Genomic DNA, 277,309 nt, shown 5'->3' with positions numbered 1-277,309 from the left:
GGAGGCAGAACCGAGAGACACGGTCCACGGCAGCAACGTGGCTACCAAAACACCCTTTGCTCGTGGACATGGTTAAGAGAAGTTTTTAGCATCAAATAAATTAGTAAGAGGGCTGGAGGAGTGGATGACAGCAAAGACTCCCAATAACTCAGGGCAGTGACCTCAACAGCAGGACCAGCAGCGTCATTTAATTGCTGTTTGATTTCTGTACAGCACATTTCCTGGCCAGGAGGGCTGGGAACACAGGCACCCCATCCGCGTGGCCAGCACAGGCACTTGCATGCCCAGGGGAGTAGGGATCCCAGGGGATCCTTTTTGCATCAGCTGCTTTCAAAGGAACAGGGAGTGTCATTGCTCATCTTTTGGACTAGATTTGAGACCAAGCTGAACTCTGTTGGCTTAATTAGCTAACCATAAATAAACATCATTTACAAGACCTAAACATTTAAAACACCCTGTTAAGCATCTGAAACATAAATGCTTTAATTATAGACTAGCTCAAGATTTAAGTAACACTGGGATAAATGCTATAGAGCAGCTGTCTATGAATATTTTACAAAGAGATTGCTCTCTGTTCGCCAGGTCCACAGAGACTACCAGGTTGGGAAGAACACATTCATTTTTTAAATGCCTGTTCTCCTTCCCCTGTAGGTTGCAACTGCCCAGGCAGCACCAGCTCAGCGAGTTTGCCAAAAGCTTTGTCCCCAGTGAAGTGCCCACAGCAAGCCCAGATATTTGGGGGTTCTTTGCCACTGTGCTAAATTCTGTTCTGCGGCTCGACTCACTGTGCAGCTAAATATGTAGGATTCCCTTGAGAGCAGCGTGCTCAGGACCAGACCCCAAAATCCACACCAACATCTTTAAAACCTACAGAGAAAGTCTGGTTTTCATTTTCTCTTTAAAACCCACTAACATTAAGAGAGTGGTGCAAAGGGACTAACACCCTTGAAAATAAGGCCACGAACGCCCAAGCAAGAAAGACAGCTGCACGTTACAAAGATCACCAAAAGTTAAAGCATTTACTCCTCTGCCTCACCTCCAGCACGTCATTGCACTGGTGCCTGCCCTTGGGCTGGCTCCAGCCGGGACTCTCTCTGCTTTGCCAACACAGCCCTTGAAGGTTTGACTGAGTAGGGAAAGATCAGTATTTTCCTGGTTTTGTCCAGCTGATTCCAAGATTTGCACCTCGGAACATTCTGGTTTCTTATGAGTTACGTGCTGGTGTAAGAACAGCTTGTGAAAGCGCAGCCAAGATCACTATTGCAGCTGATGCTGCACCAACACAGGATAAAAATATTTATTTCCTCCAAACTGATGCAACAGAAAAGCCATCGGTGCTTTACCCACGATCCAGTCTATCTCCTGAGTCCCAACGTAGCGCTGGATCTCAGACTTCGGTATCCAGAAAATGGCAAAAAGGACTTATGCTGCTGACATTCCTATTTCATCAGGAAAATTCAAGTTTTCTCTAGTTTGAGTCTGTATAATTTATTTTAAAGATAAAAGTACTCAAGGGCTTTTGTCCTAAATATTAATGATGGTCACAGGTCTCCCATTTAATGTAAAATATGAGCAAACAGTCAAACTGAATCAGTCTTCAGGGAGCAGGAGCAAGGCAGGCAATTCCACCTTCAGAGGAGGAACGCTCCATCCACTGAATCTGTTGAACACCTGCAATACATTGATTGCACTTGAACAACGAGCTTTGGAATGCTAATTTCATCTCTGCCTCCAAAACGCAGCATTTCTTTACACACAAAGCACGAGCGGTTCAGTTTTTTTTTCTTTGGCTATATATAGTAAATGGAGCAAGTGATTTTTTTTCTTTAACTACAGACTGGAAACTTCATTCCTCTTACAGTGACAGTAATCTATTGGTTAAGGAAATCAAGTTTTTACTCACTACAGGAGGGGAAACAGATACTTAAGCTTTTATGTCAGTTCATTCTCTATTAATGATAAACATTGGAAGCCTGGCAGGAACAGATCATCTTGCATTTATTGCTGTGAGTATACTAAGAATTAAAGCAGGCAGAGCAGTAATTAAACCCCAAATGTCTTTCCCAGAGCACTTTGCTGTACAGGCGGGCCGACCAGCAGTAGGTACCAAAGGGAATCTCAGTGCGGCTCCAGGAGGGCTCCTGCTAATGGCAGGTTCCTCCAGAAGGTGCGGGAGACACAGAACAGGCAAACTGGGAACCTGCAGAAAACTGCAACGCCCCGTGGGATGGTCACCAGCATCCCAGGGACCAGCCTCACAGACAAAAAAGATTGCTTACTATTGTATTACTGTTACTAGTGCTGGAATTTTATTTTTTCCAATCCTCCATTACCACAAGTTTTTTACTACTTGTTTCTTTTACTGGTTATTACATCAACTTAAAGCTCCCACATTCCAAAGAGTTTATTTATGCTGTCACAGTAAATTTCAAGTGTGTTGTTTGCATTATGTTTTTCCTTTTCTCCCTTATTCAACGCTTCCAGATTTATTAAACACAAGCACCCTAGCGCACACCAGCCTTACTATCCTTTTGGAAGACCTCAAGGCGTATTTGTTTTATTAACCATCTTCGATCAAAGTAGTTAGTTTACATTAATGTAAATAAAATACACAGATTACCTTAATGAGACACTAAAGATACATTTGATTCTTTGTATAGTGTATCATCTGGAAACACATACACAAGTTTCACAGCCCGTATTTTCTACTCGGGTTCAACCATGTACATGCATTCCCTTATCATCAAAATACTTAGAAGTCCACAGAGAAGCTTTGAAAAATAAAGTGCATATTTTTATTCTCTCTTCTAAGATTACTCTTTCCCCCCAACCCCTGGAAGCAGCTTCTCTAAGCAACTTTTCACAGCTGAAAGTTCTGTTCAGTTTAAATAAGTGTCCACACATTCTGACGATTATCTGAAGTTCCTCCAAACTGCTTGGGGGGGAAGCCAGACCGAGTTGCACTGTGCATCCTGCCTCTCAAAAGATCCAGCTCCCAGGTGCAGGGAGAAGAGCTTAGAAGCCTACAGCTTTGCAAAATTCAAATTCTTTTGCCAAAATCCAAACAACAAATTGTGCTTTGATCCACATTAGTACACACTCCCCACCTCTGGAGTTTCAGCGTGACTGTTCACAGCAATCCAAGATCTCTGTACCAAGCCCCAGCCAAAAATCCTACTTAGTTTGATGCCAAAGTCAGTTTCGAATTTTATTTTGTCACACATTTAGTAGGGAGAACTTAGATGCTTTTTTCCCCCGTTACAAAAATCTGTTGTTTCCAGAACATTCATTTCTTTAGAAAGGCTCTGGAGCGGTTGGGACCTGCAGTCTATTCCAGACAGCTGATGCGAAGCCCTGGGGTCAGGTCCCATGTGCTCCGGAGCATGTTATACACACAGCCCGATTTGGACAACTTCATAAAACGTGTAAAAATTGAAGACCTCTGTAACAAAAGATAAGGCTGCCTGCAGCAGCCAGATCCTCCAGCCCGAGCGTGCTGGCAGCTCCCAACGTGGTGAAACAAATATGCGACATCACACAACCACCAGGTTTGCTGTTGGAAAAAAGCTGCTTGGACGCCTGTGTGCACAGCGCAATCATTTACTGCGCCTGCCTGCCCCGGTGGATGCTGCCAGCTGAATGGCCCGCAGAGCTTTTTTTCCCCACCGTTCCTTATACTGACAATTAAGCAGATTTATGCACAGAACAAAGCACTGAGGGAAGATGCAGGTGGATTTTCTGTAAGTGCAAAGGGCTCTGCCTTCGCCGCACGCTCAAACTCCAGCTGGCCTCCGTGCCCTCCACAGGAGCAGCCCAAACAACAAACAGAAGAAGCAGCATCTGCAAAATTATGGTAGTTTAAAAAAAAAAAAAATTGTCCTAAGAAAACACCATCGTTTCACTGATGCTCCTGCTCTCCCAGCACTCCAGCTGGCAGGATCCTTACTTGTCTCGAGAGATCCGCACTCTGATCAGAACATGTCTGAGGGTGAAAAGGAGCAGAGGAATTTTCACCTGGTTCCCACTCTCAAATAGGTATTCTTGAAAATTCCAGCCTAATCTTAACATTATTTGCTTTATGAAACAATCTGAAAGAAACCAGAACTTTGGAAGGACTTCTATCAAATGTACACATTAGCAATTTTTGCTATGACCTATTTCTCAGGCATTCTCATGTAAAAGTATTTATAGCAGTTCTGCAGAATGAACTGAAATTAGAAAAACTCCATGAATAGAGCAGAATGCACATTGTGGTTCATTTTATTATTTAAATGTGTTCCTTTCACTCTAAACAGCAAAATTAAATAAAGAAGGAAAAGAAATATTCTAGCATTCAGAGTATTTCAAGAGTGACTTGTATTCGTATCTGTGTCTACATCTCTATATTCCTGCATATAGGAGATGGGAATGCATCAATTCTATCTGGCAAATGGAGTTAACTCTCATACATAAAATGTGCCATTTAAATTCCAGAAGGGATAATGAACAGCACGGGAGAAAAGACCACAAGAAAAAACACGATAAGCAATTGAAAATAGCTTTCAATTACTACAATGTATTTTTCTTTGGAAACCCGCTATGCGGTACTTCGTTTGCTGAAAATATGGACACTTGCCCAGTTTGCTGGAGTAGGTAAGTCAGTGTAACCTATCAGCCATCTGCTCTAATTGGACATACAGCCCAAAGAAATGTTATAAATATGCAAAGAACTACAAAAACACCCTGATGGAATAGCTGGATAACAATAGCTTTAATTTTTCATTTGTTTATTTGATTTGCTGTAATGAATGAGTTACTGGAGCGACATCTGGAATAACTGAAATGAGACAAATGAAACTTTGGGGCAAAATAAGTCTGTTAGAAGCAACTCTGCACTATTATTTTTGATACTGGTTTGGTTTTTTGAGTTAACACTCTTTGCTCAGTCATCTGCACCACTGTCATGAATAGATGGATGGGGATCCTGGTTTTGTTTATGTATTAACTGCTGGCTTTGAGGGCCTCTAGTTAATCTGGTAAACTAGACAATTTCATGGCTCTGTCACTCACAATCAAAACGTCTGATTTAACGCTTGGAGCAAGCCAGAGGAGTCGCTGCCCCAAATGAACTGAATGATGTATCACAGTTTGCTATCAAAGATGTTGAAAGCATTTTCCCCAGATCTTTGCAATTCAGTGGCATCAAAAAGTATAATTGCAACTGGAGGGCAAGTATGGATGGACTGATGCAAAATCACTTGAACAAAAAGTGTCATAATTATAAATGACAGGAAGCTTGGGGTAGCTAAACCTACACTGCGGCTCTGCCACGGAGGAAAAAACAACAGCAGAACAAAGCCTTCAGAACAACTGTAAAAACTTAAGGGCTTTCACAGAAACAAGGGACAGGAAAGAGCCACCAGAACCCCACACCAGCTCCTAACAATTGCAAACAACCAGCAGACATTTAGTACAGGCATTTCTTCCCTACAACTCCACTCCAGCAGGCACGGTGGTGTCCTGGCAAGGGCAAACCCAGCAAACTACAAGGGGTGGAGAAAACAAAGGAGACCCAAGACAAACCTTCTTGAGCCCCGCAGTGTCTGGCCACGGTGTCCAGGTGATCCTCGTAGAACACTGATGCGGGACACTGCAGTTGGATGTGACTTATATTTTAATTTTGGTTTTATTTTGGTTTGGGGAAGCTGCCTTTGAGGAACGGAGCAGTGACAGGATCCGCGTGCTGGTAGGAACACAGAAACTGCCTCTGAACAACACCTACTCCCAACGCCAACAATTCAGACAGAGCTTTAATTCATCTTACTTCAAGCAGCAATTGTGAAGAGGAAACAGCAATCTTCATTAAGGATTAGGTAAACAATTAACTTATTATGTTCAATCTTCTTAATGTGTGTCTGGGTACACAGAAATAGAAACACAAACACACCGCTTAAGCACCTTACAAGGGGAAAAACGTTTCCTCGGTTTCCTCATTTCAAATGGACTCTTAGTAAGTTTTGTCTTTGATGTCTCAAACTCAGGGCTCCAAAGTCAACTCATCTGAAACAGGCTGGTTAATTGCAAAATTACAGAAGCCACAGGTCTTGCCTCCTTCCCCAGGAAGCGTGAGGAGGCTGGGATTCAGTCCTGTATCACAATCCCCCGCTCCCACAAGCTGCCCCCGCCTTGGAGCCACATCTGGGCCCGACACAGCCCAGAACAGTCACTTCAATAGTGCTCAGGTTATTAAGATTTTTATATTCCACCACAAAAGCACGGGGAACCTGGTTTCCAGGGAGCAGCTATCATGCTGCAGTGCTAGTTACGAGGCATTAACTTGGGTGTAAAACACAGGAGCCACCCCCAAGCAACCCATTCCCCCTCATTCATTCCTTCCGCACTGCGAGAAAGGCAATAGATCAGCAGCAAGATGCCTGATGTTTTCAAGAAAGTCTTTGTCACATTCTTCTCTAAGCTTTTTTTATTTCTTTGTCTGTTTTATTTTATGGGACTTTTAATGAGAGGTTTCAACAACCCCATCGTTAAAAAAAAAAAAAAGAGAGAAATAGGAAAAAGAAAAAGAATAATTAAATTTTTAAAGGTTCTTTCTGAAGGAAAATGCTCTTATATCATTTTAAATGTTTAAAATCTAGCTGACTCCAGCATTCCTGCTGATGACTTCAGCAACTTGCAAAGCAATTTAAAGAAATGAAGAGAGCTGGGAAATAGTGTCTATAGCAAAACTACATAGATTACCCCATTGGAGGGAAGAAACAGCAGAACAGATGCTCTTGACTTCTGAGGAGACTTCCATAAATCACATGTTTGTACAGGGCCTGGCAGCCCTGACCCGCTGCCCGTGGGAACCGGCCACCGGAGGGGAGAGGGATGAGTCCTTCACGGCAACAAACGCGCCGGACACCGGTGCCGCATGTACTGAAAAGCTGCTGCTTCTGGAAATACCAGAACCCAGAAGCATTTAGTTCTTCACTTACTGTCTGACCCACACCCCCAGGCACATCGCTGATCCCTCAGCCTGTGCACCCAAGGAGCCAGGACAGAGAAAGGGATGTCCTCAGCCTGTTTGTCACAGTGCTAAATAACTTGAAGCACACACTGAAAAGGACCGGTGGTTCTCAGTGTCAGTCTCCTGATAGCACGGGAAGTACCGAACCCACATGGGCTCAAGCCATAAATCCACACCTTTTCCCATGAACTCAGTCACTCACTGGCCGTCTTCCTCACAAATTCCCAGGCTGAACGGCTGTTGCTCCCCCCAACCGTGCCCCATTCTCTTCTCAGCAGAGCTCAGCCCACCATGGAAATTGGTATCTTCAGAGAGGACCAGCAGAGACCACCCAGACCTGATGCCACGTGCTGCACGTACCTACCAGCAGGTACAGCGAGGTTTTTGTCACAGGCTGATAAGATTGCAGAAGCCATTAGAATTACGCAGTTCTCCCTTGGCACCCGAGACAGGCCGTCACCTCGTACTGCCCAGCAGGAAGAAAGCTCGTTCTCAGGCTGACCTGGCCAACCTAAAAATCACCAGCAGTTCCTCGTATGCAAATACGCTGAGTACAGAAACAGCAACACACCACTCAGACTCCATGTATAAAACATGAAATATGTTAAAAAGCCAAGCAGCGGCTACCAACAAGTATTCCATCAACCAGCAGTTCGCTCAGCTGCTACTGCCGGGGACACCCCGCCAGTGCCCCACTGTTCTCCAGTCCCACCAGCACAAACCAAACCCCGCAGCCCCTCGCTCGGGCACAGCATTCAGGAGGACACGCAGCCGTGAATTCCAAGTCTCCAGCCAACAAGGACAACACATCCCCAGGGAAGCCGCTCTGAGGCTCCCCCTGTTCGAGACCAGCACCCTTCTACAAGCGCAAACACCACTACCTTCAGCTCCGAGCCACCAGACCATCGCCCGTCATCTGTTAAATCTGCGCCTCGTCCCCGAGCCACACGGTCACCGAGCTGCGCAACGTCCTACCTTTCGGCGGCAGGTGACACGTCCCGGCGTGCTCCTCCATCAGCGGGGGACAGCCCGCGGCGGCCGTGGTCAGTCTGGCGATGGCTGCCACAGGGAGCTTGGCTTCAGGCCCCAGACCTTCAGGGAAGAGCCGGCTCATCCCACCGTCGTATGTGCCAGTCAGGGTGCAGGCGGGATGGTGGATCCCTCACAGAAGGGGCATTGAGGGGACCCCACTGCCAGCAGGGCCAGAGCCTGTCCCGCCATCACCAGTGAGGCGCTGCAGCAGCAGGATGGCAGCCACGGTGAGCTCAGAGCACTGGAGCGGCGGGACTGCAGCCACAGTCAGCCTGGAGTGCAGGGCACCGCAGAGGCAAGAGAGAGGCCATGGTGAGCCCAAGGCACAAGTCAAGTCTGTGGCAACGGGGGCTGGACCACTTCAAGCCCGGAGCACAAGCCAGCAAGTCCAGTCAGGATCCGTCCCAGAGAAGATAAACAGCACCAGGCAGAGCCCCAGGGTGGCTGTTGAGGCCATGGCGGAGGCAGAGCAGGAGACCAGCGTCCGTCCCACAGCGTGGCAGGGCAGGACTGAGGCTGTGGCCGGGGGCAGAGGGGCTCCAGCTGGAGGCAGAGGACCCCAGGTGATGGCTATTTGGGATCATTAGTACCCTCAGGGCAGCTCACCTGCTGCGCCCTGCTCTGTCCATCCTGTGAAGGTGGGAAAGGTGCCTCAGGGTGCTCTTTTGGGTGCAGATGACAGCCTTCCCCCAGGCCTGGGGGGGTCCAAGGATGGGGGTCACCGTGTGAGGGGCTGCTGCAGCAAGTGATTCAGAACGAGCAACGAGCAAAAGAGAAGGTACTGTAAGAATTTGTACTAGTGCTATGGTGAGTGGAGGCCTGTTAGTGCTGTGTTTACTCCTTATCTGTGTGTATTTAAAATTCCTGGTCTCACTTCTGCTTAACTGAAGCCACACAGGCTCGGAGAAGCGCTACAGGAGAAAGAAAATGGTGTTGCTTTAGAAAGGAGCAACAAAGCCTTTTCTGCTCTAACTCTTTCAATTAGACCTGAGATTTGTTATTTGTAGATAATGATAATCCAGTTTTTGAACTCACCATAGGAGGCATAAGGAAGCTCATAAAACCCAAATTACATGGAAGCTACAAGTGGGATCAGGTGGGGAGAGATGAGATCGCATCTGTTTGAGGTTTTCCCACCTGATTTTGTTTAAGGTTGCCCTGCTTGCTTTGATGCTGCCTTCAATAGGAGTCCTTTTCTCCTGATGTTCCCAACCTGCTACTGGGTCTCTGCTGATGATATTTATTTTCATGAACCCTGCAGAACTGTTGTAGAAAGTTCTGGCAAACAAAAAAGACAGTGGAAGACACTGGAAAAGAGAGCAGCAATTAAGTTGCAGTTGGTTGAAGCTGTGAGTGAGAGCTGAAGCAATGTGTTCAGCCTTGACACTTTTTGGGCTCTGATGTTTTTAAATTAAGAAAGAAGGCTGGGCTGGGGGAGAGAGGAGGGAGGAGCAGAAAGAAGGGAAAATAAAAGAAATGTGGAAGCTAATCCCAAGCACTGTGAAAAGGTCATGTGCTTCGATATGAGTAATTAATTTTCTTAGAGCGATGTTGAAAAGGTTAACCTGATTTATGGAATGCAATTTAATTTAAAATGTGTTGTGTACCTTGTTAAAAGGGTCCAATTATAGCTGCTAATTCTGTGGACTGACACATGCGCTCTGGTCTGATAATAACCCAGTGTGAAGGGGAATATGTGCCAGTCAATAATTAGACATGGCCTATTGAAATTTGAGGGGGAAGGAAAAGGGGTTGAAATGCTGGAAGAACAACAGTGCTCTTTGTATCTGGATCCCATAGTGTCCTCTTTCAATTACCTGCCCTCTGAAGTACTCGGTGATTCATTTCCAGTCAGGTTTGCGCTGAGAGTGGTTTATCACAGCAATTTGAGACAGGAGTGAAAATGCCAGGTATTTACAGATCAGGCTGCTTTGCTCCTTGACCTTCGTTCTGTTAATTCTTCTGAGACCCTGGCCCAGGTTGCTCAGAGAAGCTGCGGGTGCCCCATCCCTGGAGGGGTTCAAGGCCAGGTTGGAGGGGGCTTTGAGCAACCTGGGCTGGTGGGAGGTGTCCCTGCCCAGGGCAGGAGGTGGCAACGGGGGGGCCTTTAAGATTCCTTCCAATCTAAACCATTCTATGATTCTAGTAAAAGCTAAAATAAAATCCATTATCCTCCCTCCATGAGTTGATAAACAGTGAGCAATGAGACGACAAAATCACGCTAGTGGTGCTTGGATGCAGATCTTGGTAATAATCTAAATACCACTGTGTGGAGGGGGGGATCGTCAGCTAGACGGGCTTGCGGCCTGAACTTCTGGATAGGAAATTTGTGTCCTCATTCACTCCTCACTCAACTGCTCGTCCTTCCTGGGCTCTGCCGTGTCCCCATTACTCCCAGCCCCTGGGGAGTGTGTGCCTGGTGCCCCCCAGGGCCCCGCTGCTGTGCCCACTGGAGCAACCGCGCTTCTCTGCTCCCCGACGGCGGGGAGCGTGGAAACATCCCGTGATGGTGCAGCCCTGAAGCCACTCGCTGCCCAAGCTGCAGTGAAATATGTTTGGTTTCCTCTAGTACCTTCTTACTTTCTGTCAGTCTCCAACATCAGCAGCCAACCTTCCTCCCTTTGTATTTTGTAGTGAGCAATTAATGCAATGCACATTAATGCAAAGTGACTAATCGCTGTGGGGGCATTGCTGCATGTGGCACGCAATGTTCCCTGCAATGTTCTCCATTATTCCCTCCAACAATGAGCCTGTGCTCAGTTTGATACGCTTAAGATTAATGGAGGAACAATTGTAACCCAGAGAACTGGTTGACAGGATACATATTCCTACAAGGAGCAGAATAAATTAATTGATTAATGCAGCTCCGAGCTACCACTTGTTTCTAAAGTGTGTTGATAAATTGTGTGGCTACAAACGGTAGCTTTGGAAGCGGTAGCCCCAGCTGTGAGGAACAAGCAACCGTGTTGTCTTGTCTGGAGGCTGCGCCTGGCCCAGGGGCAGCCGTGTCCTGCTGGGAGGATGAGGATGAGGAGATCTGCAGCTGAAACGTGCTTGGGGTTGCAGTTTATCGCGGAAACAGAACATATGCCCTGTATTCAAAATGGAGTTTGCCATCAAAAACTGCAGGTGTTTCCAATGTCAAATATAGTTAGTGAGATGTGTGCAGATGGATTTCCAAATTATTGTAGACTGTAAGCACTGAGCAATTGCTACATGACAGGCACTGTATCTGCTTCCTTCCTGGTACCCTCTCATGCATCATTTGTCAACAGTGTTTGAGGAAAATAAGCTGAGATGTACTCAAGAAGGGTTATTTGCTGATGATGAGCACAGCGTTCTTATTCCTCTGGTATTACATCTGCTGAGAAAAAGAACATGTGTCTGAGGCTTCCCTAAGAAACTTCACTGAAGTGCTGTGCTACTGGAGGATGAAGCAAGCTTTTCTGTTCAACAGCACTGAGTGGTCAGAGGCAAGAGCAGCCTATATTTATATTAACCTTTCCAGATTCCTATTGCTGTGACATTGAGAATTGAAACTTTTTTGACATTTTTAGCAATCAAAAGATAAAAAAAAATCTTGTCTGAAAGGGCAAGGATGGTGGAAGAAACTACTACCTGTCTTGAATAACTCCAACTATCCTGGTGTTCGCTCCTCAAACAAAGCTGTCTTCCCAACCTTTACCCAGAGCTGCTTTATATTACCATCACCAAATTAGCTCAGTGAGCTTCATCTTGTGATGACTTAATTATGTTATATTGACTTCTCGGGGAGCTGAAAGGAATATAATGGCAATTTACCATAATGAATAACTGGATGGGGAAGCCAGGCCAGTGAAACAGCCATTCCCTCCTCTACCCTTACCCAGTCAAATCACTGTCGCACTTTTCATTTTCTGATGTGCATGTTCATCCCTTATCAAGCTTTTTTCACCCAAAGAGGATTCCTCCTCCTCGGAGCACACAATGATTAGCATCAAATGAAAAAAAAGTGCTGTTTGTATTATCAGAATATTAAAGGGGCAACTGTAATTTCTCATCTGAAAGGAACACTTAAAGCAAATTACCTCAATTAAGAGAATAAGAATCGGGGAACTGCTTTAAATTTGATGTGTTGAAAAAACATTCAGATAGGATGCTTGGTATCTGTCATTGGGGGCTTAATATTTACTTCTGTTGATGAGACTTCGTCATGCTCTATTACAATTCATAGACTTGTGTTCCCAAATTTTATGCACCAAAATACTTTGATTTATAGGGTATAAGTTCTTTTTCTCTGTGAATTCCTTTTATCTTGTCTTAAATGTGGTCAGTGATGCTTAGCTTATGATATTAGTGTGCCTCATTTAATTATATTGTCTTGTTCAAGAAGTGCACTTAGTTTGAAGGAAACTACAAATTGTTAACTTTTGGTAAATGCACATTTCTCAGTAGAGAACTGTGATGGTTCCTCCTGCCGAGAGCAGCAGGACAGACACTGGGGAAGGATCGTGTGTTACTGTTGGGTCAGCAGTGGCTCAGGTCCTTTCCTTCTTCACGTGGGAGTCCCAACTGCAGATCTCGCCATCAGTCTCTGTGTTTGCTTTCCCAGTCCCTGCTCTGCAGTGTCCCCTTCCCACCAAAAGCACCCACTGAAAACTCAGAGCAGCCGGCTCGGAGCGACCGCAGGGCAGGAGCCTCCCACGGTGCCCGCAACCACGGCTGTGCTCCTGGGGGTCTGCTTCCCTGTTTATAGGGTCAGGGTGGTATGATTCCCTATTGATTACTTGATCTGTGTAATTACAATCAAAACTACAGGGATTTCAAGCCTGATTGACTGCAAATTAGAAATCTATTGGCTTGGCTGGACTCCTAATGACCAGGATTAGGAGAGAACATGGTTTGGGTCTGCTTTTTCTCTGCAGGCTTCATTTTAGGTAACTGAAGAGGTGAGAGGAGAGATCGGTCGGGGGTTTAGCTTCTTCATCCCTGACCGCAGCTGTACCGGTATCGATGTGCACAACTGACACCCTGGTTTTATGTCTTTGCCATCCATCCTCCTCACTGGATGTCCCCTTAGCTGGTGCATGAGCTCCCCTGGTACGAGAGAAGGCAGGGGGTTTCCCTTCCCATCACTGTTCTGGGCACAGCAGGACTGTCAAGGCAGAGCCCCCGCCTTCCCTGGGGAAGTCAGAACTGCTGGGATGAGCGGAGAGGGGAATGGAGTGGGGAATGGAGCAGGGAGGCTAACCAGCAGTGGTTTCTTGCTCCCAAAAAAAGTCTAGGGCCTGGAGTTTGTCTCCCCCCTTGGAAGCTGAGCAAAGGGACATCAGCAGGCAGGGAAAGGACCTTTTTCTTTTTTTTTTTTTAAATAGGTTTTCATTTAAAAGATGCCAGAGCCAGCAGATTAGTGTCTTGACTATATAGGTTTCCTAAAGATAAGGCAGAGAAATTGATTTCAATTACCAAAGTGGATAGACAGGCTGCTCTGCGCTCTCCAGAGGATTGTTAACCCTCGAGAGGCAAGAAGTAAAAACCAGGAGGGGGTTTTCAAACCTCCAGCCATTTCCTTAGGAGCAGTTGTGCCTCTCGCAGCATAAATCCTCACAAAGGGAGACAGGTAAAGAAGGGAGGTTTATTTAAGGATGTACAATGATCCTTGTGATACTTTGGGATTTCAGCAAGCTTTCAGATCCTTCAGCGAGGCTCAGGAGGCCAAGGGTTAAAGTGGCTGCAGGGATTAAAGGATTTGGTGCCTTTCAAGCCCTAGGTTCACCTTTTCCAGGAGCAGCTCGGCTGCTGAGAGCTTCCTCGGGGGGCTGCAGGGTTGGGGTAGCACAAGGCTGAGCAGAGCTGGACCACAGCTGGACTGGGAGCAGGTTCCCGGGGTGATGGTGGGCTCCTGCTGGGGTAGCCCAGTAGCCCTCAGCGTGTCCTGCTGCTGGGACTCTCCATTGCTCGGGCACAGCCCCAGATCTCAGAGATTGTGGATTGCTGCCTTTGCAGAACTGGGGTACGGAGGGGGCCGAGCTGTGGGCCGTGGCAAGGGCAGGGGGGGCCGCGGACGTGCCGAGGGACTGGGCAGTGTGTGTGTGTGCCGGAGCTGGTGGCAGCAGAGGCAGCAGCTGGGTGTTTCCTTGGGACGCGTGGGGAGACGTGAGGAGACCACTTCTACCCTTTCATCCTCAGACCTCTCCCATCTGCTGCTCCTGCAGCGACACACCCAGCAATTCCTGAAATGTCTCCGTAATTGTGTCCACAGGGTGCCTGCTTCCCCTCCCTCCTCAAATTCAATTCTCTGGTTTTTGCAGCTTCACTGCTGCTTGATAATGGGCACCTTGCAATAGATTTTTCCGCTATTCACTTGCTGGGTCTCTTTTGTCCTACCACAGGGAAATTTGCCCCTGTAGGTCTCACAGTAGGCTTCTCAGCTGGATTTCGCATAGGCTTTTATTGCCAGCAGCATCTGCTCTCCTCCCCGATTACTCCAGCGCATTTCTTTGATAATATGCCTTTCTGGGTTCACCAGCAGCTTCTGCCTCTTCTAAACTCCCCCGGAGACTCTCCCCCGCCGCCTCGGGGTATCCTGGTGAGGGCTTTCACTGCGGTCAGGAATCTTAGGTTGCAGACTGTCATTTCTGAACAGAAGGAATTCAGTGGTGCTGTACTGCGAGAAGACCAATGTGATAAGCATATTTAAGCAATCGTAGAAAAACACAGCATATAAATAAGACTTTGTTTCAGGCCATGGAATACATTTTGTTCCTGGAAGCAGCTCAGCAACTGCAGCTTTTGTGTCCTTTCAAATGCAATTACATATTTCAGAGGAACATCCCATGATCTGTGCTTTGCATGAGTGGTAACGTGGGCAGGGCCTGTCCCCTGTGTGCCCACCATCCTTTTGTCCTCCCGGTTGAAATTCTCAAAGCTGGGATGCTCCCGGGACGGGATGCTCCTGCCCTGCCGGTGTGACACAGCCCTTTCCAGTGTGGCCTCGGGCACTGCTCCCGGGGCAGGCTCCCAAGGAGGCTGCAAAAGAGCAAACAGTATTTCTGGAGATGCTTGATTATTTTTTTTCCCCCCTAGCAAAAAAATGTTTTCTGACATACTGGAAACGTTAGCAAAAATACAGCTAGATACAGAAATGTTTAGTTTTTATTGTGTCTCAAACTCAAAACAAGAATGTTTTCCATTCCCGGCAGCGTTTTCTGCAAGAAAAACCTAATCATTTCCTCCCCAGCAGCTCAGTTATTTTCCATCTTACTCTGTGGACAATTCTTGTCTTTTCTGATAGAGATCTCCTGCCTGAATGCTGAGGGAGGGGGTGTCAAAGAATGCATTAGTTGCATATACCCATATAATTGCCCAGCTTTGTCCACTGCTCTTTGGTGAGGAACACTCTAGGACCTTGGTGATGTTGTCATGGACTTTGTGGAAGTACCAGAGGTAGATATTACCAAGATAGAGATCCTTTGAGAGGGCTAATTGGGTAAAACTGGATTTCATTCATAACCCAGGATTTCCAATGGACTTGCAGATTTTTTTCCGCTTTCCTCTCAGCGGCTGGCATCATTAATGCCTGGATTTAAGATGACAGAGCTTTAATTGTACAGGACAAAGGCGCCTAGTTCCCTGCTTCACTGATCAATTCCAGTTCATAAATTATAGCAGAAACAAAACTCTTTAGCAATGCTGACAATTAAGTAACATCCTGATAAACATCCCCTTTTGTTTTATTTAAATGAAAATGCCTTTATTTCCACAGACTCGTATCTTGTAACAATAAGATTCACTGTCCCTGAAGCTTGGTTAATTAAACACAGTATTTGCAATCTACCAAAACAAGCTGTTTTATGCAAGCTGATAACAGGGTTTCCATTTCATAATGTGAACAATTGGGTTATGCAAATGCCAGGATTTTAAGCCCCTGTGATCTGTTTTTGTTGCCTTATTATCTGTTTCTGTCTACAAACTCCAAATATAGACATCCCAATTAAAGCAGCTAAATGCCATTAAATCCAACTAAAGATGTTTTTATCAGTTAAAAACTTCCCCAATTTAATTAAAAATATGGTTTGAAATTGGCCTTTCTTGGCCCAAACTCTACTCCCACTCTTCCATCTGTTTGATTTCACTCTTCCACTAGCTCCATCGTGGGTTTCATTCCTTGATGGAGCTTTTGAGCCCATTAGAGATACGGTGAGAGACCATTACTGAGCCAGGATCATGCCCACCCATTGGCACGTGCTTTTACACAGAACTTCTTCCTCCAAGGGATTCAGTGAGCCTCCCTGTGGGATTTGGTAAAGGAACAGGACTGGAATGTGATGGATTAAACAGCCTGCCCCCGCTCCTAGAGGTGATGATCCTGCCGAGGTGGGCTGATGTCCACCACAGCGGGTCGTGTGTTTGCTGTGTCACACCCTGTGTGGAGCCCTCTCATGCCTGCAGAGTGGAAGCAAGAATAAAATGTTACCATGGAATGGAATGGAATAAACACAGGTCTTTTCTCCAGAGGTGTCCTGATACAGACCTGGGCCTCTGGCGTGCCCTCAGATGTCTTGAGTATGCACTCATGAAGATCCCGCAGCTCCCAGGAGGGAGGCGATGTGCTCCCCTGCCTGCCCACCTCTGGAGCTCACTGCAGAGCTCTCTTCTGGACACCAGGGCAAGATGTGGGAGACGTTTTCTTCCTTCGTGGACCAACTGTTGCTAAGAAAGATACCTTCCCCTCCTCTTTGGGCGTTGTGTGCCATGCAGCCCCCACAGGAGGGGTGGAAGAGGCTCTTTCTTCTTTGCCTTGTGCCTTTGAGTTTCTTAGCACAGAAGATGAGATAAAAAGCCAGTCCCTTTGAATCACCTCACCTGGAGAAGATGTGTACGTAAGGCTTTCTGAGCGCTCTTGTGGTGAAACTGGTGGATGCCTCTCGACTCCCAGCTTTCCCCAGGATGCAGCAGATCACCCCAGCTACACTCAAAGCTTTGCGCTGCTTCCAAAGTGCAGCGATTTGTATCAGCCGTATTTCCAGCAGCTGTCAGTCACCACGACAACAATATTAACACTCCTGATATTTTTGTTGTGAGCAACAGAGAATGTAATATTCTTGAGGGAAGGAGCAGCAATTGCTTGAGCAGTTGCTTACAACCCAAGTGACTCTATTGAACTGGGAGAGGCTCAAACTGTATTTTAAACATACAAGAGAAGACTTGCTTTTAGAGTATAAAATGACTTGAATTAACTTCAGGCTGACAAGAGGAAGCAAAGGGAATCACTGGAATAAATATGTGTGAGACAGGAAGATTAGGAGGACACATTCTGAAATCTCATACAAATGCAAACTCGCTCTTTTTCAAGGCACTGACTCTGTAATGGCAGATTTACATTTCTTTAAATTTGGGAGGAGGAAAATAAGGGTGATTAAAAGGGGTTTGGCAACCTTGTGGTTCTTGTCTTAGTTAAATATAAACCGGTTACTGGGAGAATACTAAGGGTAGTTCCTAGTCTATATTTTCTCTAAGGAGTAAAACAAGTGGGATTCAACCATTGGAGTTTGTCTTTTGATCTGTTTCCTTTTTTGGGGAAAAACAAGCAAGCATTCTCTCTCTCTCTCTCTCAATATTTAGTTTCTTTAATTTTTTCCAACCTCCCTCCTTCCCCTCCAGAGATACCCCTACATTAAGATAAGGCATTGATTGTCTACATTGAGAGAATGCATCCCAGTTAATTAGTTCATTATTCCTTCTTTTGCACAAGATTGATGACTTATTAAGCTACGGTTAATTACAGAGTTTATTACTTTGAAAATAAAATTAAAGAAAAAACTCCACATCTTCAGCTGATTCTGCTCTCGGCGAATCTGAAATGTCTGGCATTGCTACGTACCAGAGATCTGTCTGCTTGTCTTCTTTACTGAAACCCATTTTTGGGGTGTGCAGCTTTATCCCCCTGTGCCCTGATTGAGAAGACGTGCTAGTGACCTTGCAGCTGCTGGTTTTTCATGCAGGTCCAGAGCTGGAGATCCTCCAAACTTGAGCAGTCTGCCTTAGGAGCCGCTGTAGCCACGGGGCCTCAGTGAGCACCGAAGCTGGAGCATCACCTCTGCCCAGAGACGCAGGGCAGGCTCCACGAGGAGGATCTACTGGACAAAGAAGCGTTTGCCAGAGGGGAGAGCACCGGGCACCAGCTGAGTGAGCGAAGGTATCTCCTGTGTACTCGATGTACACCCTACGTACGGCTCCCTGCTCCCGAGAACGCAACCTGCCAGCAGATTGAGCACCTTGTGCTCTTTGGCAGCGTACAGTAGAGATGAGTAATGGAGACACAGGAATAGCTTGCAGGCTCATCCATCACATAGGAGCTGATGTTATCAGTGGCAAAAATCCCCCAGCCTTTGTCTAATAAGGCAGTCGGTCAGATCAGCACTGAGTGCAGGGCCGTGGTGGTGACCAGAGCTCCTGCAGCACCAGCCGCACGTCTGGGGAGGAGCTGTGAGACAGAAACCTGGCGTGCTGCTGAACGCAATATGCTGGTGAGGGTGCTACTGCCTCCCTGCCAAGGGAGCCCACAGCAACAGTCCTTAACCATGTTATCAGCTGCGTTTTCAGCTCTAAAATAGAAGGTTTAGATGCTAAAATTAACACCAAGCAGGCTGAAAGGAAAGAACGCGCGATGTGGATCTTACAACTCCAAAGCGTGAGAGAATAGAAAGCAAGAGGCTTTATTGCTGCTTTACTTTTTGCTTGCACAGCTCCTGCGATTGCCTGTTACATGACATTTGCACTAGAACAGTTTACTGGGAAATTAAAAAATAATCACACACTTGTAACCCAAACTGTTTGCATGGGAGAGTCTGCAAACCAGCGGGGCTGGATGTCGGCAGACCCGAGAGGAGAGAGCAGAGGGAAAAGTCAGGATGTGATGTGGAATTTCTCTCCCAGCGTGGCGTTTCTGAAGCAGTGATGTTCTCCCCAGGCTGTGTGTAGGGGTGAGACAAGGGACAGGCTGTAAAGCCGTTAGTTTTTAAGCGGTGTGTGAAACAAGCCAAGGGCCAAAGTTGTAGCGGGCCTGTAGTTTTTCTCATGGAGAGTGTCCCAGGTGGAGGAGAAGCCGTGAAGGAGATGCTGCAGCCCACAAAGCTTTCCTTTGGACCCCCTGCTTTGTTTCACCATCAGGACCACAATTAGCCATGAATCCCACTTCTCCTGCCTTGTGAAAATGTCAGCTTCCCAGATATTCCTAAGAGAAAACATTTTCAAGAAAAACACAGATGTTAAATCAATTCTCCCATCTTTCCTCCCTTCCATTTTTTCAAGCTACTAACACTGTCCTTTTGGGAATGTACTTATGAACCAGAGACATCTGTCAGATTGCTGCAGACAATTCCCAACCTTTAGCTGAATGGCCTCCTCTCGATTTCTTTATTTTTTCCCAGCAGCTCTTCTGGTTGCACTGGGGGTAGTTTAAGACGATTGGTACCAGCGCAGGTGCCCACAGGCAGGAGCTGACTGACATTTCGCCTTGATACATGAAACAAATGCTTATGACTTGTTTCCCACCTCCAGAGGCAGCAATTTAGAGAAAAAAAGAAATTAAAAGGCATAGGGACAGGAGCAGAAATAGCTCCAACAGCAACTGGTGAGAATGGATTACAGAACACAGAAGTTACAGAAATGTCAGTAAGTGAGCATCACAGTGGAAGCTGTGGAGTCTGTCCCCAGCTCAGAGGTTACCCGTGGGTGGGCTGCAGCCCCTCTGCTGCACTGTTCCAGAGGGAGCTGCAGCGCCCGTGGGGAGAGAAAATCCCACCGAGAGCCCTGCCAGCCCCAGCAGGGACACAGATGCGCTAGCACCAGGTGGAAAGGGCTTTGCTTTTCTTGTGTCGGCACAGGGTGAGCGCTTCCCCCCCCGCGGGAGCACCTACAGCACCCAGCTGACCTCCTGGGCGTATTGGAACATCCCAGGGAGCTTCTCCCTTCATCTTTAGATAAACAGAATTTCAAATTTCCACCCCCAGGTTCCAAAATCAAGTTAAATTTTTATCTTATAGGGACCAGGAGCCACCTTTCCTGCCTGTGCTGCTCCGTATAGTTCAGTGTGACCCCGCAGGGCTCTGTGTCCTTCAGGGGGGCAGCGGGAGGCAGCAGGGACTGAGCTGCCACCATCCCCTCTGGCTTGGAAATCCAAAGGAGCGCCGTGTTTCAGCCAAGGGTATCAGGTCCTGGTTCCCAGCTGTGAAGCCAGAAGCCCCTGGGGTTTTTGGATGCTTTCCAGCTGCCACCTGCTTTCCCTCCGTTGTGTGTCATTTGTCCCTACTGAAAAATAGCTCAGCTGCGTGGCTCTTAGTTTTACGAAGAGTATTGTTGCTGTTTTATTTTATTTTCCAGAAACATTCACATTCAGGGATAAAGTGCCATTCACACAGGAAGATTTAGTCCCTTTTCATAAAGTTATATATTACAAGTGAAAAGGGAACAAGCATGGGCTGGCGGCAGAAAATTGAATTAGCTCAGCAGCACACAGCACAAAATAAGATAAATATTGTACAGAAATATAATTGAAGCTGTATTATTTATCCTCCTTTCTTCGGTTATTTGTCAAAGCAAGCTGCAAGTTGCAAATTAAAATAGCTATTGATTCTAAAGTTGTTTTAAAGTATTTTCTACATTCAGATCCTTTGAAACAATTATCTCAAAGTGGCACCAAACAGCCAAATCCTTATTTCTATCAGGTTCGAGGAGATAATGCATTTCCAGTCTCTCTTCATGGTTTGTGGACATTCAAGTGACACTTTTTAATAGAGATTTTTTCCTCTGGGAAGCAACAGGAGTAGAGATGGGATCAGAAGGGCACAGGTTTGTGCTGTTGTGTTGTTGACTTGAGCATCCCAGTGGGTGCTGGGAGTGCTGGGAGCAGTGGCCAGTGGTGCTGGTGGCATCGGGCCTGGCCATGCATCACAGCCACTATGTGGGGACAAGGACACAGATGGACCTCATCTCTCCCTGCAGCAGCACCTCCCAGCAAGGACCTGCCCTGGGAAGGAGCTGGGTTTCCCACTGAATTATCCGTGCTGAATCAGAAGGGAAAACGCTCCTTCTGGTTCACGCTCAGAGGAGCATCTTTGATCAAAATTCTCCCCATCACCCTTTGATTAGCATACACCTGCTGAATTATTGCTCTAATTTAAACCAGGGGTCAAGGCAGGAGAGCACTAAGTCGCCATTAAACTTTAACACACATGACGCTACCTGCAATTTACTTGCTTCTGCTCCCCAGTGATTAGATTGAGCTGTGAATAGAAAATGTGTCACAGGGTTTGAAATTAATTTTTAGAGTGCAGTACGGCAGTGGTGGGACAAGCCTTGCAGCCACGTGCTATCAGGCTGAAAGGAACGGAGTTCAAACAGTAGTGTCGTCATGGAACGGGAAGGGATCTGGGGCAGGAGGCAGAAAGAGCCCAGACCCTCTTGGGCGAGGGCGTCACAGCCCATGCGGTGCTGCAGCCATGGCTCGGGTTTGACCTGCGCTATTGCTCAGAGGTTGCGCCGATGTTTCAGTGCAGGTCCCACATATTTTGTAGTGAAAAATTTCCACTGATTCTCTGGAATTTACGTGCTTTAACAAAAAAAAAAAATAATAATTTAATTGCATTGTAATTTTATGTCATTTTATAGTCATCCCATTTTCATACTTGTTTTTAAACACTGATTTAAAACCAGAAACCCCTGCTTCCCAGACCAAACTTACCAGCAGCCTTGGGAATACATTGCTTCATCACAGAGTAACTCCTCAGTAAAAGACCCTTTCAGCTCTTCAGATTTACACTATTAAGTTTCCTTCTGCGTAGGAGAAGGTTGAACTGAGGTCCGGTTCATCAAACGTGCGTTTTCATTCTATGGAGAAAATGACAATCTTCAGCCAACCCCAGCGTATGTCCCTGGCCCAGGACCCCGCCACCTCCAGCCCTCAGTTCCAGGCACATCCTCTAAGCCTTTCAAAATATCTACTCCTGTGATTAACCAGGATTCAATGGAGCATTCATCCAAGTCTTGATGAGCTAAGGACTAATGAACTAATTAAAGAGACTTCATTATCTCAACAAGGTGGATCAATACCTTATTATTGTTTTCACGAGAAAAACCATGGGAAGAAAGGTGAAGCCAGAAACTCTGTTTCTGTAGAAGAACTGTTCTTTGGTCTGGGGGACACGGAGGCAGATCTGAAGTGCACCGACCTCTGAACGAAGAGACGGAGCGGGGAGAGGTGTATCGTGAGCCCTGTCCCTCCTGTGCTCGTGGGCAGAGCCAGGGAGGGGGGTGAGGGGACATGGACCATGACAGCAGCACAGACGTAAGAATTTTCTAATTGTTGTCACGGCTTCCTCCAGACAGGAACGGGCAGAGCGGGAGATGTGGGCGGAAGGAACTTAGCCCAAGTTTTCTGATTATTTTTTTTCTTGCAATGGTGACTGGATCCAAAGCAAGCATAAAACTCCTCCTGTGCCGAACAGCCAGGTGACACACTTCTCATTAGCGTGGAGGAGTAAAGCGATAATTTTGTTTTGACTCCCACTGCTCAGCTCGATAACCTGTAATGCAAGTTGCCATCTGCCTGGCAGCCAACGGCAAACAGCATCCGCATGAAAAGCAGGAGCTGGCTGGAAACGTGGCCCGGAGAGCGGCTGGTCCCTGCCACAGCACGGCGGCCCCCGGCAAGTCTCGTCCCCTCTGTCACTCGTAGCCCTGTGCACCGCAGCGCCCGTTCCCTCTTCCCTCCGGTGGGACCGGCACCTGCAGAGGCCGAGGAAGCCGTCCCCGCTGCTTCTACAGTCACACAGGGTCTAATTCTGATCTCAGCCACACCAGGACGCAGCAAGTCCATCGCCAGTCCTCACACATCGCCAGGCCAGCCGACCTGCAGTGGCAGCAGAGCAGCCCTGCGCTTCCAAAGGAAAGCTTTCATCCCAGCATCAAGCGTTTTTTCCACAGTGGGATTACATTTTCACATTCCTGCTAAACTTTCCCGCTGTGGCAAGAGGGCAAATATTCCATCAAATAATATTGACCATTCTTTTTACAAATCCCCACTGAAGACAATACCTGGAAAGGTCTCCCAGCTGTTTTCCCAGGTGTGCAGCCCCTCCGGGTCTGGATGGACGACAACGTTCCTGGCACAACGTTCCTGCCATGCCTGTGTTTGTGGCAGAGGAGACCTGGGGACAGTTTTTTGGGGGGGTGGCTGCTTTTGTTTTGCAAAATAAACAGAAAACAGCCCTTGTGACTACAAAAGAAAAAACAAAAGGCATAAAAAAATCCATCCGCTGCAGCATTTGAGCCGTTCTCCATGGGTCCTCGGAGCCTCTTACTGTTTGAGTTAAGGCTCCTTATATAAAGTTTATGGGTCCCGTCGGGGTGTTTTTAGTAGATTACATTCAAACCAACTCATGCAATGCGGGTGAGAAACAGTCAGTAAATCAGCTCGCTTAGCTCGTAAGCTTGTACATGGCTTCCACAATAGGTCTCAGCGCTGGTATAATACCTCTTATTATTAGCTGACATCTGGTAAACAAAGATCCCGCTTTTGATACACATTGTTGGTACTTTTATAGCATCAGCACACGCACAGTGCTTGGGAAAATTGCCACTTTAATAAGGAGCTGAAGATTTGTCTGCAAAATGGTAAAAGCAGGCCTAATGGTAGTGAGAACACGCTCCTTTCCCCGGCCACTGGGATAACCTGACCCTGGTTCCCTCGGATGTTCAGAGAGGTTGAACTTGGAGGGAGGCAGCATTGGGATAGCTCAGACCTACTACATCTTTTGTAACCATACGGCGAGTATCCTGGACAGTGGCATTTCTACTTCCAGATTATATGTTTTAAGATCTCCCCAGCTTTTCTAGGTCTATAAATTGCGCCAATCTAGATTCCTTGGTTCACAGAGGGGATAGGCTTCTGTAGGTTCCATTAACTCTGGACTGGGAGAGCTGATGTGTGTCACAGGTCTCTGAAGGGTCTCTGCTCCTCCTGGCCAGAAATGACAGGATTTCAGTTTCTGGGGGTTTATTACAGAGACATCTATCTCTGCCCATCACTTGACAACAACGTGTCTTCTTGTTTGAAAGCAGATGCCTCTAATCTGAATTTCACTCACATACGTGCGTTTATTATTCTCAGCAACTCGCTTTGATTTGAGCACCAGGACTCCAAGCAACTTATGTCTTACACATCACTCTTAACAATGCTCCTGTTACTGCCCAAGAGCAAGCAGGAATGGGAACCTGCCATCTGCATGAAACACGTTTAGTTTGAAGAAACAGAAATAATTTCACTGATATGTGGCAACAGTAGATATGTGATTTGCAAGGAAAGTCATCAGCAAATAGTTCTTCTAGTGGCAGTTTATTTAAACAAACTGCATACTGATTTATTTGCTGTGCTCTAATTACTGAGGGAAAAATGACTGAAAGTCTGGTATTAGCGAAATCCCTTGACTTATAATTACCACCATTCGTGTGGTTTGTGTTTCACAGCACACCACAACACAGTCTCCGCCACTACACATAAGAACTCCAGCATTTAATTAAGGGTAGATAAACTGGTATCTTTGCTGTTTTCCATTCCGGTTCTCACACAAAGCCGGCTTAGGAGAGGCAGGAGAGGCTGCACGCTGAGTATCTCCTCCGAAAGGCTGAGGAGGCCTAACACAAAGCTATTCTCTTCTTTCTTTTTTCCCCCCACTTTATAAGGGAAGAACTGTATTTCCTTGGTAAATCCAGCACGTCAGATGGAGACGCCAGCACATCAGGGCTGGCAACAGCTCTCACACAAAGCCACATCGCGGTGTGCTGGGGGCAGCAGGAGGAGCTGGGGGTGGCACCCACCCACCATCCCTGGGGTGTTGGGTCCCCCCTGGGGGCGAGGGGCCAGTGCCTTGTCCCCCACCATCCCGGGACCCCCAGGGCTTCCTTCCCCCCAGTGCTCTGAGCGAAACGAAATATTCTTTGTTGTTCTAGAGCCTGAAACATCTTCCCTTTCTTTAGAAGTTAGTCATTTGAAAGCTGCAGCGTAGGCCTTCAGAACAGAAAAAGCTGAATATTTCTACATTTAAAAATGTTTTTGAAGTTCTGAATTTTTAGAAGTAAAGCCCTCGAACGCAGAGCAAAAAGCCTTTTCTGGGGGGAAAATCTGTCTGAATAGACAGTTCTGAGCAACCCTGTAATTGCCATGAAGTAAATAAACAGGTCTTGCTTATCAGTATCTGCAATAAATTTTGAGAAAAATAACATTTTAAGATACAGAAGCATACCTCTTCTTTGATAAACACCTCTACAAGTGGCACATTCCCCCTCCCTCGGGGTCTGTCCTTCCCTGCTCATTATGTTCTGGATTCATCATCAGAGAGTCGCATCACCTCATAATTTAGATAGTGCAGCTGATAGTGTTATGTATGGCTTAGTTGCAAATGGAAGTTCTGCTTTGATTTCCATTATGCATTACCTTGTCTGACTCCCTTTTATTGTGCAGTGGAGTAAATGACCTCCCAGATACTCAGGTTCAGATGTGGATGTGATGGTAAATTTAAGTCCTGAAATTTCCATCCAGTGATAAAATAGTATAATAAAAAATCACTTTCTTCTGCTAATATCTGAGCTCCTTTTGGCTGTCACATCAGCATTATGACTAGATTGTATTTTGTAATATATAAGCATGGAATTCTAACGGTGTATGCTGGTTTCCCTTGTTGCGAAATAATACAGCATAGGCAAGAAAAAAATCAGTATATGAGTTGTTCCGTTTTTATTACTATCAGCTTTACATGAACTTGACAGATGATTGTTGGTATCAAATTTGTCGAGTATAGCATTTAATTAAATATCCTTCCTCTTAGCAGTATTGAACATCACCTTGAATAAAATTACTTGCCTCAGATTCAGGCTTGGAAAGGTATTATCCGAAAGGAATGGGTCCTTAATTGTGTAGAGTCACACCGGTGTGAAGGCTGCTCCGGCTCCCTTATCTGCACGCTGCTGAGTTGCAGCCAGAGATGGCTGCTCCCAGCCCAGGATCGGTGTTATCGCTCTGTCCTCCAGAACATCACCCGTCATCTTCGTTAGAACACAAGCAAATGGAGCCTAAAGAGGCTCCAGGAAAGCTGGGGAGGGACTCTTGATCAGGGAGGGGGGCCGTAGGAGGAGGGGGAAGGGTTTGACACTGAAAGAGGGGAGATGGAGCTGAGATGTGGGGAAGAAGTTCTCTGCTGTGAGGGTGGTGAGACCCTGGCCCAGGTTGCCCAGAGAAGCTGTGGCTGCCCCATCCCTGGAGGGGTTCAAGGCCAGGTTGGAGGGGGCTTGGAGCAACCTGGTCTGGTGGGAGGTGTCCCTGCCCAGGGCAGGGGGTGGCACTGGGGGAGCTTTAAGGTCCCTTCCCACCCAAACCATTCTATAATTCTATACAAGCCTCTCTGTGAATGCTGCCTGAGAACCCTTGATGCTGCATTAGAGAGCCCAGCATTTTGGTATTACATCTGATAAATGTTATCGTGTTCATCTGTTGTAGAAATTTATCCGGTTTACACTGCAACCGAGAAACATTAGTTCTTTAAACTCAAGTAATCTTTCTTTAGAAAACAACTACCCAATTACTAACATTACTTATTGGATTGGTTGCTTTCTCTATTAAATGGGACACAGTGCCAATCAAATCAGATAATTCAGCCACAAAATCAATGGCAGCACATTTACTCAATCAAAAACATTGCTTAGTAAATTATATCCATATGAAATTAAATAGATGAATGTACTAGCTGCACAGTGGAATTGGGCTTCATAACTTTGGCACACGCAGGTTAAAAATAAGGAAATCGATGAGCAAGAGAGAATGTATTTGACATCAGTCACTACTTTTAATACATTAATTTCTTCGCTAGATTAATCAACTATTGATCATCCTTCAGCTTTCCGAGAAGCCAAGCATGTGATCGCTTTGTGCTGAGCTCTCCCCGTCAAAAACCTCTGGGCGCAGGGATTAAACACCCTGCTCAGCCTCTGCCAGAAGGCACCCGGGGCTGCAGTGCCATATGGACTGAAGATGTGACTGTGACGTAGTGTAGCCTAATCCCAACCGCCCCGTGGCCTGGAGCTGTGCCCGGGGTAAGCCAGGTTTATTTGACCAAATACTTGCCCGGCCCCTCAGGTGGACCTGGCAGCCTGCGCAGAGCTCTCTGCAGCACGTGGGTGTGTGTTTAGTGGCAAAGAGACCAGTTTCCTTGTCCTGCTGGGTTTCCCATCCCTAGGCTTAGCTCAGCACCCGCCTGGAGACTTTCGGTAGCCAGCAGAGAGACAGCGAGCCAGATCCACTGCTTAAATCTGCTCTTTGCTTTTGTGATAGCATCACAGCGGGGTTTTTCCATATGGTGTGTGTGTACTGAGAGCAGAATCAGGTTCAGTCCTTCCACAGTATGAATGGAGACTTGATCCTTGCCTTTTCCACTCCAAAGGGAAGTGTTCAGAAACCATTTGAATGGAAAATTAAAGTGCCTTGCACATAAGGGGAGGGCGAGAAGTCATCATTTATTTGTAGACAAGGGACAATTTCTAATCTCAGCCTTCTGAAGGATCTGATTTACACCAGAACTGCTTATCTTTATGCCGTTGCTAACCTCTAGCTTCCCTTTCTCAGCACTGTGCCAATAACACAGCTGTTGTTTGTCTCCGATAAAAGGAAAAAAAAGAGGGGTGTGGGAGGGAAAAAAACCATTATAAAAATACATTGTAAGATACCAAAATAGAAATCATCCAATTGCTGTGTCCTACTTTAGAAGACGCTGATGCAAGGAAGCAGAGAGCAAGTGCTTCAGATTTGTAACTGGAGTTGGCTTGTAAGAAGCATATATCCCCTCTTTGCCCTGAAATCAATTCTACAAGGCTTAGGATTGCCTAGGTTTGAGTAGAAGATGACAAGGGTGATAAAATTAATTAGCAAAGCAAGAGACAATCCTCAAGCTGGTTTGACTGGCCCAGTATATTACACATCACCAATGGCTTTATCTGCCTGACAAAGAGGGACACGCTTCCTGCTGGAGGTTATCACAGGCGATGTGACAGGCACAATTGTTTCCATTTCGAGATTCTGCATGACAGAGCCAGACAGGTTATTGAAACAGCGATTTTCCCACTAACACATGCCTGCCAGTCAAGTGAATTAGTAAATACAGGGCTCTGGTCACATCCTGAACTTTTATTAGAACCATAGATGATCTGGAGCAGTTTGCTGCAGCCGCCTTGTACTCTCCCCTGGCTCCTCATCCATCTCTGCTCCACGCTGAGCCAAATTCCTGGGGCAAAAACTTGCGTCCAAGAAGATGTTGCCCACCTGCAGCTCAGCCACACACTCAGGGAAGTTACCTGGCAAAGGGGACTGTCCCCGTGTGTTTTTACAGACAGCACCACGAGTCATGCCATGACCATTACCTGTCAGTAAGGCTCACGCTGGCTTGTAGGATACAGCAAGCACTTGCAGAGAAAGACTTTCACTCTCTGGCATTTTCCAAAGGTCCAGGCTCGTGGGCAGCTGGCATGGCTCCCTAGGTCTCCGTTAGTGAAACGATTCGATGGAGAATCTGCAGAAATGAAGCAGGTGCAGGGGCCCTGCCTGTGATTCCTGTTCATTAATCTCAGCGCTCTGACACAGCAGCCTCACATCGATTTGCTATCCGACCGTTCATCAATAGTCTGGTCACAGCAGAGCCCGTGTAAGAAGACCATTAAAATTAACACAGACAGATCTCTAATAATCACAGCTACTCTTGGAAGAAACAAAGCATCTTTCTTTCCAAATGCAGAGACAATAAACTAGAAGAATCAGTTTCTTGATTTCAATTTTCCTATAGATGTGTTTTGAGTGTGAGAAAAGCTTCCCACGCCGAGATACAGGACAGGTAGATTCCGAGTGAACTCAGCCCTTTTCTGTGACCCAGAGGTGGGCTGTCAGGAGCTGAGATGACTCTATAAACGTATTTCTCATAATGAAAAGATGAGGTTGAAATTCCACACTGGAGACAATCTGAGATATACACGCAATGGGAACTTCTCAGCAAAATATAATTCTTTCTTGAGGAGGTAAATCACTTTTTGCTTTCTCTCTGTGTGTAAGAATCACCAAAAACATGTGTCGGGGATGTCAGAGCAGAGCGCTCAGCGGGGCCGAGGCTGACCCAGCAGTGTCCTGGTTTCTCCAGGTGCCGCAGCTCGCCCTGGCAGTGCCAGCCGAGCCGCGTGCCCCCCACGGGGACCCGTCCCAGAGCACATCACTACAGCCAGGAAAAGTGGTTTAAAAAACTGAAGCAGGCTCATTCCCTCCTTCCCCTCTGGCAGCTTTCTGTGGTCTGTCTCCCTCCTCATTGACTAACTGTCCCCTTGTGTTAGGTGTAAGCAGCCTCCCATACTTCACAGATCGCATTTTATCTTCCAAGATTGTTTGCTCATTTGTGCTTTATTGACATATAAATCATAAAACTTAATGGGCAAAGGTACTACATCTAAAACCAAAGACTGCAGAGCAGAGCTGCAGGTATCCATCCAGGGAGGGCTGTGGAGAAGCCCTGGTTTGTGCTGCAGCCCGAGCCACGGGGCAGGAGTACCCGTGAGCCAGCCACGGTGGTGGCCAGAAAATCGCCTGATGCCAAATGCTTCTGCTGAAAAAGCAGCTTGGGAAGGCTGGGGGAAGGCTGGAGCCTGAGACACAGACCTTTGCAGTTGAAAGGATTTATCCTCCATTTTCCAAAGAGAAAGGCTGGAATGCACAGCAGGAGAGTGTAAGGGAGGGAGAGGAGAGAGCAGGAGAGGAGGGCAGGTACCTGCTCCCAAAGCACCTGTGTCTCAGGAAGTGCCATCAGGAGCATATGAGTAATTAAACAGTGATTAAACTTGAGGTGAAAGCTTCCAGCATGGTTTTGAATCCCAATTTCAGGCACAAAGCTTTGCATGACATGTATGTGTGCAGCCAGCCAGCGTGCTGGGGGTGGCACCCTGTGGGGTAGCAGTGACAGTTCCTGCACCAGCTCTGGTGGGGGTGATGAAGGTCACACAAGGATTTCTCTCCACAAGAAGGTCCCCTTGGTCAAGCCGGGGGTCTCCTCCACTTTAAAGGATCAAAGCCCCAAATCACAAGAAGCCAGTAGCCAGTAGCCCGAGGACAAGGGGTGCTGTCCAAGGACTTCCGTGGGCTTTGCGTTAGGTCTCTGGAGTCCAGGGAGCAGATGTAAATAATGCTCAGGGCCATGCCCTTCTCCTCTGAGCTCCGAACCTGCCACCAGTTCCCTGTCACTCCGTTCTTCACACCGTTCTCTCACCATTCCACAGAGGAATGCGGGAAGGCTTGCCCGGAGCACAGAGACATTTGTGCACAGCAGGGCTGAGACTGAACCGGGCCGTGGTGCGGGGGTGTGTGTGTACGCAGGGATTAGTGTGTACATCCTCACTTAAGCAATCTCATTTGTAAATCTGAATAGAGCTTAAGGAACACAATTCTGCAGAGAGAACTTCTTAGCTAATTGCCACAGTTTTGTTCAATTGACTCTTTGGCAAAATGCCCTGCGCTTATCAAAACAATTAAAAGCCCAGATACCCTCTGTGGGTATGTAGATTCAGTAGATGAAGGCCAGGTTGGACGGGGCTTGGAGCAACCTGGTCTAGTGGGAGGTGTCTCTGCCCAGGGCAGAAGGTGGCACTGGATGGTCCCTTCCTTAAGGTCCCTTCCAACCCAAACCATCCTGTGATTCTATGATTCTATGAATTGGGGTAAAAATGTCACCAGACAGCTCTGGTGGCTTTTGCTGAGTGTTCCCCCACTTCCCTGGTGTGAAGCCTGAGCTAGCAGCATGAGACAACCTGCAGACCAATTTTTAGCGTCACTGTTGGAAATTAAAAAAACCCAAACATGTTAATATACAGTGGCCCTCGAGGGACAGAGACACAGGAGTTCTGTTTGTTTCAACCATTCCTGTCGCCACGAGCGACGTGCAAGTTGTGCTTTCGTTAATACTATTCAAATTATTCTAGTTCAGTTATTTAAAATAAAACTTCTTTCTGCAAACTTAAGTGACTAAATAAAAGTGCCTTGGTTTCCAGAGATGGGGATCACATCAGCTCCAGTGAGAACTGCAGTTGCTCACGTTGCATCAGGCAGTTCCCGAGGAGCCTGTCTCTGGGTTTAAACACTGTCCTCGGGCAGAGGGTGCACAACGCGAGCCACGATCCTTCAGTCAAACTCAACTACTCACTATAAATTGCAAGCGCTAGGGAACGGCAGAGGAGGAGCTCCAGAACTGATTGCTCGGAGGGATAAGAGCTTCTTACATGCAGAACACTCAAAGATTGTTCTCTTAAAATACAGCTATGGTCTCATGCTGATATTAGGCTTGTATTACAAAGGATTTGGCAAAAAGCAACTTTTTTACTTCTGCGGCTTTCATTTGTGCTGTGTAAAGTGCATTGCTTCATTCTGCTGCCTCTAATTATCAAACTGTGACACTTTTAAATAAAAAATAGCCAAGGAGCAATAATCATTCTGCCCTTTGGGCTGGATGCTTCAGGGCTGCAGAGGGTTTTGCAGACACTGCTGCCCCACTGGCCACAGGAGGTGCCCCACTGGCCACAGGAGGTGCCCCCCTGGCCCCTGGCTGGGTTCGGTGGCTCTCGGTGGCCGGGGCAGGCGTGGCGGTGCCAGCCGAGGGGCTGCGTGGCCCCGGCACACGTCCTGGTGGGAAAGGACATCCTTGGGGAAGCCTCCCGCGTCGGCAGTGCAGTAATCCAGCAGCACCAAGCAATAACCCGTGATGGATAACCTCCAAGGTGCTTCACCGGCAGCTTTTACAATGCTTAATGAGGTAAACTAATTGTAAATTGCGGCAAAATGGGAAACTTAATGACACTTCAGCTCTTGAAAGGAATTTAAATAGTGAGGAATTTGCTAATATTTCTAGGTGTTGGGAAGTAGCGGGGAAGCCCCGGCGTTCAGGCAGATGGGCTTCCTGGTCTCCCGTGAGCCTCTCTGTGCTCCTACCACATGTGCCTGATGTACCACATGGACTCGGTCCCTGCTGGAAACCAGACACAAAAGGCATTTGCTCTTTATTTTGGCAACTCCCAAAGCTCCGGGGCTGTAGAACAGGGCCAAGCAAGCAGTGGCCTGAGCCGGGGTCAGGAGCCCCCTGCCCGGCCCCGCTCCTGGCTGTTCCTGACCCCTCTTGTGCTGGCACACGGGTCCTGACACAGGACCAGAAGTGCAACAGCGTGAGAAGAATCTTGGCATCTGGCCGATTCCAAGAACTAGGAGCCTTTTCTCACTTTATCTCTTATGTTGAAATTTAACTGGCTGCCTGTCAAATTTCTGAATGAGAATAAAATTACAGCTAAGAATCCTGAAATCCTGGAACAAATTCCTGTCAAATGTTCCCACTGAAACACTATTACCCCTCAGTTACACATCACCACGTTACTGAGTCTGTGAGACACGTGCAAACTTTTCATATTGTATAATATGAAATATTCATACTAGCTTTGCAGCAGATGTCAATGGTGCACCAGCTCCTCCGCTCCAGGTTCCTTCCTCTGCTCCAGTGAAATTTCTTTCTCTTTTCACAAAATCCATGAAAGCTGCAGATGCTGTGATCCTGCAAACAAGCAATAACATTCCCTGGCATTTAGATTCAGAGCCAAGTTTGCTTTCTAGCTTTACTTTACGTGTCTGCAGTTTGGTAGAGGCAGTTCTGAGATGTTGCCTGGTCGGCACTAGGAAAGGGCTTCCCAGCATGGCTAGACTGGGAGCGCTTCTCCCGTTCCATGGGGAATGTCCTGGCTCTCCAGCAGCTCACATCAGCCCCCCAGAGGAACTTGCCCTGTTAATCCACAGTCCCTTACAAAGGAGGGCTTGCAGGGATCTTGGGTGCACTGAGGCAGGACTCTGAGGAGACCTCGGGGTGCCAGCCGAGGACGGTGTTTATGGAGCTGTGTGTGCTCAGCTGACCAGAGCCAACACCAATGGAGACACGGGGAGTTTTTGCAGCTGCTGTCCTACTTGAGTGGAAATTTCGGCTGACTTTTCAGTGAGCTGATGCAGAATCTCTCCCCATCCTCTGATAGACTTAGTAAGTTTTGCACATTCAAATATTGACCTTTCATAAATCCTTCTCAGCCTCCCACTGAGGCTGCCGCTGCTGGGAGTGAAAGCAAGAGTTGGCAGGACATGAGCAAGCTGAATATCATTCTCCTTAAACAGCTCTGAGATGTTCAGGGGCATAAAACCTTTAAGAGCTCCAAATGGCATTTTTCAACACGCTGCCTCCCTCTCGAAAGGTCAGATGGGAGTTAAACTGGAGGCTCCTCTTCTCTCCATCTTAATCAGCCGTTGCACGTGCTTATCAGATCTCAGTCCCGTCTCCCGACTCTGATGAAAATGATAACCTGATCTGAATTCTCCCAGTGCTTCACTGATGGAAGATCAACATGAGGCAGCGCAGGGCGATGCCAGGCAGGGGAGAGCGGGTCCGAACAGCGCCAGGACCCCAGCTGCCTCGGAGCCTGCCTGGCGGAGCAGCCAGGGCTGAGCTCCAGTTCAGGTCTATGCTGAGAACAGCTCTGCTTTTGTGTTCCTCTGAGCATCTCTGTGCCTCCCTCCCTTCCCACCCGAGAACAGCCCAGCCTTGAGGCTTCTTCCCTTGTCACAGAGCCCTGGGGGTCCAGGATGGTCGGGCTTTGAGGGGAGAGCAGGGGCGGGTTATGCTGTGGGACAGAGAAAGCCGCAGGGCTTAGAGGAATGGGAAAAGCAAGAGCGGTAGATGAAATGGGATCAGGAAGACATTGATGGAAATGGGGGAGGAGGCTGTGAACACAGGAGTTTGGCACCAAAGAGAGAGAAGGAAGATTTTGGAGCCAGAGCTTGAAGCCCATTGAAGCAGGGGGAGGTGTCCTGACAGAAAGCAGCTGTGGGTCCCGAGCATTGCCATGGCTCAGCTTCCAGAGGATGAGAGCTGGATTCACAGCCCACCCCTCTGCAAGAAATGCTGCTAATGCCTCCTTGCCCAGGGAAGTCCTTCGCTCCAGAGGCTGACAGTCACAGCCCTGACATTCAACTCACAGCTCGCTTTCCACCCCGAATACAGCATCTCTCCCAGCATGTAAAATGAAAGCACCTAAAAAAAAAAAAAAAAAGTATGAATTAATGAAACCTTTAAATTAAACATAAAGCACATCACAAAGCCAGCGTGTGACTGAGCTGTGACAAAGCGGGAGAGGTACAAAAGTTGATGCTTCACTCCTACCAGTTTTGCGGAAGGAGAGATCATGAAGGAAGGCAGCGGGGCTCGTCTGAACTGTGCGTCACCCTGTTTCGCCCAAGCCATAAGCTGCATCAAGAGGCAAGGGCAATAGGTCCAGCTGCCAAACAGCCACACAGAAAGTCAAGTCATTGCAAGAGCCACATGAAATTTGAATGCTTCGGTTCTCAGAAGTTTCTGCCTTTGTTTTATTTGCCTCCTGTACCTGCTCTGATCCAATCCCATCCCATCTGAGGCGTGCTTGCCCCGGGTTTGGAGCTGAGCTGCCAGCAGAGCTGTGGAGGGTCTCCCCCTCGTTCCTCTCCTTAGGCTCACTCATGTTTGTAAGTCAGGCAGGGGGGCTGGGGGATGCCTGGGGACCGGTACCACGGCAAAACGGCTGCGAGGAGGGAGGGAGGCAGGAGCGAGGCTCTTCCAGTGAAACCGTGACTTGGGCCTTCCTTCTGTGCCGGCTGGAAAAGCTGATTTGAGAGGAAGGCTTAGATTGTTCCCAAGAGAAGAATCATTGCCTGCCTCCTCTCCTGAATTTTCCCTACCTCCTTTTTATTCATCCTCCCCAGGTATTTTGCAGGCATGAGGTTGAATTTACATGTTCCATTGTAGAACTTATCACCAGCTCTGCAATTCTCCCCGTGCAGAGCCCACGAACCTGCCCTTTCTCCCATGCCTGCCACCCAGGACAGTCCTGAGACCGTCAGTGCTGCCGACCGAGCCTGAAAACATCCTGAACCCTGATCTCAACCCACCAGCTGCACTTGTACCTGCCCTTACACCTATGGATGCTGAGATCTGAGATCCAGCAAGCTTCGGGCAAAGCTGGGGCAGGATTCTGAGAAATGTTGCCCTGTTTTTAAAAGGAATTTTAAAAACTATCACATTTGAGCTCAAAATTTGGCAGACATTTCCTGTAACTGGTTCACCAGCCATAAACATCCAGAACTCTGGAACTGGCTTTATAGCAGCAAGTATTTGCTGAAAAACTCTCTATTAAACAAAAACCTGATCTTCCAGCAAAGAGATCACAGAAACGTTTTACCCAGCCCAAACCCTGTGCCTCAGAGAGAGAACAGCAGGATGGACGTCAGCAGGGGACGGGCTGGGGTGACTGTTCCCAGCCATATGTGCGTAGTCATGAAGGATCTGCAGAAAAGGAGAGATTTGTCTCGTTAGCCGCATGTTCCTGCCCTTGCCAGGTGGGGAAAGCATTTGTTCTGCCTCCTAAAGCTCCCACCTTTGCAGAAAAGTCTTTCCGATCCACGAGCGTGTTGGGCAGAGGGTGAAAGTCCTGTCTCTATTTCTGGGGCAGGATCTGTCACGCTGCTACCCCCGGTCGGTGCCAATCTGCTCAGCTCCTTGGGTGCAGCTCCACTTGCTGAAAGCAGATGCCATGCCCAGATTTCTTCTGCTGTTGAATCTCAGCTGTAGCTTGGCAGCTCCACATTGATTTAGTGTTTTTCTCTCTCTCTCTGTCATGCCATCCCTCCTCTAAGGTGAGCTGGCTGCATTTTCCGTCAGCTGTTAATTCACCCTGATGTTTGCGTTCCCGTCTCCTTCCAAAGCACCACGAATTGTGCTGCTTCTCCCTCACGCAAATATCGGCCTCCCGAGGGGAGAGGAAAGGCTGCAGAAAAACATCCTGGGAAAGGGGTTTCGGTTCTCTGCCTGCTGCGAAGGGAAAGGATTTAAATGGGAAAAACCTCTCCTGATGTTAATCAGTTATTTAAATATTTGCTGTACTTGAAGCACTATCTTGCTTTTCACATTCTAGAGGGCAGGAAATATCACAGGGATTTTGACTGAGGGAAGTACATACACACACACACACCCCCCACACACACACAGACACACACCCCCCCACACACAGACACACACACAGACAACCCCCCCCACACACACACACAGACACACACAGAGACACAGACACACACACAGACACACACCCCCCACACACACAGACACAGACACACACACACACACAGAGACACACACACACAGACACACACCCCCACACACACAGACACACACAGAGACACAGACACACACAGACACACCCCCCCCACACACACAGACACACACACACCCCCCCCACAGGCACACACACAGAGACACAGACACACAGACACACACAGACACACACACACAGAGACAGACACACAGAGACAGACACGCACACACACAGACACACACACACACACACGCACCCCCCCAGCAGGAAATATCACAGGGATTTTGGCTGAGGGAGGTACATACACACACACACACACACACACAGACACAGACGCGCACACACACACACACAGACGCGCGCGCACACACACACAGACACAGTCACACACACACACACAGACACAGACACAGACACAGACGCACACGCACACACACACGCACCCCCCAGCTACCAACATGTCCCTGCCCTGATGCTGGCGGTGCTTGGAGCATCCTGCACACCAGGACTTGCAGCCTTCTGGAGGAATCCTTACCCTGGCAAATGACTGCAATATTTTAAAAGTCAGGGAGTTGCATTATGTGTCAGAAGTGGTCAAATTAAGTTAATTTGACCTTTAAACTCCATTTTTTAATCCCTAGCTTTGGCATCCAGTATGATTTGCATTCCGCTATACTGACACTCAGCCTAACAAATGACTTTCTTTCCAAACTGCCTTTGAAGTATCTGAACTTAATGGACTATAACATTTATGAACATCTGAGTTCTTCTCTCAGCAGCTGCACTCGGTTATTGATGATCTAATTGAAATGCTGGCAAATATATCCCAGCAGTATATGGGGAGCAACAGACTCCTCGGCAAGACCCAAGAGTCTCGGAAGCGTATGTTTTTCATGCTATTCATTAGAAGCAGGCAGTATATTTTCAGCTATGTAAAAACAACAACAAAGAGCAGAGCAAAGACACCAGAAGAAAAAAAAAAATCCACGTGCAGGAAAAAGGCTAAGATTTGTCGATCCTCTGTGGATCCCTTGGCAGCTCATCGGCACAGGGGGATGGAGGCCAGCCTTTACAAATTGGATGCCTCTTGGAACCTGTAATTTATTTACAGCAAGTAGCCAAGGGCAGTTCAGGTTATTCAGGGTACATTCACCTTCCTGCCTGCACGGCCTAAAAATATGTGGACAAGCTGAAAACAAGACAACTGGAAGGGGGTTTTCTTGGTATTATGTCCAAAATTCATCACCCTCTCTTCTAAGCCCCGTGGGGGATATCCAAGCTGGAAATGTCCTAATTGGACATAGGAGGCCGTAAGCTGCCTCCATCACTCCCCAGAAACGCAGCTGGCACCCATTCCCCCCGGAGTTAAATAACAGAGGTTTGGAAATGCCCATTTACTTAGTAATGTCTGCAATTTCATTGCACTCGATATTTATCCAGCAACCAGCTGATAGCACTGCTTTGCTCTACACTGATTGGCATGTAATTAAGCAAAGGAAAGAAAGTCATAATGTTTAGCAGCAGCATCACTTGAGTATTCAACAATAACAGGGAAGATATGAACGGTATGCTGCTAAAAATAAATAGGGAATGTCTTATTAGGAGGTGTATTTAGTTCCCATGCAGTGAATAGCTCCAGGCAGTCCATTCCCTTCCATTTCATTTCATTTGATAGTATCCGATTTACACCAGGGATAAAAGAGGAAGAAAAAAGGATATTGAAAAAGAGGAGAAAATTTTTGACATGAAAATAAAGATGAGGGGAAATCAAATTTGTATCTTAGAGCAGATGGAGGCTGAGCCATTCCTGGCATCATCCACACAGCTGGATTCACTTTCCTGGTCCAGGCTGGCTAAAAGACGCCGATAAAAATGAAAAATGCAAATGAATTCTCTACACCTTACTGGACATACAGAAATGGAGAGTGCCACTCAAAAGGCAATCTCTCCAAAACATTTAAAAACATTGTGCAATTTATATCGTGTGCTTGACAGAGCATCCAAAAGTAATTTCAACACTGTGTACCAGTGCCACAGCTCTCTGCCGAGGGTGCCAGTCACGGCGCTGCGGCTGCAGCACTGCTGTATAATTTCCCTTTCCTCTCCAAGCTGCAGTGCTTTAAAATGTAATACGAGTTGGCTGCCGGCCTCTCATTTCTGCTGGAAAATCTGGCTGTGCCAGCATGTGTAAGGTCAACAGCACAAAGCCTGCTTATTAACTGGAAATTTGGGGGATCTGGTGCCAGAAAATAGCTTTCAGCCTTTGTGAAAATGAATAAAGAGGTTTCAGGGCAATGGTTTGCTACAGAGGAAAATCGGGTTTGAGCATATTTCACTGACCGCCCGTTGCATATATTTGCCTGTCTTCCAGAGTATCAGGAGCTATGTCCTATCCTACCAGGGCGCTCAATGAGGCCTTTTTAATCTGCGCATAAAGCTCTTCCAAATTCCATTTCACTGCCCACGACGTGACTGTCACACACACCACCCGGGGACGGTGTCCAGCGACCCCCTGGACACACTGGGAGCTGCAGTGCTCCCCCCCTGGGGTCTGACTCCTGACCGTCTCAACTCCCGATGGTTTGCTATTTAGGGATCAATACCATTTGGGGCTGGGTCGCACATAAGAAATTCCTAGCTTCTTCCAGGGAAAATCCTGGGTCTGGCTTGGAAAGATGGACACCCAGTCTTTCCCACCACCTCTGCGTGGTCCTGGTTTGCTTGGCAGAGATTTACTGATGAGAAGAAACATCTGAGCAGTGAGAAGCAGGGGGTTTATTTCCCATTTTTTCCATTAAATGGAAATTTGCAGGGAGATTTTTGAGTATGAGAGATCTGAGCAAGTGGGCTGCAATCCAGTAAGGTATTTAAGTGCATCCTAAACACAGGAGCATATTCAGCGCCGCTGAATTTCCTAATGACACTCACGTGCTCAAGTTTATGTGTGACTCCTGGGCAGTTCCCTCTTGGACCAGTGGAGTTAGAAACAACAAGGTTTTCAACGTGAAAGCTGGGAGGAAACATTTCCACTCATTTACCATTTTAGTTTGAAACTGGGCTGCAGAGGAAGGTGATCTGTGGCTGCTAACACGCTGCTGTACCCCAGTGCAGAAAAAAAGCCTTAGTTTGGTCGTTCCTGGGTCTGGCCTTGTTGTCGGGTTGAAGAGTCAGAGAGAAAGAGTCAGAGCTCAGATTTCTCGGCACTCACCGACCAGATCCAGATGGAGGAGGCAGCAGGATAAAACAACCGGTTAGTTATCTTACACCTACTCTATGAACAGTTCATTAAGGCTAAAAATGCCTCATTTTTTTTTCAACTTTTAGCCTTTTTGACCTTGAAGTCTCTCCCTGCTCTTGGTGCAGTGATGTTTTGGGAAACGGACAATAGTTCACAAAATTAATTTCTCCAGTTCCAACCAGAGGTGAAAGGATTTACGCTTTTGGTGCAAAGAAAAGGGCATTAAAGCAACAGTATTCCACTAATTTTGCAAATAGATTTTGGATAGAAAGATTAACATTGCTACTCCTGGCTAATGTATCATGTAAATTCTAATGATAACGCAGCTCCCCTCTCTCTTGAGCTGTTAAATGATTTCCTGAGGCTCCTCGCAGAATACATGCTTCATTTAAATCCCCTCTCTCCTCTCTTGCAAATAATGAATACCAGATTCATTCCGCGGATTTGTCACTTAAAATTTCTATTAAGAAAGGAAGTTTTATGTTAAAAACATAAGAGTTTTGGGCCAGTTAGCACAAGCTTTGACAGTGCTTCATCGGTTCTGTTGCCACACTAAACAGTTCCTGAGACTTTCAACGTAATTAGCTTCCCTTTGTAAGAACAGACAGAGACTGGAAACAATGGCACCCTCTGATCTGGGATTTGGCTGCATTTGGGGTAGGAAATGAGCGCACTGAAGAGATAAGGCAGATTAATAATGGAGAGGGATTTCTGCAGACCGTTCTGTCAGTCTCACTTTGCATGTTTTTGTGGACCAAAATTTTATTCTCATTTGAAGTTATGCAAAAAATGCCTGGTATAAATCATGGTATAAATCAAGCGAGGGAGCTCTGTCTAGGTCAAAGCCAGGGGGAGCCTGGGAGCCTGGTTCCTTTCCAAACATATAAATCATCCTAAAGTGATTCCAAACTCACTGGAATGCTTCATGAAACTTGGGAATGTTTCCAGCAGACCTGGCATTAGTCCCAGTATAGAACAAAAAGTTCCTTAAAATTAGATAAATTTCACCTGAAATTTCACCTGTTTTCAAGGTTTCAGCTACAACCTTGTTGGCTGCTTCTGCATGTGACCCAGCGTTCACGCGGAAAAGGCAGAAATACCCAACGCTGATTTCAGTTTTCTGTTTAGGAAGGTGTAGGCATTTCATCTCAGGATGCTGATAGCATCTATTCCAACAGGGACTCAGGGGAATGTTAAACAGCAATTATTAATGCTAAAAATAATGTTAAATTCTACAGATTTGGGTAGCTTACCATCCAAGAGCTGCAGCAGAGCTGGCCAAAGTGGTCCTAGATCATTAATATTGATTTTTTTTCATAAATCTTAAAACGCTGGATGAAAGTTCAGAGGCTTGGAATCAGGTGAATGCTGCGTTTGTGTTGAGAAAGGAGAGAGTGGTGACACAGCAGTGGTGTCACTGTGTCAGATGGTGCTTCTGGGGTGACCCGTGGGGAGACGTGCCCAGGGCGGCCACGCAGGCAGTGGCAGAGGCAGGACTGACCCAGGAACACGGGGCATCCCTGCCGTCCTTCCCCCGCCGAGGGGCAAGGAGAACCTCTGTAAAAACATCCGAACCTCTGGCAGCATCTCCCAACCAAATGTCAGCGAGTTCTGAGGTTCCCCATGGCTGCTGCAGGGGGTTACATTATAGTTTCATGTACTGGAATATCAGACAATTATTTTTTTTTATAACATTTTTTCGTTCCTAAGTGAACACAGCATGTTTTCTGATCTGCATTTCCCTGCTTTGATCATCTGTTCTGCAGATCAGTTTTCATGTTTAGAGGTACAGCAGGATATGTAATGAATGCAAATGTAATGCGTTCAGAGATAAATGTCTAGACTTCAGAGACTAATCCTCACAAATCTTACACCCCGATACAATGTTTTCATATTTAATACATTCTGAGGGATTTTACTTTTATAAATAATGAACTAATCTCATCTTCAAGGCATCACTTTGCAGTTTAGGCGTAAAAAAAAAAGCAATACTCTGTGCTCAGAAAAATCTATTTTAACCAATATTAACTGACACCTCCCCTAAGATAAAGGTCTGGCAGGTGATTCCTTTTAGAATACAAGTGTACTGGAAAATTACTTTGCAGAGGGCAGGGCAAGAACTGGGATAAGGAGACCCTGAGGAAGGTGGGGAATGCTTGACCTCTGCAGGCAGAGACCCTCTCTCTCAGCCCTGGACGTGGGGCAAAGCCCGTGGCCGGGGGGCTTTGCTCTGCCCTTCCCTTGCAGGCAGCTGCGGTGCCAGGAAACGGAGATGCGGAAAAGGAGCACAGGGAGGCAGGAACGTGGTCATTTGTCCGAAGCATCAGGTGCCTCGACAAGATTATGGTCTTGCCTTCATTAGAGTGAAGACGCCTAGTCGTGCTCTGGCAGCAACAGTTACACTGACACAAGCACTCGGCCATGTCCTGGAGGGGTTCAAGACCAGGTTGGACGGGGTTTTGAGCAACCTGCTCTAGTGGAGGTGTCCCTACCCAGGGCAGGGGGTTGGAACTCGATGATCTTTAAGGTCCCTTCCAACTCTAACCCTTCTATGATTCTATGATCCATCCGCTCACAGAATCACAGAATCTTCTTGGTTCAAGGGACCTTTGAGATCATTGAGTCCAACCACAAAAAAAAACAAACAAACAAAACCAACAAAAAAAAACCACAAACAAAAAACCCCAACAAAACAACAAAAAAGCAAACACCAAAAAAAAACCAAACAAAAAAAAAGCCCACAGAAAACGAACACCCACAACCCCACAGCCACCCACAAACAGACACAACCCAACAATCTTGGGCACTAGAGCATGCCCTGAAGTGCCACGTCTACACGTTTCTTAAATACCTCCAGGGATGGCGACTCCACCACCTCCCTGGGCAGGCTGTTCCAGGGCCTGACCACTCTCTCAGTAAAGTCATTCTTCCTGATATCTAATCTAAACCTCCCCTGCCCCAACTTCAGACCATTCCCTCTGGCCCTGTCATTATTCCCTTGGGAGAAGAGGCCAACACCCGCCTCTCTACACCCTCCTTTCAGGGAGTTGTAGAGGGCAATGAGGTCCCCCCTCAGCCTCCTCTTCTCCAAACTAAACATGCCCGTGGGGGAAGCGCCATGGAAGAGAGCACGTTGGTGTCCTGGCAGCGAGGGAGGCAGAGAAACGCCCAGAGTCCCGAGCACATCCATATTCCACAGTGACTACAGCTGCACCCACCGCACGACCTGCCGTCTGAGCCAGCGGGGAGGAACTGGCCTGAATTATTTCAAAATAATACGCTGTCTGCCATATTGCAAGGGGTAATAATTAGCAGCTCTAAACTTAATGCTGGAATCGCTAGACAGGTTGCAAAAGAAATGAGGCAGAAAGTCGCCTTCATTGCTCAAGACCATATGGCTCCGCACGCAGCGGCGTCACACGGCGATCCGAGGAGAAGGTGCAGGAAGCGGGGTGGGAGGTGTGGGAAACCACCTGCCGCTGCCGTCGCTCCCGTGCGGCGAGACAGGCGGGGAACAGCACACCGTAACTGAAATAATGGCCGAGAGGGGACACTGAGCTCTGCCCTGGGCCTGCCTCCTGTCCCCAGTGGAGCCCGTTTATTTCCACTGGATAACGGGAAACGGCTTTTCCTGCTCTCTGTTGAAAGCTGCAAGAGGGAGAGTATGTTCTGGAAGGTGCACAGAGGTGCTTCCCTGAGACCCACCCTCCTTCTGCCTTTATAAAAGCAAACCAAAATGACGATGCAGAAGTGGAGTTCTGGTGTTTTCTCACGGTGGAAGGAAACAGAGAGCTAAACCACAGAGCTTTACACAGCTCCCAGCATTTATCCTTCTCTCCTTTGCCACAGCCGAGCCAGTGTCCTCTGTGTCCGTGTGAGCGCTCTCTGTCCCTCAGTCTCCCCGCTGTGGCCGTGGGGTGTCCGGCACCGGGGAGTTCCTCTTGTTAGACTTGCCTCCCCCCAGTTTCCACTTACCCATCCGTGAATCCTCCCGGGCTGCCAGCCTGCGGCTCTCCATCAGCCAAACATTCAAATTCCAGAAAAGTTAAAAAAGAATTCATTTAAATACTTTTTGTTCAACAAGGAAAGAACAGCATTAATATTGTTTAGAAGACATCTTTGCATAACTAATATTTTAAATTAATGAATATCTTATAATTAGTTTTGCCAGGGAGCTTGAATTCCAAGGCTTGAGGTTTTGTTCCTTGTAAAACCAGGTAGAAGAGATAATTTGCTCTGAATACCATATTAGCGTAATTCTGTTTCTCTGAATGCCAGCAGAGGTTTTTACGTTTCCTCCCAGCCTAATGGAATTCAGTGATTCGCAATAAATGGGAGGCATGGAGCCTGCATGGCAATTAGCAGGGAAACTCCCCGCAGCCAGGACATCGGTGCCCAGCGCTGGGGACGGCAGAGCCCGGATGGATGCGCTGCAGGGAGCGGAGAGGAGCTGGTTGGGAGGGCACAGGGTGCTGTGCTGCTGACAGCCTGCAGCAAACAGAAGTTAAAAGGGAAAAAAAAAAAAATGCATCTTTTGGAACACGAATGTCTCGTTTAGTATTTGTCATCTAAGTGGCAGGAACACAAGCCTCTCTTTAATACAGCGAGCCCCAAATCTCTCTACAAGGGTGGAGAGCAGCATGAGTGTTTGTGGAGAAAGTGCTGACAGCAGAATTACTGCATTTCCTTCCCTGCACATAGATCCCACCTAATGGCATCCCCAGAGAGGGGCAGGAGCCTGTCACTCCCTGTTTCCCCGTGCAGACACAGACACGCGGCTCCTGCTCTTGCCAGCTCCTTGAGCGCAGCACAGTCCATGGAGAGGATTTAAAATAATTGACCGTGGCAAGAGAATGCTTTTAAATTGGGAGCAGAAGCAAATCTGGATTGTTTCCAGGTCAGAGAGAAAAACAGGTTTCTCCCAAGGGTGGATCTGACTCTCTTGCAAGATTTTCTCCTGCTGCCTCGCGATGGGACCAGCTCCAGCACCCCGTCCTCAGCCACGCGGGGCGACGGCACGGGGTATTGCGACGGCACTACAGAATACGGTACTACCTCTTTTACCGTCTCACCAGAAAAAGGCATCTCGTCCTGATCTTGCTCCCAAGTTCGTCGGTGGCAACAAGAGAAACCAAGCCCCTGAAAACCTGTGCCTCTTGCAGGGGTTCATGGATCTCTTGGCAGCCGACCACGATGCCCTCGAGTGCAAACTCCCTCGAGTGCATCCATCCTTCCCCAGAAATCCCGGCATTCTCTTTTCTGGGCTTCAATATGCTCTTTAACATCATTCAACAAATTGAGTTCAGAGGGACCGAGCTGCTGTTTAAGCGCTTTCCTGGGTGGAAGTGTGCTCGCTCCCACGTTACTGCTGTGAGGACCCCCCCGCACCCTGCCAGCCTGCTCCCAGGAGCCGCTGTTTGCACAGTTAAGCCATAATTACTTTCTCCTCTTTCTACAGTCAGCCTCCAAGCACTTCTTTGCGAGGGGAATTGCTATTCCCTTGTCAGGAGATGGGATGCCGGTGTAATTGAGAGAGAAGCCGCAGCCTGTGTTTCTGACCGAGGCCCCTCCTCCCCTCCCTCCCTGCCACTCGCTATTGTATGGAAGGAGAAGCCCTCAAGATATGCTGGACAGACTCTTGGAAATAGCCTTTTTCATCTCAAAGATCCTGCTGAATTTTAGATTAAAAAGGAAGCTTTTCTTTCAATAATGTATTTCCCCCTTGGCTCCCTGGCTATCAAGTAACTTTCCCCGAACAGAAAGCTCAAAAGATGAAGCTTCCCCAAATTCAGATTCATGAACTGAATCTCTTACCTCCCAGAAGCCTGGCTGGAGAGCGCAAAGGCAATCAGGGCATGAATTTCATATTAAGAAGAATAAATAAAGCAGAACCTCTTTTATTTTATTTCTTCTGCCCGTGCAGGTGAGATGGGGTTATTAACCATAATTTTAAATTAGCACATCTGGAAGGAGAGGGTCACCCAGCCCCGGCTGCTCACGCCCCCGAGCTGTTGCAGCCTCCAGCAAACAGGACAGCTTAAGCCCCCGGAATCGAGTGTGTTTGGCCTTGGAGGGGAGCTTAAAATACGGCATTGCATTGTGGGTCCAAAGAAGAGAAAATAATTTGTATAATCCTTCCCTTTGGCAGCGCCCTCTCCAGATCTTTAAATCTTTGAAGAGCGTTGGCTGGAGCGGTCGGGGCGGCCGAGCGAGCCCACGGCAGCCGGCACCGAGCGCTCCCACCCGGACATCCCTCCTGCAGCGCAACGGCCGTCCCATGGACACGGAGGAGACCCATCGCCCCCCCCAGCAGGCAGAGGATTGAGCACAAGCTTATCCTCGGAACCCGTGGCAGATCTTCAGGAAATATGAAACGGTGTGGAGGTTTTCCAAAAGCTGCTCTTCACTTTAGAGAGGAAATTGCAGGTTTTTCTGAGGACTCCCAGGCAGTGACCCCCCCCCCCTTGCACGAGCTGAGCTGAGATCCTAGGAAAGGGCCTTCGGGTCACCTCGGCAACTGGAGAAATAGTGCCCAAAGCCCCCGCCAGAGCTTTTCTGAGACACCACAGTTTTGTGATATTTCTCAGGTTGAGTGCAATTGCTGTTTTACTGAAGCCACCTCTGAAAGTCTGTAGCCAAATAGTATGGGCACATTTGTGTGTGTGTGTGTGTGCACACGTGGGCATCTGGGTACACACCTCCCGTGGTGCAACTGCACCATGTGAAATGTATAATAAAATAGAAAATAAACCTCCATAGAATAAATGAATTGCTCAAAGCCGCCTCTCAGTGAATGATTTAACATACTAAACATAGCCCTGTTGTGTTTCTTGGCCCCTCGTGACTAAGTACATTCGGTGTGGGCTGAACTAAATTAGAATTGAAGCCTTTAATGAGCAAAGTACTGCGCTCGTTGTGACAGGGACCTTTCCTGCATAAACAGATTTATCCCAGCTCAAGTGTGCAGCTTCTTAGCAGGTGGTAAAGGTGTTCTTTTTATTAGGGCACATTACCTCTATGGGATTACATTTGTGTTTATAATTCTCTGTGAGTACTAAACTAACTCCCTGCCCCTGCTCAGAGGGAGAACCCCCAGCAGTGCTCGCACCCCCAGACTGCCCACCCCGGGGGGAGCCACTCTGCCGACTCTGTGCTCCCACCCGCATCCCCGCAGCCTCCTGCCTGAGCCGTGTTGCCCTCTCCCCGTGTCCTCTCCAGTCACCTTCCCCGCAGCATCCCTCTGACAGCAGATATATGACTTGTTTCTGCCCCGGCCATACCACCCTTGCCATATACCCAATCTGCCGTGGCATAAAGCCGTCTGAGAGCCAGCAGCAGGGTCCCCCACATCAGGGCAGTCCCCGGCTGTGCATCAGGAAACCTTCCTGGGCTCTTGGTTCCGAGGGAGCTGAGGGTCGGGGCCGAGGGCAGGATCCGACCCTGTGGCCGCATCCAGCACAGCCCCTGTCTGGGCAGCATCTCGTGCCCACTGCAGAGAGCGATGCACAGCCTGGTGCTGAAGAAACCCAGCTCCAACCCGGGACGTCTCCAGACGCCTTCCCCCTCCCAGCCAGCAGAAATCATCTCCTCAGGATTAGAGCTTTGGGCTTTATTAATTGCTAATTGAAAGCACAGTAACACCCTCCAGACACCCGTCAAAGCCTCCGAGCAGTGAGCTCCGACAGCCTCCCCGTTTTCCCTGATGGTTTAATGAGACCTTGCTCCGCTCACGGGCATCACTCCAGACATCTCCTCTCGCTCTGCGGGCAGGGACCCGCACCCTTGGCCAAAACTGCCCCTCACACCGCGGCAGCACCTTTGGCCCCGAGAGGAGGTTCCCCCTGTGCTTTCTCCCGGTTTTGTGGTCAGAAGCCCAGGAGGGGTTTGCTGTCGGGAGGGGAATGTGGCACCGCAGGCACATTGCACGGCGCTGGGGCTTGCCTGGGATCTGCTGCTGATTCCCGTGCACCTGGAAATCCCATCCAGGCTAAAGCCTCGGCTCAGGCTGCGAGACAGCAAGCCTTATCGGGGCTAATGGTGTCAATACTTAGCTGAACTGATTCCTGCTGTAATTCCCCCAAGACCTATTGTTTTTCTATCATTATAGCTGTATAATGATTACCTGTGGACCGCAAGTAACACTACAGCCTTTTATTTCCCCGTTAGCAGCATATATGTAGCAGCGGCAGAATCAAGCAGAAATGGCAGTTCTCTCTCTTTTTTCGGAGTCAGAAATAATGGAAAGCTCCTGGGGTGGTGATCCAACCTGCAATAAGGAGCTCCGGCAGCATGTACACCCAGGGAGAATATTGATGGCTGGATCTCATTTCAAGGGCTGTATTCCCGCACTTGGACACGGGGAACAAAAAGGCTGTGATCGATAGATGCTCCGGGGGCTGGTTTTCAGGGCACTAATAGAGTATTCCCTCCGTGTCTCAGGCTATGTTAACATGCAAGCATGCTGATTGCTTTGTTTTTACAAGCAGGAAAAAAATAAAAATAGAGAGAGGGCTTGAATTTCTTTTGCTTTTCATACTGCCTAACCCTAAGCTGTCTGGACTTCATCTGCTGAGGGCAGACAATACAGACGATAATCATGTTTCATTCTTGGCACAGCGTATTTTTGACATAATGGCAGCAGCCGACAATTTGCAACTCCATAAACTGAATGCATGATTCTAATTTATGTATAGAGCTAATGGATCGTTGCTCCTGTAATAAACTGCTCGGAGTGGGTAGGATTTATCAGCAAGCGGGTTGCCCTTTACACATTTTTATTTAGTTTTGCTTTTTTTCCGTGAGGTGCCAAGTCAACAAATGATTAAATATGAGCAAATATTTCTCCACTGGAGTTTTATCAAGTTACCTAATCCAGTTAAGAGACGGAATGTAATTGCTTCTGGAAGCAAAGCTTGTTTTCCACCAGGGTTCTCCATTTAAATAAATAAATAAATAAATAAATAAATGTATGTTTTTCCCTTCTGAGTAAAACAGGAGGCTACAAAGTGTATTGTGTCTGGAAAATAAATAGGGAACTTGTTGAGATACTGGAGGCTGTGGACGGGATCTTGCACACCTCTGTTCTTACCGGCAGCATGCACAGCAGCGTCGCCTTCCCTCGCCCGACACGGGAAGCTGCCCCTGCCTGTTGCTGCCCAGCAGCCTTCCCCTGTGGGGCCGGGATCAGGGAGCCTGGTCCCACACACCATCTCCTCTGCCCCCTTTTCCCCCGAGGAAGAGCGGGGAGCCTCCCCTGCCCTCGCCTGCAGCGCAGCCCCGCACACCCAGCGCTGGGGCACGTCCCGGCTCTGCATCGCGCTGCCGTACCTGCACAGAAGTACCGCTTAGGAAGCCCATTGCCTGCCCAGCTGCTCTTCCCTGTAGTTTTCCCCAGCAGAAGGGCAGCAATTACCAGAAAACATTGCAGGAAGCGTGGGGAAAGGGGCAAGGGACTTTCACGGGAGGGACACAAAACATTAGAAAGTCTGTTGGCAGCATCAGGCAGTTCATTAAACGGCTCCCAGGAGCCTGGAGACATACTCTGTTTACGGCGGCGAGGGCAGAAGGCTAAAGTACTTCGCTTGGCAGACTCATGTGATTTAGGGCTTCAGGTTCATCAGGTTGAATCACAAACCGTGTTTGAGTTACCATCAGTCACTATAAATATTGGAGATGTGAGGGCTTGGAAAAACCTATCCGTGAGAGCTCTCCAGCCCTGTTTCATCTCCCCTTGGAGCAGCGCTCCCAAACTGCCTGTGGGAGCAGCACCTCATCCAGATTGGGTGATAAAACCTCCATGAGGAGCAGAGCCCACATGGGAAGGTGTTGGTGACCCAGACCTCCGCCTGGAGGAGATGGATGGTGGCAGGAGCCCTGCCTGGCGCGATGGCTCTCGGCTGCCCCTGATGGAGAGCCCAGCCTGGGAGGGCAGCTCTGCTCCCGGAGCTCTGATACAGCTACAGCAAGGGAAGGGTTTGTGCCCAGGATTACCTATATCATATTTTCTGTTGTATTTTGTATATTAATTATCGCAGTGAGCCCATCTGAGGAGCTGGAGCCTCTGGCTCGTCAATGCTGCCATCTATAGCGGCTCAGCAGCAGTACAAACCGCCTCCTGCTCTCCCTGCAGCGCTGCCCATGTGCAAGGGCAAAGCAGAGATTTCAAAGGGCAGAGGCATCCGCAGAGCCCCTGTAGAGGCTCTCCCGGGGAGCACAGAGAAGGGGTGACCCTGAGGCTTTGCTCCTTCTCCTCCCCGGCTGCCCCTTCAGCTCTGAACGCAGAGCTCGCCCTTCCCCACCTCCCTGGCCCAGCCGCCCCGACCAGCTCCGGAGATGCACAGGAGAGCTCTTGCAGGAAGCCTTAGAAATAAGAGCTCAGCCCCCTGCAGAGAGGCTAAAGGATGGAACAGGGAAACATCCCGAGAAAGCAGCAGGCAGCCCTGGGGTCAGGAGATTTAAAGGGAAGCAAGAGAAATAGGAGCGGGGGGTGAGGAGAGGGGCTGCGCTGGGGCAGGAAAGGGCCAGGAAAGGGCCAGCATCAGCTGCGTCCCCTGGGCTTGAGATTAACTCAGTGATAGAGGGAAAGCTCGGGGAGGGCTGTCAGTGCTGCTGCCGCCTCCCTGAGCCATCTCTGGCTGCACCTGTGCTGGGGGGGGCACGGCAGGGCAGGGACCAGCACCAACCTAGGTCTCCAGGGAACAAGGGCACTCGTGAGCTGCCCTTGGGCACTCATGCGGGCAATGGTCGGGCTGGGGCTGTGCTGGCAGCACGGTGGGACGGGCTGGATGCAGGAGCACGGTCAGCCCTCTCTGGTGGGATCTGTTCTGCCAAGGAGAAAGACAGAAACACATTTTTGAAAAGCCTGAGTATCAGAGAGAGAGACCCCATGAACCTCTTTGTCCTTCACAAATGTGTCTGAGAAGCCCCAGGCTCTGCCTCCCCAGCAGCGCCAGCTGAGGACTGATGTACACACAGTCAGAGCTGCTTATCAACATCCAGATCTAAATGAAATGATTGTGAATATTCAAGAGATGCTAATTCAACCATCCTTGCACCAGCCTCGACCTCTGGCTGCTCCCCCTTTGAAGTCAAGCTCTGTGTGTTCGCAGGTATGTTTCTGATGGTAACTTCAGCTACCAGGCATGGTGTGTTCCTCTCGGATTTTCCAGCACATGCAGAGCAGCCCATAAATATTGTAGCTTTTTTTATTTTAATTTGAAGCTGTCTTGCAAACTGAGCTATCTAAGCCGGGGAACATCTGCTCAGAGCAGGCAGCAATCGCTTAAATGCCACTGTGCGCTTAAGAAGTTCTCCTCTTCTCTGTGGGAGCCCCTAGAAGAATTTAACTGATATAAGGCACCTCCCACAGCTCAGGCTAATGATCACAATACAAATGACATTTGCATGCTATGATATTCCTTTTGTGCCTAGGATGAGCTGCACACTAACATCTATTCATCCCCGACAGCTTGTTTTCCCTCCATCTGAAAATGATTTCCCAGCCCAGGTAATAACCAGCAGATGGTCACTCACAAACCCCGCGGGTGCCTCCTCTCCCGCAGCCCCGCGGGTTTCTTCCTCCGGTAAAGGGGACGAGCCCCGCGGCCCCTTCCGTGCTCGGGGGAGCTTGGGGGGTTTAGGGACACCTCTATAGGGAATGTCCCCGTGCCACGGCCGCTGTGGCAGGGAACAGGGGGCTCTCCCGTGCTGCATCCCGTGGGGTGATGTGGGGCATGGAGACGGGGTCTGTCCTGACCCAAACTCTGGGGCTGAACCCTCCGCACCAGACTCTGGAGAAAGAAGTGCCAGCACTGCTCCTGAGTTTCCCGCTGTGATCCCGGGTGGTGCTGGCAAATCTCATCAGTTGGTGTCTTTCTTCCTAATATTTTTCAACTCTTAATTTACTTTATTTTAATTGATTGGACTCTCCTGTGGTGTAACAGCTTATTGGAAAGGAAGGCAGTTCCAGATACAAAAAGAAAAAAAACAGCTCATATTTACTCATTTGCCTTGCGGCTCTTCACAGCTCCTCTGCCCCAGTCCTTAATGACAGAAAACAATAATGTTTAAGCTATTGAAGTCCAAGTGACTCAAAATCAATGGCATGATATTGGAATTCTGGAAGACTTTGTTAAATATTTTGTTTCTTATTGTTTGCTGACTGAAAATCCAGACAGTCCCACCAGAGCAAAAGCAAGTTAATGAATTAAAAGCTCCCAGCCGACAGCAGTTTGATAATAGCATTAACACTGTAAAATGCATCATTAGGTCAGTGTCTGTCAGCATTATAAGGCATCGGGGAGGCGAGCGGGAAGGCAGAAAGTCAGGCTGCTTATTGGAACCAGATTTAGGAAAAAAGTTTCCTTCTTTTAAATGGCTGCATTTTATCCCACACCCTGCGGCTGCTGCTCTGCCTGGGCCGCTCCGTCCCCCCTCCTGCGCCGAGATAAAAGGGAGAAAAATGAGGCGATTCCCAGGGCAGTCCGGGTTCGTACCCCTCTGAGCCGTGGCTGGAAGAGCTGTGACATCCCCTGCACACTTCTACCTGTTTCCTTCATATTTATGGGCTGTGCTTCGTCTGGGTTTTAGAACACCCAGAGTTTGGGGATGTTAATGCATGTAATGAGTAACTGTTTGTGACAGGAGTTATGAGATGTCGTGTCAGACGAGGCTGAGCTGGGCGTGGGGGGAACCTGCGCATTCGTGTGAAGAGCGAGCGCAGCCACCCAGGTGGAGACCTGTCACCGTCGGTCCCTCTGTCCCCGAGCCCGGCCGTGCCAGGGGGAGCATCGTCTCCCTCCCCAGCAGTGGCAGGGGGGACTCCCAGAAACCTGGGCACAGCGCGGCAGGAGCGGGATGGAGCCCCGAGTCACAGGTGCATCCCCAGCCCCTCTGTTATCTCTTCATGCAAATCCACCTCTTGTTTTACGGAAGGGACGTTACGACTGAATAAAGTAACAGTCCTTCAGTCTTGCAAGTCTCTCTGACCTCAGAACTGTAGCAAGAGCAGGAATCTTTATTTGCCTTTTGTTTACTCAGAAAATACAACAGAAGTCGCTTAGAAATTGCAAGGGGTTAACTTGCTTTGAGTCAGGACAGACCTTCAGAAGAGAAATACCTGAAATCCCTCTCCCTGCCTGCCGTTGCTGCCTTCTCACAAAGCAGCCAACAAGACAGATTTTAATGGGCCTTACAACCAGGAAGACAAAAAGAGGGGAAAAATGGAGAAACTGAATTAAAAATGCTTCCAGAGCTGAGACGCCAGACAAGATAAATAGGGATCATAATTTCTTCTCTAAGGGAGGGTGCTGCCGCAGCGCTGTTCACCTGATGAAGGCAGAGGTAAAATTAATGCTGGTTGCGGGCACATTAATGCCACTCATTCCCTGTCCCATTTGTCTCCTGCTGCCCGGGATCCAGGCTCAGCCCTGACACCTTCCCCGTGCCGCAGTGTGAGTTCCCGCTCCTCCTCACTCTGTCCTGCTGAGTCGGGGGGGGGATGCTGAGAGAGGTGCAGGGAGTTCTGATCCCTGCACCGCCAGGTGTGGGGCCGGAGCCGGGGGAAAGCCTTGGTCCCGGGTGTCAAAGGCAGCAGGGAGGGGAGGGAACAGCAGAGCAGCACCAGCGTCCATGCAGGCAGTGACATCTCCAGACTGTGGAGGCATCAGCCGGCCTCCATGGGACCAAGGGCTGGGGGTGGAGCAGGAGCCGAGCACCTCCTGCGAGCCCCAGGCTGGGCTTTGGCTACAAGACCACGGTTCTTCCCTCCGGTGCTAGAGCTCGGGGCTATACCTGCTCTCAGGGGGTTTCTGTCCCCGTGTCCTTCTGCAGACAGTCCTCCAAGTGACATTTCAGGAGAACTGGAAGCTGTGAAATTTAAGCATTGGGAGCTCAAGCCATTAGCATCCTGACAAGCTTTTCAGAGATTTACAATGGGTTTTACCACCTGCTGAAGGTGCAGCAACAAATTTCCATCTCTAACTCATTCTTGGACCAAGATTTACAGCTGCCATCAGCCCCGTGCTGTCAGTCAGTCCCTTCCAACCAGGTGCGGAAAGGTCACTTTTTAGAAATATAAATGATAAGGCTGCGGCCAAACCACCTCCTGTGAATCCTCCTGCGATTCAGGGTCCAGAATCGCTGCCAACTTCCCATGGCCTGCAATTTATCAATTTTTCCCAAATATTACGACCCCGGCGTAACAGCCCTTGTCTTTAGAAACTCCTCTGCCCGAAACTCCTCTGCGCCTAAAGGCTCTCCCTCTTAGCACATTTCCCGGCTGTTTAGCGTAAATCCCATCTCTTAATTTCACTCCCTTCCTCCTTCAGATAAATCTCTTCCCCTCCTTCATGCCCACTCCTCTCCAGGATCTGCCAGGAGGTATTGTGTCCTCCCTTCACACACTGCTCGTTTTTTTGGATGCTAAAATGGAACATGCTTACCAAAAAATAAACCTCTTCTTAACTTACAAGAACAGCAATTGAACATGAGTAGGAGTTGATAAAAGGAAAGAAATAAAAGATGAATTTCCTCCTTCTATTTTACGCTGCGGCATTTAATATATGGCAGTGGTTATTCCTATTGCCTCCAGAGCATATAAGCAGCAGTAAACAACCCTTCCATGTACACGGTGTACCCAACTTCCCATGCAAGGGAGCCGGAGCAGCTTGTAAACTCAGGGGCCAGTGAAATTATCTCTAAACAAACAAAATCACAGCCCTTGGGAATAGCAGGAGAGAGGCGAGACAAGCACAAACACCAAAGTTTTTTCCCTCTGCTTGCACCAACTGGAGTTACTCCAGATGAAAGGCAGCAGGAGTAATTTGGACATAAAAGCGCAGCCCTGTGCTGAGACTGCTGGAGCTCGGCTGCCCCCGGCACCTTCCACCCCCAAAAAACACAGCCCGGGATACCCACGCTGGCTGTGCACACACATGGACACCCCCATCTCTGCCCGCAGAAGGAAATTGCCCATCGCAGCGAGCTGCCTTCCTCTTGTTCCTACATATATTTGAGGCAGATTTTCAGAAGAAAGCCCAGAAGCTGCACAGTGAGATATTAAATGGGTATATTCATCCCTGCGAGAGGGCAGCTGGTAGCGAGTCGCCTTTGTATTCCGGTAATTCCCAGGTGCACGGAGCCGGGGGAACAGAGCAGAGGGAGCAGCCAGGACTGAGCTCTCTGCAGGGCAGGGTCGGAGCGGGGAGCTCAGGACCCCTTCGGGAGATGGGGACACAGGGCTGGGGGATGTTAGAGGAGCCCGAGGGAGTCGGGGAACCAAGGGGACTGTGGGTTGGGCCCCCGGCTCTCCGACCTGCCCTGAACACCTCCATCCAGCTCGGCCCACACCGGGTTTTGGCAGGGAAAGCCGTGACCCAGAGACAGTGCACGGGGGGCTGGGTGTCGTACTCGCCGTCTGGCTCCCGGCACATGTGAGCAATAAAAGCTGCTCCTGTCCCGCAGCACTCCCCAGCCACGCGTCTCGGTGCTGGTACGGAGGGAGGCTGTTATTTCTAAATGAGGTAATTCGGAAAGAATCAGGTTTCCTGATTTCCAGTTCAGCCCTGCTGACGGGACTGTGCCTTCCCGCTGGGTCGTGGGGATGCTCAGGGGGGTGGAGGGTCCAGCCCCTGTGGCTGGGGGGGGGCAGGACAGGGGGAGAGAGCAAGGGTTGTGCTGACTGGGGCAGGGTCCCCAACACCAGACCTGCAGAGCAAAAAGCCCCAATCAGGAGCACTGTCTGCACAGAGAAACTCATTCACATCCTTCTGGAAAGGTCCTGCAGACACAATAACAGTGATGAGATCAGTGGGCCTGAACAGAAATGTAAAAGCCTGTAGTAATCTCTCTTAAAACTGCAGAATTCAGGAGAGGACGACATCCCTTCTTCTGTAAGGGGGGTTATTTTTATCACTCAATTGAATTCTCAGAATTGTCATTCTCTCACCATCTCCAGAAGAGAGCAGGGAAAGGAGGCTTCTTCCCGCTCAGCCTCCAGCTCCAAGCCCAGTTTTGAGCGTACAGCCCGGCTGGAAGCCTCTGCTCACCGGTACCGGGTGCCATCGAGGGGTGCAGGAGCTGTGCCACCCTGTGCCCAAGGCAATCTGGGGGCACAGGAAGGATTTAAAACCTCTATAACTCCTCCCAGGCTGAGGCTCTGGGTGCAGCTTACACCAGCTCCAGCTGCAATTCAATAACCCTCCCCCTGGCCAGCCCCGCCGTGGCCGCCGGCATCACCTTTATTTCCAAATCGATTCCTTCACAGCAGAGCAGCCCTTTGCCTGGATCTTCCCCGCTGCCCTCTTCTCCCCTTATTTCTCATACTGCTTTTCCCTGCTGCTCTTTTGCCGGATGCTTCACACAAGCCTTTGCCCTGCTTCGCTAACGGAGCTGCTCCTTCCCCGTCCCCGCAGGCGGCCGCGCCGGCTCCCCGGGCACTGGGAGGCGCAGCCCCGAGTGGGGGAAACGCAGGGGGTAGGAAAGGCACCACAGGGAGCACGGGGATGCTGGCGGGGGTCATGGCTCCTTGGTTTTCCCGTCAGTCCCATGAGATTTTGGGCTCCTTTCTCTGTAAACAACCGCTTCAGCGTTACCTGCAGCAGCCATAGGTGAACCATGCTGGGGGAAGCGTGATTTGTTCCTTGACGTTGTCCTTATAATGCACATGGGGAAATTAACTTACAGCCTGGGTTATGAAGAGAGCTAATTAGTTAATCCATGTAAAGTGCTTTAAGACTCCTGGATGAGGGGAAAGAATAGCTAATAGGGAGCTCAGACAGGGCTCACTTGATGCAAAGTGAATTTCAGACAAGAAATCCTTACTGTACAGAATGGAATTAAATTCAAGGGCTTGTCTAAAAGCAAAACCTCAGAATTGATCACATCCCAGTGAATAAAGACAGTCCATCAGTTCAAGGGCATCTTACACGTATATCCATGCCCACTAATTATTCTGCTTGAAACCAGCCTTCCTGGCAGATTCCCAGAGTCGATGCATTGAGGACCTCAGTGTCAACATTAGCTTTATAGCAGACGGATAATTGGTGGTAAGTACCCAGAGCTGGACTGTGCTGGACAACATAATGGCAAAAATTAAATTCTTCCAACAAAATAGCTCTTTGCAAGCACGTTCAGGCAAAAACAGGCTCAAGAGAGAACGCCACTGCAAGGCAGAACAATTACAGAGCAATTAGAGGGGTGAACTTCACCAACTCACCTGCCCAACACCCATTTTCTCCTCCACACTCGTCTCTGTCAAAGCCTCAAACATTTCCTTTGTTCCCTACACCAGTCCCTGGCTAAATTGCCATGTCGGTGGCCACACAGCCGGCAGGGGTCTGGGAATGGTGTCTCAAAGCATTTGCCAAAGGCTCCTGCACACTCATTTCTGGCTCAGTCCCCCTCTCTGCTCTCTGGGGCAACTGTCCCCGCAGAGGGGATGGGCACCGCTGGGCACTGCCCGTGTTGATGCCCAGGACATGTCCGTGTCTCAGTCTGGCTCTGCCACACGCTCACCACGTCCCGGGAGGGTCTGTCTCGTGAGCAGTGGGGAGAGATGTCACCTGCCGGCAGCAGACCCCAGCCCCATCCTCACAGCTGCAGCTTCGGGGGCATCCATGTGTGTGTCAATGGGAATGGGAAATATTCTTTCCCCTCCATCGCCCTGAGCCCATCAGGGCCCTGTAGACCTGAGATAAACCTTCTCCCCAGTTATTTTCACACCTTCCTTCGCTCCCGTTGGCTCTCGCATGAGCGGACTTTGGATGGTGGTCACCAAGACGCCACCGCTGCGGCTCCCCCCACACCATCCCCGTCACCCCTCCTGCCCTGCCCCTGGCTGGGCTGTCCCCGGGGGTGCTGGGACATGGGGACAGCCAGCCCCTCCGCCCCGCGCCCCGCTGGTCACCTGGCAGCCCCCGGCGTAGGGAAGGGCTGTGCCGTGCCGAGCGAGCCCCGCCAGCCCACGCTGGCCCTGAGTGGCACGCGCGGGAAGCAGAGGTGACAGTGATGCAGACGGCTTGAATTACTCCGGCTGCTCTGCCTAGCGAACGGCATAAATTGGATTATGTTGTGAAGTTTTCAATGAGGGCAGCTTTGCCATTTGAGTGGCATTTCCATATGGGAAAATGGCACATATGGGATTTCCATATGGGAAAATGGCACATATGGGATGGGCACTTCCATCCCTGGAAGTGTTCAAGGCCAGGCTGGATGGGGCTTTAAGCAACCTGCTCTAGTGAGAGGTGTCCCTGCCCATGGCAGGGGGGTTGGAACTAGATGATCTTTAAGGTCCTTTCCAACTCTAGCCATTCTATGATTCTATGATTCTATGATTCCATATTCTGTCGAGCAACCCACATGCCCATAAAATCTGATAAGTTTTCTCGGTCATCACTTTGTGTATTTTTATGAGTCTATTAAAATGTGATTTACATTTTTTCAATTTCCCCCCCCCCCTTTTCCCTTCAATATGCCCAAGGGACGGGTGAATTAGATTGGAGGGAGCCCAGGACCATATGGCCAATTGGATCAGGCTCTCCTAAGTGTTCAGCAGAAACTAATAGGGGTTTTAAACCTGTATCCCAAATTCCGGATGCTTGTCTTGGCTGAATTGCCAAACAGCTCCATTTTTTAAGACTTTTGCGGAGCTCTGAAGACGGTGGGGTGGTGACGAGGATGCCCAAGGTCTGTCCTGCCGAGGACCTGGCGCTGCTCCGAGCATCAGGGACCGGCAGCGGGAACGCGTGGGCCCAGCTCCAGGGGACTCAGCTACCTCCACCCCCCCTTCCTCCAACTCTGAAATCAATTATCAGTCAAATGTTATTCAAACTGAATATTTTTAGTCAGAAATAATGCTTTCTTTTTGAGATGAGAGAGGCGTAAGTTATGCTTCCCGTATTTCTGCTTGCTCAGGGCAAACGCTGCAGCGTTCCCGGGATGGGAGCACAAAGGAGCTGCGAGTGCTGCCGGATGAAAATTTGCTTTCAAATTTGAGAGAATATTTGTAGAAATTCCTTTCTCTGCTATTTGCTCAATTCTGCTAACAAAGGGTTGCCAGCCAGGTTCAAGGACAGATGAACAAGTGGGCCTCTGAGCAGCCTCTGTAATTCTCTTTTCTCTGAAGAGACAGAGGGAGACTAATAGAAAAAGCGGCAGCAGGAGGATTTGTCAAGAAAAATAATCATTTTCAGATCAAGGAGGCACGCTATCTTGATAGCGAGCAAATGGTAGGAGCAAAAGGACTCCCAAGCCTGCCCCTCGTTACTGAAAGAAGCAAATTAAGGCAACTGCAGTTGAACACAAAACTAACATTTGGCTTTCTTCCTCCCTCAGTCGCCCTTTTTCTCCCCGAGACCCTCTCAGCCCCCCCTGCCCAGCGCCAGGAGCCATTTTCCAGCCCATGTTTTGCATCCCCAGGGCGATGGCAGCGTTTGCTGGGAGCTTCGCTGAGCAGCCTTCGGGCACCGCGCACCGCGGGCTGCTGCTGCCATCTACGGAGAGCGTGTCCGGCGGCCGGCAGGGACGGTGGGGACCGGGCAGGGACCGTGGGCACCAGCACGTCTGGAGAGCACATCCATCTGCATGGGAATTAATGTGCTGTGGGAACGAGCAACAGAATTAATTGTGAGCAGCATCACTGGGAGCAGTGGGCGGATGCGAGCAGGAGGGGGTGATGCAGCTCCGAGCCCCGAATCTCAGCTGGAGCATCCCGGAGCCTCTGGGCATCACCCGCCTGGGGCTGGAGGTGCGAGGTGGCACACGAGGCATGGGAAGATGCTCCACTGTCCCCACAGGACACACCAGCGCTGCAGAACCGGGCAGCTCTCGGCTCCCTAACAGCCTGTCCCCCCCGAGGAGCTGGTGGCAGATTTCGCAGGTGCCTGCAAGTGCCACAACGTGGCCCGCAACGGCTGGCGGGAGGAGACGATGGCCGTGGGGTGAGAGCTCACCGTGCCCCCCGCCCGCAGGGAGAGCGTGCGGCTCAACAGCCACCGGAGCTCTGCTGCTGACCGCTGCCGTGACGCACCCCACGCTTGGGAAACACGGCGGTGAACAAGTAGTCACTGGGCAAGCGGTGGCCGGGGCCTGCGGCACCGGGGTGCGGGGCATCGGGGTGCAGGGCACGGCAGGATGGGGCCGAGCCCGACCCCCGGCAAAGGGGCAGCAGAGGGGGCAAACGCAGAGTGAAGGTTTTCCTGCTCTCGGGGGCTGGAGCTTTGTGAGCCACGTTCCCCTTCTCTCCATGGACAAGCGACCAATTTACGCTGATTAACAAGCAAAAATAAACTGGGTTCACTTTCCGCCTCCGTTTGCCTAACACGCGGCTGCCGTTTGTTTTCATTCTCGAATAGCCTTTGTATCCCCTGACAGTTTTCTGCTTGTAAATAGTCGAGTATCATGCTCCCTCTGTGGAAAACAGGGTCGACAAAAACCTGAAATCCACTTTTTTTTTTTTTCTCCTTTTTTTGCAGCTGTGCTGAGATTTCAATTAACATATGCCTTGTTTTGCCCCCGGGGAACGGTGGTGAGAAGATGAGGAATAGGGGAAGTGTGGCAGGTAATGAAAGACGCCTACTCATTTCTGCTCCAGCAGATAGTGCAAGTGCCCATTAAATGCTAAAATTAATTGTTTAAATTGTTCTGAACAGCATTTACGAAAATCGCCTTGTCAGTGCAGCTGGGCATTTGGTTTCAAAAGCTTTCCCTGCGTTATCTGCATCTTAACGTTTTAGCAGCAAGCTTCTTCACCACAGACTAATTTGTTCTACACACATTTATTTTCTCCCTGCACAACACTTACAAAAATACGTGGCAAAAATGCAGATAATTTTTTCCCTCTTGTTTTCATGCTGTTCCAGAGACAAATTGCTTCAGAGTGCGGTGACACCCCCCCGCCACGCAGGAGCGTCCCGAGGCGCCTTCCTCGCACGCTCCCACCGACAGCCAGACCATGGATCGGAAAATGCCATCGGAAATCCCCCCGGTGCCGCTTTTTGCCTGTCTTATGAAATTTTGCCTGTGATGGAAGATTAAACAGTCCCTGGCCAGTGACTGCCGCTGCCAGAGGCAGCTCCCGCAGGGACCCCGTCTCCTGGGTGCCGGGGGACAGACGCTGGAGTCTCCGCAGGCAGGACAGAGCCCTGGTCCGGGAGAGGGACAGCTCGAGGTCGAGCACTGTAAATACCGAGGGAGGCAACAGCCGTCAAGTGACATAAAGCTCTAGCAGGCTAATAATTCTTCCTGCTCTGCCAAAGACATAATGCCCGGGTGCCAGCAGCGGTGACAGGGGCTGTGACGGAGACAGACCGGAGCAGACGTGCGGCCGCATGGATCCAGGGGCAGGACCCATGGCTGCAGGAGGCATCCAGTCGCCCGCGTGGATTCTCCCCTGTACTTTTTAATTAGCTGCTGGAATCAGCGAGCTCTCCCCAGACCACCCCATCAACTTTATTAACATCATTACCGTTGTCAGTTCTGCATTTACTGGTCTGCGTGCTGGGAGGGTCCCAGCTCCCCACACCTGCATGTGTTTGGAGGGGGGCTCTGGTCCCCGGTCCCCACAGAGCCCTGTCCCTCGTGGGGCTCACCCAGCCCATCCTGGGGGTCCCTGGCCTGGCCAGCACTGCCCGACTCCCCCAGCCCATGCTGGAACGCGGGGTTGGACCCCCCCAGCTCGGGGGCTCAGGGACGGGAAGGGATCCCCCAGCAAACCCGGGCGGCTTCTCTGTCTTAACCTTGTCTTGGATGGGCTGGCTTTGGGGATAAACCCCTGAACCAGAAAGAGCTTTGAAGGAATGATTTATCCTTTCAGAAAAAAGCATCCATTCAAGAGGAGGTGGCGAAGCTCCTCTCTGTTCCAGGTGCCTTACGCTGGAGCTATTTACCTACGGAGCCAACACAGCCATCTCGGGGGTGAGACATGAAATCACTTATGTGACTATGAATATTGTATGGCTGCTTAGAAATTAAAATGAATTTTGAGTCGTATAGCGTTTATATGCACTCCTAATTCATATTTGAACGAGAGAGGAACTATTTTCTCTCTCGAAATCCAAGCTTAATTTTTATCTTTATTATCTTTAGAGCTTAGTGAATAATTAATTCTTTTTCTTGCAAGTTTTTGTTGGGTTTGAAGCCAAATTAATTCAACCGAGGCCCTGGCTTTGTCATCATTGACTTTGCAGGAGGCTGTGGAGGTCCTCGAGCAACTGAGGGTCCTGCTGGGGCCACAAAATGATGCTGGTTTGGGGATAAAGAGCCTCATCCTCCGAGCAGAGGAGCCAGGGGAGCAGGGCAGCGTCTCAGCACAGGGCTGGGGGGCTCGGGGAGATGGGGGTCCCACTGTCTCTGTGCCCACAGAGGGTCTGTCTCCTCCCACAGCTGGGTTATTTCAACGTGAAGGATTTTCCTGCCCACCTCGAGCCGCTGGGCAGCGGTTTCCAGTCTAATTATGTACCAGGGCTTAAGCAGATGCTAATTCAGTCCTATTTTTCACGCTGATACATGCATAAAAAATTTTCTACCACTGCTCAGGCAGAAAGACTTTGAGGCCATTAATTGAAAATTAATCAGGAAAATATGTGTGTGATACCCAGGCAGGCATGCAGGCCAAATGGAGCTGGACTCGATTAGAAAGAGAAATTGCGCTCGTCCTTTTTTATAGCATTAAGCGCATTCAGCAGCAGAGTGTGATCCCCAACGAGGCGCATTCCCACCCCCAGCCCCCACGGGCGCCCTGTCCGGGGGATGCCCTGGGTCCCGCTGCATCACCCCGCGGCGGCTCCTGGAGCCCCCCGGCTCCACGAGATGGGGACAGGGACAGGGACCGTGATGGAGACACCGACAACTTCTCCGGTAGCTGCAGGGTGGGAGAAACGGGGCTGGCTGACCTGAAGGCAAATGGGTTTCGGGGAGTGGGTTGGGCATGGGGGGGCTCTGCCCCCCTCCAAGGGCTGGTACTTGTTTCTGAGGAGATTTTTATTTTGTTGTGTCATTGCAAGTTTTATTTATCTTTGATTAGAGATGACAAACGTATAAATTAACCTGTAGCAAATGAGGATGAAGAAAGCAGCAATTCAATCAGTGGACAGGTGAGTGACAAACCTGAGATTGTGACTCTGCAAACGAGGAAGGGAGAGGAAAAACCTTCTCCCCGGGGAAGAGGAGTGGTTCCCTCCCCCGGGGGAGCCTGGGGGGGAAGCTGCAGGTCCTGCTGCATATGCACAGGTGTAGTATCCAGAGATAAAGGGAGTATGTGCGTGGGGAGAGACAGTCTGATCAGATAATGAGCTCGTTCCTGAGGTGAGTGCTGCGGTCGGCACTGCCTGGTGCGGCTGGTGGGATGAGCGTGGAGCTGATCCCTCGCGGAGCCGCCGTCAGCTCCCGGCACGGAGACAACCTGGGGAAAAGGAAAAAGATCCGTGTGGAGGATTGTTGGGGGGCAAATAGCTCATTCCGGGAGCCCCAGCCCGGCGACGCAGCAGCAGCAACCTTCTGCCGTGGGAGCAGCCGGGGCAGCGCTGGGGGCCCTCGGGCTCGGGCCCCGATTGCTGCAATAAACGATTTTCTCGGGAAAATAGTTGTTGGGAGCGAGTGCCCCACACGGCGGCCTCAGGGGCTTGGGAGAAACGGCCACGGGGGGCTTTGTCCCACATTTCCTGACACAAACTGCCCCCGGGAGCACCGGCAGCCCATTTGCTCACGGCACAGCCAAGTTTTACAATTCCAAGCTGCTTTTGTGAAAAATTTGCTGGCAGCTTGAGGTGTGAATTCCCAGAAATTAATTCCAAAATTTGCGAATATGCATTTTATTATTTTAGTGGGAAGAAGAACCTGTTATCTTGGCAGCATCCCTTTATACAAAAACAAAAATAGACTCAAAATAAATATGCTGTTTCAGTAAGCTATTGCTGTCGGTGTTGCCAGCCGGAGATTGGTTGCTGTGGCTGGTTTGTGTGAATGAACCAAACAGCTCCGCTTTCTGCATTTAGTCAGTGCAGCCTCCTGTGCTACCTTGGTATCAATTTTCTTCTAATAACTTGCTTGTTTCCAGGTGTTTTCCAGTGTTTCTTGTTCTCTCCAAGCTAGATATGTTTTCCTGCCGTTATCAGCATCAAGGGCCTGACTCTGCCCCGGTCTCTGCTCTCTGGCCGGGGTGGCCCCAGGACCCGATGGGTACCGGCGATGCCCGGGTCCCCGAGTCTCCCGTTCCCGATCCCGCCTGGCTGCAGGTGTTTAGAGGAGCATTCTCAGCTGATGAAGGGGAAGGGAGGGAGCACTCGCAGAGATTCAGCCTCCACAGACATGGCTGTGGAAGGGTGTTCATTAGCGCTGGCAGGAGCTGGGACCTGTTGCTGTCTGCGCTCCGCGAGATGACGGCAGCCCCGCTGTGATTGGCATCTTAATCAATCGAAATATTCTGCTGACTGCTCTCCCTCCTCCTGCAGTGGCGTATTTCACTCCAGCCTGGACGTATTTATGAAGCAAAGCCTCTGTTTTGATAAGATTATTGTTTCTACCCGGCTGATGTATTTGCTCCTGTGAAGCACGGGCCAAAATCCCGCTGCCAGCACTGCCATCTCTCGTGTGTTTACTGCAAGTGTTGCAGGTTTTTATGGTTTATTTCACGTCTCAGGGCTTGGGCAGGAGAACCCTGAGTTCTCCTGTGTTTGGGATGAGCTAGCCCCCAGATGCAGACAAAGGCTGGGGAGGAGGCTCCTTTACTGGGGCACAACAGCTCAAACAGAGAGAAATTTTTAACGGTATTGCACTGGGTACTTGACCTCCCTGCCCTTAAATAATTTCACCTTAAAACAGTATTAAAAGAGCTATTTAACGAGGGGAGTAAAGCTGGCAATATTTCAGCATTGATTTTCTGCCAGCACAATGTACTTTCTGTAACGAGAACTTCAGTGATCCCTCAGTGACCTCCCCCTCCCCGGGACGGGGCTCCCTCACTGTGGGGGGGACGGGGTGGGATGGGGTGGGACGGGATGAGATGGGGTGGGACGGGATGGGGTGGGACAGGCAGAGCGTGTCTGCATCTCACTGGCCCCACGGGGCTCTGGAGTTGAGACCACCTGGTCCAGCCAGACCCTCTACCTCTGCCCCCAGCTGAGAGCCATCGGAGAGGGCTGGTGATCATGCGAGGGCCACAGCCAGGATGTCGGGGGTGTCTGGGGTGAGCTCAGCTCTGACTCTTGGGGTGTTTCTCCACTCGAGGCACTCATAACACAGCGGCTGTAGAGCTCTAGCACTGACACCAGGAAAGGAATTGTATTTAAACAGAAAGATTTTCAAAGTTTTTCTGAGAGCTTTGGAGTCTTTTTAAACAACTTTATCTCTTAATTCGAAAGTCTGTTTGAATAAGCCAAAATGAGATCAGTGGGGAAGGACTGGAAGATCATCTCCTAACCCACAACAAAGAGCAGCAATTCCTTCCCATTCAACTCAATTATCCCCGACTCAGTCTTGGGGAAACAGCCACGATTGCTTTTCTGCCAGCTCTTGGCTGGCGAGTTAATAACATCGCATCCTGCCTTTGATGCACCGGAGGATTTTGCAATTACTCCTGAAGGATTTCCCTGGAAGGGGCTGGGGGGGGGGGGGAGGGGTGCAGGGGATGGGGCACATCAGGGCAGGGGGTGAGATGCCTCCTGCGGTTTAATGTCACCCAGGCCCTTGCTCCCTCCTTTGGGGACACAGCGGGAGGACCAGCACATGTGGACCCTGGGGGTCCCCAGGGAGAGGGGGCTGCTCGGGGTGGGGAGGGGACAGGGGAACACCAGCCACCCCTGGGGCTGCCGGCCGGACAGAGCAGCTCTGCCCATACCGGGCTGGGGTTCCCCCTGCTCCTGGAGATCAGTGGGGAGTAACCAGGGCAAAGAAAGCAAAGAAAGCTGAATAAATAAACAGATAAAATCAAATAAATAGAAAAATGTAAATAAATAAAATTAGACAACGTAAACAAATGATTGCATGAATGAATACGCTGTAAATTTCAGCTTAAAGAGTGTTTCTAGCCCTGCTGGCTGCTGGGGAAGGGACAGCCCAAGCTGAGTGCCCCTCACAAGCTCCCAGTCCCCAAGGCAAGGGACAACGAATTAGGGGAGCGTCATGGATTTTGCCAGTTCAGCTGCTAACCTGAAAAATCTGGTGTTTTGGGGCTGTTTGAAATCCATTTTTCAAGCAATATTCATTTCAGATCAACCTGTGCTTATTCCTTTGCCTTCAGGAGCGCTGCAAGCAGGAGCCGGCTCAGAGGTGATGGAAATGTTTGTGCTCCCCGAGCTTTGCTGCCGGCTCCCCCCGGGACTCCCCAAGCCTGAGCCTAAGTGGAGGGGATGGGTGTCAAGCTTTAACTTCTCGCTATAGTTAATAAATGTCGTGTGCATTTTACCTTCACCTGCTCCTTCCTGATTCCTCCCCTTCTACCTCCACATACGTTCCCCAGCTCCTCTGACAAAGGCATTTTACAAGATGGATAAATGCTGTCTCCTGCTGTAAAAGCCACACGGCAGTGAAAATGATGGTGGGTGGCACAAGGTGCCGCAGCCGGACCCCGCGCCAGCGGCACAGGGAACCCCCTTCCCCGGAGAGCGTGGCTCCCCGGCCACTGCCGCACGGTGTCAGGAACCCATTGACAAACCCAACCCTGTAATCCCTCCTTAAGCACCTCGGTAATGAGAGGATTAGCCAGGGCTCCTCCGCTCGCCAGGCACGGTGGCTAAACCTGGAAAATCCCATACTGCCGGCACGAATTCTGGTGCCCTGAAATGTGGGGCTGCTAATTAATAAAGGCTCAGGCTTGGCATGTCCTGGGGTTGGAGCACAGCAGGGAGGGGAGCAGCAAAGCCCCTGGGTGGGGAGATCGCAGAATCACAGAATCTTCAAAGGGACCTTTGAGATCATCGAGTCCAAACACAAAAAAAAAAACCCCAAAACCAAAAACCCACAAACAAACAGACACAACCTAACAATCTCGGGCACTAGAGCATGCCCTGAAGTGCCACGTCTACACGTTTCTTAAATCCCTCCAGGGATGGCGACTCCACCACCTCCCTGGGCAGGCTGTTCCAGTGCCTGACCACTCTCTCAGTAAAGTCATTCTTCCTGATATCTAATCTAAACCTCCCCTGCCCCAACTTCGGACCATTCCCTCTGGTCCTGTCATTATTCCCTTGGGAGAAGAGGCCAACACCCACCTCTCTACATCCTCCTTTCAGGGAGTTGTAGAGGGCAACGAGGTCCCCCCTCAGCCTCCTCTTCTCCAAACTGAACATGCCCAGTTCCCTCAGCCTCTCCTCGTGTGACTTGTTCTCCAGACCCCTCACCAGCTTGGTGGCTCTCCTCTGGACACGCTCCAGCAGCTCAAAGTGATCCTGTGATCTCCCCACCCAGGGGATTTGCTGCTCCCGTCCCTACTGTGCTCCAGCCCCAGGACGTGCCAAGCCTGAGCCTTTATTAATTAGCAGCCCCACATTTCCCTGGTCTCTCGCTGAGCCCTGTGGGTGGTGACAGACAGGGGGCAGGGTGGGAGCACCCATGGGCTCAGCGCTTCTGCAGGACCTCTGCAAACACGTGGAGGCTCTCAAAAACCCAATGCCACAGGCTGTCCCCAAACTAACCCTTCCTGCTCTGAACTATCAGCCCCCAGGGGAAGCCCCCAGGGCCCTGGTCACCCACGGGATGTCCCTGGGACACTGGGACACATCTCCAGCACCGTCCCCAGGGGTTCCCTCAGGGAACCCAGAAATGGTCCTGCTGCTGCCGTCAGCATCTTTCTTCCTTGCGGTCCCCTTCACCCCGGCCTCCGCAGCAGGGCAGCACCTTGCCACAGCCCCCAGCTCTGCCGCCAGCTTCACATGCCCAGCACAGCTATTATTTTTAATGGTGTGCAAATTGGCTTAGGACACAGCCAGGGATCTGGTGGCTGTTTTACCCAGGGGCAGGAGCTGTGGGGCCGGGCTGTGCACTTCAGGGCATGCTCCAGTGCCTGAGATTGTTGGGTTGTGTCTGTTTGTGGGTGGGTGTGGTGTGTGGTGTTTTGTGGGGTTTTGTGTATTGTTTTGGGTTTTTTTCGTTTGTTTTGGTTTTTTTTGTTCGATGATCTCAAAGGTCCCTTCCAACCATGAAGACTCTGTGATTCTGTGTAAGCAGAGGAGGGGAGCAAAGGCTGCAGCCTGGCCAGGCGGCTGCCAGACACGCAGGGAATTGATTTCGGATTGTGTTTCTGTGCAGAAGGCAATATAACAATCAGATATATTTCACTTGTGGGTCCGAGTGCAGAGCTCTATTATTCATACTCTGGCTTTAAGTTATAGCCAGTTGTGTCAAATGTACCAATTCCAGCACCTTTAATGGAGTTGGCCTCTGCACCCCTCTCCAAGTCGCAGCTGATATTTTCTGCCCACATCAGTTGTGCCTACGAGGGAAAAATATCGAGTGCTCCCTATGGCTGTTTTTCCAGAGCGTGTTAAGGGGAGGGGAGGTTTCCTGACCGCGCTGCCGGTGGGTGACGTAGCATGTGCCCGCATGCACGGGGCCGGGCACGTGTGATTACTAGTTTGGCCAAAACACAGCATTCCCGCTGCAGACGCACAGTCACCGTCACCATCACCACGGGGTACCTGTGCCGTTGTGATCAAACGGGCTTTGCTCCGTCGGCCACAGCCTGGGCAGCCCCTGCGCTCCCACAGGGAACAGCAAAACTGACCTCCATGTGGTTTGTGCAGCTTTCCTTGCCCTTTGCCCACCAGTTTGCCAGCTGATGCCCAGTGCAACCTGCTACGTACGTGTCAGTGGGACAAGAAACAGGACTTTACTGGGGAGGGAGCCTGGGCAGGGAGGACCCCGCAGCAGGATGCTCACTTCTAGTGAGCACTCGCTCACCAACGTTTTTCACAGGTGCACGGTGCTGCAGCTGCCACCAGTGAAACGCCTGAATGGGTGGGAGGAAAAACCTTTAAATTCTGCTGGTACCGAGCACAAGGTTTCCCCTGGGCTGCCTCTTGCTGCGCCTTGTTCCTCCTGCCCCAGCTGTGGGGAGGCTGCAGTGCTGGGTGAGTGTCGTGTGCTGGGCACGGAGACGAGGGAGGAAGGGGTTCCTGTGGGTGAGAACACCCCTCCTGAGGGCCAGCAGGGCTCCCCGGAGGCTGGTGGCCCTCACCCAGGACAAGGGCAGGGAGGGAGGGCTGTGCCTGAGGTGCTCTGGGAGACCCTTGTTTTGCCCAGAGCCTCATCCCTCCCGCGCACCCCGGTCCCAGCGCCTGGGACCCCACCTCGGTGTTGTGTAGGGATGGGAGCGGGTTTGGAAGGAGTTGTCCCTGGCAGCTGATGTCCCAGAGCTCCCCGACTTGAAGGAGGAGCCGTGGGCAGCCCAGCCAGGAATGTCCATCTGGAAACTCAGCTGGAGGAGTTGTTGCAGGGAGTGGGAACGCTGTGTGTGGGTGACCCTTGCTGGTGTGACCGGGGATGCCCTGGCCGGGCTGGCCAGCATGGGCCAGTGGCGCACCTAGCCACAGCACCAGCACTGAGTGGGGCCAGGGCACGTTCCCTGGAGGGGACAGGTCCCATCCATGCCCCAATGCTCCTGCTGCAGCTGGGACAGGCACCCCGGGGACACCCGGTCTGTCTGCTGCTGACACTCAGAGCTCAGCCTTTGGTCTATAATTGAATCAGATGTTTTAAAACAAGCTTTGATCCCTCAGAAAAGGAACGTCTCCTGGCTGCCCCCTTCGCCACAGCACCTGTAAACAACTGGCAATCTGCCCACCTTCTAATTTTTGTAACTAATTACCTCTCGTTATCTCGCATCAGGCCAGTAGCCAGCATGTCACTAAATGATTAATACAACGCACACAGCAACACAAAACTGCATCCTTCATTCACCACCAGAATTATCCTATTTGCCCTCTTGTTATTTACCTTAATGACATGGTAAGAAAAGCAGGAAATGCAAGGAATCAGTAGCTGCTGTTGGGGGAGCAGCTGGGAAGGCAAGAGAGCAACAGGGCTGGGGCAGGAGGCTTTGGGGGCAGGAAAATTGTCTTTGAGGAATATATGATAAAGATTTAATACACAGGAGTTTCTAATTGGCTTGTAAATTCCTCTGACCCTCTTTCTGCATCACCAGCACAGTCTGATCATCCTGCAGGAGGGTTTTTTTAAACCTAAAGGTCTGGACCCAAGACAAGACAATTTCTAGAAGACAGAGGAATTTTTCTCTATTTTCTTTGTATGTTTTTTCCCCGTAGCTTCTCTGATGCAGCTGGGAAGGCCCCGGCTGCGGGCACTGATGGAGGAGCTGTGCCATCCCTGGGAGCAGCCAGCTCTCTCCAGGGGTGCCCTGCAGCGCTTGGACCAGAGGGAGAAGGCTTCGTCCTGGGGTGGGTCCCCACCGTCCCCAAAAAGCAGAGCGGGGGGGCTCCAGGGCACTGGAGCGACATGTCACCTGCGTGGCTCGGCAAAGTGCTGCCATCCCGGTCAGTGGCACCGCGGGACACGGGCAGGTCTCACTCCGTGGCTGCAGCCATTCGGTGAGCACACATGTGCCCTGACCCCGTGAGTGCCCTGGTAACGCTGTGCTAATTGTGTGGGGTGGATGATAAGGCAGGATTAGTGCTCGGCCACACGGCAGCGCTGGAGCCGCAGCTCCGCTCCCCGGCGAGGGGACGCCACGTCCCATCGCTCCGCTATCTGCTCTGCGCACACGGCTTGTCACCGGGTGCGCGCACTGAGCCAGCAAATTAAATTGTAGTGGCTTCATCAATATTAAGTCAGATGATACCCAAAAGAGCCCGAGCAGAGGCACCAAGCTCGCTCTTAAAAAAATAAAAATAACAATAAAAAAAAAGAACCAGTTTGTTACCCCTGTATTTGTCCCATTCCATCTGCCTCAGCCCTTGGCAGGAGGGTCACTGTCACCCTGCAGCAGCCACCGTGGTGTGTCGGTGCTGGGGAGGAGCTGGGCTCGCTTGGTGGGAGGAAACACCGTGCCAGTGGCCCAGAGTGGGGTTCGGGGGCTCAGAGCTTGGGGTGTTCAGGGCTCGGACCATCCAAGAGCTGGCCCTGAGCTCGGCTCCCAGCACGGCCCAGCTCCTCCTGCCAGGGAGGGCAGGCGAGCACTTACAATAATGAGGTATTCAGCACTGACACCTTTTAATTCCCCAAATGATTAACTTTCAGTGGATTAGAGCTAGGATGGCTATTTAATTAACAGACACGTCAAGCTTGCTTATAAGTCATTAAAAAAAACCCACCCTAGTGATTGACTTGTTAATATGGAAGAAATCAATTAATTTTTTTTTTTTTTTTCTCCTCTGAAGGTTTTTGGCTCCAGCCAAAAGGATGGAGGAAGAAAGGATGCTGGGATTCAGCTGAGCTTTATTCTTGCCAGAGGAGATTGCAGGAACAGCTTAATGCAGGGATTTGCAGTGTTTCCTGGGAGGCAGACACCGAACCCTGTCCCGGGATGCAGCGGAGGATGGGAGCAGCCCCTCGACACCCAGCTGGTCATGGGGTGCAAAGCTGCCCCATCACCCCTTGGTCCCCCCATTCTCTCCTCCAGGGCCAGATTCCAGGTGTCCTGCTGCTCCCACTGCCCCTTCCCAAAACCAGTTCCCCTCAACTGCCTGGCTCCAGCTGCGGCTGTCCCAGCTGGATGGGGATGGGGACAGGGATGGCCAGAGGGGACAAGGATGGCTGCGGGGGGGCAGCGAGAGCAGGGGCTGCCCCGGGGCTGGAGCAGCTCCTCTACAGCCCAAAAGCTGGGGGAGACCCTGGTGCCTCTGGGGGAGGCAGGGTGAATCCCACAGTGGCAACAGAGGGATGGCACCCTCGTTAGACATGAATCCTGCAATTTGCTGAGTTAACAATTACATCGGGGGAAAAAACATGCACCATGTCTCTTGGGCAGCAACGGCCAGAGCTGAGCAGGAGTCTTCTGCTCAGGGAGCAGCTGATGAAGTTTGGGGGCAAAGAGGAATTAGCAGGAATTTGGGGGCTGAGGGAGGTGCAGGGGGTGGGACCTGCAGTTGGTGCTGCCGCGGGAGCCCCAAATTCAGCCGGTGCTTGGGGAGGTTGGAGCGTTTTCCGCATTGGAGTCAGGGTGAGGGAGGGCTCGGCCCTTCTGCTCCCTGGGGAAAACCCACAAGGGGTTAAACACCTTTCTTATACAAAATTATAAATTGCTGTCTGCAGAGTCTGACTTTATGCACAGAAACTCTGATTGCTCAAATTGTAGATTGCCTCTTGACATTAATTACTATGTAAATCTGGCAGATTAACATTGTCAGATGATGAGTGGCAAGTTTCACTTGCAGCCAGTCTCCCAGGAGCTTGGCTGTTGTAGAAGTTGCCATAGCAATTTTTTCCTCTTGGAAAAAATGATAATAAAATAAAACCAAACAAACCAGTGCATCCCTGTGCTCCCACCCAAGCGCTGGTGCCTTCCCTGCTGTCCACCGGTTCCTCCTTCAGACCCCATTAGAGCACAAGATGAAGTTGCTTTTGACCAGTCAGTGGATTTAATGCTCTTCAAGTGTTTGTCTGGCTCCTCTTAGTGCTTGAAGCCCAAATGACCGTGATGGGGAAGATCATCACAGCTTCCGCTCCCTCGTCCTTCATCGCTCTGTGCCCCCGCTGGGCACGGTGCAGTCAGTGGTGCCGCGGGGCACAGTGGGTGATACGGCTGCCTTTGGGGGAGAAGAGCTGTGGCTGCCCCTCTGTGTCTGCTTGAGGAGGAGATTTGATTTTGTTATCTTGGTCTCAGAAACCAAACAGTGAAAAGAAAAGAAAAAAAAAAAAAAACCCTTCATTTTTCACTTGAGATTAAAGATGCATGAGCAGAATTGAGCAGGGCTGCTCACCGCGGAGTCAAGAGGCTTTGAAGGTGAGCTGCAAAGCTCACTAAATAAATTGATAAACTGCCTCAGATCTCCGATCAGGAGCAGAACAGACAGACAGCTTCAAAACTCACTACATCTGGGCATGCTTTGAACTGCCCCCCTGCCCCAGCCCAGTGCACTGCCACGTGTCAGCCCCTGGGACCAGCAGGAGCGTCCCTGTACCCCGAGGTGCTGCCAGGAGCTGGGTCTTTGTCCCACCCCAGGAGAAGGTGCTGGGAGCACAAGGGCGACAAGATGAAACATCGAGTCCCTCACCCTCAGGACGGCCATATACATCCTCACCTGGATGGGACAAGGGGGAGAGGGTCGGTGCCCACTGTCGGGACAGGGACAAGCAGCTTGGGCAGAGCATGTGCTCCGGGCTCCCAAAGGACCACACGTTATAATACGGGATGAGATGTCACGTTTTAGCCCCAGCTCCCACCAGGCTGTCAAGACAGCCTTCATCTTACGAACACGATCCAATCCATTAACTCTAATGACTGCTCTTGTTGAGGAGGGGCATTGCAATTAAAGATGTCTGTTGGCCAGGCCTGGGCTCCCCCCGCATCCCTGAGCTCGGTGATGTGGGGGCACGCAGGGCTCTGACCCACTGAGCAACATCTCTGGGGCCATGGGCATCCCTGGGGCAGTGATGCTCCTGCCTCAGTCCTGGCTCCAGGACCCCCCAGAGCTCCCCAAATCCCGCTCCGCTCCCGGCACTGAGCTGTTCGGCCAGGATCAGCCCCCACTCGCCTGGAGAAGAGCCGGGGACGGAGCCCAGCGCAGCCTGTGGGGCTGGGCAGGCTCCACAGCACCCATCACCCCGTGTCCCCCGAGGGGCGTTGCACGACAGAGGTTGTTCGTTGCCTTTGAAAGGCAAGAATATGTTTCTCATCCATGTCATACTTCTAAAAATACCAGCCGTGTCGCCCCGGCTTTCCTCTTGTGCGCTAATGACAGCTGAGGAGCGACATCTGTATCATAATAGATGAGAAACAAATTCCTCTTTACCCCCAGAGAAGGCTGATTATTTTACTGGCAAGCTACATTAAAAAATGCCTTGTGACACAAAGTAACATTAATGTCAGGAAACGGCAGCGCGGTGCCTCCGGGGAGCCCCGCTCCTGTCACCCTGATTAAATTAGCGTGTCTTCCCCCCCGCATCCAGCTGCTCCATCAATATTCATGCCGGAGCCGCTCCTGGGGTGTGCTGCTGCCAGGCCAAGGCTGCTACTGCCTGATCGCGGTGATAAAACGCCGGTCGGAGATGAAGCGGCCCCAGCTACAGGATCCAGGAGCAGACCCAGGAGCGGCTGCGTTGGGGACGGTGCGGGAGCATCCCTCGCTCCAGCCCCGGGCAGGGATGCTGCCAGACCTGCACCCCAGGGCGACGCTCCAGGGGACTCCTGCTCTGTCCACAAGGTCTTCCCGCAGCAAAAGGCAGTTTGCAGAGTGGAATGAGAACGTGCCAAACCCCATAGGTTTGACTCTACGTTTCTCACTTCCAAAAGCCCCAGCCCAGGGTGATTCATGGGGGCTCCCCAGCTGGAAACCCCCCTCCTGGAGCTGAAGCCACCACGCGCCTCCCCTCAGACAGGAGCTGCGATTCAGGTCCCCTGCTTTATGTAAGGAGATAATTATGCTCTACTGGGATTTGCAACATTCATAGCGATAAATTTCTCCCGGGGAAGAAGGTGCTGTAACTTATGAAGGATCAAATGCCAAAGTGCCACTAAGGAAAGGCCGGCAAGAGATTTAATCACCCCAATGAATCAGTGTCATCCCGGGTTTCCAAAGACATCACCCACTTCTCCACCCCCTGAACGCCAGCCCTGTTGGCAGCCCGGCCTCAGGCACCCCCAGGGAGGGACACTCATGGGGGGCTCACGGGCAGCTCGGGCTGGGCTCTGGGATTCATAAATCCAAAAGGGGTTCATAAATCCACAGTCGGGGGTCCCTCTCTCCCAGCCCCGAGGTCCCTCCCCTGGCACAGCCGTTTGCCCCATGGTTCAGCTGTGACAGTTCACGGCCATAACTTCTCCCACACTTAACAGCGGCATCTCCGTATATCTCCATGAAAAGGAAAGCACAGACTAAATAGGCCCCTGGGAGCCGGCAGATATACTGCCGGCATTACCAGCTGCTGGGAGTGCTGCTAATGCCAGATAATTATTCCATAACTCTGCTGGCGGCTGCAGCAGGGTTGGTTAACGAGTGAGACTGGGCCCAGGGTGATTTAAGGAGCTGAGAAGGGGCTGCCCTTGCCTGGGCTGCCTGGGGGGTGCTGCCCTGTTGCGGGGAGGAAGCCTGGACCTGGCTTTGTGCTCACGGGAGGTGCAACCCACCTGCAGCATCGGCATGTCCCAGGTGATGCCAGCTCCATCCTTGGGTTAGATCTGACCTGGAAGAGGTTGAGGGCAGACAGTAATGTTTTATTTCAGGGTTCCCCTCCCTCCAGGTCAGTGCCCTGTTCTGATGATTTATTTTGGCTGGTAGCATGTGTGTGGTGCAGCACATTGATTTCCAGGCACGTGTATCTGCTAATGGGGAGTCTCAATGAGCTCCCCATGGGCTCAGGTGTGGGTATGGATCCACTCTGTATCCCCACCACCCGCTCTCCTCGTGTAGCACGGGTGATGGCAGCGGGATTCACCCTCGGCAATGCCAAGAGATGGTGGTTTCGTTTGAGATAAACTCATTTGGTGATTTCCCGGTCCCAGCTCACAGCCCTGTGCGTGTTGCGGAGCGGCTGGTGGGCATCGTGCATGTGAGGATTTTCTGAGGGACCCGAACATGGCATCAAGCACCAGCCCAGCCTGGCACGTGCTCCTCGACAAGTGCTGGCCGTGCTCCTAATTGCTCTGAGCCGCCCGCTGCAGCGTGCGGTCCTGCCGGCTCCCGCCAGCCCGGCGGTCAGTGTAGTTAACAACCTTTTTAAAAATTAACTCCCTGGGAACATGTTATTCCAGGATTCCAGCCATTAAGGGCTTGTTAATATTTATGAAATAATTAATAGATGCACCTACGTTCTTTAATAACTCATTTAAAATTGTGCTATGAAGTGCAATCTGCTGGGAGGAGGTAACGGGCATTCTGCAACGGAGTAGCTTAGAGCGTGGAGGGGCTGTTAATTATGGATTAAACACACACATATATATTACACAAAATTATGAAAAAACAAAGGCATTTAATTCAAGAAATAATGAGGCAAGTTCTGCTACCGAGAGACCTGCTTTAAAGAGCTGCCTGGCCTCGGAGCCCTCCCAAGGGAGAAGGTTTACAGTGCAGCCGTCCCTGCGCGTGGGGTGAGGGTCCCGGGAGGCGCGGTGGTCCTGGGCTGGAGGCACTGGCAGTGAGCACACACACATACTGCTGCCCAAACAATGATCTGTATTTTCAATTTTCCAAAAGATTATGTTTTCATCTTAAAAGGTGTTGTCTCCAGCTTTTAGACCTGAATAAAGTGAAAGATGATAGAATCCAGATGAAATATATATCTGTATTAATCTTACAGAGTTACAGCCTTCTCTGAGCTTCCAGGTGCTGCAGCAGGAGTGAATCCAGCGCATAATCAGATGGACACCTTTTGCTGAGCAATTTCCACTCTGCTTCAACAGGATGAAGTGCTGCTGTGGGATGTGGCCACTGCCAGCGTAGGTCCTATGGGAGCAGGCCAGGAATGGTGGTGTAAAACCTCGAGGGTGCATTTTCCTCGACACACGGCCATGGGAGGGGTGTGGGTGTCTGTCACCTGCCACCTCCGGCTGTCCAAAGGTGACACTGGGGTTTGATGGCAGCTCTGCCTCCAGGCTGGGGCGAGGATGGTGCTGGGCTGAGCGGGATGATGCTGTCTCAGCACTCGGATGGGGACTTTCAAAGTGGTTTTTGGCAGCAGAGAAAGCCGTCGGGAGCTCAGGGGGGGCTGCCCTCTACCCCGCCCCAGCCGGGTTAGGTGTTAGCGTCCTCCTCGGAGCAGCAGAGAGGATCCACGATGCTTTGTATCTTGGCAGGTTCCTCCTGCAATTTGCGTTTCAAAGCATCTCCCACCTGTCCTACCTGTGCAGAGCGTGTCCTCCCGCACAGCCCATCCTGCAGCCACAAGCTCTCCTGTCCCCGCTGTGGCATGTGGCTGGGGCGAGGGGCACTGGGTGCCCACCGTGGGTAGGGGTCCCTGTGGGGACAGCGCTGGCCCAGAGCAGAGCCAGGCACGGCAGGGGGTCCGGCCGGCAGAGAGCTGCAGCCGCCTCCTTCACTGTCTGTGAGAGGGAGAAATTGGATTCAGAGGCAGCAAATGCAGTTCCCCAGAATGGATGTACATTTTCATTATACTTATACACTGAGTAATTGGTGGTAATACAAGAGATATGGGCAGTATCATTATAGACCAGGCTGTGCTGGAGATGTATTATCATCATCTGTCATTATCTGGGCTTCCTTGTGGCTGCTAAAATTGTAGAACATGATTTTAATAACCCTGGAAGGCAAGAATCATTTTTCTTTTGTCACTTAACAACTTGGCCTCATTCACTGATACCTTTAAATAAGAAGGGGGGGATTAATTTCTAGTGGAATAAATGCAGACCTTGTTGTTTTCTTCTCTCTTCATTTGCAAAGGTGCCCCAGCGCAGCCCGACAGCTTTCAAGGAAATTGCAGATAACAGGGGGATGACGGCAGCGCTGTGCAGGGTGCTCAGGAGCACCTGGCAGTGGATGATGCTGACGGTGATGCTGGCCCTGGGGCCCTTGCCCCGAGCTCCCTGCTGGTTGCGGCAGCACTGTCCTGGCTGCGGCAGCGTGGCCCTGGGCAGGGCGCTGGTGGCCACTGGAAAGCATGGCGTTGGCCTCAGAGATGTTTCCCAGGTTTGGCCAAGGGCTGAGCAGGCTCCGGTTTGCAGCAGGACCATTGCAGGTGCCCGGAGCATCCCCAGAGCTGCCCCGGCTGCTCAGGGCAGCACAACGACCCATGGGACCCCCTGGTACCGCAGGGGTGTCCCCGAGAACTGCCCTTCCCGAGCCTGGAGACACAGCTCCGTCCAGGAGCCTGGAGTGGGGGTCGGTGGTGGAGCCCCTGGTTTGCTGACTCCTTGGGGGCCAACACCCCCAGCCGAGTCCCCCTGGGAAAACAGGTAGAAGGAACAAACCCAGGGGAGAGGAAAGAGAGGTTTGTGAGGAGACCAGCCCAGCATCGCCTGGGACTCCCCCCGCTGCAGACTCGCAGCAGAGTGGAGTGAAGGGGAAGGACCTTAATCCGTCTTGTCAGAAAACCCTAGTGAAGTTAATTGGACTTTGCAGAAAACAAGCCAGCCCAGGCGTGTGACAACACAGCGGAGGTGACGTCCCTGGCACCCTGGTCCTGAGGTAAGACCTGCCCCGAGCAGGGATGGGTTGTCCCTGCCTGGCCTGTGCCTTCGGGCTCTGTCCCCGTGGTGACTCCCGGCAGGCTGCATGGGATGCCACAGTGCCAGGGGCTCATTGATGGGCACGGTCTGGGCACCCCGACCCCTCGGTCCCATCTCACAGGGCACAAACGTGGCTATTTTTTGGAAGCGGGAGGGGCTGCGTCACTCCTGACCCGCGTGGAAGCTGCCGGGGCTCACGAGTTTGAGGGTGTTTCATTTATTGCTCCTCTTGGCCGTGGAAAAAGCCAGCAGCAGGAGAGGGACAAATCAAATTACAAGCCAGCTAATGAAAATAATGGGGAATAAAGTACTTTTGGAGGCTGCTTGGTTGGATTCCTATTTCCGTGTGTCACTGGATTTAAATCAGTGATGTTTATAGCCCTCGAGAAGCAGCCATTTAATTGCCCTTTGTCATTAGCTGCAACTCAATTGACCGTGAATTTCTTGCTCTTGCAGACCTGAGGGTTTGGCTGATGAGAAGCGGCCGGCTCCGAGCGTGGCTCCAGCCCCCCCCCCGCAGCTGCTCCCACCCCCAGTGCTCCAGCACCCAAAGCGAATCAGGGGTCTGGCCCCCCCCCGGGCAGCACCTTCCAGCTCATCCCAGGGTAAAATGCATGGGTCCTCCCGCAGAGTGCACCTGAGATGGGGGATTTATACAGTTGGGAGGGTTTTGTCCTGTTTCCATGCAATGGTCCAGCTGCTCCGACAGCACGTGGCTGCCAGCGCCTGCCTGGGCTAACAGCCTCCGCCTGCAACTATTGACTCCGAGTAAATAATCTCCAGATATATCTTTCTCCCGATAAAAGCTGATTTTTTTTTTCTATTATTGTCAGGGGTGTTTATTAGAGCAGAAAAATAATAGTGCTGTGCTTGCAGCCTGATTGCCGGGAAGTGTCAGGAGTTGGCCGTGCAGCCCTGGCAGCTGGGATCAAACGTGCTGCCTGGCACTGTGGGCTTGGGGGGGCCGTGAAAATCCCCCTGCCCGGCTGGTTTGTGAGGGGCGGCATTGAAGGGAAATTTCTTTTCAGCAATGGCAGAGGGAGAAGATGCTCCACGAGCCTGAGCTCTGGAGTGTCTCGGCTCTTGGAATTTCTAGGAGGGTCAGGGCTGGCTCGGGGCTCAGCCCTGGGACACGGGGAGGTCCCTCTGCTGCAGACACCTGGGAACTGAGCCAGGAATTTAGGGACATGTAAGTTTTATGTGGTCCCGTGGGAGATCTCGCTCCTCCACCTGAAGGACCGTTCTCCCATGCTGGATCTGCAGCCCTTTGGCATCCTTTTGGCATCTTGCAGATTAGCGATGAATGATGGCAGGCAGCCCCTCTCGCCCTGTCCTCCCCCTCTTTGTGCCCACCAGGGACTCCCCACATCCCTGACACACAGAAAATTAATCCTCCTGCCTCATTAATTACAGTAATGTGCCAGGAGCCTTGTTCAAGGTCAGCCTCTCAGACCCCTGTAATCAATTCTCTCCAATTTGCAGCCACCGATGGGGAGGAGCTGGGCAGCAGCAACGGCACACAGCGGGGACCAGCACTGGGTGACCGGAGCCTGTGGACACAGAGGGTCCCAGGCAGGCTCCCCTCCCCGGGGCAGCTCCCTCCTGGCAGCCTGGGCTCCCCCTGTCCCCTCGTGTCCCCTCCTGAGCCGAGGGTCTCCTCCCTCCCACCCCTGCCCGCCCGCAGCACTCTGCTCCCTCCCCATTGCCCAGGGCTGACCAAGGTGGTTTGTTTGAACTGATCGTGTTGGGCAGCAATTAAACAGCTCTCCTCATCCATGGGAGACTCCAGCAGGTTTTGCACTTAGATCTTGCATCTTACGTGACTGACAATACCTTATTTTTTTTTTAGGGAATGAAAAGAAGAAAAGGCAAATCTCTTTAGGGAGGCTGGTTCTTGCTGACAGCTGAGCTGATACAAGCCGGTAACGTGTTTTATTCTGCTTAATGGCAATGATCCGCCCAGCAGGGATTAAATGAGAGGCTGATAACACGCCTGAGAAATGGAGGCAGCTGACAGCCCCCCGGCACTGGACGTGGGGAGCGGTGGGAGAGCGGTGCTGGTTGGGGGGCTCCCCCCAGCCCTGGTCCCCGGGACGCCGTGGCAACAGTGGATGGCTCGGCAGCAGCAGGGTGCAAGGGGGTCCTGCTGCACCCCAACCCTACATCAGTGCCATCAGTCCCCGTCCCTCCCACGGCAACCCAGGAAAAACCCTGCGGCCACTTCCCCTTTCCACCTTCCCGCTCGCCGGGTGGCCCCGGGCTGGGGTGGCTCTTGCACCATGGGCTGGGAGCCCGCTGCCCCGTCGCTCACCCCAAAACATGCCTCATCTGGGCCTCGAGCACCCACCCTCCCTCCAAACTGCTCCCCAGTCTGTCCCGCACCATGGCCCCCTGTCACCACCTCCCTCTGCACTGCCACAGCCTCATCCCACGGGACCCTCCGCCACCCAGCCAGCTCCCTCCTGCCCCGACAGCCTCCACCCCGCGCATCCTCCTGCCCCAGCCCCTCCGCGGCCCCTCTGCTGGGCTGGCAGGACCCAGCACTCCGGCTGCGGGTGCCCTGCAGGGATGGCACCCTGCCTCTTGTCCACCGTCCCATCCCAGGGATGGGATCTCTGGGCTTGTGAGAGTGACTCAGAGCCGAAGGGGAACCGAGAGCACTGTCATGGAGGCATGTCTGCTCCATCCCTGATCTCAGGGGAGACTCGGAGCCTCTTTGGGGACAAGCCCTCTCCCTGTGGAGCTTGGGTGAGGGCACAGTTCTCTCCCCACACCGGGGTGCAGGGTCCCATCGGTGGCAGTGCTGGGGATGGTGTGGGAAGGGCACTACTTGTTTGTGTCCAGCTGGGTGTTTGCAGCTCTGCCTGCCCTCCGGTTCCCACGGAGATGCCCACGTCGCCATGGCTACCTGCGGATATTCCTGCTCTGGCTGGTAAACAGCCTGCAAGCCGCGTGTTTCCGTCCCAAAATTCTGGGGGTTGCTACACCCCAGGGAAATGGTGCAAGGGCAGCTCCCCCACCCCAGCCCAACGGCTGTGGGAACCGGCCCCGTGCCCCAGCCTGGGGAGCTGTGTCCCCCCACAGCCCCGTTGGGCAGCCCGGCCCGCTCCAGGCCTGGGCAGGGAAGATTTGGAGGAAAACCCCTTTGCTCGGGCTGTCGGGGCTGTGAGGTGGCTAGCTGCAGCCCCAGGCCATCTCCCTCTGGCCAGCAGCCCTGCTCCGTGGAAAGCAACGCCGGGAGTGTGTGTCCCCTGGGATGCTCCCCCATGGCCCTGGGTCACCCTGCCTCCTGGGGGATGTTGGGGTGGGGGAGCTCTGCTGGCCCCATGGTTGTTTGCAGCGTTGGGTTGCGTGAGCACTGATTAACGTGCCGCTGGAGGTGGGACGCGTGCTACAAATCCCGCAGTAAACAGCTGTTTGCACAACAGCCGCCTCCGTTGCGAAGGCTGCGAATGTGTCGCCAGTTGGGCAATCCCCTGTTTACCCCCATGCTCCAGCCCCATCCCACGGGACACGGGGCTCCCTGGCCGGGGCAATGATGCCAGCCTGACATGGGTGGGCAGAGCTGCCCATGTCCCAGCAGTGAGCCCACCCTGGGCAAGGGGCTGCTGGAAAAACCCGAGTTAATGGTGGGCTCGGAGAGGTACCAGTGGGAAGGTTGAGTCTTGGGTTGCCCTTGGGGCATCTCACAGGTCCCCTCACTCTGGGCCAGGCTGGACTGTGTGGTGTGAACAGGGACAACTTGGGTCAAACGGGGCTTCGCAGGGCAGCTCTCCCTGGGGCCGGGCTATAGGAGACAGCCCAGTGAGGGGCAGCCGTGCTGTCCCCAGGGACTGGGGCGGTGAGTCTGGAGGCATGTCCTGGGAGAGGGCTGAAGGAGGGGTGAGGATGTGGGGATGAGCCCAGTCCCCGTCAGTGAGTGCCCCGAGCGGGCTGGAGGATGCCAGCTGTGCCCAGCTGGCACCACGCTGCGCTGGCAGCCATGGCTGGGTTTGCCTCCTGCCCTCTGGGTCCCACATCCCCCAGCCATGTCCCCCTGCCCCGTCCCCCAGCACAGCCCCGTGGTCCCAGGCAGGTCACAGCAAAGAGCTGGCTGTGCCGTGTCCCAGCCGTGCTGTGTCCCGGCTGGGGGAGCGGGCAGGGTGAGAGCCGGGTGCTGCTCCCGGCCGCTGGATGTGTGCGTGCCGCTGGGTTTTCCTTCCTGCGGTGAGCGAGGCGGTCACAGCCTTCAGGGAAGTGTTTTGCAATCACCTTCTTCAGAGAGTCACAGCAATTAACGGCACTGGTTTTGAGGAACTAACGGTGAAAGCAGCATGTTAGCAAATGGGCTGAGCACGGCGAGCCACCGGGAGCCGGAGGCTGGTACTCAGAGCGGACGGTGAGCAGCGGCCGGACACACCGGGCACGGAGGAGAGGTAGAGATGGAGGCAAGGTAGGGATGGTGGTGGGGCGGGATGGGTTGTGCGGTGCTTGGGTCCAGCTGAGCACCTCGTCTGTGGCTGTGCCCTGTCCCCTGCCTGGGACAGCTGCATGTGCCCGATGCTCAGGGGTGGCTGCTCCCCCATTTCCTACACTCAAGTCCCTCGTCTGCCTCTGGACATTGGTGCTGGGGGGGAGAGGAGCTGTGGGCACCCAGAGCCGGGCGCAGCATTGGCAGCCCCTCCTGGGGCCAGTGCCCAGCACTGCCAGGACACGGCTGGGACCAGCCCGGGGCAGAGGATGAGCTGGTGGCCGGGCAGGGCAGAGGCAGCCGCTGCTCCAGGGGCTGTTCGCAGCAGCGGGGTGCAGCGGGACAGGCGGGACCCCACAGCTCTGGCCAGCCCCGCTGCACTGCTGTCATTCATTCGTTGCCCTCTTTCAGCTTATCAGCTCTGCTGCCCCGAGCCCCAGCGCGAACCCTCCCTGAAACCGCAAATCTCTGCCCGGCAGAGCCTGAAGGCACCTGAGATAAAATCAGCCCGTGCCTGTGGCCAGCCGTGGGGCGATGCGCCCCAGGACCGGGGTGTGAGGGGCCAAGCGCCGGTGGCAGGCTCTGCCGGGGGGCCCCCGCCACAGCCCCTCACCGCTGCGCTTCTCCAGGCCGGCGCCTGCGGCAGCGTGGGCTGCCGAGCCCGGGGATGGAGGTGTCAGCGCCGCAGAAGGGCTGCGGGGGAGAGGCTGCCTCTGACGGCAAAAGGACATTTTGCTCCAGGAAGCGTCGGTGACGGTGGCAGCACGGCTCTTGTCCCCAGCCCCTTCCCAACCCACCAGCACCAGCTGGTCTCTCCATTCCAGGTGATGCCACAGCCACGGAGGAGACCATGGCCAGGCACGGTGCCCAGACACCCTTCCTGCTGCGGCTCTCCCTGCTCCTGCTCCTCGGCCCGGGCGGTGAGTGGGGTCCATCCCATCCCGCAGCCGTGTGTCCCGCACTGTCCCTGTGCACCCAGCGCCCGTCCCGCCTGCCTGGACTGGCTGCGGCTGCAGGATGCAGGGGCTGCTGCGGGCGGCAGGAGCAGCGGTGGCACAGCGGGTACTGGCAGGATGGGGCCTGGCATGTGCCAGTGGCTTGCCCAACGCCCCGCTCTTCCTCTCCAGCAGCTGGGGGGCCCGTCTAAGGGAAGAGGCACACGTCCCTCTGTCCTGCCTGGGCACCGAGACGTCTTTGTCACAGCCGTGCCCTGGATGTGACACATTTTTCTTGCCTGCAGGGACCCTGGGCTGTGCCACGGTGGCCGTGGGCTCACCCGTTGTGCCCCTGGGCTCGCCCATCACAGCATCCTGCACCATCCGGAGCGAGCTCTGCCGTGGCCTGGAGCGAGGGAAGGTCCGGATCACCTGGATGCTGGACAATGAGCCCATGGCCGGGAGCCAGCAGCGGGGCCCGGGTGGCACGGAGATGTCCAACCTCACCCTGCCCCGGTTCAACCGCACGCAGGCCAAGCTGTGGTGCTGGCTGGAGTGGAACGGGACCAAGCAGCGCGTTGGCATGGCCGAGATCAGGGCGGGCTGTAAGTCTGCTGCTCCCACGGGTCACCCACATGTGCACGTCACCGAGGTGCAGCCTGGCACCAGGGTTTGCACGTCTCCTCCCCGAGACACGTGTCTGCCCCAGGCAAGATGGGCAGAGCTGCCGGAGCAGGAGCTGGGGCTGATGGCGGCTGTTTTGGGGCTGTGCCCAGCCACATCCCCGCACACCAGTGCCTGGTGGGCGGGCTGTGGGGCAGGGCAGGTCTGGGGAGCAGTGGCGTGGGAGCGGGGCTCCTCTGTAGCTGGGATGGGTGCTCTGCTCAGGCTCTTCCCCGGTCACTCTCTCCCAGACCCGCCTGCAAAGCCCTTCAACCTCAGCTGCGTCCTGAACCTCAGCGACTATGGGCTGACGTGCCAGTGGGAGCGGGGACCCGACAGCCACCTCCCCACCAGCATCGCGCTCAAGTGTGCAGGGTAAGCCTCGGCGGGTGACATGCTCCCCAGTGCGTGGCCCCCGGACCACCTCTCCTGGCCCTGACCCCCCGCCAAACTACCAGGCACGCCTCGTCCTCTGCCGGAGGGACTCCCAAGCCCACCCCTCTTGCTGCTGCAGGAGCAGAGCACCGGCGGTGACAGGCTGCACCCCGCAAGGCGACCGCAGCCGCTGCACGGTGCCGCGGCGGCTGCTCCAGCTCTACCGGCAGATGGAGATCTGGGTGTCCGCCGCCAACGCGCTGGGCACGGCCGAGTCGGAGCACCTCTACATGGATCCCATGGACGTCGGTGAGTGACGGCCAGAGCCGCCTGCCCTGTGCAGAGGTCAGGGGATGGGGAAGCTCATCAGCAGCAAGAGAGGGGTATTAGAGCAGTATTAGAGCACCATTAAAGCACATCAGGCTTTCAGGTCATATTTTACGGGCAGGTTCCCGTGACAAATGGCTTGCTGGGATGAATAGGTGCCAAAGCTGCATTACAGACCGAGCAGCGCGTGCCGGCGGGTTATGAGCCATCAGTTGACCTGCTGCACTCTACAACTCTCTCCAACAATTGATTACCCATTTATTCAGGAGGTCTATTAATAATATATCCAGCTCCTATAAACTATTTATAAAAGGAACCTTCCCAGACAGTGCGACCCATCCTCCCTGCTCTGGACCCAGGGAAGAGCTGCCCATGAGCCAGCTGAGCCTTCCCACAGCCGTGCAGGGCTCTTGCCCTCAGGCAGACCCAGATGTGCGTCTCTCCTGGCCGTGTACCAGACCCCAGGTCCACGTCCCATGGGATCTGTTTTTCCTGCATAGGCATTAACCCTGTCTGGAGCCCAGGCTGCAGAGCAGTGCCAGCGCTGTGCCCCCAGCATTGCCCCGTGTTCCAGGCAGGGGCGCACACCAGCTCCCATCCCCTGCCATGAGCACCCAGTCTCCTAAATGTTTCAGGGGGGTTTCTCCCGGTCCCTCACCTCAAGCAGCCCACTGGCTGCAGCTCGTGGCATAAACAACGGCCACATGCGAGGCCGTGCCCCAGCACACCACCCACCGTGGCACCTCTCCAGCTCTCTCCCCTGCTCTTCCTCCAGCCAAGCTGGACCCCCCGGCCCTGCAGAGCATCCAGTCCATCCCATTCCAGACTGACTGCATTGCCCTGGCCTGGGAGGTGGCGCGGAGCAATGCGCACATGGAGCTGCAGTGCGAGCTGCGCTACCGGGCGGTCGAGGACCCTGCCTGGGCTCTGGTGAGTGCTGCTGGGGCAGCGGGACCAGGGAGGGCGAGTGAGCAGGAGCTGGGACCCTCCCCTGGTTCCGAGCTCTGCCAGGTTTCCTGCCCGCCTTCTGCACCCCGGGCACCTCCAGGTACAGGTCGGAGCCCCCAGCTCCTCCCAGGCACCAGGGGAAGGATGCAGCACCAGCGTCTTTCCCATCACAGTTGTGGTGATGCCCTTGCCCAGAGCTGCCCTGTGCAGGGAGGAGGAGCTCACCCCAATCCTTGCTGCTCCGCTCATGCTGGCCCCAGTCCCGCGCCAAGGTGGGACAGGGCTGTCCTCATCCAGGGCTGGGCTGCGGGGCCATACCCTGTAACATGTCCTGAGCCATCCAGAGCAGGACCCGCTGTGTCCCTTCTCGGAGGCGAAAGATGGCAATGGGAATGGTGGGGTGCCTGCAAGGGAGGGGGACAGAAAAGTGTCCCCTCGCAAGCCCTGCGCAGCACCCACATCGGGGCCAGCCCCTGCTCGAGGCAGGAGCCAGCACAGTCCCCCCTCCGGCTGCCACCAGGTCACCAACATCGATGGCCAGGCCGGCACCGTGCAGCACTGCGGCTTCCTCTTCGGCACGCGGTACCACTTCCAGATGCGGTGCCGGCGGAGCTCGGCACGGGGCTACTGGAGCGAGTGGAGCCTGGGCAGGAACTACACCACCCATGAGAAAGGTGGGTGGGGAGGCACCTGGGGGGTCCCCTCTGCCCAGCCAGGGTGGCACCGCAGCGCTGCCATGGCCACACTCAATTTTCTCCTGTTGCAGCCCCCTCGGGGAAACTGGACGCGTGGTGGAGCGCTCGGCCGGCCGGGGCAGGCAGGCAGCTGGAGGTGCAACTGCGCTGGAAGGTGAGCATGGGCAGGCGGTGGGGGCTCGGGAGCTGCCGGGGCATCCCCTCAGGGACCGAGCATCCCCCTGGGGACAGACCGAGCATCCCCTCGGGGACTGAGCATCCCCGCATACCCTCCCTGTGCCCAGGCCCCTCGGCGGCGGGAGGCGAATGGGAGAGTGCTGGGGTACCGCGTCACTCTGAGCCCCAGGAGGAGGGGCAGGGACCCTCCCACCGTCTGCAACACCACTCACACCCAGTGCAACTTCTCAGCGCCGGCGGGGACCAGGAGGGTCTATCTCTCAGCCTACAATGCCGCCGGCGAGTCAGCAGCGACCGAGGTCATCCTCCTGGAGAGGAAAGGTGAGGGCACTGCAAATGTCCCACACCCCAAAACCTCTGCACACCCCCGTGGGGCTCTGCTACCCCGTCAGCAACTCCACGAGCTCTCAAACTGGGTGCTGCTCACCCCACCACAGGGGAGGCACCTCCCTGGTGTGTGGCCAGGGGGCTCCTGAGCAGGTGGCCCGTGGGGCACAGAGACAGGGCCAGCAGCAGGGCAGGCTCCAGGCAGGGGCTGGGGGAGAGAGGGGGGGGCGATGTGGCAGGGATGCTCCCTTCTCCCCTCATCCCAGCTGGTTGTCCCCATGCAGGTCACCCCCTGGCCAGGCTCTGGGCTGTGCCCGGGGGCGAGCGCAGCCTCTGGGTACACTGGGAGGCCCCACCGGCCCCGGTGGCCGCCTACGTCCTGGAGTGGCAGCGGGTGTCCCTGGAGCCTGGGCACTGCAGTGCCTGCTGGCAGATGGAGCGTGACAGGGCCGCTACCACAGCCCTGATCCAGGGTAAGCCGGGGGCTGCCGGGGGTCCCTGCCCTCCTGGCCAGCTGTGGGGTGGGTGTACCAGGGGACAAGCACCCCTCCTGCGCCCACATCCAGGGCTCACAGCCTGGCTCCCCCAGGACCAAGCTGTATCCTGAGCCCACTCCACAGCCTCCCTGCTCGCTGTGGGTATGGCTCGGGGCAAGCAGGCTGATGCCATGGGGCAGGCACAGGGCAGCCAGGGGCTCTTGGCAGCCAGAGCCCTGAACCCCTGGCCCCGCCTCTGCTCTCCATTGCAGATGGCATCGAGCCTTTCCAGCGGTACAACATCTCCGTGTACCCCCTCTACAAGGATACCATAGGGGTGCCCGTCCACATCACAGCCTACTCCAAGCAGAAGGGTAGGTGTGTGCCCAGCAGCAGCCCTCAGGGTCCCAGGGGGCTCACCCCACACCACCAAGCCTTTGCCTTTCACAAAGGAGAGCCAGCCTTCCTGCCACGTACCCCTTCTTCAGGGGCTGTGCAGAGGAGCTCACCCACTGGCCTGAATCATGGCTGGTCTCCAGCTGGTCTCAGTTGGCCCAAGCCCAACAGGGGGCACAATGTGGGGCAGGACATCACTCTCCACTCAGTGCATCCCCCCAGCTGGTCCCCCACCCCAAGGCAGCGGTTCTGCACAGCGCCCGGTCCCTTGTCCTGCTCCTTTTCAGCACCATCCTATGCCCCGAAGCTCCACCTGAAGAGCATCAGCAAGTCCAGCGCTGAGCTGTGCTGGGACCTGGTGCCAGTGGAGATGCAGAATGGCTTCATCACCAGCTACACCATCTTCTGGGCCAACAGCACCGCAGAAGTGTCCAGTGAGTCCTGCCTGGGTCACCGAGGGCCCTGCCCTCCATCCCACCGCTGTGCATTGGGTGGTTCCTCAGAGAGGGTCGGGGGGAGTGTGCGAGTCCCATATGGGGGACTGCAGAGACCCAAGGGGCTGTACAGGTGAGGGGCACCCATAGAGCAGCCCCCACTGTGCCAACAGCCCCCCGTGTTTCCCAGGCGCCACCGTGAATCCCTCCCTCAGCTCCTTTGTCATCCGGGAGCTAAAGCCATCGACCCTGTACAAAGTGCACATCATGGCATCCACGGCCGCCGGCGGCACCAACGGCACCAGCCTGACCCTGGTGACCATGGTGCTAGGTGAGGGGGTAGGGACAGGAGGGGACCCGCCAGACCCTGGGTCCTGCCCCAGCCTCGTGGCACAGTGCCACCGGAGGTGCCCCGCTGTGGTTCCCCTGTGACCCTCTCCCCTGCTCCCCTTCCAGATGACATTGAAATCCAGTTCCTCTTCCTGACCCTGGGGCTGATCTTTGTCCTGCTCATACTTTTGCTCATCTGCTTCCAGAAGAACGGGCGGTGAGTACCGAGAGCCACCACAGGCTGGGCTGCTCTGGGAGTCCCTGGCCACAGTCCGGCTGCCAGAGGGACGGGGTGGCTGTGGGGAATGGCAGCATCCCGCTGTGAGCGCCGTGGGAGCAAGGCCAGCCCCGAGGCTGCCAGTTTCAGGTCCCCTCACTGAGTCCCCTTGTCCTGTGGCCACCAGGGTGAAGAAGCAGTTCTGGCCCAGCGTCCCCGACCCCGCCAACAGCAGCCTGGGCAAGTGGGTGCCGGTAGAGCTGCAGCAGGTGAGACCCCCAGAGGCTGCTCCCCCTGCTCCCCACCCGGGCACGAGGCCAGGCGGGGATGGGGAACAGGGGTGCGGGGAGCGTCCCTCGTGGGGCGCCCGACGCGGGGCTGAGGGGGGGCCGCCCCCTGCGGACAGGCCGTGACCCGCAGCCCTTCCTCCAGGAGCATCTGCAGGTCCCCGGCATGAAGGAGCCCGGCCCGGCCACCATTTCTACCGTCACAGTGCTGGAAAGGGCCGCCTGGGGCAAGGAGCCCGCCGCCCCTGAGCCCGCCGGCTCCTTCCCCGCCGTGCCCCAGCCCTACGTGCGGCAGGAGGGAGCGGGCAGGCCGGGCCGCGGCGGGACGGCAGCGGAGCCGCAGCGGGGCCCCAGCGGGAGCGGGGAGACCGTGCAGTACGCGCGGGTGGTGGGCGGCGGGTACAAGGGGCAGCAGCACCTCCCGCCGCGCCTCCACCTGCGCTCCAGCTCCAGCCAGCCCCTGCTGCCCGAGCCCAGCCCCAGCCCCAAGCCCTACCAGAACCTCTGGTTCCACTGGGCCGCCCCTCACGGCTGCCCGGGGGACGGGGGCTGCCCCGAGGATCCGCCCGCCACCTTCCCCCTGCTGCAGGGCCTCCGCATCAGCGGGGCCGAGGAGCTGCAGGACTGCCGGACCTTCTAGCGCCCGGGGCCGGGCAGCGACAGCGGACCCTGCCCCGGGGCCCCCCCGCGGCCCGCGAGAGGTCCAGGCCCAGCCCTGGGGGGCCCGGCTCCCTCCGCCTGTGCTGTGTGCGTCCCCTCCCGCCCCTCCTCTCCCCTCTGCAATAAACGGGGACGCGCTGAGAACGGCCCGGGACGCCTCTGCGTCGGGACGAGCCCGGAGCGGCCGGCGGGGCACGGACCCTCCGCCGCGGCCGGGGGCGCCTATCGATGCGCTCGGCGCTCGGTTCCTCCGCCCTGACTCGGCGCTCGGCCGCGTCGCCTGGACAAGATGGCGGCGCCCATGGCGGCTGGGCCGTGAGCGGCGGGCGATGCTGGCGCTGCGGACGGCGCTGGGCCGCTGCCTGGCGGGGCCGGCCCTCGGCGGGGCCGCTGTCCTGGGGAGCGGCGGTGGCAGGGCTGGTGAGGCTTGCGGGTAGCTCGGGCCGCACTAGAGGGGCCGCTGGGAGAGAGGGTGGAAGAGGAAGCGGGGCCCGACGGAGGAAGAGGAGGCCGGGGTGGGAGCCGAGGCTGGGGGGTAGGAGCGGTCGGGAGGTCGGGGTGGCCTGGGGCGGGGGAGAAGGAGCCTGAAGCGGCCCTGAGAGGGGACAGGGGGCTGGGAGACCCTTGGAGGACGTGGGGTGCTCCTGGAGAGGCAGGGCGCGGGTAGGGCCCTGGCGTGTCCCTCAGGGCACCGGGGATGGTGGGGCTGAATTCCCAGGCCCGCGGAGGGGCAGCCACGGTGCCTGGGGCATGGGCCAGGGCGAGGGCTGCCGCCTGCCCCGCGGGGACCTGCTGGAACAGCTCAGGCGGATCCGAGGCCAGAGGCCTCAGGCAGAGGTGCTGTGAGCTGGGCTGAGGCGCGGGCTGGAGCCGCACGTGCTGTTACCGCACCGTGTGCGTGGCAGGGTGTGCACAGCCCCGCAGTCACCGCCGGTGCCGGCAGCCCACGGTGCCCTACAGATCCAGAGCTGAGCGCACGTGCTCCTCAGGCAGGTACGTGGGCTGGCAAAGTCTGTACTTGAAAACACGTTTGAAGCACAGGTGAATAATCTGAAGCAGGTATTGGTTCCAGTAGCAGGGGCCTTGAAAGAGCAGTTGGACGAGTTTGTTCTTGAAAGGTCAAAGAACAGCTCAATTCAGGCTGCTGCTGAATGTTCTCATCTGCACCAAGCTGTGATGGTCAAAGGTTGTCTCTAGGTCTTGCTCTCTCTGCGCTGTGTCGGTGAGGTCGTCCAGAGCAGCCCATATAACTCACACATGAAGTTACTTTAACTAGTTCATCAGTTTAAACCCTTCAGATGAGCACAGTTCAGCTGGGGAGCCCTTGTGCTCTCTGCTTGGTGTCTGTAATCTCTTCCTGCTGTTCTGTTCTTCTCCCCATTTGGGTCCAGGTCACCCTGAAGCAGCACAGCTTTGCCCGCTTGTTTCAGCACCCGTGTGAGAATGGCACCAAACTGTTCCACACTCCTTTGGGACAAAAGACCTGGCTGGCTGCTGATCACCTTGGAGTCTAAGCGCTCTGACCAGTTTTCTAGTACAGACTGGGCGATATTCAATGTGTACGTAGGTAAAATGGTGCACACAAGTCTGATAAGTCTTTGTTTTCTTCCACCAAGTTTGCAGTCCCTTTATTCAGACAGCCAGATGTTACGCCAGACCTGTGAGAAGGAAGAGGAAAGGTATGTCAGGATTAATGGGATCACGTGGCAAATGTTTTACTGTTGCTGTTATCAGAGTTGTACCCTAATGCCTTGGGAAGAGGGGGTATTTGGAGAAATTAGTGGTTTTCACTTTAAAGGTGCAGAGCTCAGCATGAGAAGAGAGAGGAAATATAATCCCTGTTGCAGGATTCTGTAATCCTGCAGCTTCCCGATGGGTAATTGCAAAGGGTGAGGGAGCCAGACTCTCGGTTGTGCTAAACAGTATGATGAGGGGCAGTGTCCCAAATAGCAGCTCGGAGATGTTCTGGCTGGACACAAAAGAAACCAGGATTCTCTGGGAAGGCAGCGCAGCTTCACAGAGGGGCTATGGAATAGCAATCCTGAGGGGTTTTCAAGGCTTTGCTAGACAAAGAAATGGTGCCAGTCCCACTTTAAAGGGGAGATTGGACTAGAAGCTTCATAAGCTGCCTCTATAAACCTTTTTGTGGTTCTGTGCTTCTAGAAATAATTCCTTGCAAGCTCAAAAGTTACTCAGAAAATTCAGCAGCTTGTGAATGTGTGGGAAATTAGCAATTGTCTTTAGCAAGAGATCACTGATCTTGGTGGACTATGCGCTGTGCTTTAAATCCAGAGTGCTGAAGGCAAGAGACTGGACCCACTGTTACTCGCTCAATTCCTGCCACTTCAGCTTGATCTCTTACATTCTTCCTTCTTGTGTGGAGCGTACAGTCTATTTTCTTTGCAGCTTGTTGCCTCTGGTCTAGTTTGCAAGCATGTTCAGAGCTCTGACTTTGTACTGCTCTTCCTCAAGTGTTAATCTTCTCTTCGTAGACATCCCCAGCCATTTGGATGATCTTCCTCCCACAATGCTGAAGAAAGATTATGCCAATGTCCCAATAATAAATAGGTATGATAGAGGGAAAGGGAATGACTGGTCTCTTCAGAGATTTGTATCTTAGATGCACACAACCACAATGAGTGGAAGCTGTCACCTGCTCAGTTATTAATTAATGTTCTGTGGTCACAGGTGTGCAATTTAGCACAAAAATTGCAAAGTCCTTTTGAAAGTCAAATTTTCAAAAGCAGCCACTGATCAGAGATATGTACGGTTTTTGTTTAATGAATATAAGATTAAGATTTAAATGCTGGACTTTGTAGTCCACAGAAAAAAGAAATAACCTTGAAATACCAGAAAAAACCTTCTTGGAAACAATCTATTCCTGTCTTGAACTCAGGTGCCAGAGAGTGTGTAGTTTAACAGCTCAAAATGAACGTCTGCCTCGGAAATTTGGACCTGGAGTTAAGCATTTTCATGCCCTGATTCCAGAGCTGCTCATGTGTGGTGCGTGGAGAGCCCCCAGTGGTGTAACTGAGACTTTCACAGATCTTTGAAGGAGCTGGTCTTAAACCTAATTCTTTTGTCCTTGCACACTTGTTTGGGGGTTAATCTTCAACACCCAGTTCACACATAATGGTTTTGGAATCTATAAAACTTCATCATCATTTAAAACAACTCTGCTCCCCACAGCAGCAAAATTACTCGATGCTTCTGTAATCTCGGCCGTGATTTTTCTTAGGAATGCAAGAAACGGTTCGTGGCTGACGGGTTGGGGAGGGGAGTTGCTGTGAATTTGTAGAATAAAAGTTGAGAAAAGTTAATATGTTCTGAAAACTGAACCTCATTTCTGTTAAATACACTTAATTTCTAGCTAATAAACTAATCTGCAATCTCCTTGCAGTGTTGACGATGTAGTGAGAAGACTGTTGTCACTGGAAATGGCAAGTCAGGTTAGTTTCATTCTATCTGCATAAGAAACTAGAAGATTTAGTGAGCGTGTTTGTGTAAGACGTCTGTGTTGCTAAACACCCTTCACATACTTTATTTTTCAGTGTTGCTCGGTAACTGCAAATCTGGGGCTATTAAACACGAGAGTGAAAAGTCTTTTATGCTCTTAAAATTTATCATGCAGTCTTCTTTATGATAATAACTGCATACTAAAATGAGAGAAGAGAATATTAGGCAGTGGCAGGGGAGATGAGCTGTGTTGTGTGACTGCTGCTGCTCGGCCTGTGTTCCAGAAAATAGCGCCCTGGACAGCAGATGTTCTTCAAATTACTTTTACTTTCTGTATGCCCAGAAAACAAAGTAAGCAAATGGTCAGGTAGCACAAAGATCTTACCATTTCTTGCTGCTTAACATTTAAGCTTAAAAAGATGTGAAAAGTAAAGGCTGGTGCCACGTGAGATCAGCTTCAGTTCTCTCTTCCGTTCAGGGGGGCAGTGGGGCCTCTTCACCGCCCATCCCTGTTGGCTCGGGGAGGAGGGTGTGCTCGCTCTTGGTTTGAACAATGGTGGTGCCGTGCTCTGCTGAGATCTTTCTGTGCTGCTTCGCTGCTGTCCCCTGAGCACTGTCCTGCAGGCACCACCTCCTTTTTTGCAGCGCTCTTTACACATTTTGTGATGGGCCCTGAGTAAAGCTATTAATTACAAAGCCTTTTTCTGGGCATCTGGGAAGAGAGCTGGGGTGTCTCAGACCTTTAGCGCTCCTGAGGAAGTGACAAGCTCTTTTCTGTTATCCACAGAAGGAGAAGATGAAAATAAAGACACAGCAGCTGGTGGAGAAGGTCAGGAGGTCTCCCAATGACAATGGCTCCTTTGAGGTGCAAGGTAAGTTAGAAAGTAGAAGGACATTGTTGGCGGGTGATACATCTCTGTTTTTATTCAGCTGTTCCCACCCCAGCACTTCAGGTTTCCTGTATCAGTTTGGAGAACCTGAGAGGCAGGGAGCCAGCAGTTTGCCCTGGAGGACCCGACCGGGTTTCGGGAAGGTCGCAGAGGCAGCACATGCACTTACCAGCAGCTGTCTGCTGGGGTGCATCCAAATTCCGGCTCCAACGGCAGCACGTGCATTACATTATTCTGCTTGAGGTGCCTGTATGACACGGAGCGCTGCATTTGTTACCCAAATGAACTACTACGTTTAGCCACGGAACCCAAATTTCCCTCTGCACCAGAGCTCTGGCTGAAGCACAGTAGGGACGGTGCAGGGACGAGGGCCACACTGCCATTGCCCGGGATGCACTCCTTCATCGTTAATAAAGGCTTTTGGTTTCTCAATGCCTTTCTCCAAAGCCTGAAATCACAAAGAGGTGCTGCTTTTAGAGAGAACCTCTTAATTTTGTCTGTTCCTCCAAAGCTTAAACCAAGTGCAGTGAAATGAATGTAAAGTCACCAGTAATTGAGTGCAAGAGGCATTTTACAGATACAGTCATATGATCTGTTGTTACAATTTTAACCTCTAATTAAGCAGTTTCATAACAGCGATAGTTGTGACTCGGGTGATGTATTTTGCGGTTTGTTTTGCACTCACTCGGGGGGCTGTGCAGCAATATCGCTGCGGTGCAGCGGGTCCCCAGAACGGTCCTCAACCGGCAGTTTGAAGGGAAGGCAAACAATACCCTGGGAAGCTGCTGCTCTCACCCGGCTCCCCGTGTCTGTTCTTTACAGTTGCCATCCTGACTGCCAAGATCCGCACTTACGAGGAGCATCTTCAGAGGCATCCCAAGGTAACCATCAGCAGCGTGAGCCCACACGCCTCAGACAGCAGCTGGTCGGGTTGTTTCCTCAGTTTAGAACAAAAGGATTTTAATTCTGGGGATTATGGCTTTCCTAAGAAGGTTTATAAAATAGTTCTAACTGTTCCCTGGTGCCAGTCTGGGAAACTGCTGGCTCAGTCACAGCTGCGTTCTCTGCGACTGAGATGTGGAGAGTGTTCTTTTTGTGACTGGGTGGGTGGGAACGGCTGAGCGGGTACCTTTGAGCGGAGGTTAGCTAAATCCATCCGTGCTGCAGATGTGCTTCCACTGCTTGGTTTCCAATATCATTGCTGTTATCGTTTCAGCAGCTGTACTCTCTTTGTTCTGCTTATGAATGTGTTTAGAGGACAGGACTGGGCTAGTGTCGTAATGACCATTTTCCTACCTAAAGCTTCCTGGCTTCAGAGCCCAAATTGGAAACATCACAACTGTGAGTTTATGAACAAGATATATCAAAGACTTTATGCGGTGCAAAACGTGGGAAATGGATTCATCAACTGCATAATTATTTATTAATCATAAAAGCTTGAAGGGTAAAACGGAACAGAATTCAGTTTTTATAAGGAGCCAGGAGTTGTAACAAATGTTTCAGCAGAAGAGACCCTTTCAAATTACTTGCATGAAGCCTGCTCTTTACACAAATGGCCTGTGTCGGATAGGGAAACTTCTCCCATGGGGATTGCCCTGAATGGCTCAAGCTACGCGTATTCTCTAACAAAGAACAACCCAAACAGTCAGAGCCAAGTCACATTTTATTTTCACATTTTAATTTCTGGAAAAACAAAGGGAAATGCCTCTGTGTTGTTTCTGGAAGAATACATTTCAGGGGAAGCAGTTTTTAGCCCATAGACCTACAGCCTCTGCCTCCAAGTCATCGCAGCTTTTGCCGCTGCCTGAAACTGGGTAGGAGTTGAAAACGGTCCTCGGGGCTGGGGGAGGAAGGTGCAGACACAGAATGAAGAAAGCAATTTCCGTGAAAAGTAAATTAAGTCTCCTCGGATCTCCTTGTAGTGACCTAATGTGCTTGCAGTATCTGCCAAGAAAAATTGTTCCAAGATACTGCCCTTAACCTGATTGTTTCCTTTCAGCCATAATCTGGTCTATTCTAAGTAATTTATTGGAACGGCAGTATAACCTGTCTGCAATCTAGTGAATGTTAAGTCCTTTGCAGGATAAAAGTAACCGTCGTCGCATGCTGATGGATATAGATCGCCGGAAGAAACTCCTGGCGTATCTTCGCCGTGTCCGCTATGACACCTTTGAGAACACCTGCAAGCAGCTGGGCATCCAGTACAGCCTGCCGCCCCCCTACTCCAGGAGGGTCACCAAGCGCTGGCTCGTGAAGAAGGCTTTTTGTCTCAAGGTACGGGGCCATCGGGGGAGAGAGGCCTGGAGCTGGAGCAGGAAAAAATCTCTTTATATAAAAAACCTCTTTATAGAAGGGCACAATTAAAACAGTTAGGAAAGACTGATAGCTAAATCTTTTTAATCTATGCCTTGAATTTGAGGAGACAATGATAATCTCTGTAGAGAAACACGTAAACTCAGCAAAGAGCTCCACAGGAGACAGTTACATCACGTGCTGTGCTTGAGAGCTTCAGACTGTGCTGCTAGTGTGCTCAGAAATGTACAATTCAAAACATCTTCTTTTCAAAGCCTGGTATGGGAACTAATATGTGAGACAATTAAATTTGATGGTAGCTTTGGAACAGAAATGTGGGTACATCCGCTCTCTACTCTCATTTGCTCTAAATACATCGGGGTAACTGCTGCGTGCGATATCTCTGCGTATAACTGAGCAGAATCAAAAAGCTCTTCACGCCTTCAGTCTGTAAATACTAAATTTCAGTCCAATGAAATTATAATCAAAAGACTGGGTAGCTAGAACGGAATACCCCCGCATGGTGCCCTGAAAGCAGGGCTGGCTGGAGCCCCGAGGAGGCGCAGGGGAAGGAGCTGCTTCTGCTGCACGGTGTGTCTCCCGGCCTCTGCCACGGGAGCTGGGGTCTGTGCCACAGCGGCTCTGCTCGGCAGCAGGCAGCTTCGTCTCTCCCCTTCTCTCACCCCCTCCTGTTCCGCAGGTTTTTCAGGAGGTGCGGAAGCTGAAAGCACCGGAGAGGCTAAAGCAGAGGAAGGAGTGGCAAGCGAGAGCCAGAGCTGCAAGGGAGAAGGCGGCGCAGTGTGAGGGGACGCCAGTGTAGCCGTGCAGTCAGGCTGATGCGGCCGGTCTCTGACAATAAATTACCACCTAAAGACACGCTGCCTCTTTGCTTCTGTGTGTGCGTGTGGTCTGTGCCACCCAGAAAGGTGCAATGAGTGGTTTAAGTGTTTTAAAAGTCTAATTTAAGGCTGGTGCGCTGGGCTGTGTTGTGAGCAGCTTGACCTGTGGGAGAGGAGTACCGGGGGGGCTGCTCCCCCTCGGGCAGGGAGGTCTGCAGGTGAGAGCACCCACAGCAGTGTCCCTCTCCTGTCACCCCCCCGGCAGGATCACACTGTCTGAGAGCACTGACCCGGCTGCTCGGCAGGGATTTGGGCTGCGGGATGACAAATGAGGAGAGAGAACGAAGCGAAATGCTGCTTATCTGGGAACAAAGCAGCCCCCGACAGCGGCTCAGAGCGCCGTTCCTTCCCCTGGCAAAGCGGGGGTCAATCTGCAGCTGCAGGAATCGGGTCAACAATCAGGTGTGTCATTTCCCAGCAGAGTTATGCATTTCCGTTCGTTCTCTGGCAATCTTCCCTCCATCCCTCCACAGCGCCCAGTGATGGTTTCTCAAGGAGAATTACCGGGATGATCATGGTGGTGCCTTTCTGTGGCTTCCAGCCAGGCCGCCCCGCGTTCCTCCTGCCCGCGGTACGCGCGGTTATCCCGCCAGGCCCCGGGCAGCGCCGACCCCTTTGTTATTTACCAAAATTACTTCAGTTTAACTATTTCCTTATAGATTCTTTCGGTTTCCTCAGCGCCAGGCCCCTTGAAGCCGCTGTTCGGAGACTCACGCGCGCGTGAGGGGCTGCGCATGCGCAGGGGCGGGGCTTGCGCGCGTGCCCCGGCCGGCCAAGACGGCGCCTCCCGATTGGCCCCGCGGTTGCCCGGCAACGCTGGCGGCGGCGGGGCCGGCGGTCGCCATGTCGGTGCGGACGCTGCCGCTGCTATTCCTCAACCTGGGCGGGGAGATGCTTTACATCCTGGACCAGCGCCTCCGCGCCCAGAGCATCCCCGGGGAGAAGGCCCGCAAAGGTGAGCGGCGGGCGGCCGGGGCCACTGCCGGGGCCGGACCTGCGCCGGGGGCTGCCCGCCGCGGGGTCCCGCGGCCCGTCCCTGCCGTGCGCGGCATCTCCCGCTGAGTGCGGGGCCGGGGCCCAGCAGAGCGCCGGGACGCCGCTGGCGATGGCGGGGTGGCCCCGGGAACGGGAGGAGCGGCGCTGCCATAGCTGCCGGTGCCGGTCCCGGCCCCCGGGGCCGCTTCTCCTCCCGCCCTCCCTCTTTCCAAAGCCCGGTCGGGTTCAGGGCCCCCCAAAGCGACGGGCCGCTCAGGCCCGTGGTGCTGGTTCTCTTACGGTAATACAGGAGTAAACACAAATGTAGTTGCTGTGCTGTTACTGGAAGGATGCTTGAAGAGTAACAGAGCATCCCAGTGTCTGGCGTCGAAAGCAGTCTTGGGCAAGTAGTTGCCTCGCCACGGTTTAACAACTCTCACAGAAATTAATCGTGTCTGTTTTTCTTGTCTTAAATTTCAAGTAAAGCCTGTTGAGTTAATCAGCTCTCATGGAGTTTCTGTGGTAATAACTGCCTGAAGGTTTTACTGAAGCTATTTTGTGAAATGCATACAGATAAGGTAGAAATTGAAATACGTTTCAGTGTGTTCTTGCAGCTTCCTGTCAGGGGATGGGGAATGCGCTTCAGGAAGCTTTTGTATTTTGTAATGAAAAATCAACTCAAGATTAACTGCGTATTGAAGAGGTTGTTACGTTTTTCTTTCTTCTGCCTATCCAATATGAAGAAATGCTAAAAGATAGCAAAGGTTTCACTGCAGTGGTGTGATTTTTAATTATTCATGTCTGTCTTCAGAGAACAAGCTGACAAAAGGTCACTACTGTCCATACAGGTCTAAGTTTAGAGCTTAAACAAAACTAGCCATACTTGGTGGAGTATCTCAGCAGGAGAATTAGATCTGTGTTAGTTATCCACACATGTATTTCATCTTTCAAAAAAACAGGCATTAATTTTGCTGAGATGTGGTTTCATCCACAATGACGTGTTTGTTAATGCTTAAAACTGTTCACTCAGATATTGTTCACGTGTCAGTGCAACAAACAGCTGAAAACTTTCCAAGCTAAATGCAAAACATTCTAAGATTCAGTCAAGGGTAAAAGTTTATGCCCATTGAAGAAACAAGACTTTTTACAAGGAGAGGGCACGGTTTTGTCTTTTCTGTGCTCATTGGAAGTGAGAGATGTCAAGTAAGAGAAGAGTTCGCTCTCATTAAGCGCTGAATGCTGATGAGAAAAAACAAAGTCCATTAGTTAGATTATTTTTTTTTCTTAGTTTATTTCTTTTATTCTCCTTGAAACTATTGTTCTTACTTCTTGAACTGGTGTTTTTGTTTTATATGCTTCGTGTAGATGAATGGACAGATGTGGACAGGAAACGAGGTACTGTAATCTGCTAGCTGCATGCAGTAGACGAACACCACTACATGCACACATGAGGCTCATCGTACGTGAACACACTGTATGCTGTTCCCGCAGCCTTCTAGTCATAGCGTCAAAGATGAATAATACTCACCTGTTCATTAAAATGCACTTTAACTATAGATCTTAGGAAAAACAGACAATACCTCAAAGTCATACGGCTTCAAAAATAAGTTGCTAATTTAACCAAGGCTATAAATAAATCAAAACTTTTTTATTGTAGTGGGGTTTTTTAGCCAAAACGGTGTTTGCATTTTCCTAGCATTGTACTAATGCAAGCATATAATTGTGTGAACATTGTGAAGGTTGTTTTTCTGCTTAAATGCAGGAATACTATGTATACTGCATTTTTCTAAGGTTTTTTCTAATTCACTGCTTAGGGCTTTGACAGGTGAACTCCAGGAAGGATTTAAGGTGTTTCCATCGTAGCTGCTTATCCACCTCTGCTAGTGGTCACCCCCCCTGCAGCAGAGCCATCACAGAGGAGCGGGTGCCCACACTTCAGCCAAGCTCCTCTCAACTGAAATTGTCTGGGAAAGCTCTCGGTGGAGCTGAGCTGTGAGTGTGTGTTTCCTTCTGGCTTCTGCCTTGGAATGGTGACCTCCAGCAAGGGTGTGGTAAGAAGCCAGATGAAGAAATAAATCTCTTCAACTGTCTTAGGTTTTTTGCTGCATGAACACGAGTAGAACTTTCAGTGTGTTTTTGAGCAGCTGGTTTTTAAGAGAGATAAGGATTATGGTTCATGTTTTTCAAAATAAGCATCATTTGTAGGTTTCAAATATTTACTGAAGGTAAATATTGATATCCTGGAGTTTGCCTGGCTTTTTTTTTTTTTTGCTACCACTATGTGCTGTTTCCAGCACCTTTTTTCCCAGCGTTTAATAACTCAGAAGTGTAAAAGAGTCTATATTCCTCTTTTATCACATCCGAAATGATGACGAGCTGTATGAAAGCCCGCTTTATGATGCATAGATGGCAGCGGCACAGATACAGATCCCATGTTGACCAACCAGCTTCTCTTGTGAGAGAGAACAGTTTGCCTATGGACACTGCTCTTGGGGCCATCTCTGAAGAGTTACGATAGAGTAACCAGCCGAGTCTTTTGCTAATGAAGCCATGACAAGGTGGCTTCGCCTGCCTTTGACCTTGTTACAAACTATAAATTGCAAGTAGAATGTGTGACTGTTTTGGACTCGTAACATTCCCTCTGCTGCCTTGAATGTCCTCCAAGAAGCATGAGCCTAATCCAGACATAAAGACTCCAGTCTCATGTCATGCATCCGAGCCATGTTACGTGAAAGCGCAGTAGATGTTGGAATGTGTCTGTCACCGGTGACACGGCACATGTAGGCGAAAATCACCGTAAATCCTCAGCTTCTCTTCTGTCCATCGCATTGTCTATACTTGGTTTCCCTCTCCCCATCCCAGTTGATGAAACCCCACTCTGCTAAATTGCTTTTATGCTGTGTTGCTTGGCGTGCCATTTTCCCTGAGCTAACGCTCCTTTCTTTGTTATTTTCCATTGTTAGAATGGCATAAATACCTCCCTAGGGACTACCTGTGCTCTGAGATCTCTTTGCTGTGCCATTATCAAACATACCATGTGAGATTTGCCCTTTACTGTGATTTTTTTTTTTTTTATGTCTTTCTCAGTTCTTTTTATAGCAAATACAAGAGGTTTTAATTTCAGAAGATAATTTGTGTGAGGCTCGGTGTGCGGTTAACACAGATCTTCCAATTTCATTGTGAATATCTACCAGCCACAGTCGGCGTACTGGGAAGTTGTCTGTCTCCTGACAGTTTGGTTATTAGTGACTCTACAGAGTTATTTATGATAACTCTGTGGAATGTATCAGGTATATGATAAAAGTATCAGATCCAGCACAAAAGCTAAGGCATTGCATCTGCCTGAATCACTGCAAAATGTTTTCTATCTTCTTTGCATGAAAAGCTTGATAACCAGAGCACAGCCCTTATACTCAGCACTCCTGATCTCTGCGTATTCTTGAGTAAGTCACATAACACTTCCATGGAACGTTTATGAAGTGCTTTGAACTGCTCCAGTATCTGCAGATGCTGCTGTGTAAGAGCCCTGGATGGCCTGACATAGATCCCGGTGTTATAAATGCTGCCTTAAATACTTGTCAGGTGTTAATCCATTTAACACAAATACTTCAAGGAGCCTTGAATCATTCAGGAGCTTCTGTTTAGAAGGAAAAATTTGCTAATAGTGTCAAAGGCTAAAGAAAGAACAGGCAGAGTCAGCTAGCTATTGTTTGCAAAAATCCAGAGCGATGCAAAACAGTCTTCTTGGGAAGCAGAACTGTAGCTTTTATAGATAACACAGGCCAGAGTAGCCTATTGAAAAACATTATTTAAAAGGGAGAAAGTGCTAACCAGTGCTGTAAAAACAAGACAACAAAACCAGTCTTATTCCCACTGGAAAACAGGGTTTGTTGTCTGCAGCTCAGGTAGCATTTCTGCCCCTGGGGACAGCCAGCAGGGATCGTGCTGCTCGCTTAGACCAGTGTGGGACTGAGAAAAATGTTAACACTAAGAAATGATGTTCCTCCTCCTTTCTTCTTTGGTGGCTCTGGCCCTAGCTCTCCCAGGTAAGCATTCACGTCAGTCCTCGCAGCCATCAGTGTCCAGGTTCTCAGGGTGGAATAAATCAGATGAATGTGCTGTTTCTGAAGCAAAAAACAGAGACTCTTTGTCTTTGCAGTTATGAATGACATCATCACAACCATGTTCAATAAAAAATTTATGGAAGAGCTGTTTAAACCACAGGAGCTCTATTCCAAGAAAGCTCTGCGAACGGTGTACGACCGGCTTGCTCATGCGTCAATCATGAGACTGAACCAGGCGAGCATGGACAAGGTAAAAAAGACCAGCCCCCTGTCCTGACTGTGCTGCTCTTCCGTGCTGCCCTTCACAGGTTTCTGATTGTGATAATTAGCACGTGGCTTTACGTCACTGTAATTTCGAAGCATTTTGTAACATCCCTCTTTCCATTTGCTTTCTTTGTAAAAACGGTTCTCAGGGTTCTCAGCCAAGAAGCTTTGGGGAAATCCCTGCTAGTAGCAGGTACTTCAGAACTAAGTATTTCTGCTTTAATAGCTAAATGCTTCATTGTAAGAGGTTTAGTAAGCATTCTTTAAGTTTATCAGATTTTTTTACATATATTAAAACTATATACATATGTGTGTATAAATATATATATTTCTGTATTAACACTCACTGTTTTGCAGTTGCAGGAGTTAGAATTTTTGCCTGCAAAGAGTAAATCCAGCAGACAATTTTGAAAAAACTTGTAGGAACTGGGTTACCTGAGAGACCTCTGCCCGGGTGTCGGTGGTGTTGAACTTGGCAGTAGTTTTAAAGGCAGTTAGAGAGAGAGACCAGCAGGAGGGTGCCGATGTGATTGCAGAGGTCTTATTTTCTTAGGAAATAAAGCTCAAATGGTTCTTCTTACCATGGGCAGGTGCTGGCCTAAGTGTCTAAATCCCTTTGTACATCAGCATGGAGTTACTGGAGCAGTGTTGCGCTCTCTCTCTCGTGATGGAACCAAATTTTCCCCATGTTACTTTGCAGCTGTATGACCTTATGACTATGGCTTTCAAATACCAAGTGCTGCTGTGCCCTCGGCCCAAAGACATTCTGCTGGTCACATTCAACCACCTGGACGCCATCAAGGATTTCATACAGGATTCCCCTGGCATCCTGAACCAGGTGGATGAGACTTTCCGACAGCTGATTGAAGTAAGAATCCCTAGAGAAATGGTGGGACATACTGTGGTTTGAGATTTTTATTTTTTTTCTCTTTCAAGCTAGTCTTGAAGTCTAAATACCATCTCAAGGGTGGAAGTTAATATGTTCTCAACCTTTGAGAACCATCCAAATAACCTTCCCTTCTTTTTAACCCGAGGGAAACAAATTGGCCTCCCAGTTAGCAACTTCTGCTCATGTAACTGCTGTAATTCTTTGGACAAAGAATGAGTGTCCCAGTGAAAAGGAACAGGTTTCAGAAAATGTTAAAAGTTCTGTGAAGTCATGAAATGTTTCCAAAGGGCTTCCGGAGAGGAAGAATAATTACTGATAATGACCAGCAGCCCCCCTTATATCATCTTTGCCTCCCCTGCCACACACTTAGCGCTTCTGGCCAGCAGTGTTCTGGTGTGTTTGATTCCACCAGGACTTGGGGAGGAGGTGGTGCACTTGGCAAAGCCTTACATGATGGTTTTTCTTTTCCAGACCTACACTTGTCTCTCTGCCGGTGAATTTCAGCTCATCAGGCAAACACTCCTCATTTTTTTTCAGGACATGCACATAAGGGTAAGAGCCCAATAAAATTAGTCAGAATGAGAGGGAGTTTGTGGCTAGAATATGAAGGTATCTTGTTATAATTACACTGTAGGTTTGGGTTTGTTACTTACGCTTTTCAGTCATCTCAATGTGCTTGTAATGTCAGTCTTCAAAAGTTCACAAATTGAGCACGTCTACTACAATAATAATAATTCTAAAATGCTATGAAAAAAATCTCTACTAATAGTGATTTGCTAGTTGATAAATATGCTTTTCCTTTTAGTAGAAACTTGAGCTTGAAGTCATGGGCTTGATATTGTCAAAATAAATTGGTCATACTCGAGTGCATAGAGAGTACATATTTTATGTATATATAAAATACTTTTTTTAATGTTACATCAGTGTGCCCATCCTGTGGACCACAATTCTACATTAGCTGGCTTTGGCCTGTATCAAAGTCTCTGTCTATACATCAAAATCTCTAGAAAATGTACCCAGTCTAGGTGGGAAGGCTGCAAGGTCAGACCTCAAAGCATTCGCATCAGAAGATACGCAATTGATTTTCTTGAAGGTGGAATATTATTTTGCAGGTCTCTATTTTTCTGAAGGATAAAGTACAAAACTCTAATGGTCGCTTTGTGCTGCCAATATCGGGCCCCGTTCCTTGGGGTACAGAAGTTCCAGGACTCATCAGGTGGGTTCTGAGCCGCTGCGGATACACAGTGCCTTGTGCGTGTGGCTGCTCGCGGAGAACAGTCAGTCCCGGAGGCCTGGCAGGACCCAGCTTAGCCTGTCGTTCATCTGGCACAGATAGCTGAGCCTCCAGTGAGTGCTGCTTGAAGGGCAGGAATTGGGACTAAGTTAGCTGGCAATGAAATATTAAGTCATTTCTGGCATTTCCTATTCCAGCAAATTAGCTATTAGTAATTTATCCTATAAAATAGGCATTTACCAAAATGCAGAAGAGGGTTTTATTCCCCTTTTTCTCGTGCAGTAAGCAGAGGAAGTCAGTGCTGAAAATCAGCCGTAAAACTACTAAATATGTTTCAATAATGACTTTTTTTAAGGATGTTTAATCACAATGGAGATGAAGTTAAAAGAACTGAGTTCACCGCTGAAGGAAATTATGTTACTCCACAAAGGGAAGGATCTTTTGATCTTTATGGAGACAGAGTCCTCAAACTTGGAACAAATATGTAAGTAATTTTTGTCCTACATAGAAACATGAAGTAAATGTTGATGGTTATGGATTTGTTCAAAAGTACATCTTCAGCCTTGTGTATGTTTGCCTCTCGCTATATTCAGCTTAACTTTTTTACAAAGTGATGTCCTGAAACAGAACACGTGGACAGATGTGTATAAAGAGCTGTGGAAAAGAGGAAAACTTTGATTTATGTCTACAGTAGAGCTGAGTAAAGAGTGTTCTCATCTGGTACTGCATGTTGTGTGAAATTTCATTTAATTTTGACTGCGTTCAAGAAATACTTCCTTTTCTCCATGTTTGTCTTGCTGTAATTTTTCCACTCAAACAATAAGAGAGCAGTGTTCTTTCTTACAGCTTTTTCACTCACACATTTTAATGCCTCAATACTCCATAAAACTGAACTGTAGCTTCTCATTTCAGTTATTTACAGTCTGCAGAAAAATATCCTAAAATCATAGATACTGTGCTGCTTCCTCCAGTTCCTGTATCTCAGACGAGTAACAGGTTGCTCTTTGTGTGTTTGTCCCTGCAGGTACAGTGTCAGTCGGCCGGTAGAGACACACATGTCAGGATCATCCAAAAACTTGGCATCCCATGCGAAGGTCAGTGGGGTTCTGTCCTGTCACCAATACCCGGGTAACTGGTCTGTGTCGGTGAGTCCTGCAGCCGATCCCACGTGGTGGGAGCCTTTCCTTGGAGCAGTTTCACCGCAGCCACCAGACTGTACGTTCTGCTTCCCTTGTCTCTCAATAGATGGGGTCACTGAACGAAACTCCCCCATCTGTCATCTCCAAGTCATTTACTACACAGTTGTACTACCTTCCCCGGTGCTCATCTCCTTTCTCGGGAAAACAATAACCATCTTTTTAGTCTACAGTTATGGGTGACTTCAGGGGAACCTGTTCTGTTCTTCTCAGAGCCCCATCCAATCCTCCACAGTCCCTTTTGAGCTGGAGAAGGGCACATTTTCCTAAAGAATCTTAGACACAAGCTTATGCAATGGTGTTCTCACTTCCTATTTTCATCTCTTCAGAAAACAGCTGGTTTTACAGATTTCTCAGCTGTTCAATTTAGCTGAAAAATTATCTTGTCCTGGGTCTATAAATTCAAGCAACCATTTCACATACATAGCTGATAATTACTAGTTATCTGCACAATCTGTGCTATTAACAATACAGAAATGTATTTATATCACTCTGAAGAACATTTATGTAACAATAGAAAACACAAATATGATTACAGTCGTCATCTCCCTGGTAACCTGACCAACAAACCCCTTGCTGTTTGCTGCAGGAGAACATAGTCCCTAACCCTCTTGCTAAAGAAGAACTGAACTTTTTGGCCAGGCTGCTGGGAGGGCTGGAGATCAAGACACCTGGTGGCAGCGAGACAGGATTTCGGCTGAATTTGTTCACAACTGACGAGGAGGAAGAGTATGCTCGAGTCTTTCTTGGTTTGGGGTTTGTGATGTGGTGCCACACAGACAGCCCTGGGACTAAACCTGGCCCTGAACAGCTTTAGGGACAGAATAGCAGGGGTTCAGCATTGGATTATTATGGTCCAGATGGTCCCTACAGGAACAAAAGAGGGGACGTTTCCTTGGTTTGACCTTTTTATTCAGGCTGGCGGCAAGGAGAGCCATTGCCCCTACTGGTGTCTCCCTGATGGCCAGCCTTGCGTCCCCTCCAAGTGACACTGGCCATCAGCAGCAGGTGACCATCTGTGCTTAGTTCTGTCCCAGGGAACAGAGACATCCCTTCAGCCCTTTTCGCTCTCCTCTCCCCCAGACACATCTCCATATTTCAGAGATAAGACTATAACTGATGGAGCTGGTGAGCCTGATGGGCTTGAAATCTGTCCCCCTCCTGGCAGGGAGCACGAGGGAGACTTTTTGTTATGTGATTTCTGCAGAATGTTTTTACCTCCTTTTAATCTCAGCTGCAGAGATATTGCCCCTGTTGTACGCTTAGCAGAAAAAAAAAATCTAAGACAGGGAAAAGCCTCCAAAGTGGGATCAATACATTAGGTTTCCTGGTAGGAATAATGCCCACAGGAGCCTTACGAAATCTGATTTTTATAATTTGCTTGTATGTCTTCATGAGATTAAGTGCTCTTTCTGTGTTTTTAATCAAGACACGCCGCACTGACTAGGCCAGAGGAGTTGTCCTACCAGGTTATCAGCATAGAAGCCACGCAGGTACGTACAGCGCGGTTCGGATCCTTGATTCCCATCATCCCTGCCTTGCTGAGAGCCAAGTTTCACCCAGAGCAGTAACTTAAAAAACACATTTTTTCCCACTTCAGTTAAGCTCGGAAATAAGTAATAGCAGTATTTTCTGGATTTGGTGACTATTTAATAAGGTAACTTGAAACCTGACAAACATTAAAGTGAGGTTTTAGCTGCCCAGGGTGGAGAACTGGGTCGTTTTCCTGCTTGTGGTGACAGCCTGACGGCAGTGGCCCTTTTTAAAGGGGTTCGGGGGCATCGGCAGGCAGTTGGGCACGTCCCAGTACAGCCCAGTGCAGCCCAGTAGCGGGACGGGTGCCGGTGCGCGGTGCCGGCGGGCTGAGGCGGTGTCTCTCCCGCAGGAGCCGGGGCGGCAGGCGGAGCTCTCCCGCATCCTGGGGGAGCTGGAGGTGGCGGAGCCGCGACCGGCCAGCTCCGGGAAGGGCGAGGACCTGCTGGCGCTGATGGACGGGCTCTGAGCGACATTAAAGACCTGCGCACAGCCCGGCGGAGAGCGGGCGGGACGGCGGCGGGGCCGGGGGCGGGCGGGCGCAGTGCGCAGGCGGGGCCGCCCCTTCCTGCCGCCGGGGAGCGCGGCGGGAGTGCGGGGGGGCAGCGCCGGTGGGTGTGCAAGGGGGGGAGCCAGGGCCTGAGCGTGCAAGGGGAGGAGGCGGCGGGTGAGTGTGCAAGGCGGGGAGCGGCACCGGCGCACGGCCGTGCGAAGGGAGGGAGCCGGAGGGAGGCGTGTGCAAGGGGAGGAGCGGTGCGGGGGAGTGCAGGGGGAGGAGGGGGCGTGTGAGTGTGCAAGGGGAGAGGACAGGGTGTGAGTGTGCAAAGGGGGAGGCGGTATGGGAGTGTGCAAGGGGAGAGGACAGGGTGTGAGTGTGCAGGGGGGGCAGGAGGTACAGGGTGTGCAAAGCACGGGGGGAGGCAGCGTGTGGGTGAGCGTGCAAAGGTGGGAGGATGGTTTGTGTGTGCAAGGCGGGACACGTGGAGAACACAAGTGACTGGTGGGAGAGGGACGGTGTACAAGTGAGTGTGCAAGTGGAGCAGGGAGTAAGGACCCTAGTGTGCAAGGGGGGGTCACGTGGAGAATGTGAGTGACCTGGGAGAGGGACAGTGTGCAGGTGAGCATGCAAGGGGTGAGGGGGGTGTGTGTGTGTATACGAGTGTGCAGGGTGAGGAGGGTGGGTCTCCCCGGCACTGCAGAGGCGGGTGCCCAGCCGGGGCTCAGCACAGTGTCTCCCTCTTCCCCGGCATCTCCCTCTTCCCACTGCAGCCGCACGATGGAGGTCAGCCACTCCGTCAAGGAGCGCACCATCGCTGAGAACAGCCTGGTCATCCTGCTGCAGGGCCTGCGTGGCCACGTCACCACCGTGGACCTCCGCGATGAGAGCACGGCCACGGGGCGTGTCACCAATGTGGACGCCTTCATGAACGTGCGGCTGGCCGAGGTGACCTTCACGGACAGGCAGGGCACGGTGTCCTGCCTGGACGAGCTCTTTGTGACCGGCAGGAATGTCCGCTACGTCCACATCCCTGACGAGGTGGACATCAGGGCCACCATCGAGCAGCAGCTGCAGGCCATCCACAGGGTCCGCTACTTTGGGGGCCGCGACAAGGGCAGGAAGGAGTTCCCTCGCACCAAGCACAAGTGAGCCCCTAGACTTGCCCCTTCACCGGACTGCCAGCCACCTCCACACCTTCCCCCAGGACTCGGGGCTCTGCTGCTGCCCTGGCCCGTGCCTGCGGGGGAGGAGGGTTATTTTTTTTTAATGAATAACTCCGCTTTAAAGGGTCTGTGATCATTTCTTGTTCCATTGGCAGCTACTTGTGTCCCTCCTCCGATGGTCAAACAAAGCCCTTTTGGCCAAAGCTGCGTTCTGGGGTTGATGCTCAGCTGCAGCCATCCTGCAGCTTTGCCTTCCCCTGCTCATGGATCCGAAGCCCGGCTGGTACTGGCACCACTGCCCAGCAGAGCCAGAGCTGCTGGTCCTGAGCTGGGGGGGGCGTGCTGGCGGCCTGTCCCCTCGGCTTCCTGCTGGGCTGGAAGTGTTTAACAGGAAGAGGGTGAGATGAACATCCGTCCAGGGCTGAGCTTGGCGGGGAAGGGGCAGCACCATCTGCCCGGAGAAGCGTGAAGGTGCTTCTCCTGGGACGCGGGGAACACCGCTGCTGCTGCTGCTGCTGGCTCCTCCGCATCCCTGCTGCGCTGTCACCCGTCCCCAAAGCCCTGTGGCACTGCCGCAAGCGCTGTACGGCCAGCAGCTGACTTCAGCCTCTTTCCGCAGGGCTCCCTCGATTCCCCAGCGTTGTTGGCCTCCTCAGGCAGAGCTGGGTCCCTCTCCCTTGGGGGGAGCCGTTTGCACCGCTCTGGGCCTGGGCCCCGCGCTGGGGTGGTGGCAGCCCTGGGTGCAGCCCTGGGCCCCAGGGCACAGCTCGGGGAGACGGGGGCGTTTCAAGAGCTCGGGTGTAAGAAGCTGCCTGTGAAGAGGAAGCGCGAGTCCTCCCCGGGCCGGGGCAGCGAGAGCCCCGGGAGCGCTGGGAAGGCCGGAGGGTTCCGTGGGGAGGCTGGGGACCGCTGTGCTACAGCCCCCGCGGCGGCCCGTGGTTGTCAGGCCTTTGTGGGCGGGGCCCGCCAGCAAAGCACCCGCCTCTTCGCCAATCAACGGCGCGTTCGAATCTCCCGCGTGCTCCACAAGCTCCCCGGTCGGAGCGGGAGCCAATCGGCGGAGGGAGTCATCGCGCCCCAGCCAATCAACCTGCGTTTCTTGCCGACCCTCTCGTCTCCGCGCCTCGACCAATCAAAGTCTGCCGCAAAATCCCCTTCCAGCCTCCGGGCTCTCCGCCAATCACGGCTGGCGTTGGTTCAGCCGGCCAATCAGCGCCGTCGCTTCCCCGCCGCCATCTCTGCGGCGGCGCGGTGGGAGGCGGGACTACTACGACGACGACGACGGCGGGGGGCGGTGGCGCGTGCGTCACTTCCGCTGTCAGGTGGCCGCCGCCGCGGAGCCGAGCGGAGGCCGCGGCCGGGCGTGGGGCTGCGGGAGGCGCCGGCCGCCGCGCCGGCCCCGGGGCCATGGGTGAGCGGGGACGGGCGGGCGCGAGCCGGGTCCTGGGGATGGTCCCGGTCCCGCTGTGTGAGGGGGTGGGCGGCCCGGGCAGCGCGGCCGGGAGGCGCCGCCGACAGCCGCGGCCGGGCCGGGCGCCGTGTGGAGCCGCTTCCTTCGGGTTCATTCTGCGCTGGGCCCCGGTAGAGGCTTACGCCGCGTGGTGCCGGGTGCCCGGCCGCTCCGCGGCGCCGCCGGGGCAGCGCCCTCCTGGCCGGCGGGCCCGCGCCGGTAGAGCCCGCTGCCGGCAGCTCGGGAGGGGCCCCGGGGAGGCCGGGCCGCGCCGGTCCCCACGCGTGTGCCGTGGCCTTGGCCCGCCGAGAGGGTCTCCGGGCCCCTCTGTGGAGCCTCCCCCCGGGCTGTGCGCTGCCGCTGCACCGGCCGCGGGCCGCTCCCCGGCGGAGGGTGGGATTTGGTGACGCGGGGCGGGGGTACACGGCGGGCGTTAAAAATGTCACCGAGTAAAACTCCTTTGTCCCTTTCTTCCCCGTCCGAGCCGGGGGGGTTGGGCTCTGCTGACAGCGGGGCCGGCTTTGCAGAGCGGTGACGGGCTCGGGGGTCGCTGGGCCAGCAGATGGCTCCCGGAGGGGCTGGTGTGGCTCCCAGCCCGGGCAGGAACGGCTCGGTGCAGGACTCTGGGACCTCTGTTCCGAGGAGGAGCCCCGTGTGTCTCAGCAGTGAGTCGGTGGAGCTTGTACCTCTCAGGGAGGATGAGTAAGACCATGAAGTATTGCAGCTGGCGCTGGCTATGGAAACCTGCCCCGTCCTCCCTGTGTGCACTCACCTGGGGAGGTGAGGAGGCAGGCTCTGGGGCTGCCCTTGGCTTCTGTTAGCCCTTGGCTGTTGCCTTTGGAAGCTTCCCTGCCACAGTAGGTGGGAGCGTTAAAGGTCTCTGGCTGCTGTTGAAGGGAGCCCATGGCTCTGCCCTGCTGCTCCTTTCCCTGACACGGGATTTGGGGCTTGTCATGTTCCTGGCCAGCTGCTCCCTCCTGCCGTGGCTGTGCTGGTGTTGGTGGTTCAGTTCTTTATTAGTTTAGAGTCTAAATGCCCAGGCTTGACGTATGCTGCTGTGTATAAGCAGCAGTCGGGATGCAGGACATCTTTCCCTGATGCTGGAGCGTTTGTGCTACATCCTTTTATTGTTTCTCTGTGGTATCTGGGCGGATGGTTCGGTCACATAATCGCATTACTTAAAAGCACCCTCATGTTCAGCTGCTTTTTATCCTCAGGATATGACAGAGTCGTCTCCTGGAGCCGCGCAGAGGGGAGCCTCGTAGGCGCTTGGCTGCTCTTTGATTAAGAGCAACCCTATTGATTTTGCCTGAGCTGTCCCCTGTCTCAGCCTAAACAAGGGCTGTGTTACCCCTCTGCGGGGACTCGGGGGGCTCGGGACTCGTGCAGTGCATGCCTCGCTCCTGCCTGGGAGCTCTTCAGCCTCAACCAGAGGAGGCTCCGTGCCCCTTGCAGTTTTCTACATGAAACAGTCTTTTTGTTAATCTGTTTGTGAACTCACGGTGTTTATCAGTGTGTTTTCATGCTACAAGTGATAGTAACGTTAGCATGGCAGTGTACATAGATAACCTAAATATATTTCTTTCTATCTAGTTAGGGCTAGATGAGCAGATTATCGTGGAAAACAGCAACCACACCTCACTGCAAAGAAAGTGTCAGCACGTGTGTGAGTCATGCGATAACCTTTGTGCGCGTGAGGAACGTCCTGCTGCAGTGGATGTAGGGAATATTAAGTGTACATAATAACGCAAGCTGCAAAGGAAGAATAAGATCTCGTAATGCAATGCTCATCTCCCCTGATGGTGACTCTAGAGGTAGTGACGACCTGACGTCACGGGAGCAGCCCAATGTCAGGCTCTGTGCTGGGAGAGCGATGCAGCCTCAGGTGCTGCCGATGGATTTCCCGGCTCTTTTCCTGCGCCATGCCCCTGCCGTGGGGATGTCGGGCTGGAGCGAGGGCTTTCCCTGGTGGAGGTGGCCTCTGCTTCAGCATGAGCGGGTTAAGCTGAAGTTGGTGTTTGTGTAACCAAAGAGGGAACTCCCAGCGATGAGTCCTTGGCTATTTCATGCCTTGATGCATCAGAAGGGTTTAAAGAAAGCCCAGCTTGTTTCTTGCTTGCACTGTAATTATGTTGCTGGAATCCTGTGCTTCAGAGTTTCCCCCCCTGCCTGGGGGGACCAGGGAGGAATTTGCTTTCCCTGATGTATGACTTCGCCTGTGGGAGCCTTTTTTTTGTCCCTGGGAAGGTGGAGACTGGCCACAGCCAGATGTGGGATGTAGGCAAGGTGCACTGGGGTCCGTTTTAGCACTACGGCCTCTCAAGTGCTGGCTCTGCCTTGCTCACGTTCCCGGGATTGAACTAATCAGCAGGTTGGGCTGAGGAAGGAGATTTTCTAGTGGATGGGTTCAGGAAGGGCTGCTGGCAAGGTCATACCTTACCAGGTGCCATCTGATGGGGTGGGGGTGCCTCAGCCCCCCATGCTGCGCCAGCACCTCGGGATTCTTCCTTCTCTTTCAGTCAGAGAAACTCTGCACCTGGTGTTGCACTGACTTCTCGCTGAGGGAAGAAGCTTGAATGAGTCTCCGCACGTTTCCAAGAAATCTCTGAGTCAGGGCTCCTGTGTTTCTGGAGAAGGCTTCCCTTCCCGGAAGGGCTCGCGCAGCGGTACATGGGTTGTGCTGGTGGCTCTGAGTCATCTGATGTGCTGCTTTTTTTCTATTATTATTACTTCTCTTACTGAACAGTTAAATTTCCAAAGACTTTGGTAAAAGTAATGTTCCTGTGCAGTGAATTTACCACGGTGCTTTGCTGAGGGAGGAGCCCCCCAAAGCTGCCCCTCCTTCCTGCCCTGCTTGGCTTGGGATCTGCCCGGCAAACCTTCCCTGTAATCCCCCAGCCAGTGACTCCTCCGCAGGCCCGCCCGAGCCCAACTCTGCCTGTTCCCAGGGAAGCTTTTCCAATGGGAATTGAGCCTCTCTCCCTGGGAGCGCTGATGACTCGGGTCTGAGCTGTCCCCGGCCGGGTTTGCCCGAGGAAGGTGTGTGGCAACGCTCTGGGATTGCTTTTTCTCGCAGTGATACTGACTGGTTTGTTCCTGTGCTGGGAAGCCAGACCATACTCGGAAGTTTTACTCGTTTAATATCAGCATTCATGTAGGTTTTTAGGTCACGTCCAACATCGCTTCTCCCGAGCCGGAATTTGACAGGAGCCAGGTTTAAATGTGAACTTTGATTAATCATCCCTGATAAATACTGCCCAGCATGTTATTTAGGTGGTAAAAGGTGCCGCCTGATACTACTCATTTGAATCAATTGTTTTAGTTTCATTTTTGCAAAAGCTGTGGCCTGCACTGGCCGAGAGGAGGGCGGGCAGAGCAAAAGCCCTTGGACCGGGTCACCAGCGTCATCCCAGATGCAGCAGCATTTGGCTCCCAGAAGAGAAAGCTGTTGAGAAGCGCTGCTGTGTCGGGTGGCAGTTCTTCCGTCTGGGGTAGGAGATGGGGAATTCACGATTTCAGGGCCATACCCTGCTTCCCTGGGCGGCGGAGCGCCTGGTGGGAGGAGGTTTCCAACCCGGTGAGGAAGCCGGCAGGGAGCGATGATTCATTTGTGGGCAGCTCTGCCCGCGACTCCTCCGCAGCCCCGTCTTGTTCCCACCTGCAGTGTTTCCAGGTCAGCAGCAACGGGCGGGTTTTGGGTGTGGGGGGGCTGGCGGTGAGGTGAGAGGCAGCAGCTCAGCTCCTTTGGCTGCTGGGAGCTGCTCCCGGGGCAGGATTCCCTTCCCGGGGTGAGCTCTTGCTGAAGGAGCTCATCCTCGATGGCCCTGAACTTCCAGCAGACACTGGTGGGCTCCATCATCTGCTGCTGGTTCCCCGCTCATCCCGTTCCTTACTTGCAGAGATCAGTTCGCCTGGTGCCGCGGGGTAGGACACCTTCGGGGCTGCCGGTCGTCACACAGTGTGAATACCAACCAACTCCTCTTGTCCCCTGGTTGCAAGATAAAACAACAGAAAGCATCGCGGAGGCTGTATCAGCTGCTCCAGTGTCTTGACTAGTTTCTGTGCTGCTGAGTAATCCTCTTAACGCCCCAAAGGTGCTTTTTTTTTTCCTGCTCCAGCTATTAGCCGTGGCTGCTGGACTGCAGGACCTGCCTCTTCTTTAATCTGAGATGAAAAGGGCAGTTTCCTCCTCTCTTGTTTTGCTTTGTTGTTACGCTGGGCACTGGAACATCCTGCAGTAATTCAGGAATTAGACAATTTCCTTCAGCTACGTAATTAAAAGACATTACATCTAGGTCTCCAAAATTATTTGATTAAGAATTCTATTAAAGTCCTAGCTAGCACAGTGAGAGGCTTCAGACACTTCTCCAGTAAGATGTTTGATATATTGCAGGCACCACATTAAAATTAAGTAATGAATTTTTGTGCTAGACTTGTAACTTCATTGTCTGTGTGAGAGAGACCATTTGTGTCACAGATGGTGGGACAGGGAGCGGGGGTGGTTTGATTCGGTTTGTGCAGTTTGGTTTTTGGGGGTGGTTTGATTCAGTTTGTGCAGTTTGGGTTTTGGGGGAGGGGACGGTGAACCCACCGCATCAGTATCTCACAGCCCTCTCCCTGGGACGGGGTGGTTTAAAGGGTAGATGTTTTTGTTCTGGCTCTTTGCGGAAATGTTGGATGCTCCTTCTTGAGACTGGTCCTGCTGATGTTAAACTGACCTTTTGGTGATTTTTTTTTTTTTAGTCTTAAAAATTGGAAAGTCCCGGCTGTCTGTAGCTGGAGGTTTTGCTGCAGGGGCTGGGAGGATGCTCTTCACCCTTAGGAGGACCGTGTTCAGTGGAGGAGCAGTGACGCTGCCGGTGTCCCTCCAGCTGCGCTGTGTGGGGCTGGCAGGGCTCCTGCGGCCAGCCTGGGACTGGGGGATCCGGAGCCGGGGGTCTGGGATACTCCGGGGCCCATGGGCAGGATGGCAGATGGGTTCAGCACACTGCTTGTGGGGCAGGACCCCATCTCACAATGGGGTCTGAGCACTAAGGGCTGCTGTGGCCGCTGCTGCAGCTGCAGAGTCGTTTTAAGCAGTTCAGTTTACTATGGCTTTTGTCTAAAACTTGTTTAAAGCTTGTTCTTCCAGGCTGTAGTTCAGTGTGTGAGCAATACCACGAGTACTTCTAGCAGTGAAGCCCCTTGAACTCAGAGCTTTGTGTCAGCCCAGCTCAAGCCAAGATGAAATGAGTTTGCAAGTAGAAGACCCCCGCTGGCACGGCGGGGAGGGGCAGCCTCCTCCATTGCTCTTCTTGGTTTAAGGTTTTCCTTCAGCCCTGTCTCAAAATACTGGTCTTAGCCCTGTGCTTGGTGGGTGGCCACTTGTTCTGCAGAAGCCTTGCACAAGGAACTCCGTGCCCTTTTGACCAATTTCCTTGCTCTGATTGGGGTTACACAATGTGCAGAAAAGGGAACGATCTTCCTGCTTTTTCACAGCAGCTGCCCCTGGTTTTCTTCCCTTTGCTCTGGGACCTTCCTTCATTCCAGTCTCAGGGGAACCCAGAGTGCTCACGTGTGAACCTCTGGGTGCTGCTGAGGGCCCCTGAGATTTTGGGTGGGCTCTGCCCTGGCGATGCAGCCGGAGCAGGGAGATGGGGTGGACAGTGCCGTCAGTGGCACAGGAGTGTAGTTTGATGCGTGGTTGAGTTCCCATTTATATTGGTGTGTTGCTCACTTGCTCTTACAAGTGTTCTGTGCCGGAGCCGTGGTATTTAAGCTGGTGGGTGTCCTTTAGGCAGCGGTGGGGCTGGGGCACCTCCTCTCGCTCCCTGCACCGGGACGACTCATTCCGAAAGCGCTGGCTGGTGAGCGGCTGCCAGAGCCGTGATCTGAGCGTTGTTCATCAGAGCATAAATAGCAGTGGTGCTTTCATTCGGAAAGGTCTTTAGCAGTCTCTGCAGAGCCCCCAGGACCAGCTGCTAACATTTCGTGGTTTGGGTGGTGTTGGGAGTTCGGCTCCTGCATCCCAAATGTTTCCTGTGCATTTTTAAGTTGATCTATCTGTATACCAGTAAAGTAAACCAGGATTAAGAAATGTGTAACGCGTGTGATATCTGAGGGTTAAACTTTAGGCATTTGGTAAAGGTGGTACAGATTCAGTTTTAGAGAGTGTCCAGATTTAAATCCTCAATTTCTCTTTTGAAATGGGATCATATGAACTATTAAGCAGTACTGAATGGAGTTGAATAAGTTTAATCATTTTTGTAGGAGGCTGAATGTAAATTGTAAAGGGGAATTGATTTGCAGTGGGGATTTGATGAGAGCAAAACTCAATATATTCTTCTTTGCCATTGGCAGAAATTGTTCCGTTCAAGTCCAAGCTTTAAGCATTAGCTCTTACCGTGATGAAAAACTGCTTCCGGAGGTGAAGGCTCTGTTGTGGCGCTATTGCTGACCTGGGTGTATTTAAGATACTGTTAAAAACAGGCAAGTTAGCACTGTGTGGGGGAGGTTAAAGCAGAGAATGTGTTTGTTTCTGCTCTGAAGGTCTGTCTCGCATCACAAAATGCCTTTTGAGATGGTTGAGGCTTGTGTCTGTCTTGCTGAGCAGGGCCCTGCGCCTGTGACTCTTTGGGGACTGAACTTCAAGAGCCCTTTTATTCTCTCACGTGATGTCAGGAGCTTCAGGCCTTTTCTAAGCCAAAATAAGCACAGATGTTTCAGGCTGCAGAAGTTCTGGTGCATACCACGTTATCGTAATCGAGAATAATCCAGAACCACAGCATCAAGTGTATCTCGTTTCGCATTACAGAGCCCTCGACCTTTCGACCATCCAGCCTTCTCCAAGGTGATGACTCCTGTCTCCTGAGACGTTGGAAAACCTAGTTTGGAAGAAGAGTAAAGATACAGTTGATGCTGAACTACGTGAGTCCTCAGATTATTTTGTTTACGATAACGCCGTTTGCACCAGCGATTCCTACCCAGCTGGGATTGCACAACCCTCATTATCTCAGAGTTTCTGTGCAGTGGGGTTTCTCCAGTGGAAATCTTACTCATGCGCTTCCAGCAGGGATGGCGATGTTGCAAGGAGTGGGGAATTTTATAAGGCAGCATCAGATATTAGGTCAGGGATGCGAAATGAACAGGAGCAGGAGCGCGTGGGGCTCAGGACGTTGTTCTGCTCAGCTGTGCTGGAGACCTGAAGGGCTGGTGGGAGGCGGGAGCGCGGGGATGCACAGTCTGCTGTAATTCCTCCCCCTTATCTCTCCTGCTATCTGGGATCTGGTGACAGGTACTGCCAGATGAGTTAATGCAATGAGCTCACGCTTGTGTCCACAGAAAGGGTGGGACTGCCAGAGGGTAAACTTCATTCAGTGTGGTGATTTATCGGTCTCTTATGTGGTGAAACACAGGGACTTTTTTTAAAACAAATAAGTACAATCCAAAAATATTTTCCTGTTCTGCTGTAGTAACCTCTCGGGGAAGGCTCTCGGGGCTTGGTTTTGACTTGCTCAGAGTAAGAAAATGGATTTGTGTTTAGTTCCAACTCTCCCCCACCCCCTTAAAAAAAAATATAAATCTTTGAAATGTTAGAGCATGAGCATTTAATGTCCAGATACTTGTGAAAGTCTTTGAAACTCTTTTCCAAGAGCTAAAGGTGAACAGGAGGTGGATTGGGAGCAAACCTTCAGTCTGGAGCTGGTTTGTGCTGGCAGTGAACGTGCAGCACGTGGAGACCATCGCAGGAGGTTCTTTTCCTGCTAAACTGAAACAAGACTTTCCTTCAGGGAAGGAGTGTTTCAGTCACAGAGGCTTGAATTGATTTGGCCCTTTAGGTATTGGTTCTGCAATACCGCCCCAAATTCTCTTTAGATTTCGGAGCAGCAGAAAATGCTTGTTGGAAATTGTATTTTCTGCAGTACCTGAGTAAGTAGGAGCGAGTCACACTTGTAGTTGGTTGTGCTAAATTGTAGTGGTGTGTGGACCTTGAATAAATACTTGGATGCAAAGCATGAGACTCTCATTCAATAGATGAAACTATTCTTTGCGTGGAGTGGTGGTGCAGGAGAGCCCACGTACTGGCACCGCAGTTTCCTTTCACTGGAATATCCATTAATAGTGAAGTCCTCCGGGAAGGAGCCCACAGAAGCCCATGGGCTGAATGAGAAGTAGACACACATACAAAAGGATAACTTAGACATTTTCTTTCAGAGTTTTTTGGAATATGTTAATTTGCAAACTTGTTTTTGCTGTAAAACAAGCTTTGATTATTTTGACTTGTTCCCACTATGTCTCTCAGACAACCGTTCTAGGAAACGTTGCTTTGAATAACGAGGCTGATTTATGCCTTCAAAAATGCATTAAGCTCCAGCCCACAACTGGGCTATCAGTAATGAGCCACAGCCTTTTTTTTGTAGAAACACGAGTAGGCAGAGACACGAGTGCATCCGTAGGTGAAAGCCTTCCAGTATGAAATAAGGGGTAATATAAGAAATTAACTCAGTTGCTCATCAGATGTGATCTTCTTTCTCTTTCAAGAGCCAAGGATGAAGCGGCGAGCATCAGACAGAGGAGCTGGGGAAACATCCGCTAAGGCAAAAGCTCTTTGTACAGGGATTTCTGGAAATAATGCCAAGAGAGCGGGCCCTTTTATATTAGGTAAGCAGGGAGGGGTTTCTTCTTCGGTTTTAAAGGTAGCTGCTGATTGCAAAACTGAAAATAAAAGGTGCGTTGAAATGAGGCAAAGCAGACGTGTAATTTAGTGTTACCTCAGAGTGCAAGTCACTTGGTGTAGCCCTTGGAGCTTCTGCAGCTGCTCAGGCTGTGGAGATCTGTAAAACTAATACAGCAAGGCAGGCACGACTTTTAAGATTAATTCGAGCCTTTCCTTCTCTCTCTTTTTTTTTTTTTTTCTTTAAAACTACATCCTTAGACTTTGTAAAAGAGCAAATTAATTCAAGGGGCTTTTTGGTTAGAGCTCTGGGAAGATGTTCAGCCCTGCTTGCGTGGAATATGCTGTCAAATCAGCCTGTAGGCAAGTTAATAATGCAGGAGTGGTCGCTGTAAGCGGTGTTTGCCAAGGCAAGAGCACTCTGCTGCCTTTTGAGAGTTGCTGGAGTAGTTGTTAGTTCAGAACTAGTTGTATAAACTGTCAAAAACATGATGGACTTCACAGTGGAAACCGACAGATAATCAATTGGAAGCTGACTGATTTAAACCGCAGAGGGGAGACTGTATGTTAGCCTGAAATTTGGGTTAATCTGCGTACCTGAGCAGTGCCCGCAGAGGTGTGGCAATGGCAGTTGCCATGGGTGTTGCTAGTAAATGTAAAAGCCTTATGGTTCAGGCATGCAGAAATTTGAATTTCTGAAACCAGCTGTGCCATGTGTGGGCTTTTGTTAAATGTTTCTCCAGTGAACAAATGAAACACTGTCCAAAGAGGTTTCAGAGTTCAATGCCTTTTTTTTTTTTTCTTAAGATCGTAATTTGTGGAAACACATTTAGTCTCCTGGAAAAAAAAAAAAGGAACTTAGTTTAAACTAATGTAAACTGCGTGACACTTGCTTACTGATGTAACCCTGGATTAGTCATTGCTGCTTAAAGGAAAACAAGTCTGTTTTTGCTTTGTGCTGTCAGGTCCACGCTTAGGTAACTCCCCTGTGCCAAGTATTGTTCAGTGTTTGGCAAGAAAGGATGGGACAGATGACTTTTATCAGCTAAAGGTAAGCAAACTGTGGGGCTTCCACCTCTTTGGAGCTGTTTGACTTGAGCTCTCACAACAGAAGCACTTGCAGTAGCGTGGGCTGTTGGCGGGGGCCAGTGGGCTGTCGGCAATGGCTATTGGAACTTGCCCTTGGTGGGGCAGCTCTGCCAGGCACAGATCTGGTGTCGAGATCAGCCCTGAGACGAAGCCTCTGTGCACTGCTCTCCTGGAGCCCCCTGCTCCCCTGTGCCTGCAACGGGTGACTCCAGTGGAGAAAAATCACTGGGATATTTGCAAAAAGCCACCTGAGCCACTTTCCTGTGTTAGTGAAGCTCCTGCTGTGCCTTCTGCACAGATGTGAGTTCACACAGGTTGGTGGCAAGTATGCAAACATCAGAGTAATTACATCAGCTGTTAAACACATGTGAATACCTACAATGTGAGAGATTTGGGGGCATTTGGGTTTTTCTGGGAGCTGTAAAGGTCTTTTCCCTCTTCCTGAAGATTCTCACCTTAGAAGAAAGGGGTGATAAAGGAATAGAAACCCAGGAGGAACGACAGGGCAAGATGCTGCTGCACACGGAGTATTCTCTCCTTTCCCTGCTCCACAACCAGGAGGGAGTGGTTCATCATCACGGGCTCTTCCAGGTACAGCTGGTGACCATCCGGGCTGGGGGAACGCCAGGAATTGCTGTGGCCTTGAGCTGCTTTTGTCTAACGTACAGTTTGTGCTGAGCCCGTCCCTGTGTGTAAGGAACTACCAGCCCAGTGCTGAGATTAACCTCTGCTGCTTCAAACAAGCAAGTTCGGGGCAGGGGCTTTTGAGGGTTAAGTGGGATGTAACGGGGTTTGGGATTTGGAAAATGTGGGAAGTTCCAAGCTGGGACAGGCGCTCAGTAGCGTCCCCTTCAGGTAGGAAAATAGCTGCTCCCTGGCAAATTAATTTGTGCCCATAGAGCACCCTTTAGAACTGAATTTGTGCTTTCCGGTCTCTGCTGTTTTGTGATGCCTTGTAAGAGGGGACAAATTGCCAAGAAACTGTTTCAGCAAGTTAAACCCCTCCATGTGCTGCTCAGTGTCTCGGGTGAGTGAGTGGTGCTGCTGTTAGCGCCTGGTTTGGATGTTGGTATTGCCGTGCTTTCTGGTTAAATTTTGCCAACAGATTTTCATGTGAGGCCATCTGTACTGTACCCTAAATAAGCCAAATGTCCAACTCAGCTGTGTCCTGGTTAGTGTTAGAGAAGAACTTTTAATTGTGTCTTAAGATTTCTGTTCTTCTCATCACTGCTGTGTTGGACTCCTGGTATTCACGCAGTCTGTACCGCTGTAGAGTTTTTCTAGGTTTTACCTAAAGGTGTCTGTGTATATATAGACACTATCAGTGCTGACATACACATACTGCCAAACAGCACAGACTTTCTCTGGCTTCTTTAAGTAGAGATCATGTGTCTTCTTTTTGGAAATACCAACTCGGGGCAAAGATCAAGCACTGCGGTTACGTTTGCTTATTTTGAGATCACCATGTAGTTATTTATTCTCTAATGCTCTGTATGTAAGTACATATGCCCTGACAGCTTCCCTGAACTACTGCTCGTTTGTTTGCCTCCCTCTAGGACCGAGCCTGTGAAATTATAGAAGACCTGGAAGCCAACAGAATGGTCAGGAAAATGAAGAAGCGCATTTGTCTTGTGTTAGACTGTCTCTGTGCTCATGATTTCAGTGACAAAACAGCAGATCTGATCAATCTGCAGCATTACGTCATTAAAGAGAAGAGACTGAGTGAGCGGGAGACAGTAGTGATATTTTATGACGTGGTACGAGTGGTGGAAGCATTACATAAGGTAAGGTCTTTGTTAGCCCTTTCGCTGCTGGGAGGCTTGGTTTTCCCACCTTAGGATAATAGGTGTTTGAAGACTTCCTTGTGCTGGCAGTGGCGCGGGTACAGAGGGTGGGTGTTTCAGTTCTTTTCCCATAACCTCAAGCCATAAAAGAGCATTCCCTTCCCCTCCCCTCAAGTTGCTTGATGACAACACAGTGTTTATTGACTGTGGAGAGGGCCCAGCCAGACCAAATGCAGATCAGGTGAACTACAGTGTTGGGAACCTCAGAAAGGGGTGGTGGAAGAGGAGAGCAGAGGCTAATCCAATCCAGGAAACGCTTCAAGCTATTTCCTGTTGAAGCAAAATAAATCACAGTATAAGAATTGGTTTCTGAGATCAGAACCTCAAGCTACAAGTTTGAGATCAATGAAGTAGAAATTACTGTAACAACAATAGATTCTGCCAATGTTTGAGTTCGCACCCCGTGGCGAGGGACACCCACCCTTCCCTGGCAAAGCAACAAAGCATCTGTCTTCTGAGGAAGTGCTCATCGTGTTGGTCTTCCTGAGCCTGGACACTTACATTTCAGGCCTCTTAGTTTTAGTCAAATCAGTCTGTGTGTTCAAAGTAGCAAATTTGCTCGTTCTGTCCTTCTGACCAGAGTCGAAAATGAAGTGCACCAAGTACCCAGGGAGCAGCCTGACTCCAACCCTGGCTCTGCGTCGTTTCCCAGAATGGAGATGATATGATTTCAGAAGTTATTTAATGCTTTTCTCCAAGCATTGAATTTATACTTCTATAACAAATACGCTTTTGCTCATGTTATGTTATGCATTTTACAGAAAAATATTGTGCACAGAGACTTGAAACTAGGAAACATGGTGCTAAACAAAAGGTAAGTGCTGGGGAGCTGCCGTTCTGGCAGTTTCTTATGTTCCTTCCCTGAAGTAGATTTCTATTAGAAACACAGTGGAAGGCGGCGCGTGCTGAGAGTGCTGTGGTGTGAGAAGGGCGAGGGAAGTGGAAGCAGGCTGTGCAAAAATATAAATCCACTTCAAAGTTCATAGACTCATAGAACGGTTTGGGTTGGAAGGGACCTTAAAGATCATCGAGTTCCAACCAGTCGAGTTACATGAGTTAATCTCCAAAAATGAATTGAGCCCAGCCTGCGTAGCACACTCTTCGCCAAGCTTAGTGACCCCATTTTATAGTAATTTGGAAACCTGCAAGAGGCATGCTTATATTTATATTTAAAAAAAAGAATTAAAATGTGGTAGGAAGTTTTGTTCATGTAATTCACTAAAGGAATTCCCAGCACTGCAGTCCCTACTGGAATCACAGCCGTGCTACGTCTTTGACTGTTACACTGCTGTGTTTTTGCTAGCAGCAAAATATTTACTTATCTAAACAAAAGTTCTTCTGTCCGGTCTGTATTTGTGCTTGAAATAGCTTCCTTGTTCCGGTGAGCTGGTTTGATGCGAGCAGCAGTTCATAACGTGCTGCTGTCCCACATGTGGTGCGTGCTGGGCAGAGGCGGGAGGCACCAGTCCTCCCAGTGCAGAGCCACCAGCGTCAGTGGGGCATGAGCTCAGCACAGTGAGAGGCGGCCGGCGGTGGCCTGCGCTTGGCTCGATGGCTCCTTGGAGATTTTTAGTTGCCTTGGGTTATGTAGTTACTCGGTTGGCAAGTGAGCTCCAGTTCAGGTACTCCGCTGTGTCCTTCAGCATTACGTTACTGGCTATTTGTCCTAACTTTCAGAATGAGTGGAACTCATTGTCTTTTCATGCTCTCTGTTTTTCTGTGGAATTAATAAAAAACCTGGAAGGCTTTAGGTCTGCAGGCTCCCAGAGTCTGTACAGGGCGTGCAGGGTCGCTGTGGTCACAGCTCACTTCTTTCCCCTCCCTGACACTGAAAGCAAACAGATTTTACCCACTGAGGTTGAACTTCTTGGTTCCCAGCACACAGCAGCTATGGGTTTTCAGGGCCACCTCTACATTTTTTAAGTGATTTCTGTAGAGCTGCTTTAAGATGATTCTCCTTGCTAGGAAGAGGCAGAGGTTGCTGCTCTAAAGGATCCACCCAGCGCTTCCCTTCTTTTCCAGGCAGGGTGTGCAGTGGAGCATCCCACTGATGGAGCTGCTCCCAGGGGCCCCCGCTAGCAGGAAGGGGAGGCATCTGAAGCTTTGTGAACACACTTGCCCAAGTAATTCGTTGTATTATGTGCTATGTTTTGGCTTCTTACTAGCTAGCCCATCAGCCTTGGTGAGGAAAAACTGTAGCCTCTAGAGCAGTGAGTCATGTGGAAGGGTGGGTGAGTGGGAGAGTAGATCACCATGGAGAGGAGCCGTCATTCGGGCTGAGCAGAAACGTTTGTGCTGTTCCAGCCCTGCTCACAAAGGAGCCAGGTCTGTGACAGTGGCTGCTTATCACTGCAGAGTCCAAACCAGGCGTGTTACACCCTGGGCTAACGAGGATCCCTCAGACATTGTCCCCTGCGAGATGGGGACATTAAAGCCTTGCAGGTTTTCCAATTAGCCAGTGCAGTAGTTGGATGATTGCAGATTAGATGAAATCTCAGTGACTAAATAAAACCAAGCAACCCTGAACGTTTTAGTGTCCTTTAGAACACTTAGTCTTTTAAATCTTCAACAAATCCTGCAAATTGTTATTCAGCCAGGGAAGTCTCTTGACAGTTGAGTCTAACACTTCTTAAACACAAGTCTGTCTTCCTTAATAATCAGCTCTCCATTGCCAGCCCACACTTGGTTTTATTTCACTTGTCTGTTAGATTTGCTGGAAGTATTTCTTGGTTATTTTGACTGACTCAATTCATGCTCCTGGGCTCCAGTTGTGTAATACTTTTCAAGGATATAGAAATCTTCTAGACAGTGTTTTTCTGCTCAGTTCTTTTAAGTTGTACTTCAAAATCCAAAGTACCTGAGTGACATGAAAGATTTAATGCGGTAGTAATTTTGTAATGAGCTCACTTTCCCTGGAAAAATTAGCTAATTGGAGCTGGCAATGCCACAGAGAAGTAGGGGGAGCTTAATAGAGAAGTTGCGTGTACCTGCAGTTCTCACCTTTGCTGAAGGACTCAGTTGCTGAAGGACTCAAATGCAGGAGTTTTTTGGATGTTGATTAGACTTTCTCTGTTCTGTGTAATTCCACATGGAGGACAGTCCTGCGGATCAGGACTGTCCCAGGACTGCTGCTGTGGGACTGCTGGGTAACGCAGAAGTGGTTGCACTGAACCTGGTCAGAGGTCCTGTAACTCCTCTGCCAGTGATGCTCGAGCAAACGGGGTGCAGTCACGGGGCAGCCCTTCTGCAGGGGCCTTTCTCTCGGCTTCCAGAAAACGTTGTGTGGAGAAGATGCCTTTAGAGGTGGTAGTTGGGAAGTGTAGGGGAGAATCAGCTGTTACGTGTAGACATTGTCCATAGCTGTAAAATAGATTCACTTACTCGCCTGTAAGAGTGGTGCTGGCCGGCACGGCATGCCTTCCTGTCGGGATGGATTTGATCTTTCCCCAGCACTTGAAGCTTCCCGAAAAGCCGCACAGACACACACCTCTGTTCTGCCGTTCACTTCCTCTGTGCTGTTTGGCTCCTGCAGGACGGCCCGTGTTCACTGATGCCTTCTGATTCTCCCCATTCTCCCCAGGACTCATCGAATAACCATAACGAACTTCTGTCTCGGGAAGCACCTGGTGAGTGAAGATGACCTGCTGAAGGACCAGCGAGGGAGCCCTGCCTACATCAGCCCGGACGTGCTCAGTGGTAGGTAAATCCCCTTTGGTCCTCAGGGGGGGTTCACAGCCCCCACACTTAGCACTTGCTTCATTTGTTTGTGGCTCTTGACAATTAATGGAAACCACCCAGTTCTGTTCCCGTATATAACTTGCCTTCTGTGAGAGCCTCTTAATTAGGGTCCAGTTATGAGATTTGGTCTGTGTTTTCCAACTGGGAAAGTATGGAGGGAAGGAGCAAGTGTAACTTTTTTCTTAAGGCTAGTCTGAACTGCACAGCTAATTAAAATCTACCTGCCTGGTCCTAAGTAAGTCTGACTGCAGACAAGATGTTCTGTTTCCAGCATCTGAATCTTGTTCCTGAGGCTTCACTTAAGCTGCAGGTAAATCCCGAGCCCTAAGAGGGAATGAGCCCAAATCCCACCATAATGTCAGTTTATTCCAGGCCGTGCACTAAGAGGAGCAGTTGCTGCAGCTGCCGCTTGTTCCGGAAGGGAACTACTGACCCTCTGGGCAGCTTCTGGGCCAACTGAGAGGAGTTACTTAAAAAATAAAGGAAAGATCACAGCAAAGCCAGAGCAGCAGTCTGCCCGGGCTGTGTCTCGTCTCCAGCGGTCTGGCCTGAGCCTCTCCAGCAGAGGACTTAAGCAGAAATCTGGCAAAGAGCAGCTTTCCCTAACGTCCTCCCACCTTTTAACTGTTTCCAGTGCATGGGACTCACAGGAACAGACGTGCTTTCTGTCTGTCTGGTTGCTTCAGGAGGTTTCTTGTCAGTGAAACCTCATTGGTTTCATTGATACCATGTCTGGTACCATTGGTACCGTGTCTGGTACCGTGCTGGCTCTCGTGCTGGCAGTAGCTGAGCAGGCAGCGGTTGTCCTGTGTGTCAGGGCAGCGACCAAGGCATGGTTTTGGGGGGGTGTTTTTTTGCTCTCATCCAGGTGAGCTTGACTAGAGTGCTGAAAGGTGTACTCACACTTGGTCTGTGCATCTGAAGCATCTCTCTGTAAGTCTGTATAGACTCCAGTCACCCTGCCTGAGCTCACGGTGTGGAGTTCTGCTTGTGAGCACAGATCAAGCTCCCTTCGGATGGAGCTGAGCTGCCCGTGCAGTCCGTGATCGCCCCTGGTGCATCCCACCTCCGAGGGTTCCCCATCCATGGGGCTGAGCTAGGACTTGGGTGATGGGAAACTGCCTAAAACTGTGGACAGCAGGTCATCGGTGCCAGCTCTTCTGGAGGAGTCGGCAGCGCATCGGGCAGCACCATCGCTGGTGTGAACGCCAGAGTCCCTCCCAGTCTGTCATGCTGGTTTGTGTGGGGATGATATCTAGAATACTGAAAACACCTCTGCTGAAGATCTGAGTTACAATAGCTCTGGATACCATAAATGAGTATTTCAGAAGTGCTCTTGGAGGGAACTAGTCTTGATATTCCCAGCCCCAGTAGGGTCCCCTCAGTCAGTGTGCTGTGGGGTTTACAGACAGCAGCAGCGAACGTAGCTGAGCTCTTCTGTCACGATCTACCAGGCAGGTTTAAAGCTGTTTCCCTCCTGGGCAGGACGAAGCCAGGAAGGGAGCAGAGGCAGGCGGGGAGGTGCGACGTGTGTTTTTTGCAGGCCTTTCCTGTTCTGCAGGATATCCTGAGGCCCCTGTAACCAGAGGGATGACAGGAGCCAACTGCTCTGCAGGGGCTTGGAGCAGTTGCAGCTCAAGTGGCTGGTAAAGGCTGCGTGGAGCTGCTCCTGCCTGCGTCTCTGGGGTGTTCCGTCCCAGACTGCAGCTCTGTCACCCTCCCTGCCAGCACAGCTCGGCTCCCACCGCCCGTCTGTCTTCTGACGGCTCTCATGGTGGTGGATTGACTGGCCTGTCTGGAGGCCACATGCCACAAGGCACTGAACAGGCTCTTTGCTGCCTTCTCTGACAGCTGAGGCTGTTCGAGACCCTCCACAGAGGAGCCTTCGTTAGCGGGCTGCATCCTGCTGTAGCCCTACCTGGGCTGACCCCCCTCTGCGCTCCGTCTCCCATGTCTCTGTGAAGAGCCCTTCCCTGTGGAGCATCCCTGCAGTCCCATCCCGTGCTCCCAAAAATGCTGTTCCCAGATGGCTCAGTCTGCACTTCCCCTCCATGTGTGGAGGGAAGAGTTACTTGAGGACATTCCAGGCTTCAGCACCACCTTCAGACTCTGCGCATCCCTCTGTCTGGATTGCTAAGGCTCCTGTGCGAGAGGAAGCTAAAACGCCTAAAGAATTAATCATTGTTTTAGGTCTCCGGGAGAAGCTGTCTCCTGCTAAGAGATGGCTTGCGTTTCATGGATGCTGAAATGTCACCGCAGGAAAAGCTGAAGGAGGAGGGAGAGGTGCCTTTTTTTGAGCATATAAAGCAAAGAATAATTAGTACAAATAACAAATGCTGCAGCAGTGACTCACTGTGTGAGTCAGAGGAAGTCATTCCCTCACTCCTATGCTGTGGTACCGCACTGGAGTTTAGTTTTTGACCCTCATGCTGCTTTTGGCTGATTTACTGGGTGAGCGGAGGGGCTTTAAAGTAGCATTTCCATTGAGCGGATCCCAGGTGTGCTGGGGCTGCAGCGGCTTTCGGGAATGTCCCCGAGCCTCCTGCACCCTCTGCAGCTTCACAGCAGGCTCCGCTGTCCGTGTGCTGGATCCATCCCGGAGGCAGAGTTCCATCTCCATGGGCTCCATCTGTGCTGGGTGCGGAGCGTCTCAGTCTGTGCTTCCACACAAATCCCCGGTGGGGCTGGTCTTGCACCACTCCTCACCTGTGGAGCACTTACTCTTCTTGGGATTTCTTTCCTGCCTCCCTGTGCCTCGTACTCGCTGGCTCTTCAGTTGTCTTCTCCTTTGGCTCAGACAAGGTGCATCCGTGGAGCCCGTGAGGCTCTGGGGTTGCTGGCGGATGGCGAAGGGGGGGGAGGTGTGAACTTGGCACAATCAGTGGCTCTGATTCCTTGATGCTTTCAGATCTCATCAAGGCCATTCCACAGGGACAGCCCTGCTCTGTGGGGAAAGGGAAGACACCTGTACGGAGATGAACAATGTGCTTAATCACAAAGGATGCACCTTTGAAAGAGGTTGTTAGTGTCTTGCAGTAGGCGGTCTTGAACATTTTTGGTTAATACTTAGCAAAAAGGATGACGTGCAGAGGTTGCTTCAGTTTTGCTGCTGGTGGTGGGCTGCAGAGGTCAGTGGTGTCACTAAGCCTGTTGCTCGTGCCTCCTTGCTCCCCACAGGACGGCCGTACCGTGGGAAACCCAGTGACATGTGGGCGCTGGGCGTCGTGCTCTTCACCATGCTCTACGGCCAGTTCCCCTTCTACGACAGCATACCTCAGGAGCTCTTCCGCAAAATCAAGGCCGCCGAGTACACCATCCCTGAGTGAGTACAGCCTGCCCAGGGGAGGCCTTTCTCTTGGTGCCCGTGCGGGTGGTGCTCTGGGCCTTACTGGGATGGCTGGAGCTGGAGGGGCTTCAGTCACAGCCCCTGAGGGTTGCAGCAGTAATGGGAACAAAGACTGTGCAGTAGACACCGAGGAGGCAGTAGTGGAGCTGGGACATCTTGTACAAAGGTGAGAAAGGCCCCATGGTGCAGGGACAGGGAATGAACCTGCTGGTTAATTTGGGGGTCTCTTGGTCAGAGCAACCTCCAGTTGCTCAGTTGCAACCTCCAGAGCTCCTCCAGTCCCAGACCTGTGCTCCCAGCACATCCCTCCTGCTGCTGCCCCTGCCCGCCTCGGGCTCACCGCGCTTTCTCCCTCCCAGGGATGGACGGGTCTCAGAAAACACTGTGTGCTTGATCCGAAAACTGCTGGTCTTGGATCCGCAGCAGCGTCTGACGGCATCTGAAGTGCTGGATTCTCTCAGCTCCATCATCGCATCATGGTATGTGCAAGAGGAAAGAGATGGGAACAAGGCTCCGCTGGCCGCAGGCTGTGTTATTCCAGCTGCAGCCAGGAGAGACTGCTGCCAAACAGGACACCAGGGGAGGATCTGAGAGAGCTGCAAAAAAGTCTTTAAGTCCTGCGTCCCAACCATTGGTGGCTGCTGGTGGCACAGCCTGAGTGGCCTGTACAAATTCTCATCACTGACCGAGGTTGGAGCCTGCACAACAGTAACATCACAAAGCAGCGCTGCGGTACAGGAGGGCCTTTGCCCCCCTCGTGCTCCCCAGATTTGATTTTTTTTAAAGAAATTCTAGTGATCAGGAATATCTTACATGTACAAACAGACGCAGCCAAATGCAGACACTGCCTGCGTTATCCGTTAAGTAAAAGCAGGCATGATATCTCTAGGGGAGAAGAGCAGGAGACGCCACTACACGTGCAGGGTGGGGATGCCTTTTGAGGGTAGCTCTGACTCCGGGACTGGTGTGAACCAACAGGGATGAGATTCCAGTAGCACACTCTGGCAGAAATGGCTCCTGGGGGTGTTTGCTCGGTGCAGCCCTCCCTCGTCAGCCCGGTGACCTTCTGTCTGTGCGGCACAGCACGCCTGGGCAAAGTTCTGCTGCTGCCTGTTGAGTCAGCAGTGAAGTCTGTGATTTTTGGAGCTGTGGCTGTTTTCTCTCCTACCTATGCGAGAGTTAGAGTTCCACAGCCTGGGTTTTTTTTTGTTTTGTTTTGTTTGTTTTTTTTTTTTTTTTTTTTTTTTGTTTTTTTTTTTTTATAAAAAAAAAGGCAGCTGTGGGGATTTTGACATGATTTCATAGTAGGGAAATTGGACTTGGAATAGCATCCTTTAGTAGCAGTAGCCAGTGTGGAGCGCTGTGCCACACGGTGGTGGCCCTGGCCGGGGTGTTGGGGGAGGGTGGGTGAGCTGGGGCCCTGCTCTGGGTCCCTGACACTGTGCTCTCCCCCCAGGCAGTCAATGTCCTCGCTGAGTGGCCCTTTGCAAGTGGTGCCAGACATCGATGACCAAGTGGCTAACCCTGAAAACCCCCAGGAGGTAGGTTTGCCTCCTTCCCTTTCCATGGAACTGCCCTTCCGTGCCCCTGTGCCAAGTCTGTGCGTCATGGAAAGAGGTGGCAGCGCCTCGTGGCCCCCGGGCTGGGGAGGGCGGTGGGGACCCAGCTGTGGCCATCGCAGTCCTGTGCAGCGGAAGGAAAGGCTGATGCTGCTGGGACCAGGAGTCACATCCAGCTGGCCGGGCTGCCTGGAAGTGAGCTGGCCGGCCCTGGAGCTGGCCGAGGGGCAGGTTGCTCCTCTCTGACCAGCGCTGGCTCCCTCGCTCGCAGGCGCTGGGAGAGCTGGGGAGAGGTGGCGGCATTGGCTCGGGCTCCCCGGTGAGCTCTGCGATGGGAGCAAACATCCTGTTTTCTTGCCAACGCATTTTGTGTTGGAAGTGGTGGCTGGTGACCTCACTGCCTGGGGATGGCCTCGCAGGAGCTTGTCCCTGCGATGCTGAGGTTGGTGTTGCCATCAGAAACCCCTCTGCTGGGCTCGGGGGGGTGTGAGAGCCGGGGTCAGGCAGCTGCAGCCCCGCAGTATCTGGCAGGGTTGGGATGAGCTTCCTCAGGACAGAGCCGCTGAGGTCTCCAGAGCTCTGTTCCCGGTGCCACCAGTGAGTCCTGCCTGTGCGTCCGGCAGCAGGTCCAGTTCCTGCGCTCAGACTCCAGTTATCCCGGGGTAGCTCAGGACCTTCGGAGGGGAGTTGTGGGACTGTGGCTGCGGCTCTGACGGGGTGGTTCTCTCACAGGTGAAGGTGACGGAGGAGTGCTCGCAGTACGAGTTCGAGAACTACATGCGGCAGCAGCTGCTCTTGGCTGAGGAGAAGAACACCTTGCATGAGGCCAAGAGCTTCCTACAGAAGCGGCAGTTCGGGAACATCCCCCCCGTGCGACGCTTGGGCCACGACGCCCAGCCCATGAACCCTTTGGACGCAGCCATCCTGGCCCAGAGGTATCTTCGGAAGTAGCTTCCCACAGTCTGAGAGCACAAGCGCCATCCTGCAGTCTGCCTTTCACGTCGCCTACTACAGCTCAACAGCAATACCCGTGTCCCGTGATGGAGAGTAATGTAGCAATTCTTCTGAGCTCTGTTCAGGGACACACACACTCGCTCTGGAGGGAGAAGACTTTTGAAAAAAAGCTAGTTTTGGAAGCAGCAACCTCTTGGCATCTTCTGGAATCTGTTTTTTTTAAAATCGAAGCCTCGATGACTAATCTGCTTTTAATCATGACTGTAATCTACCTCTCTTGTCTTTTTAACCATGCTGTTCTCTGGATCGAGCAAAGCCTGTGGGAAAGGAGAAGACTACCAAGGGTGAAGCTGGTGTGCTGGCACAGGAGCCGCAGCTGTGCAGCGTGGAGAGCCGGCTGATTGCGTTTGCTCCATATGGTTTGAATAAGCTTAGATTTATCAGGGTTTCTCGAAAGGAAGAATTTCTTGAAACCTCCCACTTCCCTTCATCTGCATCAAACCTCCTCTGTCCTTACCCTGCCACCCGGTTTGGCCGCGGCATCTGGCCCATGGTGGCCCTGTATGGGCTGTAGCTCACCAAGGCCTTCGTCAGCCGGCACAAAGAGCCCCCCCCGGTTACCTGCTGTGAGCGGGGGCTGCCCCCAGAGCCTGGCCACCGCCACGGGGCCACGGTCCTCCTGGCAGGCGATTGCCGTGGAGAACGGATCTTGGGGGCAGTTCCGAGGTTTTGCAGGACTCGGCCCAGCGTGGCCTCTGACCTCCTTCCCACCTTTCACTGATTCTGTTAGTTTCATAAGGATATATGATTTAATCTTATTTTTCAGTAGCTTTATCTAAGGTGCAGTTAAAATTGCATTAATTCTGATTTAGCATTTTCACACTTCAGTTGTGGTACAGATATAATATATGAGTTACAATGTGAAAAAGCTTCCCAAAATAATCTGCCTAGATTTAGGAAGGGGCTGGCTGAAGTCTCTACTGTATTTGTTCCCTCCCTTTTCTTGCCATCCCGCCCTCGCCACACAAACCTGGGGCTGCCTCTGCTGTCCCCGCGTGGCGCCCAGGCGGGAGAAAGACGTCCCCATTCGTCACCTGATGCCGCTGGAAGAGCGTTGGCCTGTGCTGAGAACAGGAACGATTGTTTCTGAGCCTCATTTTGTGAACTGGATGCCTCTCTTGCCAGATGAACTGTTCTCACACAGAGGTCCCGGGGCTCCCAGTGCTCCCGTGGCTGTTCCCAGCCCCAGCCTTGCCCTCTTCTGCCGCCCTCGGGCCGGGCACAAAGACACGTGTGAGCAGGGATGGGAGAAGCTGCTGTGGCCTCAGCTGGGGTCTGGGCCCCGCTTTTTGGGGTCAACTCTACCCCCCCCCCCCGGCGCGCGGGCAGGGAGCGAGTAGCAGATGTATTTGTAGCGTGTTGCCTTCTCTTGCCGCGGGCTGGGGCAAGGGACTGTGTCTGGCCTGGGCCACCCTCCAGGTGTCTTTGTTGGGGACGTAGGGATTGACCTGAAACTCCTTGGCAGCGTCGGGCATTACGTCCTGCCTGTGAACTTGCCGGGGCCGCTTGGCCGCGGGCAGGCAGGGACTTGTGAACACTAAACACAGACCAGAACAGTCGCACCAACCCCAGCCAGCTGAGCCAGTAGCCTCCAGTCTTAGCCTTATTTATTTTAGAGATGGTAGGTCTGTCCTGGCACACCCTGGTGTGTCCCCATCGCCCCCCTGTGCCACTAGCAGCAGAGCGGGGACCCCCAGCCCCTGAGCACCCATGGGGCCCATACCCCCTGCTGGGACCCTGCTCTCTCCATCTAGTTTTCGTCTGTCTTGCTCCCACCTCTTTATTATTTTTTTTTTTTTTTTCCCCAAAATTAAAGCAATATTCAGGGGCCTCTGCAAGGCTGTATCGTACCCAGTATTCCTGTGCGCCGGTCATCGCCAGTAAATCGCACTTGTATTAAAGCAAACTGGAAGAGGGGGTGTTGCGGGGAGGGCAGGAGCGGCTGGGGGGTGCGGGCGGAGGGGCCGCGCTGCGGGAAGGAGCCTGTTGTAAGAAAAAAGGAAAAAAAAAAAAAGAGGAAAAAAATTTGTATAAAGACATTATTTTTGTACTACATCGAAACTACTCCTGCATGTCGGCAATAAAACTTCATACCCAGAACCCAGCACGCAGCGACCGCCTGGGGATGAGGGTGGGGGGAGTGCAGGGATGGGGGGGGAATGGGAGCTGCTGGGCTCGGAGAGGGGGGCGGGAGGGATCGGGGGCCATTGGGGACAGTGGTGGGATACAGAGCCCCGTGTCCCAGATGTCCAGTCCCAGCATGTCCGGGGCTGGCAGAGCCCAGCATGTGCTGTGGGTGGGTGGGTGGGTGGGCAGCAGTGGGGCTGGACCCCTGCCCCATGGCCCGGGCTGCTCTGTCCCTTCTGGGGCCAACAGGGCAGGCAGGACTGGGGCAGGACGCTGCCTGTCCCCACGCTGTGGGGCTGGGGCTGCCCAGGAACCCCTGCACACCCATCCCGTCCCATCCTCATGGGGCTGCGGAGCAACGTGTGGGGCTTCAACCAGCTGAGGCCACGGCACAGCCCTGTCACCCTGGGATGCTCGGCCGGGATCCAGCACCCCCAGCCCAGCCGGGGCCCAGGGAGGGCCGGGCCCGATCCTGCTCCTGCCTCAGGGCGGCTCCGCAGCAGGGCCGAGCCCAGCGTCCCAGGGGAGCGGGACGAGCCCCGGCCCCGCGCCCCGCTCGGTGTCGGGACGGGGCTGCCATTGGCTCCGGCGGGGAGCGCTGACCGCCAGCCGCCTCCAAACTATTTCCTGTTGCTGCAGCGTTAATGCTAAACAGACCTTTCTCTCTCTTCCCTCTCTCCAGCCAAAGTGCAGCGGGCTCCTGCCGCCGCTCGCCTTCCCGCCCCGCTCCGGGGCCACCGTCACCCCGGTGAGTACCAGCCCCGCTGGCCCCCGGCCACCAGCATGGGGCTCAGGGCCGCAGGGGACCGTGGGGCGGATGGGGCACTCCAAGGGACCCCAACACCCTGCATCCATCCAGCCGCGATGGATGGCATGCCCCAGCGGGGGTGTCACGGGTCTGCCCCATCCCCTGCTCGAGGATCTCCGGCTTTGTGCCCGAGGCCGTGGCGCTCGGTGCCTGGGGACGTGGGGTTTGAGGGTGCAGGGCTTGGTGCCTGGGGATGCAGAGCTCAGGGACACAGCGGCAGAGGATGCAGGGTTGGGTCCTTGGGGACTCGAGGCTGGGGGCCGCAGATCTTAGTGCTTGGGGACACAGGGCTCGGTGCTTGGGGACTCGGGGCTGAGCGCTCTGGGGCTGTGCCCGCTCACACCCTGTGCCCGCTGCCGCCTGGGACCCCCACCCTGCCATAGCCCATGACGTCCATCTGTGGGTGCTGAGCACCCTGGTGTCCCTGGGCCAGCCCTGGGGTGCCCTCGCCCTGTCACTGGTGGGGCTCTGGTGTCCCTGGTGCCCCATGGCGGGCTCTGTCCTCCAGCCCCACGGCGGGGCCATGCAGCTCCCAGCTGGCCCCACTGCAGGCTGGCGGTGGGGGCTGCTCCATGGGGAGGGCACTAGGAGCCTCCCGGGGTCTCTGCTGGCCATGTTTTGGGGTGTGTTCCCCCCCCCCCGTGAGGGACTGCCCAGCCGCGGGACGTGCAGCACTGGACTGTCCGGGGACGGTTCTGCTGATGTGTCACATTTTCTGCATTTCTTTCCTCATTCCTCCCTCCGTGGAGACGTTTCTGGGAAATAAGCTCGTCCCCGGCCAGGACCGGGTGCTGCATCGCCTCCTGCCCCACACCCAGCCCCACACCTTGGGAGTACCCCACAGCCGAGGGGGTCACAGCCCCACACCAGTGTTGGGGGGACTGCCAGGGCTGGTGCTCAGCTGCCTGGGGAGGCGGGTCCCTGGGCAGGAGGAGGTGGGGGCTCACCCCCCCGCTCCCCATCACAGGGTTCCGGGACCTTGTCCCCGTGGGGTGTCATGGAGGGGGCACCCACGTCCCCTCCCCAGCTCCAGGGCAGGTTCCCGTGGGAGCTGTGGAGCGTGTGGCTTCTCCTCTTGCACCCAGGGCCAGCGCTGGCCCCTCGCCCTGTCCTGCCCCGGGGTGTGCGGGCTCGGCCCTGGCTCAGTGCTGTTCCCTTCTGCTTGCCAACCTAGTGGCCTTTGCACCGCGGCCGGTCCTTGCCCCCCGCGGCAAACAGCTGTGCTGGGAGCAGCAGGATGAGGGGGGCACACGCTGCCCCACGGCCCACCCCACACAGCCCGGGGGGGTGAGGGGAGAGCCCGGTCATGGCGGATGCAGAGCCCGGTGGTTAATATGTCCTGCATCCCATAGGGTTGTGGGGAACACACGTGTGTATGTGGTGTGTACGTGTGCGCAAGGCAGCATGAACTCCCGCGTGTCCCTGCAGGGGTGTGCTGAGACCCCGGCTTCTCAGCCCCACATCCCATCCCCATGTCCTGTGCCCGTGCGCGGGGAAAGCCTGGCCCAGTGCCGCAGAGCCGCTTGTCACCATGCCCTGGAAGACCCATATCCGTCCGGTCCCGCAGGAAGGACAGAGGGTGGTGGGAGAGGGACGGCTCCAGTTGGGCATTTGGGGGGCTCAGCCCTGGATGGAGCATCGGGAGCCCCTGGGGCATGGTGGCACCTGGGCATGGCCACGGAGGGGACGGGGGGCTCCAGCAGCACCTCGCTCAGCCCCTGTGTCCCCCAGATGCTGAGCACGTGTCACCCCCGGAGACGCTGAGCGAGGGCACAGGATGGAGAGCCGCAAGCGGGACATGGAGCTGCTGAGCAACAGCATGGCCGCATATGCACACATCCGAGGTGAGTCTGCCCGGACCGGCGGGGACATGTCCTGGGGGATCCCCGGGGCCACTGTGGGCCCCAGGGTGGTTTCGGGCTGGTCCCCGAGCCCCTCTGCTCTCCCTGCAGCCAACCCTGAGAGCTTCGGGCTCTACTTCGTGCTGGGCGTCTGCTTCGGGCTGGTGCTGACCCTGTGCCTGCTGGTGCTGCGCCTCTCCTGCCGGCCCCCCGCGCGTCCCCTGCCCCGGCCACGGGACCTCAGTGAGGACGAGGAGGAGGATGACGAGGATGAGGATGAGGAAGAGGAGGACACCGTCGACCGCGCAGCATCCGAGTCGCTGCTGCCGGTGACCGAGATCCCCCTGGAGCCGCACGGCCCTGGGGACGGGGCTCTGGCCGTCAACGTCTTCGCCTCGGCGGAGGAGCTGGAGCGGGCGCAGCGGCTGGAGGAGCGCGAGCGCATCATCCGCGAGATCTGGCGCAACGGGCAGCCCGACATCCTGGGCACTGGCACTGGCACCCTGGGCCGTGTCCACTACTACTGAGCCCCGGCACCGTGCCCAACTCCCCCCAGTAGCCCAGCTGACACTGTGCCACCCCTGGGAGCTGCCTGGGGCCAGGAGGTGGGAGAACAGGGGGGTGCTGCTCACTGCCCCTGGGTTGGAGGAGCTGCCCCAGAGCACCCCTGAACTGCTGCCAGTCGGACCCAGTGCCAGGGCCACCCCCAGGGCCAGACTGACCCCCACCGCTGCGGGACACGATGCACTTTGAGCCATTGGTACGACTGCTGGCACCAGCCGAGCACCCCGGGACCCTGCGGGGACAAGGATGAGGACAGGGCAGACCTTGCCAGGCTCGGCCGCCGGCGCTGGCCCCCTCAGCTCGGCCTTGGCACCGGAGGGAGGCCCATGCGGTGGGTCGCGGTTGGGCTGTACGTCCGTGTAAGCTGTGGGGTCCTGCCCCACAAACATGGTGCTGTTACACACTACTGGAGCCCAGCGTGGGGGTCCCTGCACGCCGAGGGGAGCCCTGCGTGATAGGGTGGCCACAGCAGCCAGAGAAGCGGTGCTGGGGGGGGACCCAGGCCAATTCCCTCCCCCAGCCCCTCTAAAATTAGCCAGATCCTTTCCGGCACCGCCCAGCCCTGACCCATGGCCCTCCCGGCGAGGCCGGGGCGGATGTTTCCCCGCTGGGCTGTGGGGGGGCCAGTGCTCCCCGGGGACGCGGGGCTGCTCCCCGCAGGGCTGGGCCAGATCCTGCCCACGCTCCCGGCCCCGTGGGGTGCAGGGGCCCCGCCGCCCCCTCCCCGGCAGCTTTATAAAAATAGCTCCTTCCCAGGCCGGTCTCCCTGCGCCGCCAGCTCCAGCAGGATCCAGATGTTTTCCAGATGTTCTCCGGTGGCTGGAGGCCAGGATGTTCCGGGGCTGGGCTGGGAAATGGTGCGGGGGCTGGAGGAAGAGGAGGAGGAGGGGGAGGCAGAGCTGCCCCAGCCCTCCTGCAGGCCCTGGCTCTACGTCCCAGCCCAGGACAAGGCGCAGGGGATGGCGGAGGGCACTTGCCCACCCCCAGGATGGGCCGGCAGAGTCTGTGCTTCTGCCCGTGACTGCTGGCACGTCCGCTCCTGGCACCTGGGGCTGAGCACTGCAGGCTCCTGCCCTGGGCTCTGCAGTGACCCAGCCCTGGTGGGACCCCCTGTGCCCGGCAGGACCAGCCCAGCCCCGCAGGGACACGGCAGAGCAGAGCCCCGAGCTCTGCCCTCTGCAGCACCCACACAGCCCAGCAGTGCTCCGTACCCAAAATAGTTTATTTTAAACAATATCTATAAGCCCAGGGTGGTTGCAGGACCTCAGGGCCACACCACGCCACGAAGACCACTGCCCGGCTGTGGGGTGAGGGTTCCTGCCCAACCAGTGCAGAACGGGGCTGGGGGGACACATGGCACAGCACCAGCACCATGTGCCACCCACCAGCCCAGAGGGGTGGGCACCACCGCTGCAGCCCCTGTCCCTGTTAGCAGGGCAGCACCTTCCTCACCCGCTCGATCTCTGCCTGCGGGGAGAGGCTGTGAGTGTTGGGGGGGTGGCGGGGACCCCATCAGGGGGGTGGCCCCTCGCCAGGGACTCACCTGCAGCGCCTGGCGCTTGGCCCGCTCCTGGCATATCTCCAGCCGCATCTCCTCCAGGTCCCGCCTGCAACACGCCGGGGATTGTTCAGCCAGGGCCAGACCCGATGGTGGGCAGCCAGGAGCCGCTGGGGACGCCCCCGTCACCCCCATCCCCACTCACAGGTGCTGGACTCGCATCAGGTCCACGAGGATGTGCAGGGACCGGACCTCAGCCTTCAGGTCCTCCAGGGCCAGCGTCTCCCCCAGCCGCGGTGCCGCCAGAACCTCTGTGTTCCACGGTGGGCCAGAAGCCTGCCCCGTGCTGGGGAGGGGGGCACCAAGCCCCCAGGGCTGCTCCCCCCCACAGAGACCCCCCACGCTCCCCAGGGCGAGGCTGGGCGGCCGCTGGCCCGGCACCCGGGGGCGTGTGGCCGTGGGGTGGCTCAGCCTGGCTGTGGTGACCGGCGCCACATTGAAGCCATCGCCATCTGCCAAAGAGAGAGCAGCAGCGCCCGGTGCCGGCAGGGGGCATGGCCCCCGCGGTGGCTTCAGCGCTCGGTGCCAGCACCCAGCACCTACCTGTGTCTCTGGCTCTGCCCAGCTCCACATCGGCCGAGGCACAGGGCTGGGGACCACCAGGTCTGGGGGGGGGGCAGCAGAGGTGGTCAAGTGGCAGATCCGGGCCATGCTCAGCCCTCCCAGACGGGAGCTCCCATCTGGGGACAAGGCACGGACATCGGCAGTGCCATGGTGCTGGGGGCATCACGGTGGCCCCAGGTGCCCTGATAGGGCCACGTGTGTCTTACTTGCTGGCCAGCGTGAGGGCCGGTTTGGCCTTGGTGGGGACGGGGGGAGCAGGAGCCATCCTCTTGCTGGGGGGGACCTTGGCCGGCTCCATCCTCACCGGTGCCGGGAGCTCTGGGAGAGGAGGCAGGAGCGGGTCTGGGGCCGGCGCAGCGAGCGCCGCGTGGCACCACCGGGCGAGAGTGGGGCAGGAAGCGCTTCCCCCCAGGGAGCCCCAGCTGCGGCTCCGGGGACCTGCCCCAGGCACGGGGGTCCCATCCCGGTCCCTGTCCCCATCCCTCCCTCCTCCCCCAGCCCAGGACTCACCCGGGTGCTCCCCCTCCTCGTCCTTCGCTGTCTCACAGGCTGCCAGGGGGCAAAGGGGCTTGTCAGGTGCTGGGGGAAGGACCCTCATTATGGTCCCTGGCCCAGGGAACCTTCAGCTGGGTGGGATGGCCACCCCCTGCCCTGCTAGGACATGGTCTCCAGGGGCCATCCCTGGCTCCCCACGTCCCCACACCCCGCTCCTACCTGGGACCCCGGGCTCAGGGTCATGTGTGAGGGACAGGGGGGTACCAGGGAGGAGGTGGCCACAGGCAGGACCAGCGGGAGACACGGTCCCACGGTGCTCCTGGGCCCGTGGTTCCCACCAGCACCATCTCCTACTCCAGCCAGCCCCGCACCCTCCCTGCACCCGTCCCCGCTGTGGTCGGCGCTTCCTCTGCGTGCGGCCGAGCAGGCGGCTGCAAACCTCCCCCAGGGCGCCGGTACCACGGCACAGGCAGGATGCTGTCCCGCCACCACCTACGGTGCAGCAGCATCCCTCTGCCACTGCATCCTGGGGTCCCACCGGGACGAGCCCTCCCCCAACAGAGCGCGATATGGGGCATCAGGCCACAGGCACGTGCCCACAGACCACCCTCATGGTGGGCAACCCCATCCCTATGGCAGGCCACCCTGTCCCCATGGCGGGGTGGTAGCCCTGATGCCACCTGGTCTGGGCCACCATCAGCACAGCCCTCGCCACGGCAACCTCACAGGCAAAGATGCCTGTGGGTTTTATCCACCCAAAAAATGGCCCCAGCCACAAGGGCCACAGGGATGAGGAAGAGGATGAGGGCACCCAGCGCCGAGGGCACAGGGAGCTGCTCTGCAGGCCCCAGGACTCCATCACGCCCAGCGGTGCGGGGCTGGTGGTGGTGCCCGGCCCTGCCCCATGTCCCGCCAGCCCTGCTCCTCCTCCTCGGCAGCTCCCCCAGCTCCTGAGGCACCAGCGCAGCCCAGGAGCAGCACGTCCCCCCGTGCAGGTACTGCCATCAGGATGGTCCCCGGGTGTTGGACCCCCTGAACCGCAGCCACTCCATCCTACCTGCTGGTGTGGGGCTGCCCACGAGGCCGTGGGGTGCGGTGCGGTGCCAGGCTCCCACGGCTGCCACAGCCTCACACCACGCACGTGACGCCGGAGGAAATCGTCTCGGCGCTGGGAAGGAAGTTGAAGCCGAGAGCAGCTCGGTACCGGTCCATGCCGCATCCTCGCGCCCCACCAGCACGGCCAGGCCCCGTCCCTGCACCCCTGCAACCCTGCTGATGACCCAGATGACATCTCCCTGCCACAGCACGTGGTGATGTGAGCCCCCCAAAACCATCCCCACCAGTGGGGTTATGATGGCTGCACCCTCCTAACACTGCACTTTGGGGATGGATATCAATAAAATACATCATTCTCTCTTACGAGTGTGATCCATCGCTCCATCCGCGACAAACTGGCACCGTTGGCAGTTTGAGCATCATCAGCGGTTATTGACAGAGGACACAAAGTGAATCTGAGTCCCAGATTCTCAAAAGAATGGGCTGGGGGCAATGGCATAATTGGGAAGTCCTTGAAGACAACTTAGAAGTGATTAGAGGCCACACAAAGGATGGAAAAGGGAAAGGAGGTACCAGTTCAGAAGCTGCAGATCAAGAAAGGGAGACACCCCCTTTTCTCCCCCTTGGGGAGCAATTGCAGGACATGAAGTCACAAAACAAGCGATGCCCGGGAGGGAAAGGGGCCATGGAGGTGTCTCAGGGGGTATGTGATGATGGGCCGTGTAATTCAATGGACTTTAAAGAGAAGGTGAAGAGGGCACCTTACCCACTGCGGAGCAGGGAGGGGACTTGTGGCTCTGCCACCGCTCCCGTCTCCCTCAGCCGGGGGTGCCTCGTTGTGAGGAGAGGGGAGAGGAGACCGGAGACCCCAAACCCCTGCAGGGCTGACAGTGGCCCCAAGGCCCCCTGTCCCACTGACAGCACCCAAAGGCAGCCCAAGGTGCAGCCCGGCGACACCGGCAGCAGCCAAACATGGGTGACACGGGCACGGCTGCCCCCGGTACGGGCTGTGAGCCCAGGTACAAAACGCCTGGCCCTGGACGGCAGCTCAAAGCCACTGGGGTCACGCTGTGTCTGTTGCTTTGGGCGTGGAGGGGGAAGTGAAACCTAAACCACAGAGGGGCTGAAACCCACAAACCGCGAGCGCACGGGGCTGGGGTGGCCATGCTGCTACCGTCCCTTCCCAGAGCACGGCAGCCAGAAGGGCCACTGGTGGCCGCAGGGCTCCCCAACTGGTCCTGGCCAGAGCTTGGTCCAGGCTGACAGCGGGAATATTCCTTTAGACCAAACGCATTGACTGGGCCACACTGAAACGTGGGCTGAGGCCGACAGGGCAGTGGAGGTGTCTGTGCAGAGCTCACCCTGGGTTCGGCTGATCAGGCTGAGGGGTCAGGAACACCGGGCACCCTCTGTCTCAAGCTGGCTCGAGTGCTCAAATACAAGCGTGAAGGGAAACACGAACCGTTAACCCACACCACTGTCTCAACTGCCGTTGGCCAACACCATTAACCCACACTGGCCAGGAGCGCCCCACACCAGCACCCCTGGGGGTGCCAGAGCGCGGGAGCAGCCTCCTTGGAGGGGTGGCAGCACCAGCAGCGCCCGGCTCCCTCCACTACAACCGGAGCCCAGATCCTCAGTGAGGGGTTGTTTTAGAGCATGGATGGAGCTGTTTTTCCTGTTCACGGGGGATTGCGGCCTGTGGCTGTCACTCCCCTTCTTCCCCCCACGCAATTACTGATAACGCATCGGGGCTAAAAGGTCTAGTCCCTGCTCAAACCCCAGCAGTTGGCTGCTTTTAGCGACTAACTCAGAGAGCACTTCAGGGTAACGGCAACACAAATACCTGGAACCTCTCAAGCGTTGCTCCGGGACAGGAACTACTTGAAATTGCTGCTTTTTAACAGCGGGGGCAGCCCCACAGGCACCAGGCTCAGCTCCCTCTTCCACAGCCGCTGACTGGTCTAAACGCCCTCCCAGGACTACCATCCTTTGAAGGTTCCTTGCCCAGCAGCCCTCCTGAAGCTCGGCCCTGGGCTGGCCCCCGGCCTTTGGTCCTTCGGCCCCACCAGCCAAGTCTCTGGTGACAGGAGCCCCCCACTCAGGACACAAAACAGAGTTACACCTACTACTTCTTTTATTGTTTTTTATTTGCATAAACAAACTTCAGGGCTTCGCTAAACAGGAACTGTTCAAGTCAAAACAAACCAAACTCTATGGGTGTGTGCAGGGAAGGGGGCACAGCGAGCGGGGGGGGGGCACAGGGGCAGCGCGGTGGCTCTGCAGCACGTGCACACGCGGGGACAACGCAGGGACAGGCCTCTCCTGCTCCGCGGGACTCAGCCCCAGAACTGCCTGCCGACTGCTTCTCGGCATGTTAAAGTAGAAGATAAAAAGAAATAGGTCATAACGGCCGTCCTCAACCAGCACAGGAGGGATTTGCCTTTTGTCTTTATAAAAAGATTAATAAAAAATATTGAAAAATTCTCATCTCCTTTTTTATATTTTTAACCTAGTAGAATTCTGAAGTTTCTTAGAAAACTATGTTACCTCGGAAAGAGCACTCGTGTTCACAACCAGCTGCAAAGAGGATACACAAAATGCCTACAAGCAGTTTGGGACTCCAGCACACACCAGGCCTAACACTGTACACACACAGTGGTGGAAAGTAGGGTAGAATTTTTGTTTTTTTTTAAACCATGCTAATTTCGTTAACCTTCAACATAAAAGGAAAACAATCATTTTTAAAAGGCCCTAAACTCAACTGTTACATAAAAAAAAAAAGTTGTCTTTTTTTAAAAAAAATCATAGCAGTTTGGTCCCAAGGAGTTAACATTTAGATGTTTATTCACATGCTTCATTGTTTTCTTATTTATAAGAACCAAAAATAGTTTCCAAAATTATCATTGAATTGATGTTACTACATACGTAAAGGCCTAAAATAAGTAGAGTATGAATTTAAAAAATTGAATACACAATAGGGGAGGAAAATTTGAACTGGCGAGTTAATCCCGACCTTTACTATTTCAAATTATAAAAGAGAAACAAAAATGTCAAGACTACTGGGTTAAGATGGGCACAAACCAAAATCCACGTTGTCGTCAGAGCCTGTTACCAAAAAAATAACTGACCGTTCAATAAGGTCACAGAGGAGAGAAAACCCAGGGTCTCACCCCGCACTCGACCTTACCCAGTCTAGAAGGTGAGTCTTGGGGAAGATTGACTCCGAGTGGCTCCAAGCGTGGGTGGTTCCTCAGTTCCAGCCCCAGGAGGGAGGCCGGACTCTGGAAATGCAGTGAACTTCGGGATGGATTCAGAGCTGCGCTCCGGGCCCCGCTCAGCACGTCCCCGTCGCCCTGACGCCTCCGTCACCCTCCTGCCAGGGCTCTCGCAAACAGGCAGACGCTGCGGCTACTCCGCTGTCGTCTGTAAGGTGTCCTTTTCCTCTCGGTTTTCTGTTCCACTCTCGTCGTCCTCAATTTCTCCTTCTTCTCCACTGAATTTGTCATGAGCCCACTTGGGGCTGGTGCTCGACTTGCGGAACATGAAGCGACCTCTTCCTCGGGGGAAAGCACCCCGGCCGCGGCCTCTGTTCACCCACTTGTCCGCTCCTTCACCCTCCCGGTCGTCGTGCTGCACAGGAGGAAGCCAAGGACAGAGGCTGAATCAGACTCACTACCAGCAACAGAGGAGCAGGAGAACTCCAGCTTGTGATACACAACCCCACGGCCAGGTCGTCCTGTCTGTATGGCCAGTACTGCCATCTAAAGGCACGGACCATGTCACTGGGCTCAAACTGATCCATTTCTATACTTCAAATGCAGGGTAAAGACCAGATACCCCAAAAAGTTACAGCTCTGCCCTCAACAAGATCAGATAGAAATACAGTAATAAAATCAAGGGTTTCTTGTTTGAGGTACAAGACTGAAATCCTGCATTATTAATGAGAGGTGAGAGATCTTAAGTAACCGCAAATCTCAAAGAGACCAAATGAGTTAGTGTCCGTTTAAAACCACCCCTTTTTCAAAGAACCCCACCAGGACCCTCCCAGACTGATGCCCATTCGCAGGGCTCTGCTGTCACCAGACAGAGAAAGGACCGGTACTGACCTATCCAGAAGCTGGGCGCTTTACGGGGATGGAAGAACCCAGAAATGCAGGCCATCTGGACCATGGACTGAGATTTAAGTTGTGTTTTCCACAATACTGTGAAACGTGTGCTCTTTAACAGGCCTTTAGGGTTTCACTTAATGATAACCACTCAACAGAGAACAGAAACAAGCTCTCTTTAGCCATGAGCCAGAAGCAGCATCACCTGAAGCCTTAACCTGGGGGACCGGACAGAGGTAAAAGCACCAGCTGTCACTGAACTACAGCATTTAAGAGCAGCTATACCTGGAGAGTATATAGATTTTCAGGACCTCAGACACGTACCAAGTAGTACTTCTTGCTCTTTGGTGTGTATTCTGGATCCCACTCCTCCTCTCTGGTTCGCTTCTGGAAGTCGTTGTTGCCGCCACTGTTGCTGTTGTTGTTGCCTGAAAAGTTGCCTCTGCCCCATCCTCTGCCTCTCGCTCTGAACTGCTACAATGGCAAAACACAGAGGAAAACTAAACCGGCTGCAGTGGCAGTACCGTCCCACCCCCAAGGCACCGAGAGACACAACAACACTTCTCTAACTGTCCAAGAACTCCTTTAGCCCATCATGAAAATAAGAGAACATTTTTAGGGTTTTCTAGCTCATCTCATCACACGGTACATCAGTTTCTGTAAAGCTGTTCAAGGTCATGTGGAGGCACTTCCAGAGCACCCAAGAGAAGGCATCTGACAAATATCCCATGCACAGAAGACATCTCTGTAGCCAAAGCATACGAGGTGCAAACAAGGAGCGTGGTTCCGGCCAGAGGAGTCCCTTTGGAGCCAACCCAAACGGACTGACACACATCGTGCTGCCCATCGGCACTGCCCAGCAATTACTAACGCACAAAAGCTTCCAGGCTTGATTCTGCTCCACGCATCTGGAGTGCAACTGCCCAGACTGTATTCCCAGCACCCTGGTGTGTGCTCCAGACCCAGAGCAATCGTATTCTGGCTCATCATCCACAACCAGACAACGTCTTTGGTATTTTTCCTTTACGGATGCTTTAACTGTGGAAGACCAATACACAATGGCCACTTTTTGACCCCTTTGGGAATTGATACCCAGGGGCAGGGGATGGAGAACACTTACAAAGGTCCCTCTAGCTCTTCCTCTCTCGTTTGGACCAGTGAATTCCTTAGTCCCAAGGCGGGACTTGTCAAAGCCCGTGGTGCTTTCCTCCCTCTCCTCAGTCTCCTCAGGATACTCCTCTGCTTTGACTGAATGAGAGGATCGTGATGACGACGAACTGGATCTGGATCGCTCCCGTACCCTTCGGTGTTTCCTGTTTCAGTGATAGGAAACGGAGGTGAGGGGGACACCAACAGGGTTAGTCAGTCAGTCGTGACTGGTTTGCTACAGAACCATTTCCTTATCACTCCCCTGTCAATGCAATGCTCTCCTATTCCTGCTATGAAAAGCCACAGTAAGAGCTCAGGGTTAGTTACAACAGACAGATCTAACGCAGGTCCCAAATCTTCTCCAGAAAGAATTTCTTGCTTCTAAGGTGTTTGCACCATCTACTATGAGATAAGCATGCATCTACAGAGCTTTGGTCAAATGGAAAACCAATCTAATAGAAAAGGATTTAATTAACATTAAAGCAAAGTCATTGAAATATGGTGGTTCTCTAGAACACAAGAGGAACAAGAAGGAAAAGTGACTCACCCCTTCTGATACATGGAGCCTTCTCATTTACCTTTACTAATTATTTACTGTTTCAGATAGATATAACGGTATCAAGAAGACACGCAGAGGAACAATTCATGGCACTGGAGCTTATGTCAAAAGGTGCACAACTGTACGTACACGGTTGCTGTCTCCAACCTTAACACCAGAAACACAAAAGGCAGAAGGAAATGGCTATTTGGTTTCCTACATACTTTTTCTTTGAGCCTTTGTGACTTTTCTCTGTTTTCTCAGTTGATCTTTCCCTTGAGTGACTTGAATCTCTTGAGTCCACCGATTCTCTGGATTTATCGCGTTTAAGATCTCTTTCCTTATGTTTTTTACGGCGTTCAATATCAAGGCGCAGGTCAACAGGGTCGTCTTTATATTTCCCTTCAGCCTACAAACGCAGGGAGGGGGAGAGTTTAACACAGGGGTTTGCAGAGCACTGGCTCAGCACCATTACTTTGCTATTGACTGCACAGAGCTCTGCAGAACATGAGTTTTCTGAATACTAATCAATAATCCACTTTAAGATGTAAAATAGTGCACTATTAAAATATGTTTTTATTTGCCAGAATTCAATTTTCCTACTTCTTTCTTTTTTTTTTTTTTAAGTAAGATCACTGCTTTTTAACTTTTATTCTCCTCTTTTAAACAGCATTAGAATAAGTAGCCTGATAATAGGGGAGGGAGAAACAGAGAAGCTGACACTTATTGTAGAGCACAGCCAGTGAGAGATGAGAACAACTTGGAAATCCAACCCAACTGACTCTGGACAGAGCTACAGCATGTCACGGTGCCTAATAGCCCGTGGCCGTCTGTAAACAGGAGTTAAGGAGAAGCAGAAGTTGTTTGCTGCTTGGAGATAGCCAAGATAGTGATTCCTGATCAAAGAGGCCACTGAAAAGCAGCAGCCACGTGCATCTGGGAGAACACCAGCATCCCACGGATGGATGTGGGGCCTTTAACACGTCTGTCAAGAAGTTACTCAGAGGCAGACGTCACCTGCAGCTCTGCTTCCCCCTGACTGGAAGGCACCTTGTGAAAGATGCCAAGAAGTCCCCTCAGACGGAACGATGGGTTTGTCTCCACGACCCCAGCAAATCTACCAGTGCAAGCTGACTCTGGCGTTTCACAAAGCAAAAGAGCCACCAGTATGAAAAATACTCAACTAGCTTTTATTCCTTCTTACATTGTCAATTTAAAAAGCTCTGGTAATGCTTGCTTTGAGTTGTATTTCAGTTGCTGCTTAAATAATGGATTAGGACAGTTTCTTTGGGAAATGAGAAGCTGTGTTACCTGCGCGTACTGTAAGACCAGTGGAACCTGGATGAGGTTCTGCTGCCTGCAGGTACAGGAGCAGCAAAGGCAGGGGTTGTGGTTCTGACAAGCGTTTAACTGGGCAGCGGTACCTCTGCGGGACGGCTGTGCACGATGCCGCTACCAACAACATACAGCTCCTCGGCTGTGCTCAGCGATCACAACTTTAATTACACAATTCTAATCTCGGGACTGATATGCAACATACATCATATTAATTGTCTTGAATTAAATAAATACAAAAGGATTAGTAATTCTCTAGCTATTAAATTTTTTACTTACATGAGTTTCTAAACACTTTTTTGTTTAAATAAATATGTCAAATAACGCAGGAGTGAGAGCAGGCGTTTTGTTTTGGTATTTTGCTCTTCTACTTTCCCCAGGCAAAGAGCTTTAATTTCTACTCTGAGAATAAAACTGCTCCCAACACGATGGATGACAGATAAGTGACAATATCAGCAGCAGCTCCCTTATGTGGTACAGCAAACACCTATTTGGGTTTGGGAGGGCAGGTCTGTTTCACGGAAGGCTGGCGAGCTGTTTGGAAACCACGTTTATAATACACTCTGCCAAGCTGATGCTCAGAGTTCAGGCCCATCAAATCCATCTCACCATCGTCCATGTCAAGCCACAAGTGTGTTTGGAAAAGATCGAAAACAAATATGAAACAAGTAAGGTTTCAGCAGGACTGTTTAAAAATCTCTTCAACGTTCAACGTAAATATGTATGAAGGTGAATAAACAAAGGTTAAAATCCCAAACATTTTACCTTAAGCCATTTTTTATGACTGTTTACAGTGAGTGCAATGGCTTAACATTCATCTACTCAGAAAAGCTAATACACTCAATTCCAAATGGTCTGATCTACTACAAGAGGTGCTGAATGTTAACGTAACAGCAATCAACAGAAATGGTACAGTAAGTTGTTAGAACAAAATTTATCATCTGCTTAATAATGTATTTGGTTTAGATAAGTATTTAGTTTTACTTTCCTCTTTTTGACATGCATGTCTTTTTGAAAACATGGTTGGAAATATCGCATGTATACAATTGATTTAATAATACTTACAAGCAGAAAAATATCACAAAAAGTCTCTTCTCTCATCATGGGCACTTGTTCCAAAAATCCTCTCTTTTTTCTCAAGCTCACCTCAATTGACTTTGGGGTCATTTACCATAGTCTAACCACTTCACAAAGGTTGTTGATACATTTTTAATAAAAATTAACCCTTTGTAGTTCATTTTTAGAATTATGCCCATCCTTAAAAGAAAAACACAAACTTAAGTAGAGAGTAATTTAAACAAAAACATCACTGTTAAGTTCATGCCCAATGCACTCATTTTGTTGAATTAAACTAATCACAGTAAGAGTTCACCTTGAAGCCAGGATCCCTGGAACTTTTCGTTTCCTCTTGAGAGAATCCATGTTTTCTAAAAGTACTGGGAGATATATCTATCCTCCTGAAAGTAAAGAAAGGACACAGATAGAATCTTACTAGTAAGAAGAGTCTGAAGTTTTTAGATCAAATGTCATTTAAAGCAGACCAATATTTACAAAGGTACTTAAAACTCCCCATATTTTTCCTTTTTTTTTTTTTTTTCTGCAGATGATGACACGATTGAATTATTCTGGAATGATTCTGAAGTTTAAGAGAAGGTAATCTGAAATACCCCCGAAATGTTACAACAGTGTCTAATGGCACCAACCTGTGGATTTCAGGGCTCTTTTTGTTTTTAGCTGCCTCTTGTTCCATTCCTTTCTTTAGATATTTGGTAAAGCGTTCATTCAGTGTCATTGTTGAAGACCCAAAGTGATGCTCTGTTGGGGTTTGAGGAAACAATGCCAAAACATTAATACCATCTTTGTAAAAAGACGAAGCACATCAGCCCTCCAGCTGGGTCCCACTCAGAGGCAGGACATGTGACGGACACTGGTGATGGGCTCTAACACCGCTGACAAAGGCCATTTCAATCTTGAAATTAACATTTATTCAAGTGAGTCACAAATTCTCTCCAATACACAAATTCTAAGTAAGTCTCTTGGAATATCGCTCAGGTAAAAACCAGAATGCCTCTTCTGCCTTTCCAGAAGGAAAGTTATTTTCAGAGAAGACTCATGACCTGGCTGCTATTCTTATCTGTGGTATATCTACTGGAAACCAACTCTCCCAGCATTAACTAAAGCGCACGAAACCCACTCATTTGGGGAAGGGAGGAGTGAACCTTCATCTGAGGACACACAGAGTTCTGACCTACCTCTTACATGATGGACTATGGTCACTATATGTTGGGCAAACAGTTCAGAAGGACTTCGCTGAGACTGAGCAGACTGAATATGATGGAAAATTGAACGAAATTCTTGCTCTTTTTTGTTGCTGTGCACAAGGTCACGACACAGCTTACGCTCCTGAGCCAATATGCCACTTGGACTGGAAAAAGAACAGACCACATGAAATAGAAGAACAAGGTAAAGGGAAGCAGTTTAAAATGATGAATGTTTCAGAAGTTGGAAGCTGACTGCATTTTTTACGGAGTATTACGAAGGCACCTAAGAACATTCAATAGCATGAGCAGGACGCTTGTTTCAACATCTCTAAAATACACTGGTCTCAGTTACTGTAATAATTCAGGTTGCTCATTATTCTGTACTTGGAAGGCTGTGCAGGTATTTAACCCTCACCCCTGTGAAACACGAGCCCATTCTTACACCCCAGCTGGCTGGATCTTTTGCTACTGTTCCTAAATTCTAGATTAACCTCTAACATCCCACAGAGCGTATCAACACTTACTGGCTACTGCTGTACAAAAGTATGTTCTGGAATAAGTTTTTACTGTCTTAAGATTTCCTGAAGCTATGCTGAAGTGGCTCTCAGAGCTTCCTAGAGTTTCAGTAATGCTATGTTGAGAACAAGAGTAGTTAAACATACTCCAGAGAACCCGATGGCATTCAAGCGGCACTGTAACTTCACCGTCCCACTAAGCTTCCAGCAACACGAAGCCACTCAGTTCCTAACTCTTTCCAGACCTCGGTGTTGTGTGGAACCTGATGCAGAACCATTTACATTCTGAGATAAACTTACACCTAGTCATAGAAAAGATTAGAACAAGTTTTTTAACCTTCATGCTGTAATTTCACCATCTGCAAACTGGTAACCCCTCTAACCTCCCCCCACGAAAGGGTCACACAAGTATTATAATGCCAGAAAAAATTTAATCCCTATCTCCAAAAAATGCAAATTGTGATGCAACATGATTTTGCCTTCCTGACACTTGGCAAGTGTATGAGGATCTCAGGAAGAGAAACAGGCAGAGATCACTGTTTAGACTTCTGAGAAGACAGTAAACACTTACCGTGCAAGATCTTCATCAAAGGAATCCATTCGAATGTTGACCTGGGCCTCACGAGTAATGGAAAAGGAGGATTTGCCAGGAGCTGCCCCCTCTCCTTTGGTGCCTGGTTTCTCCTTTACCTCTGAAGTCTTCCTTGGTGGGGGAGAAGAACTTTTTTCCTGGCTTGATTTGTAAGTGGTCACTCTAAAATTCTTTTCAGGAACAAAGCCCCTGTGACCTGGCTCAGCTCTCTTGGGTGCTGGTCTCTCTTCTTTTTTTGATCTGTCAGAATAGCTCTCCTCCTCCATTTCCTCAGATTTCCTTTGTTTCTCTTTTCCAGGGGGCAAGAACACCACGCCTTCCCATTTTCCTGACCTATCCTCTTCTTGACTTTTACTTGAAGTTGCTACAACTTTAGACATAAATTTGGGCTCATCATCAAATTCCGAATCTTTTCGGCCCTTTGCCTTGTCTTTCTTTTCCTGCTCATCTGTTTCCTCTTTGCCATAATGACTTTCCTTGTGGAACTCCGGGACCTTTACTTTGTCAAAGTCATCCCGGAATTTGTAGCGCTTGGGCGATTGGCTGCCACGGTATCCCTTCTCGGAGTCGGCTTTGGATGCATACGAGTCAGATTTTGCCTTTCCATCTGTTGATCCCAACTCAGAGAAATTCCCTTTTTCTTTACTTTTTTCTTTTTCAACATTTGTTACTTTCTGTTCTTTGTCTTTCCCATTCTCAGTCTTCTGCTCTTCCAGATACCTGTTCATAAAACAGACATCATAGAAGTTCTCTTACTAAAAATCAGAGGTTAATACTTCAGTGAAAGTAGTCAAATTTCAGAGAACATCAAGCTATGCATGTACAGAAAGCTGTCTCCAGGCCCTAAAATAGTTAAAACGTACAGCAGATTCCTCAGCCTGGATTTACACTTTTAGTTCTCAATAGATTCAGCAAATGTAGAAGAAAATGGATATGCAGAACTGATGAAATGAGGCTTAAGAACAAATTAAAAACAACTTACCCACAGATTCATGTTAAGGAAAATAGTAATGTCTTACCCAAGCGCTTTATTTACAAACCTGGTTCAGGAGAACAACACATCAAAACTTTCAAACTGGGCTGTTCTGCTTTAAACAACACACTGGAAATAAAAGCCTCAAAAGCTACTTCAAATTTTGGATGCAAGTTTCATAGGTAAGCTAAATATTTCATGATAGACTGCAAATACAAATAAAAGCAAAAAGGTTAACAGAGGAGAAAATTTATTTAGCTGGGAGAAGAAAAAACACTTCTAGTGAGAACAACAATTTATCATGAGCTAGTTTAAAGCATCAGAACTATGTTTTAAAGCATTCATTAAGCAAAACCCTAGTTTTGAAGAAACAGCAGTAAAGCCTAAGGACATTAGTTCAGTGCTTTGAAAAGTTCAAGAGTTACAGCTTTTTCTTTTTTCTTTTTAAATTTCAGGCACCCTTGATAGAGAATCAGTCCAAAACAACTTTAAAATAAGAAGATATTTACAAGTGCTTGTGAATGCTACCTTATCTTTTAAAACAAAGCATCACCTTCAGCCATGGATCTGCAGTGGACTAACCAAGCAAACAGACATGGCAAGTTGAAGCCTTTTGTATGGAAGGATTTCTTAATTTTGGTGATGATCTCGGTGCTTCAGTTTCTCAAACTGCCCACAGACACAGGCACTGCAACTACATCTGCCTTGGGCTGCCTGCAGCAGGACATCCAGGAAGAACTACATTTTGCTAATGTATGGTATCTAATGCAATTCAAGAATGCAGTATTATAAAAAAAAGTCTTTAACTGAAAAGTAACTAACTCCAAAATGCCAGTTTCCAGTGCACACTGTTAGGTCACTAGGAAATCTCATCGGGCACATCTTCAAGTGTTTATGTTTGCAGGGAACCTACACAACCTTTAGAACTGACCAAGTCAGAAAACTAACTCCAGCTTCCTTACAGCACAAGGCCGGTCTGTATTCTGTTCTATAATTTAAACAGTACCAGGCCCAAACGGCTGGCGGCTGTTGGCACAGCACCACACAACACTGAGAACCCTGACAGCGCTCAGGGAGAGCACCTACTCATGCAACCCCACTGGTCGAAACCACTGCACACGAGGAAACACAGCACTTGCCTCTTTGAGAAGGCTCCTCCTCCAGGAGCCGGGGTCTCCTCCTTCTGAGACGTACTGTAAATGGAACCGATTGGTGTTGGACTTTTGCACACAGGGCTCTTCCGTGTCGGGCTCAAACCAGCCGAGCCGTGGTCGAAGGGGCTCTGGTGAGAGCCCGTCTGAAAGGAGGTGCCGCCGCTCTGTAACCCAGAGCTGGTCTGCGAGGGGCTGGACAGTGGAGGGCTCGACTTCTGCAATGGGCTTGGCCGAGGAGAACGACGCCTCACCACGACCGACTGGAGAGGGCTTTTTAACGCAGGACTGCGTTCCCTTGGGCTAAGCTCAGACACAGAAGCTCTCGACGCTGAGCTTGTACCATAGGTGGTCATATCTTGCCATGGTTTTGACCCCTCAGATGCCTTGGCATCCTGAGCTGCTGCTCCTGAGAACGGCTGCTCCTTAGACTCATCACCTTGATTATCTCCTGCAGCCTGAGATGCCCGGGTATCCTTGGAAGATGACTTTTTCTCCTTTCCAGATTTACGCTTGGAAGACTCAACTCGGCTATGATTTGAGGAAGACCGGGAAGAGGAAGACCTCCTTGACCGATCAGAAGATGACTTATCAGAATTTCTAGAATGACTTCTAGACCTTGGTGAAGGAGATCTTCTCTTGGGTGAACGAGAGCGTGACCTCCCTCTACGAGGGCTATACGCTTGGCGATAATTTTGCCAGTTTGACCTGTAATTCCCATATCCTCCTCGGTTATACTGGTTCCATGGATAAAACCCTCTATTTCGGCCACGAAAATAATATGGTCTCCTGTATCCTCTATTATGACCTCTGAAATCCCGGTTTTGGTAGACTCTCGGATGGTTCCTTTCTCTGTTATGAGATGGAGAATATGATCTCGAACGGGACCTAGAACTGATAAAAGAAAAAAATTATTCTTCTGTCACCACTTTTTATTCAAAGGCATATGGAAAAGAATTTGAAAAATTCATTTCTAAGCTTTTAAAAGTAATTTCTTTGGTTTACCCTCATCCAATGGAGGTACTACAGTTTGTCCTCAATAAATGGCAGTGGAAATGACTTGTATCTATGACACTGCCAATTATTTGATTATTTGATAAAATAATTTGATTTCAGGATCCTTGCAGAGTCCACGATGCGTACGCGCTGCTCTTCATTTTTCTAGGATGAACATGGCTGCTACCCAGCTTCAGAAAAAGTGACATATCTCAAAACTCCAGCCCTTTATAACTCAAGGTCAAGGTTATACCTCATTTTAGATCTCCTCTACAAAGAAGTATTTCTTTATGCAGGTCATGCTACCATTACTGAAACAGATCCAAAAATCCTCCTGTTGTGTCCCTCAGTTATTCTCACGTGCTTTTGAAATTCTGATAATCAAGATGAAAACCCACGTCTTTGCCAGGTAAGTTAAATAAAATGGTACACCTCCACCCAAGAGGGGCAGTGCCAGAGCAAACCCACGTTACTCTACAGTTTTATGTTTTGAAAGGTGCACCTTATGCCTCAGCTGAGGAGCTGGAGCTCCATCAAAGGGGCAGGAGAGCAGAGGGATGCGCTCTCCTCAGCCTGACACCACGAGATGGCACTGTTCAGTGTCCCCCGCTCGCCGCCATGCAGGACACTCCTACAGGACAGAACCCAATCCAAGACAAATAATACAGATTTAAGTGGCAGAACACTGAGGGGTAATTGTTCCAATAGACTCTTCCACTACATTTTTGGAGCTGCAGTTGTGTAACTGTTTAAAAGCCTCACTGTAGCTCAGGGTTAGATGCCAGCTTTACAGTAAAGATTTCACAGCTGTTGGAAAAACACAAACTTCTGCCCAAAGTCAGAGATTTTAGAAAATTTGCATTAGTAAAACAGAGGAACATCCAACTGCTAAGTTTAAACAGAAAAGAGATTTTTCCAAATGTAATTTTAGTAAATAATATGCACTGAAATAATTTCCAGTCCCTTCTTACATTAAGAGAGATCCACCTCAGAAACGCTCCAAAAGTTGCAGAGATTATTTACAAGAAATCTTTTTTAGAAAAATGCAGCAAATATTATGTAAAAGAAACACTACAAGTAATAATTGCCCAACTCCACCAGCCCCTGTAGCCAGCCACAGCTAACACACACCACTCCAGTTCTACAGCACCTACCATTTTTTCATTTTTACCTATTGTAAAGTCATAAAGAAAGAAGTAGTATTAGGCAGAATCCAACACAGCAATACAACATAGAACAAACAGTAAACTTACCAAATGAAGAGTAAAAAATTTGTGGTGTATGCTGAAGTACCCAATAACGGACTTTTATGCCAAGACACCACAAGACCTACCTCAGAAAATATCCTATGGCCACACAAGATGACTTGTCTGTACTAACCCCATCCATTTTGATTTTTTTTTTTATTTTTGTTTTTTAAGAGGAGTTATTTACAGAGCACAAGTAGATTCAGCAGCAGCACAGAGGAAACAATCATGTTTGCACAGGGCTCCTTTGTTTTCAACTGCCAAAGTTCCTTCCTAGCCAGGCAGATGTTCCCAAATGCCCACGTATCCTCCAGCACTCCAGCTCCCTTCTGCAAAGAACTCCTCTGACTCAAGTCTCCGCCTCTCATTCAGTTTTGTCATGTCCTTCTCTCTCCAACTGTACGTTTATTAGAGCCTCTGCATTTTAAAAATCTCTTTAATTGTTAACAGTTGCATGTGTTTATATTCTGAGAAATCATTAGACTGTGTGTTATTAATTTAAGACTAGTGAAAAAGCAGCTGAACATCATTATACCCAGTCCAACCGGAATGCCTTTGCCAGGCACAAAATGCTTAGCCAAAAGAAAAGGAAAACAGAGATATCCTGAGATCCAGAGATATCAGGCCTTTAACTGGCCTGATCAGCAGCAATTCAGAGAGATAAGAACAACTATTATGCACATTAATGATTTCTCAAAATTAACTGCAGTGAAATTAGCTTTACCTTCTTTACCCATCCAGAACTACCAGCTCCTGTATGTTTAGGGGAGGGGCAGGGAAACAATAAAAAACTTGCCCCTACCTTTCATCACAGTACCTTAAACTGACATTAAAACTCATCGCAATTTATTTTTAGAAAGAGGGGGAAAGCATGCAGCCTCTGCAAAGGCCCCTCAAGTCTGGGATCAATTACATTAAAAGCTTAAAAAAAAAGCCAAAATGTTTTGCTACGGACCTTCCCAGCTCCTCTTCCCCACTCTATGGAACATGCACGGTAACTCTCCCACAGCAGTAAAACAAGTGTCTGATCAAAAGCAAAATCTCAAAATAATCTCAGGTCAGGATAAAAAGCTATGATTTTTTTGCACTTTGTCCTGCTTTGGCAATTTCAAACATCATCATCATTAACGACAAGTACTTTTGATATGGGAAACTGGATCTCAGAAATTGTGCGTACTTAGCATCAGGACCAGCACAACAGGCTATCCCTCACACACAGCAGCAACTAAGAACTGCAGAAGAACATGGGGGAAAAAAAAAAATTAAAAAAAAATCACACAGATTTGACAGAGGCTTCAATTAATACTTGTGAGGAAAAATAAAGTACAGGGAAGGTCTTCTCTAAGGGCCCAGTCTAAAAAAGCTGTAACTACTTCACTGTGGGCTGTATCCCGGACAGAATGAGCTGTACTAACGAACCCACCTCATCTAACTGTACACGATGGTACCTGGTAGTGCTTGCATTAGGGGAAAAAGACTTGCACAGAAAGTGAAATTATTGTTTACCAAAAAGCCATGCTACACAGACCAGATTAAGGGCTCAAAAGAAGTTTCTTGACAATGCTGAGAAACAGCTCCAACTGAAAACAGTACTGGTTGGCAGGAAACAGCCCAAGCCATAGGACACTATCTGTCCTGGAATCTAATCAAAAGTCTTTCCCTGGAAAAGAATTAAGTGACAAACCATCTGAGCAGGACAGAGAGGAAAAACACCGTTACACCCTTTGGCTTCAGCGCTGCACACACTTACCTAAGTCTGCGCTTTCTCGACCGTGAGACAGAACGAGAACGGGAGCGAGATTTGGAGAAGGAACGTGAGCGCGATCTTGATCCAGACCTCGAACGGGAAGATCGGGATCCAGATTTTGATTTGTTAGTTTTAGACATCTTTGCAAGCACCTGCCAGCTGTACCTGAAGGAAAGAGGGTAATAAAAGTATTTGAAAAATGAAGTCACAGGGCAGATTTGAGAGAACAGGCAGCATCTGGCAGCCTGACAGACTACAGAGTGACGTGAAGCTTGATAAGGCTGGAAATCTGAATGTTTGAAGTGGCTGCCTAATCACGGATGAATGGTGTTGGGCTCAGAATAGAAGGTTTATTTCAGTCTAAGGAGGAAATCTGCAAAAAGAATAAAAGGTTTTCAACCCAGAGTAATTACAAATTTGAGCGCTACAGTTGAAAGCAGCAAGTTAATGCAAAACCCAGGAGCAGGCAGAGGCCAAGCTGCTATGGCTTAAACGAGAATACCTTTAAAGAGACAAACCATTTCATCGGTCACATCACTATCAATACAGCCAGCTGCCACTGCCTTAACGGGCAATGAAGAAATAAAAAAAGGCTTATCGTCAAAAAAACACAAACCCCAGTCTTCTCTAAATTTTCAGATAGAATCATGAACAAAAATTATAATCCAAGCCAGATGAAGATTACCCTAATTGCACAGATCTGCCTCGCTATGAAGGCTTGGGTTAAACCCCAGACACGTGTCTCATCTGCTCATGCAGTTTAAGCAGTTGCTACGATCAGTTACAATCATCCACCATCCAGTGAGGAGTTCTGTTGCAGCCAAAATAATTCAGATGTCCTTCCAAATATTCACAGTGTCATTCAAATGCTAAAGACAGAGAGATTATGCTGTAGCATTAAAGGACTCAAAATAGCTATAGTTATGAATTACCTGGGCTATTTTCAGCGATGTATCCAGGTAAAGAGTCCCTGATACGATGTTTCAGGGAATATGGTCTGACCACATAATTCTCTCAGTTACACCCCACCTGATGTAACCATCATCTGGTAACCATCAACTTTGTATCAACCAGCAAGATTTTCTAAAGGATTTTCATCATCTCTTACCTCCAGGGAAATAAATATTCCAGATTATTAAGAGGGGGGAGTGTCATATCGTTTACATTTCAAGGGTAGAACAAATTTTTATAAAATCCCAGATGCTGCTTTTCTTTCAGCTGGTCAGATTTTCCTGTCAGTATCCAACAGAGTCAAATGCATAGTGCACGGTTTTGTAGGTTCCCACAGGTACCTTCACAAACCCAGGGCTGGGGCAGGGGAGCTCTAGCGCCTCTTCCATCCAGCCACTACAGCCCTTCTCAACTGCGGTAATGCTTGACCTATTTAATCACTGTATCCAGCCATAAACAAAATTCCTGACAATTTAAAGTTTGATCATGCTGCAAAACATGCTCCAGCTTTTGAGTCCCTGCTGGTTCCAGTAGAGTTCTTCAGCTTAAATGGAAAACGCTTTGGCCCCTGACGTGGCAAGGAGGAAGGGGACTCCGCTTTCTCCCTCCTCAGACTAAATGCCCAGTCTGCTTTAGTTCCACTCCTAGAAACCAGAGGTTTCGGTAGAGGGCTGGAAAAGGGACTAAGTGCTAGTTTGAGAGAAGTGTCTGGACTGTCGGGTATTCTACATTAGCTGAGAAGAACACCTCTCTTTAACCACCACATGAATTTCATTCACAACATCGGAAGCAATTTATTTATCATTTAACAGAATCATTTAGGAATTTCTACAAGAAATAAAATTTTGTCCCATCAAAGTTTGTAAAATACTTTCTCTCTCTCTCGTTACTTACAGAAGCTCAAAATACACGAGAACCACAAATGATCATACAGTAAAAATCTAATCAATGTTTTTAACATAAACAGCAGCCCTCAGCTGCCCGGGGCTCTGAGACCCCAACAACCTGCTCTAGTTAGGGAAGCGGGAGCCCTTGGCCTCTGCTGCTCTAGGAGAGAATAAAATAAACGCTGTGAGAGTACACGAGATCATGGTAACTGCTGGGATCACCCAGAGATTACACACTGTAAGTTAATTACTTATTTCAATGGCTAAAAAGCATCTCAAATCATGAAATGAACAGAGACATTTTGGCAACAAACTGCCAAAACCTGAGCATCTGTGAAACAAACACTCTCCAATGCTCATCGCCCACGTTCTAGAAAAGGGAAAAAACTACAATTGTTCTGGGAATCAGGAAAAGGATTGTAAAGGCAAAATTTGCATTAACTGAATAAAAGTTGTCAATAAACTTTCCCACAAAAGTGACTCATGAATTAGAGCCAGTAAGAAAAAAGGAACTGTATTGGTAAAAGTTTATCCTTTTCTTCACCTACCAATTAAAACCAGAGACATTTAGGTACGTAAACAGAACTGATCGAGTACTTCTGCTGCTGTATCCATGTTAAGCAAATTCCAGGGGACTGACTTGCAATGTCTTCACTTTCAGTCACTCCCCAAAGCCAAATTACATATATGGTTACCAAACCCTCCAGCTGCTGCCAGGGCACTTTCAGGAACAGCCCGTCACAGCAGCAACTGCTCAGAAAGTGGGTCCTTCATCCTGAGACTGGGTTCTTTCCAGAATCAGGAATTTGGCTTTTGTTTTAAAAATCACGTTACATGTTCCTGTTCTTTCCTTTCACTATACTAGAGATGCCATATAAATTCAACTGAAATATTTTAAGATATTCCACACTAGAAAGGATGTAGAAAAAATAAATTCTGTTTCCTGCTTTATTAGGAAAAAATAAATTGCACCTGGGATGAAAAATAAAGAATCACTACCACTGAAGGATTCATATGCACGGTCATTTTCCAGGGAAAAAAATGTGTGAAAGGACCATATACAAGTATTTCCTTTAATTTACTAAATAGATGTGTTGAAATCGCAACATTTCCTAGTCTGTTGCCAAAACAATCAGAAGTTTAGCACAGTAAAGCAAAATAGGGAAGAGAAGCAGAAGAAACAAACAGTAATGGGCAGTAGGATAAGGCGGAGGAGGATGATTGATATTGCCTCTCAATCAGAGCTGCTCCCAACTGAGTCCTGAGGGGCTTTGATACGATAAGTTCCTTTCTGTATGGAGATTACAAATATATCCCATAAACTGTGTAATTTCAGAATAGCTCCGCATTAAATGACAACCCAGTAGTTCAAGAATAAACTACATTTCAACATATTATTATCCGTAAGTTACCTTTATTTCCACTGAGCTCCATGCCTCTTGATATATTTTAATAGACTAATATCATTAAACCAGCTTTCCCCACAGCTCTTCTCTGTTGTGTCTCTTCTAAAATAAACCTTTTTCCAAGAAAAAGCCCATGGCTGGACTGACTGATGGAGCAGAGCAGAAGTGGCAGAAAGTCTCAGTAAGTCCTGAGAAGGCCCTAAAATAGATTTTTAAAGTATCCCTTGCTTTGAGCTGTTTAACAGTCTTTGTGCTTCACTTTGATCCACAGCACTTACAGCCAAACATTACTTTGGCATGTGTGATGTGTGCCAAAAGCTCCCTTGTCTTAGAAGGTTTTTTTATCTTTGTCAATATTTTTAAAACTGATTCATTCCTAACGTGTGAGGTAACTCCTACTAGAATAGAAACTGAGCTGCTATGCTCTATCAGCACTCAAAAGGTTAAACAAACTAAATATTGGAGTCATTTCAGCTCCCCTGTGTTAACACTGCAGTTGTAAACTTATTGCGATATACATTTAGTTGTTCTAAGAATTAATGACTGACTCAGACAATGTGTTCAGTGAGGTAAGCAAAAAAACTGCTCGGAAAGAATCTATTCTTACGAAACATCCTACGGGTTACTCTGATTTTCAAGAAAGAGGTGCCAGTAAGTGAAGCAAAGGCAAACTGAAAGCAGTGGTGACTGCCCACTTACCTTTCCACTGAACACAGCACTGTGTCCCCAAAGCCCCCCCGACACACACAGCCCCACACAGCTCACCGGCGGTGCTGCTCTTTGAGACACTGGATGGTACGTGTCCAGTGTGAGTAGGGACTGCAGCAGCAGCACTTACACACTGCTGTGGAGACCTGGCCTTACCAAGCTGCTCTGCCAGAGCTCGTCTCCCCCTGCTCACATCTACACAACTGCCAGCCCACCACCTCCACCCCACCTTCAAGGGGACACAGCTGATCCCTGCAGCCTGACACGGGTCTTGACTCCCAGCACAGACATGCCTGCCTGCCAGGAATTTTCAAAATAGTTCTTTTTCAGGTTGTCTTTTCTAAAGACCCAGTGACAAGTGTCCAGCAGCTCCTCCCAAGCAGTACAGTCTCACATCCAAACACATCCGCACCGATCCTGAGCGTGCTGAGTTTAAAAGTTCTGGTAAGGTATTACTCCATTGGAAAATAGATACTTGACATCTTGTTTATCTGCTGTAAAACTACGCCATATAACATACCTCATAATTCAACACACACCAGGTCTGAAGAAACTTGTGTTCCAACTTAGTTTGCTGAATTCACACACCACACAGATTTAAAACGAGTTGTTTGCTGCAAGCCAGATCTGAAACCACTCAAGTTGGTCACTGAAAACCTGACAGCAGCTGGCTAGTCTGCTGGAAGTGCGTTGCCAAAGCAAATTATTAAGCATTATATATTTTTTTTAATTCTTAATATAAGAAGCATGGACATTGGAGCAGAAAACACGCAAATCACTAATTACTGCCTTAGCAACAAAGCCCATGTAGAAACTTCCCATCCTGCCAATACAATGAATTGTTCATCGACATTCTAAACTTAATCCATGTCATGACAGAAGTTACAAATGTTCTGTTTTAAAAGAATACCTTTAATCCAGACTGATTCTATGACCCCATTCATACAAGCCCTACTGACAAATAAGGGGGGGTCAAGATGAAGAACCAACAGCCTGGAAGCCTCTCGCTCTCAAAATAAGCGTTTCCTAAAATCTGGAGGCTATTGCAAGGAACAAAGTTTGCCTTCCCCATTTCTAAATCCCCATGACAACCCATCATACTGCCCAAAGGGGTGAAAACAATGGAAGAGCAAATGCTCCTACTGAGACACCACAATGGACTTTGCCCGGAAGACAAACTTTTGTCCTGAAACAGTGACAGGAAAGTTAATGTTTTACCTGTTTAAAGTCTCCTGACAACCCAAAAGAATAACTCAACTCTGCTCCACAGCAGTGAAAAAATGTCACTGTGGAAAGTCTCTTACTGCTGTACACTTCCAATAGCTACCACAGCTTCAGAATTTAATTATCCAGAATAATTAAGGAGAACTTTTATGGCCACTGACTGAGATCAGTGCAATGCTTCAGCAAAAGAGCAAATTGGGGGGTGGGAGGTGTTGGAAATATGTGGGTTTAACAATTTATATCAGTAGGACATTTAATAATCTGGCCAATTAAGCTATAGAGAGGGAAGCACTCCTTTTGTCCCTAAAGTCACCAGGGTGCAAATAAAAATTGTTCTGTTTTACCCTTATATTTACCAGCTATTTGGAAAGACAAACCAAATCATTCCAAGACATAAGGCAGAGTTTGTTCTTCAAATCCTGTATAGTTCTTTTTGCACAGCAACAACGAAAAAAGAATCCAAGTGATTCAGTTTAAGTTGCAGGATGCCCAGGACAGAGAGGATACAGGAAGGTATATTCCAAATCCCAAGGCAGGCAACGTTGCCACTTTTGAAGATTTTCTTTCCCATTGTGTGCCTACCTGCTCGAGCAGGTTCACACCTTGCACCCTTCAACAGTCGGGTTTCACCGTCTCAGATTTGTCAATTATGAAATCAGGAAGCAAACCTGAAATGAGAAGAAAAAGCGTTGAAGCATCTTTGTACGTACCCTGTTGTACCTACTGCCACCGATGACCGACAGGAGCCGTAAGCTCTTGTCCCGTGCTGTACTCCATGTTCATCAGGTCTTAAGTATTTCAACAGAGCACATACATTGCAGAAGTTCATTGCTCACTTCACCATGAATTCTTTCATGTACTTTTTCGAAGAACATAGTTTCTGGAACAGTTATTCAAGCTTTCCAAATTCTAAGTGTACTTCTTCCTTCCTTCCCCACCTCCCCTGCCCCATCCCTGTTACATACATACTAATCGCTGTCATTACACCGGTACAGCCGCATTGAAGTAAATTCTCTCAGCTCATTTGTATGCTCTTACTGGATTCAGGACTAAGTATTTTCCCATATTGTTAAAGAGAATCCACAAGCCAAGAGAAACAATTGTTTTCCTGACAAATTCATCCATCAGCATATCGCCGTCTTCAAAGGTTGCCACCAGTCCACTGGGAGCTGTTTTGACAGGTCTACAATTACATTTCAGTGTCCTTCCATGCACTGCGAGAGGGGTGTAAGTTTTAAAAAAAGAAAACAAGAGTAAACACAATCTCATAAATTACTCCATGATATTAAACCCCTGATCTAACAGCAGGAATAGCATTTACTCTGGGTTCGACCATAAAATAAACTTGTTTAAAGCTATTCATGTCTTTTGTTTACTTCACTGAAAAGAGGTTTCAAGGCTACTTGAAGATTGTACTTTCTCTGAAATGGCAATTAAGTCCTTTTCTCACCCAAAAGGGAAGATTGCATTTCAAGGTTTAGTGTTTTCTAAATCATGCTTACCAGTCTTTGAAAAAAGCCAAATAAAGAACACTACACCATAGACTTTATTTTTACTGTTGTCGTGTGTGTCTGTCTAAACATCTGTGAAAGAGAGAAATCTTGACTTTTACCTTACAAAGCCCCTTCCCATTCAGCCTTTCACAGTGGCTACCAGGAAAAAAAAAAATTGCCATAACTATTTTTTCTTGCTTTGTGATAAAACACTTGGGTTTTGTTTGTTTTTCACCTGTTTTCCAAACATCACCATTACCACAACCCACTGGTTGGTACAACCCACTGCCCACAGGTGTCACCCAGATAAAAAGCTGGAGGAATTCTCTTTTGTAGAAGAATAGTGTTTTCATAGAGCACTACTACAAAAAAAAATGAACCAAGACAACAGACAACAAGCAGGAACAGCAAACCTTTCTTCCAGATACGCAAAGGAAAGTAGGAAACGTGCTCAACGCTCTCTGCTGAAGCAGAAATCCTAGTCCAGGAGTTTTGTATTCCAGAACACTGTAAAGAACATTTCTATATGCCAAGACGTGGGTCAAATGAAGAACATTTCTAGTTTTCACAATGCCTTTTTCCACGAATTTGTTTCCATTTCCAACTGGCCAATATTACTTTAGTGACTGTCTCTTTCCATCCTCCACTCCTTTTTTCGCAGTCTTTCAAGTACTCATCGTGATTTCAGACCTCTCACAGATGTTAAAGTAGAACAGAACCACCACAGCCTGTCCAGAAACACCATCTAACAAGATGTTACAGCTGAAATCACTCCATCTCGAGCACATCATCGAGGCTTGCTGCACCACGTAGCACCACAATCTGCCAGCTCAGAGAGAAAAACACAGCAGATGCGTCCCTACCAAAAGCAGCAATTTATTTGTCTTCATCCATCTACAATACACCGAGCATAAACACTAAGTGCACTTGGAAACAAGCGGAATGGTTTATGTACGTACCTCAGGAGTGTGCAGGGTGCTGCCAAACTTGTTACAGTAGTTTCAGTTTATTATAGTGTTTATAAAACATTAACTTTCAAATATTTAAGTATTTTGTAAACGCGTTTCTAGAAAGCTCTATGTAATTGTGGCAGGAAAACAAAAATTTACTTGTTCCTTTCTGGCCAGCATTTAATGAAGCAGTTGGGGTTTATTTTGCTCTAAGACCCAAAGCAAACAAGACAGCACCTCATTAGAGAAACACTCCTGCCTGGGTGTCTCCTCAGCCCCTCAGTGCTCACTAGCGCAAACATTCCCCTTGGGAAGAAGCAGCTCAACTGCTACTTTATTTGCTCACAACAACCTTCATTATCAGGGAACAAAAAAATTAGTTCTCCTTCAGCCAACTCTACAATGCATAATCCTGAGCTCCAAAACTCAAACAAGACAAGTTAATTCTTAAAAAAAAAAAAATAATCTACAAAATCCCTACAAAGTGTACTTTGTATAATAAGGTAACAGCAATCACTACAGAAATAAACTTATTAAAAGTCACAGAACTACATAGTAAAAAAATCACTTCCATTTCCTACAAAGCAAACTTTTTAAAGTTTGGATAAGATACCTGAAAGGCTTAAAGCAATTTAAATTGTGGCAGCCTTTGTCCTAGCCAAGAAACACCTCTTTACAAATTTAAAACCCCAGAAGATAAAAATTATTTCTTGCTGATTGACCCTATATCCCAGTTAATACTCTACAAAGGTATCAAAGGTATTAGAAAATAATGACGCAAACCGAAGTGTCGGCATTGTGCTCTTTTTGAAAGCATTGAAAATAAGAAAGTAGCTATTTAAAAACTTAAACAATTGTAATCACCTAAACCCAGGCCTAATAGAGGCAGAATATCTGATCAAGCAATTAAAAATCCAATCCTATGCATGATCTTGTAATTCACAACCCTGTAAAAATCACCAGTTCTGTGCATTTTAACTCGTCTGACCCCCAGAGAAGCAGGAGGGCAGTGGCACCTGGAGATGTGTCGGGAGACTCGGGCAAGAATATCACTGTTAAGAACCGCCAAGTATTAGTTAAGATACAATGACAAATATAGGAAATAAAAGTGTCAAATAAAACACAACAGTAACTAACAACTGTCAGCATCTTTCAGATTTAATTTCAGTATGACCTTGTCTCAATTTAACTGTCTGCCTGCAGAATCAGAGTTGCACTGTGTCCAATACCAAACTCCTACTTGAGCGCAGACTAACACAGAGAGGAACAAATCGGCTAAATAAAAACATGGGCTCCAGGGCTAATGTAAAAACACACACAGAACTGGAGTAAACGTTATCCTTAGTACTCCCTCTCGCACACAGGCTCAGTCCAGTTGGGAAAAGCAGCCTGACACCAGTGTCAAACCAGAGCCCTCTTTGTTTCTAGACATGTACCTGGCATAGAACAGAAGAGCTATTTTTTTCTTTTCTACAGCAAGTGCCCCATAGGATATTTTTCATACCACACACTAATTCCCTGAAAGGACCTGCCCCCCGCACAGCACTCTGCGCTCCCACCTGCTGATGATCACAGCAATGGGGCAGCTCATGCTGAGGGGCACAGCCAGGAAACACCCCAAAGCCCCCTCCCTTCACCCCCCCCTCCATGGTCAGCATAGGGACACATGGCCCCTGCTCTTTCCCTGCAGCTCCCAGACCTGTGTGTTATCCAAGAGCAAATCAAAATATTCACCATAGCAGTTCGACTATCACAAATTCCTATAATACATTAAAAGTTGAAAATAATATTCATGTATCAGTTAGGCTTGACTGATCAATACATTGACGTGAACTAAAGCTCCTGTTCTAAAAGAGCCGTCCATGAGTGTGACAGATGAAGCGTGCCATGCAGGCCAGTTGTGTGAAATCTGCCTCCCCACGAGCTCCGTGCTGCAGCTGCACGGGATTCTGCTGTGGGCTGACACCAGGTGCCAAACAAGCTGCAGCTCTACACATCAGAGCACTCTGGAAGCACCAGCAGTAACACAGAGAGCACAGAAAGCACACACTGGCGTTGCTAGTTCAGAAATCAAAGTCTAATAATCACACTTTCGACCTGATTCTTCCTTTTCAAGCTCAGCTTTGGACTTGCACCAAAAATTAAGTATGCTCTTGATATCAACAGAACACTTAAGGGGAAGAAAAGAGAGCCACCTGCACAGCTCCTGCTGCCAGCCTGGTGGACTGCACATTAAAATGCTATTTCTAATCCTCCAGTTCAAATTTCATTAGGGTAACAAAAAGCAGAACAAGTCCTCTTCCTAGATCAAGTATCCAGTGTATGTTTTCAGGAGATTAATGACACAAGTTAAACTAAAGCCTGCCACTACACCTACCAACCTCCCCAACAAAAATTTTCCTGGACAACACTGCTAAAAACCAAAACAACAAAAAACCCAAAACCAAACCAGTGTGTTCTACTTTAATGCAAAACATACTTCAGGGGAAAAAAAGTTCAGATTATTCTGCCATGGCAAGAGAAGCATTAGTTTGTCAACAGCAGTTCCCATTTCTCTCTAGCCTATATACTTTCAAAATTTAGATTTTCCTTTAAGCATGTTTGGGTTTTCACACAATTGAACTAATCCCTAAGGAAGTTTAATATTGAGCTCCAGCCCTGAATTCAGATAATTTAGATGCAGGTTCTATAGAATGGCTGGGACACTATTTACAGGTTCTTCCAAAAAGAACTGATTCTGCAGATTGCAGCGCTGCACAATCCCTTTCGAAATAATTTCACCACTATAAACACTAATTGGTCACTTTAATTCTGGCACCAGTTACTTGGCTAAAAGGTATTTCATATATCGTTAAGCTTAAAAAGTCTTACGTTGTTATTCAAACAGTTTAGTGACAGGGAGCTAAAAAAAAAAAAAATCCAAGAAAAAGCTGATTAGAAACCTCGATGTTTTCGTTACACAAGTCAGGCAGCTGGGTTTTCTGTTAAACATGGAAGAAAAACAAACATCCTTAAAAAAAAAAAAAGAGAAAAAAAGAAAAGAGAGAAAACCTATTTCATCAGCTTCAACCTGGGAACAGACAAGCAGAAAAATGAGATCTTTCTCAAAACTAACAGCTCCCTCACAGCACAGCACCACTATTTTGAGCCATTTTTGGATGGGAACTGAACCCCTGTCAAAACTGTAAAACTGTTGGAGGGCTGCGAATCCTTGTGCCTGGAATTTCAGAACACCCAAGAGAAGCAAGAAATGATCCAATTTACTTTACAGAAGAAAACTATTCACAAATCAGTAACCAAAAGAGTTCAAACTTGGGCATAACTGAAGTTATTGTGCTACTCCCCATGCAGTGATGGAAAAACAACCAGTGACCTCCAGTGAAGTTTTCAGCCCTGCCAGGTCACTGCAGGCTGGAACCCAGCAGACTCTGCACACCGGGATTTCCTTCCTTACAGGGACAACAACGCACTACAAAAATGTGGAAGTTATGCTTCCAAAGAAATAGCAAATAATGTAAAAAACAATAGGATCTGGGGCTCTTTGGAATATCCTTTGAACATCTTTTGAACTACACAGTACAGTTACAGTCAAACTGAACCTGTCCTGAAGGATTACTACCCTTCACACATTTAATCTATGAAAACACAAGCTCCAGCAAATTTCAGGTATAAGCTGCAAGAAGTAAAACCACTCATGTGTTTATCCTCAAGCCAGCATTTGATTTCTGTCTACCTTAACTTGAATCTTGTTACCTCAGGGGAAAACAAGGAAAAGGATTTCCATGACTTCGTATAACATTAAAAGGTCTTTAAAAAAAAATAAAAAATCAGGGAGTTGTATTGTAAGCACAAGGCATCAGACCAGGCTATCCCTACACTCTGCACGGCTACAAAACGTGTAAATGCTTCTCCACAGAAATCTTGTACGTATGGAATAAGCTTATACGAACAGATAATTTTCAGTACTGTGTTTACATACCTTGTATAAGTCTCCCATCAATTATGTTTCTGAATACTGCTTTATTAGAAGCGATTGAGCTCTCACCTAAGTAAAAAAGGGAAAATCAAATTTAACACAATCAAGATACTAGCAAATCCTCACATCTTACAAGCACAGGAAAGGATTGAGTTTAGCCATTCATCCCAGCACCGTTTCCCAGTAAAAAAAAGGCTGCCAGAAGTACTTAATCTAATCAGACAGTGCACACACAGATACTTAACTCGGGAAACCCATCTCATCCCCAGCCCTGTAGGAGCAATTAACTGCAATAATTTACACAGATACACAGGGCCTGAAATAAGCAGGTACACAACCCCCACAAGATGTCATGTGGACAGCCCTCTGGTAAGGTACAAGTTACCACCGCTAATACTGAGCTAATTCCCTTGAGAACATAATTTCAGTGTAACACCCCCAACGCCCCCCAACCCATGATCTTTTGTGCTCCTAGAGCAGGGAAACCCACGGGGTTACTTGCCAAGCTTTCCTTTCCTCCTCCACCCAGCCGAAGGTAGAAGTGAAATGCAGGACATAGGCTCGGGAGCTGTGTGAGCTACAGCCCCCCTGGCATGACAGCAGGGGCTTTTTTGGGGTTTGTACAGCTACCTTACACTGTAAATCATGACAGGCTAAAAATGGCTGGATGACGAGTTTGGAGCTGAAATTATGAGCAGTCCATTTGCTCTTGTATCACAGCAGCAGCAACGATGAGCAGGGCTTTGCAGAGAGGCCTTGCTCACGTACAACAGGGCAGAACGTACAAAGTATTTTCACATGTGACAGGAAGAAAAGGGCACGGACAGAAAACTCTTTCTCTGGTAGGAAACTACAACCACCACCACCCCCCGCCAGGACCCAGCGCCCCAGGGTTCCCACAGGGAGGCTGGGTGTCATCTCTGTGGGCCATTATTTTCTTTTAATGCCACGACAGCTTCCGGTTACCATGGAGGGGAACAGCGCAAACACAGTTCTCAGCTGGCATGAAATCTAATCCCATGGTTTCACTATTCATAGCCCTGACATGATAAAGCTAAATTAAGCAGGAACTCTTAACTTTCCCAAACCTAATAGCAGTGACTACACCTCCATCATTTAGCCTCTGCTAATGCTCTGTATTTCACTGGGAAGAGGGGAAGGATATTTTCCTTCATGGTGAGGGAGACTCCGGTCCTACAGAGCCAGCCTGGCACGCAGAAACAAAATGGCACCTACTTGTTCCCAAGCACGGCTCTGGCGTGACTCCAGCAGGAACACAGGGGACAAACCGAGCTCTTGGGCTAAATCTAACACCTCCTCCTCATGGTGGGACCCATTACAGAAACCCACAGAGCAGTTCTAACCATGCTCCCAGCCCTGCCCAGCAGCCCTGCGCTCCCAGAGTGTTTGCTGAACAGTCTGTCTGAGCCGAACAGGGGTCAGTTCAAAGCACAAATTAGAGCTGCGCCGAGCACAAGGAAAACCAGTGCAATCCCAGTGCCTCCCTTTAGCTCTTTCCACAGCCTCATGGGATCACCCTGCACAAGCTCCCCAAGAAGCCAGAACAGCTTTTGCAGTGAACACTATTCCTTTCTTTTGATGCCTGTGGCCTAAACTATATGGGTAAATATACAGCAGGAATCCCGCCACACCGAGGAACTCTCTGTACCATCGTAATTCCGAGGAAACCATACAGCCCAAACCCCCGGCATTGTACTGGCACACACTGCCATTAAACACAGCTCAGTATATTGTAAACTTTTCCAGATATGGAAAAAAGTTCAAGGGCTATGTAGCTCCTTAAACAATTAACAAGTTCCAACACGGCAAACTGTCATTTTGCAAAGACAAAGCCAAGTGAGTTAAAAAACACAAATAATCAAGTTTCTGGCAAAACTGCACTATTCTTTCAGGGATCTAGTGATACAGCTACAAAGGGAACACCACGGTTTTAGAATGAAAAGCATCCTCAGACTTAACCACTCCAGCTCAGTAGGCCTCCCAAAACAAGATTTTTTTTACAGTAGAGAAAGTGGGAGCAGATAAAAAAAAAAAAAAAATCTGCTGACTTGCATGGATTGCCACCTACTTTATACCCTGGTGCTTTACATACATAATGCTTTTGTTTTCTAACAGCACCAACCACGTTAGAAGGTGCTCAGCAGCTTTTCTGCAGCACGCCAATCTCAAACACCTCCCCGGGAACCCACAAGGCACAAGCCTGGTTTGACCCAAATGACTATTTTCTTAAATAGTTCACAAAGCTTCCTGGCTTAAATAAGCTGGAAAAACCAGCAGAGAGCTAAATTATATTACCATAACCCTAATAGCGGAACAGCCAGTTAGTTTACAATACACATGGCAAAACTTTACTTTCGTGAAAACAGACTTAGAAGTTAAGAAGTTAAGGTGAGGGGCACACGGCTGTGCTGAAATCCCAGCACACGGGGAAAGCCCCTCCCAGACAGCAGGAAGAGCAGAACCGTGTTTTCCAGAGACACAGAGCTCGCAGGGAGCCATGGAATTAACAAGGAAGGAAAAAAGCAGGAAGACGCCACAGCACAACTCAGTAGAAACACAGGCACGACTTCTGCAGACAAAGAACTACACAGAGAACATGGGCATGGATTCATCCGACACGCGTCCGTACGGACACGCTGCAGGGCAGGGACACACTTCCTCCTTCCCCTGGGCCAGGGAACGGTGCAACGCTGCAGCCAGCCCATCCCTCTGCAACCTCCCTGCCCTCAGATCCCACGGGTTACAGATCACGCACTTTCACGGGTAATCACCACCAGTTTTGAAAAGACACTAAGGCCTATCTGCTGGAGTTACTGCCTCGGGAGCAGCAGTTTTAGCCAGTAATGTCAGCTTCTCAAGGATTTCAGAGATAACTCTTAAAATTGACTTTTCATACATGCCCCTCCCTGTTCCTGCTAGAGCAGGAACAACTAATTCACAGTAGGAAGGATGTGAAACAGAAATATATAGCAGGTTCCAAAGAAAATTTAGACATAACCATAAGGCCCCAGACTCTACAGAGGACCCTATGTCACAAGAACATGCATTTTAGACAGCTCTCTAAAATAACTGCCTTATTTTATCTTCTTACCTGCTGTTAGATTGTGTAACTAATAATGCAGTTCACAAAGTCAGCCATTTCCCCACTCTGGGCCAGGCACCTGCAACGTGCCAGAGCGAGTATACGAACAAACTACTAAACGCTCCAGGAGAAGGCACTATTGTGTCTAAATACTTATATTTTTCTGTCTCTACAATACAGTCCCTTAAAGGCAACCCGAGAGGCTAAGCTTCAAAATATATCTTTTTTAAAGGAATGGAAATCGGGTTATGCAATACAAACCCAAAGAACAGCTCTCCTTTTCAGCCACAGCATTTGAGGGCAGCGTCCACACAAAAGGCACATTAAAAATACCTAAAACATTGCATTGGCCTTACCGTAAACATTGACATAACTATCTGCCTTCGCTACTAGCGGGAAGGAATACTGCAAGAGTCCTTTGCCAAGAGTAACTGGATGATTTAATTGTCTGTGCTCCTAGGAAAGAGCATCCTGAAAATGTCCATTGGCTGATGTGACCCTGCAGCCTCTTACACAGGCACTCTGTGCTGACTCTCCCGCAGAAGCAGCGGATAAAGGCTCCTCTCCTTCCTCCCAGCAGCTTTAAGACAACCTATAACATTTTCCAAACTGTTTTACACATTATTTCAATGAATAAATCTGTTCTTATGCCACAGCATCTGACACATCACTGTACACTTTAAAAAAAAAAAAAAAAGAACGAGTTTTTTGAATGAACCCCACCTCCAGCTAGTCCTGAGGAGATGCCGTTGCACGCACACCACCACCCACTCCACGTCCATGGAGTTCTCACACACAGAAACAGAAGTGAACCTGCGCCCTCCAAGGCTGCTACATGGACTACTGCTTATTCAAAACTTATCGCGTCACCTTCTGGCACATAAATGCAGTCAGAAAGCCATTCAAGAGGCAATTACAGTGACAATTACCTTGTGGAGACTTTGAAACGCATTTATAGAAACCTCAAACACATTAATCTCCCCAGAACAAGAGTTAGGGAAACAAGCCCTCGTCAGCCTGGTGAAAATGAAGATTCAGGGCTGACACGTGCCTCTGTGCCACTGCAAAGCCCATTCCACCGCATCATCTGAGGTTCTACCAAACTTCTCTTTTAGACAAGAAGATGCAGAGCGGGGAATTCGAGTGAACAAATCCATCCTCCTGCACCGAGAAGCACACGCTGCTGAGTGCCGGGGTGTGAGCCTTGTGAGAGCTACACACTCCCAGGGGTCCAACCCCAGCTCACGGGGTCACGGCTGCGGCCCGGACAAGATGCTACCCCTGAAGCTGCCACTCCCCCCAGCCCCGCGGGCCCAGCGGCCCCGACCGCCTCCTCCAGTAATACAGGCAGCGCCTCCCGTGCCGCGGCGAGCATGCGGGGACCCCGGGCACAGCCTGTGACACCGGCGAAGGGAGGAAACTCCTGGGGACGGGCCGAAGGCCCAAAGTAGGGGAAGCAATCTCTGGGGATAGGGCCCAGAGGCCCAGGCGGTGAACGGGAATCCCCAGGAACGGGCTGGGGAAGGACAGGGGGATGAGCCCCCGGGGACAGGCCCGGGCCGAGGCGGGTCCAGGGCAGCCTCCAGGGACAGGCCCAGGCCGGCCCCAACCGGCCGCGGGGACGCGAGGCGGCGGCGGGAGGCCGAGCCCGGCCCAGCCTTGAGACCCCGCTCGGGCCGGGCCCCGGGAGCGCCCCGTGCCTCATCCAAGCCCGCCCAGGGGGGTCACGGGGCCGCGCCCGGCACGTGGCGGCCGCCGGTGGGGGGGCAGCGCCGCGCTGAGGCTCAGGGTGAGAGGGTGGGGTGGGCAAATCCCGGGCGGGGCGGGCGGCACGGCCACGGAGGGCCCTCAGTGCGAGGTGGGAGGAGGGAAGGGGAAGGGAAGAGCCCGGTGGCGCAGGACTGGGCCCCGCCGGGCCTAGCCGGGCCTACCCGCACTCACCGGACGCCGCTCCGCCCGCGGCCTCCTCAGCAGCCAGGCGCCTCCACCTCCTCCTCACGCACTTCCGCTTGGCGCTCGCCCGCTGCCCGCTCGTGGGGCCTGCCGGGAGACGCAGTCCGCCCCCCCGCCGCGCTCATTGGCTGGCAGCACCAGGCGGACTACAGTTCCCAGCGGGTCTCACGTGGGAGCTTACATCATTTCCGCCTCCTCCGTGCCCGCCCCTGGCGCCACGGAGAGGGCGTGGCTTCCGGCGTGGAGGGGCGGGGCTTCGGCAGGGCCCGACGGGGAAATGGCGGCGGGGCGATATGGGTGGCGTGGGTCGCCCTCTCCGGTGTGGGCTGAGCCTCCTTCCGCCCCGCCCGGCTCCCTCCGGAGCGAGGGCGTGGAGCAGCCGGTAGTTCACTCGCCCGCCGGCAGCCTGCGGCTGTGTGTGGGCGGCTGGCCCTTCCCGCCCGGGCGCAGGCGGTGCTAGGCCGCGGCCTTCAGGAGCCGGTAGCCCCGGGCTCTCCGCGCCTGGCGGGGGCTGCCTGGTTTTTCCCACCTCCCGAGGGCCCGGCGGGGAGGCCCAGCCGGGGAGGGTGCTGCTCTCGGGCAGTAAACGGGGGTAAGTCTGCCCGCTGCTGCCAGCCCTGCCAAGCACTGAGGCACGGCCGCCTGCCCGCAGGCAGCACGGTTCCCGTCCCCGGGGACACAGCGAGGCGAGGCAAGGGCAGTTGTCCACTTTTATTGTTCGTAAAGGTTGTCTGGATGCATAACACTGTCACAACGGCACGGAGAGCAGCGTGGCGCCGGGTGTGGGCTCTGGGGGCACCCAGCGCGCACACAGACATGCGTGGGGATGTGGGGACGGGGAGCGGCCTCCCCCCGGCCGGGCTGCGAGCCCCGGGCAGCCCCGAACCCTCCCGCCCCGCGCAGGGCCCGGCCAGGCAGGCGTCCCCGCTGTCTGGCCGAGCTCTATTTACAGTATTCACATACATTGTACCCAGCAAGTTAAATAACTACATTATTATACCACACGTCTGGGGCGGCTCTGGCAGGCTGCTAGGGTGGGGGTGTCAGTCTGATAAGGTGCATATTTAAAAAAACGAAATAAAAACAAGAACGAAGAGAGAAACCAGGTGTCCCCCCAGGGGGCTGGCGGCCGCCTCGCCGGGGTCCCACAGCACCCGGGCCCCCTGTGGCAGGGCCGGGCCGGGCAGGCAGGGGGGAGCAGCGAGGTTTTTCTTCCAACAACAGCTACGGTTTTGCGCGGGCGTCCGGAGTCAGGACGTGTGCGGTGGCCCCACGGGGACGTCTGCCAGGGCCTGGCCCTCACAGCACCTCTGTGGGCGGAGGGAGGGTGCGGCGGTGAGACCGGGGCAGCCATGGCACCACCCCGGCCCCCCGCACAGCCCCCCATCTCTCACCTGTCACCTGGGGGGGCTTGACCACAGCCTGCTTGAGGAAAGGCTCCTTGTCGCCAAAGGGGATGATGCTGCCAGGGCTGGTGCCGTGGTGGGAGAGCTCCAGCAGCTCCTGCGACCCCTCCGTGCCCGAGAAGCCATTCTCGTGCTTGCTGGGCTGTATGCCATTCACCAGGGACGCCGGGGATGCCACCTCCTTGGCTGGGGAGCTGTGGGGCAGGAGGGCTGGGGGTCAGCCAGGGCCCCGCCACCCCCCGGCCCCCCCAGCCACCCCCGCGCTCACCTTGGCTGCAGCCCCTCGCCTGCCAGGCCCTTCGGCCCCCCCGGAGTCCCCGTGCTCAACGTCTCCGTCTCAGGGAGTTCCTCCTCCTTCGGCATCGGCCCTGTACGCTTCTCGCGGCCTGGGGATGTTGGCAGAGCCCCCCTCAGCCATGGCACCAGGCAGGAGCATGGCTGGGGGGTGGAGCAGGATGGGGAAGGAGCCACGTACCTGGGACATCCTCCTGCTCGGCCGCTTTCCCATTCATCGCCTTCTTGTTCTCCTTCTTCTGCAAGAGAGGAGAGCTGTGAGGGGCAGTGGCAGCTCTGGGCAGGGCTGGGAGGGCTCTGCAGCATGCCCCATGTCCCCAGGCAGGGGGGCACAGGGGACAGGCACCCACCTTGGCATCTGCTGTGTCTGACTTGCGTGTCCTCTTCATGATCTCCTCCAGGCGCTGTGGGGCAGAGAGGGGCTCATGCATGGCCCTCGCCAGCGGGACCTGCCCTGGGTGCTGGGCAGGACCCCTTGCAGGGGCCCCCCGCACTGTGACACGTGCCCAGGGGTGCCCCCAGCCCTCACCTTCTTCCTCTCCAGCCGCTCCTGCTCCTCGCGCTGGAAATGCTTCTCCCGCTCCAGGCGCTGCCGCTCAGCCTCTTCGCGTGCCCTGGCCTCAGCCTCTTCCCTCTGCAGCACAGCGGGGCGGCAGGGATGGATGAGACAGGACAGGGACAGCGGGGACAGGCTGCCCGGGTGGCTCAGCACAGCCCTGCCCCACGTCCCCTCCCACCACCCTGAGCATTGAGGGGCTGGGCTGGACCTACCCCTGCATCCCGCTGAGGGGGGGACCACAGGAGAGCATCCCTGCCTCTCCCCTCCACCCCTGCCTTCATCGCCCATCCCACCTCTTCCTCCACACAGCCTCCCCTGCAGCCCCTTGCCCGCACACCCTGACACCCCAGACCTGTCTCTGCAGCCGCTCCATCTCCTCCCGCTCGGCCCGTGCCTTCTCCTGGGCCTCACGCTCCTCCTGTTGCCGCCGTTCCTCCTCCTGCCGCCGCGCCATGGCCTCCCTGCGGGTCTGCTCCTCCGCTGCCTGCTGCGCCCGCTCCTCCTGCAGCCGCCTGCGGGGAGGGGGCCCTCAGCAAAGTTGGGGGCTAGGGCCAGGTCCCGGGGGGGGGCAGCACCCACCTCTCCTGCTCCTCCTGCTCCCGGCGCTCCCGCTCCTCGCGCTCCCGCTGCTCGCGGGCCTGGCGCCGCTTCTCCGACAGCAGCCGGGCAGCCTCCTCCCGGTCCGTGGTGCCGGCTGGGGGTCTGCCTGGGGGGGTGGATGGTGCGGGGCCAGGGGCTGCAGGGGCCACAGGGGCTGTGGGAGCTGTGGGGTGCACGTAGTGTCAGTGCTGCTCCCACTCCCCCCAGCCCCACCACTTACCCCAGTCACTCCATACCCACCTGTTGTTGGCTCTGTGGGCACCTTGGGGGGCTCAGGGAGGGTCTGGAGGGCCGGGCCCCGCTCCTCCTCCTTCTTCTCGCGTGCCTTTGCCTGGCCCTCCTGCTCCCCCCGCTCCTCCCGGGCCCTGGCCCGCACCTTGGGAGAGGAGTGGGCGCTGCGGGGCAGGGGCGGCTTGTGGGGGGAGCCATGGGCTGGGCTGGGGGACGCCGGACGGGCTTTAGGGGTGGCAGGGGATAAGGGACGGTTCTTGGGGCCAGGGCTGCAAATGGAGTGAGAGATGGCATTAGTGGGGCTGGGGCAGCCCCCATGGTGGTGGGGCAGGGGCTAGGGACCCCACCATGGCGGCGAGTCCCTACCTGCTATCGGCTGCGGGCAGGAGCCGGGGCTGTGCCGCCGGCAGTGACTGCCGCTTCTTGAGGCTGCGCTCGCGGGACAGGGCGCTGCGCTCCTTGGCGTTCTCCCTCTCCTTCTCCTTCTTCTCCTTCTTCTTCTGCTCCGGCCAGGGAAAGACAGAGACACCATCAGCAATGGGTGCTCAGCTCAGCTGGGAGCCATGCTGTGCCCCACGGCCATGCTGGCACCAAGGGGTCCCCGCAGGAGGTGGCACTCACAGGCGAGGACTCAGTCCTGCGGCGCGGTGTCACATCGGGGCTGCTGGTGGTCCCCTTCCGCCTGTCCCAGCAGCGGTGCTGCAGGCGGTGGTTGTGGCAGGGGCTGAGGGGGCTGGCAGAGGCCGAGCGGGGGCACACGGGCACTGGGGGTATGAGGGACCATACCATCAGGACAGAGCCGGCATGACACCAGCACCAGCTCTCCGCTGGCTTCAGGCTCCCTCGTCCCAGTCCCCTGCCTGTGCCAGGGCCCGTGTGGCCCCGTGCCCCCCCGGGTGCTCACCCTGCTCCTTGCCATTCCCAGCCAGCGTCACGGCGCTCCGGCTGCGTGCCAGGAAGGACAGGGTGGGCGTCATCAGCCGGTCCACGATGCTGCTCTCCCAGGGGCTCAGCTGCAAGCTCCGGTCTGGGGAGGGAGAGGGGCTCTTTAGCACTCCCCCGTGCCCCCAGGCACCAGCCCCGGCCCCCAGCCCTGTGGCCGCCTGCCGGGGGGAGCAGCCGTGGGGTCGTGGTGAGGCCGGGGCATGTGTGTGGCCCCGGGAGTGCCCGGAGCTCAGCCGCGCTGGGGAGGGCTCCCCAGTGCCCTCATGACTGGCCAAGGCAGGACAAAGGGTTGTGTGGGTGCAGGCACAGGCGGGCAGCCAGGCACCCATGGGACGGCACTGTGGCACGATGACAACACTGTTCCCATGCCCGGCGGACACCTCAGCTGCGGTGCACCCACAGCCAGCAGCACCCGCAGCACCAGGGTGCAGTCCTGCTGGCAGCAGCCCCTTCCATCCCGGCCCCCTCCTCGTGTCCAGCACCGCTGTGCACCCTCCCCGTGCCCCTGTCCTGGTGTGGCCACCGCAGCGTGCCTTCACCCCGAGGGAGCTGTGCCAAAGTCACCGGGCTTGTGCAGGAGCCAGGCCAGGCTCATGGCACCCCAAGAACCTCAGTCCCCAGCCACGCTGCCGGCTCAGCTGGGCACGGTGATGCCACTGGCTGCCCTCCAGTGCACGTCGCTGGCACTGAACACCCCGCAGGCGCACGGGAAGCACCCGCAGAGACAGAGCCCCTCAGCCCCCCTCCACCAGGTCAGGCCAGGAACAGCCCACACTGCCGAGAGGGGATAAAACAGAGCCATGGGAGCAGCAGGGGGGACAGGGTGCTGGGTCCGGCACCGGCCCAGGGAGATGCTGCTCCCACCCGGGCAATGCCCAGAGCCCCTGGGTGCCTCTCCCCAGGCTGAGCCCCCAGTGTGGGGCTGGCAGGAGCCTCCTGCGTCATCATTGCCTGCAGCCGCCTGTGTCAGCTGCTCCGGCTATTTATACCCGGCTGGGAAAGGCGCGTACCCATCGCCAGGCAACCCCGAAACACAACAGCAGCCCCGGCGCTGGATGCATCCCTCCCTCCGGCGCGGCCAGCAGCCTCGGGCAGCTTGCCCGGGGCCAGGACGACCTCGCAGCACCCGACGCAGCACTGTGCCCGCAGCGCTCTGTGGCACCCAGCCCCGGGTGCCCATGGGGACAGGCGTCATGGCGGTGGGCACCAGCACCATGCCCAGCCCTGAGGAGGGTCTGGTGACAGGCTGCACCCGCTCTGCGGCTGCATCTGCACCCACCGGAGCTGCCCTGGGGCAGGGAACTAGAGCTCCCTGTCCTGGTTGTGGCGTCCCACGGGGCTGCCACCACCCAGCTGCTCCTCCTCCTCCTCCTCCCGGCCTGCACACAGCCTCATGGAGCCGCCGGCCGGCTCCAGCCTCCTCCCGCAAACAGCTAACGGCTTCTCCTCTCTCCGCGGGCACCATGCTGCAAGGCAGGGCCTGGGGACGGGGGACCCTGGCCTCGGGGGTCCCCAGCGCTGGGCGGGGGCCGGGCTGTGCCCCCTGCGCTGGGGCAAATGCAAAGGGCTCTTACTTCTACTGGGAGAGTTCCAGAGGGTGGCGGAGGATTTGGAGAGCCGCTTGTTGATTATAGAGTCGACGTGTTTGGGGAGGTTTACAGCGGACACCGAGCACCGGCTCGCACCTGGAGGAGGGAAAAGACACAAGGACATTAAGGTCCCGGGGCTGGGGCTGGGCCCCCCCACATGCAGCATGCATGGCCGCGCCGGGGCACTGGGGCAGGAGCGGGAGGATGCGACACGGAGACTGGGACCAGGAGATGCTGGTGTCCGAGCACATGACACATGGCACTGGCATCCGTCACGGCACGGTGCCTGAGCCCCAGGGGGTCATGCTGGGATCATGCAGGGATCTCATCCTTGGGGAGCCAGGGCGGGTCCCGGGCCCTCCCATGCTTGTCCCCCCCAAAAGCAGTCCTGGGAACTGGGTGGCCAAGGACCTCGGCAGCACCGGACAAGCGGCCAGCCTTGGGGAACAGGTCAGGGGCAACAGGTCCGGACACAGGACAATGCTCACACCGGTATCGGGTCCCTACAGCAGTGCCAGGAGGGTGCTGGTGGCCGGCAGCACCTCGATGGGGTGCCAGGACCCCTCTGTCCTGCCCAGGCTCCTCCAAAGAGAATGGCATGGGGAGGCTGCTGCCGGCAGAGGCGGCAGCCAGGAGATAGGCAAGCGAGACTGCCAGCGGCAGCGCCGGCAGCGCGTCCCTCGTGGGAAGTTGCAGGGGAAGGTGTCCTCTTGCTGGACCCTGCCGGGTGCTGCACCGCAGAAACACGGGTCTGTCCCGAAATGTGCCACAAGCCACTGCCGGGCACATGGTGCCCATACGCACATGGTGTCCCTATACACACATGGTGCCACACAGCTGGGCACACAACACCGGTACACACAGCCCCAACAGGTACATGGTGCCGGTACACACAGCCCGGCACACAACGCCCGTACACACAACCCAGCCAGGCACAGCCGGGGCTGACACAGCTGCCCCATGGCACAAGTGGGACAGATGAGCCCCAGGGGCATCATGCTTCCCTCTATGCCATCAGACACACCAGGCAGTGCCAGCGCCTGCTGGTGCAGCCCTGTCCCCTCAGCGGTCAGGGGACAGGGGAGACCTCCACACACCCAGCCCCACTGCCAAACCCCGTGGGGTGTCCCCGAGGAGCCCCCGAGGAGAGGGGCCAGCTGGGCTCAGTGCTCCTGCTCAGGCGGTGGGCACAGCTGAGTCTCCAGCCGCCGCTGCAGGGGCACAGCACGGCGAGGCACAGCATGGCCACGCACACCCAGGAGCACACACAGCCACAGTCACCCCCATGTTGGGGCTGGAGGAGCCAAGTGCTGCCCCCACCCAGCTGGGGGACAAGTGGACACGCCGCAGCACAGACTCCAACGAGAGATGGCAACAGCCTTGCCTGGCTCCACAACCCCTGCCCAGCTGCCAGAGACCTGGGCACCATGGCCGTGGTGTCCCCATGGACAGCCAGGGCTGCCAACAAGCGCGTCCCCTGTGCAGAACAGTGACCGTGACACACAGCCTCCAGCTTACACCCGGCCTGAGGGACACAGTGCCACAGGAGTGGGGTAAATCCAAGGGACCCCATCTGGCCCCGGCACAGCCCGGGATGATGGCAGCCTGACCCCACAGCAGTGCGGGGCCGAGCCGGGTTTGGGGGGTCTCGTCCTCCCTGCACAGAGCACCGCAGAGCTGTGCCCAGCCGCCCCCGCTGCCGGCAGAGCCATGGGGCTCCAGGTGTTCTCACCCAGCCCGGCACTCACCGTCCTTGTGCGCGGGAGAGCCGTGGTGCAGGGCCCCAGCCCAGGACCACCGCTGCTGCCGGATCTCTGCCCACGTCTTCTTGGCCGATCGCTGGATCGCCGCCTCGTAGCGCTCCTGCCCGAGGGAGAGGGATGGGGTGAGCCTGGGAGAACGGGGCTGGGACCGGTGGGAGCTGCCCGGCATGAGGGCACCGCAGCAATGGGGATGGTTGGAGGGGGACAGGGCAGCGATGCCCACCCTGGCCAGGGCATAAGTGCCCAAGGAGCTGGGCACCACAGAGGCTCTGCACCATGAAGGATGTGCACCGCAGAGGACGGGCATGGTGAGCAGCTCCCCAAGAGCTGCTGGAGCTAGAGGGTCTCCCCAGGGAGCGCGTTCCTGGTGTGCCACCCCGGCACCCCCCACTGCGTCTGCAATCCCCCGTCCCCACCTTGTTCTTCTCCAGCTTCTGCCTCTGCCGCTCCTCCAGGATGGCGCGGCGCTTCTCTGCCTTCAGCCGCTGCTCCTCCAGGCGCTTGCGGCGCTCCTCCAGCTGCTTCTCCCGCAGCAGCCGGGCCTTCTCCTCCTTCTCCAGCCACAGCACCCGCTTGGCAGCTGCCGGAGGGAACCAGGGCAGCGGGGTCGCACCCGAGGCACAGCCCTGGTCCCGGCGAGCCCCGCAGTCGGGATGCATGCCCGTGCCGGTGGTGCGGGGCCGAGGGCTGGCTGCGGCCAGGGCACGCTGCTGGGCTCCCCGGGCGCGCGGGGCAGGCGGCATCGCGGCCGGCCGGCAAGGGAGGGGTTTGGGCGAGGACAAAAGGGAGGCCGGGAGCCCGCCGAGCCGCGCCGCGCCGGCGAACAATGGGGGAATGAGGGTGGAAAGAGCGCGGGGACGAGGAGGCCCCATGCGCGGTGCAGGGGCCCCGCTTGCCCTCCGCCCCAAGCCGCTGCGGGGCTGCCTGCTGCTGCCTGCTGCTGCCTGCTGCTGCCTGCGTGCGGGAGAGAGCTGGGCACCGGGCTGGTGGCAGCCACACAGACAGGGGGAGCACCCATGCAGCCGGGGGGCACCCGGACCGTGTGGGGTAGCCGGGAGAGCACGGCAGTGGGCGCAGCAGTGTGCCGGGGGGGCAGCAGCGTGCCAGGGGGGGACAGAGCCGCTGGCACAGCAGCTCCTGCCCAGGCTCAGCTCATCGCTGCTAATGGGATTGCCCGTGACCCAGCAAAGCTCCTTAGCTCCTGCCTCCCCCCCCACCATCCACTTTCCCTCCCGGCGCGTGCCCGGGGGCTCCTGGGGATTCACCAGCCCCACGTCCCACCCTGTCCCCACTGTCCCCCTGCCCCGTACCCAGGTACTTGGCCCGCTCCTCGCGCCGCTCCTTCGCCTGCTTGTGCCTCGCCTGGGCTTTCTGGGCATCTGCGTTGGGGAGACACCGTCAGAGCAGCACCCGACCCCCCCCAGCCCCACTGCTGTGCTGGCACCAACTGGGCATGGAGGCATCGAGCAGCGCCTGCAGGGTGCCAGCATCCCCAGAGCCCCCCCGATCCCCTGGGCACCCACCTTGCTTGGGCCTGGGGCTGGTGGCAGGAGCTGGCGAGGCTGCAGCTGGGGCCGGGCGGTCACTCCGGGGCAGCACGTCCTTTGAGGGCCCGGCTGTGCCACCCGGGGGGCTTTTGGCATCGGAGGGGGCCCCTTCACTGGCAGCAGGGGCTGGGGGGTCACTCCCGTGGGGCAGCGTCTCTGCCGGGCAAGGGGCAGCAGCAGTGGGGATGGCCTGGCCAGCGGCGTGGGGCGATGCCTCTTCTTTGGGATGCTCCATCGCAGGTGGCCTGGGGGGCCCAGGTGGGGACCGGTCACACCAGGGGGGGACACTCTCTGCCGAGGGGGCCACAGCTGCAGGGATGGGGGAGACAGGCTGTCCTGGTGGCGTTGTGGGTGGAGGGATGGGTCGGTCACGCTGCGGGGTGCTGCTCTCGGGGGGGGCCATCACAGCTGGGGGGCAGACAGGCTGCCTGGGGGGGGTCACAGCTGCAGGGACGGGTGAGATGGTCTTTTCGGAGGGGGTGACAGCTGGAGGGACGGGCAAGACGGGCTGTCCAGAGGGGACGACGGCTGGAGGGACAGGTCGGTCCCGCTGCAGGGGGGTGCGCTCTCCCTGGAGGGCATCCCCAGGTGAGGGGAGTGGCGAGGTGGGGGGGACAACGCTGTCTCCCATCAGGGATGGTGGCTTCCCTGCAACACAAGCAGAGCAGAGCAAAAGGTCACTCAATAGAGGAGCCCAGGGCAGCCCCATCCCCCCAAACACAGCCCTCGGTAGCAAGGCCGTCCCTGGCCGCAGGGGCTGGGGACAGTCCCCATGTCCCCCAAGCGAAGGCAGTGGGACCCCCTGCTGCTGCCCCCATCTCGGGGGGCGCCCATGCCGCCCCACGCTGGGTGCCAGGCACCGGGTGCACAATGCACAGAGGGACCGGCCGGGGCTCTGCCAGGCACTGCTGCCACAAAGCCACCCTTCTTCCCCCGACAGCTGCCGCCCCGGCCCCGCCACAGGGGGATGCGGGGATGGAGACCCCCACACCGGCATGGGACCCACACGCTTCCCCGCTGCTCTCCCTGGAGGATGCGGGGCGGCTTCCGCCGGCGCTGGCGGCAGAGCCGGAGGCAGGATGGGCGCGGGCCCCGTGGCCTGACGTCACCGCTCCGGCCCATGTCCCCCAGCGCCGCGCCGTGCCACGGCCGGGCCCGTGAGCAGCCATGAACTCATGGCCCAGGAATGCACATGAGGCCACCGCCGCCAGCAAAGAGCCCCCTCCCCGCATAGGGCCCGGCCACTCGCTGCCCCGCCATGGGGCAGGCGGGGGGCACACTGCCTGCTTTGTGCCCCTCACAGGGAGCAGCCCCGGGAATTGCCACCCCCGTCCCGGCCATCCCCAGGGGAGCTGGGGACCCCAGGGGCACCCTCTGCACGCCCCAGTACTGGGGATGGAGAGGTGATGCCAGCTGCCCTGCAAAGCCACAGCATGTCCCCTGGGCAAAAGCCAATGTGCCAGGACCAGGACCACCCGTGGTGACCAGCAGTGGTGATTGCCCCCCCGGCCCCCATTAACCAGCCCTTTGCCAATGCACCTTTGGGCACGTGCCGGGATCACAGCCCTGACCCCATGCAGCGGGCAGCGCTGTCACTCCTGCCCGAGAATGATGCCCAACCCGCCTGGGGGCCGTGGGCACCCTGCTCCGGCACCGCTGGCGTGTCCCAAGCTCCGGCAGCGTGGCACGGCACGGACACCAGCAGCCAGCACTCACTGGCCCCGGCGAGCGGCTCTTGCCGCGGGTGATGTCATGCACGGCGCTCGGCCGTGTTTGCAGAGCTCTCCACAATCTTCGGCGAGGGGCAAAGTGTGGGCTCTGCAAACACGGGCCGGCGCCGCTCCTCCACCCCACGCCGGAGCCGGCCCAGCCCTGGGGCAGCCCCAGGGAAGGCACCACCAGCCCCCCCTGTGCCATGGGCATGGGTGCACCCCAGGTCTCATGGACCCCCAGCACCCACACTGGGGTGCAGCACCCACAGCAGCACCCGCCTGCCTGGGGAGGGGCTGGGGGTCCCGCTGCAGCCCCACAGCGGGACAGGGCTTGTGCCAGCAGGGTCCACCCTCCGGGGCTCCGCGGGGGACACAGCCAGCCCTGGCCCCCCCGCAGACCCATGCAGCTTTCCGGGTATTTTCTGCCGCAGGAAGCCGGCCCGTCCCCTGGCCCCGATCCTGCACATCCCTCATCCCCATCGCTGCACCCTGCAAGGCGGCCATCGTCTGATGTGTGGCCAGGAAGGTGCCAGGGCTGCAGCCAGGGATGTCCCCCACCCCATCCCCCCAAGGCTGGCCCAGATTGGCACCCACAGGCAGAGGGGCTTGGTGCCCCTGCAGGTGCCAGCCCTGAGGACAATACCCACAGTGGCATCGTGCATGTCCCAGCAGGGAGGGGTGACCCACAGGGATGACTGCGGTGGCACAACCGGGTGCTGCCTGCACAGCCATCACCTGAGCAAAAGCTTCAAGGCCAGGCTGACACCCCCGAGCAGATGGAAAACCTCCTGCAGCCCCGGACACATGGGGAGCAGTGCCGGAGGATGGCAGGTGCCTCCTTGCCATCCCATGCCACCAGGCATGGAGCCCCAGACACAGCCCTGGGCAGGGTCCGTCCCACCCTGCCGGCCAGAGGAACAGCAGCACCCGTGGCCAGCGCAGAGCCGCTGGGCACGGCCAAAACCCCCGTGCATGGCTGGGGCCAGCCCTGCCGCCATCTGTCCCTGTCGCTGCTCCAGCGCAGCAGCTGCCCTGAAACCCAACGCTGCCTGCGCCCAGGCGGCGCGGGCGTCCCCTCTCCCCCAGCCCGGGCATTCCGCAGGGGATTAGCTCCCTGGCCCCCCAGACATGCAGGCACGGCTCCCCTGCAGCCCCCAGCCTGAGCGAGCCTGCACCACCCTGGCCCCACTGCTGGCACTGGGACAGCATGGTGCCCAGCCACTGGCCGTGGCCACAGGGCAAGGTGCTGCTCCTCGACACCGTGTCACCCAGCCCACCCCAGCTCCTCTGGTGGGTCCATGTGGCACCAGCGCCCATGCCACCGAGCACCACCAGCACCTCCAGCCCGGCCCTGCCCAGTGCGGCGCTGCTCCCTGGCCAGCACATGGCTGGGGATGCTCAGCCAGGCAGAGGCAAATTCCCCGGTGCCATGAAGCGAGAGCACATCGCGGCCCCGCGGGGCGCTCCAGTCGGAAGGCTAGCAGCCCTCGTTAACCGTCCACCGCGCATCCCCGCAGGGCACTTCCCACGAGGGCGGGGGGGGGGCACCCACCACGCTTTAACCTCAGCTCCCCCCCGTCTGCCATATCCTCACGTCCCCGCTCTGTGGCTCGGCCGGGACCCACCACGGGCTGCTCCGCGTGCCGTCCCCACCCGGGGCTGGGGGCATCGCACATGGCCCACCCCGGGAGGAGAGGAGAGCAGGGCTGGCGGGTGCAGCAGAGCCGATCAGTGGCTGCTGCAAAGCCACCCGAAGGGGCTGGTGTCACAGCACCCAGCCAGCAGTCCCCTGCCACCCTGGCCATTGCACAAGTCCCTGTGATGCTCAGGGATGAGGTCCCAAGGGGAACCCCAACCCCAAGAGCCACTGCTGGCTCTGCAGGGCTGCTCCCCAAGGGGACACCCACACATCCAGTGCACCCTCGGGTCCTTCCTGGTGCGGCTGCCTCCCCCCACCTCAATGGCAGTGCCAGAGGACGGGGAGAGATGGGTCCCCAGGGCCTCTCCTTGTCGCCAACAGGTCCCGGTGCTGAGCGGGGAAGCAGCTGCGGCCCCGAGGCCGGGATTGTGCTGTGGGTGCTGATGTCTGGCAGGGAGAGCAGCTGCCCGAGGCCCCCGCAGTGCTGCGGGGAGCACAGGAGTGCCGTGGGGTGCTCAAAGCCCTGGGGGTGCTCGGAGCCCCGGCACTGCCCCCAGTCCCACCCCACCTCGCCACGTCTCAGATGTGCTTCACAGCTGAACCCTGCCCGGTCCCACCCTGCTCCTGGGATTCCCCCGCGCTGCAGCACCCCTGACACCTGGATGACAGGGACAGTGAGCAAGCAGCCCCGGCACAGCCCCGGCATGTCCTGGCCATGGGTGCAGCACTGACGCACACCCTCACCCTGGCTCACATGCATGGGCATGGAGACGCAGGCGATACACAAACCCCCAGCAGCCCCACGGGTGGCCAGTGCCACTCTGGCAGCCACCGATGGCAATGATACCCCTGTCCCCTGTTAGGGGGGATCCCGTGGTGCTGCTCCCCACAGCCACCCGGAGCCTGGCCCCGGGCAGCACGGGTGCTGTAGCCCGAGGCTGGCTCCTCTCCCCATCGGCTCGGAGCCAGCGAAATGCAGCCGGCAGCGTCGGGGCAGGTCAGGCATCGTCCCAGGGTGCCCCACGCGCTGCCCGCAGCCCCGCTTCGGGGACGGCCTCCAGGGCCAGGCCACAGCAGGGCAGGAGGGGGGCAGGCAGCAGCGCAGCCGGGAGGGCACAGCCGGATGCCCGCGGTGGGTGCCAGGCAGGAGGAATGGGCACAGCAAGGCATTGCCCACCCTCTGGGGCCATGCTGCCTTTGCGCCCACTCCTGGCAGGGCTGCTTTGGGAGGGGGCTGCACTGTTCAGCCCCCCCCAGCACAGAGGATCAGCCCCCCTTCCCGGGGTCTATACCCCAGCAAGGCAGCAAGACAGGGGGGCGTGGGGGCAGCCATGGGGGAACAGCGCTGGCCCCCGGCAGAGGCCGCCGAACTCCTGAGGCTCCGCACCCGGCCGGTGGTGACGTGCCAAGCCAAAGAGCAACAAGAGGAACTTGGGAGATGGGATCTCGTGGCCAGAGAGGGGCCAGAGCCGGGGGGGTTTCCAGGGTTTAAAATACACGCGGAGGAAAGAGCCTGAGCCACTGCACCACCCCGGCACCCCCACAGCAAACTCTCTGTTTGGCTGCGGTCACGGCACAGCCCCACACAGCGCGAGGGCAGGGGTAGGCAGCACCTGCCTGCCATCCATCTGGGCAGCGGTGACAAGAGGTGCCCTCGTCCTTGGGGCGACCCGTGCGGAGCCACCAGTGCCGAGGGCAGCCGGCCCAGCCACGCTCCCAAAAACCTGTCTGCTAGCATCACACTGGGAAAACAGAAGCCTGGCTTGAAGGCAGGGCACGGGGCTCCGCACCTGCTGGGATCCAGCCTCTCAGGGAGCCGGGGCTCAGCACCTCCAAAAAAATGGACCCTGAGCCTGACAACGCGGATGCGGGCACCTACCAGGGCTGGGGCCGTGCAGGATCCGGCTCCGCTCCCGGCCGGCTGCCTGTTCTGTCCCTGCTCGGAGCCCTCCGACCAGCAAGAGCTGCGCTAACTATTTTGGACATGGCACCACGGGACTGTCACATCATCACTCCGCACGTCGCGTCACGTTGCTCTGATGGTTTCGCAGCAGCAGCTCTGCTGGCATCCCTGCGCTGGGAGAGCTCCCGAGCTGCCTGCTCCCAAACACAGGCGCTGGCTGGCACCCAGCGCGCCCTGCACCCTCCCTCTCCGCCGTGCAGGAGGGAGAAGGGCTGGAGAAGCTGGGAGAAACCCAGATAAGAACAAACCCTTGCCTGCTCTCTGCCTTGGTCCTTGTCCCTCTGCCCACCCATGGGGCAGCATCCCACCCAGGTGGCTCTGCAGGGCCGAATCTTGCCCCATCTGCCCTCCATGGGCTTCTGCCTCCCTAGTGCCACCGGCTCCTCCACACCATGGTGGGTCCTGCTCCCTGGAGTGCAACCCTGGCCCCGATGGCAGCCAGGACACGGCACACCGAGGGGACCGGGGGCTCTGACCCATGCTGGGCAGCAAGATGGGGAGCTGCCTGGGCTGCCTGGCCATGGGAGTCTCCCAACTGAGAAGGATTGGGGATGCACCCGGAGCAGGACGTGCTGCAGAGCCACCCACGCTCCCCTGCTGCGGTCCTCTGCTCCCCATGGAGCAGCAAATGTCTCCCCACACCGGGGAATCCAAGAGCCTGGGGGGCGCGGGGGGCCCGGCCGGCCGCAGGGGAGGCCAGCGTGGCCGGGAGCGGGCAGCCCCCTCCCCGGGCACCGGGGCCCAGCCGAGCGGGAAGGCTGCGGAGGCGGCGAGCGGGACACAGACAATATGTCCGCAGCGCAGGACGCGCCGCTCGGGCAGCGCGGCCGGTTTGTTCGGGAGCTGCCGGTGAAGGGCAAGCGGCACCTCGGCGTTGCCGGCAGCGGGGCGGCCATCCCTCCCCGGGCCCTGGCGGTGAATCACGGCGGACGGCGGGCACCGGGGCCGGGGGGGGGGGACGGGGGACGGGGGAGGGGAACTGCCTCTCCTCTTCCTCCATCGGTGGGAAGCGGCTCCGCCGAGCCCTGCTTAGTCACAGCCCCGCGCCGAGCGCTTGGCTGGAGCCCTGCGGGGAAGAGCCAAAACAAACCCGCGGCTCGGCCCCGCCGGCCGCCGCCCGCCCCGGTTTGCCGAGCCGGGAACCGACGGCAGAGTTCATCCCGGGGCAGCGCCGGGACCGGCCGGGCTGGGACATCCCTCCCCCCCCCAAGTCCCCACGACGGGGGGGCAACGCCTGCACCCCTCCACCCGCCGGCCCCCACCTCCGCTCGCCCCTCGGCCGAGGCGGCCGGCAGCGGGACGGGCCGTGACCCCGGCACAACCGGGGGTGTCCCCGGCCCCGCCGCCGCCCCCGCCGCGCCGGGACCCGGCACCGCATGCGGCAGCGGGGCCCTGCCCGCCGGAACCCCCGGCAGCGGCGCTTGGCGGGGGGGGGGGGGCTCGGGGCCAGGCCGGCATCGCCCAGCGGCTGGCGGGGAAGAAGCAGCGCAAGGGCAAGCGCCGCCGCCCCGGACCCCCCCCCGGCCATGGCGGGGCCGCCCCCGAGAGGGCTCCCCAAGGGCAGTTCCCCCGCACCCTCCGGCGGCGGCGGCGGGGCCGGGGGCTGCGCGGCTCCGTCCCACCCCAAGATGGAGGGGCCGTGCCGGGGCTTTGTCCCTCCTGGGAAGAACCACCCCCCCCCGGCCCCGGCAGCGCGTCCCCCCGGCTCCTCCACCGCCTCCCCGGGCCCCCGCCCCACCTCTGCCGCCCGAGCGGCTCCGCGGGCGGCCCCGCCGCATCCCCCGGGCCCGGCCGCCGCGGCATCCCCGCCGGCATCGCCCACGGCCGGGTCCCGCATCCCCACGGCGGGGTCCCGCTCCCCCCACGGCCGAACCCCGCTCCCCTACGCCCGGCTCCCGCCTCCCCCATGGCCGCATCCTGCACCCCGGCTCCGGCGCGGCCCCGCCGTACGGGAAGGGGCCTGGGCGCCCGCCGGTGCCGGAGCCGGTGCCGGGGCCGGTCCCCGCCGCGGAGCCTTACCCTGGGCCGGCTGGGGCTGGGGCTGCGGCTCCCGCCCGGCGCGGCTCCTCTCCATGGCGTGGCGGGGAGGCGCAGAGGGCTGGCCGAGCCGTGCCGTGCCGAGCCGCGCCGCCCCGCTCCCCCCGGCCCGGCGGGGGAGGACGCACGGCGCTCCCCGCCCCGGCCCCGGCCGCGCATCCCGCCCGGCCCCGCGGCCCCGGGCTGGGGGGGAGCGGGCAGGCCGGGGATGCTCTGCCCGGGATCGCCTCCCCCCCGGCCCAAACGCGGCCCCGCAGCCCCCGCCCGGCCCCGCGCCTCTCCCCAGGCCTCCCACCTCGGGGTCTTGGCCGCCCTCCCGCAGCCGGGGCTGGGACCCCGCGTCCATCACTCCGGCCTCAGGCCTGCCCTGCTGCTCGTCCCGCACTGCCCAGCATCACCCAGCCTTGCTCGGGCACTGACCCGTCTCCAGCCCCTCTTCTCCCACATTTTGGGACTTGCGCCCACCCTTCCCACTCCCTACATTTTACGATGCTCTGGTCACCTGCAAAGCGCTGCCCCTGCAGCAGACACCCCCCGAATCCCCCGTGGCCAGACCCACGGCCAGCACCACTCAGATCAACACCCCAAAGAGACATCAATTTCCCGTCCCAGATCCCACCTTGGCTGCTCGCGAGGCCTTGAAGCTGCTTCCCCCACCACCCACCCGTCGCACGTGAGCCTTAGTCACTGCCAGCAGCCGCCCCCCGCTCCCGGGGGCGAGGGCTTTGCCGCCGCACATCCCACCCTGCCTCGATAACGTGCAGATAACGAGAGGCCTCCCCCGCTCCCCGGACAGGAGCAGAGGCCTCGGCTCAGCCCCACACGGGGGTGAAACTCCTCTTGGCCTTGCAAGAAGCAGGGGTGGGCCAGGACCACCTGGTCCCACTGTGGCAGGACATCTGAGGGCAGGGGACACGTAGGCAGCAGCAGCCCGGGGGAAAGCACGGCTTAGGGCTTTGCAGGCCCAGCAGGAGCAAGGGACACGTGCCCATCCACTGCATGGCCAGCCTGACCGGAGGACCCCGGTGTTGTGCCTGTCTCTGGGTTCATGGGGACGTGCTGATGAACAGATACAGTTTTCTGCAGGCAGCGCCCATCAGAGATGCCTGTTTTGGGGATGACATCACTTCAGGGCCAGGAGATCTGCCACCCATCCTCCCTCGCCTACCAGGCAAACAGGTTTCCCGAAATCCCAGCCCTGTCCTCCGGAAGCGGGTTCCTCTGACTCAAGGGACAGGGAGCGGACAGGAGGGCTCCCCAGCAGACGGGGCGGCCCCGCTCTGTGCCGCTGCAGGGTGGCTGTACACCCCAAACCACCTCAAACCACCCCAAATGCCCCAGAGCCCCACGCTGTGGCTGAGCTGTCGCCTTCCTGCAGCCCCTGGCCCCCGGCCCCACCGCCTGCCAGCTGCTTGCCCGGCTCAGCCGGAGCAGAGGCTTCCCCGAAACTCCCGGCAGCCTCACCCGCCGGCTGACTCCCTGCCGGGGAATGCTGCGTGGCCAAGCCAAGGCTCCAGGAGCTGTGCAGCCCCGGGGGGGGGATGGCAGGGGACAGGAGTGCACGTGGTGCTGGTGCGTGTCCCAGTGAACCCACAAAGACAGGGGACGCCCCAGGACAGGGAAGGGGAACAGCCCTGCTTGCACGTCTGCATGGCTCAGACTCTGAGGGGGCTGTGGCAGCCCCACACCCCTCGTTTCCATGGCACACAAGGGACCTGGCAGAGCAGGGCTGGGGCCGCCCCGTGACCAGCTCTGAGGGTGCCAGTGGGTGGCTTCCAAAGCCCCTTTGCCCGGCGAGGCCATGGCCCTGTGGGTCCTGGTGGGGCGAGCAGGGGGCCCAGCACAGCATCACCCAGAGCAGACAAGCATCTCAGGGCTCCAGGACAGCCTGGCACCGGGTCCAGCGGTACCCGGCGTCCATCTCCCCACCACGGGGCCAGCCCGGAGCGGGGGGCACAGTGTGGAAGGGGCAATCACGGGTGTACATGGCCTGCGGCTGTGCAATTCCAGCGTGGGCAGCGATGCAGAGGGCTCCTGGCCGCTGTGCCAGCCTGAGTCGATGGGCTTATACAACAATCAGAGCACGGATCGATCACCCCGCTGCAGGCAGAGAGCGCCCTGCTGCGTTGGGGTTCCTGGGTCCAGCCCCCCCCCGTTCCCACCGTGCTGGGAACAGCCGCCTGCCCTGCGCTGATGGAAAATCCGATGAGCTCATGACGAGCGTGCTGCCCGGCGCCAGCAGCTGCACGCCCGAGTTCCCCATGCTCCTCAGCCCCTCGGTGCATAGTGCAACACTGCCATGGCTCCCTCGGGCCGGCCTGGGGAGGGGGCTGCACCCAGTGGGCTGGGGCCCCGCCCCAGCTTCAGCCCCCCCCGCAGCTTGCCCAGCCCCTCGGCCTGATGCTGCCTGCAAGGAGCCAAGGGGGTGCTGAGCACCCAAAAATCGAAGGACAATTACAGCTGCGGCTCAGCCGCTGCCCTGACGCTGCCGAGGCTGCGTGCAAAAGGGATGAGGATGGCAAACAAACCCCACTGACATCTCTGGGCAAAGTGCTGTGGGGGACACCCCATCCCACCCACTCCCCACACCTCACCCCACACATCCCTCCTCTGGCCCCAGGCCTTTGACCCCATCCCAGGCTGCTCCCACCCTGCTGCTCTGCACGGGGCTGTTTCGGGGCAGGTACCGTGGCCATGAGGGCTGATGTGAACCCCTGCCCCCAAAATGCTCCAGCTGAACCCCACTAACTCTGGGATACTGACATGGCAGGAACCCGAGGGTGAGGGTCTGTCCCTGCACCCTGTCCCAGATCAGATGGGTGCAGTATCAGCCCGTCCCCGGCACTGTGCCAGGGCAGCCACTAGCCCCCAAGCATCTTGCTGTGGGGCTGGCATCATGGCTGGCCACAAAGCCCCATTGCTGCAAGACAATCCCTGTGGGTGCAGGTGACAAATAGGCCAGCGATGGGCTGAGCCCTGCCCTGCCCTGCCGCAGCCCTCACTTGCTTTGTAATTATCCCAGGCCACATCTGTAATTAGTGCCCTGATGTCATGGTGTCAGGCCTGGGCAGCCCCACACGCTCCCCATCAACCCCACCTCGGCCTCTGGGCCCTCCAACGCCGTCCCGAGGAGCTCCTGCCTGGCTCCGGCTCCCCATTGCTGCTGGACCCTGTCCCAACGGGTGCCCCACGGCACCCGAGCTGCTGTAGGGCCGGATCCATCCCTCTGGCTGGTGCAGGGCTTGGCTGTTCCCACTGCTGCATCCCTGTCCCCTGCCCGCTCCTCGCCATGCTGGCCCTGCCGCTGGCTGCACGGCTGCCACCCTCCGGGGAACAAATCCTGACTGGGCAGGAGAGGGGCCAGCCCCTGCCCTCCCGAGCCCCCCAGGCTGGAGACAAAGGCATTGCTGCTGGACCCCCACCCTCTCGGCATGGGAATGCGCTGGATCGGCCACGGCAGATATAAATAGAGCAGGAGGCGCAGGCGTGCACCGGCCGGGGCACGTGTGGGTCTGAGCAGCCGCTGCCCGATGGCCAGCATAGGGCTCGGGCAGGGTGTGGGGCTGCAGAGGCACCCCAGGGGGGGACAGGGATGGGGAGGAGGGTGAAAGCCCCGGGCAGGGCAGGGGCACTGCCATCCTGCTGTGGGGACGCTCCTAGCCCTGTGCTGGGGGGACACAAGGAGAGTCCCCACACAGCCGCCACGGAGCAGCACCCAGCACTTTATTGTGAGTGGGACAATCACGCTTCCTGCAGTACGTGGGACCCCCAGCACCCCGGGCTGCACCCCACGGTCACCCCCACCTCTAGCACCTGCTCAGGGGCTGGGCTGCGCCGGTGACGGTGAACCGCGCGCTCAGCACCTCCGAGGGTGCCTGCGTCTGCTGGCCCGGCTGCTGCCCGCCGGCAAAGAGGGTGAAGGTGCCGGGTTCGAGGCGCCAGTCCTGTGCCCAGACGGCACGCTGCTCCGCCACCACCTGGAAGGACAGCTTGGTCTCCCGGCCGGCTGGCACGGCCACGCGGCGGAACGCCACCAGCTGCCAGCGGGGCACCGGCACGGATGACTGCTCCCACCGCAGGTACAGCTGCACCACCTGCCCGGAGGGACAGGAATCAGCGCTGAAGGGACCCCCTAGCTGCCCCCCTGGCAGGGGGGACCCCGGGGGAGACCTCGGCTGCCTCCGTACTCCCTACAGCCACACCAGTGTGGAGCAGCCGTGCTCACCTCCTCGCCATCCCGCTGCCCCGTGTTCGCCAGCACCACTGACACGGAGAGGTTGGCACAGATGGGCAGCACCGGGGGGTTCAGCACCAGGTCCCGGTACTGGAAGGTGGTGTAGGACAGCCCATAGCCAAAGGGGAAGAGCGGGGGCTCCTGCCCGTAGTACCGGTACGTCCGCCCCTCCATGGTGTAGTTCTCCATCGGTGGCACCTGCGGGACGGGGGGCCGGTGGAGTGGGGCAGGGCTGGGTGGGCACGGTTAAGCATCAGCCCTGCATCCCATGGCTCCCCTAGCCACTGAGGGCTACGGGTGCCGTTGCCTGCCCTGGCCTTACCTGGTGCATGCCTGCGGGCCACGTGGCTGGTAGTTTGCCAGCTGGGTTGGCCCCCGTCTCGCCCAGCAGAACCCTAGCGATGGCGAGGCCGGTGGCCTGGGCAGGGAAGAAGCAGGCCAGGATGGCCCCCACGCCCTCGTGTGCCTGCGCCCAGCTCACATCCAGGGGCCCCGCGTTGAACAGCAGCAGGATGACGGGGTGCCCGGCGGCTGCAGGGAGACGGCTGTCACCAAGAGCCCTGCACCAGTGCTGCTGGGACGGCTCTGGGGTGCCCCATGGATGAGGAATGCCCGGGGGGGTTGTGGTTCCCCTCCCTGTGCCGCAGCCCATCACCACCCCCTCTGGGCTGGCCCCAACCCACAGGACCCCACAGCCAGCCCCCAGGTGCCCATGTGCTGCCCTGGCTGGGAACCCAAGCCCCCCCAGAGTCCCTACCCGCCTGCACAGCATCCTGCAGCAGCTCCAGCTGGTGGCCCGGCAGGGACAGGTCCCTCCGGTCCTTCGCCTCCGTCTCCACATCCGCCCCTGCATGGGGACAGCCAAGGGACAGTCCCTTACACCCCACCCAGGCACCGCAGACGGGTGCGGTAGAGGGGCACTGACTGCCTCGGGGGGCCGATGGGGACCCATTCCTCCCCTGGAGCTGCCCAGGCTCTGGGGTACTCCCCGTCCCCAGGCCGTGCCCACCCAGGGCTCTTCCCGCTCCCACCTACCTGTCCCCAGGCAGACCACCACCATGTCGGCTGCCCCCACCACAGCCGCCACCTCTGCCCGCGAGTACTGCTGGCACCGCGGCTCCCGGCAGCCCGCCGCGAAGCTGACATTGGCCGGCAGCGTCTCCAGCCCTCTCCTGTTCCGGGGAAAGCAGAGGGCACGGGAGCTGCTGTGTGCCCCAGGGTCGGGGTGCCTTGGGGAACCCCCCCTTGCCCTGACCCCCAGCAAAGGGTCGAGCGGCTGCAGCAGCAGCACCGGGCAGTGCCCATGGCTGGGGACGGCCGGCAGCACCGCGCTGTCTCACCGGGGAGTGTAGATGTACCGCGGCTCCGGCACCGGCGCGTAGTCCCCAAACAGCACCCGGGAGTTGTCGGCAAAGGGACCCACCACCTGCAGAGGGCAGAGGGGTGAGGGTGGGCACCGGCAGCACTGTGCCATGCAGCCTGCGGCTCTCCAAAGGAGGGGACCCCTGCGTGCCCAGGGTATGGAGCCAGCAGCCCCCGGGTCACCGTGTCCCCCTGCCGCTTCCGTTCGCGGTGCTCACCGCGAGGCGTTTGCCTGGCAGGTCCTGGGCCCGGAGGGGCAGCGTTCCCCGCACGTTCTTCAGCAGCACGAAGCTCTTGACAGCAGCTTCCAGGGAGAGGTTGCGGTGCTCGGGGCTCTGCACCACGCTCAGGTCCAGGGCACTATAGGGGTTCATGGCCGGGGGGTCGAACTCCCCCAGCCGCATCCGCGTGTAGAAGAGAGGCCGGACCCGGTCTTGCAGCATCTGCAAAGACCCCAGCACCCAAACCTCGGTGGTGCTTGTCAGGTGGCAACCAGGGCTCCCTGCCCGTGCCCCCAGCCCCGCTGCCCCCCAGTCACCTGCAGTGTGATGTTGCCCGTGGCCAGAGCCTGGGGGATGTGCATGAAGACGTTGTTCCTCATGCCGTAGGAGAGCTCCAGGTTGCAGCCAGCGTTCATGGAGGCTGCCGTGCCGGAGAGAAGGGAAACCGCCTGTCACGGCTGCCTGGTGCCCAGGAACCCCGCGCCCATCCCGCCAGCTCACCAACCGCCGTCTCCAGGAAGGTGCGGGTGTAGTGGTGGCCCAGCATGATGAGCTCCAGGGCCCCCTCGTCGCTCACCACGTAGCCCTCAAATCCCCACTCCCCGCGCAGGATGTCCGTCAGCAGCTTTTTGTTGGCGCAGGCAGGAACGCCGTTGATCCTGTGGGAGAGGGCATGGGGCAGCCCACCCGCCCGGCCACCAGCCACCCCGCAGGCAGCCCCCGCTGTGCTCGGTACCTGTTGTAGCTGCACATGAAGCTGTAGGAGCCGGCGCGCACGCACGCCTGGAACTGGGGCAGGAAGGTGGTGCGCAGGTCCCGCTCCAGCACCTGTGAGCGTGGCAGCAGACAGGGCTCAGTGCCCGGGGGAGCCACCAGCCGTCCCATGGCCCTGCCACACTCACCTTGGCATCAAAGCTCAGCCGGGAGACGGGGATGTTCTCGGGGCCCCCGTGCACACTGAAGTGCTTGCAGCCGGCGCTGGCCTTGATGTAGCGGGGGTGCTGGCCCTGCAGCCCCTGCACGAAGCTGCGGGCCAGCTCCCCGCTCAGGAACGGGTCCTCCCCATAGGTCTCCTGGCCAAGGTGCAGGCAGGTCACTGCTGGGACCCCCAGCCCTGCACCCCCACAGCCAGCGCCCTGGAGAGCTGCTGCCACCCTCCAGCCGGCCACCCACAGTCCTGCGTGGGCCCCTCCAGTGCCGGCACCTGGTTCCTGCCCCACAGCGGGTGCCTCATGATGTTCAGGACGGGGCTGAAGCAGCTGAGCCCGGTGTGGTCACCGTAGTGGCCGGTGGCGGTGAAGTCATTGTGCTTGGCTCTCACCTCGGTGGCAGTGGCGTTGGCCACCCGGTAGATGAGCTCGGGGCTGTGGGAGGGGTGTGCAGGGGTCAGGGCACAAGGAGGGGTCCGTTCTGCGGGGCCAAGTCCCACGTTCACGGATGCCCCGTCCCGTGGGGGTCCATCCCCGGTGCATCCCCGGGGGGGCCGTCCCCGGTGCCCGTACCTGAAGGCGGCGGCGAGCCCCAGCGCCTGGGGGAAAGCCGTGGCCCAGCCGGGCGCCTCCGCGTCGCCCCGCAAGCACTCGGTGTTCCAGTTGTAGGGCGCGATGCCCAGCCGCGGGATCGGGGGCGCGGGGCCGTTCCCCATCGCGCCCCCCCTCGCCACCTGCGGGCCAGCGGCGCTGAGCGAAGGGGGATCCCGGGGGGGTCCCGGGGCCGCCCCCGCCGCCCCCTCACCTGCAGCACCAGCTCGGCGGGGCTCAGCCGGCCCAGCAGGTCGTCGAGGCGGCGGTGCCAGGGCAGGGCCGGGTCCTGGAAGGGGAAGGAGAAGGCGAACGGCTGCGCCCGCCCCGGCCCGGCGCCCACCCCCGCGCACAGCAGCAGCACGGCGGCGGCCCGGAGCCCCGCCAGCCCCGCCACCGCCGCTCCCGGGGCCGCCGAGCGCCGCCGGGCGGGCGGGGGGGCGGCTCGGCGCGGCATGGAACGGCTGGGCACGGCTCGGTTCCCGGGATCGACCCGACCCGCAGCTCCGAGGCCACGGGCGATGGGCGCAGGGGGGCGGGACGGGACGGGGCGGGACGCGCTGCAGCTCCGTCCCGCGCCCCACCGGACGGGGCGGAGCGGGGCGGGACGGCACCGGGGATCCCGGGCCTGGGAGTCCCGGGTCGGGGGATGCTGGTGCCGGAGGTCCCGGGGCAGGGAAGCTGTGGATGCCTCCTCCCTGGAGACCAAGACCGAGAATTCAAGACCAGGTTGGACGGGGCTTTGAGCCACCCGGTCTGGTGGAAGGTGTTGGAACCAGATGAGCTTTAAGGTCCTTTCCAACCCAAACCCTTCTGGGATTCTGTGGCCATTTGCCCGCCGGGGCTGGGAGCAGGAGGGGGCCCGGCGCCCCCAGGCTGCTCCCTGCGCTTTAGGGCTGGGAGATGGGGGAACACAGACACCTCAGCCTCTCGCTGGCACCGCATCCAGCTCCTGCCGGGGATGGCGGTGACGCTGGCAGTTCCCCAGCCTGGATCGACCATGCCAGGAGCTGGTATCAGGCCTAGAGGCTCGCAGCCCGCCAGCAGCCCAGCGAGCACGGCCCAGGCTGTCCTGGGGACGTAGCCATGTAAGGCAATGCCAGCAGGTCGGCCGCAGCCGGCAAGAGCCTGGCTGGCCCCCATGCTCCCGGCACTGCTGCTCGGCGGTGACAGCGAGCGATCACCCAGCTGCTGGATTCCTGAGCAGCCGGCGGGGAGTGGTGGGGTCCCCACTAAGGGCTCCCTCCACACTCAGAGCCCATCCTCCATTGCACCACCCTGGCTGGAGCCACCCCTGAGTGTGGGTCAGCAACCAGGACTCACTCAGCGACACGTCTAGGATAGAGACATCACCGAATAAATAAATAACCACCAGGCAGCGTCCATCTGGGAGCAGAGGCTGGTGCTCAGGGGGCCGCGCTGGCTGGAGAGGGTCGGTGGGGCTCAGTTGCTCCAGTAAATATTTACTGCAGCTGGATAGAGCCCTGCGCTGGGCTGGTTTCTGTGACACCCCTGCCCTCAGCTGCGTTTCCCCACTGCTGTCCTTGTTTCTCACGTGCGCCAAGTGTGCAAACCCTGTGCCCAGTGGCCCCCGTTCCCACCCCACGCTGGTCCTGCCCCGCTAGCCCTGGGCTCGCTCCGTCCGCCCCAGGGGACACTGGCTGCCCTTGCCCCAGAAGCCAGTTTCTGCCAAGACATGGGGGCCAGCGGCCGGGCAGGGACGGGGCAGCGGGACCAGAGGGAGAGGCCCATCCCCGGGGGTGCCCACGGCCGGGCTGGACGGGGCTTTGAGCAACCGGGTCTGGTGGTCGGTGTTCCTGCCCGGGGCGGGGGGTGGGACTGGATGGGCTTTAAGGTCCCTTCCAACCCGAATCGCTCCATGACTCTATCCCTTCTTCATCCAGCAAAACCCCTCGCAGCCACCAGCGGGGCTGGGGGCCCCCTGCAGGCCCTGCCGGCCGCCCGGCCCTGCCCGGGGACCGGTCACGCGACCAGCACCGCAGTCGCCGCCGCGAGCGAGGCCCCCCGCTGCCGGCAGGCTCCCAGGGGAGCGGGGGGAACCGGAACGGGGTGCGGAGGAAGGACCGGCCGCGGGACCAGGCCCGGCTCAGGCGCAGAGCGCGGCCCGGCGGGCGATGGCGCCCCCTAGCGGCGCGGCCCCGCCCCTCGCCCCGCCCACCCCGGCGGTCAGGTGACCCTCTCCCCCCCCCCGCCGGGATTTGTAGGCGCCTCTCCGTCACGTGAGGCAGGGTGACCCCTCCTCTTCGCCTGTCAAGGAGGCTCACGCGCACGCGCGCGGCCGCATTGCACTCTGGGGGTCGTAGTTCAGCGGCGCGGCCGAGGCGGGGCCGGCGGCGCGGGGCGGACTGCGAGTCCCAGCGTGCCCCGCGGTGCGGCGGGTGCGGAAGGCGGCGGGGCCGAGCCGGGCGGGCGGCGGCCGGGCAGGATGTCGCGCCAGGCCGGCCGCGGAACCGAGAGCAAGAAAATGGTAACGGCGGGGCGGTGGCGCCCGAGGGGCCGGGCGGGCCCCGGCTGGGCCCGGTGCGGGGGGTGCAGAGGAAGCGGAGGCCCGGCCCGGCGGTGGAGGCCCGCGGCAGGGCCCGGCGCCTTCCGCCCGCCGCTGGGCCGCGCTGCCCGCCCGGGTTTACGGGAGGAGATCGGCGGGACCGGCCCCTCCGCCTGCCCCGGCGGCTGGTGCGGAGCGGGGGGCGCGGGGCGACCCGCACTTGGGGTGCTGCGGGGCCCGCCACGGCCCGGGAACCGGCGCGGCCTAGAGCCTCCGGTACCCGCCGCCGTTCGCTGCCGCCAGCTGCAGGGCAGGGCGGGGAGCGGCCGGTGCGGCGGGCCCGGGATCCGACAGGAGCGGGACACACGGTTCGTGGAGACGTGACAGCCAGAACGCAGAGGCTTCCCTCCTCTGACGGATCCCGCGGTACCGGCTGGGCTCGGAAACGGGGGAGGGAGAGCAAAACTGCGGAGCTCGGGTCTGACTGGGCCAAATTCATCTGTTTCTGTTGCAATGTCAGTGTTTGAAAGCAAGTAATAAAAAACCAAATGTGTTTTTTCCTCCTTCCCTGGCCGCATCGAGGGGCTGGCTGTGGCTCAGCGGGGGCCGGGCAGCTGCCCCTGCCCCCTCCGCACCACCCGCGATTCGGCCCCTTAAATACCCTGATTTTTATTTGAGGAACTGGTGTTACTTCCTTAGGATGCTGACAGTTTTGTAGCCACAGAAGGGTTACATAGTCTTGAGACTATATATTACTCTGCAATATGAAAACAAACAAAAAAAAAAATGGAAAAGCATTGGGCACTTTAATTCTGTTAGATTGGCTGAAAATGAAGAGTTTGTTTACCGATATGAATTTAGAAGTTTGCCTTGTTATAACAGCTTAAAGTGACCCGAATAGCAGTGTCTCAGGCACTAGCGGTGACCAGCCCTGGGTTTGCAGACTCTGGGGCTGGTGACAGCAGGTGAGGGTTTCATGGCTTTGCACAGTAAATGACAACACCTGGGACTGGTAACAGCTGGATTTCCTCCATCCATTCACCCCTACTCTCTCTGGCTGCCAAGCCTTGTCTTTACTAAAACTACTGAAATCCCTCAAAGTAGCGTAACCTTTTTTGCACGTTTGTTAAATTCTCTGCCAAATGTCTGACTCTGCCAGTTGAGCTGCAGGAGATTTCCGCCTTGTCCTTCGCTCTTGAGTGATGTGACCTTACACAACCTTTATCTTTCAGAGATGAAAGCAGAATTGTAAGTAAAAAAAAAAAAAAAACCAACAACAAAGAATGTGTCAATTCTTTAGATCTAAAATTGGGCAAAAGTTCCAAGAAGCCTGACCAGTTCTTTTCCACGTGCTTACAACCGACAAGGTGGAATTCCCTGTGTCTTCTAACAATCCCAGTTTCTATTGTTTCCGTTGAATGTTGCCGTTTGGGAGCGATTCCTCCCTGTGTTTGTCTTGCTTTGTGTAATCTTGTGTAGAATGAAGTGCGATCAGTGTTGTCACTTAACTCTGATGTTGTCTCTTTTCCCTTCCTTTCTGCCTGCCTGCTGCTTTCATTCTCTAGTATTGGTATTTGCCATTCATTTCACCTTCCGCATCTATGCATCTCATGGTAGGTGATAGGCTTTTAATCCGAGATTAGACTCTCTGTCATGTTTCTGAATGCTAAAACTGAAAGCAGAAATAAATTATGATGGTTTATTCCTGAAAACAATTCCTTCAGGTTCTGTGAAAAGCTAAAGCCTGTTGTAGTTTTTTTTTTGCAGCCTTTAATGACCGTGTAATCACCGAGAGCTTAATGGCTCTCAAGAAAATGCCCTGACATGGTTGTGTCAGGTTGTGTCGGGGTGACAGCGGTGGCCAGGAGAGGAGAGTCTCCCCGTGGCGTTTTCTGCAAATCTGGCAACTCTGCAGAGAAAGCCCAAGTGACTCTGGTCCTTGCCAGGCACAGGGAGTGGATGTGCACGGAACAGATCTGCTGACCTGACCTGAAATCGTCCTCGCTGTCCCTCTTCTGGGTCCGAGGAGCTGATTTTAATATATGATTTTAATATATGAAGCAAATTATGTGCCTAGATAACCTTCTGGGGACCAGATGAGTCTTGGTTTTTTCTTGGTAGCAGAATGTAATAAATCTGTAAACAGATGAACGTTTTTTGTCCCCGTGAAAGGAGCAGAAATGGAGCTTGACGAGCGTTGCCCATTTGCAGCGTGTTCACAGAACACAGATAACAGCAGTTTGAGGCAGTTTCGTCTCTAGGTCAGTGGCTGAAATAAATTCAGGTCCCCGGCAACTGCACGCGTACCTGTCCAGGAGGTGGTCAGTAGTACACGAAATGACCTGGAGGTGTCATTCCAGTTATCTGGGGATGTGCTTATTAAAGCAGAGAGATGCTAATTGGCAGCTGACAGGAGTTGGTACCAGTGGCTCCAAGTGTGAGCAGCCTCCTGCCTTCCTTCTTTGGAGCAGGTTCGGGACATGTTCCTGGGAAGTGCTGTGTGTGAGGAGAGAGAGAGAGAGAAAGAAAGTGCTCAGTCCTTCCTAGTCAAAGAGGATTTCTCTTTCCAAGGAGACTGAAATTGCGGTGCCAAAATACAAACGAGGATCTCTCCTTATTAAGCAGCAAATTCCTTTGAGACAGCAGGTTCCTGTTCCCCCTCTCCGGGCCAAGGGCAGCAGCGCCGGACACAGACACAGCCGTGCTCAGTCACTTCTCCCCCTGGCTTGTGCTAAATCCTTTTTGCCTCTGTCTAGAACTCAGAGCTCTTCACGCTGACGTACGGTGCTCTGGTCACCCAGCTGTGCAAGGACTATGAGAACGACGAGGACGTCAACAAGCAGCTCGACAAAATGTAAGTGGATCTGCTGCCACGGAGCCTGGTGGGAGCCGGGCTTGGCAGTGTGGCCCCTCTGGCTGCTGCACGAAGAACGAAAGCCTGGCAGACTAAATTTTATTTAACACTGATATTTCTCAGATTTAAATGTGTTTTTTTCTCCATAATCTTTTATAAACATCAGCTTGCTTTCTAAAGCTACGCTCGTCCCATGCTGTAGCTGTCGCTCTTTGGTACGTTCACAGGGGTTACAACATTGGGGTTCGGTTAATAGAAGACTTTCTGGCCCGGTCCAATGTCGGAAGGTGCCACGATTTCCGTGAAACTGCAGATGTTATTGCAAAGGTAATTGTCAAAGCACAGCTTTGTCTGGTTTTGCATGTGGGGATAGAGCCTTTGCTACTCACAGGACTGTTCTGAGAGTTTGACTGAGGTTTTGTGGAGGAAAAAGAGAGAATTAGATCCCTGACTACTGCTTACTGGTGGGAAATGGGAGAAAGGAGTGGTGTTTTCAAAACCCTGTAGTGATTTGATAAAGCAACAGCACAGCTTTGACCTCTATGGGACGTGTTCTTGTTCATACTCTCTTTGCCATAACAGATAGCATTTAAAATGTACCTGGGCATCACTCCGAGCATCACCAACTGGAGTCCTGGAGGCGACGAGTTCTCCCTGATCTTGGAGAATAACCCCTTGGTGGACTTTGTCGAGCTCCCTGACAACCACTCGTCTCTCATCTACTCCAATCTGTTGTGTGGAGTGCTGCGAGGTGCCCTGGAAATGGTGAGCCAACATCTTCTCTTCCAGTGAGACAGAACTACAAATGACCAGGGTATCAGCAGATGCTTTAATGTCTAGTCTGTGTTTGCTTTGGACTCGAAATCCATTCCTAGAAGTGCAGGGTTACAGGAGCGCTCGGCTGCTGTGAGTCCCAGAGGTGCTGACCAGGCTCCTTCCTCTTCGGACCCAAGTGCAGGCACTGGTATCTCCTTGGATTTTTATGAAGCTTCAAAATCCTCACTTTGTAACTGCTGTAATCCCTAGTTGGGAATTTGCTGGAACAAGAGGACAGCTTTGTCTCAAATTTAGGAGTCTCTATTTAGGCTTGATTATCTTGTAGGAGGTGCCTTTGCCGAGGTAAGGTACCTGCTTTCCACCGTGAAGGCCACAATGGACAAGGAGGGTGGGGTCTTGAAAAATAATGTGTGCTTCTGTGGAGTTCTGCATTGTGTCGTGTCCTCGGAGTCCTTAAGCTGGTGCTTCACAGTTCCTGGAGAAGCTGCTGTTGAAAGGAGGTAACGGCTCTTCTTTCCTCTTCCCAGGTTCAGATGGCTGTAGATGTAAAATTTGTCCAGGACACGCTGAAGGGTGACAGCGTCACAGAAATAAGAATGAAGTTCATCAGGCGGATTGAAGACAATCTCCCGGCTGGTGAAGAGTGAATCGCAGCCCAGTCTGCCTTTGGGACTGGCGGGGACCAGCTGGGTTCAGCCATTCGCTTTCGTCACAGATCTGTAGGGATCTAGTGCCCCTGTACATTCAGAGTGACTGTTTAAGATGTAATTATATTCTTCTACTGTTATTTCCGCCTTCTGTAGAAGACAGGTGTCTGGTTGCTGTTTATTTCACAGGTTCATTCTGAAGCTTTTTCACAGGTGATGTCTCTTTCATATTTCCCCGGGGACTCTTTCTACGCTCCGTTTCTAATTGTCACATTTTGTTGAGCGAGAACTCCTGCTCAGACTCCAGACGAGCTCCGGTCTGTTCAAATCTGAATCCATCTTTTATTACCAGAACTGGAGACCCAAGCTGTGAGAGCCCACTGATTTACTGCTACATGCTGTCCTTAAAAAAAAAAGAGGAGTTTAAAATTCATTCTGAGATAAACATGTAGTATTTCTGTAGAACAAACTGTGTTTGATTCTGAAGTTACTAGTAAAATGCAAGCTTGATAAAAAAGGGTGACTTGGGAGATGCGTTTGGGCACCGGCACCCGGGGGGTTCCTTTTGTCGGAGAGCGGTGGCATCACCAGCACCGGCAGATTCGGGAGGTTGGTGTGGCCGGGGCAGAAATGCGGTTTCTCTAACCCCCCTGGGGTCTGCAGCGAGTACAGCCCAGGGGCCGCGGGGCAGGTCCAGGGAACAAAACCCAAAGCTCAGACTAACGACTGGGCGGTATTAAATGTGTTTCAGCAGGTAGATCCCCTTCCCCCGTTACGGTCTATAAACGCTGCGCAGCGTGGAGGTGGTGCTGGGGTATATCCTGGATGTTCTCACAGATGTTTAGGCTACAGCAGAATTCCCCGTGTTGCTGGGACTGGCGGGCTCAGGCAGTCTGTACCACCCGCTGCTCGTTAAATAAATACACAACGTAGTATTAGATCTCAAAAAGCAAGATAGTGGAAAATCAGCTTCCTCTGCCACCCCGTCCAGCCGGAAACGCAGTCAGACGTTCGGTTCTGCCATCACTTTACAAAGCATGAAGGCACAGATCCATGGAGGTGATCGGGAGCTTCAGGTCCACACTCTCCCTCACTCCCCCGGGAGCTGGCAGCTCAGACACCTCTGTAGGTGTGTGCCTGAGTGTAAGGTGAGAGAGAGCTCGTTTAGGTTCTCCGGGTGAACACTGGGTCCTCTGGACACTGGCTGGCTCACCCCATCCCTTCTCTCCCCCCGCCGAGTCCCTTTGGGGGGAGGGTGGGGGTGCCCGGTGTGATGCGTGTCCAGCAAAGGGGCAGCTGTAAAAGCAGTCAGAGAACGACAGGGAGGAACAGCGGCGGCTGATGGGTTTTGGAGGCAGAGGTGCTGCCTGGCCGTGTTGCAGAGATAAAACCATCTGTCGTTTGTCATCGTTGACCATTATAATTCACTTTAAGGCTGCATTTTAAAAGCGATTGCATTAAAAGAATCCCGGTGTCAACTCTTTGGTTTCCTCTTGCTTTTCTCTGGTGCCGTGGGTGCTGGTGCGGGCTCTCAGTCCTGCCCGGGCTGGCGGGGCGATGGCAGTGCCGCACCAGGAATGTCTGACGGCCGAAAGCTGCCCAATATTCAGCACACGGAGAGATAGTGGCCGGCGGTGGGACTCGGGGGGCTGACGGGCAGCTCTGGGAAAGCACAGTCAATGCCTGCTTGTTTGAGGATGGCCTTTTCCTGCCCCGGGAAATACCCGTGTGGGTACGTTAGCAGGGGCTCGCTGCTGCCAGCCCAAAGCAGTCCGTGGTGGAGAGAGACGGGATGTCCTTTTTGTGGTCATTAATAGCAGCAAAAAGTCACCTCGGGAGGCATCTATGCCCCGTGTGTCCCCCCCGCCCGTCCCCACTCGGCATGTGGGCTGCATCTCCCTGCACTGGGGGGCACCCCACAGCCTCACACGGAGCACCCAGGGCTGCGCCCCGGCCGCTGCAACCCCCAGGGACGGGGAAGCAGCAGCTTTTGCAATAAAGTGGCTTTTCTCTTTGGCCAGGGCTGCCAAGCATCACGTGTCACCAGCCCGGCCAGTGACAAAAGCCAGGCTTTGCCAGCCAGAGTGGCCCCAAACAGCCCCGACACGCACCCGGCTCCTGAGACAGCCCTGGGCAGCGGCTGCCCCCGGGGACTGTCCCAGGGGAGGGAGGCCTGTGTCCTCCTCGCTGATGTTGCAGCTAAAGGGGGGGTGATTTTGCAATGGTGAGCTCACCCCAGGTCCTCCCCCTCCTTCGGCCCCCACAGGGAGCGGGTCCCCGGGGTCCCACTGCCGCCCCCCCGGGAACTACGGAGCTGCGCCGTAATTTGCTGGGGCAACTGGGTCAAAACCAGCCCAGACCCTCTGGAAGAACAAAAAGCAAAAATTGCATTAAGTAAATTAAAACTGTCTACTACCGAGCAGCTCATTGTAGACAAGGGAGAATATGCAAAAAGCTCTGTTTGAAACCTACTAAATATTACCATGTGCTGTTTATAGGAAACAAATGGGGAAAGGCATGCTGCATCAATAAAACCCTCAACATGGTTGGAGTTGGACTAAAGCCTTTCCACGGCTCTAGGTTATTGAATACCCTCCACTTTCATGTAGTGCCAGGCCTGACCCCTGGACACATACCGCGAAGGGGAAAGTTGACTTGTGGGAATAATAGACATTCCTGGTGAACGATTTAACCTGGCAGGGAAAGAGGCGACTTTCAGCCTTTCATATCTCCGCGTGATATTAGAGATGACAATAGCGACAAGTCGAGGGCAGGGGGGACGCGGGGGGGACGCACTGCCGGACAGCGATGCTGCCAGACCCCAGCAGACGGCAGCACACAGGGTGAGTCCCCCCACACCGTGCCTGGCCCCTGCCTGCCCACAGTGGCCACTTGGCCACCCCATGATGGCAGCAGATGGACTCTGCATCACCCAGACCATGGCTCCCAGCCACGGTACCACATCCCAACCCCATCCCGGGCTCCCAGAGCGGTGGGTCCAGGGAGCTTTATTGGCAGCGGTGCCTGCAGAGGGTAGAGGGAGCTTTTCCAGCCTTTGCCTCCCTCAAACTCTTTTCTCCCACGGGAGAGTGAGACTTCGAATGGTGCCGAGCGGGAGCGTGTCCCACGAGTGCTCACTGGTGGGAGGTGAACTCCCATCCCAGGCGTGACTTACCAGGATCTCGCTTGAACCAATTTATCACCCCAGGTGCTCCCGCTCCCGGCTCATTGCCTGCTTTTCCTGCAGTTTGCTGCCGCCCTGCTCTGACTGCACAGCCCCGGGGTGTTTCGGCTGCAGCAGAGCTGGCAGCAAGCCCAGCCACGCACGCAGCCACGCTCCGCACCGACAGCGCCCGTGTCCCACCCTCACACCATCCCGGAGCTGGGCTGTCCCTTCTCCCCTCACCGGGGGGAAGCAGAGCTCCCAGCCCCTCCCCTGCCACCTAAAAACCAGGGGTGGGGGGCAGCCCTGGGCACCCTTCCTCTGCAGACCCCATGGCCCAGCACCCGCCGATGGGGCAGGGATGGTGCCGGGAGAGGAGCCCAGATGGGGATGGGGGAATCTCTCTGGGAGGGAAGAGTTTCCGGACTGGTGTCCTCATTGCCGGGGCAGCTCCCACAGCTTTCAGCCAGATGTGCTTGGCCGGGGTACCGGCCGCTCGCTGGAGCCGTGAGAAGGATATTTCACTCGCGAGGGCTTGTGCGCCGGGGACGGCAGCTCCTCAGCAGGGCTGGCACAGTGCCGGCGGCCCCGAGCAGCGCCGGGCTGGCACCATCTCCTCACCAGCCCAAACAGCCTCCTCCAGCCCCACACGCCCAGGATGCTCAACCCCAGCCCCGTGTCCCCAAGCGCCCACACATTGAAAAACTGCCAGCCATTGGCAGCACAAGGGCTGAGCAAGAGGATGCTCGGGGTGCGTGTTGCAGCCAGGCACAGATCCGTCCCTGCCCCAGCACTCCCAGCTCTGGCCAAGCATCTCCCCGCACTTGGCACCATGTGGGTACCACATAAATGTGTTCTCTGTCTGATAACAGTCTGGCAAGTTGGGTACAGGGATGCTTTTATAAACCTTCCCAGGCCCCTGGGCTGGCTGTGAAGCGCATTGGGCTGATGCAGGGAGCCTGGCAGCTTGCAAAATCCTTTCCCAAAGCACAGCCATGCTGCAAAAACACTGCCCTGGCCCAAACATGGTTTCCAGAGCTGGGAATGCCCACCAGCAGCAGCGACGGGTCAGGGCAGCCCTTTGGTGATGTTCCTTGGCACCCGCCCTCCTGCAGCACCCGGTGCCAGGGATGAGGAAGAGGAGGAGGAGGTGGTTTTTGCAGGGTGGGACAAGAGCTGCCCCAGCAGCGCTGCTGGGAGCTCTGCCACAGTTTGGTGGCGTTTGGTATTTCGGGTGAAAGGAAGGAGGCTCCATTGTTCCTCTTTTATTGTTCTGTGTTTCCTAAGCGGGACAGGCACCCTCCTCCCACGCTCTGCCCGGCTGCGGAGCTGCTCCAGCCCTTTGAAACTCTCACTGCAGAGAAGGCGTCTGTTAAAGCCCCGGGTGAACGGAAACACGGAGAGAAACGTTCCCGCTCCCAGGCACAGACTGGCACCAGCAGCACGTGCAGGGATGAGGGGTGTCCACGGTGGGGACCCAGTTTGTCTCAGTGTCCCCCTTCCCCTGCGCCCAGTCAGGTCCAGGCTCCCACGTCACTGCACGGTGCTTTGCTTCCATACGTAGCACTTTAGGTAGCTCATGTCAAGCTGTGATGGGAGGGGACAGCCCTGGGTGACAGCACAACAGTCACAGAAGAGGCTGACACCAGCCGAGCCATCGTTCCTGCCCCGGTGCCGTGACCCAGCAAGGACACCGGTGCTGCCCTGGCCGCGGGACGGTCCAGCCGCCCCCTCCACGCCTCCCGCCAGGCAGCCGGCCAGAGACCATCCTTTCCGCCTTTCTCCCTGCGGTTTCACTGCTCTCGGTTTCTCATTCCACTCCACACAACTAAACCCCAATAATTAAAACCACAGCCGCTATTGTCCTGCCGGCAGCAGCACCGTTCCCCTGCGGAAGCCATCCCCCGCTGCCCAGGATGTGGCACGGGGACTCGGCACAGGGGCGCCCGCAGGATGGGGTACAGCCGTTCTGCACAAACACTGGAGCCACAAGCTCACTCGCTGCCACCCCAAACACAAAGACCCTGGGCAGAGCAGGGGAGAACCAGTCCAGCCTTTTCCTACAGAAGGTGCAAACTTTCCAAGGGCTGATTTCCAAACGCAGCCAGAACTCCGAGCGTCCAGCTCGGGCGGGTTTGCCCGGAGGCAGTCTGGGAAGCTGCTGGTGTTGAGCAGCCTTGGCCCATGACAGGACCCTCCGCTGCAGGCCAGGAACAAACAGGCATTCTGATGAGAAATGTTTGTTTTCTTTTAAAATAGTTTTAATTGTGGCTTCCAGGGAAGGGAGCTGCTGGAATGGTCTGTGTTCCCCTGAGCTGCAGCAAGGCAGGTTTCCAAAGGGCATCTAACCCCTCCCAGGGCAGGAGCTGCTCTCAGCCCATCCCCGCTGCGCTTGGCCTCACCCAGGCTTACCAACCTGATGACAGAGCTCCAGCCCCTGCTCAGCTGCTCCCGAAAGCTGCCACTTTCTAGATTAAATCTTTCCTGCAGCCACTCAAACCTACAGCATCCTGCCCTGCAGCTGTGCCAGGGAGAGCAGCTCAGTTGCAGGTTCCTCCTCTCCCAGTTGCCAGCTCCCACTCCAGCCCTGCCTCCACCAGCACAGACAGCACCAAGCGGGGGCCATGCAGGAGCCCCCCAGGACACAGCCCACACCCCCGACCCCATCCCATCCCCACCATGGCGAGCAGCTCGCCACAAGCAGGATGAACTAGATGCTGGATGGCAGGGAACAGGCTGCGGTCAAGCCTTCCAAGCAATTAATAGAGAGAAAAGCAAAACGATCTGAAAACTTAAAGCCAATCCCCTCCCTGAATGAAGCAAAGCCCCAGACTTTCATCTCAGCCCCGGGATCCCGTTGGCTTCTCCCTGCCCGTCACGCGCGGGCAGCCGAGACATGGGAGCTCAACTCAGGGAAAAGCGCTCGCCAGAACAACCTCTCTTTTTCCAGCAGAAAAATATTGATTTTGTTTTAATTAGTGCTAGTGCTGACATCCAAGAGCTCAGAGAGAAGTTGCCAGGCATGGGGCCGGCTCTGCCCCAGCCTGTGGCTCCACATCCCTGTCCCACCGCTGGGCAGGGAGCTCCCCACAGCCGCCCCCGTGCCCCGACTGGAGCCAGCGTCTGCCCGGGGCCAGTGCTGCTTCACGGCCTCTTGCCCAAGCTCCCCGGCCGGGGCCGTTATTGCTCCCCTGGCCCCACAGCGGTGAGCCATTGCTGGGAAGGCACTTGAGCAAGATGCCACCGAGGAGCCGTAGGGGCATCCCCTGCGGAGGGGACAAACACAGTGGCTTCCTTGAGCACAGAAGTGACTCAGTGGGACCTCTGCTTGCCCGGTGTGGAGGAGCTTGGAGGGAGGAGAGGGGCGATGGGGCTGCCCTGGGCTCCTGCATCCCTCCAGGCTCCAGCATCCCCCCTGAGCTGCAGCATCCCCTAACACCAGGCTCCAGCATCCCCCCCGTGCCACGGGTGCCAGCTGGCCAGGAGCTGGGGAGCAGAGCGTTAACCGGGGCAGCCGGGCTGGGGAGCAGAGCCCGAGGAATGAGGAAGCCGAGGAGCGGGTACCCATAGTGGAAAGGGCTTGGCACGGGCTGTGGAAAATGGAGGCCTAGAGAAATGTGACAGCAGGCTGGACTGGCTGGGAGTACCACACAGGCGTATTTAAGCCTTCAAGCCTGCCATTGTTCTCCCCTAATTATTCCCACTCCCTGAGTATTACACCCCATAATTCAGGAAAGCTGAGTAATGGAAGAAACAACAGCAATTTTAATCTCTCAGTACCGGTGGTCTCCACCAAAAAAATGCTTTCAAGAGCTCTGCGGTTGCGACTTCCTCGGTTTGGTGGGCAGCGGAGGGGAGGGAGAGCTCAGCCAGCAGCCCATGGGTGCTCAGCTGAGGCAGGAGGCGAGTGGGGACAGGACCGGGATCTTCCTCCTGGTGATGGAAAAGGAGCTGGAGGAACATGCTGGCTGCTGGGAACATCCCTGTCAGGTACCACATGCGTCCCCTGCCAGCAGCCGGGGTGGCTTTGGGGTGATGCTGGCCAGTGGTTGGGGGCAGCCCCTCGCCCCCCTGCACTGGGGAACACTGGTTACCTCAGCTGTCACTGGGGAGGACCAGAGCCAGGCAAAGAACCCGTCTCACATCACTAGTGCTTTATCTTCTGCTCTCGGCTGCACCACAGAGAAGAGAACTGGGCATCAGTTTTTTTGGTCAAAACATTTTTCTAAACGGGAACTGGCTTTTGGGAAAGGAAATTCTCATCTCCCTAGAAATGCTCTTGTTTTTCAATGAAAGCCACCACAAATTTGTTCCCTGAGGAGCAAGCTTTGGGTAAACTTGTTCCCGCTCCTGCGAGGAACGAGACACACAGGCAGAACCACAGCACCCGGGTGCTCTGGAGGAGCCCGCGTAGGTGGGAGGGACCCCCAGCCTTGCCCTCAGCCCTCTGCCTCCTCCAGCGCCCCCGGCTGCATCCAGGCACCTGCGCCTACCCGCCAACCCTGCTCCCACCATGGCTCCGAACACGAACAAAGTGAGTGGGGGGGTTAAAATAAACCTCCTGGCTAATTTAGCATCACTTCCCCATCAGTTCTCGGGAGCAGAGAAGGGAGAACAGGCAGCAGCACCCGCGATGGGGCCAGGACACGTGCACTGAGGGTGGCTCTGCTGTGCTGCCCCGTGTGGAAAGCGCAGCACCATGTGCAGGGACGGGGCATCCCTTGAGAGCACCCCGAGGGCCAGAGCATTCACCAAGCTCCTGGGCACACACTGCTGGGGGTGGCCGTTGTCTCCATCCCTCCTTTCTCAGCTCCAAGGCACAGTGAAAGCACCAAAACAAGCCCAGGTCTGGTCTGCCCTGCCCCAGCTTTCTGCACACAGCAGCCAACCTGTGATAATTACACCAACTGTTTTCCCCTCCCATCTGAAGTTTCAGCAATAACAACGCTGAGGCTCAATAAATAGTGAACTAGCTCACAGAACTAGCTCCTGCACCGAGGAGCCCATTGCAGCCTGCAGCAGGGATCACAGCAGGAGCCAGGGAGACGGAGCCACGATTTAGCATCGCTTCTCTGCAGCTCATCTATAGCCTCAGCTACACAACGCTCAGCTCCCCGTTACGTTTAGCAAAGCTTCACTGGAGGTCACATCCTTGCCCCAGGTACAAGCCAAGGTGATGGCTCTGCCACAGCATCCCTCAGAGCCACAACAAGCCACCAGCCCCAGGGGACAGGTCACCCTGCAGCCGCCCATTAGGGTTAACACAGTTCAACCTGCTACATCCTCGAGTGCTGCCCCTTGACATGTCCCAAAGGCCCCCCGGGTCCCCAGGTACCACAGGTGAGGTGGGACAGGGTGGCCCAAAGGTGGCCGTGGCGGCGGCAGCGGGGCGCGCTGCCTCTGTGTGGTCTGCAGCCATCTGGATGTACTTACAGCAATACTGCAGCAATTGCTAAAAGATCAAAAATCTTCAGGCCAACCTTGATTCCCATTGCATTTTTTGCATTTTTGAGGACTCGAGTCTAAAACCTGACAGCGGGGAGGGGTGTCGCCTGCACAGCCCAGGAGCACTCAGCACAGACTCCAAGAGTGATGGCTGAGCTGCCATTGCCACGAGACCCCATGGGACCCCAGGGAATGACCCCGAGGAAGTGCCCTGTTGGGCCCCTTGTCTGTATCCAGCGCCATTTCTGCTGGGGGAGTCAAGATCCCTGAGCAGGGCCAGTGCTGAGACCCTGCTGCACCCTTGGGGCTCCTGCTTGCAGCAACAGGAGGGGGCACATCAGGTCTCCCCATCCCTTAGGCCAGAGAAGATGCCAAGAAGCCATCAACAACCTGCCCCCAGCAATGCCCCCGCACCTCCCCTCCCAGGGCTGCCAACCCCCCCGAAGCTCAGAAATGTGGGGAAAACATGTCCATGCAGCCCTTCCCAGCCAGTAGGAGGTTTTCCCAGCACAGAGGTGAAGTGATGCTGATTTACTGGCCACGTCCCACCTCCATCTGCACTGGTGAGTGCTGAGGTTTGGACATCTGGGCTTCAGATGCCCCACAGCACGGCTGGATCCCGGCCCCGCAGCCAGCCCCAGCCCCACCAGCAGCTTGTTCACCCCTCCCTGTGTCCCCAGTGGTTCTGAGTCACCACAGCCCCAAGTTTCCAGCTGCTCCAGATCCCCCCAGCCCCTCCCAGCAAAGGGAGAACAAAGCAAATACACCCAGGAACCCCCCATCAGCACCCACCTGTGTCCATGGGGTACATCCAGTCCCACGAGAGCTGCAGCAGCTTTGTCCTCATATTTGCACTAGGAAGAGGAAAGGACACATGTCAGGGGGCTGGTTTACAAAGGACGTATCAGCAGAAAGTCATTACCAATTCACATTAATTGATCAAGGCTCAGGCAGGCACATCCCTACACACCAGGAGCCCAAAGCTGAGCCGCAGCCAGGGTGTGCTGCTCGGGGCAGCCCAGCAGGCCCCCAGCTTTGTTATTGTAAAAGCAGATCAAGGAGAGGGCCCTTCTCCACCCCACGGTTCCCCCACCCAGCCCAAAGTGTCTGCAGAAAAGTCTCGGTGTTGATTTTGGGCTGGGATAAAAGTCAAGCCCCCTTGGCTGTCGAGCTGCCCCACTCAAGGCTGGTGCTGGGGAAGGTCACTGTGGGGCACCCAGGTTTGTGAGCTGAGTGGTGGGTGCTCCCAGGCCAGGACCAGGGTATCCAGGGACAGGTAGCACTGGACTTAACCCCTGCTCAGGCACAGCTCCCTGCAAGGGAGGGTCCTCAGCTCCCACCCTGAGCCACGCTTCAGAGGGACCAGTTGGACCCCCACACCCAGGACGCCAGCTAGTCCTTCTCAGCAGCCTGGTCCCCAGCTGTGGTCACTACCTGGATGCTTCCCAGGACAGCGCCTGTCCCAGCTCCATCCTGGCTGCTCCCTAGGTGGCTATGCCAGCACACTGCTCCCCACCCCAGCACTGGCAGGCTGCACTCCGGCCACCTCCCCATCCAACAAGCAGAGCCAGAAGCTGGGGCTGCATCAGGGCATTGCTCCTGCTAACACACAAGCTGTGGCCTCGTAACCCTGCAGAGAGACAGTCCCCTGAGGGTTTTCCTGCAGGCTGGCTCCCTGGCCATCAGCAAAGCCAGCTGCTGCCACCCCAGCCCATGCTTAGCCCTGTCCAGGAAAGCCCAGGAGCTGCTCCTGCCCAGGCAACCAGCACTGAACTGGGCTAGAAGGCAGCATCGTGAAAGTCCTGAGTAGAAAGAGTCAAAGAAGCCCCCACCAGCCCAAGGAGAGACCCCAGCAGCAACATTCCCACCTTACCCAGAGGGAAGAGCCCGAGCCCAGCAGTCCCAGCCACACAATCAGCTCTGGGCTGGGCTTCTGGCCCCTTATATAGGGCATGTGCAGGCAGCCCCCACCTGGAGGGGCCATCAGCCCCAGGTGTGCTGGTCCCACTGTCTGGCTGGGGCTAGCCCTGCCTGCACCCTGCCCTGGCCAGCACCGCACTGTGACAGCCTGCCCACCTCACCTGGCACGGGCACCCAGTGCCCACCCTGCACTGATCCCGAACGTACGGGAGGGAGATTCTACCCCTGGGCATGGAAAGGGTTAAACCTCCTCCTCTTCCTCCCCGGTGGGGTGCCCAGCGCTCACCCTTGGCATTGCATTCCCAGTTTGACCCAGTGGTGGTGCACACTCCCAGTCTGAGCTCCCAGCAGCAGCCAGTCCTGCACCGTGGCACCATGGCACTGCTGCAGCACCATGGCACTGGGCTGAGGGTCTGCCTGCTGTCACACCGGGCAAACCAGAGATGCTCTGGGCAACCACAGTAGCCCACTGTGCCGGTGTGTGCTGAGCCACACGGGACCCCTTGGCACGCCAGGCACGGCAAAGGTGCCAGCCCCAGCACCTGGACACACTGGCACTGCCCTGCACACACCCGCATGGCCCCGGCACACTCACCCTGCACAAAAGCTGCTCAGAGAGGTGGCAGCCCCATTAATTAATCATTATCTCGATCCTCACGGCTGGGGTGGCGAAGCGGGTAAGGGGGAGGCGGGCACCCGCTCCTCTGCCAGTCCCTGCCCTGACTGAATGGTGCAGTCATTAATGGGAGTGGGGCTCGTTTGGCTTTTCCCTTGTGCCGCCTGGAAAGGGGCCACTTACTGTTTTACAACTGAAATAACAAATTATTTCATAGAGGGCTGGAGCTGCTGGGAGCTCTCGGGCGGGCGGCACAGCCTCCCGTGCCCCGTCCCCAGCGCTGGCACCAGCAAAGGGGGCACAAGTGATGGGGAAGGCAGAGGGGAGCACCAGGGCCAAGGGGTGACACGTCCCCATGGCTGCCTGTCCCCATTGATGCTCACCCCGTCAGGGGACCCCATCTCCTGGCGATGCCCAGGGACCCCCAGACCTGCAGACGACTCTCTGGGGGGAGCAGGCTCCGTGCAGCGGATGCGTCCACATCCTGCCACCCTGCCCTGTGGCTCTGGGCACTGGCGATGCCACGTCCTGAGCGCTCGGCTTCCTCTGGGAACGGGAGGCCGTGCCCCGGCTTCCTCTCTCAGGGAAGGCGATGGGAACCAGCCCAGGCCCCCGCTGCCCTGCCCTGCCCTCCGGAGCCGCTCACGCACCGTCTGGCCTCGCCGCCGGCTCTGTGGGTGCCACGGGACACAGCCCCCCCCAGCACCCATGGAGCAGGGCTCCCGTGCCGCCTCCCCAGGGCGACCTGCTGACAGCCCCAACAATAGCACGGCTGATAATAATCATAAAGCAACAAGTGCACTTCCCTGGGCAGTGCCCAGCCGCAGCCGCCCACCCCTGAGTGCCCAGCCGGGTGTTGTGGGCTGGGGGGGCCTGGGGGAGCCAAGCTGGGGATGCCGGGAGCCTGGAGCCCGCCAGGACCCAGGCTTTGTGCCTCTGCTCCACTGGCCGGACCTCCTCGGAGAATGACCCCCATAAAATGAAGCAGCAGCTGTTTGGTGGATAATAAAACTTTTTTTTTATTATTTTTTTTTCTCTTTTACAACTAGTTTACTGCATAAACGTTTCAGCAGCACAGCAGAGCACCGGGTGCACCAAACCTCGTGCTGCTTGTGAGCTCCAGGAGGGTCATGGGACCCCTGGGGCAGCTCCTGGATGGGCTGCAGGACCCTCGTCCCATGGGATGGGTTCCCAGCACCCACGGGAGCAGCATGCAGATGGTAGCACCCACCCCGGTCACCGGTGCAGGAACGGCCCGGGGAGGAGGGATGCAAACCAGGAGAGTGACAGCAGCCAGGGGGGTGTCTGCTCCCGATGCTCCTCTCCTGAGCCACCCCCCTCCAGGGAGAGCTGGGTGCTGGGGGGGTCACCCCGGCCCCGGGATGGAGCAGCCCCTGGGACTCAGGGACTCTTCACCCTCCGTCTCTGGAGGCAGATTTACTAGCTCGCAGCCAGGGGTGTTTATGGTGGGCTGGAATGCACGCCCCCAGCACGTGATGAATTTACAACGTGCCAACAAGTGGATTTATTCCTACCCCACTGTCAGTGAATCAATCACAGCAGCCATGGGAAGGCTGGGGGGACAGGGCAGGGAGAGGTGTGTGGAGAGGAGCGTGGTGGGGGACATGTTGGGCACAGGGCATCACGGGGACGGTGCTGGCTCTGGTTGTGCCAGCCTTGTCACCTTAAGCCACGGCGAACCCTGGGGCTGCCATGTCCCCTCCAGTGCTCTCACCAAGCTTCTGTCTCGGGGAGCTGGTTTGAGTCAGGTGAAGCTGGGGAAGCTGGGAGAGGAGCACCTTTTCCAGCTGATTTTATGCTCTCAAACACTGCCATTCCCCAGGGAACCTCATTTTGCCTCCTCCCCCTTGCCTGATGGGACATGGAGCCCAATGTCCAAGGGCATCCATCAGTAGGGCTGCTCTTGCCGTGGCTGCTGGCTGCCCTCGGGGGACCGCAGCCACGGAGAGGAGGGCAGTGCCGCAACGCCCGACCCAGAAGGCAGCTGAGAACTAATATGTTCAGGAAAAACACAGCCCAGGGGGTTATTCACCAGGAATCTCCCAGGATTGCCACCCTGGCACTGCTGGCAGGGCCGTGTGTGCCACGGCAGGGGGGTGGGCAGGCTTCCTTGTCACCCTCAACTGCCATCATGGAGGGCGAGGGATGAAACGCCAGCGCAGGAGCAGATGCTGCTGCTGTTCGTGTGAACGCGGCGTCCCCGGTGCCGTGCGGAGCTATTTCAAGCGATGCCCCGTGGCAGCATTTCTGCGTCTGTTTTACATTTGCTGTTTAACGGCGACGCGGGTCACTTCACCCCTCGCTCCCATCCCGGCACCTCGGCGAGCGTGGCACGGCCCCACGGCGGCTGCCTGCCTGGGTCAGGGCATGGCCGAGCCCTTGGGGATGTCCTGCTGCTGTCCCTGGGGCCACCTCGCTCCCATCCCTGTGACCCTGATGGCAGCATGGGGCTGGAGACACTGCTTGCTCCTGCTCCTGCTCCTGCTCCTGCTCCTGCTCCCGCTCCCACTCCACCAGCGGTGCCCAGCAGCCCTCCTCCTCCTCTTCCTTCTCTTCCTCCTCCTCCTACCCCCCTAAACCACAGCAGCATTTCCCCCAGCGTTCTGTTTGGGGTTTGGCCACAACTGCCCCCTGGCGCTGGGCAAGCACTTGCCCAGGAAGGGCCAGCAGCCTCCGGGGCCACTGAGGGGAAAGGTTTAAGCTTCAGCTCCTCTGTGGCTTTCAACTCAAAGGTGCCGTTTCCAACCAGGGGTCTCGGGCCGCCAGCTCCCACCTGGGCTGGCTCTCGGCAGAAAAGGAAGCCGTGGAAATGTTAGGTGAGTGCAGTTTTTCCATGCGTATGTATATAGGAGCGGAGTCGGCTGCCAAAGTAAATACAACCCTTCCCTTTCCAAAAATGTCCTCCAGGAATTGTAAAGGATCCTGGAGCAAGAATTCTGTCTCAGATCCTTTATGCTTTCTATCAGGGGAAGCGTATAAACCTGCTTCTTTTTAGCTCTAGCAAAGTCAACGTGCTGAGAGTGTTTTTTTTATGACATGCACCAAAGGCGCTGGGAGCCGGAGCCACGGCCATGTGTACCCCGGGCAGGGCTTACGCAGAAAAACAATCCCAGTAAAGAGCTTTATAGCCACCGAGGAATGTGGAACCTCCACCAGCCCGGCCGAAGCTTGCAAAGCTAATTGCTTTGGGATTTACTCTTTGGGGGGGTCGAGTCTCCGTGGCTGCTGCCTCGGAGGGTCCCAGCTGCCCTTGCGGTTCATTAGGATGCTGAACGGGGAACTAGAGATGCTTTTAGGAGGCAGCAGCAGTTGTGGGGTAAGGGAAGGAGCCATGCGGTTCCCAGCTGCAGCCCTGCCTTCTCCCGTTACAGCCAGGGACCCTTCCTGCCCCGGCGGGGTCCGCGCTTGGAGCTGGCGGTGGCAGCAGTGGCCGTGGCGTCCCCATGGCCGAAAGCAAAGCCAGGTGCTGTCCCCAAGCCTGGCAGGGCTGTCCCCTGCACGCTGACCTGCTGGGACCTCTCCCGGGACAGAAACGCAGGGGATGCTTCAGCGGCCGATGCATCCTCGTGTCTCCCGGGGCGAAGGCTGCAGTGGCCGATGGCTGCCGCTGATTGAGCCAGCACCTCGAGGTGCCGGCGGAGCGGCCGCTCCGGGGTGTTGTGCCCGTGGCCGCCACAGCCGCTCCCTGCCAGGCCCCGGCTGGCCGGCGTGTTTTCTTTGCTGATCTTTTCTTGCTCATTTAAGTGACTTTGGAAAATGGGATTTTGGCTCTTAAATCGTTCAGGGGCTTTTGAAAATTTGACTCTAAATACTTTCCGAAGTGCATTTGTATGAAGTAATTCTCTCCAACCTCCCACAGTGGTAGTCAGATTGCATTTAATCCATCACTGAATGTTCCCGAAGGCTGGGATCTGGCACCACGCTCCACACGGAGCCGTGGCTCACCCCGCGTTGCGCCGGCACTGCCACTCGCTGCCCGGCATCCTCCCAGCCGGGGCACCTCTCACCTGCTTGTCACCGCCTGCAAAGCCGGGACAATGCACCCCGGTTCCCCGGCACAGCGTGGCACAGCCCGGCACGCGTGGCAGGCACAGCTCAGCATCCCATGCCATGGGGGCACTGCGGTGTGCAGCCGCTGGCACGACAGGGATCTGCTCGGCAGAACTGCTGCGGGTGCCGGCCGCCAGCCCAGCCCCTGGCCCCCTCTCACCCTCATGGCAGATTTTCCTGCCGAGCACCGAGGGCTGGTTTTCAGAGCACAATTATCCATCTTGTGGAAACATGGAAACTATATTCCAACGCACGGTGCTGATTTGATTACGTCCGTGACCCACCGAAATTAAGTTAAGGCATTTTTCAGCCCTAGATTGAATTATTTCTCCTCCCTCTCTTTGGTTCCTCCTGTGTGGAGCAGCAGGATGGCTGGGACAGGGCTTTATTTGGGGGGGGGCAAACCCAGGACCCCGCGAGCAGCCCCCGGGTGCAGCAGTGCCCACGTACCCAGGCCCTGGTGCTGCTGTGGCACGGCAGCCCTCGCCAGCTCGCTCACAGCCGCTGGCACGGCCAGCTCAGTGCCAGTCTTTGAGGCAGCGTCTCTCACCCCCCTGGGAGTCTGGGGCCACCATGGAGCCCTGGCACGGCAGGCAGGCGCGGAGCTGCCAGGGGTCAGAGGCAGCAGAGCCACTAAATCCCGCACTAAGCCCGGCTTCCCTTTCCCGCCGGGAAGAAGAACCTTCAGCAGCGGCTCGGCACAGCCAGCGCCCGGCATGAGCTGTGTCCCAGGATGAGCCATGTCCAGGGACAAGCCGCGTTGGGGATGGCAGTGCCTCCAGCAGCCATGGCTGCGTGCTCCCTCGCAGGCACACTGGTCCTCGGTGCCCCACGTGCACCATTTGGGATGGCACCATGGGGACACCGCTAAGCGTGGAGCCGATGTCCTTGGTGCTCCAGCGGAGCCCGGCAGAAGGAAGGAGCTGGTGCATGGCCAGATGGGGCAGGGTAGCCAGGGCAGCATGGCCAGGGTGGCACGGCTGCACCCCAGGCTCCATCCTGGCGAAGGGGCAGGCGCAGGGGCCATGGAGGAGCGACCTGGCGCGGGGGCGATGACGGAGGGGGGAGAGGCCGGCACGGAGCGAGGCTGCAGCCGATGGTTTGCTCTGTGGGACAGAGGAATGTCTGTGCTGGCTAATGAGTCTGCGAGCAGAGGAAATGCTTTGCCAGTGAGAGCTCTGGTTAAACACGGCCGGTCCATTTCTGCGGGAGCCGGCGGAGGCCCCTCTGTGCTCTGCCTTGTACCCGGGCTCCCCGGCTCCGGGGGCTGCAGGTGGGACGAGGGCGATGGTGGGAGAAATGGCACTGCTGGGACATGGCAGCCAAGACGGTGGCAGAGCAGTTTGTGCCAGCAGCCACCCCGCCGGGGCCGCGGTCCCTGAGCAGCAGGTGACAGTGCACCGGGGTCTGGCCGGGCTCAGCCGTGGCCAGGAACAGCCTCGGGGCCAGGGAGCCATGGCCTGTGGTAGAGACCAGCAGTGATGGACCCCCAGCCCTGCCTGCTTGGAGTGCGCAGGGGACCCCCACCCCAGCCCCAGCCCACCCGCCCGTGTGGGGCAGAGCACATCAGCATTCCTGGGAGCAGGGTCCAGCCCCGCGGCGGCCGCTCGCCGGGGGAAGGCATTGAGGGGGGATTAGCCGTCTGATGCCCCCCCCCTTGCTCAGGCGCTTAATACAGAAAACAAACACCCTTGTGCGCCCCAGCAGCCTCGATCCAGACGGGCTTTCTCCGTGCCCGTTGCCTCAGCAACCCTAATCTGCCTCCTGGGGCACACCAGGGCCCTGCACCCCCTAGGCCCGTGCACCCCAGCAGCTCTGGCAGTGCCAGCGGTGTCCCGGCTGTGCCTGGCACGCGGCTGCCAGCGGGACGCCACGACTCTGCCGCCTCGGGAAGGGACAGCACACGGTGGCTGGGAAAGGCTAGAAGTGGGGGCTGTGGGCACCCCGCTCCCCCAGGATTGGGGTACTTCTGTCTCGGTGTGTGAGTGAAACTGTGCTGAACCAAGAGGCAGCAGGACCTGGCTGCGCCAGCACCACATTTCCCTACTTTTCCGCTCAGGGCAGCAGGATTTTTGGGGTAGTCCCCCTGCCCTAGCAAAGGGGGGAGCACCTCCTGTTCAGACTGGCCCTGTGCCCACAAAGGGAATGGGCGGTGGGTTTGGGGGAGCATGGGAGCAAGCTGCTCCAGCCCTGGGCTGCCAGACGGGCCAAGAAGGGGAAAGAGGGTTCCACCCCAGTCTGCCTCACCCCGGGGCAGTGCCGGCGGTGGGCAGCACCCAGCCCAGGGCAGGCAGGGTCCCCGGGTGCTTTGCAGACAAAGGGGGCTCTTTTCCCATCACTGTGGCTGATATTGATGGCATCAGCATCTCCAGGGCACTGGGCATCCCTGCGAGGGCAAGGGCAGAGCAGGTCCAGGGGTGCGTGCCGTGCCCATGGGCCCCATGCCCACCCCCTGGGCTGGCGAGGAAGAGGAGAGAGCCCTCTGCTCCCACCCTGCCGGCGGGCCGGGGGCCGGGGGGGGCCGCACTTCTATCGATTTATTTTGCCCGCAGCCTCCCTCCTGCCACAGAAGCACAGAGAAACGCTGCCGGGCTGCGACCTCCGCCGAGGGGGAGGAAGAAATAAAAAAGACAAAAAGAAAAAAAAGAAGAGGGAAAAGGAAGAAATCTCAGCAGCCCAGCCCAGCCCAGCCCAGCCCAGCCCAGCCCAGCCCAGCCCGGCAGCGCTGCCCGCTCCGCTCCGCATCTCCCCGCACCTCCCGGCTGGGATCCGCACCGCCCCGCGGGGCTCCGCTCCGCCCCGCACCGGCCCGCTCCGCCCCGCGGCGGGGGTGCCCGTCCCGTCCCGACCCGTCCCGGCCCCTCTCGCCCGCTCCCCGCCAGCCCCTGCCCGCCCGAGCCGCGCTCCGCAGAGGTAAGGGCTCCGCCGCTCCCGGGCTCCGCCGCTCCCGGGCCCCGCCGCTCCCCGGGCTCCCTCCCCGCTCCCCCCGCTCACCTGGGTCCCCCGCGGGTCGCGCCGGGCGCGGACGGGAGAAAATCGCTTGAATCTCTCAGTCACGAGTCCCTGTAATTCTGATTACTTTTCCCCATGCAGAGGGGAATATTGCAAGGGCGCTTCCAAACGGCTCTTTCCAGGCGAGGTCCTGCCCCGCGTGCTTCTCTTTAGTTCTTTTTCCCTTTCCTCATCCCTTCTTTTTCCCCTGACCCACTTTAATCGGGTTCTGTTCCCAATGAATCCTACCCAGAGGCTTCGCCGTGTTCGGGACCCAGACAGACCGAGCTGTATCCTGACGTTGGGACCGTTCTTTCTGCTGTTACGAAATGTGTTTGGGAGAACAAAAGTGTTTTGGGGAAAGTGCTGTGACCTTTGGGATGGCCGCTGCTGGCACGTCGGCACGGCTCGATGCCCTGGCCCCATCGGGAGGTTGTCCCCTCCCGCGGCTGCAAACATCTGCACCCGACGGTTCCCGGGTACCGGCAGGATGAGGCGCGGCGACTTCCACAAACACCTTGGGAAATACAAGGTTCTTATTTTATTTGGTGTTTTTTTTTTAAGGGCGTTGCTGTTAATTGGCTCCTGATCTACCAGGTTCCCCGGCTTTGAACATTCCCAATAAGCCAGGGAAGATCCCCCCTGTACGGTAGCCCCAGGCGAGGCAATAACCTACCGGAGATATTTTCTCATCTATGGGCAGCTTTGCTATAAGGAACATGTTTAATAAATCATAAGGCCGGTGAATTCCTGGGATTTTTATTGCTTCTGTAAAAATGCAGTTTTGATCCGTCTGCGAGGGCCACTGGGAAACAAAGCTGCTCCTTTCAGAGCCGGATCTGATGAATTTAGGACACCGAGCTGGCAGCAGGGCAGTGCCATGGTGGGTGGTGGGAGATGGGGGCTCCCGGGGCCGTCCCCGGCCACACTTGGCATTTCTGCCTCTGCTCTTTGAGGGACTGGACACAAACCAGGTGCCCGGAGCCCCGTCCTGGCTTCCCTCGCGTTGCCGGGGCTGCGGACGCGACGGCGTGCACCGAGCTGAGGCAGCGATGCCAGGGGAAACATCCCGGCTGGAAACCCAGCCAGCCCGCGCCAGGCTTCCTGTTACATTTTTCCTCCTCGCCCTATTGCCCAAGGGGAAAAGAAGCAGCGAAAACCAAACCGCTTAAAAAAACCCGGGAGAGATTCTTGCAGGAGGAATCTCGCCCGGTTTCCGTCAGCCAGGCTGACCCGATCCCCCCCGACAGCGGGGCAGCGGATTGTCCCGGCGTGTTTGGGCAGAGGGATGGAAATAAAGCGATTTTTCTTTATTTGCTTGTTCCAAGCTGAAAACTGGGGTTTGAGGGTGGGAGCTGAGCCCAAACGTGAAAGGCACAGGGGGATGTGAACCCGGGAGCTGTCAGGAGCTCATCGGGATTTCGGAAAACACGAGAGCCGTGGCCAGGGGTGGTGGTTATGGGTTGAAGTGGGAGGTGGAGGGTGGCCGGCTCTGCCCCCGCTGCCTGGCTCGAACTGAAAGCCGGGGCTGCCCTCGGCCGCTGAGCTGCCCCGCAGAAGCAGTGGTTTGGTGATGGGGATTTGTCCCCGTCCCCTGCCATGCCTTTGTTTTAGGCTGCGCGGAGCCCGGCCGCAATAGCAGAGGCAGGGAGGGAGCTTTTCTTTGTACAGGGAAGCATTTAAATTCTTTACAGTGATTCATATATTCCATTCATATGAAACACAGTCCTGCGGAGTGTGAATGGGGACTGCTGGGGGATTTTTTTTTTAAGGCAATAAGCCCTAGAAGTGTCAAAAGTTATTCACACCTTGGTGAAATCAAGGATATTTCTGTCCGTGGCTCTTGGCAGGGGCTCAGCACAGCTCGCCTCGCGTCGGGTTTTTGGTTTCCCACTTGGATACAGTGCGGGGGGAGCGTGGGGGCAGCCCTCTCACTCCCACTGCCCGGCGCTGTGAGCGTTTCTTGGTGTTTTCTTGGCCCCCAGGAGGAGCCCGGTGTGGGCTGTGCCCGGGGCTTGTGGGGCAGCCCTCAGCCCCACAGCGCTTCGGACACCCATGGCTCACACATCCAGAAAGCCCCCGGGACTGGAAAGCGGCCGCGTCTCGGTGGTGCTGTGGGAGGGCAGGATGCTGCCCCTTGCATTTCACCGCTCGTGGGGTGGTCACGAAGGCTGTGACCAAAGCTACGGGTTGTCCCCATTGGGGCAGAGCCTGGCCCCATCTGCCCCCCATCATGGGGGCTGAGACCCAGCCCAGTGAGGGGACGGGTTGTGCGAGCATCCCAGCCTCGCAGGAGCTGCAGGAAAACTCCACGCGCCCGGCACAAGCGGGTGCCCCTCCATTGGCTGCTCCGCGGCGGCAGTGCCTGGTGCAGAGCCAAGAAACCCCTTCCCCTCCTGGGCCTTTTGGGGGGGCAGCCGGGCTGGGACCTCAGTGAGAGGCTCCAGGGGTCAGGCACAGCCCTGGGGGCACTGACCTGCTCTGGGGGGCTGCGAAGTCCCCATTGAGGATTGTTAGTTTGGGGGGAAATCAAGTGGAGTGGTTGGGGACTGAGGGGTGCGGGGGCATCGCCCCGCTGCCAGGATGCGCCCCAGGTGCGGGGCCAGCACCCAGGGGGGGTCTGGTCTCCGCCAGCCGCTCCGGGATGCTTTGAGCCGCTGTAAATCCTCTCCGAAGGAACTGGGAAGACAGTTTTATGGCTGCTGGGGAGGAAGATTAGCAGGGTGTTGTTTTCGGAGCTGATCCATCACGGGATGCAGGAGCTGCGTGGTGCATCGCAGCGCTTCGGCTGCTGGCGGGCGGCGCAGCCTTTCCTGTGAAGGTTGAGATAAAACCGCCTGGTTTTAATGTTCTGTCTGCTCTTGGGATCTGTGATGTGAGTGACAAAGCCGTCTCCCTGGGCCCCGGCCCCCAGACCCGTGCAGCAGCCGGGCTCCTCGCGAGCCGGGGCAACGGCGGATCCAGGGGATTTGGGCAACGGCACCTGCAAAAGGCATTAACCCCGGCAGAGAGGGCGTGCGGGGCCGGTCCCTTCCCGTCCTCACACACTCCCTCTGTCATTCTCTCCTATTTCAGCTTGTCCGCAGCCCGGGAAGGAGCAGAGTTTCCATTCCCCTGCGCTCAAGAAAATGTCTCTGACAATAAAACCTAATAGTTCAGGAGGGGGAGGGATGAAAAGACATCGAATTGCATTTGTCTTCCCCCAGTTCCTCCCTCCCAGCCCCTTCCCTGTGGGAGGGGGTGCAGGCCCTCGGCTCTGTTGGGCATGCACAGGGCTCTGAGCCTCTGCATTTCCCCACGTGTTCAGTCACTGCTAATTAGAGAGGCTAATTAACTGCCCTAACAAAGGTGGAATGAGGGCATTGACTCGTGGCCACTCCCTCCTTTGTGCCCAGGGGTTCCCTGTGCAGGACATTTTGGGGAGAGGGGCTGGGTGCTGCTGGAAACCTGGCCGTGTCCTGCAGCAATCCCATGGGAGTGGAGCCCGCGGCGGGGGCAGGCGATGCCAGGGATGATGCCCCACGCCGCTGGCTCCCCCCGGCTCTCCCCTCCCGGTCAGGGCTCAGCTTCCTCTGCGTGGAGACTTGGACACCGGTACAGACATAATAAACTGCTTTTCCTTTTCCCTTTGTCACCGGAGCCGTTCCTGAGTCACATCCCTGGCCTCTTCCCCAGGGCTGGCTGCTCTGGCTGCGTAACCCTGCGCGTCGCCTGCGGACTTCAAAGCGCTGGGATCCCATCCGATCCCGCCGGGAAGGGCCCTCCCGGCTGTTTGGACGGTCCCGCACAAGGAAAACATCTGCACGGGGTCCTGGGCTGCTCTGCAGAGCCCGGCTCATCCACGGGCATCGCTCGGCTGCTCCCAAGGAGCTGCAGGAGCTGGAGCCTTCTCCAGGGCCACCCTCTGCCCCGTCCCCCTGTGTCCTGGCAGGAGCATCCCACCAGGGACCCCACGGCTCCCGCTGGCAGAGCTCCCGAGCTTGGCCGGGGGGCTGCGGGTGGGAGGTGGGTGCTATCAAACATGAGGTGGGAGAAAAACGGAGCCGAAGGTGGCTACGTGAGGGTTTCTGCTGTACCCTGAGCCGCAGAGCGCTCCTGTGGCCCCCGGCCCCGGTGTCAGCTGAGTTCACGGAGCAAAGCTGCAGATCACAGGCAGAAACTCCAGCCAAAATCTGCAGAGCAGCCGGGTCTCGTCTCCGCAACCTTCCCTGGGGCCGAGCCCGTCCCTCTGGCCCATCTGGAGATGTTTGTCCTCAGAGGCTCTTCCAGGCACTGCTGTCCAGGACAGGGCTTGGTAAGAAGCAGCCAGGGAGGAAGAGTAATGATCTCCACGGCCACCTGCTGTGGATGCAGAGGCGGAGGCGAGGGCTTTCCCAGCTTGGATATTTTGCACCAAAAAAATGAATCCCCATTTCTTTCATGGAAGTGCAGCTCTCCCAGCACAAGCTCTGCCTTCCCCGGGCAGGAGGCGGCCCCAGGAACCCCCCAAACGAGCAGAATTCCGCAAACCCACTGCAAACCCGAGCGGCCCAGCAATGCCGGACCCCTGGGATCTCGCAGCGCTGCCTGTGCCTGCCCTGCGGATCTCTCCGGCCGTCGCCGAGAGCCTCTTTATTGTTCTTGCAGAGGGTTTTGTTTCACTGCTGCCTTCCAAGTTCCCAGGGATCTAAATTCTAAAGCAGGGTCTTGTAAAGAGCCCCGTCCAGATGGATGAGATGATATTGCTGGTATCAGCTGAGATCTATCCCCCGTCTTTATCTGCAGACAATGCAGCAGTGGGAGCAAACAAGGATACAGCCTTTCTTCCGAGGCACATTAGCCAAATGAGAGTCTTCTCTTTGTTTTGTACCGAAACCCAAGACCCCGTGGCCAGACCACCTTGTGTAGCCGCCCCGATCCCCACAGCCACACGAGGATTTACCTTTTGCCACAAAATCCCCCGTGCCCAGGTTGCAGGCAGGGCAGGGCAGCTGGGAGGGGGTTTCTTGGGCAGAGACATAAACCAGACACCAGCAGAAGGTGGAAGTTGCTTTGGTTGCACCCCATCTTTAAGGGAGAGCTCAGCCCGTTCAGCCAAGGATTGGGGCCATCCGGAGCCGCCGAGTCCCCTCTGTGCTCAGCGCTTGCAGCGATGCTTAAAGCCTGCGGCCAATTCACCTGCTTTCAGATTTCATTATAAGCCCTAAAATTCAGCCCAGGTTTGTTTTAAGAAGTTACCGGAGGCTGGGAGAGCCTGGGACTGATTTATGGCTTCCCATCAAAATCATGTGGTTTTACCACAAAACTTGGAAGCTCTGGCTGCATTTTTTCTTTGGACATTTTTGGCTTTGCTCCAGGCTCGGCTCCGAGGGGTGAGAGTGTGAATCCAGGGTGTGCGTCGGGGCTTGGAGCGCTCGGGTGCTGCGGGTGAAATGGAGGAGATATGGGTGGCTGCAGAGGGAATATTTAATGTCAGGACGACACAGCCATCTTTTTCAGGGAGGCTCCGATAAGGCGGTGGGAGGCTTGGCACGCAGGGGAGCCGCAGCAGTCCCTTCCCTTTCAGCGTAGCTTTAATTTCAACACTTGTCACTTATCGCCCTCGCATCCTGCTCGCTCTTCAGCGGCTCGATGTCAGCGGCCGAGAGCCACGTCCCCCGCGGCGCCTGCGTGCCTGGGGCCGCTGTCAAGTCCCACTGCTGGCCCCACTGCCCCGCTCCCGGACCCGCGGGGTGAGCTGCTGGTGCCCACCGGGGTTAACTATGTGGGCTTTTGCCAGAAAAGCATATTTTCAGCCTCAAACATGCATTGTCAATGACTGCAGAAAGGTATTTCTCAGCTGCTCCAGTGTCCTGTAAGCCAGCCAGCCCACGGAGGGAAACAAGCCTACTTTTATTGCTATTTCTTCATATTTCCTGATATTGCCAGTCTGGCACTCACTACCCACGGGCAGATCCCTGAAGGTCCAGGGTTTGGATTACAACGGTGATACTTTTGTCTTTTCTTTGCCTTTAATTTCAGATCCCTCGGGCCCCAAAGGGGTCAGGCTGATAAACCCACTGGCCGTGGCTGGGCAGGCAGAGACCGCAGCCCCCAGGGTGAGCAGCCCGGGCTTCGAGAGCAGACCTCAAACCAGGCGATGCGGGGCTGTGCCCGGGCACCTCGGTGCAGCTGTGGCTGGGGCATCCCCCTGACCATGGTGGCACGAGGGTCCCAGAGCCTGATGACCACTGTGGGTCACGTTGGGAGTCTTGGCCGCCGGCTCGTGGATGATGCGAACAGATGAAAATAATGCTTTTCGTTACATAAATCACAAGGTCAGGGCGGCTGTGAGCAGCTCTGGCCAGGAGCGAGTGCCGCGTCCTGCCGAGCGTCCCCGGCGCGGGGGCCGGCGGGACAGCAGAGAGTCGCTTCAGGGCTCGGGTGTCTTTGTGGTTTTAATTTAATGGCTTTTTAAAGTGGAGATGAAAGGGAGAGCTGGGCAGCGTCGCATCAGTTCCCCCGTCTGCTGCCAAAGGAAGCTGGCGGGGCCGCACCGAGCACCAGCTCCTGAACCTCCGCTCGCTCCTTCCCACCCCCAGCACAGAAATGTCTGTGCCGCAGCCGGACGTTGTCGGTGCCAAACGCCGCGTGGTGCTGTGCCACGGCCCCGGTGTGAGATGCTCAGGTGTCCGGCACTGCTCCTCCAGCCGATTGATGCTGCTCGGCACGTCCGCCGATGCTTTTTTTTCCATTGCGCATTCTCCTGTAGCTGTTCCTTAAAGACCACGTGTGATGTTATTGCCAAATGTAAACTACGAGCTGGGACGAGACCCCAGAGCTCCTCCGAGCAGTTATAAGCAGAGCTATACAATGAGTTTGTAATTATTTTATACCAAGCCCGGTATTTTCCTCCCCCCAGGGGAAGGCCAATGGAGCGAACGAGAGCAGGCTCGTGCCAAACCATGCCCAGGCAGCGCTTTTATGAAATCTTGGGTTCGTAAGAATTAATTTCATTTAAAACATTCTTTTCGTTTTTCATAAAGCACAGCAAATCCGCGGTACTTAGGGCAGGAATGCAGCGAGAGTGCTGCTGGGCAGGCAGCAAATTACCCGCGGCAGATGAGCCGTGATGGCGGGGTCGCCCATGGTCCAGGGCTGCGCTGGCCTCGGCTGGCTCCGGGCATCCGGCTGGGAGGAAGGGAGATGCTGGAGCGACTGTCTGGGATGCAGCCGGGTGCGGGACCCCGGCAGCCCCCTCCCATCCCACGGTCCCCGGGGACGTGGGAGTTCAGGTGTGTTTGCCCCCAAAGGGCAGGCAAATGCCAGCCTGGCTGTTTGCCAGCCCTGCGCCCTCCTGCTGCGGAGCTGTGGCATCCTCCACGGGTGGGACCGGGCGTCACAAATCGTCTGTTTGGGTTTCCCTGGCTGGTGGCGGCTGGCCCAGAACCCGAGCAGACTTGCTCAGGTGACAGGTTGCAAGGAATTGAAGTGAGTTTTGGGGCTGGGGGTACCTGTCTGGATGGGGGCTGGCAGCCAGTGCTCCTGCTCTGCACATGAAGGTGTGAAGACCGGGGCTGTGGGAGAAGCAAACCTCTGCCCACCTCATTGCTGGGCTGCTGGAGACATGGCAGGGGACACCTTTCCAACAGGTGTGGGGCAAGACCCTGTGGGGCCGGCTGCTGGGGAGCCCTAGTGATGGGATGGTGTTTGCTCCTGGGGTCCAACCCCTGTTGGAGGAACAACCCCAAATCCTGCTATTTCGGAGGGCAAGCCCACTGGGAAGGGTTTGACTCTCCTCCCATCAGCTTTTCCTCCTCATGCAGCCTCCCAGGCCAGGACCCAGATGGGGACCTCCTGTAACGTGTCCTCTTAGGATGCCAATGGGCACTCGTGACCTCAGGTGCCCTTCCCTGGTGACCGCGGGGGTCTGGCCGCGAGCGCAGGCAGGGATGTGGCCGCGGGATTTAGAAACAGGAGGCAGCCGGTGGGTCTGGCTGGTCCAGGCTCTGGGCTGGGATCGCTCCCGGCCGCGCTCCCCGGTGCTTCCAGAGAGACTCGCTTGCTGTAAATCTCTGCCTCCTGCCTGGCTGGTGGGCTCCAGGCCCGCTGGAGAGCTGATAGCGACGAGGAAGGGGAGGATTAGAGGGTTTAGCAGGTGTCAAACCTCATCTTTCATCCCGCTGCCGGAAAGTTCATGGCTCGCTCTTCCCTGCTCCCACGCAAACCCTGCCGGAGCCGGGCTGCCCTTTCCCTCTGCCTGATGCCGCTGAGCTGGGGGGAGCTGAGCTGGGGTTTGCAGCAGCGCAGGGGGAGCTGGCAGCCCCCCGGGCCATGGCAGGGGGTCTGTGATGTGCCCAGAGCCCTGTGGGCACCGTCCAGCGTTGAGCAGAATTTTTGCTGGATTGATGAAGGAGGGGTCAGCAGCTCTCGGGCACGGAGCGGCACAGCACAGCCGGATGGGGATGCCCTGGGCGCGGGATGAGCCGGACCATGGAGTTTGCCGGCCACAGTATCGTGTTGTGCCGCGCTGCTCCGTGGTTTGCTGGAGACAGCCTGAGAGCATGGGGCTGGGCACGCTGTTTATTTTGGTTAAATTGAGTTTTCTCCAGGAGATTGGGGGGCGCGGGGGGCCTCCAGACAAGGGGCTTTTGTGAGCCAGGCTGCAAGCTGATCCCCTTTTGTGGTTTTGCTTTTTTGGATGATACAATTTGTTATTCCAAGAACTACCCAGCGAATGGACCCCATTAAGCCGAGTCCCTGAAGCGGCTGGGGCTGGCGCTCGTGGCGCCTTTGTCTGCGCCCACCTTGGGCTTGATGGGAGCCCCTGAGGCTGCGGTACCCCGGCGCCTTTGCCCCTGGATGGTGCCAGGGGAGATGGGGGGGCTGGGAGCCTCCGTCCCCCCGTGCAGGCTGTGGGGCCGTGGCTGTGCTGACGGGGCATCTTATGGGATTAGCCTGGGCTGGGAAAGCCAGAGGGACAGGCGGGAAGCACTGGGTTTGTTGAATTCCCCGGCACACTCGTGCCCCTGGCAGCACACTGACAATAACCCAGTTGTTGCCGTGCTGCCAGGGACCGGAGCCAGTGCCAGGGGGGGAGCCCATCTGTGGGACAGCCCTTTTGCCCCCTCAGATGGGGCTGGACCCTCACCCTCACCTCTGGCCACCCGAGCTCTGCAGCTCAGCATGATCTGCGGGCGTTTGCATCCCTCTGCCCTTGGGCACGAGGGCTCTGGTCCCAGCCCCAGCTGGTATTTAAGGTATGCTCCCCAGCACCCCCCATGAGTGGGGCTGACTGTCCCAGTGAAGTGCCTGGGGAGCAGGGTGGGAGGCGGGGGACAGCACTCGGGGTCCTGCCCGCAGCCCCCAACGTGCTCCATGGCAGCCCCGGCACACGTGGGGCTGCGCAGTCGGAGTGGGAGCCTTGTGCTGTTGAAGGCCAGCCCCGGGGCCGTGGTGCCAGGGCTTGTCCATCCCGCTGGGCAGCCTGGGGCCGGGCGGTGCAGCCGGAGCATCCTTGGCCCGCTCGGCGCTACCTCCTGCCGTGCGGGGATGCTGCTGGCTCTGTTTGTCTTGGCTCCGTGGGGCTTTTTCCTGCAAGCGAGCCGGCTGGAGCTGGGCAGGAGCCAGTGGGTTTATAAATAAAAGCATCGGACACCTCTCTGGGTGGTGCTGAAAGCTCCCGAAATAGCCCTGACGCCCCGCCAAGGCGTGTGGCCGGGGTGTTTGCAGCAGCAGCCCCTGGGGCTGGGTGTAGGAGCGGGGGTCCCCCCTCTCCCCGACTCCCACCCCGGCTGCCCTTGCATAACAGCTCTCGGGTCTCCCTCCCCGGCTGGGTGGGCACCCACCGCTCTGGCAGCACCGGGATGGGCTGCCCTGGCCGGCCAGGATCCATCCCTGCTGCCGCCAGCCTCCTGATGGGATGTGTCCCCCGGGGCTGGCTGTCCCCCAGTGAGGAAGGATGCCCCAGGAGCGGGCAGTGGGCACTAGCCATGTCCAGGGCTGGGTTTGCCACAAGAGCTGGGTGCCTGTGGATTCCCCCCCGGCATCACAGGCACACGGTGCTGTGGAAAAGGGGGTTCAGCACTGGCAGGGACCCACGAGGGGAACAGAGCATCCCCAGGGCATGGGGTGTGCTGGGCACCGCACGGAGGGGACATCGGCTGCGGCGAAACAGCCCCTTGGCCAGCTCTGATGGAGAAGGGCCAGGAGGAAGCGCTGGCTTTACGGCTTCACCTCCCGTGCCCGGCGCTGCCTGGCCACGTGCCGGATTTTCACCGCAGCGCTGGGCTGGCCCGGGCAGGGATGGTCGGAGGCCGTGGGACAGTGGCCTTGCGCGGTGTTTGCTTTCTGCTGGCGGAGGAAGCCCGGCTGGCCGGGGTCATGGTCCGGCCCTGGCAGAGCCCAGCGGGGGCCGTGGGAGGGGGTGGCCATGACTTCCCGACAATAGGAGCCCGGTGCCGGGAGCCAAGCGTGGGGGCAGGATCCCTCCAGGGCTCCTCGCGCCGGCTGCCTCCGCTCGACTCTGCAGTGTGCCGGGACGGATGAAGCCGGCGGTGGCCCTGCAGACCCTGGTGCCTCCCTTGGGGGCCAGTTGCAGTGTGCCAAGGGCCAGCGCGGCCGGGGGGTTCCTGGCTCCCAGCCGCAGCCACAGCCTTCCTCCCTCCGAGCCCCCGCCAAATTCCACCCAGGGCCTGGCATTTCAATGTGCCGTGCCTTCGGAAAACAACATTTTAATGCTCTTGCTGTAAATGAGGTGGAAAATGTCCGTGGGCTTGTGCAGGAAAGCTCCCGGGAGCCCGGTCACGCCGGGGGCTGGCTGAACCTGGGTCGGGCGGTTGCGGATGTGGTGGGATCCCCCAGACCCCCACGTCTCTCTGGGACATCCCCGGTTGCGGAGCAGCTCTGCTGATTCCGGTTATTTCCATCACAGCAGCGAGGCTGTTGCTGCCCAGCCCCAGGGTGGGTCCTGCCAGCCCCTCGGTGTGAGATTTGGGGCTCACCCTGACCTTCCCGGGGAGGTGGCTGGGGGGCTGTAACCCCTCCCCAGGCTGGATCGGGGGGCATTGCCCATTGCCATCCCTGTGCCACCCCCTGCCCAGCCAGCACCACCTTCCCCTACTCCGTTCCCGCACAATAGCTCCCGGGCTGAAGGGTTTCTTGGGTTTCCTTCCTCTTGTTGTTGGTTTTTTGCTTTTTTTGGGGGGCAGGGGGGCGGTTTATAATTGTCTTCTAGAAAAATGGGATGAATAGGTCGATTTAATTTTTTCCCCATGTTTCATTGCCACATGTGAAGGCTCGTAAATGCCAGGCGAGCATGGCAGCGCAGCACCCGCAGGAGATGCCCAGCGCTCGCCTGAGCCGGGGCTGCCACGCACCCGCCGTTTCCTAGAAGGCAGCAACGTGCCAGCGCCTGGCCCGGGCCACGTCTGCTCCCAGGTCTGCCTCCTGGCATGGGGGGACAATCGGGATCAGTGTCGAGGTCCCTCAGCTGCAGGAACGGGTGCCAGTTCCCTCCTGAGCAGCACAGCAGCCTGTGCTCAAAAAGGGGGTGCCCCCATGCAAAGGGGGGTCCTCACCGGGCTCAGCGCCACTGGCCCCCAGGACAAGCCCCTCTTTGGGCAGCAGGTCCCGAGCAGGGACGGAGGGAGGTTCCCAGACGGCACCGCCCGGAGGAAAACTCTGCCTGGAAAAGAGGAGCTGAATGTTTTTCCAGCTTGAAGCCTAAACAAAAGATTTTGTAATAAGTGCGTCCCCTGGCCTGGGCTCGGCACCCGGCTCGGCCGGCCGCGGTGGCCGCCACAGCCCTCCCCGTCCCCCCCGAGTCATTCCCAGACTTGGCACTCGGGTGCCCCCGGGATGGGGCCGCTGGGCATGGCTCTGTGCCATCACCGCTGCTGGCTCCGACCCGTCCTCCAGCAAAACGTGCCCCTGGGAGACTGCAAGGACATGGGGACGTGGGGACGGCCCCAAGCGCCTGTCTGTCCGAGGGCTGGTGTCTCCAACAGAAACAAATAAGTCCCACTAAGAAAATATTCTGTATCTTCTGCACTGATTTCCACTGTGGGAAAATTTTCCGTGGGGAGGCTGGGCTGGCCCTGGGGCTCCCGAGCCCTGGAGCCTGCAATGGTCACTGGCTCCTCGGTGCCTTTCCCACCTGCGTTGCTCCCGGCACTGTCCCGGCTGCTCCTACAGCTCCTTTCTCCAACATGAGTCCAGAGGCGGTTTTTCCCCTGGGATGGTCTTGGGCACATGAAATCCATCCCTTTTCCCTCTGGGCTGCCCCGGTGGGGTCTGGGTCCATGCTGTGTCAGGAGAAGCAGAAGCAGCAGGAGATGAAGATGGTTTGTGGGCACAGGGTCCAGCCAGGGGCAGGCGAGGGGGGTCTGGAACCCTTTAAGTTAAATTAAATGAGCTACTCAATTGCACTGGAAATGAGGAGCCTGGTAATAAGATTGTGGCTTCGGGTAGCGGCACATGGGCATTACTTGAGGTTGGAAGCTCTTTGTTTATGACAAATAGAGATGGTGCACGTGGGAAGGGCGAGCAGCTCCCCGTGTCCCCCAGGACACAGCTCCCGGCTGGCTGAGACCCGGGATCCCCGGGGGAGGGAGGGAGCGGAGCTGCCCCACGGGAACTCGCTGCTGGCCCTGCCGTGGGGCTCGGAGGGAACGGGGGTTTTGGCATAATCCCCAGGAAAGCGGGGCCGCTGGAATTCCCTGTGAGGCTTTCGGCTCTGAGACAAAGGAAATGTGGAAACTAAAAAAAAAATATAAAAATTTCAAATTGAAGAATCAAAGCAGCTGATTCAGCGCTGTTGAAACATCTTGTGACAGCGTCGGGCGAATTTTTTCCAAACAAAATTCTGGGAAAAAAAATCAGCCTGCTTTTACACAACCCGCGTCCGTCCCGACGGAGAGGCACGTGCTGGGGGGTGGCGTGGGGGCTGCCCGCCGCCAGGGTGGCGCTGGGGTGGGTGCACGGAGCCCCGGGAGCGCAGCCTTGCAGGGGCTCTGCACCCACCGCGGCACCGGCCCCGTCGAAGCCGTCCTTACAGGGCGCGGGGGAAACCCAAGCCGTCAGCGCGGGGCCCGGCCGGGCGGCGGGAGCATCTTGTCAGAGTTTCCACTGAACACCTCGGGCTTGCTGGGAGCTCACAGAAATTAAATTAAATAAGATAAACTAAAATGCTGCCTGCAAAGCGTGCGCTCCGGCCCCTCGCTGGGGTGTGAATATGTGTCAGCAGCTTCGCTGCTGCTGCCCAGCCAGAAAAACTCCTTTATGGTTCATGGCCCCGGGGGCAGCAGGGGATGGGATGGGATGGGATGGGATGGGATGGGGATGGGGATGGGATTGGGATGAGATTGGGGTAAGGATGGGGAGGGAATGGGGTGCTCAGGGCAGTGGGATGGGGAGGGTTCAGGCTGCAGCAGTGGGGGACGAGGGTCCTGCCAGGAGTCTCCACCACCTGGAGAGAAGCCGCTGCTCATTTTCTTTCCTGAGTTAATTGAGGCAGTGAAGTCATATGCTTTAACCCCCTGATGCCCCCAAGCCAAGGCTGGGCTTGTTGGTCACCTCCTGGGGCACGGTGAGAGCTGGGCAGAGGGGGTCCTGCCAGCCAAGGGGTGCAGCCCCCGCTCCTCCTCCCTGATGTCCCGCAGGTCGCCCCAATGCCACCCCTCCACCCAGCAGGTCCCGGTCCCTGGTGGGATGACGCACCGGGGAGACCCCTGGACGGGACCCAGGCAGGGGTGGGTGATGGCACAGGGGGTTAGTGACCACCCGGGGGGGAATTGCAGAGGAGGAGGGTCCCTGTGCCCACGCTGCCCCACTTGTGCCGGTGGGAAGCACTGGGGACTGGGACCCCCCTGCCACCCCGCTGTGCCCGGGGAGCAGCGTCTTGCCTTGGTGAGCTGCCGTGGTGTGGGCAGGGAGATGCCAGTGCCCGGACACGTGCTGCCGAGGCGCGGGCAGCATTGGGGAGCAGGCAGAGCCCCGGCACCGCCCCGGCAGGTCACCCCGTCCCCCCGCACCGCCCGCCGGGGAGGGACGCAGCCGAGCCTCCCGCTCCTGAAATTTATTTTAATGTAAACCTAGCTCTAAGGCAGCTTTTTCTCATTTTTAAACTATTTCATATCAATCCTTGGCCTGACATTTGTTTTCTTTGAGTGCGGTGGGGAGCGTGGTCGGCATTGCTGAGGATATCTCCTCAGGAATCTTGGCAGAGGCGGCTCCCTATCTTTGAAGAAACGGCAAATGCAAAACAGAAGGCAGATATTAGAGAAGCACAAACAGTATTTTCCCCCTGCTCACCCCAGAAGCGACCGGCTTGGGGACATGGCGGTGGGGGCAGCCTGTGCCCGGACCCCACTGGTGGCACGGCACCTGCCTGGCTTGACCCCCAGGACCGGCGGACTGTGGACCCCAGCACCACTTTGAGGCAGGTCCCCATCACCTGCGGCCACCACGTTGTGCAGAGGCCACCCCATCCCCAAGGGCTGTGACCGACCCTCTGGGACGGGACGCGGTGGCAGCCGAGGTGTGGTGACACTGGGGGGGGTTTGCAGTGGGTTCGGGGAGGCTGGTGCCGCCTCCAGGATCTTGCCCTGTTGGGGGCCAGGAGCTGGGCTCTGGGGTCGCTCCCCAGTAGTTGGAACCCCAAGAAAACACTACTCCAAGGGTGAAGCTCGTGTCACCGGCGTGTTATGCCAGAGGGTTTTGCGGAGGATGTCCAAGGGCTGCCCGGCAGCAGCGCGGGCACCGGCGCACGCAGGCACACCTGGGGGTGTTGCTAAAAAGCTGGAAGAGAAAAGGAAATGGAGATCAAAGGGCCCAGCAAAACCAAGGAGACAGGATTTCAACCCCTGACATTAAAATAAAATGACTGTTAGGATAAACACTGGAAGGCAGTTTCCCATCCCGGGCAGCCAGGCTCGCTGGCGGGGGCGGGGGCCGGGGTTATGTTCCTTGGCGTTTCACACACGAGGAGACATTTTCGCAGCAGCTCACAAATTTGCCGTCGTGTCTGGGCAGCCGAGAGAGCGGTGGAGGGCGGCGCTGGTGGGGACCGGTGGTGCTCCCCCCGGGAAAACAACAGCACGGGGGATGTTTGCCAGGGAGCGAGCGGCCGACCAGCGGCACCAGCTTTCCTGGGGACACCAGGAGCTGGCTCCAGAGCTGCTGTCCCTGCCTGCTCCCGCCACTCCAGAGCCTGTTTCAACCGTAGTACGAGGTCACGATGGATGGAGTGAGTCCATCCTGTGGAGGGGCGAGCGCCTGGTGAGGCTCTGTGTTGCACCCGGAGCCGCCGTGGGGGTTCCTGCAGGTGGTGAGAGGAGAGTTGGGTGCTGGGGCTGGGGAAAGGAGGGGCTGGGACGGCAGCCGTGGGGCAGGAGAAACCCCTGGACACGGTGGCATGGACAGGTCCTGCAGAGCAGCTGCTCGATGCTTAGAACCTAATCCACTGAGGAATGAAGGTCCATGGGTCAGACCTGGCCTCTCCCACTGTTCGCTCTCAGCAGCTCAGGCATTTCTGGCCCCCTCCACCCCCGGCCCCAAGTTTCACACCAGTGATGGATCATTAGGTGCCAAGGAAGCGGCTGAAAATGCTGCTGCACTTGTCGTGGCTGCCTTGGAAGGAAGGGAAGCCATGCCCAGCTTATGGTAAGGTCCTCCCAAGTGAGCTTTGAAGCCACCGCAGGGCTCCTGTCCTCACCAGTGGCTCCCCCAGTGCTGCTATGGGCTCCCACTGCCCCCCGATCACTCACATCCCCCTTCACGGGGCTTCCCTCCCCACGGGGTGCGTGATCCGGGGCTGGAGCAGCCCCAGTGTCACTGCATTCGCTCGGGCGCAGAACTTGCATCCCTCGGTGGTGCTGGTGCAGGAGCGATGGGCTGCGGCAGCACCGGGCTGCTCTGTGCCGCGCCACTGCCCCGGCTCTCCATGGGAATGGCATGGACGGACACCCGAGAGGTCTCTGGGACATCCCTGTACCACATGTCCCAGCCCGCAGCACGGGCAGCAGCCCCCAAAGCAAGCTGCCCCGGCCCCTTTGAGCACCCCTGCCCCAGAAGGCTCTGGCCTGGACCACGGCTCGTTATAATTAAGCCGGTGACCCCAGCACGAGGCTGGAAGTTTAAATGTCTGCGGTTGATGGCCACTTGCCCGCAAATTCCCCGAGATGGGAATCGCTCGCTGCGGGTCCCTCCAGGCTTAGCAAGATTTCTTTGCAAAACACCCGTTGTGTTAGAAAGCGCCGTTTCTGTGCCGGAGCTGCGAGGGTGAAGCGGCGTCTGACCCACGGGCCCCGGGTGAACACCCTGCGCTTCCCACCGGAGCTTGCGTGTCCCTGGAGCAGGGCTGCCTTGGCTGATGGAGCCGGCACGTGTCCCGCAGGGAGCGATGCCCTGAAGCTCCCGCATCTCGCCGGGGCTCGCAGCCCGCGTCCCTCCCCGGGGCGTCTGGGCAGATGCTCCACATCGCGCTCCAGGATTTGGGCAGAGGGTCTGTGCTCAGGTCGCAACATGGGCTGGGCGGCAATTGGGACTCTGGCCCCCACTGCTGCCCCAGCATGGAGACCCCAGGAGAGGGGCTCCAGCCCCTGCCCAGCGGCTGCTGGGGCGGTGAAGGGGATGGGACCCTCCAGCACCATCGTCCTCGCTGTGCGCCCCAGCCCTCGACTTTTGCTCCTCTGCATCCTTTGGCTACCAGAGACGGCATTGCTGCTGCCCCCCAGGCAGGCCACCGTCCCGCTGGGAGGAGGAGGAGGAGGAGGAGGAGGAGGAGGAGAAGAAGGAGAGGGGAAGAAGAGGGGAAGAAAAAAATGAATCCCCACAAAAATGTCTTCATAACAGGAAACGTCTCATAAAATACCTGTGGTTTGGCATGTGTGATCCGACTGGTCAAACTATGCACCTGGCAGGCAACCCTGCTATTAATGCTGCGCAGTCTGGTATTTCGGTGGAGCTGAGGCTGGCGGGGTGGGGGAGGATGGGACCGGGGAGCTCGGGGCACAGAAACCCTCCTCTGGGGCCAGGGCGAGGGGGGCGGCATGTCCCTTGGGTCTTGCTCACCTCCATGTGTGCCCGGGGGACATCCCAGCTGTATTTCGGCGAGGGGACCACAGTGACCCCGGGATGCGGTGAGCCGGGCTGAGCCCCACCCCCCGGGCAGAAATCCGGCATTTCTGCAGCTTCGGGCCAGGGTTTTCCACCCAGACCCGGGTCCGAGGCAGCGCAGACCCAGAGATCTCTGCCCAGGTCTCCAAACCCCACGGTGCCCACCATTCCCCGGGGATGGCTTCGCTCCCTGCACACCCTCGGCTCCGTCGGCGTCGCAGCCATCAGCCCGGGCTCTCCCGCGCTGGGCGCAGGAGTTTTGACAGCTGGAGGTGAGGGATTAAGCCCTGAGCTGTGACCTGCAGCAGGCTCACGCCTTGCTGTGCCCCCGGCACACACACGCGGAGGGAGGGTCATTAATCCGCCTTAGCTGATCCCTGACCCGGCGGCTGCGGCATCAAGCGGCGGCACCGACCCTGTTGTCAGCACCGGGCTCCTTGGCTCCGGGCAGCGGGACGGTGGGCAGCGGGGACGGTGGGCAGTGCGTGCCACGCGGGTCCCCGCCATGGCCAGGCGCCGGTGCCTCGCTGGCCCGTGCGGTGGGACAGGGTGCGGTTCCCGTGCGTTCCCCGCTCTCTGCACATCGCGGGTGGCTCAGGCGTGTCGGGAGGCGAGTCAAGACAGGGAGAAGTACCCAGGTCGGTTTTGCAGCAAACTCTTCAGCAGCTTTCCTCAAACCAGCTGGTTCACGACCTGCGGAGCAAGCAGAGCCTGGCGTCCCCCCACCTTGTGTTGTACCCCCATCCCCGGGCTCCTCCCGCCACAGCCCCCCCAGCACCAGCTCCTCCCGCGCCCGGCATGGCCATGGGTACCCTGAGCTTCGCACCTTCCAGCTGGCCCACGGCTACTGAGTGGCTCAGCCCACGGCCTTTCCTTCAGACCTCCGCCCCGCCTGCCTCCGCAGTAGCTGCTAACGCAGCAGGAGTTAATTAGCGCGGAGCCCCCAGCCCCAGAGTTAATTTGGCTGCAACCCCCGCCTGGACCGGAGTGATACAGATGGACGCAGCCACCACACGCAGCAAGTTGGGCTGAAGGCACCGTGGGGCTGTGCCAGGGGGTGATGCACCGTGCCGTGCCGTGCCGCGCCATGCCATGCCATGCCATGCCGTACCCAGCCGGCTCTGCGCAGGGGGGGGCCCGGCGCGGGCGCTGCAGGGGTGGCAGGATGCTGCCTGCGCACACGGGGTGGAGTATTTTTCTTTCGTCAAGGAAAATGTTTTCTTGTTCCCTGGGCCGCGGGGCGGGCGAGGCCCCGGGTCCGTGCGGTGCGTACGGCAGCTCTTGGACGGGATCAGGTGTCATGCGTTGAAGGACCGGCTGGTGCCAAGACTCTCCCCCCGCGCTCCGGCGCTGCTCGGCCAAGCTGCTGCTTGATGCCTTTGGCTTTCGCAGCCCGGCCTTCGGAAACAACGTGCTCACTCTCCGTTTCAATAGCTCGCTTCTCATTTTCGACTCGTTTTATTATGATTATTTTTTAGAGCATGTGTAGTGCAAACCAAATCATCTACCTCCCGCTGGAGTCACTCCAGCCCCGTGTTGGGCTTGGAAAACCTCCCTGCTTTATTTTTCATTGTAAATGACCGGAGGATGGAGCGGCTGGATGGGACACGGCGGCGTCCAAACCCGCGCTGCTCCAGCCCACCCACACACGCCGGCTGCTTTCTCCCGGCTTTCTCTTTGCAGTGTCCGCCCGAGCAGGGCGAGCGCGCGAGGTGCTCACTGCGGCCCGGGGTGAGCTTCTGCTGTGGTTTGCAGAGGTGGAGCCCATGCCCCCTGTTCCCTGGTGTGCGGCACGGGGACGGGAACGAGCACGGGGATGGGGCCATGCCGGTCAGCCTGGGTTGAAGTGCATCAAAGACCCCATCCTGGCTCGTCCCCATGCCCTAGTCCCCATGGGGGCTGGCGTGGCCCCACATTTGATGCAGAGACAGAGCGGGGGTGAGGGGAAGCGAGCGGCACGCCGCACCCCGCACGGATTGTGCATTTATTGCTGGGTTTAAACAAGTTCTCCATTTTATTGACCTTCAACCGCAATCACAGATCCCCCGTGGATTGCATATATTGACTTAAAAAATAATTAGCCTTGAAGGGAGCAGGCGCGGTGCCTGCCTGCCAGGCCCCTAATTAATATATAAATAACAGGGGCCATAAATCAGCTGCAGCTCAGGGAACAAGCCCCCGGTTGTGTGCACGGGGAAAGCGCGCGGACGTGTCACTCGCGGGAAAATCACCCGGTCCCAGCAGGGCTGTGCCCGGGAGCGTGGACACAGATGCTGAAGGGGACGGTGCAGGGTGACGGCAGCCCCATTCCGCTGGCAATGGCCGGGAGCTCACCGGGAGCGCGCCGGGCCAGCCAGCACACGCCACAGCCTGTTTCTGGAGCCACGGGCTCCAGCTGCCCGAGCCCCCGCGCTCCTGTGAGAACAAGGTGACATTTCTTGTCTCCTTTCTCATGCTTTAAGTGTGAGATTTTTTTTTTTTTCCTTTTCCCGGAGCTTTCATTGCCTGCCAGGGGTTTTTAACACGTCTGCTCACCGGCTGCCAGGGGAGCAGACACTCGCACAGTGAGCGCGCCGGCAGCGTGCTCTGAAGCCGTGCCAGGGCTTGCTGTGCCGTGCCGCGCCGCCGCACCGGCTGCACCCGGGTCGGGCCCCCGCTGCCCCCCGAGCCCCATCCCTGCTTGGGGGGGACAGAACTCTGTCCCCAGACCCCTGGAGCCCTCCCCCAGTATGAACTCTCCTGGCCCAGCGGCTCCTGCTGGGCTTGGCTTTTCTGCAAGGAGCGGCTGTGGCCACGCTCCGGACTGTGCTGGGGGGGCCGGTGGTGCCCCCGAAGGACGGGGGCCCGGCTGGCCATGGGGCTTGGGCAACAAGAGTGGGGTGAGCCCTGTCCCCCAGTGCTGGGGCAGGAGGGGCTGCGCTCGGGAGCCCCCCCAGTTTTCTCCCCCACTCCATGCACGAAAAAAGTGACTCCCGATGGGATCTCGTCTGGCCGGACCGGAGCGGCTGCTGGCCCCCCAGGACAGGCAGGTGGCACCCGGCCAGAGCCATCACGGGCGCAGTGGCCCCATCCGTGCCATGGACTGGCCAACGATTGCAACCTGCCCTGGGAGATGAGAACTTTGGGCGGCTGCTCGTTGTGATTAATTATCATTTCATAACGCAGGAGATTTCAGGCATGAAAGAGCCTCTTCGCAGACACGTTGTGCACACTTTATCCATCATATGAGACTCCAGATGTTTCCATTTTATTCTTATTAAATCACCGCCTGGAGAGCCCGGGTAACGTGAGGCCTCCTGCCCCGGTGCCGGGCACCGCTGCGGGGGACGGCAAAGCCCCAGAGACCCCTTTTCCTTGAGGGACAGAGACACGTGCTCAGGGGTCTCAGGCCAGACCCCCCTGTTGTCCCCACAGCCCCCTGGGAGAGCGGGGTGAGGTGGAATGCCCTGTCCTGATCGAGGGAGAACGTGCAGGAGCTAAACCTGTGTCTGGTGATGCCAGGTGACCGGCGGCCACCTCGGCACGGAGCCAGGGGACTCGATGTCGCATCCAGCACACAGCGAAACCACGGCCGGAGCCAAAGCGGAGGGATCACCTTGTCCCCCCTCTCCCTTCCCTCTGGCATTGGCTTCCCCCTGTCCCGTGTCTCTCTGAGGGCTGAGGTCTCACAGAAGGACGGGGGGACATGGCGAGGGGCTGAGCCACCCCACGGTGCTGCTCCCTGGCGTGGGTGCATTGGAGCAATGAGCAGTACCCTGTGAAGACACCCCAAAGGAGGGGAGGAGCGGGGGTGAATAAAGCCCAGGTGGGAGAAAAGAGAGCTGGGAAGGGAGGGAGCTAGAGATGGAGGCACAGGGGTCATACCAGGTAAGGAAAACAAATAAATAGCTGATTCAGGGGTTTGTTCTCCTCTTTTATTTAGCAGAAACTGTATTTTTACAGCTGCAATCCCTTAAAATGGGATTCTTTTTCCCTTAAACAAATCCTTGTAAAATAATGCTTCATAAAAATAAGCGTTCCTCTTCTTGACCTCGAAGACAGAAAAACAATAACGGCGGCAAGGCCCTCTCCGTGCCGCGGCGGAGGCTGATGGTGGCTGTCATGCGTGTCCCTGCCTGTGCCTGCCCGAGCCTCAGCCCAGCAGGAGCCCGGCCGTGGCCTCCCCTGCGGCTGCTGAGGTGGGAACGGCACAGCCCTGGCACCGCCAGCTCCGGCAGGGTGGGCAGAGCAGGGTTCCTCTCCCAGCATCCGCCCTGGCCGCCTGTGTCCCCACAGGGTCCGGGCTCAGTCGTGCCACCAGCGGCAGAGCTGTCCCCGTCCCCTCCACCCCGAGCACAGCGCGGGGAGCACAAGGTGCCCGGCTCGGTGGGCATTTACCGGGCAGGAGAGGAGCGGTCGAGGCTGGAGACCTGGAGACCTCCGACAACCTGCCAATCACTTGTAGCATCAGGAACAATCCCACGCCAGGGCTGCCCCCTCCCTCTACTTAATTTGCTTTAATTTTCTTTTAATTCGGGGGATTTTTGGACTTGTTTTTTCTCCAGGCTGCAGCTTTATGTTTTTTTTTCACTGCTGCTTCAGCAAAAGCGATTCAGGAAATTCCGATCAAATCCCGGCACACAGCAGCCCTGCCCCTGCTCCCCGACGGGAGAGGCAGAGAGCTTAATTCTCATTAATAACCACCACGGGTCAATTATTGCAAGAAGGAGGAAAACCAGCAAAGCTCTTTGGCATCACATGTTATTTAAGCTTCCGAAAATAAATGTTCTTTGCAAACCAATCTGTTTGCAGCTCCGCGCGTGGACCTGGCACAGAAAAAGTTGCTAGAGGAAAGGTATATTTATAGAGGGTGTTTATTTTAAATAAACAGGCACTTAAGGCAGAGGCTGCTGCTCCCAAGCGCCGCAGCCCTCCCCTGGGCTTTCCTGGCTGAGGGTTCCCATCCCTCTTCCTACGAGCGAGCTCCCGTCACTGCCCGCAAAGTGCCGCAGCTGAGCCACAAACACGGCGAGTCTCGGGCTCCAAAATCATGGATTTGGGCCAGCACCCACCGGGAGGTGCAGCACCCGTTTGGGAGCCACAGCACCCACGGGAGCCACGGCCAGAGCAGACATGGCTTTTGTTAGAGAGGACCCTGCTCGCTGGAGAGATGCGACAGCAACACTGGGCTCGGCGGGCTGGGGTTCCCATCCTGCCTTTTTTTACCCCTCTTCATATATATGTTAAAAATATACAAGGGGAGCCTGATGTAGGCATAGCCCCAGACAAACAGGTACTGGGAAGGCTCTGCTGGGTGTCTGAGATTAGTTATTGCTCATAAGCCGTGTATTTATTGTGCATCTCCCAGCCGGCGCGTGTCAGGAAGGGTAACGTCTTCAGAGCATCCGTGGTCCAGAAAAAGGCAAATCTGGGGAGTCCTGCTCCCACTGGGATCCTTCCCAGGTTCCTGGCTGATTGTCGCGGGAGGGAGGGTGCGGACGGGGGTGGTGGGTGCCCGCTCTCACTCTCACTTTCTCCGCAGGAGCAGTGGGGAGCAGGATGCTGCCGGACGCCGTGGCGCTGTTGGCGGTGATGGTGATGGTGCTCGGCCTTCGCTCGGCAGCGGGAGGAGGCGCGGGGGGCTACGCCCAAGTCAAGTACATGCAGCCCATGGTGAAGGGACCCCTGGGACCCCCCTTCCGCGAAGGCAAAGGGCAGTACCTGGGTAAGGGACACGCTCTGCAGGGGGGTGGGATGAGACGGGGCCTGGGAGTCCTGCTGGGGTAGTGGGAACGGGCCATGGCATCCTGCAGCCACTGGGCACTTGGCATCCCCCTCCCCTCGGGAGCAGCCTGGCGTGGCCAAGGGTGCTGTTGTCCAAAGCATCTTTAGCCAAGCATGGAGGGGCTGTTTAGTTCTCCTTAACCCAGTGCAGGTTAACTATGGGCACAGAGAGGCTCAGATGAGAAGCAGAGCCCTTCGCTTGGGCTGGGTGGGCATCTTTGGGTCCCTCGCTCTGGGAGCTGGGGCACAAGGGGGACCCCTGAGCCTTTTCTCCTGTCCTCCTGCACATTTCCTGGTAGATCAGAGGCTCAGCCCAAGTGCAGGAGCCCTGGCCTCTTCCATCTCTCCCTCTCGCTGCTCTTAAACCAGAGCCCTCCCAGCAAGGCTTTTTCCACTCCTCCACCTATTCCCTCTTCCCTGCCTGCCTTTTGCACCAGCTGGGAAAGGAAAGAGGGCCAAGGCCGGAGCCGAGACCCAGCCTACTGAGGGGAGAGCAGGAGAGAGACATTTCCTCCCTCGGAGAGCAGCGACCAGAGACCCACACGTGTTAAATCGCTCCCCACCGAGTGACGTGCTGCACGGAGGGGCAGAGGCACTGAGGCCATCGCTCCTGCACCACGTCCAGCCCAGCCCCAGCCTTTTGTAACTGCCTGTCCCGAGCTGCCCTGCCTGCACACTGTTCCCTGCCTGCACACTGTTCCCTGCCCGCACACTGTTCCCTGCCCGCACACCGTGTCCTGCCTGCACACTGTTCCCTGCCTGCACACCGTGTCCTGCCCGCACACTGTTCCCTGCCTGCACACTGTTCCCTGCCTGCACACCGTGTCCTGCCCGCACACTGTTCCCTGCCTGCACACTGTTCCCTGCCTGCACACCGTGTCCTGCCCTTGCTGTAGCCCCACGTCCCTGTTCAGGGCTCCTTTTAAGCCCAGCCCCAGCCACAGGTGCTGGAGGTTGGAAGGCACAGGAGGGTCCATCAGTGCCCCACACCAGAGGGTTATTAGCATGGGTTAATTGCACACGCCCTGGGGGACAGCTCAGGAGACTGGGGTCTTTGCAAACAGCAAGTGTTGAGTGTGACTGAGTTTCTCTGGCACTTCCTGGCTCATCAGGGGTCCCTCTGCCAAGCGAGCCCCCCAGCACCTCCCTGAGGCACACACAGCCACCACTGTACCCAGGGCAGCAGCATCTTCAACTCAAAAGGGGGATGGAGGGGGGGCTCTGAGCCCTTTCCATGATTCCAAACACAACGGTCCCCAAGGCCAAGGCTCTTCCCAGAGCCAGCCGCTGCTGGCAGCTCTGTGGGACGGGGCAGCACTGGGGCTCATGTGCCCAGACCTGCTGGGTCGGTGTTTGGCCCTTGGGAAGTGGGAAAAGCCACCAGAGCCCTCCCCATGGGCTCACACAGACCTGGACCCTCCAGGGAGCTGAAATCTTGGCTCTGGGAGGAGAAACTGGAGAAGGCTTGGCTGCCGGTGGCTGATTTACTGCTGGGCTGAATGGCTTATCAGGAGTTCAGCTCAGCACATATGTCAGAAAACACACAGCGAAACCTGGAGCCGAAGCGTGCTTGGAGCCCCCCCTCGCTGCCCCCTTCCCAGCTGTTGTAAAGCTGGTCCCTGAATCCCAGCCAGAGACAAAACCTTCCAGTGTAGCGCAGGAACGTTTCAGCTGCTGGTGGGACAGGATTCAAATATCTCCCTGCTGGTTTTCCTTCTTTTTTCCCCCTTCTTCCTATGCATTGGAGCAGCTTGTGCTGCCTGTGAGCAGTGCTGCCTGCTAACTGTGATGGAGAGAGGAGTGCAGGGCTCTTCGCAAGGGGCAGAGCACAGGAGTCCCCTGGACATCACCCTCCTAAAACCCCTGGGCTGGAGAGGACGGGCGGAGGGGCAGCTGCAGCCTGAGCCACTGGCTGGGGGGAGCCGCAGGGAGGCTGCTGGGGAAGCCAGTGCCTCCTGGATCCCCCCAAGCTCCCATCTCTGCTTAACCTCGTATTTGGCAAGAAAAATCCCTGCTGGCCTTCTGCCCTGCTCGGGGAGCTCAGCTGACTCGCCGCGACGGCGCAGGGCCGTGCCGTGCCCCTGCCCGTTACCCCGAGCTGGTGGGGAGCTGTGCGGGGCCCCCCCTTGGGCTGCCCCAGTCTGGCCCAGGGGCTGGCACCCCCACCTGGGGGGCCAGGATGGGCCCGGGGCTGCGGGGGCTCCCGCCAGCCTGCGGGTGCCATCTAGTGAGAGACAGGGCTGGTTTCCTCAGGGTGCCAGACACCTTTTCTGTCCCAAAAACAGAGTCCCCAGGAGCATGGAGGCAGCTCTGGGCAGGAGATGCTGTTAAAGGCTAAAACACTAAAAGCATTGAGGCAGATATTTGGGGTTATTTTGGCTTGGTTAAAACCACGTGGGTGCAGCTTGCAGCCAGGTAAAACCACCGCTGGGTGCTGGTGGGGCTCGGGAAGCATTTTCCCAAGCCAGCAGCATCCCAGGGTGACACCGGTTAGGCACAGGCAATGCCCAGGGTTTGTGCCAGGCAAGTGATGGAGCTCTCCCCACAGCGACAGGGCTCACCCCGGGGCAAGCAGCCTCAGCTGCAAAGGTAGAGGAGCACTTTTCACCTCCCCAGGCTTGGGCAAGCTCGTTGGGGAGCCAAGACCCAACCTCTGTCTTCAGGGCTGCGTTGGCCAGTGTCCCCAGAGCAGGTGGCCCATAGGTCCTGCTGCTTTTGAAGAGACTCAGTCCTGTCCTCCCTGCGGGGCTGCTGCTGGCTGCATGTGGCCAAGAGTCTTCCAGGTCCCCGAGCTCCTGCTAATGGGGAAATGTTGTCTGCCCCGTCCATGCTTCTTTCTGTCCCCTTGCTCTGCAGCTCCATCTGGGAGGGCTGTGGCTGGGTCCTGTGCTGAGCATCCCCACGTGGCTCAGGGCACCCACTGCAATGGCAGGTGGGATGAGAGATGCAGTAACGCTGGTCCCACGCAATGTCCCCGCGAGCCTGCGAAACTCGCTCTCACGAGACAGGGCTTGGCAGCAGCGCTGGAAGGAGCTCGGTTGGGCTCTGCCACGGAGCAGCCAACCTCTCCTTCCTGCGCCGTCATCCGGCAGCGCTGGCCAGACCCGCTGCTGACTGCTCCTGGCAGGGAACCACTTCCCATCGTGCTGGGTTATTCCTCTGCCGGCCAGTCTGTGCTGCTGGGTCCCTCCTCCAGGCCTGCGGGGGTTCTTACCGGGACGATGTAGCTCCAGAGGGCCTGTGGGATCCACCCGGACGTGTCCATGCCCCTCAGGAGGTGGAAAGCTCTGCGGTGCCCAGGCCAGAGCTCGCAGGGGCCATGCCTGCTCCTTCCCCTTCCCGCTGCCCCAGCTGGCTCTCTGCATTAGCATTCATGGCAGCTTTGTTCATGCTTCGAGGGGAACACATAACCCCATGCTGCTGCTGTGAAATGCAGAGCTCCGAGACATGCGTCTGTGGTAAGACATGGTCTTTTGAAATCGGATACCGCTGGGGCTGCAATGTCCCAGTTTCTCTCCGCTAACGTCCCCGGTTTGGTTTTCCCGTCTGCTTTTTTGGCCGCCTGCGAGTTGGCAGCTCTCGCCTGGCGTTTCTCTTCGCTGCCTTGTGTGAGAGTGTTCGTGTGCTTTTTCCTTCCTTCGTGGGCTCAGCTGTAGATCCTTGTTCTGATTCCATGCAAAATGACCTAGAAAACTAATTCTTTTCAAACTATTGCATGAAGAAAAAAAAAAAAAGCAAAGGGGGAGGGGGAAGAAAACACATTGAAATGATTTTCTGGAGAAAAATTTTTCCAGAATTCAAACCCCAGAAATCTGCTTCAGCGCAACACTTCCCATCTCCCTGGCCTTCTTTCCCACACCGTTTTCCCACACCGGGTGAGGAGCAGGAGGTTTGCAGAAATCCAGTGGCAATGTCATGGCAGACAAGTATTTCCTTAATTTCCACAGCCAAGTGACCTCTATTACAGCCTAGGACGTGGGCCAGGCTCTGATATGTAGATAAGCTCTGAAAATGTTTCCATTACCAAAAGAAAAACAAGCGGGCACCAGGCCTGGACGCGGCCGGAGCTAATTGCTGTGCTTAGGAAAGGCAGAGCTGCCCCGATGCACCAGAGCGGTGCCTGCTGCCGCCACAGTTATTCTTTTCACGTGTCTCAAATCTCCCCTAATCTTTTCCCGTTGACTGAGAAAATCTCTGTGTTGGCGGATCCTGGCGCTGCGGGTGTCCGTGCTCCCAGGGCCTGGCTGGCAGCCCTCGGGGACCCCCTGCCTCCTCCTCCTCCTCAGTGCCATGTGGGGCTCACAGCCTCGTGCGATGGGCCGTTCTGCTCCCCTCACAGACGGGATCCATTCCCATCCCGGGAACTTGCCCGTACAGATCTGTTGCTGATTGGAATGTTCCACTTTGGGGCAGATTTGGTTAGAATTTGTCCAAGGTGTCAAGGCCCTTTCCTCTGCCCTTCGCATTTCTCAGCATAGTCCCATGTACGTGCAACTGCCAAGTATTTCCTTCGTTTCAAGCTTCCCAAAAAAAGAGTTTGTCAGATTTATTCTTTCTCACCCGTTCCTGGTGTCACGTGGGAAGCGACACCCTGCCTGGGCCGGCCTCACGGAGTTATTTATGCTCACGTCTGTGCTTTAAGTACCGAGCTGCGGTGGGCATGTAATCTGGCTCTCCTCAGCTTTGTAGTCTCTCAGCCCATTAGTTTCTTTCTTATATCCGTTTGCAAAAGACCTCTATAAATTCTTTAAATGTCAAGTGGTTACAGCCTATTCCCAGCTGGGCTGACTCATTTGGATGTAACTGAGGTTGCGTTTCCCTCGCAGCTATTGGCTTTTCCTCCAGCCTCAGCGCCTTTTTTTTATTATTATTATTATTGGTGGGTTTTTCTCTGCCTTGCTGGACGCAGGAGCTGAGCCAGTGAGCACCGCGGGCATGTCTTAACCCACACACGAACCACCTCTTCGGTCTCTCAAGTACATGTCCAAGAGTTTTCTTTTTAATCCAAAAGGATTAAAGGTCTCCCGAGGCCCTGGACTCGAGGGACGGGGCAGAGGGATTATCCTCAGTCTTGGCTGGTTCTGTCGCCATCCTCAGGGCTGAGCCCAGGCAAGAGCCACTGAATCCCACAGTGCTTTCGAGGCCGCTGGGAAGTGAGGCAGCGGGAGGTTTGAATCCAGCTCCTAAAATAATCCCACAGTAGGTCATCACGGAACAGCACTGCCAGAGCCCACGGCAGTCCCTGGTCTTGTTGACACCCTCTGTTGGAGGGACGGACGGAGTAAGGCTTGAATTAGTACCCTGGGCTCTGGCCAAGGTCTTGCCTCAAGACAGTCCTGCTGATGTGGTGGCCCAGGAAGCCACTGTGGCCACGTTTAAATAAAACCATTTTTAGAGGAGCGCACTCGTGCAAGTACAGACCCAGGCAGCGCTGAAGCCTCTGGCTTTAGCACCCCGAGAGCATCACGCAGCAGGCACCGCCAGCCCCAGTAAAGCTCCCTGTCTCCTCTCTCCACAGACATGCCACCGCTGCTGCCTATGGACCTCAAAGGGGAGCCAGGACCACCAGGGAAGCCTGGCCCACGTGGACCCCCCGGGCCCCCCGGCTACCCGGGCAAGCCGGGCACAGGGAAGCCAGGGATGCACGGCCAGCCCGGTCCTGCTGGGCCCCCCGGGTTTTCGGGCATTGGGAAACCCGGCATCCCAGGACTCCCCGGAAAGGCGGGCATGAAAGGGATGCCCGGAGCCAAGGGTGAGCCCGGCATGCGAGGAGAGCAAGGGCCAAGAGGACTGCCCGGCCCCCCGGGGCTGCCGGGGCCGGCTGGCATCTCAGTCAACGGGAAGCCAGGCCCCCAGGGAGGCCCCGGTCTGCCCGGGTTTCGGGGTGAGCCTGGCCCCAAAGGAGAGCCGGGTCCCCGCGGAGAGCGAGGGATGAAGGGTGAAAATGGCGTGGGGAAGCCAGGGCTACCAGGGCCCCGGGGGAATGGGGGTCCTCCCGGTCCTGCGGGGCCCCCAGGGCCCGTCGGCGTTGGAAAACCCGGCCTCGATGGCCTGCCAGGCGCGCCGGGGGAGAAGGGCGACATGGGCCCTCCGGGTGGGCCTGGCATCAACGGGGAGCCCGGCCCTGTGGGGCCACGGGGACCCCCCGGCATCGACGGGATCGGCGTCCCGGGCGTCGCAGGGGTGCCGGGGATACAGGGCCCCATGGGACCGAAGGGAGAGCCTGGCATCCGCGGCCTCCCTGGTTTGCCCGGCCCAACGGGCTACGGGAAGCCGGGCTTGCCTGGCCTAAAAGGAGACCGCGGGCAGCCTGGGGTGCCGGGAGCCATCGGTGATAAGGGGGAACCTGGCATTGATGGGGAGCCGGGTGAGCCCGGCCCTGCCGGCATCATTGGGCCACCGGGCCCACCAGGGTCCATGGGTCTGCCGGGCAAGCACGGGCTGCCCGGTTCCAAAGGGGACGTGGGGCCGAGCGGGCCCCCAGGAATGCCAGGGATGCGCGGCGATCAGGGCCTGAACGGCTTTGCGGGGAAGCCAGGTGTGCCGGGAGAAAGGGGCCTGCCCGGGTCACAGGGACCCCCTGGCCCAACGGGTCCCAAAGGAGAACCGGGGTTCATTGGCCTCCCAGGGGTGCCGGGATTAACGGGCGGCCCCGGGCCAAAAGGGGATGGGGGCATCCCAGGGCAGCCGGGGCTGAGGGGCCCCTCTGGCATCCCGGGCTTGCAAGGACCTGCCGGTCCCATGGGGCCTCAGGGGTTACCGGGGCTGAAAGGGGAGCCCGGGCTCCCTGGGGTTCCCGGTGAGGGGAAGACGGGTGAGCCTGGCATGGCCGGACCCATCGGCCCCCCAGGAATGCCAGGAACACCAGGGATGAACGGGCCACCGGGCCCACCGGGGCCACCTGGGCCACCGGGAGCGCCCGGGGTGTTCGACGAGACGGGCATCGCGGGGCTGCACCTGCCGGACGGCGGCGTGGAGGGAGCCGTGCTGGGCAACGGCAAGCCGGGGAAGCCGCAGTACGGCCGAGGAGAGCTCTCCGCCCGCATCGCGCCAGCCTTCACCGCCATCCTCACCTCCCCCTTCCCAGCCTCGGGAATGCCGGTCAAGTTCGACCGGACTTTGTATAATGGGCACAACGGCTACAACCCAGTCACCGGGATATTCACCTGCCCCATATCTGGCATCTACTACTTTGCCTACCACGTGCATGTCAAAGGGACTAACGTTTGGGTGGCGCTTTATAAGAACAACGTGCCTGCCACTTACACCTACGACGAGTACAAAAAGGGGTACCTGGACCAGGCCTCGGGCAGTGCCGTGCTTGAACTCAAGGAGAACGACCAAGTCTGGGTACAAATGCCCTCGGACCAGGCCAACGGGTTGTACTCCACGGAATACATCCACTCCTCCTTCTCTGGGTTCCTGCTCTGCCCCACATAACGGCTGTTGGGCATGTTTCCTTTTCACCCACTTTAGCCATAAACTGTCTTTTTTTTTTTTTTTTGATAAAAAAGTTTTTTAAAATTAATACAAAAAAGAAAAATCACTGGGAAGAACGCGCAAGCCGTTGTCGTGGGACCGTGCTTCACGCTGTTTGATCCATGAGTCAAGAGGGTAATCGGAAAGGAGACATCTATCTATCTTTCTTTTTTCTTTTTTTTCTGGGAGGGAGAAGGCAGGAGGGGAGTGACCTCCTCATCAAAGCGAATTTGGAATTAAATTTTACCCTGGTGACTGTACATCAAACACAGGAACACGCTTGGGATGGCAAGGATCTGGCTCCGCAGTAAACTGCTCTGTGGTCCAGGGAGGGTCACCTGGAAGACCAGACCCTTCCAGTCCGTAGTCAAGTGCCCTTGTTTCCCTTTTTGAGTACTAGTTAAATAAATACAGCTGTTGTAACAGATGGTGTATTTGCTAACCAGCACAGGGGTCCCAGGCACCTACCACGAACCTCTACAGCAGCAGAGATCCGTGATGGATTGAGAAATTTCCTTCCCAAACCATCAGACGCCCAAGTTCCAGTCTCACTGATGCCTGTTCTTTCAGACTGTGCTTCGAGGCAGTCTCTCCGATTCACTCCGGATGCAGTGTGGATGGATTTATAATCATAAAAAGTGGAACACTTTGCATAAGCACCTTCTTATAAGAAGTAAATATTATTTTTAACCCTCCCCCCCAGCACCTTTAGGAATAAAACCATCCAGGCGTTGGTACCTGGGAGGATGACAGACGACCTGTTCCAAAGCCGCCAAGGGAAGCCGGGACCCCTGCGATGAACAACGATCCTCTCTCGGGTTAATTCAGCTGCTGCCAAGTCCAAGGGCGAGCTCTGTCCTCTCTGTTTCTTCGCAGCCCGGAGACTCGCCGGGCCTCGTGAGCATCATCTTCTTTGCCGACACCCGGCTGGCCCCGCGGGCCCGGCGTACGGTGCTTCTAGCCTGGTGTGAGAGAAGGGGTAGTTATGCTTTCTTGGAAGTGCCACTTACGGACAACTTGCTTTTACTGTCTCACTATTTCGGGATGTGTAAACTTTTGCGTCGGTGTCCCCCCTTTCTCTGGGGACCTTTTAATTAAGAAAAAAAATAGTGTTCGTTCTAACTTTCTATTCAGTCATTTTACAACGGTGCTATTATCTACTTAACAATGTTATTTACAAGTCTAGTGCAATATGTACCTGTAAAAGTGCACCATATTCCAGGTGCCACTCTGTGACTTAGGTTAAAAAAAAAAAGAAAAAAAAGTCACATTTGTCTGTTGTTACCACTTTGTCTCACTAATGCTTGAAATGTTGTCGAGCTGAGTAGGAGCTACAAGGTTCTGGGAAAGGTGTGAGCGGCCACGGGCCACTGGGCTGCTCTCTCCGTTGCCAGCGGGAGCCACTGAGCCCTGTTGCTTTGCAGATTTTCTCGCGGTAGAATAGTCATCGCCATTCGCACGCCGAGTCACGCCATCCCTCTCATCCCAGGCGAGCACCACGAGCTGCTGGAGCTCGTCCCCGAGCGTTACCCCGCGTGTCCCCTCTGCAACGGCACAGCCCTGAGACAACAGCAACGATTTGGTCACCAGCTGAGCAACTCTTACCCTCAAGTTTTTCTGAAGCCTGTTCTATGGCCAAAGAAATGTAGCAAGAATGGGACTCGGGATTGTTCTGCAGATGGACTGTACAAGATATTTAAACAACTTTTCTTTTTCTATTTCTGTCTCGTTTTGTTTGTTTGTTTTTCTCCTGAAGCCTGTCCTGTGTTTCTGCCTCTTGCCATCCAGGGCTTCCTCTTAAAAACGCACCTATCCCTGAAAGGAAGAAACCCAAAAAGGAAAGTTACAGGCGGAAGGCCAGTGCTTCAGCTCCTGCCCGGCCGGGGCTGGGCTGCTTTGTCCCCCCTCCCGGGGATTTTCTCCACATAGAGTTCCAAGTTTCATATAAAGATGAAAGTTTCTCGAGTGGAAAGGTTGCCCCAGTGGATTTTTTTAACTCCTGAAGGCAGGGAGGTGTCGGGGCCGACTGGGCTTTGACCGCACTGGGTTATTTCACAGCAGGAGCAGGAGCCACACACAGAGTCCCTGAAATTCCAAGTGGAAGGTGAGATGTTTTCTTCAAGCCCAGGCTTGGGAGGAGGATGCGAGGACGGGGCCTGCATCTCCTTCCCTGAAGCGTCTTTCCCGTGGAGAACAGCCATGGACTGGAGCTGGTGCCATGCCAGGCCCCAGTGGCAGTGGGGTCCGGTTCCCACCGTGGCCCCGGGGCCCGTTCCCACAGTGGCGGGGCCGGCGGCGCATCCACACTACCCGCGGCAGGGCCAGGAGCTTCCCGAGCCCCAGCCATGCGCCGGGGTGGAAGCTTCATCCTGTTGCTCAGCAAAGCGACGTATTTATACCGTGTCCTAACCTACATCCCACCTCTTTTTGTTCTGTTTTATTCAAAACCTCTTGTTCTAGCTGGCAAAAAGCGATGACAGAAATCCTCACTGTAACCACCCGGCGACATTAACTCCTTCAGTGCTGTAGATATTCTTTTGCAATTTCACTTTCCCTTCACGTGCAGAGCATAAACCGCAATCACCCTTCCGCAGCTGTATAACCTCTTACATCTACACGGTAACTGAAAGGCAGAGATATTACACGCACATAGAGTTAGGCTAGAAAAAAAAAAAAACAACAACCAACGATGCACAGGACGAGGGAGGCTGTTCACTAAACCAGACACTGTCAGGAAGAGTTTTTCTTCTGGAGTACTGAGTACATGGTATTCGCCAGCAGAAAAGGGTCATTTTCTGTCGTGTGTGTGAGCGCATGGGGTTCGGGTTTCTATCGCAATAGCAAAGAAGGTTGGGTTGGATGAAGTATGTCTATTTTTAATTATGAAAACTGCATTACAATGTGCATTTTTATATACAAATTCTTACTATTTTTTTTAAATTTGCCTCTAGTATCTTCATTTCTAACCTAGTATATAGAGGTTTTTAGTTTTGTAAATACTTTATTACATGCACTGTCTGTCATAGTAAAAGTTGGTCTAAAATGCACTCTTTTTGTGATCAGAAACTGGCCTTCTCTTCAGAACTAAAACTGCAGTACTTGATTGTATTGACAAAACATCAATAAAACTTATTGTATAAAAGGTGGGCTCAGCTGTGCCTTTGTTCTGTTATCAAGGGGCTCCTGAGACCGTTCAGAGACCTCTTGCACTATTTCCTTCCCAAATCCAGCTCGCTTCTTCCCGGCAGATCTCCTTGCTAATTAATATTCTTACGTAAGAAGGTACCGTGTGGTTCTTGTGATTAAGGAAAAGATTCCCATCTCCTGAAGTTCATTTTTACAAAATTATGAAATCCGGACCCTTCCAGAGTGGCAGTTATTAATCCGAGGAATTAAAGTCAAGGTGTTGGGGATTCCCTCTCCCTTCCCTGGGTTTTCCATTACACGTATTTTACCACGTTATCCAGCCTTTTCTGGAGCCACCCTTCGCATCCCGGGTGGGAAAAGCTGCCGGCTCAGCAGCGCGCAGGAGAAACGGTGAATCACCTGGAAGCAGATCACTTCCAGAGACTAAAAGTAAAAAGAATAAAGAGAGGAAAATAAGTTTTCCCACCTGATGTTCCCAGGAAGAGGAGCCGTTGCGTGCTGCAGGTGGAACACCTCCAGAGGAGCCTGGCTGCCGCGGGGCAGGCTCCTGCAGAAGCCGACGATGAAGAAAAGCGATTCCCTGCTGCGAGTGGCGGGGACCCAGCACTCCCCGGTCTCTGCACCATCATCGCACGCTGGACTCCAACAGCCAAACTCCTTCCAGGCGCTGCTCCTCGCTGCGAACCGCCAGCCGAGCTCCCTGACACGCACCATCGACGCTTCCCGCTCTCACGGACCACGGCTCCGGGGCTTTTCCAAACTCCAGCTGCCCCGTCCGGCTCAGAGCCAAGAGTGCCTGCCTGAAAATCATTTTTACAGCAATTTCCAGTGGTAAAACTCACCCCAAGTGAAGCACGAGTCTCGGCAACATGCAGATGTCTCTAACCAGCACCAAACAACTTCCTTTCTGCTTCCTACAGCAAGATTTCAAGAGGCTGTAACAAGGTAGTTTCAGGTTGAGTCTTAAAGTGAAGTCTGGGGTTGGGAGAAAGATGTCATTTGAGTATGGGAGCACAACTTCACGACTTGAATGAAAAGACAAGGAGCAGGGGCTCATTAACAAAGATAACTAAGATAACTAAGTGATTTTATTTCTTTCCAAGGAAGTCAGAGCTAAATGTTTTAGTACACATTTAAATTTTGGCCAAAAATGAGCTGTATTTTGTAAACAGGAGCACTTCTGCTCTTCATGAGTTCCAAACATTTAAAATTCTAAAGCTGCTTTAAAAAGAAAGCATCTTTTAAATAATTCCGTGAATATGTTCACACTTCTGGCAGAATAATGTGGAAAACTCGACATTTTACATCTCGGATCTGCAGCACAACATATAAATATACAATAGACCAAAATTCCACATGTTCTCAGGACGAGATACTCATTTATACAAAGCAACCCCCTTAAAGCATCACACGGGAGAGGGGCACTTGAAGGAAGGAGGAACTGGAAGGGCCCGTCACAGCCAGCTCTCCCCCGAGTGCCCCCCACAAACCCCCACGTGCCGCTGCCGCCGCCGGGGAGTGAGCTCTGAGCAGAACCGTCACCGCCCGGTGTCACCAGAAATAGATTATAGAGAATTACATCGTCACATTCACATTTATAAACATTTCCATATGACTGCTTCCCTCTTTTTGTTTTCAATTATTAAAAAGCCTTTAACCCTTTTTAGACGTGCCGTACCCAAAGCCCTTACTCCCTTTCTGACCGGCTCCACCGGGCAAAGGTTTTGAAGGTGAAACTCGAACACCACAGCTTTGCTAGAACGTTCTTGGCCACCAGCACCAGCTTCAAATGCACAGATTCTTTTAAGCTCTGACACGTTCTCCCCCAATTAACCTCCCTTTGCCTTTATTTTCACATGATTCTTACCAAGTACAGAGTTTTAAAACTGTGAGGAGTAACTCCTGCTTCCTGCTGAGGTTGTTTTTGTCACTGACTGCAGCAGAACCAGGAATTCCAGCCTTGTGTAACACGAGGTTTCACAACTACCTCCACTCACAGATTTAAACCCCAGCCGCACGGGGTGCTCTGGGCAGACACAGGACAGCAATAAAAACTCGGGCTGCAGGGATCAGGAACAAAGGAGCAGCCAGAGCAGGTGCAGCAGTGCCAAAGCCACGTAAAGCAACACAAAATGCCACAGATCAGGGTGGTGGCAGGTGGGTGGCAGAGCACAGGACACCAAAGGAGCAGTAATTAGTTACACCCTCTTCCAACAGTAACGAGCCAGCTGGGATTGTGTCTGCGAGCACCAAAGGCGTTTCTCACAATGCCACTAGCCACGCAAAGAAATCCCCTCTCCAATCTTGGGCACTTTTCACTCTGCCTTCAAGGAAGCGAATCTCCCTGGCAGGGTCTGTGCTCCAGCATCTCCACTTCATGGCACAGGAGGTGACCTGTGCCACCACGCAGGACATCCCAGGCTCTCCAGGGACACGCTTCTCTGGTGACCCCCACCTACACCCTTTAGCTGGTCACCCGAGTGTCACTGGTGTTTTGAGAGGGGCGCGGAGCCTGCCAAAGCCACTGCAGGACAGGCCAACTAACAACTGAAACAAAGGCCAGGGCACAGAGAAAGAAAACAGCAAGAAAGTCAGCGGATACAGACACCGAGTGACTGCAATGACAAAGTGACATAACGGCATCAGGGTGGGACAAAGCAAGAAGCAGAAATCGTATGAAAAACTCAATGCTCCTGTACACTTCAGAGGAGACGCAGCCACTGTCCAAGGCACCACATGCAGCCGCTTCCCAGCTGAACCCCAACTGCGAGCCATGTCCCCCCTCTTCCAAACCTGCCCGTGCTTCCAGCTCTTAGCTCTCAGCAGGAGGCGTCTCTCTCAGGCTGGGGCTTGCTGGCGTCTGCGGATGGCGCGGATCCACCACCACATTTCTCACCAGAAAAGCAGAGGTGACCACCCGCTTTGCCTTCAGCAAGCAGGCTCCCCCGGGAGCTCAGAGCCGCTGGCAGTAGAGTTCATACAAGCTATTTGCCAGCTTCTGCGTCTCTTGAAAAGCTTCACAGCTCTGCTCCCAGCTCGGGGGTATCTGTTCCTCCCCATAATAAGCCCCTGCGATGGCTCCTGCCATAGTAGCAATGGTGTCTGTGTCTCCGCCCAGAGAGATACAGTAGATGATGGTCCTCTGCAGGTTGTTGTAGTGGTCAGGAATATCCGGGTCAGCGTCCATACAGCGCAGGAAGGAGTAAATGGCAGTAGGGACAGACCGCAGAGCGGCAATGCCGTTCCCTGTTAACAAAACCAGTCACCTTCATTGCTGCAGGACACTTGTTTCTTGCTTCCCACAGAAGTACCTTTTCCCTTCTAACCATGACCTCCCATTGCCAGTTACTTTCAACACCAGTTATCACTGGTTTCATCACGACAAGGTGCAAAAGTTTGCATCCTAGAAGAGAAATCTCCCCATAGTTCCCCAGTAGGACTCGCACCTGGAGACCAACTCCCAGCTACACCAGTCTGGCAGTACACACCTAACCCGTTCCCATCCCACAGGAAGATCCAAGAGCCATTAAGACAAGAGATCTTTGAATATTAAGAAATGTTACTCATGATAAGTTTTTCTTAGAATGACATTTTTTTCCCACCAATACAGAGGATCAAGAGTCAGAGAATTACTGCCTGTGAGCACAGCCCTTCCAGCACATTCTGTGCCTGACAATGTGGCAATCGGAGGGAGGACACCTCAGCCAGGTTTGCTGTTAGTCCTGCTTCCAGCTCTTGCCTCACACTTGTAAGTAAGAAAGGTACTTACCTAATTCAAACAATACATCTGCTTTGGGAACACTGCTGAGCTCCAAAAACTCCTTTATTTTCTTTAGACGCCTTGAAAATGGTAAATCCTCAAATCCCAATCTGGAAACAAGAGTACAATGAAGAAGAGAGAACACGAAGAGCCAGAACAAACTGTACGCAGCAGAGTTAGTGCTCCTCACAGCTACTTACGCTCGGGCGTCAGTAAGAGACTTATCATCTGCCTCCACATCTTCCATGTGGCTAATGAGCTGCTCCAGGAAGGTCTCCTTGCTGAGCTCTCCCTGCAGGGCCAGATGCACGGCCAGGGCCTGCAGGATGGCCCCGTTGTAGCCCAGGGAGTTGGCATGGGTTAACTCAGCACTCAGCTTCGCAAACTGCCAATGAAGAAAACACATCCTTAGCAAACCTGCCTGAGAGAAGATGGTGAGACTGGCCTGACAGCAGGGACTCCCCGAGCCGAGGAGCCCAGGGGAGCCAAGAACGGTACCTTCTTAACGTCCTGGACATCAGAATACACCAGTGGGATGCCTGACACCCTCATGGCACCGCCATTGCCGTAGGAGCCTTTCCCGTTAAACTGGGCTCTTGCTGGTTCAAACACGTCGTTGCACTTGGGGCTCAGGAGCTTCTTGAAGACATTGACGACAGCCATCCCATAGCCCCGGTTGGGCTCCTTCTTGTACTCCTCAGCAAACCTGGCGTGGGCAAGGGAGCGGCGGTTACACGGGTGAGAAAAGCCACATGGGATATTTGGTCTGTTACTGAAGTCTGTAAAGAGGCTGTATTTTATACAGCCACTTGAGGAGGTGAATTAATACCACATGGATAATTCGGTGACAGCCAGGGTTCAAGTGACTGAGTTCTGTAGGGAAAGAATCTGATTCCCAAGGAGGAAAGGGTGTATAAACATCACCTTTCTCAACCCACTTGTTTCCCTCTCAACTTTGCCTCAAAATAGAAGCAAACTGGGAACATTTCCGTGGGTCACAACCACAGAGAAAGTCTTTTGTTCAAGTTCAATGGAAGAGTTTTCTAAACAAATAAATGTTCTCCCTTAAGTGGAACCAAATGCTACCAGGGCTGCGGATTCAAAAGGGAAACAGATCATAAACAAACTGAAGCTGACCTCACTAAATTAAGGGAAGTAAAAACATAAATAGCAACAAATAAACATGAAAGGAAACGCTTCTGAAATTTTTGCGCCCTGTCTTCCACAAAGGTGAACACACATCAGGGCTGCAATACAGCATGTCCCATCCTGCTTCATTTCCAAGCAGGCTGAACCCACACTAAAGCTAACGCTGCTGCATGTTCCAGGACACAATAAATCACAGGATTAGTCACTACTTTTCTTATTTTTTTTTTCCCTCCGCAAATTAACAGTGACTTTGCCTGAGCCCCTGTCCCCTTTCACAGAAAATTACAGCGATTGCTAAATCTTCTGACAGTTTTGCCGTCACGAGTAAACGCCAACCCCCTGCCCTCCGAGCCGGCTGCAGTCCTTACCTCTTGGCCATGTCAACTTCATCGAACTCTCGCTTGGCCAGCAGGGACTGCACCACCGACCTGCTCATGGCCGTGTCGTCCGTGTACGACAGCGTTTCTGAAACACAAGGTCAAAACACAACGTGACCATCCAGAGATAAACTCTCCTCCTGTCCTTCTCCGCTGCCAGCCCTTCCCTACTCTCCAAGGCTTAATTAGCTGTATAGTTGGAGTTACAACGCTACCAGGAGTTCCCCAGCACACTGAGTTCATTGCTAGCCATGGTCAGAGTAAGAAGGTGCAGAGCAAGAGAGAGGCATCCACAGCAAGAATGAGACAAAAAGCATTTCAAGATTATTAAGAACCAAGATTAAGTGTTTGATATCCAGAAGCACATATGCCGAGAGACAAGCCTCTTTCTGCAAGTCTCTTTCTCATGGAGTTTACAACGTATATTGACGAGCAAAGAGAAAGCACAGTTACATTTTTGGACAAGACCGCAACAAAATCAAGTGCTTTTAAGATCCTACTGGAAGAGTTTACAAGGCTTGCTGCACAGCACAGAACCCCAACACAAATCCACCTATGCTTTCTAAGAGTAAATCACTGCTCCTATGCTTCTTTTACCCTACTCCTTACCTATTTTTGGTAGGTCTGTTCCTTGCTGACACCCCTGCCCCGTGACACGCCGGTCCCCAGCACGCTCCACAGCCGGGCTCCACTCCAGCAGGAGCTGAGGCTGGGCCCAGCAAACCCCTCATTCCTTCAATAAGGAGCCAGGAGGGGGTCACTCGAACCCCGGGGGGGGGACACACACCCCAAACCCCCCCCCCACCGCAGCGGGGCTGGGGACAGCCAGGGGTGTCCCAAGGGAGGTGTCCCCTCGCCTCAGGACACCCCACGCTTTGGAGTGGGAGCGGGCCCGGGGCTGAGGACGGGGGGGAGCCCGATTCTGGGGATGTAGGGGGGCCGGGACCGACTCGGTGGGTACGTGGGGGTGTGCTCCGGGGCTTCCCTCCCTCCCTCCCTTCCTTCCCACCTCTTCGAGCGCTACCGGTCGGTTCTTCCCCCTCAGGCGACCCGGAGGTCGGTTCCAGGCCTCGGAGAAAGCGTAAAAGATCGGATAGCTTCACCACGCTCCTGCCTTCGAAAACGGCGCCCAGGCAATCACCCAACAAAGCTCCGGTCAAACAACCACGGAACCGGGCGGGTATAGGCCGAGGTCGAGCCGTCGCCCGTCCGATACCGGAGGCCGAACCAGCCGCCGCCATCTTCGCCGCCGCCGCTCTCCTCCGGGACGCCAGGGGGCGCTGTGCGCGGCGGCCGCCGCGCACAGCGCCCCCTGGCGTCCCGGAGGAGAGCGGCGGCGGGCGCCCCTTCTCGTTGGGACTTCAAAAAAAACCCACCAAAAAAACCCCCAAGACGGATTCAATCAGCCCCAAAAAAAACCTTTTCCAACGCCGTCGGGGATGACAACCCCATCCTGGGCTGCATGGAGAGAAGCTTGGCCAGCAGGTCGCGGGAGGTTGATTTTACCCCTCTGCTCTGCGGCTCGTTGAGACCCCCCCCCCCACCTGGAATACCGTGTCCGGCTTTGGAGTCCTCAACACAGGAAGGACATGGACCTGTTGGAATGGGTCCAGCGGAGGGCCACGAAGATGCTCAGAGGGATGGAGCACCTCCCCTATGAAGACAGGCTGAGAGAGCTGGGGTTGTTCAGCCTGGAGAAGAGAAGGCTCCGGGGAGACCTCATAGCAGCCTTCCAATATCCGAAGGGAGCCTCCAGGAGAGCCGGAAAGGGACTCTTTGTCAGGAGATGTAGTGACAGGACAAGGGGTAACGGTTATAAATTGGAAGAGGGGAGATTTAGATGAGATATTAGGAGGAAATTCTTTACTGTGAGAGTGGTGAGGCACTGGAACAGGTTGCCCGGGGAAGCTGTGGATGCCCCATCCCTGGAAGTGTTTAAGGCCAGGCTGGATGGGGCTTTGAGCAACCTGGTCTAGTGGAGGTGTCCCTGCCCAGGGCAGGGGGGTCGGAACTCGATGATCTTTAAGGCCCCTTCCAACTCTAATCATTCTATGATTCTATGAACTGTTCTTGGGGACAGACTCTTTATTGTTTCTAACACTCCTCCGAGTGCAAAGAGGCCATAAACATCGTATAAGGGGACAGAGAGTTATACGAAAAGACAGTTATGTGACAAACCAGGAGGAGGGAAAAGTGCATTATCCTAACACGGCGCAGATGTCTGCTTTCCTCGCTATGGAATTGAGTCACCGGTAGCTTTCTCCCCGGCGCAGGGAGCCAGCGCCCGCTGCCCGTTCCTGGGCGGGGAGAGCGGGCGGTTCGTGGTCCGGTTGAAAGTGTCGAGCTCCGGTACAAATTTCTCTGCAGGGACCAGGAGTTTTCTCCGAGTGTCCATGCACTTGTTGTCCAGCACCAGGGAATTGGCTTTGTAGCCCATATCTGTCTGAATGCGGTGAAGTTGTCTGTAAAGAGCGTCCAAGGCATCCCTGGGAACAAGCAGAGGTGAGAGGAGTTGGGTTCAAACACTCCGTTCCCTTCCCAAGTTGGACAGGAAACACCCAACTTCCCACTGCCTGGCAGCAGAAATAAATCCCTGTGCAGCATCGGCCTCTGCACGAAGAACGAACACGTGGGATGTTTCTGGTCGCACAGCAGCAGGGTTGTTTGGGGCCGTGAATAGCAAGCCCACACGCTGCTCCCGCAGAGACGCGCACCCGGGGAGCCCGCGCCAGCCCAGAGCAGCTCTTCTGTTTCTCCCTTTATTTTTCACCCTTTTTTTTCCTCTTTCCCTTTTGGAACCGTCTGTGCCTGGCTGGAGTCAGAGTCAAGCAGGGAGCGTGGGAAACCCATTCACCCTCCCACCACACAGACCTCTCCTGCTTTGCCCGGACCCTGCTGCCCAGTCCCGCTCCCCATCCAGCCCAAAGACTATTTCCACTCCTGATCCGAGCGGACAAGAGCTCCAAAATGCCACTTCTGGATGTGTGCCAGGTCCAGGGCTGCACGAAGCCGTGTCCCTCACATGGGCAATGCTGGGCCACTGCTCTGCAGGGGCAGGAGACTTACTGTGACTCTGCCAGCTTCTGCCTGAGCGCGCGGATCGATCCCTCCAGCTCATGGACCTCATCCGTGAGCCCATACTGGACCTGCGAGGTGGGGAGGGAGAAGGGCGCAGCATTAACGGGGCTCAAGTGTTGTTTCACAGAGGCCACGGTTCTCTCATGCCCCTTCCAGCCCAGCTATGACTTCTTTTTTCCTTGCTGTGCCTTTGGTGACAGTAGGATCCATTGCTCAGCCCCTCTGTGGTTTTCTCCAAAGTGCACCCAGATTTTCCAGACCCCCGCACGCCCCCATCCTGCTCAGTCCCCCCCATCCCTCCTCCAGGGACGCACCTGATCCCGACAGAGCTCCATATTGGACCGACACGTGCGGGTCTCCAGGCGGGTGTGGGCCACTTTCAGATCTTGTATTTTCCTTCTAAGATCTTCCTCCAAGCGTCGGATGTCCTCCTCCATCTCAGCAATTTCCTCCAAGGTCTAGAGATAAGAGACATGTATCATGAGTGGATACAGGCTGGAGAACAGCCCCTCTGTGTCCTGGGATTTTACTGTGCTGGAACTGGGTTTTAAAAAAGGGCTGGTGGCTTCCAAGGACTGAACCCGTCTGTTCAGACTGGGCTTTTCACATGGACCAGCCATGGTGCTGCCACCATTTTATGGCCACAGCAGTTGAGCCCAGAGGTGAAACAGCCCAAAATCTGGCACTGCTGACAGGAAATGCCCGAGCAGCAACTGTGATGGCAGAAGGAGGTAGGGTGTTGGATGGTGCAGGGATCATACATGTGCCACTTCACAGCTCTCATGTGGAAACCGGGCTCGGGCCAAGTAGCTTTCCACATAACAAACAGCCTTTTGGATTCAGTTCCCACCCAAGGTTGTGTTTGATAACCAAGGAAGCAACATTTACATTCTTCTCCTGCCATTTCAGCTCATCATAGGCTCTGTCCAGGTCTCTAATCCTCTTGCGCAAGGCAAACTCTGTAGCTACACGCTGAGCCTCCAGCTCGTTGTTTGTCTGAGGAGAGAACAGGCTCCAGTCACTCACCTCCAGACGGTGTCTCCCTCCCCGGTGTTTGCTGAGAGGTTGGGACAAGCCTACGAGCAAATCCAGCTGGGTTCTGGCTGCTGCCCTGCATGTGCAGGTCACGCACCCCCTGGAGGCCAGAAGGCCGGGGGCGACGGACAGGTTTGTGTCTTCCAGGCGTCTGAGGCTGCTGCAAGCTCTGCAGCGTAACCACGCTCCTCTCTCAAAACAGGAGGGCAGCTGCCCTCAGAGAGACCCGTGGGTTGATGCTGTCTTTTCAAAGGCTCCCTTCCCCCGGCCACAGCACACACCAGCCCACTCTCCATCCAGAACTTCTGCACCACCGATTCCCAGCCGAGGCACTGATTTACCTGAGCGATGGCGAGCAGCGTTGCTTCTCGGAGCAAAATCGAGGCTTTCATTTCTGCCTCAGCACGCTCCTTGTTACATTGGCTATACCGTTCCCACGCATCAGATGCAACGGATCTGTGAACAAACCAGTTTTCAGTTATGAAAATAAGTCAAGTGTTTGCAAGACAGTTCAAAAGGAACCACCTGCTGCAGACTGAGAAGGCTTTGTGCAGCACGAAACAATTAAGGAATTCTGGAGGTCACATCCCGTCTGATCTCCTCGCCGCACCAGCTGGAGATCGCTACCCCACAGCTCCTGCACCGAGCGCAACATCTGCTCAAACCGGGGACACATCCAAACCATGCTAGGAAACGCCAAGCAAGTAGGAATGTGCAGCATCTTCCCCAGAGGCCGATACCACACCACTCACTGAGTCACCTCCAGCCACGCACCAGGAAGGTCTGACTGAAGGCAGACAGCTCCTCTGGTTTTACGGTGACAATTTAGATAACTACCAAAGGTCTATGGCTTTACAGTTCAAGAGCCACAACAAATCTCAGCAGCCACCTCCTGTTCTGAGCTCTCTCCAAAGCTGCACCGTCAAGGCAGGACATAGCGTGGAAGGACAAAGCAGCCCAGGGCCCTTTCAAGCACCTGCAGAGATTTGGCCACACAAGGGCAGGCTCTTTCCTTACCCGTTTGGGACTCGGGTTGGGTTGACCTTGAAGGAGATGTTGGGGGAGTTCACGCTGAGGGATAAGCAGTTGTGATCTATGTCCAGTGCTTCCACCTTGTCCCGATGGTCACTGCTCAGCTGCTGGCGAGCTTCCTGCAAGAGGCTGAAAAGCAGGATTGGAGTAAGCAGGGAACACGCGGAGGGGTGAGGCAGCTCCCAATTTCCAAAGCTTTCATCACCGCCTCAGTCATCTTTTTCAAGTGCTCTGCTCGGCAGCGCCCTGGGGACCCACGAGGAGGGGCACCTCCAGCTCACTGGTCATGAACCAAGGGGGGTGGCACAAGATATCTATGTGGGCCAAAATTTTCAGAGGATGCTTGTGAAATCTCCCTTGACTTGGTCTCCCCTACAACCCCCCAAGCTCCACAGACCCTGACAATAATCACCAAAGGCTCCTCCGCGTGGCTCACTGCCCTGGGGTAACCATGCCTGCCTGCTCGCCCATCTCAGCCTGGCTTTAGAGGCACATTAAACTGCTGGGGCCAAGCAAGGAGGGCAGAGTCCGGTCCAAAGCTGTGCCATTCGCCTCACCATAGCTGTTCGAAGGCTTCGTGCACTTTCTGCTGCAGTTCTCTCTTGGCTTTTTCTGTCACCTTCACCTCCTTGTGCAGCTCCTCGCTCACAGGGTCCCTCACCAAATCAATGGCACGGCGGCTCTCCCGGAACGTCAGGCACTCGATGGAAACGTCCAAAGGCAAGTTCTTTGCCTGGAGTGCACGTTCTGCTGCTTCCTTCACCTGCAGGAAGAAGCCAGCTGGGTGTGGGAGGGGTCTCCTTCAGGGATGGGAGGAAGAAAGGAAAGGGAATCCACGGATACCCTCATTAAGAGGGCCTCGCACTGCCTCTCTTTGCAGTTCCGAAACCTTAGAGCAAGTCTGGAATGAAAATGGCGAGAGCCGAACATATTAGTCCTCTATATCTGCCATTTGCATTGGGAGTCACACCTCGCTGGGGGCTAATGACTCCCGGAGCAGCAGCCTCTGGGCTTAGAACTAGATAAATCAGAGAGATGTCCTGCGGCTGTTCTCTAAAAATCAAACATTTTTGAATGATGGTGTTAGCGTATTTCTCATTATCCTTCACTGCTTTAAAAAAAACCCCAAACCAAACCAAGAAAACCCACCCCAAAACCCAAACATGAGTGTGCAGTGCACAGCTCCATAAAACAATGTGGCTCAGCCAAGAACGCAGCGGCTTGGCTTTCCAGGAAGTCATTGCATCAGGTCTGGATCTCAGTATCCCTGTGATAAACCCCCCTTAAACTCCATATGGGCTTGCCCATTGCAGAAGAGAAGCCTCAATTATTTAACATCCCATGTTGAGAGTGTAAGTTGATTTCCAGCCATCTGTCTTCCCAACATACTTTGGCTAAAGCATCGATTTCCGCATCTATGTCTGCAAGGCATTTGTCCAGGGTCTCTTTCCATCTGTTCACGCTGCTGATACGCTCAGCCAGGCGGGTTCGGTTGTCGTGCTCATCCCATTTCGCCTGCAATTAGAGGAGAAACGCCATTACTCTTTTTTAAATTGCACTTATGAATCTCACCATAGCCTTTCGCTGTTTCAGGATTGACTGACCCCCTCACAGGAATGTAACACGTTGCCATTTGGTCTAATAGTCATCTACGTAAACGGAGAGCACAGAAAACACCACGAGTTGCAATGGACACAAGAATCACACCCAGGGATTTCACGACAGTAAACATGCATCATTGCACCTGGGTTTGCAGGAAGTAAATGTACATTTTTAGCAGGTTCTGTAGAGGTAAAGCCTTCTCCTATTCCCTCGTCCACACATCCAGATCTAGACGCCCTCCCATGCCCCTCAGCCCGTGATTCTGACAAGCCTGGGAGCAGCCGACCTGCCAGAAGGCCCACCTGGTTGTTGGTTTCGTTGCGGAGAACTCGGCCTTCCTGCCGGACGCGGTGGGAAGCAGAGCGCTGGTGTTCAGCATCGGCCGAGATGAGATGGGAGTTGGTGTGCCAGTCCGGCACGGTGTACCGCTGGCCTGGCTTTTCGCTCAGCGTGGCCATCTTGCTAAACAGGTGACTAAAAGGGAGTGGAAGATTTTCGTGTTTATTCATGGAAACACACCAGAAATGGAGACGCACCCACAAACTGGAAAGCTCTTCAGGAGACAAGCAGCTTGGACAAAATGGCTGATTATGTTACTGATGGTGCTTTTGTTACAGCTGGGTAGGCTCAGCCCAGGGCTGCAGTCCCAGGGGACTCGGGGCTTTGCAGGAACAAGTGGGGTCACAGCCATCTTCCTCGGTACCCAGCACATCCCTGCAAAACCGGCAGGAATTGCAGAGACCGCTCAACAGGATCAGAGCAGCTCCTGAGGAGACTGCAGATCCCAGAAAATCTACAGTCAAGGGGAGTTCTGGGGCAGTTTCCCTGGCTCCGTTATACCCCATGCCCTGTCCCCCAGTCCTCCTGGCCACAGCCATCTGCCCCAAAGGCCACTGGGGAAGAGAAGCCGGGGAACTCCTGAAGGGAAGGAAGCCCTGCGGGCAGGACTCGGGGCTGCAGAGCCAGAGAGAAGGCACAGAGTGCTCAGGGGGTGATCCCATAGGGGGAAAAGGGAGAAGAGGAAAGGGGCTCAGCCCCCAGCTGGCAGAGCCCCTCACCCTGACTGGGCGCAGGCAGCCCTGAGCGGGGCGATCCAGCCTCTCTGTGCCAGGGCCCCGCTACTCTCTCAGGGCTCGTACCGATCCCCGGCCCCGCTCCTGCATCCCCGGGGCCTGCCCTCCCTACCGGCTTGGGCGGTGGGTCGGGCCTGGCTCCCCTCACGGGCCGGGCCGGGCCGGGCCGGGCCGGGCCGGGCCGGGCCTGGCTCCCCTCACCGCTTCAGGGCCGGTCCCGTCCCTCTCCCCTCACCGCCCGGCCTCGCTCCCGTCCCTCTCCCCTCACCGCTTCAGAGCCGGTCCCGTCCCTCTCCCCTCACCGCCCGGCCCCGGTCCCGGCCCGGCCCCTCTCCCGTCACCTCTCGGGCCCGGTCCCGCCGCCTCAGGGCCGGTTGCCAGGCACGCGCGGGACCGTTGCCAAGCGGCGGCGCGCGCGGCAGCGGGAGGGGGTTGCGGGGGGTGGGGGGTGGGAACACGTTCCTCGGCCCGTCTCTGCCGCAGGGATCAGGGGGCGACACGCTGCAAACGGGGGCAAAGCAACACCAAAACCCGTTGTTATTATTATTAAAAAAAAAAATTAAAAAACCAATAACCAATAACCCAAGGGAATGGGGCGGGGGGGCCTGGGCCCGGTGTGGCCACCCTGTTCGCAGGACTGGCAGGAGGATTTGCACCACCGTCCCCGTTTTCCTTTTTCTCCTGCCCTCCCCCACCGCTTTTTCCTTTTTTCTCCTGCCCCCCCCACCGCTTTTTCCTTTTTTCTCCTGCCCCCCCCACCGCTTTTTCCTTTTTTCTCCTGCCCCCCCCACCGCTTTTTCCTTTTTTCTCCTGCCCCCCCCACCGCTTTTTCCTTTTTTCTCCTGCCCCCCCCACCGCTTTTTTCTGTTTTTTCTTTTTTTTTCTTTTTTTTTCCTCTCCTTTAAACCCCCACCTTTCAAGGGCATTACCCTGAAACCAAACAGAAAAGGCTGGCAGTAAAATCATTTTCCCATGTGATGCCACCCGCCTCCAATCCCCATCCACCCCCCCCCCCCCCGGGGGACAGGACTTTGGGAAGAAATTTAATTGACACCAAGTATTAAAAAAAAAAAAATAAATAAAAAAGTCAAAGGTAGCACAAGTGCATTTCGAAAAAAATTTATTTTTCAAATGAATACGGTTGGTTTACAATACACCCAACTGGATGGCATCTAACGCCAGCAGAGATGGGATGGCTGTGGTGTGTTCTATACAGTCGCACAGAGGTTACAGATGCCTACGAGAGGGAAGGGACAGTGAAAGGAGCTGACAATTTTACTGTGCTGGAAATAAAGCAACTCTTGCAACAGGTAGAAAATTTTGGCAAGAACAATTTTCTGTGGGAAGGGAGAAGGGGCAGAGGACACCGCTTCCGCGCAGCGAGGACACCTCAACACACACCCACGGGGCCCCCCCCTCCGCCCGCCCGCCCCCACGGCCGCAATACAAATAGGCACACATGGTCGAGATGGTTAAGTAAAAATAAAGGCTTTTTACCACTTTGTTTGCCATCCGTCTACAATCTAATCTGCGCAACGCCTCAAGTCACAGCTCTCACTTTATTCTTGAAACAATTCCCTGCTGCTTTGAGCCCCCCCACCCCGGTACCTGCGCGGTGGGAACACCTTCCAGCTCCTGCTTGAGCAAGGGTAACACCAAACCCGGGGGGGGCAGCGACCGGCGTGTGAGAAAGAGCAAGACGTACGTACAGCGGGGAATCTCAGTCCACCCGACTGCTTTATTAGAATTTTATTCAGAAAAGGAATCCCAAACAGCACAATTTTTCTTTTTTTTTTCTTCCCCAATTTAAACATATGGTATTAAATACGCAAAGTTTATACGCAGGACATTGCTTCCAGCAGTCTCCTAAACGAGTCCAGGTTGATGGCTAGCAATGTTTATGGCACACACCATGCCGCCTGAGCCCCCTCTCCCCGAGATACTTTAATACCCATATTGGCTCACAGCTGAACGCTACCCATCACCGTGAAAGCTCCAAAGCCATACCTGCTGATAGACCATGTTCTCATCCACGGTCACACGCCTCCAGGCCACCTCAACAGCCTGGTTTTGCCCCCCCACAAGCCACAGCGCTGTTAATCCACCAGGATTGACCTGGGGAAGCGGAACTGCTCACACCGAGGGAGGAAACAAGAATATAAGAGAGAGGATAACCCGCACCCTGCGAGCCCAGCGCGTGTCACCAGCCTGCCAAACGCAGACCCGGTCAGGACAGTCAGGGCTGGGAAACGAGCCCGTAAAAAAAAATAATCAACATTTCGGACCAAAAAACCTCGTTCTGCCAACTCTATTGCTGTGCTGAGGTTCCCTGCGAGAAACCGCCTGCAAACCAGACACAAAACGCAGCTTTCTAGAAGCAGGTTTTTTCTACAGGAAAACGACGTGAAGTCGTCTCAAGGCTAGATTCAACACCGAGAACTGCAGGAATGAGAACGTTTCACTGAAGAAGAGAAATCAAGTCCAAAGAAAACTAAAAACTAGAGCCACAGGAGGAAGGTGATGTACAAAACCCAGTACCCAAAAGAAGCCGTTCTTCACTGCGAGGCTGCCAGGAGTCAGAAGACAAACTTCATCTCTAGCAGTCCTCCCCTCGCCCAGTTTTTTTTGGCAATCAATTTTCCTCACCAGCTAAAGAGCCCTGCTCGAGTTTCCGCTTCGCTGGCAACACCATCAGGGTCAAAAACTTCAAAAGGTTCTTCAAATTTAGCATCGCTCCAGTGGGTATTGCTTTGCTGTTGTGTCTGAGTGAACGCTATCCGGCAAGACACGGATTTTCTACCAAAGAAACCGGTTGTGAATATATTTAAGAGATTTGCAAGTGTAAGCATCACGGAAGTTTATTAGTAACTATTTTAATTGCTAATTTTTGCACACCTGTACTTAAATGGGTTGTGGACCTATGATTTATGGGGCTAGCACAGCCCTAAACTCAGCATACAGTCAGTTTTCTGTGTTGCTAGATAGTATTACAGTAGGTATTAATTTTCCAACTGCCAGACGTGTTTGAGAGACCTTTATCATTCTCAGCAATGACCAAAAAAACCTCCCACTTTCATTTAAGTAAACTTGCCCTCTGACAGTCTGTTTCGCAACACATGGATTATCTGAAAAGAAAGCAGCAGGTAAGCATCACGGGACGCATCCCAAAGGAGGGTTGGGCATCCCAACACGGGAGGGGAGAGCCCAGGCACACGGCAGGGACTGGCTCCAAACGGAACCGTGTTAACTGAGGACACGCACTTGCAAGGAGGTGCACGGGTTTGTATCCAGAGTGTAGCACTTCCACAACGCAGCTCATCCTCAGAACACCAAAGAGTTAGCTCTCGTAAGGCGAGGTGAATCATCATAAACGTTTTTCTAGACAGGGTGATAAAGCGAGGCAGAAATCCTTTACCACGGTCAGAGAGGGAACGCATCCCAGAGCCAGCGCCGGCCCCAGAGCTCCTGCCTGGGTAACTCACCATATCTCAATACTGCATAAAATAAAACCTACTTGAAAAGCTCTTCCATTTTGGTCTGAAAAATCCACTATTTTTTTTTTTAGCAGTTTAAGCCCAAATTAATATCTAAGACTCGGGCATCTTTTGCACAGCATGGTCTGCAGCAGCCTCCCCTCCCCAGACCCACAGTCAGAGGAGAGGGACCTGCTCTCCCCGGAACCATCCCGGACCCTTCCCACACCCAGGAAAACACGCAATTCCCTACGCAGACATCGCCGCCCCCAGCTGCTGGCAAACTCGGTTTCAAGGAATTACCCGTGATGTCTAATCCTCACCTCCACGTTCCCACTTAATCAGCCCCCTGCGCTGCTCCCTGACATTCACTGGACAACACTCCTCGTGTCCTTTACAGCCACCAAAGGGGGAAGGGGAGAAGCGACGGAGTGTATGGAAAGCTGCAGGAGCACAGTAAAGAGTGAAGACATTACTGGACAGGCAACATTCAAATAAAGGCAGAATTAATGATTCTCATTAGATAGAGAAACATATCAAGGTTAAATTTTATTTAAAAAATTGCAAGTCTACCAGGAAGTATGCTTATTTGATGACATTACTCTCCACAAACCACTTATTTTAAAAGCTGCTCCTCTCTGGGTAGTTCTAATTCACAAATAATTCGGGGCTCACTTTAAGTCATTCAGCACAAACCCAACTCCATTCTGACCAAGGACTTCACGCTTTAAAAACAGCTCAAGAAAACCACCAACCACACTATCCCAACGCAAACCCAAGTTCTCCCAGCTTCTGTTCTTGATCAGAGAAAGGCACGTACTTGCTCTCACTGAGTTCAAGTCCCACACGAACACTTCAGGACACCTAAGCTAAACGTTTGACCTCCCCAGTAATTTCCCTGAAGGGCTGGAGCTGAGCACAGCTCACCCAACACTCACCCAGTCCTTTATTTCCATGGGCAATTGCTCTCACCACCATCACACAGAGCTGGTTCACCTTCCCCACGGCCATGGCATCCTCGGCAGCGGAGGGAGAGTGAGCGGGACCAGGGAGGTAGGTCGGAGCTGAGGAAGAGCAGGGCAACTGCAGTGCTACAGCAGAATTAACTCTACCACTGCCCGCTGCTGTGTGTCCCAGGAGTCAGGGACACCAGAGCCTGAACCGCGTGAAAACTGCCACCAGGAATCTGTCAGACCATCCGCATCTCACGGAGGGGTCGGGTATTGCTCACAAAACCCCTGGCTCCATTATTTCAAATAGCACCGATCTACCGGAACACGGATCTGTTCTGAACCAAGTTAGGTAGCTCCAAGGTCTGGATAGAAAACATTGTTTGATTTAACGATACGGCTGTTACAGGCACTGCCACCTGCTCCTCGGCACCATCCTTGCAGGAGGTGAACAGGCACTCTTAAAAAACACGGGAAAATTCTTTTCCCCCCTGTATTAGTTTCTGAAGTAGTCATGTGGGGTCTTTTGGAGTAAACTGTGGATCCAAAGAGACAGGTTCACAAGGATCTAGCAGCATGAGTTTTTTTTCACTGAATTCAGGTTTTTCAATATGAAGACAAGTTTCCTTCTCTCATTTTTTAGAGCTTTCTCCTCTTAGTTTAATAGCGCAGTCACCACCACTCCTCCTCCTCGTAAAACACACAGCTGAGTCGGCTCAGGTTTAGGATTGATCCCTGCACGATTTACTGAGAGTTGCATCAATTACAGCAAATCCTCGGTCTCAAACTGTGTCAGGAAGGAGGATGAATTAAAACTATCCATGTTCACTAGGTTGGTGGTGGGGTTTTTTTTTTGGTTTGTTGTTTGGTTTTTTTGTTGTTTGGTTGTTTTTTTTTTTTTTTAAATTTGAAGTATTTTAATACAGCGTCTACATGTTCAGTGGTTTATTAGCTTGTATTTAAATTGGATACTTTAAAGCATTGTGCAACAGAAACACACAGAACATTCTCCTACCGTAACAAAATTCCTGTGCTGCAGTTCACCACCGTCCAGGCGAGACTTCCAGGAAGAGGTCTCTGCCCAACAGAAACCAGCATTTCATTTCTTTTGACAGAAAGAGGAGGCAGCAACTTCCTTCTAAACCTCAACAGCTTCAGCGTTAGCTAAATGCAGACAGAAAATAAACTGGTTGATGGGCAAGGGAGGAGATGGAGAGTATTGCTGCAAACAAGCTGATGGCGTGAGGTTTTTGGCCCTTTTTAGTCTAAAAGACAAAAACGCCTACTACTAAACGAGAGAGAAGACACAGTTTTGGCTCAGAATTTAGATTGAAAAAATGCTTTCTAAATCTTAGCCTAATAACATTAATAGATTGGGAATATAAAATAATTTAACATCATTGCAAGCTTAAATACCAACAAAGTGGCATCGGGCACTGTAGTAAGACAAGAAACATGAGTTCATTCCTCTAACTTGACTGGGAAGAAATCCACACAGCAACGAGACACGCGACTCATGGTCCCTGTGGGCAGCACGAGTGCGATATTGCCAATTAAACCAACAGTATCCCTTTCAACGAGGTGAGGGCAACTCCAAACACGGGTCACTGCCCTGCTCTGGGGCCATAAAACCCAAATATTTCATTGCTCGCGTCCAAATAAAGAGATGTCTAAAAGCTCTGCTTACTCCTAGAAAAAGGCTGGACACGAACAAATTCCTGCGACGATGCCACTTGTGATTCAAGTGGAAGTTTTGCACTTAAGCTCCTGATATTCAAAAATATCCTGACTGACATCAAGTTATTCTCCATCGGAAATGCCCAACACTGTATGAATAGTAATAAAGTGAACACAAACTCATTTTAGTTTTAAACTTAAAGAAACAAGGTACCAATTAAAGTAGTCTGGCTCTCAAGGCGTTTTATTCAGCCTCCTCTCAAACATGACTGGTTAAGCTGACTTCGGAGAAGAAAAACAAAACATTCAGAAACTTCTCCCACCTAAAAATAAGTGTTAAAAGCAACACCCAGACCAGACACACAGACCTATGAGCTGCACACGGATTCCCAATAAATATACAGAAACACCACGATAAAGGACAAGGTTCCTCGTAAAAGAAAAGAAGTCCGATAACTGCTATTAAGACCATTACAAAATGCAAGTTGTGTCTATTTTTTGCAGGCATGTGCAAGCACATTACAGTGTCATCAAAGCAGAACTTTGCTATTATTATTACTTTATGCAGCATTACAAGGTTACTGAGGTGCAGTGTTTAATAGTCTAGTCTACAGCTTTTCCTGACCAGAGGAACGCTCACCAAACCCTCCACGGACCCAGAGCCTCTTCAGCCATCCCAGGGGGGGAGCACCCCCTAACCCCACCGAGCTGCTCCCATCCTGAGCCCCACAGCTCCCAGTTGGGACCACACAGATGTCACTCCTTGGGACACCCAGGGCAGGTCAGGTCTGCTCCCAGCAGGACCCACCATCTCCTCAGTCTTCAGACACCTCTTGGTTTGGCTACTTCATCTCTGGGAGCTCGTTACCTCTCAGAGACAACATCCTTCCACAGCTGTGGGTTCCCTTCAGCACGAATTGCATCGCCCCAAGAATCCCAGGCTGTTGCTTCTCCTACACCCCCCCCCCCAGAGACCCCCTCAATGTGAAGGGGTAAATCGCATCGACTACATCTCAACTGCTTCCAGCCTACCATGGGATTTGGTGATCGCTCCCCAACGCCTCTCCCTCCAAACGGAAACACCTTCCTCGTTATTCTTGGTCCTGACTCAGAGAAGCTGATGCTTGAAAGTACCTGAAAGATACCATCAAACACTTGGCATTTTCAATAATTTATCCTAAGTTTTCAGCCACGTACAACTGGAAAATAAAAATCTACAGCACCATCTTCTAAAAAGGCACTTTCTGAGGACTGTCTTGCTTAAAAAAAAAAAAAAAAATAAAAATCACTCCAAGTTTTAAACAGCGGAACCGCTTTGTTTTAAAAGGACCCTACGGTAACTACCCGTGTGGGGTGAGGGCGTACCTCAGCCCGGCTGCCGAAAGCCGGGGCGCAGGGGATGGACTCTCTCCATCACCACCCTTCTTCCTGTAAAACTGAGGCTTTGGTGTTTCCCTTCGCAATGTCTTCCCTGCCGTACGCGCATTTGCCTTCCCAGGGACAGCAATTTGGTTTCGGTTTAGTGTTAATAGAGATCAGGATTTTCGAGACACCGTTAGGGAGGTAAAATGCAGGATCCTGTACCCACCTCCTCCAACCCTCAACCACCCAAAGTACAAAATCCTTGACGAGCAGAAAGCATCCAGCAGCTCAAGCCCTAACCGCTGTTTCTTCAGCTTTACAAAAACCCATGAGTGAATTGGCCAAGCGAAGTTCTAGTTAACCACGTGCCAAAACAAAAATGATATCCTAAAACCCCATATCGATCTAAAGTACCATCTTTGGGTAGAAAAGACAGAGGGGAATCTTTCCCTTTGACATCCCTACGGACCATTTCACCAGCTCCAACCACCCCGTCGGTCGCAGCCACGAGACTCCACGGCACTGGAAGGGCCGAGGATCTGCCTGGTGTGACTGGAGACCACGACGGCCATTTAGAAAGAACGACCTCCGAAAACTGAATTTATAGTTTCAATGTACATAATCTGAGCTTTTGATTCCTTGGTTATAAAAGTGCTTTGAGTAAGGTTCTAAACCCTCAGTTCACAAAACTGGGAAAATATCAAAAGAGGACAAGATATGATAAAGTATAAAAAAAAAAAAGGCCTCAAGCTTTTTTTTTTTTAAGTGTAGGCTGAGCTTGGAATTTCACCAGAGTGAACTTCAAGACTAGTAGAAAACGAGTATT

The 277,309-nt window shown here is 54.5% G+C and overlaps 13 protein-coding genes across 18 annotated transcripts; 8 read left to right on the top strand and 5 right to left on the bottom strand.

Moving 5' to 3' along the window:
* The first annotated feature begins 82,201 nt into the window (after window positions 1–82,201).
* On the top strand, window positions 82,202–89,494 carry CSF3R (colony stimulating factor 3 receptor). Its single transcript, XM_074162117.1, is given in 17 exon segments — window positions 82,202–82,232; window positions 83,092–83,187; window positions 83,508–83,807; window positions 84,117–84,240; window positions 84,380–84,549; window positions 85,343–85,497; window positions 86,036–86,189; window positions 86,282–86,364; window positions 86,495–86,708; window positions 86,999–87,195; window positions 87,197–87,370; window positions 87,372–87,564; window positions 87,874–88,020; window positions 88,211–88,351; window positions 88,477–88,567; window positions 88,755–88,836; window positions 89,000–89,494. Coding segments are annotated over 16 exon segments (2,790 nt in total). The 5' UTR covers window positions 82,202–82,232; window positions 83,092–83,117.
* A 304-nt stretch (window positions 89,495–89,798) lies between these two features.
* On the top strand, window positions 89,799–97,041 carry MRPS15 (mitochondrial ribosomal protein S15). Its single transcript, XM_074162089.1, has 8 exons — window positions 89,799–89,934; window positions 91,131–91,193; window positions 92,007–92,082; window positions 92,915–92,963; window positions 93,758–93,842; window positions 94,683–94,741; window positions 95,943–96,134; window positions 96,853–97,041. Exons 1-8 carry the CDS (start codon window positions 89,844–89,846, stop codon window positions 96,970–96,972), a joined length of 735 nt encoding a protein of 244 aa, XP_074018190.1. The 5' UTR covers window positions 89,799–89,843; the 3' UTR covers window positions 96,973–97,041.
* Window positions 97,042–97,894: 853 nt separating this feature from the next.
* On the top strand, window positions 97,895–107,675 carry OSCP1 (organic solute carrier partner 1). 2 transcript variants are annotated; one of them, XM_074162070.1, is made up of 11 exons: window positions 97,895–98,006; window positions 99,392–99,421; window positions 102,186–102,340; window positions 103,055–103,222; window positions 103,715–103,795; window positions 104,356–104,459; window positions 104,833–104,961; window positions 105,502–105,571; window positions 106,263–106,402; window positions 107,103–107,166; window positions 107,559–107,675. In XM_074162070.1, exons 1-11 carry the CDS (start codon window positions 97,895–97,897, stop codon window positions 107,673–107,675), a joined length of 1,170 nt encoding a protein of 389 aa, XP_074018171.1. The 2 variants fall into 2 exon arrangements, with proteins under 2 accessions (XP_074018171.1, XP_074018172.1); XM_074162071.1 differs by lacking the exon at window positions 99,392–99,421.
* Window positions 107,676–107,790: 115 nt separating this feature from the next.
* LSM10 (LSM10, U7 small nuclear RNA associated) lies at window positions 107,791–108,994 on the top strand. Its single transcript, XM_074162192.1, has 2 exons — window positions 107,791–107,873; window positions 108,476–108,994. Exon 2 carries the CDS (start codon window positions 108,483–108,485, stop codon window positions 108,852–108,854), a length of 372 nt encoding a protein of 123 aa, XP_074018293.1. The 5' UTR covers window positions 107,791–107,873; window positions 108,476–108,482; the 3' UTR covers window positions 108,855–108,994.
* Window positions 108,995–118,843: 9,849 nt separating this feature from the next.
* On the top strand, window positions 118,844–133,658 carry STK40 (serine/threonine kinase 40). 2 transcript variants are annotated; one of them, XM_074162034.1, is made up of 10 exons: window positions 118,844–118,958; window positions 119,937–120,022; window positions 120,508–120,651; window positions 121,617–121,844; window positions 122,666–122,718; window positions 125,485–125,600; window positions 128,820–128,964; window positions 129,348–129,467; window positions 130,445–130,529; window positions 131,280–133,658. In XM_074162034.1, exons 1-10 carry the CDS (start codon window positions 118,847–118,849, stop codon window positions 131,496–131,498), a joined length of 1,308 nt encoding a protein of 435 aa, XP_074018135.1. In that variant the 5' UTR covers window positions 118,844–118,846; the 3' UTR covers window positions 131,499–133,658. The 2 variants fall into 2 exon arrangements, with proteins under 2 accessions (XP_074018135.1, XP_074018134.1); XM_074162033.1 differs by having other exon boundaries at window positions 118,847–118,958; window positions 119,913–120,022.
* A 2,569-nt stretch (window positions 133,659–136,227) lies between these two features.
* Window positions 136,228–137,306, top strand: EVA1B (eva-1 homolog B). Its single transcript, XM_074162032.1, has 2 exons — window positions 136,228–136,340; window positions 136,449–137,306. Exons 1-2 carry the CDS (start codon window positions 136,274–136,276, stop codon window positions 136,862–136,864), a joined length of 483 nt encoding a protein of 160 aa, XP_074018133.1. The 5' UTR covers window positions 136,228–136,273; the 3' UTR covers window positions 136,865–137,306.
* A 5,389-nt stretch (window positions 137,307–142,695) lies between these two features.
* THRAP3 (thyroid hormone receptor associated protein 3) lies at window positions 142,696–173,882 on the bottom strand. Its single transcript, XM_074162073.1, has 13 exons — window positions 173,827–173,882; window positions 168,786–168,851; window positions 162,946–163,031; window positions 157,191–157,352; window positions 153,186–154,091; window positions 151,053–151,793; window positions 149,958–150,130; window positions 149,409–149,520; window positions 149,078–149,162; window positions 146,595–146,779; window positions 145,804–145,996; window positions 145,008–145,157; window positions 142,696–144,207 (listed from the first exon to the last, which is right to left on the bottom strand). The coding sequence occupies exons 4-13, from the start codon at window positions 157,325–157,327 to the stop codon at window positions 143,986–143,988; spliced, it is 2,904 nt and encodes a 967-aa protein (XP_074018174.1). The 5' UTR covers window positions 157,328–157,352; window positions 162,946–163,031; window positions 168,786–168,851; window positions 173,827–173,882; the 3' UTR covers window positions 142,696–143,985.
* A 649-nt stretch (window positions 173,883–174,531) lies between these two features.
* On the bottom strand, window positions 174,532–190,282 carry MAP7D1 (MAP7 domain containing 1). The gene is given in 19 exon segments (XM_074161850.1): window positions 174,532–175,148; window positions 175,233–175,438; window positions 175,513–175,630; window positions 175,720–175,777; window positions 175,889–175,942; window positions 176,068–176,172; window positions 176,450–176,609; window positions 176,677–176,860; window positions 176,938–177,197; window positions 177,295–177,428; window positions 177,550–177,692; window positions 177,833–177,955; window positions 179,448–179,558; window positions 181,211–181,325; window positions 181,642–181,805; window positions 182,536–182,604; window positions 182,749–183,420; window positions 190,106–190,207; window positions 190,210–190,282. Coding segments are annotated over 19 exon segments (2,862 nt in total). The 3' UTR covers window positions 174,532–175,137.
* A 3,542-nt stretch (window positions 190,283–193,824) lies between these two features.
* On the bottom strand, window positions 193,825–197,917 carry LOC141474130 (uncharacterized). The gene is made up of 14 exons (XM_074161851.1): window positions 197,675–197,917; window positions 197,443–197,603; window positions 197,145–197,304; window positions 196,843–197,013; window positions 196,677–196,768; window positions 196,442–196,599; window positions 196,258–196,361; window positions 195,938–196,162; window positions 195,698–195,783; window positions 195,393–195,529; window positions 195,115–195,204; window positions 194,680–194,888; window positions 194,349–194,555; window positions 193,825–194,217 (listed from the first exon to the last, which is right to left on the bottom strand). Exons 1-14 carry the CDS (start codon window positions 197,915–197,917, stop codon window positions 193,930–193,932), a joined length of 2,331 nt encoding a protein of 776 aa, XP_074017952.1. The 3' UTR covers window positions 193,825–193,929.
* Window positions 197,918–199,848: 1,931 nt separating this feature from the next.
* Window positions 199,849–205,720, top strand: TRAPPC3 (trafficking protein particle complex subunit 3). Of its 4 annotated transcripts, none has more exons than XM_074161988.1 (6): window positions 199,856–199,948; window positions 201,532–201,579; window positions 202,723–202,820; window positions 203,048–203,147; window positions 203,403–203,585; window positions 204,125–205,720. In XM_074161988.1, the coding sequence occupies exons 1-6, from the start codon at window positions 199,907–199,909 to the stop codon at window positions 204,242–204,244; spliced, it is 591 nt and encodes a 196-aa protein (XP_074018089.1). In that variant the 5' UTR covers window positions 199,856–199,906; the 3' UTR covers window positions 204,245–205,720. The 4 variants fall into 4 exon arrangements, with proteins under 4 accessions (XP_074018092.1, XP_074018089.1, XP_074018090.1 ...); XM_074161989.1 differs by lacking the exon at window positions 201,532–201,579 and adding an exon at window positions 202,912–202,921 and having other exon boundaries at window positions 199,907–199,948; window positions 203,040–203,147; window positions 204,125–205,714; XM_074161991.1 differs by lacking the exon at window positions 201,532–201,579 and having other exon boundaries at window positions 199,849–199,948.
* Window positions 205,721–245,064: 39,344 nt separating this feature from the next.
* Window positions 245,065–252,729, top strand: COL8A2 (collagen type VIII alpha 2 chain). Its single transcript, XM_074162064.1, has 2 exons — window positions 245,065–245,230; window positions 250,808–252,729. Exons 1-2 carry the CDS (start codon window positions 245,065–245,067, stop codon window positions 252,727–252,729), a joined length of 2,088 nt encoding a protein of 695 aa, XP_074018165.1.
* A 4,257-nt stretch (window positions 252,730–256,986) lies between these two features.
* On the bottom strand, window positions 256,987–262,455 carry ADPRS (ADP-ribosylserine hydrolase). Its single transcript, XM_074162090.1, has 6 exons — window positions 262,211–262,455; window positions 261,193–261,289; window positions 260,174–260,381; window positions 259,876–260,060; window positions 259,685–259,785; window positions 256,987–259,161 (listed from the first exon to the last, which is right to left on the bottom strand). The coding sequence occupies exons 1-6, from the start codon at window positions 262,440–262,442 to the stop codon at window positions 258,869–258,871; spliced, it is 1,116 nt and encodes a 371-aa protein (XP_074018191.1). The 5' UTR covers window positions 262,443–262,455; the 3' UTR covers window positions 256,987–258,868.
* A 979-nt stretch (window positions 262,456–263,434) lies between these two features.
* Window positions 263,435–269,610, bottom strand: TEKT2 (tektin 2). The gene is made up of 10 exons (XM_074162085.1): window positions 269,343–269,610; window positions 268,251–268,437; window positions 267,736–267,861; window positions 266,904–267,109; window positions 266,332–266,475; window positions 265,656–265,770; window positions 265,168–265,275; window positions 264,594–264,737; window positions 264,268–264,347; window positions 263,435–263,687 (listed from the first exon to the last, which is right to left on the bottom strand). The coding sequence occupies exons 2-10, from the start codon at window positions 268,404–268,406 to the stop codon at window positions 263,435–263,437; spliced, it is 1,332 nt and encodes a 443-aa protein (XP_074018186.1). The 5' UTR covers window positions 268,407–268,437; window positions 269,343–269,610.
* Window positions 269,611–277,309: the final 7,699 nt, after the last annotated feature.

This window comes from Numenius arquata, chromosome 21 (genome assembly GCF_964106895.1).
Source record: "Numenius arquata chromosome 21, bNumArq3.hap1.1, whole genome shotgun sequence".
Lineage (NCBI taxonomy): Eukaryota > Metazoa > Chordata > Aves > Charadriiformes > Scolopacidae > Numenius > Numenius arquata.
Note: the sequence above shows the minus strand (reverse complement) of the source record. Positions and strands in the feature narration are given on the sequence as shown.

What these genes read in the sequence shown, in the direction of transcription:
- OSCP1 (XM_074162070.1), top strand. Translation starts at nt 97,895, where the DNA reads ATGTCGGTGCGGACGCTGCCGCTGCTATTCCTCAACCTGGGCGGGGAG. An exon ending in ACCAGGCGAGCATGGACAAG is followed by an intron (nt 102,341 to 103,054) that starts GTAAAAAAGACC and finishes GTTACTTTGCAG; the next exon opens with CTGTATGACCTTATGACTAT. An exon ending in CTCAAACTTGGAACAAATAT is followed by an intron (nt 104,962 to 105,501) that starts GTAAGTAATTTT and finishes TTGTCCCTGCAG; the next exon opens with GTACAGTGTCAGTCGGCCGG.
- LSM10 (XM_074162192.1), top strand. Translation starts at nt 108,483, where the DNA reads ATGGAGGTCAGCCACTCCGTCAAGGAGCGCACCATCGCTGAGAACAGC.
- STK40 (XM_074162033.1), top strand. Translation starts at nt 118,847, where the DNA reads ATGAAGCGGCGAGCATCAGACAGAGGAGCTGGGGAAACATCCGCTAAG. An exon ending in GCCGAGTACACCATCCCTGA is followed by an intron (nt 128,965 to 129,347) that starts GTGAGTACAGCC and finishes TCTCCCTCCCAG; the next exon opens with GGATGGACGGGTCTCAGAAA. An exon ending in ACCCTGAAAACCCCCAGGAG is followed by an intron (nt 130,530 to 131,279) that starts GTAGGTTTGCCT and finishes GTTCTCTCACAG; the next exon opens with GTGAAGGTGACGGAGGAGTG.
- LOC141474130 (XM_074161851.1), bottom strand. Translation starts at nt 197,917, where the DNA reads ATGCCGCGCCGAGCCGCCCCCCCGCCCGCCCGGCGGCGCTCGGCGGCC. An exon ending in GGCTGAGCTTTGATGCCAAG is followed by an intron (nt 196,769 to 196,842) that starts GTGAGTGTGGCA and finishes CCACGCTCACAG; the next exon opens with GTGCTGGAGCGGGACCTGCG. An exon ending in GGTGGTCTGCCTGGGGACAG is followed by an intron (nt 195,205 to 195,392) that starts GTAGGTGGGAGC and finishes GTCCCCATGCAG; the next exon opens with GGGCGGATGTGGAGACGGAG.
- TEKT2 (XM_074162085.1), bottom strand. Translation starts at nt 268,406, where the DNA reads ATGGCCACGCTGAGCGAAAAGCCAGGCCAGCGGTACACCGTGCCGGAC. An exon ending in CCAACCCGAGTCCCAAACGG is followed by an intron (nt 265,771 to 266,331) that starts GTAAGGAAAGAG and finishes GTTTGTTCACAG; the next exon opens with ATCCGTTGCATCTGATGCGT. An exon ending in TGGAGCTCTGTCGGGATCAG is followed by an intron (nt 264,348 to 264,593) that starts GTGCGTCCCTGG and finishes CCCACCTCGCAG; the next exon opens with GTCCAGTATGGGCTCACGGA.
- MRPS15 (XM_074162089.1), top strand. Translation starts at nt 89,844, where the DNA reads ATGCTGGCGCTGCGGACGGCGCTGGGCCGCTGCCTGGCGGGGCCGGCC. An exon ending in TGGCTCCTTTGAGGTGCAAG is followed by an intron (nt 93,843 to 94,682) that starts GTAAGTTAGAAA and finishes TGTTCTTTACAG; the next exon opens with TTGCCATCCTGACTGCCAAG. An exon ending in ATCTTCAGAGGCATCCCAAG is followed by an intron (nt 94,742 to 95,942) that starts GTAACCATCAGC and finishes AGTCCTTTGCAG; the next exon opens with GATAAAAGTAACCGTCGTCG.
- EVA1B (XM_074162032.1), top strand. Translation starts at nt 136,274, where the DNA reads ATGGAGAGCCGCAAGCGGGACATGGAGCTGCTGAGCAACAGCATGGCC. An exon ending in CGCATATGCACACATCCGAG is followed by an intron (nt 136,341 to 136,448) that starts GTGAGTCTGCCC and finishes CTCTCCCTGCAG; the next exon opens with CCAACCCTGAGAGCTTCGGG.
- ADPRS (XM_074162090.1), bottom strand. Translation starts at nt 262,442, where the DNA reads ATGGCGGCGGCTGGTTCGGCCTCCGGTATCGGACGGGCGACGGCTCGA. An exon ending in ATGTCCAGGACGTTAAGAAG is followed by an intron (nt 260,061 to 260,173) that starts GTACCGTTCTTG and finishes CTTCATTGGCAG; the next exon opens with TTTGCGAAGCTGAGTGCTGA. An exon ending in AGATGTATTGTTTGAATTAG is followed by an intron (nt 259,162 to 259,684) that starts GTAAGTACCTTT and finishes TTTTGTTAACAG; the next exon opens with GGAACGGCATTGCCGCTCTG.
- COL8A2 (XM_074162064.1), top strand. Translation starts at nt 245,065, where the DNA reads ATGCTGCCGGACGCCGTGGCGCTGTTGGCGGTGATGGTGATGGTGCTC. An exon ending in AGGCAAAGGGCAGTACCTGG is followed by an intron (nt 245,231 to 250,807) that starts GTAAGGGACACG and finishes CTCTCTCCACAG; the next exon opens with ACATGCCACCGCTGCTGCCT.
- TRAPPC3 (XM_074161988.1), top strand. Translation starts at nt 199,907, where the DNA reads ATGTCGCGCCAGGCCGGCCGCGGAACCGAGAGCAAGAAAATG. An exon ending in CCGCATCTATGCATCTCATG is followed by an intron (nt 201,580 to 202,722) that starts GTAGGTGATAGG and finishes GCCTCTGTCTAG; the next exon opens with AACTCAGAGCTCTTCACGCT. An exon ending in AACAAGCAGCTCGACAAAAT is followed by an intron (nt 202,821 to 203,047) that starts GTAAGTGGATCT and finishes GTACGTTCACAG; the next exon opens with GGGTTACAACATTGGGGTTC.
- THRAP3 (XM_074162073.1), bottom strand. Translation starts at nt 157,327, where the DNA reads ATGTCTAAAACTAACAAATCAAAATCTGGATCCCGATCTTCCCGTTCG. An exon ending in GGAGGAGCCTTCTCAAAGAG is followed by an intron (nt 151,794 to 153,185) that starts GCAAGTGCTGTG and finishes TTTTATGAACAG; the next exon opens with GTATCTGGAAGAGCAGAAGA. An exon ending in CATAGTCCATCATGTAAGAG is followed by an intron (nt 149,521 to 149,957) that starts GTAGGTCAGAAC and finishes AAACCCCAACAG; the next exon opens with AGCATCACTTTGGGTCTTCA.